The sequence below is a fragment of the Globicephala melas genome, chromosome X, assembly GCF_963455315.2.
Source record: "Globicephala melas chromosome X, mGloMel1.2, whole genome shotgun sequence".
In the NCBI taxonomy this organism is placed as follows: Eukaryota; Metazoa; Chordata; class Mammalia; order Artiodactyla; family Delphinidae; genus Globicephala; species Globicephala melas.
The window spans coordinates 75,113,348-75,401,705 of NC_083335.1; the positions used below are offsets into that span (position 1 = coordinate 75,113,348).

The 288,358-nt window shown below is 39.9% G+C and overlaps 2 protein-coding genes and 1 pseudogene across 10 annotated transcripts; 1 reads left to right on the forward strand and 2 right to left on the reverse strand.

Moving 5' to 3' along the window:
* Positions 1-9,366: 9,366 nt before the first annotated feature.
* Positions 9,367-232,956, reverse strand: ARHGEF9 (Cdc42 guanine nucleotide exchange factor 9). Of its 9 annotated transcripts, XR_009560590.1 has the most exons (11): positions 232,604-232,956; positions 178,596-178,775; positions 108,680-108,871; positions 93,390-93,569; positions 75,427-75,659; positions 70,139-70,268; positions 54,326-54,457; positions 36,657-36,900; positions 30,259-30,327; positions 29,328-29,433; positions 12,510-12,648 (listed from the first exon to the last, which is right to left on the reverse strand). XR_009560590.1 is itself a non-coding variant. In XM_060291795.1 (10 exons), the coding sequence occupies exons 1-10, from the start codon at positions 232,631-232,633 to the stop codon at positions 12,467-12,469; spliced, it is 1,572 nt and encodes a 523-aa protein (XP_060147778.1). In that variant the 5' UTR covers positions 232,634-232,954; the 3' UTR covers positions 9,367-12,466. The 9 variants fall into 9 exon arrangements, 8 of the variants coding, with proteins under 8 accessions (XP_060147778.1, XP_060147782.1, XP_060147780.1 ...); XM_060291795.1 differs by lacking the exon at positions 29,328-29,433 and having other exon boundaries at positions 9,367-12,648; positions 232,604-232,954; XM_060291799.1 differs by lacking the exons at positions 29,328-29,433; positions 232,604-232,956 and adding an exon at positions 207,387-207,517 and having other exon boundaries at positions 9,367-12,648.
* On the forward strand, positions 131,063-132,765 carry LOC132594520 (transmembrane 7 superfamily member 3 pseudogene; annotated as a pseudogene).
* LOC132594420 (uncharacterized) lies at positions 207,583-208,234 on the reverse strand. Its single transcript, XM_060291804.1, has one exon. It carries the CDS (start codon positions 207,760-207,762, stop codon positions 207,583-207,585), a length of 180 nt encoding a protein of 59 aa, XP_060147787.1. The 5' UTR covers positions 207,763-208,234.
* Positions 232,957-288,358: the final 55,402 nt, after the last annotated feature.

Consider the following 288,358-nt stretch of genomic DNA (forward strand, 5'->3'; position numbering starts at 1 on the left):
CACTTCCCTTCATAAAAATCAACTCAGAATCTTTAATTGCAGGCCTTGGCAGGGAAATGGCTGCTTATGAAGTGGCCCAAATCTACCCACCCCGTTTTACTTTACTTCCAGGGCATGTTTATTTCAATTTCCATTGTCATCACCATACCTGACCCCAGGGTGACATTGATTCTCCTTGGACACTCTGATCCAAGTGTAGACAAATTCCTATGCCTTGGTTTCCTCAGTAAGTAGTAGTATCAATAGCAATAACAGTAATTATAACAACAGTTTCTCTTCTTTACCTTTCTTATATGCGAGGTACTGTGCTAGGAACTTGAGATGAATTTTCTAATTACTTCCTCTTAGTTATCCTGGAAGGTGGCTAAGGTTATTATCTCCATTTTGATGAAACTAAGGTACCATGAGGTTAAGTAGCCTACTCAGGTAGCAACTCGCACAGCCAGAGTTAGAACCCAGGTCTCTGTGAGCCCAGAGTCACAAACTTAATCATTTTGCTAAACTGAATATTAAAATATCCCAGCTCACCTGTATGTAAATATATTACCATTAGCTCCTGGATTCCCACTTGACGGGCTGACATCCTCCCCAGTGACTGAGGCCAGCCAAAGCCTCTACCTCCAGGAATAGAGGATCTGTGACTCTAAGAAAAATAGTGGAAAGACCCCATTTGCCAAATGGATTCAACTCAAATACTAGACATACCTGATAAAAATGTATCAGCCTAAAAAATATAGACATGATGTGGGACTTTGTGGATGACAATCCTCTATTTTACATTCAATCAGCAGATTTATATTCTTCATTATTCTTAAAAGTCCATCTTTTGCTTCCAAACAAGTAAAAAGCATATTAAAGAAACCCAAAGTTCACAGGTTACTAACTCAGCACTCAATCTGTTGTGTTCACTGTTTTGTAAATTAACCATGACACTAAAATCTCTCTATGCACTGGTTGAATCACTTTTAATTAATATGACAGCAGTAGGTTCTTCAGAAAAACAATACCTCCACTTATCAAAATGTGGTATTCTTCCAAAGGAAGTGAATATCATGTTCAAGGCATCTGTTCTCTTCACAAAACAAAACATTTTGAGGGAGCTGTTTTTCCCATAGTGACAACATGAAGATTTGAATAACTTCATCAGAGCAGGACTTCTCCTGATCAGCTAACCTAAAACCACTCAGAGAAGGCCGTGATGAATTTTCACAATGGATCCACTTTTCCAGATATTTGAGTTTGCTTTGTGTGAACAATCAGAGCCTCTGAGGTGAATGCATAGATCACATGAACCAGTAAATGGACTTTGCAACGTGAATGCTATTCCCACACTGAAAAACTTAGCAATTTTTGTTTTTGTTTTTTTCTTGTGGAGTTTTGGTAGGAAATGAGATGAAGTAACTATAATAGGAAAAAATCCATGATATATAACTGCCATATTTTTTGACAGAAATCTGCCAAATATTCTTTACCTTAAAAGGACACTATAAAATGCCATAATCATTTTTTAAATTGACTTAATTAGAAAAGACCAAATGTATATACAAAGGATAATGCATGGATCCATCAATTTGTTTTCTGATGCCTGCTGGCAAGGAAGACAACAGAGGGTTGATGGAGAGAAGGCTGGAAGCCAGGCAGAGGAAAGAGGAAGGTCACTGTCATTTATTTGAGAAAATTCTTTCATATAGGCATGGGGTTGGGGGCAGTGGAACAAGGGTTTCTCCTTGAGGCAAATTTGGAGAGCTGTGTTGTGGAATTCTTCAATAGCATAGGAGGAGGAAAGTGTTGCATTAAGGCCACCTTCTTTTTATCTGTAACAGCTTTATTGTGATATAATTCACATAACATAAATTTCAAACTTTAAAAAGTATACAATTCAGTGCTTTTAGTATATTCACAGAATTATGTAATCACTAACACAATCAATTTTAGATAATTTTTATTACCCCAAAGGAAATCCATTAGCAGTCACTCCCGTCTACTTCCCAGCCCTTGGCAACCAGTAATTCACTTTCTGTCTCTATGGATTTGCTTATTTTTGATATTTCATATAAATGGAACCATAAAAAAGCCTTTTGAGTTTGGCTTCTTTCACATAGCATAATGTTTCATCCATTGTAGTATCAGTATCATATCAGTATTTCATTTCTTTTTATGGTTGAATAATATTCTGTTATAGAGATATAACACATTTTATCTATCCATCACTTGATGGACATTTGGTTATTTCCACCTTTGGCAATTATGAATAAAGCTTCTATGAACATTTATGTACAAGGTTTTGTGTAGACAAGTTTTCATTTCTTTTGGGTATATCGCTAGGAATGAAATTGATGTTGATATGGTAACTGCATGTCAAACTTTTTGAGAAACTGTAAGGCCCCACTTTTAACAATTTGAGTGTTTACTATGTCTTAGGCATTGTGGTATTTTCCATGTTAGCTGTAAACTGATTTACTCCTTATAACACTTGTGCAAAGTAATTACTAACTACTCTTATTCCCATATGACAGGTGAGGAAAATGAGGCTCAGAGAGGGGATGCCATCTGTTTATGATCCCACAGCTAGGAAGTGGATGATGGAGCTGGGATTCGAACTCAGGCAGTTTGGCTCCAGAGTTTTTGGAGGAGGACATGGCCAGACAGAAATAAAAATTCTTGCTCTGAAAAAAAATGATGATTTCAGATTAGCATATTTGTTTTATAGCAGAGGTTTGGAATTTGGCTTTCACTGACTAATCTTTTTAGTTTAACCAAGTGGTTAAAAGTGCAAACCCTACAGCCAGATGGCTTGGGCTTGAGTCCAAACTCTGTCACTCACTACTTGTATGACTTTGGACAATTTACTTAACCAATATGTGCCTCAGTTACCTCATATGCAAAATAGTTAAATAATGGTATTTTTCTTATAGGGCTACTGTGAGGATTAAATTGATTTAATACATGTAATGCACTTAGAATAGGGCTTGTGTATATGGTAAGTGCTCAGTAAATATTAATGAAATATGGACAAGCATTTCCAAACTTTTTTGATCCTGTACCCCATCAGTAAAACATTTCTGAGCACAACTTCCCAATATAGGTGTATTTATTATAAGCATGTGCTACTGACAGTCCATTTTAATTATTGGGACAGATTAAGTTCCTTCTGATTTTTTAAATAATAGAGAAGTTTTAATATTTTCTTCTGTATTCCTCATGGATGATCTTGTGTCCTTTACTCTGACCATGTACACTGTCCCAGATGGAGTACCCAGGTCTGGAGTGAGAGAAGAACTGACTTATCCCAGGTTTTTAAATATTGCTATGATACAGGGTTTCTGGACCTGTGTCTCTACGTATGTGGGTAGGGGAAGGGATAGGAGCAAGCAAGATGAAGAAGGAACTTCTAAGCGTTACAAGAATGAGCTCTTTCTATTAGGGGTTTCCTCTGGGGGAAGGGGAGTGTCTGGTTACCTATAAAACAATGAGAGGTTTCCATTTTATAGACAAGTACACCCTACCAGGTAAACGGAATGACCTCAATCTCTCTCTGGGCAGGTATAAAATTCAGGTGAGTACTTGCTGTGTTGGGCTCCTTTTAGTCCTCAGAACTGAGGACAGCAGAAGAGGCCAGTAAAGACTCCCTGTCTCAGCTATGTTGGGCTTCTGGTCTCAGTGAGCACAGAGGACATGCTGAACCCAGAAAGAACAGAGTGAAACTTTCAAGATTCCTCTAGACCATTCTGTCTCTCCTTTCAGGGAAAAGGGAGCTGGACAGGGATTTAGCAGAATTTGAGTCACCCCCCTCCTTCAGTTTAGAGAAGAGGAAACTATGATCCTGGAAAACCTCCTTCACTCTTTCCCTTCTCTGAACCTCACAGTGATTTAGTGTAATAATAATAATAATAATAACAGCCTTCATTTTACTGAGCTACTACTGTTGTAGTTGCTTTACATGTATTAACTTATTTTATCATCATAACAAATTCCTATGAGCAACAGACATGCTTTTGGCCTCAAGTGAAATCAAACTTATCTAACTGTAATCTAATTCAATTGGCGTTTCTTTTCTTCACATAATAATCCAGAGGTAGGTGGTTGCTGAATATTTCTGTAATTTACTAATGTCATCAGGGGCCCAGTCTCTTATCTTTTTTTGCTACCATCCTTAGTATGTATAGATCTTTAGCCTCATGCTTGTTACTTCATGGTCACAGATGGCCACCCTATCTCAAGGTATCACATCTGCATTCAAAATAGGGAAAAGAAAAGAGGTGTTGGTGCCAGCTGTATTTCATCCCTTTATCAGGAGACAAAAGATTTATCAGAAACCAGCCCCTTATCAGCAGACTTTCGCTAACATTTCCTTAGTTAGGTGTTGGTCACATGGTTACCTTTTGCTGCAGGAGAGGCTGGAAAAATATTTAACTGAGCACATTGTTGCCTCAAAATTGGGATTTGAGTTGCAAGTAAGAAAGGATAAATGGATACTAGAAAGGCAATCAACAATTTTCAGTAATATATAAGTACTATTAGAATCCCTATTTTACAGATAGGGAAACTAAGGCATGGAGTAGTTAAGTAACTACCCAAGGTCACACAGCCAATTAACAGTAGAGCTATGATTTGAACCCAGGCAGTCTGGCTCCATACCAGTGTTTCTGGAACATTCTTTGTGACAACCTACCTTTAATATTGACAAGCTACCTTTAATATTTAATACCTTTAATATTGCATCCCAGTATACATACCTTTCAAATTCAAAACACTACATACATTTTCTATCTACAATATTCTATTCTATTTTCTATTCTATTCTATTCTATTCTATTCTATTCTATTCTATTCTATTCCATTCTATTATTTCATTTTTAAAATGCTGGTCATGTTCAACTAAACTGATTTCTTGACCTGCAATTTGAAAATAATTTTACTGCATTGCTCTTCCAAAACCACCATTTCCCTAATGGGATTTCTGGGGTACCAAGAAAAACTTCCTGGTGCTATGTCACTCTCTCAAGTCCTGCCTGAAATGCCACCATTTCTTTTTTCCCCTAGATATTTGCCTCTTATTGAGTCTGATCCAAGAAGGGGATGTTTTGAGGGTTCCTGTTTTATACAGCCAGACACAATTCCGAAATCATAAAATCACCAATGCTTCAGTGAGAATGGTAGCACTTCACATGATACACAGTGAGCACTAATTCATGTGTATTAGCTGAATCTCCCCAAGAAGCATATCCCCTGATACAAGGGGATTAGGGAAGTGATGCAGGGAGGTGAAAGCAGGAAATATGGGGTGTGTTATTAAACCAGCTGCTACAGTGGGCAACTGAAGCTTAATCCCTGGGGAAACTCTGGGGAAAAGTGTCAAATAAAATTTTCAATTATCATCCCTGAGGAGCAAGGGAACCAGGACATTTATACCCTTCCCCCATCAGTCATTGGTTAAGGGCTATTCCCAGGGCAGGGGAGACAGTAATTCCCAGGTACTTCTGGCCTGCTATATTCTGGACAAAGTGGGTTCTATCAGCCTGAGGGACGCCTTCCAACAAAGACACAGGTTCTGGATATTGAAAGTTAGGTTGGTGTGTAAGGAAATGGTAAGGGAGATAGATGGAACAGCAACAGCATCTGCTACAACATGTTAGCTTGCATCCTTATCAATATTATCCTCAGTTCTCATATATATTCAACAGTTCTTGAGTGTTTGGTCTATTGCCATGTTGCTGCAGTAATGGATGACACAGTGTTGTAAGAACCTCAGGTGGGGCAAGTCTGAGTTTTAAGCCCAGCTCATGTGCTGTGACCCTGATCAGTAAAATAGGGAAAATATTTATACCTACCCCTTAGGATTATGGTGAGAACCTATCACAAAGCTTAGCATATTAGCAAGTGCTCCATAAGTGCTAGCTAGTATTTATTAATAATAAAAAGGATTTTCAGTTGATCATGTTGTTTAACCTATGAAATGGGGACAGTACATATACCTATAGGTATGGGGCTGGAAATAAATGTGGACTGCCTTAGCTAAGGCTGAACAGGAGACAGAGGGTATGGAATCTGGTGACCAGGAAGCTGGACAGCTAGGAGGTGTCTCGTTGAAGCTATACTTGTGATTGGTTTGCTACCAGAGCTTGGAAGTTCCCATCTCTCTCCCCAGGAATACACACTTACAAAGGAATTTGTACTTATGATTTACCACTCCATAAGCACCATGCAGATAGGAATACTATCTAATTTGTTCACCTCAAGCATGCAAGTAAATATTTGTTGGATTAATAAACAAATGGGGCTTCCCTGGTGGCGCAGTGGTTGAGAGTCCGCCTGCCGATGCAGGGGACATGGGTTCGTGCCCTGGTCCGGGAAGATCCCACATGCCGCGGAGTGGCTGGGCCCGTGAGCCATGGCGGCTGAGCCTGCTCGTCCGGAGCCTGTGCTCCGCAATGGGAGAGGCCACAACCGTGAGAGACCCACGTACCGCAAAATAAATAAATAAATTAAAAAATAAACAAATGAATACAAAGTCATATACAGAGACTCTGACCTTATCTACTAGGATTTTAGTTGTGCTATTCCCTCCACTTTGGCATACCCTCGATTCCTCTTCCCAGTCCCTGCCCCGTGCCTTTTCCACATGTGTGTAGTAAAAACTTTATCCTAGCCCAAAGACAGGTCTGACCTTTGCCCTCAGCTTCTGGGAAGTAATCTCTTAGCCCTTGAAATGTCATGTCTGATAGGAGTATTTTTGTTTGCCTGGGGGCCTTGGGTCAACTGATAGTCTAACAATGTTATTTAGGATGGGGTTTTGGGCCACATCAACAATGTGATTCAGGGTGGGGGCTCTGAGTTACCTGGTATCAGCTCATCTTCTGAGAAGACTGGAGATGGGGATCAGCCAGAGGGGCAGTGATGGAGCCCCAACAAAATCTTTAGAAGCTTGGGTGTGCTTTCCTAGTTGGCAATACTCCATGAATATTGTCACATATTTATGCTGAAAAGTAACATTGTCCTGACTCCACAGGGATAGGAAAACTGAAGCTCCCTGTTTGGTACTTTCTTATACTCTGCTCTGTGAGCCTTTCTGGTGGATTATCGAAGCTAAGGGTGTTATTTGGGACTCCTGGACTTTCAGTTGGTGTCAGAAGGGAGGGTTGTCTTGTGTGAACTGTTTCCCTTAACTTCACAGTTGCTCAAACGTTAACATGGTAGAAATTTCCCTGTCTTCTGAGACTTAGTTCAAACATTTCCTTCTTTGGTAGAGATTTCTAATGTTCATCCATATCTAGTTCTCCTGCCCTTCTGAGTTCATAGGACTTTTAGTTTTCTGTTCCCTTGAAGTTGGATGAAGCCATGTGATCAGTTCTGGCTAGAGAATTTACCTGTAAGTGAGAAACAATCTAGGGCTCTCTTTCCAGCTGTGATGATTATGGAAATATGTCTTGAGATGGAGTTGTAGTAAGGCAGAAGCAGCCCAGATTGTGTACTATCACATAGGTGATAGCTGCCCCAGAGAGTCAGCTGGACTCACAGCAGGATTTGTATGAGCAAGAAATAAGTTCTTGCATGTTAAAGCCATTAAGATTTGGGGAAAAATCTGTTACTGCAGCACAACTAAACTTATCCTGATTGCAAAGATCTTCCTCAATCACAATTAACCACTCCATTTTTTGAGTGCTTCCAGGCCCACATCCATCCTTGTTATGGTCCATGCTTATATGTTCTCACTAAATTCTGAGTGACTGTAGATATTTTATTTTAGTCATCTTGGTATTTCTTGTGTACCTGGCCCAGATTACATATTCAGGATATGCAAGTTGAATCTAATTCAGCTGGTTGGCAGCATGGCTGTTGTGGAGATGGACATAAACCTGCCTAAACAATCTGCCTTAAATGATGTACTGGTGAGCTAAACAGAAGTAATAGAGGCTTCTGAAGAACACAGGAACACTCTATGGCCATGTACCATTCCTTTCTTCCTCTTCCCCAACTATATGAGAAAACAGTGTCCATGTGACACTCATGGCCTACTGGAGAAGGAAGTCACAGTTCAAGAGAGAAATGGGAGAGATGGAATCAGAATAGAGTGCTTCCAGGGAACATGAATTTTACCTCCCAACACCCCCTCTAACTGTGTTGCAAACCCAGATGGTCTAATCTACCTATGGTCAGGCTGAACTGTTGCCCTGCAGGTGGTTGGACTTGGTGGAATGCTGAGGTCTCATTTTGTTATCTTGGGCCTGGTAGGTAAAGGCCTGGGCAAACAAGATTTACCTCACCAGTCCCGTATCCTATTCAGGACAGAAGTCTCTGGGAGCCAGGGGTAAGAAGGTCATCATAAATAAGGAAATCCCAAAGGGTCTAAAAGTTAAGTGGGTCAAGCAGCAGAGTGGTGGTCTCTGTGACTGAAACACTGAAGTAAGCCAAAGCCCACAGCAGAGACCTTAGGCCTCCTCCCCCTTGCTCTTGGTACTAGAGACAAAAGGACCTATGGCTGTAGTCACCTGTTGGAAGCCTAGGTTAGAAAACTTAAGATACAGGGCTCTCAAGGAGATTATAGAGAGTGATACATTCATGTGCTAGTATCAACCTATTCCATATTCTTGCTTCCAACCCCCCTCAACCCATGCTGCACCCAGGAACTCTCTGATAGTAGGCAACTCTGAGATCAATTTGAAGGGGGTTGGGAGATGGGTGAAGAATAAGTATTTTATTAAGGTCAGTGTTTATTTCTTCTGGAGAAAGGCAGGTTAAGTAGTATCAGAACATACAAATTATTGTGTCTCTAATGGGCAGCATAAGATACCACATGGGAGCCTTGTGGGCAGCAAGGAGCATGTATGTGCAGGAGACACCATGATGAAAGAAACAGTAAGGTCACTCCATCCACTTTGGGGGATGGATAAAGAATATGTCTACCTCTGAGGAGACAGGACTGGAAGCATTAGGAAAGAACTGGAGGTGGGGGATTCCTAAGTGATATGGATTCTGGTTAGGTCCCAAAAGCAGCTTTTAAGCTCATGTGAGAGTACACAGGGCAGGTGCTGGACTTACAGCTGCAAGGAAAAGGAGCAAGGTCAGGAATGGGCCTTCAAGTCTTGTGAAAGAGCCAAGTGACATGAAGGATAGTCCCACCCATGAAGACATTTGAAGCACCCCTGGTTACAGGATCAAACTTGATTCTTGTGGCCCACTCTTCCAGAAAAGACATGGAAGGCCACAGACAGACCATGGAAAGCCTGGCAATAGAACAGCAGGGCTGGCAGGCCAAGACTAGGCTGGTGTAAGCTGTCCCTGCCAGGCAAATTCCCTTTATTTCACAATTGGTAAAACACACACACAAACACACACACAAAATGGCATGAGAGCTATGCCTGGAGGTGTCTTTTTACTTCTTTTATTGAACTCCATAAATATTTTCATAAGGCTTTGTGTCATTACAACATCATATTTTTGTTAAACATTTTTTTTAAACACACAACTTTGACACTTGTTTGACAGGGTCAAACAGTCAGATAGAAGAAATGAAATAATAAACTGGCAAGTGCAGAGCAGCAGGGGTAATCAAAATCACTGTTGCCCATCCATCCACCCCAGCCCACCCCATCCCCAAAACACTAAAAATCACTATTTGGCTTCACACTAGAATTGTTAGAACTCTCTTGTTGCTGTCCTTATAAATCCTTTAGAGATATACACATAGAAGGGACAAGAGGGAGAGAGAGAAAGAGGAGGTGGATTTCTGGGTTAGGACCATCCCACAAGAGGGCCCATAGAATATATTAGCAAAGCCTTTTTGAGCAAATCCAGGTCTCATTGAGTTGAGGAAAGGGGATCTCTGGGCCATGCAGAAACAGAGATTTACAGAGTTCTTGTGGATAGCATCGCTATGGGAACACAGAATAGGCTTGGATCCTAAGCCCAGGTAATGGGGTTCCGCTTGGGGCTGTTGGCCACCGGTCTGCTTTTCTGCCATAGACTGGGGGAATATTCCAAGCAATGGTGAACAGATTTCTTGTTGTTTTCATAAATTATTGGCATCTGATGAGGCCAGTGGGTTGGGTGGATGAGAGGTGGGTGGAAAGAGGTGATAATCCCTGATTCTGGAGCTCTGGGCACAGCCCCAGGGGAGCCGGAAGTGGGAGTGTGAGTGAGCTTGGCCAAGAGAAGTTGTAGGTCCAGGGACCTGTCCATGCATCCCCACTTGGTGTGCCCCCAGGCCCTGGAGAAACAAGTCAAGGCCAAGCCTAGTGAGAAGGAATTGAAAGTAGGAAAATAATGTACACTCAAGGGAGGCCTACACAGCCAGACATTCTGTTTGCCAGGGAAGCCACTTTAGCTTAGGCACTGGGTACCAGGCTCCTTGTCAAGTGGGCTTAAGTAGCTGGGTCAGGTGCTGAGCAGTTGTGGCCAGTCCCGAGCCCTGGCCTTCTGCCCAGCTCACACTTATCCTTGGCTAACTCCTCAAGTCTCATTTGGGTGTGGTGGAATGGGAGCTTAAACAGCTTGTAATTTGATTCCCATAGAAGAAAAATTCCCAGGCTGGGCAGGGCCTGGTCTGGGTCAGGAGGCGTAAGAGCAGCAATCAAGCCAGCTATGCTGTGTCCCATGCAGCCATGAGTCCTTTCATGATTAAGTCTTCTCCCACAGGGTCCAGGATAGACTCAAAATCTCCAGATTCCTCACTAGAATGGCTCTACATAGTAGGGCCCATTCTTACTCCTTTGTACTCCATTCTCCTTGCTGTTCAAGGTCTATCTATCTGAGGGGCTATGTGGAGAGGAGGAATAGGGAGTACTCATAGGGAGTCTGTCTCTTTGTGTGGAAAGTTAGTTTTTCCTAAGTGTAAAGCCTACCAAAAATGAGCCTGAGGGTAGCATCTCTGCCTCAGATCCTTTCTCCACAGGGAAAAGTCCCCTAGGCTCCTCGCTTGCTTACTTCAAATGTTGTGGGATGGGAGAATGTTGGAAACAGGGCAGTCTTTGAGTGCTAGAAGTGCTTTAACTATGCCCATACCAGCAACCCTCCTGTGCAGGGGAGAGCAGGAGAAAGAAGGAAGACAGGAAGAGGGGAAGGAAGGAGCCATGGAAGATTATCCATGCAATCGGCTAACAATGGGGGAAGTTTCACATAAGTTAGGAACTGTAAGTACATATCTTGGGCTGAGGTTGTCTCTTTCATGCCCATCTTTGTTCTTTCTTATAAGAGGTTACTATCAGCCTTTGATTCTGTCCAGGTCAATAATTTGAATACAGTTGATGATCTTGGTGAGGTGGGCTCTGTCTTGACCTCTCACAGATTCCAGCAATGCTGCCTAAACAATCTGCCAATGGGGAGCAGGTACAACCAGGTCCCCGATTGCAGTGGGGAGTCCTACTCTAAACCTGCTTGGTACTGGAGGCAGTTGAATCCCTCCTCCAGGAGGCAGAGTCTCAGCCTCTTTACTTCTAGTTCAGATTTTTTAGTTTAGGGGAGGGACAAGCCTAGAAGAAACACCATAACCAAAGTGGCATGAAGAAGAGAAAAACTGACCCAAAAACCCCAGATACAAAACTGGCATGACCCAGCAGTGCTGCAACATGGGAATCCCCAGTGCTAGCAGAAGAAATAGCCCAAATGCAGAATGCTCCCTGAACAGAAGTCTTCTCCAGCATCATTACTCTGACATTCCCTTGCTTCTGTTTAGTTTCGATCCCTCTACAACACCTAAAACACAGTGAAAGCAATAGAAATATTGAGCACTTATGTCACAGGGCACAACAGAGCATGTCCAGACTGGCATGACTGAGGACAGAAGATGCAGGGAAAAGGCTATTTGGGGCAACTGCAGGGTTGCAGAAATAATTCGCAGATGATCAGTTGAGGGAGTGGAGGAAGGGGATCCTCCCTTTACCCAGTGAAAAGGAAAAGGAAAAAAAGAAATTCAAAACTCCCAAACTCCACCACATCAAATTAAATTCAAAAGTCATCAGCATCAGTATCATCAGGTAACTAAAAAACAATACAAACACATCTATGTTAATAATGACAAGTCAATGAATCACTCACAGGAGAGCAAAAAGATTATCTCAACAAGAAAAGGAACAAATAGAAATGTCATTTTCTGAAAGTAAAGGGGAGGGGGACAGGGTAAGAATGGAAAACATTTTAAGAAGGGATCATGTGTTTGGAATTCATTGGTACTTCTTCCTACCAACTACAGATTTTACTTCCCCAAAACAACAGAAAACATTTTTGGTCCTTCTGCGTGTGTGTGTGCGTGTGTGTGTGTGTGTGTGTGTGTATGTGTGTGTGTGTGTGTGTACACTCAAGGTCCTGTGTGCGTCTGTGTATGCGTGTGTGTGTATGTGTGTGTGTGTGTGTGTGTGTATATATATATATATATATATATAAATTTCAACAGTGCTTCTCCGAAAAAAGGTCCATCTATAAATATAATTTTATTTACTTTATTTTAAAATTATCTGCCTCCCTGTTGGTATTATTTTTTGAAGGGGGTTAACCTGCTGAAGTTTTGCCAGAATGGTGACTGGCTGCGCTTGGGTTCGGTGAACTCAAAGACCTGCGACTGAGCGATGCCATCAGGGACCAGGTACTGGCCCTGGTTTAACGGGTCCTGCGGTGGTGGGTAGGAAGGAGGAACTGAGCGAGCAGAGGTGACACCTAGAGTAGACGGGAGATCAAAGGGAAATGGTATAAATTAAGTAGTAAGGGGATTCTCAAAGCACCTAGTGCCCACTTTTAATCCTTATCTCTATTCAGAACAGAATAGGCTGAGGAACACAGCATATGATTCAGAATGCAAGGGTGATCTCTCTGCTGCTCCCAAATACCTTTCTCATCTGCTGGTCAGTGTCTGAAATTTCAACATTATAGTTTCTCTGTTTGCCTTTGTTTGATGACTTGATCCCATTACCCTGGAAGTAGTATCATATTAAGCCATCATATAACATATTAAGACATTCACACTTCAGTGGGAAGGAACCACTTCTTTTCTAAAAGCCAGTATTTTGTTGTTTTGTTTTTGTTCTTGTTATTGTTTTCCAGCTTTATTGAGATGTAACTGACATACAATGTTGTGTAAGTTTAAGGTATGCAATGTGATAATTCATTATACATATATATTGAGAAATAATTACCACAATAAGGTTAGTTAGCACATCCATCACCTCACACAATTACCTTAAGTATACAATAGCGTATTGTTAACTACATTAACCATACTGTACATTATATCTCCAAAACTAATTCATCATATAACTAGAAGCTTGTGCCCTTTGACCAACATCACCCCACTTTCCCCAACCCCAACCCCTGGCAACCTACTTTCTGTTTCTATAATTTTGCCTTTTTCAGATTGCTTATATAAATGACATATTGTATTTGTATTTTTCTGTCTGACATTTCACACAGCATAACTCCCTAAAGACCATCCATATTTCCATAAATGGCAGGATTTCCTTCTTTTTATGGTTGAATAGTATTCCACAGTGTGTATGTGTGTGTGTGCGTGTGTGTGTGTCTTTTTTGGGTGTATGGTTTATAAAAAAGTTTCTCCCATTGCATAGGTAGCCTTTTCATTTTGTTGATTGTCTTTTGCTATGCAGAAGCTTTCTAGTTTGATGTAGTCCCACTTGCTCATTTTTGATTTAGGTGTCATATTCAAAAACTCATTGCCAAGATCAATGTTGAGGAGTACAGGGAAAACAGGGAAAACCCTGTTTTCTTCTAGGAATTTTATAGATGTGGGTCTTACACTTAAGTCTTTAATCAGTTTTGAGTTAATTTTTGTGAGTGGTGTTATATAGGAGTCCAATACAGTCCTTTGCATGTAAATATTCAATTTTCCCAATACTATTAATAAAAGAGACTATCTTTCCCCCACTAAATATTCTTGGCCTCCTGATAAATATTAGTTGACCATAAGTGTGGGTTTATAATTGGGCTCTTGATTCTGTTCCATTGATCTATATGCTGTTTTTTATGCTAGTACCATACTTTTTTGATTATTATAGCTTTGTAATATAGTTTGAAATTGGGATGCATGATTGCCCCAGCTTTGTTCTTCTTTAACAGAACTGCTTTGGTAAATTGGGGTCTTTTGTGGTTCCATATGAATTTTAGGAGTGTTTTGTCTCCTTCTATGAAAAATGCCATGGAATTTGAGATAAGGATTACAGCAAGTATACAGATGGCTTTATAGAGTAAGGACATTTTCACAATATTAATTCTTATCATCCATGAATATGGAATATCTTTCCATTTATTTGTGTCTTCTTCAATTTCTTTCATAAATGTCTACTAGATTTCAATGTGCAGATCTTTAACCTTCTTGGTTAAACCTATTCCTAAGTACTTTACTATTTTGTGCTATTGCAAAGGGGATCATGTCCTTAATTTCTCCTTTGGATGTTTGTTGTTAGTGAAACACAACTGATTTCTGTACACTGATTTTGTATCCTGAAACATTACTGAATTCCTTTATTATTCTAATATTATTATTTCTTGGGATAGTCTTTAGAGTTTTCTATGTATGAAATCATATCATCTGTAAACAGAGACAATTTGACTTCTCACTTTCTGACTTTAATTGCTTTTTATTGCCTGACTGCTCTGGCTAGGACTTCAAGAGCTATGCTGAATAGGAGTGGTGAGGTTTGGAATCCTTGCCTTATTCCTGAACTTAGAGGAAAAGCTTTCAAACTTTCACCTCTGAGTATTGTTATTAGCGGTGAGCTTGTCATAAAAGGCATTGATTATATTGAGATATGTTCTTTGTATACCCAATTTATTGAGAATTTTTATCACGAAAGATGTTGAATTTTGTAAAATGCTTTTTCTGCATCTATTTAGGTGATCATGTGATTTTTATCTTTCATTCTATAAATGTGGTGTGTCACATTTATTGATTTGCATATGTAGACCATGCCTGCATCCTAGAGATGAATCCCACTTGATGATGATGCATGATCCTTTTATGTGCTGTTGAATTTGGTTTGCTAGTATTTTGTTGAGAATTTTTACATCTATATTCATCAAGGATATCTAGTAATATCTTTATCCAGCTTTGGTATTGGGGAAATGCTAGCTTCATAAAATGAGTTTGAGAGTGTTCCTTTTAGGTTTTTGACTAGTTTGAGAAGGACTGTTGTTAATTCTTTTTAAAATGTTTCATGTAATTCACCAGTGAAACCATATATCTGTTCCTGGGCTTTCCTTTGTTGGGAGATTTGACTACTGATTCAACCTTCTCACTTGTTATTTGTCTGCTCAGATTTTGTATTTTTCCCTAATTTGAGACAATAATAGACATATTACATTGTATAAGATTAAGGTGTACAACATAATGATTTGATATATGTATATACTGCAAAAAGATAAGCACATTAAGGTCACTTAACATCCATCACTTCACATAGTTACACGTTTTTTCTTTTGATGAGAACTTTTACAATCTACTCTCTTAGCAACTTTCAAATATACAATACAGTTTTGCTAACTTTAGTCTTCATGCCGTATGTTACTTCCTCAACCTCATTTATTTTATAACTGAAACTCTACCTTTTGACCACATTCACCTATTTCCCCAACCCAAAACCCCTTGCATGTGGCAAACATCAATCTCTTCTCTGTTTCTACAAATTCAGTTTTATTAGATTCCCCATATGAGTGATATCATACAGTATTTGTCTTTCTTTGTCTGAATTATTTCATTTAGCATAAAACCTTCCAGGTTAGTCCACAATGTGGAAAAGACAAGATTTCCCTCTTTCTACAGCTGAATAATATTCCATTGTGTGTGTTTGTATATATTTATTTTATCTATTTATCTGTCAAAGGACACTTAGGTTGTTTCTATGTCTTGGCTATTATGAATAATGCAGTAACAAATATGGGGTACAGATAGCTCTTCAAGATAGTTATTTCTTTTCTTTAGATATATACCCAGAACTGGAATTGAATTATACGGTAGCTCTATTTTTAATTTTTTAATGAACCTCCATACTGTTTTCCATAGCAGCTGTACCAACTTACACTCTCACCAACAGTATAAAAGGGTCTCCTTTCTCTACATCCTTCCCAGCACTTGTCTTTTGATAACAGCCTTTCTGAAAGGTGTGAGGTAATATCGCATAGTGGTTTTGATTTGCATTTCCTGATGATGAATGATGCTGATGTACTTTTCGTGTACCTGTTGGCTGTTGGAATATTTTCTTTGAAAAATGTCTACTTAGGTCTTTGGCTTATTTTTTTTTTTTTACATCTTTATTGGAGTATAATCGCTTTACAATGGTGTGTTAGTTTCTGCTTTAATAACAAAGTGAATCAGTTATACATACACATATGTTCCCATATCTCTTCCCTCTTGTGTCTCCCTCCCTCCCATCCTCCCTATCCCACCCCTCTAGGTGGTCACAAAGCACCAAGCTGATCTCCCTGTGCTATGCAGCTGCTTCCCACTAGCTATTTTACATTTGGTAGTGTATATATGTCCATGCCACTCTCTCACTTTGTCACAGCTTACCCTTCCCCCTCCCCATATCCTCAAGTCCATTCTCTAGTAGGTCTGTGTCTTTATTCCTGTCTTACCCCTAGGTTCTTCACATTTTTTTTCCCTTAAATTCCATATATATATGTTAGCATACGGTATTTGTCTTTCTCTTTCTGACTTACTTCACTTTTATTGGAATATAGTTGATTTACAATATTGTGTTAGTTTCTGTTGTATAGCAAAGTGAATCAGTTAAACATATACATATATCTGCTCTTTTTAAGATTCTTTTCCCATAAAGGTCATTACAGAGTATTGAGCAGAGTTCCCTGTACTATACAGTAGGTTCTTATTAGTTATTTATTTTATATATAGTAGTGTGTATATGTCAGTCCCAATCTCCCAATTTATCTCTCTCTCCCTTTCCACTTTGGTAACCATAAGTTTGTTTTCTATATCTGTGACTCTATTTTTGTTTTGTAAATAAGTTCATTTGTACCATTTTTTAGATTACACATATAATCAATACCATATGATATATGACTTACTCTGTCTGACTTACTTCACTCAGTATGACAATCACTAGGTCCATCCATGTAGCTTCAAATAGCATTATTTTGTTCTTTTTTATGGCTGAGTAATATCCCATTGTATATATGTACCACATCTTTATCCATTCATCCATTGATGAACATTTAGGTTCCTTCCATGTCCTGGCTATTGTAAATAGCACTGCGATGAACATTGGGGTGAATGTTTCTTTTTTATTTTTTTAACATATTTATTGGAGTATAATTACTTTACAATGGTGTGTTAATTTCAGCTTTATAACAAAGTGAATCAGCTATACGTAAACATATATTCCCATCTCTCCTCCCTCTTGCATCTCCCCCCCCCACCTCTCTACTAACAAATGTAAAATAGATAGCTAGTGGGAAGCAGCTGAATAGCACAGGGAGATCAGCTCGGTGCTTCATGTATCTTTTTGATTTATGGTTTTCTCTGGATATATGCCTAGGAGAAGGATTGCTGGATCATATGGTAGCTCTATTTTTAGTTTTTTAAAGAACTTCCATACTGTTCTCCATAGTGGCTGTACCAATTTACATTCCCACCAACAGTGTGGGAGGGTTCCCTTTACTCCACACCCTCTCCAGCATTTGTTTGCAGACTTTATGATGATGGCCATTCTGACCGGTCTGTGGTAATACCTCATTGTAGTTTTGATTTGCATTTCTCTAATAATTAGCAATGTTGAGCATCTTTTCATGTGATTTTGGCCATCTATATGTCTTCTTTGGAGGGGTGTCTATTAGATCTTCTGCCCACTTTTTGATTGGGTTGTTTGTTTGTTTATTTTTTTTGATAGTGAGCTGCATGAGCTGTTTGTATATTTGGAGTTTATTCCCTTGTCAGTTGCTTCATTTGCAAATATTTTCTACCATTCTGTGGGTTGTCTTTTTTTTTATGGTTTTCCTTGCTGTGCAAAAGCTTGTAAGTTTAATTAGGTCCCATTTGTTTATTTTTGTTTTTATTTTCAGTACTCTAGGAGGTGGATCCAAAAAGATATTGCTGAAACTTATGTCAAAGAATGTTGTGCCTATGTTTTCCTCAAAGAGTTTTATAGTATCTGGTCTTACATTTAGGTCATTAATCCACTTTGAGTTTATTTTTGTGTGTGGTGTTAGAGAATGTTCTAGTTTTATTCTTGTACATGTAGCTGTCCAGTTTCCCCAGCACCATTCATTGAAGAGACTGTCTTTTGTCCACTGTATTTCCTTGCCTCCTTTGTCGTAGATTAATTGACCATAGGTGCATGGGTTTATTTCTGGGCTTTCTATTCTGTTCCACTGATCTATATTTCTGTTTTTGTGCCACTACCATACATTTTTGGAAATGATTTTTTAAATTTTTGTTTTATATCGGAGTTGATTAACAATTTTGTGTTAGTTTCCGGTGTACAGCAGAGTGATTCAGTTATACACACAGATGTATCTATCCTTTTGCAGATTCATTTCCCATTTAGATTATTACAGAGTATTGATCAGATTTCCCTGAGCTATACAGTAGGTCTTTTTGATAACTTTAGTTTTGTAGTATAGTCTGAAGTCAGGGAGCCTGATACCTCCAGCTCCATTTTTCTTTCTCAGGATTACTTTGGCTATACAGAGCCTTTTGTTTCCATATAAATTAAAAAAAATTGTTCTAGTTCTGTGAAAAATGTTATTGGTAAATTAATAGGGATTGCATTGAATCTGTAGATTGCCTTGGGTAGTATAGTCATTTTGACAATATTGATTCTTCCAAACCAAGAACATGGTATATCTTTCCATCTGTGTCACCTTCAATTTCTTTCATCAGAGTCTTATAGTTTTCAGAGTACAGGTCTTTTGTCTCGTTAGGTAGGTTTATTCCTAGGTATTTTATTCTTTTTGATGAGATGGTAAATGGGATTGTTTCCTTATTTTCTTTCTGATTTTTGCTGTTAGTGTACACAAATACAAGTGATTTCTGAGTGTTAATTTTGTATCCTGCAACTTTATTAAATTCATTGATATGCTCTAGTAGTTTTCTGGTAATGTCTTCAGAATCATCAATGTATAGTACCACGTCATCTGAAAACAGTGACAGTTTTACTTCTTTTCCAGTTTAGATCCTGCTCATTTCTTTTTCTTCTCTGGTTGCTGTGGCTAGGACTCCCAGAACTTGAATAAAAGTGGTGAGAGTGGACATCCTTTTCTTGTTCCTGATCTTAGAGGAAATGCTTTCAGCTTTTACCATTGAGTGTGATGTTAGCTGTGGGTTTGTTGTATATGGCCTTTATTATGTTGAGGTAGCTTCCATTTATGACCACTTTCTGGACAGCTTTTATCATAAATGGGTGTTGGAATTGTAAAAAGCCTTTCTGCGTCTATTGAGATAATCATATTTTTTTATACTTTTTAATTTGTTAATGTGGTATATCACAGTGACTAATTTGGGGATAATGAAAAATCCTTGTATCCCTGGGATAAATCCCACTTGATTGTAGTGGTTGATCCTTTTAACATATTGTTGGATTTGTTTTGCTAGTATTTTGTTGAGGATTTTTCCATCTATGTTCTTCAGTGATATTGGCGTATAATTTTATTTTTTTGTGGTATCTGCATCTGGTTTTGGTATTAGGGTGATGGTGGCCTCGTAGAATGAGTTAGGGAGTGTCCCCCCTTGCTATATTTTGGAAGAGTTTGAGAAGGATAGGTGTTAACTCTTCTCTAAATGTTTGACAGAATTTGCCTGTGAAGCCATCTGATGTTGGACTTTTGTGTGAAGTTTTTTTTTTTTTTTTCAGTACGCGGGCCTCTCACTGTTGTGGCCTCTCCTGTTGCAGCGCACAGGCTCCAGATGCACAGGTTCAGCGGCCATGGCTCACAGGCCCAGCCGCTCCGCAGCATGTGGGATCCTCCCGGACCAGGGCACGAACTCGTTTCCCTGCATTGGCAGGCGGACTCTCAACCACTGTGCCACCAGGGAAGCCCTGAATTTTTAAAAATAAGTTTCAATTTCAGTACTTGTGATTGCTCTATTCATATTTTCTATTTCTTCCTGGTTCAGTCTTGGGAGGTTTTACCTTTCTAAGGATTTGTCCATTTCTTCTAGGTTGTCCATTTTATTGGCATATAGTTGCCTGTAGTAGTCTCTTATGATCCTTTGTATTTCTGTGTTGTCCAAAGTAACTTCTTTTTCATATCTAATTTTAGTGATCTGAGCCCTATCCCTTTTTTTCTTGATGGGGCTGGCTTAAAGTTTATCAATGTTGTTTATCTTTTCAAAGAACCAGCTTTTAGTTTCACTGTCTTTTCTCTTGTTTTCATCATCTCTATTGCATTTGTTTCTGTTCTGATGTTTATGATTTCTTTCCTTGTACTAACTTTGGGTTTTGTTTGTTCTTATTTCTCTAGTTGCTTACGGTGTAAATTTTTGTTGTTTATTTGTGATTTTTCTTGGTTCCTAAGGTAAGACTGCATTGCTACAAACTTCACTCTTAGAACTGCTTTTGCTGCATCCCATACGTTTTGGATCATCGTGTTTTCATTTTCGTCTGTCTCTAGGTAGTTTTGAATTTCCTCTTTGATTTCTTCAGTGATCCATTTGTTGTTCAGTAACATATAGTTAGCCTCCACATGTTTCTGCTTTTTGCAGTTTTTTTTTCATGTAATTGATTCCTAATCTCAACATTGCAGTTGGAGTGCTGGCTTGATATAATTTCAATTTTCTTAAATATAATGAGGCTTACTGTATGGTACACCATGTTATCTGTCCTGGAAAATGTTCTATGTGCACTTGAGAAGAATGTGTATCTTCTCCTTTTAAATGGAATATTCTATAAATATCAATTAAGTCCATTTACCTAATGTGTCATTTAAGCTTTTGTTTCCTTATTGATTTTCTGTCTGAATGATCTGTCCATTGATGAAAATGGGGTGTTAAATTGCCCCGATATTATTGTGTTACTGTCAATTTCTCATTTTATGGCTGTAAGAATTTGCCTTATATATTGAGGTGCTCCTATGTTGGGTGCATAAATATTTACAATTGTTATATCTTCTTCTTGGATTGATGCTTTGCTCATTATGTGGTATTCTTTTTGTCTCTTGTAACAGTCTTTATTTTAAAGTCTATTTTGTCTGATATGAGTATCACTACTCCAGCTTTCTTTTGATTTCCATTTGCATGGAATACCTTTTTCCATCCCCTCATTTTCAGTCTGTATGTGTCTCTAGATTTCATGTGGGTCTCTTGTAGACAGCATATATGTGTCTTTTTTTTTTTAATTTGGATATAGTTGTTTTACAATGTCATGTTAGTTTCTACTGCACAGCGAAGTGGAGTTCCCTTTGTTATACAACAGGTTCTTGATAGTTTTCTATTTTATACATATTAGTGTATATATGTCAATCCCATTCTCCCAATTCATGCAACCCCCATTCCCCCTTGGTGTCCATACATTTGTTCTCTACACCTATGTCTCTATTTCTGCCTTGCAAACTGGTTCATCTGTACTATTTTTCTAGATTCCACATATATGTGTTAATATATGATATTTGTTTTTCTCTTTCTGACATACTTCACTCTGTATGACAGTCTCTAGGTCCATCCATGTCTCTACAAATGACCCAATTTTGTTCCTTTTTACGGCTGAGTAATATTCCATTGCATATATATACCACGTCTTCTTTTTCTTTTTTAAATCAATTATGCCAGTCTATGGCTTTTTGTTTGAGGATTTAATCCATTTACATTTAAGATAATTACTGATCTGTATGTTCTTATTGCTATTTTGTTAATTGTTTTGGATTAGTTTCTGTAGTCCTTTTTTCTTCCCTTCCCTTTTTGTTCTCTTCTCTTGTGATTTGATGACTATGTTTATTGTTGTGTTTGGATTGCTTTTTCTTTTTTTGTGTGTTTGTATCTGTTCTAGATTTTTGCTTTCTGCTTACCATGAGGTTTTGATATAGCAGACTACATATATACAAGGTTTTTTAAAGTTGCTGGTCTCTTAATTTTAAATGGATTTCCAATATCCTGCATTTGTATGCTCCTCTTCTCACTATTGCTGTTTTTGTTATCATATTTTGTGTGGATGCTTGCCTACCTTTACTGTATGTTTGCCTTTACTGTTGCACTTTCCCATTCATAATTTTCTTGTTTCTAGTTGTGGTCTTTTCTTTTCCATCTAGAGAATTCCCCTTAGCATTTGTTGTACAGCTGGTTTGGTGGTGGTGAATTTTCTTAGCTTTTTTTTGTAAAGCATTTGTTTTACCATGGAATCTGTATGAGAGCTTTGCTTGGTAGAGTATTCTTGGTTGTGTTTTTTCCCTTTCATGGCTTTAGATATATCGTGCCACTCCCTTTGGGGCTGCAGAGCTATTGTTGAACAATCAGCTGATAACTTTATGGAAATTCCCTTGTGTGTTATTTGTTGCTTTTCCTTTGTCGCTTTTAATATTTTCTCTGCCTTTTTTGTCAATTTTATTAATATGTGCCTCAGTATGTCCCTCTTTGGGTTTATCCTGTATGGGACTCTCTGCACTTCCTGGTCTTGAGTGGGTGTTTCCTTTCCCATGTAAGGGAAGTTTTTGGCTATTATCTCTTTAAATATTTTCTCGGGACCTTTCTCTCTCTCTTCTCCTTCTGGGACCCCTATAATGCAAATGTTTTTGCATTTAATGTTGTCCCAGATGTCTCTGAGTCTGTCCTCATTTCTTTTCATTCTTTTTTTCTTTATTCTGTTTTGCAGCAGCAATTTCCCCCAATCTGTCTTCCAGCTCACTTATTTGTTCTTCTGCCTCACTTTTTCTATTGATTCCTTCTAGTGCATTTTTCATTGCAGTTATTGTATTGTTTAATCTTTGTTCTTTTAAGCTTCTAGCGCTTTATTAAACATTTCTTGTATCCTATTGGTCTGTGCTCCATTTTTTTTTCTGACATCTTGAATCATCTTTACTCTCATTACTCTGGATTCTTTTCCAGATAGGTTCCCTATCTCCACTTCACTTAGCTGTTCTTCTGGGGTTTTATCTTGTTCTTTCCTCTGGAACATATTTCTCTGCCATCTCATTTTGTTTAGATTTCTGTCTTTGTGGTCTCCGTTCCTCACACTGCAGGATTGTAGCTTTTCTTGCTTCTGGTGTCTGCACCTTGCTGGGTGAGGTGGGACCAGTGGCTTATACAGGCTTCCTGGTGGGAGAGACTGGTGTCTGCCCACTGGTGGGTGGAGCTAGATCTTGTCCCTCTGGGGGTAAGGCCATGGCAAATGGTGTGTTTATAGGTGGTTGTTGGCTCAGGACAACTTTAGGCAGCCTGTCTGCTGATGGGTGGGGCTGTGTTCTCACCATGTTCATTGTTTGGTCTGAGGCATTCAAGTGCTGGATCCTACAGGCTGTTGTCCAGGTCTTGGTGTCAATATGATGACCTCTGGGAGAGCTCATGATGATCAATATTCCTTGGAGACCCCACCACCAGTGTCCTTGTCCCCACAGTGACCCACAGCCGACCCCTGCCTCCCTAGGATACTCTCCAAGGCCCACAGGTAGGTCTGACCCAGGATCCTATGGAGTCACTGCTTTGCCCTGGGTACCAGTGCATGTGAAACCTTGTGTGCTCCCTCCAAGGGTGTAGTCTGTTTCCACCAGTCCTGTGGAACTCCTAGACTCAAGCCCACTGGCCTTCAAAGCCAAATGTTTTGTGTGCTCCTCTTCCCATTGCCAGACCCCCAGGCTGGGGAGACTGATGTGGGGCTCAGAACTCTCACTCCTGTAGGAGAACCTCTGTGATATATTAATTTTCCAGTTTGTGGGTTGCCCAGTTGGTGGGTATAGGATTTGATTATATTGCAGAAGCACCCCTCCTACCATCTCGTTGTGGCTTCCTCTTTGTTTTTGGGTGTAGAGTGCATATTTTGGTAGGTTGGGGTCTTTTTTGTCGATGGTTATTCAGCAGTTAATTTTGATTTTGTTGTTTTTGTGAGAGGAGATAAGCTCAAGTCCTTCTACTCTGCCATCTTGTCTCCTGCCCCTGTCATATTTTCTTCTTCACGTTTTCGTGTTACTAATTAGCATACTTTCATTTCAGCTTGAAGAACCTTCAGCATTTATTGTAAGACAAATCTAGTGGTGATTAACTCTTTCAGCTTTTTTTTTTTTTTTTTTTTTTTTTTGGTCTGGAAAATTCTTTTTCTCTCCTTTATTTCTGAAGACAACTTTTCTGGGTACAGCATTCTTGGTTGGGTGTTATTTTCTTTCAGTACTTTGAATATATCATTCCACTCTCTCCTTGCCTGCTAGGTTTCTGTTGAGAAATCTGCTGATAGCCTTATGCAGGTTCCCATGCATATGAGATTCGTTTTTTTCTCTTGCTGCTCTTAACCTTCTCTTTTTGTCTTTGATTTTAGAGAGCTTTATTATAATGTATCTTAGAGAAGACCATTTTGGGTTGAATTGTTTGGAGACCAGTGAGCCACATGAACTTAGATATTCAAATATCTACCCAGAATTGGGAAGTCCTAGTCATTATTTATTTAAATGATCTTTCTTCCCCTTTCTCCCTCTCTTCTTCTGGGACTCCAATATTTTGTAGATTGTTAATCTTAATTTTATCCTATAAGTCACACAGGCATACTTCACTCTTTTAGATTCTTTTTTTTTTCCTACTCTGACTAGTCAATTTCAAATGATCTTTCTTTGACTTCACAGATACTTTCTGCTGGCTCATCAGGTCTGCTATTGATGCTGTCTACTGTATTTTTCATTTCATACATTGTATCCTTCAACTCTATAACTTGTTTGGTTCTTTTTATGATTTCTACTCTGTTAAATTTCTTATTTTGTTCATGATGTTTTCCTGATGTTGTTGAATTGTTTCTATTGTAGCTCATTGAGCTTCCTTAAAACAACGATTTTGAATTGTTTATCATGCAAATCACAGATCTCCTGGTCTTTGTGTGTCAGCTTCTGGAAATTATTGCATTCCATTGATGATGTCTTGTTTCCTTGATTTTTCATATTCCTTCTAGTCTTGTGTTGCTATCACCTCCTCCAGTTTTTATTGACTGGCCTCATCTATACATCCAATCATAGATTATTTGGTCTGGAACTTCTCCACTGGACTCCCAGACTTTTACAAAAAAACTCTCATCTGTTGGTGAAAATCTGTGTTCTTTAGGGAGATGACAGTAGAAAACTATTTTGTCATTTTGAGGATGTTGTCAGTTTTCAAAGGTGGTAAGTGTCAAAAATACAAGTGTTCCAGAGGCCAAACAATTATATGTAGATATTAGGGAGGGAATTTGGGGAGTGCTCATTTTATTTTTTAAATTAAGCTTTTTATTTTGAGATCATTGTAGATTCACATGCAGTTGTAAGAGAAAATATAGAGATATACCTTGCACCCTTTACTCAATTTCTCCAATGATAGCATTTTGCAAAACTATATTACAATATTACAGCTAGGATATTAACATTGTTACAGGATACAGTCAAGAGTCATAACATTTCTATCATCACAAGGATTACTCGTGTTATTCTTTTATAACCACACTCACTTCTTTCCTTTCCCTACTCCCTCCTTAACCCCTGGCAAGCACTAATATGTTCCCTATTTCCAAATTATATCATCTGAAGAATGTTATATAAATGGAGTTATACCATATGTAACCTTTGGATGTTGGCTTTTCTCAATCAGCATGAATCCTTAGAAATTCTCCCAAGTTGGTTTATGTACCAATAGTTGGCTCCTTTTTATTGATGTGTTATATTCCATGGTATAGATGTACCAGAATCTGCTTAATTACACCCATTGAAAGACATCTATGTTGTTTCTAGTTTGGGCTATTATGAAAAAGCTGCTATGGGTATTTGTTTAGAAGTTTTTAAGTGACAATAAGTTTTTGTTTCTCTGGGATAAATGCCCAGATGTGTCATTGCTGGGTCATTTGGTAGTTGTATGTTTTATGTCTTAAGAAACTACCAAACTATTACATAAAATAGTGGCTGTACTGTTTTACATTCTCACAAGCAAGGTATGAATGATTCTGTTTCCATGCACCCTTGCCAACATTTGGTGTTTTCACAATTTTTTTCTATTTTAGCCTTTGTAATAGATATGTAATGACATCTCATTGTGGTTTTAATTTACATATTTCCAATGATTAATAATGTTGAACATCTTTTCATGTGTGTAACTGATATCCATATATCCTCTTCAGTGAATTATCTGTCTTGCCCATTTTCTAATTGAAGTGTGTAGTTTTGTTTGTTTGTTTTTACTATTGAGTTTTTAAAATTTTATTTATTTATTTATGGCTGTGTTGGGTCTTAGTTTCTGTGCAAGGGCTTTCTCTAGTTGCGGCGAGTGGGGGCCACTCTTCATCACGGTGCATGGGCCTCTCACTGTCGTGGCCTCTCTTGTGGAGCACAAGCTCCAGATGCACAGGATCAGTAGTTGTGGCTCATGGGCCTAGTTGCTCCGCGACATGTGGGATCTTCCCAGACCAGGGCTCAAACCCGTGTCCCTTGTATTGGCATGCAGATTCTCAACGACTGTGCCACCAGGGAAGCCCTTACTATTGAGGTTTGAGAGTTCTTTATATATTCTAGATACCAATGTTTTGTCAGATACGTGGTTCGCAAATATATTCCCTAGCCTGTAGCTTGTTTTTTCATCCTCTTTACATGGTCTTTCATGGGGCAAAATTTTCTATTTTGATGAGGTTAACTTTATCAATTTTTTATTTTATAGTTCAAGCTTTTCGTGTCAGTTCTAAGAACTTCTTTGCCTAGACCTAAATCCTGATGATCTTCTCCTACTGTTTTCTAAAAGTTTTGTAGCTTTAAATTTAAGTTCATTATCTATTTTGAGTTAATTTTTATAGGGTGTGAAATTAGGTTGAGATTATTTTTACTTTCGGCCTGTGGAAGCCCAATTGCTTCAGTGCCATTTGTTTAAAAGGCATCCTTCCTCCACTGAATTGCTTTTGTACCTTTGTGAAAAATCAGTTGGGCACATTTGTGTAGGTCTGTTTTTGGTTTCTCTATTCTGTTCCATTGATCTAACATGTCTATCCCTCTACGAACACCAAACTGTCTTGGTTATTGTAGCTATATAATTAGTTTTCAAATCAGGGTAGACTTATTATTCAAACTTTATTCTATTTCAAGTTTATTTTAGTTATTCTGGGGTACTCATTTGATTTTGAGCTGGCCCTAAAGCCTCTGGAGATTGGGACTGTACTCATGGCCCTAGGGAGCTCCATGATGACAAACTGAAATGGGTTGATGAACCAGGAATTAGCAACCAACTCTCAAGAAGTTATATATCAATTCTTAAAAACAATGCAGTGTAAAAAGGCAAATGTAAAGTGAAAAGGCCTCCCTTGGAGCTAGGCTCTGTCCTCTCTGCTTTTCTTCCAGCCAGGCTTCCCCTTCTCTAGAAGAGTAGACCGAGTTAATAAGGTCCCATGGCATTACAGATTGTGTTGGAATCTGTATTAAATCTGAACTAGAGAAATCCTAACAACAATGCTCCCCATCACTTCCAGGAAGGAGTTATTGGCAGGATTAAGAAAGCTGGCTTTCTCAGGTATCTGAGAGAACTCCCTTCTTGCTCTTCCTATGTATATGATAAAACTATTGTACTACTAAGCTGTACAATCACTTCTACATGTGTAGTGCCCTTGAGTCTCAAAATATATCAGTTACCACAGCCCTGGACTAGGAGAGCCTTGAAAACTCGAAATAGAAATAAGGGAATCAATTTTTAGGAATTCTGTGAAGTTTGAGACTAGATAAGTTTCTTTGAAGACTTCAGGATTGCTATTAAACATGGAAAGCTGTTTAGGTGAACCATTGTTTAAATATTGGGAGACAAGAGAAGACATGCAAGGGATAGCCTTGAGACAAGGCAGAGAAGGAACCTGACACAAAGGTTTGGTATGAGCGAGTAGGATTGTTTTCTAGTTCGTTGCTTTGTGCATGTTCCTCTGCTTTATGGTTTCTCAGTGAAAAGATAAGCCAGTCTCAGATAGACTTGAGGGAACTTGGGCTGAAGTAAAGGAACACCATCCCATCATGAAGGTTAGTGTGGTAGAGACAGTGGAGGAATTCAGAGTGAGAGAAGCTCAGGAGGTGAGAGCCTCCAGGAGACAGAGGTGGGCCAGTAGGACAGTAACCACTTTGTAACCTGAGGACTGTCCAGGTGGCTGGGGCTCATATCTCTAAGGAAGAAGCACATTCTCTCAAAGGATTCTACTATTCATACAGATCATAGACTTACTGTTATGAACTCCAGATTACTTTCTAAATTATCATGTTTTCACGCCTAAGAAGTTAGAAGTGGTTGCCTTTAATTCCCTATCTAAAGTGAATCATATTTCCATGATGAGGGAAAGTGCCAGTGAGGGCCTCCCAAGAGTAAGAAGCAACAAACAGTTGGAAGGAAGGCCATGTCTAGCCAGAGGCCCAAGCCAGGTGCACTCCTCAACTGGAAATCAGATCTTCACAGGCACTCAGCCTCCTCAATGAAAAGGAACCTCATTAGGAATAATTAAGGGTGCTTTATGTGGCTGCTAGAATTTCAGGCAACTTGAATCTGATCATTTTATATGGTGACTCATTCTGAACCAAACAGCCCTTTAAAAGAGCACAAGGGAGGACCTAGGGAAAGTGAAGTCTCATTAAGAGTCATGTACCAAAATGTTCATTGCAGCTCTCTTTACAATAGCCCAGAGATGGAAACAACCTAAGTGCCCATCATCAGATGAATGGATAAAGAAGATGTGGCACATATATACAATGGAATATTACTCAGCCATAAAAAGAAATGAAATTGAGCTATTTGTAATGAGGTGCATAGACCTAGAGTCTGTCATACAGAGTGAAGTAAGTCAGAAAGAGAAAGACAAATACCATATGCTAACACATATATATGGAATTTAAGAAAAAAAATGTCATGAAGAACCTAGGGGTAAGACAGGAATAAAGACACAGACTTACTGGAGAACGGACTTGAGGATATGGGGAGGGGGAAGGGTGAGCTGTGACAAAGCGAGAAAGAGGCATGGACATATATACACTACCAAACGTAAGGTAGATAGCTAGTGGGAAGCAGCCACATAGCACAGGGAGATCAGCTCGGTGCTTTGTGACCGTCTGGAGGGATACGGAGGGTGGGAGGGAGGGAGGTGCAAGAGGGAAGAGATATGGGAACATATGTATATGTATAACTGATTCACTTTGTTATAAAGCAGAAACTAACACACCATTGTAAAGCAATTATACCCCAATAAAGATGTTAAAAAAAAAAGATTGCCTACCCTGGGGACAATGATAGTGGCTGTCAGTAATAGAAAGAGCTGTCAGTAATTGAGGCAAGACAAAAAAGTGAGCTGTGCTTTCCCATCATGGAGGATCATCAGAACCCTGAGATGGAGAGGAGAGATCAGAGGACTTGGAGTCAAGCTGACTTAAGTTCAGAGTCACTTTATCCCAAAGATCCTCAGTTTCTTCATCTGGAAAATGGGGCTAATAATGCCTGCCTTTTCAGGGGTACCATAAAAATGAAATGAAGGAACTTATATAGAATGACTGGTACTGAATAGGTTCTCGAAAAAAAGAAGGGATAGTTCCTAGCTTTTGTTTAATTAAGCATTTTAATTTTTTCTAGTTCAGGAAAATGAGAAAATAAAGCTTCATTTCATATTCAGATTGATCCCCAAGGTATTTTTCTTTTTTAAATACTTTATGGTTCAAAAAGAGAATAACTATCTGAATCTTCTGTCTAGGTTCAGTTTGAAGTTGTCCATTCTGATTTGGGGTTCCTGATTTCACAAATGCTCCCAAACCAATGAAAGAATTGTTATGCACATAACCCTAATATATTTATACATATTAATAAATTCTACAAATTTACTATTGTCCAACTGTTTCAAAATTGTTAGTAAAGTTTAGTTTCTCTCTTTTATTTAAGTGAAAATAAAGGAAACAGAGGTTCTATATTTACCTGTACCCAACGCACTATCTTTGGACATGACTGCCTTAAATTATTCACTCCTAAACCTTAAGTCTTTTAAGACCATTTGCCAACTGTCATCAGGGACACCTGGGTATCTGGTCATTTCCCACCACCCCAAGTGAACTTTAGCATGGAAACAAGCCTAGGAATATGCAAGCACATAGCCTATGGCTTCTCAGTCTCACAACGAGAGTGGGTGAGGTCAGGGAGTTTGTAGTTAAAGGCAGTTTTACCTTTTTGTTTCGGGACTTTTCTCACAGTCATTGCAGCCTGCCTCTTCTGATTTTCAGAAATTTCAAAGCCTATAACATAAAAAATACATGACTTTGTTATGAGAAACATAGACCTTTCTTAAATGTATAAATTAGTACAAATTTTCTGGAAGAGTAATTTTGCCAAGATATATCAAAAGTTTTGAAAAGCAAAAAAAGGAAAGTGGTCAGAAACTTGGACAAAGACTTACAACAATGCATTTCAATGTATAGAGGGGCAAAAAAGTGAGATCATGAGTTAAGAGGCTGTTAAATGGAGAATGGTTGAATAAAATATAGTATAAAGTGGAAAGATATTTCACAACCAAAAGCAAAAACACAAAGAAAAGAAAAAAATGAGTCAAAGATAAGTGATTACAACAGAAAATGTATATAGACTTAACGAAACTTTCAGAAGAAAAAAAAATTGAATGGCAAAAAGTAAGTAATTAATGAAATAACCAAGATGTCTGTGCAAGTTCTTTGTGAATTTTTTAATTGAGTTACTTGGTTTTTGGCTAATTGAGTTGTAGGAGATCCTTATATATTTTGGAAATTATCAGATATATGGTTTGCAAATATTTTCTCCCATTTAATAGGTTGTCTTTTTGTTCTGTTGTTTCTTTCCTTTGCTGTGCATAAGCTTTTTCGTTGTATGTAGTCCCACTTGTCTATTTTTGCTTTGCTGTCCATGTTTTTGGTGTCATATTCAAGAAATCATTGCCAAAGAACAATGTCAAGAAGTATTTCTCCAATGTTTTCTTCTAGTATTTTTACAGTCTCCAATCATATGTTTAAGCCTTCAGTTCACTTTGAACTGATTTTCATGTATGGTATAAGGTAGGAGTTCAATTTCATTCTTTTGCATGTGGATATCCAGTTTTCACAACACCATTCATTGAAAAACTATCCTTTCCCAATTGTGTATTCTTGGGACCCTTGTTGAAGATATGTTGAATATATACATGTAGGTTTATTTCTGAGCTCCCTATCCTATTCCATTAGTCTATATGTCTGTCTTTATGCCAGCACCATACTGTTTTAATTACTGTAGCTTTGTAATATATTTAGAATCAGGAATTGTGATGCCTCCAGCTTTGTTCTTCTCTCTCATGGGTGTATTGTGGATCCTCGTGAATTTTAGGATTGTCCTTTTTTTCAATTTCTGTAAAAAATGTCATTGGAGTTTTAATAGGATCATATTGAGTCTACAGATGGCTTTCAGTAAAATGGATATTTTATCAACATTGTCTTCTGTTCCATGAACACAGAATGCCTATTTATTTGTGTCTTCTTTAATTTCTTTCAGCAATATTTTGTAGTTTTCCATGTACCAGTCTTTCACCTCCTTGGTTAAGTTTATTCCTAAGTATTATATTCTTTCTGATGCAACTGTAAATGGGATTGTTTGCTTAATTTCTTTTTCAGAGAGGTTGTTGTTAGTGTATAGAAACACAACTTCTTTTTTGTGTTGACTTTGTATCCTACTAATTTACTGAATTCATTTATTAGATGTAAGAGCTTTTGGTGGAGTCTTTAGGGTTTTCTATACATGAGATGATGTTATCTGGAAACAGGAATAATTTTACTTCTTCCTTCCTGATTTGGAGGCATTAATTAATTAATTAAGCCTAATTGCTCTAGCTAGGACTTCCACTACTATTTTGACTAGAAGTGTTGAAAGTGGGCATCCTTCTTGTACCTGATCTTAGAGAAAAAGCTTTCAGCTTCTCCCCATTAACTATGATGTTAGCTGTGAGCCTTCCATACATGGCCTTTATTATGTTGAGGTAATTTCCTTCTATACCTTGATAGTTTTTATCATAAAAGGGTGTTGAATTGTGTCAAATGATTTTTCTGCCTCTATAAAGATGATCGTGTGATTTTTTTCCTTCATTTTGTTAGTGTGGTGTATCACATTAATTGATTTATATATATTGAACAATCCTTGTATCCCAGGGATAAATCCCACTTGGTCATGGTGTATGATCCTTTTATTGTACTGTTGAATTTTGTTTACTAGTGTTTTATTGAGGATTTTCCCATGTATTTTGTTAGGGATATTGGTCTGCAGTTTACTTTTCTTGTAGTGGAAGGCTTAATGTTGTTAAATGCCCATTCACACCCAAAGTCATCTACAGATTCAATGCAATCCAATCAAAACCCCAATGGCATTTTTTAAAGAAACAAAAAAATCAATCCTAGAATTCATGTGGAAACACAAAAGACCCATAATAGCTAAAGCAATCTTGAGGGAGAAGAACAAAGCTGGAGGCATCACAATTCCTGTTTCAAAATATACTACGAAGCTACAGTAATTAAAACAGTATGGTGCTGGCATAAAGACAGACATATAGACCAATTGAACATGAGGGAGAGCCCAGAAGAAACCCACACATATACAGTCAACATATCTTTGACAAGGCTGCCAAGAGTACACAATGGGGAAAATATAGTTTACTCAACAAATGGTTCTGTGAAAAGTGGATATCCACATGAAAAGGAACGAAATTGAACTTCTACCTTACACCATACATGAAAATCAATGCAAAGTGCACTGAAGACTTAAATGTATGACTTGAAACTGTAAAACTCCTAGAAGAAAAGAGGGAAAAATCTTGACAATGATGTCTTGGATATGATACCAAAAGCATAGGCAACAAAGCAAAAGTAGAAAAATAGGACTACATCAAACTAAAATGTTTCAGCACAGCAAAGGAAAGAAACAACAGATTAAAAATGCAATCTATGCAATGGGAGAAAATATTTGCAAACTATATATCCGATAAGGGGTTAATTTCCAAAATATATAAGATACTTCTATACTCAATAGCAAAAAAACAAATAACTTGATTAAAAATAATGGGCAAAGGACTTGCATAGACATGTACTCAAATAAGTCATATAAATGGCCAACAGGTATATAAAAAAGGACATCACTAATCATCAGGGAAATGCAAATCTAAACCATAATAAAATATCACCTCACTCCTGTTTAGAGAGCTATTATCAAAGAAACAAAAGATAATAAGTATTGGCAGGAATGTGGAGAAACTGGAACCACAGTAAACTGTCGGGAATTAAAATGATTTAGTCATTATGGAAAACATTATGGATGTTCCTCATAAAATTAAAAATAGAACTAACATATGATCCAGTAACCCACTTCTTGGTATATATCCAAAATAACTGAAATCAGGATCTTGAAGAGATATCAGTACTCTTAGCTTCATTGCAGCATTATTCCCAATAGCCATGATATGGAAACAATCTAAATGTCTGAGGATGGATAAAGGGATAAAGAAAATGTGGTATGTATTTTTGTATACATACACACACACACACACACACACACATACAGGAATATTATTCAGCCCTAAAAAGGAAGGGAATTCTGCCATATGTGACAACATGGATGAGTCTGGAGGACATTTGCTAATTAAAATAATGCCGTCACAGAAGGACAAATCCTGTATTTGTATGAATATGAAGCATCTAAACTAGTCAAACTCATAGATACAGAGAGCAGAATGGTGATTCTAGAGGCTGGAAGGAGGGGAAAATGGGAAGCTGCTTTTCTATAGCTATAAAGTTCCATTTACACAAGATATGAATAAGTCCTAGAGACTTGTTGTACAACAATGAGCCTATGGCTAACATTACTATATTGTGCCCTTAAAAATTTGTGAAAAGTATAGAGCTCATGGTAAGTGTTTTTGCCACTTAAAAAAAAAAAAAAACAAGAAAGGCTGAGGTCTCCCCCAAGAGAAGAAATTTTGCCACACAGCTTCAGACTTACAAGCCCTATAGATGACAGCTTTGGCCTATGCTCATGAGTTCAAGCCTGCCCATGATCTTTGATTCCTGACTGCCTGGAGTTGCTTAGCCAGGCTTCACAATCACATAAGGCAATTCCTTATAATAAATCTCTTAATAATAATACATCTCCTATTGGTTATGCTTCTCTTGTTGAACCCTGACTGATACAATGAGTTATATTAGATTCTGTATTCTTCAACTGGAGAGTTACTTATGATAAATTATGTTTGAAAAAGCAAGTTACAGAGTAATATGTATAAAGATAAGCAAGTTGAAAAAGCAAGTTAAAGAAAAAGCAAGTTACAGAGTAATATATATAATATAATGTATAGTATAATATAATTTTTCTAAATAAAAATAAAGTCTTATGTGTATATATGTTTATATGAGCTTAAGATTAGTACAGAAAGAGGCACACCTAATTAATACTGATTATCTCACACAGCTTAGGAGCAACAGAGAAGGAAAAAGAGTGCTAAACTTTATTATATTTCCATATGTGTTTAAACATTTATTATGACCATGTATTTATTTTATAATTAAAAAATAAAAAACATAAAAAATTATGGTAAATCCATATGACAACCATAAAACATAATAATTAAAATAGTAAATGATTTAGAGAAATGATAATGATATAATTTTTAGTGACAAATAAGGACATAAAATTATATCTATCCATCAAGAAGTGGCAGAAGTTGAAGGAGACAGATATAAAGATTCAGCCACCCTAGTTTTTTTTTGTTGTTGTTGTTTTTAGACACATAGAAAAAAAAAGATGGGAAGGAAATATATCAAAATGTTTACAAAAGTTATCTCTGGGTAGTATGTTCATGTGTGATTTTTAGGTTTTTTCTTGTATTTTTTGTGTTTCTTTCCCCAAAATTGCTTACAATGAAAATGATTTACTGTTATAATCAGACCAAAAACCTTAATATTTTTAAAAAGATGAACATAAGCTGTCAGGAAGTAATTTCTGGAAGCTTTTATATTGTGTGGGAACCAGAGGGAATGGTATGAATCTTCAAATTGATCTAGGGTTTGCAAAAAGCACACTAAGGCAATTCCTCTAATAGCACTAACAACCTAGACAGGGTCAGAAGTTGCTGGCGCCTGCCATTGGGAGAAGCAGCCAGTAGCATTTCTGTAATGATTCCACATTATGTCCCAAAGCAGTGCCCATAGACTGAAAGCAAATTGACTCCAATGGGACTTAAAGTGAATTATCAATATGCACTCTACCCTAAACCTGAGAAGACTAGGATAAGACTAAGCAGTGTCTTTCTGATTATCCTTCCTTGCCTCTGGACCATTTCAATCGTTAACACTTCAGATAGGAGAATACATTTGCACCAGGGCTCAAATGGTAGGCCCATTTTTCTAGAGGCAGTTTCTACCAACTTGAACATACAGGTGTTTTAAGGTATAATTCTCCTCCCTTATAAGTGAGTCAAAACCAGAAATTCTAGTGTCTTCTCATGAACTTTCAATGCCTGGCTGTTTGGTATTTTTATGCCAGAAAGGCAGGACCATGAGTAAGAGACCAGATAGTGCTTTGTAAACCACAAAGCTAAAGCCTAAATCCCACAGTTGGAAAGCAGCATAAAAAGTATCTCTACCAGCTATATTCCCTTTGGAAAGGAAAACAACTTATTTCAAGCCAAAGAGTATAGTTTAGTATGATTCTAAATCGTGCAAGTGGTCATGGTTTTAGACCCTGTTATATTTTCTATAATTTACTTTAAAAGACTTTCATAAAGAGTGCATGATATACACATGCACATTAATTTTAATCTATACTCTAGGGGCATTTAGTTAACATCTAAAATGCCCTAATCTGGAATATACACTCAAGAGGAGCAGTTCAGTCACCTTAATGCAGGAGGCCTAATTAGCCTAATACATGTTAAAAATGAATTTTCACTGATAAAAAAAGAATGCTGTGCAAGATGTGCCCTGGCCACAAAAGTCTTACAGGCACTTTAGCCCTCACAAGAACTAGGTATAAGAATTCAGTGAACCCTACAGCCTATACATACACTTCAGAAGGAAGCCTGAAGTTTAAGATTGAAAATGGGTACTATATTTTGGCCGTTGTCAGAGGATTTTGTCACTAGACTCTGACTAGGAACTTAGCTGAATCCTATATGTTACCAAATCTGCCTCGACTAACCTAACCTTTTTACAGAAGATGCTGTTTGTTATGTATCTAAGGACAGAGTTGGGACTTCACTGAAAATGCAGAACAGGCTCTATGACTGCTTTTGTGTTTGTTTGCTAATAAATTTTTGTATGTTTGGGAGAATAGAGCCTGAGGTTTTATTTCAGTGTAATAATCTTATCTAGTAATGAGAATGTAGGGGAGACCAACCTCTATCACTTAACCTTGACTAATAGAAACTATTGGTATCTACCAAAAATAACCTAATAATAGGGGACCACCAAAGTGGATTAGGTTAGTTTGCAACAAAAATCTTCTCTGCCTCTGAAAAAATGAAAACTAATTTAACTCACTATGTTCTTCATAGCCATATTCTTCTTTCTCCTCTCAGGTCACTTACCGATTTTTTCATCTTCCTGCACCATTTTCCTCTCTTCTCTGAAAGCCCTGAGCCAGCGTATCTTCTCCTCCAACTTCTTGGCAAAGAATAGGTGAATCTCCTCAGTTTCCTTGTTATGAAGCTTGAAGGCATTTTTCATGCTGACATTGAAGTCATCATCTCTGCCATCTTCAATGTCAACTACCTCATATTTATCCATATCAATGCGGCCTTTGTAGTACAGGATGTCTCTCCGGATCAGGTCCTAGGTAGCAAGAAAGAGAAGGCTTTTTGTTGAAGGTATGTGGAGAGTGGGTACCAGGAGACTCGGCACATGGGTGTAGCAGGATGCTAACGTTGCCATTGTTCTGGAGTATCAATGAGGGGTGGTTTGGTCTAAATTTGGGCAGGTTAGCTTAGTGTATGACACTAATAGTTGGTTAACTAGATGCTCTTAGAGAAAGCCTCTGGCTTACATCCATAGGGTTTGTCTCAGACCTCAGCCTCAATCCATGTATGTGTTTGCAAGACTGCTGATGGGAAGTAGGAAGCAGTAAGTCACACAAGCACAGTTAGCAAGGGCTTTTCCTCTTTCACAATATTTGCAAGCCTTCCAGAAGTATGAAATGAATTGGTTGGTTGCGTGCAGTATACTCAGGAATCCAAGCAAGCCAATGAGACTTACATATCAGAGGGGAGATGAGTGATAATAGTAGCTAGGTGGCCACAGGCTGCTGGCCAGGAAAGATTACTTAGGGAAGGTTGAACATTTAGCACTCTGGGGAGTTTTGGAGAAGGCCTAGTCTAGCAGGAGAAATGGGGGGAAAGTGAATATAAAGCTTCATATATTGGCATGGATGAATCTCACAAATCTTATTCTGTGAGAAAAATAAAAGTTGTAGTTGGATACAAATAGTATATTTCCTATCTGTTATGATTTTTGTTTTGTTCTTGGGTACGCAGAAGTGAATCCCAATTCTCAGTCCATGAGACACTCATCATTACTCAATGCATAGTGCTCTGATTTCTCTATTTATTTACTTACTTACTTACTTTTAATGATGTATTAACTTTTGGTGAACCCACTGCTCATTCCAAAAGCTACGACGCCAAGGCAACCTCCATATTGAATCACATGCTCATTATTCCCCTGGTTTCTTTTCTATATAGCTTTATCTCATCTATATCTATTCCATTTATATAAGGTTTAAAAACATACAAAACAATGCCATCTAATGTTTAGGCATACATACATATGTACAATAATTATGTAAAAATATACAACAATGATACATGCCAAATTCAAGAGAGTACAGAGAGGAGAATGGGGACAAGTGAGAAAGAAGGAAAAGGAAGGGAAGAAAAGAGGGAGAGGATAAAGACTGTATTTGTAATGATTTATTTCTTAAGTTGGATAGTAAGTGCTCATTATATTGTTTTTATATCTTTTTGAATATCAAGAATTTCATAAGTTAAAAAAAGAAAAACAGAGAGGTGGATGAAATGACCTGTGGGTCTGTGGAATGTAAGGTCTGATAAGTAACTGTCTCACAATGGTCTTTCAGCCCCTCCTCCTCTCAGCACTGCCCTCAGCTTCCCTTGAAAACACACCTACTGCTGCATGTGATGTGGCTGAGTCTGTCCAAGGAGGGCCCCAGTGAGCCCTGCTCTGACAGATGTCTTCTACTAGTAGCAGGGGGCCTTTCTGGCCAACTCTCCCTCCTCTCTGCTTATATTTGGCCTTCTAGACTATCTGATAGAGTCAGAAATGTTCATTAATTTTTATTACCATTACATGGTCTGGTTAAACTATTCCCATTTTACTGAATTGTCTGACATGCCTCACAGTCCGCAGCTGCAGGTTACCTGCAAAGAATTTGCCTTTGGCCACTCACATTCCCAGTCCTAACTCTTCACACTGCATGGTAAACTCCACTTTTCTGTAGGGCTGGGGAAGGCTGTCTTTAAGGATTCCCAGCATAGCTCTATCAATCTCAAAGCCCCAGGCTGGGAAATACAGGTGTTGATAAATTGCTTTGCAAAAAATAACAATCATGGTGTTCTTCTTCCTTTCATAGTGATTATGCATATAAATAGGCTTTTGAGTACAGATGGGTTCTGATCTGTTGGGTAACCTTGGCATCAAGTTTATAGGAGAGAGAGGTCTGCTGTATGGAGTGGGACAACGTAGCTCCAAGCTTGTTTCAGAGCCTGGATTCCTTTCACCATGCTCAAAGTGGACAAGCTCAGTCCTGCCAAAAGGATGTGGTGGCGCCCATGCGCTGACTTCCATAATCCCCAGGAACACTTTGTGAAACATATGCATAAAAAGTAGGCCCTGTCAGGCTAATATAACTACAAAAGCAGAACAAGCTGAGGAGAATGGATCAATGTAAACTACTTTGATCTTGTAAAGTCTTGAAACCTGCCTTACAATACATAATACAAATACACACAGACCTGGACCACACAGCTAATAGGTGGGTGTCCACCTGGCTAGAACATGGGCAGGCTCAACCTCCCTCTATTCCTAACTTCAGCCTGCAGCTTCCTTTCCCTCTGAGTTGGAACATCATAATCATTGTTAGCCTTAAAAATCTTTACTAGTTTCCAAAAATGGAAAGAATGTATACGATCTTGGAGGTAAATTTAAAGCATCAACTGAACCTCCTATTGTTTCTTTAGGTATTTAACGATAATAAGGAAAGAGAAAGAATTCAATGTTTGTGGCACAGGAGCAGGGCTAGAGGGATGTGTCATTAAAATTCTCCCTTTGCCTGCCCTTTCTGGCTCCCCAGCGTTGAATGTGAGTTTTCAGGCATCAGATTAGTCATAAAGCCAAGTGTAGAAATGTGATAGGAATGATTAAGAATGATCCACTGTTCAGAAAATCCAACCAGAAAGGGTAGCTAAGGCCACCAAGCAGCATGGAATGGTGGAAATAACATGAGTTAGAGCCTGAAGTTCTGAGTTTGAATCCTAGCTGCTTAACCAACTAGCTGTGTTGTACTGGGCAAATGAATTAACCTCACTGAGCCTCGATTTCCTCAACTATAAAACTAGGAGAGTCATTCTCACCTTGTAAAATTGTAAAGCTCAAATCTAAACATTCAGTTTCCAGGTCATGAGGCCAGCCTTGTCTGATAAACATGGTGCTGAGCTTTCTTTCTTCTAGATCAGTGTTTCATAGCTCTTTAAAACTCCTTTTGATAAATCTAAAAATCCCACTGCCTCCTTTAATTCATTTAAACTTTCAAAATAAGTTAAATATTGTGACTGAAAAAAAAAACAGCAAAAGTAATTCTGAATATTTTAAAATTTACATAGCTACCCCACTGTCTCTGGAAATTCCATATACCCTTTCAGTGTAGGGGTGGTGGTAGTGGTGGATGGCAAATACTGTTTGCCACTCACTCACCAAAATCACAGATCTATACTTAGGTTCACACTAACATCCCCTCTCTGCCCCCAAAGAAGCCTCCTATTTCAATCCTTCCAGTCTTCAAGATCAAAGTCATACATTCTTCTTCCTCAAAGCAGCCTTCCCTGATTGTACCATCCGGCTCAAGTTACTATAGTTTTCCTTTTTTGAATGCTAGCACTGACTATGAAGACCCTTATACAATTGGTACTCAGTTACCACACTAGTGAATTTGCATTAGTTCTGTTTTACAGCTTTTAATTTTTTCTGTCCATTCAGGCTGTGCCCAGCACTGAGCCTTCCTTGGTCTTTCCTCACTTAGGAGTTATCCAGGGAAGGACAGCTGATAAAGTTTCAGAGGTTTTTCTGCTCAGCTTCTATACATAACAAGGGGGCAAAGCCCTCCTGAGCCCTAGTTACCTGTGGTACTACTGGGACCAGAATGCCCAAATGCCAATTGTTAATTGTGGCCTGAGTGCTTTCAAAGGGACATGGTGAATAGGTGCTCATCACAGATGCTATTTGGGTCATCACAAGTTATCTGCCTAAATGGGATTGTTTCTAATAGGATGGCAGCCTTCCTCCATTTCCTTTCCACTCATCCAAGTTGGAGGAGATTAAGGGAGCTAGTGCTTCTCTAGTAGGGCCCTGGCAGTCTGCAGCCAAAGCACTCTGGCCCTGGCCCTGGCCCTAGCCATAGCCCCAACAAGGAGCCCACCCCTGTCCCTCACATTACATGACTGAAACAGCTGGGAGCTGTTTGAATTTGGCCTCACTGGGTATTCATGGGGTTTAATAAAACACTGCAGGACATTTTATACAAATGACAGATGCTACAATCTGGAGAATGCAACTCTTCAGGACTGCAGACTGCCTCACTTGCTTGTCAGTAAGGTTCTCCCTAGCTCTTTAGAGGGGGCCCTGGCTACTCACCCCTAGCCTGACAACCTGGTTTTATCTCAGATACTAGGGAAGGCACATGGTGCTGGGACTGGATTTGTCTTTATCATTATTGTATTCCAGCATCTACAGTACATACTTAATAATAACAAAATAATAACAACAACAATGGCAACAGTGAACACTTAACCAACATATATTATGTGCCAGACATTATTCTAAATGCTTTGCATTTCCCCCCAGCTTTACTGAGGTATAATTGACAAAACTGTATATATTTAAGGAGTAATATGTGATGTTTTGATATATGTATGCATTATGAAATTATCACCACAATCAAGCTAATTAACATATCCATCATCTCACATAGTTACCTTTTTTTTTTGTGATGAGAACACTTCAGATCTATTTTCTTAGCAAATTTCAATTATACAATACAGTGTTGCTAACTATAGTCACCATTTGTACATTAGCTCTCCAGAAGTTATTTGTCCTACATAACCGAAAGTTTTTACCCTTTTTACCCAACATATCCCTATTTCTGCCACCCCCATGAGTCCATGGCAACCACCATTCTACTCTCTACCTTTATGAGTTGGCCTGTTTCAGATTCCATATATAAGTGAGATAATACGGTATTTGTCTTTCTCTGTCTTATTTTATTTAGCATAGTGTCCTCCAGGTTCATCCATGTTGTTGGATATGGCAGACTTTCCTTAGTTTTTAATGCTGAATAATATTACATTGTGTGTGTGTGTGTGTGTGTGTGTGTGTGTGTGTGTGTGTGTGTATGACGTTTTCTTTATGTGTTCATCCATTGGCAGCTACACTTTGCATTTATTAACTTAAATCATTCTCACAACAATCCTACAAGTTAGGTTCTGGTATAACCCGATTTTATGAGGAACTGTGGACATAGAGCAGTTAAGAAACCTGCTGAGGAATAAAAGCTACCATTTATGGCACTGCTGGGCTTTGAGACTAGGCTATCTGGCTCTAAAAATCTGTGCTTGTTTTAACCATTGTGTATACTGCCTCCCGATAAAAATGTGCTGAATGAATGATTAGTAACACTGCATATACAGTAATCAATGGCTAATATTTATTAAGTTTACTGTGTGCCAGGCACTGCAACTGTACTGTCTTATTTACCCCTCACAACCTCCCTTCCATGTAGATACTATTATGGTTCCCATTTTGCAAATGAGGGGATAATAAAAGGCACAGAGAATTTGTCCAAGGTCACACAACTGATGGGAAAAAGGAAATTGGTGGCCTCTTGTCTGGCCCTAGAACCCATGCTCTTGACATTATACTTTACTACTTCCCAATACTTCAGGTGATTCTCCTCAAAGCCTCCTGAGATGAATTCTGTCATCAGCCTGATTTGACACTGATAAAAATAAGGAGTTAAAGAACTGGCCCAAAGTTAGACAAATTAGTAAGAGACAAAGTCTAGGACTCAGGTGTCCTGGTTTTACAACCCCTGGTTTTAAAGCAGAAATCTTCTTTCTGCTCTATTCCGTCACTGATGCTACTGTTGCATTCCTGAGTTGTCCTGAATGGCTCATTCTCCAAGTCTGGCCCTTTAGTGCACAAAGAAATGGTCCAAATGCAGAAAGTTCCATGAATAGAAGAAATCCTCTCTCCAGCATCTTTATACTCTGTTTAGTTCTGATTCTCCCAGTATATGGTGAAAGTGACAAAAATACTGAGCAGCTATGACACAGGGGACAACAGAGCATGTCCAGACGGGCACAATTGATGATAAATGGGGAAAAGGCTGTTAGAGGCAACTGCAGTGTTGTAGGAATATTGGCGGATGATTGATTGAAGAGAGGTAAAAGGGGCTCTCCTCTCTTCCTCAGTAAAAAGTGAAAGGGAAGAAATGAAAAAAGAGATAAATTCCCCAAAGCAACAAAGTAATGTTCAATATAATCATCTCAGGAGGAAAATAACAAAATACATTATTAACCAAAATAGCAGGGCAATAAGATTCAGGGGAGCAGAGACATTAAGGACACCATAAAGGACAAGAAGAAAGAGAAAAAAGAGTCTTATCAGGTTTTACAAAAGAAAAGTGACAAACAAAGAGGGAAGCGGCAAAAATTAAAGAAAGGATCACATACTTAGAAGCCACTGGTGTCATTTCACACCTACTATAATGGTCACTTAAAAAGTATCTTCATATATATATTCACACACATACATGCACACTCTGAAACAAGCTACAATTTCTTCAAGCTGTTCTAAGTGGTACATGCAATCCCAACTTCCAATGTGCAAAATGGGGAAGTTTTGCCTTAACTTATTGGGAATTAAGAGAATCTTAAGACTGGATGAGAATTTAGTAACTGGGCCAAATGATCTCAGGGATCAGATGGGTCTATCAATCTCTCATACTATTTCTGGCAGGAAATCATCTAGCACATTTGGGGTTACATCTAGTGACAGAGACCTCACTATCTTACAAGGCTGCTTAGTTATTTATTGGGGTGGGAGAAGACTAAGATTAACAAGTACCCACTAGGTGTCAGGCCCTCTATCAGGCATTTTACATGCATTGACTTCATTTAATCTTCACAACAATCCTGTAGAGTAGTTATTATCTTCATTTTACAGATGATAAAGTGAAGGTGGAGAAAGTGAAGTCATTTGCTTGAAGTCATGTAGTTAGTGAGCACTGGAACTAATGAGCCCAAAATTGTCTGAACATAAATTTTATGCTTTTCTACCACTCCACATTGCTTCTATCTGCAAGGAAACTGAAGAAAATCTGAAGTGCCAGGGTGAAATCCTGATATCTTCTGTCTAGTGCAACCCTCTCATCAACTAGTCTAGTTACTGGCAAGATAGAAGCTGGATTTTATGTGACATGACCTGCTCTTAGGAAACCAATGGAGAGTCCCTGTCACTGTACCTCCTTTTAAATGTTCACAACTCTTTAATAATCTATTATAGGAGGGACTGTAAAGATGGCAGAGGAGTAAGATGTGGCGATCACCTTCCTTCCCACAAATACATCAAAAATACATCTACATTGTGGAACAACTCCTACAGAACACCAACTGAATGCTGGCAAAAGACCTCAGACTTCCCAAAAGGCAAGGAACTCCCAAGGTACCTGGGTAGGGCAAAAGAAAAAGCAGATACAAAAGAATAGGGATGGGACCTGCACCTCTGTGAAGGAGCTTGAAGGAGGAAAAGTTTCCACACACTAGGAAGTCCCTTCACTAGCTGAGATGGGAGGTGGGTGAGGGGGAAGCTTCAGAGCCATGGAGGAGAACACAGCAACAGGGGTGCGGAGGGCAAGGCAGAGAGAGTCCCACACAGAGGATCGGTGCCGACCAGCACTCACCAGCCTGAGAGGCTTGTCTGCTCACCAGCCAGGGTGGGTGGGGCTGGGAGCTGAGGCTTGGGCTTTGGACATCAGAACCCAGAGAGAGAACTGGGGTTGGCTGCGTGAACACAACGTGAAGGGGGCTGGTGCTCCACAACTAGCCAGGAGGGTGTCTGGGAGAAAGTCTGGAACTGCCTAAGATGCAAGGGAACATTGTTTCAGGATGAGCAAGGAGAAGGGATTCAGAGCACCACCTAAACCAGCTCCAGAGATTGGCGCAAGCCACGGCTATCAGCTCGGACACCAGAGATGGGCATGAAATGCTAAGGCTGCTGCTGTAGCCACCAAGAAACCTATGTGCAAGCACAGGTCACTATCCACACTTCCCCTCAGGGAGCCTGGGCAGCCTGCCACTGCCAGGGTTCTGGGATCCAGAGAAAACTTCCCTGGGGGAACACACAGCATGCATCAGGCTGTTGCCATGTCCCACAAGCCTCTGATGCCACAGGCTTGTGCTGCATTCTGTACCCCTCCCTCCCTTGGCCTGAGTGAGCCAGAGCTCCCTAATAAGCTGCTACTTTAACCCCATCCTGGCTGGGTGGGGAACAGACACCCTCAGGTAACCTATGCGCAGAGGCGGGGCCAAATACAAAGCTGAACCGCAGGAGCTGTGCAAACAAAGAGGAGAAAGGGAAATCTCTCCCAGCAGCCTCAGGAGCAGCAGATTAAATCTCCACAATCACCCTCATGTACCCTGCATCTGTGGAACACCTGAATAGACAACAAATCATCCAAAAATTGAGGTGGTGGACTTTGGGAGCAACTGTAGACTTGGGGTTTGCTTTCTGCATCTAATTTGTTTCTGGTTTTATGTTTATTTTAGCATAGTATTTAGAGCTAATTATCATTGGTAGATTTGTTTATTGATTTGGTTGTTCTCTTCATTTTTTTGCATATATATTTTTTCCTTTTTCTCTTTTTGTGACTATGTATGTGCATGCTTCATTGTGTGATTTTGTCTGTATAGACTTGCTTTTACCATTTGTCCTAGGGTTCTGTCTGTTGGGATATTTTCTTTTTTTGCATAAATTTTAGCACTTGTTATCATTGATGGATTTGTTTTTTGGTTTGCTTGTTCTCTTCTTTCTTTCTTCTTTTATATTACTTTTTTAAAATAATATTTTTTTATTTTAATAACAATATTTTTTTTCTTTCTTCCTTTTTCTCCCTTTCCTTCTGAGCCAAGTGGCTGACAGGGTCTTGGTGCTCGGGCTGGGTGTCAGGCCTGAGCCTCTGAGGTGGGAGAGCTGAGTTCATCACACTGGCCCACCAGAGAACTTCCAGCCCCACGTAATATAAAAAAGTGAAAGTTTTCACAGAGATCTCCATCTCAACACTAAGATCCAGATCCACTCAACAACCAGCAAGTTACAGTGCTGGACACTCTATGCCAAACAACTAGTAAGACAGGAACACAACTCCACTCACTAGCAGAGAGGCTGCCTAAAATCATAGTAAGGTCACAGACACCAAAAATCACACCATTGGACGTGGTCTTGCCCACCAGAAAGACAAGATACAGTCTCACCCACCACAAGACACGCACCAGTCCCCTACACCAGGAATCCTACACAACCCACTCAAGCAAACTTACTCACTGAGGGCAGACACCAAAAACAACAGGAACTACGAAACTGCAGCATGCAAAAAAGAGACCCCAAACACACTAAGTTAAGCAAAATGAGAAGACAGAGAAATACACAGCAGATGAAGGAGCAAAGTAAAACCTCACCAGACCAAAAAATGAAGAGGAAATAGGCAGTCTACCTGAAAAAGAATTCAGAGTAATGATAGTAAAGATGATCCAAAAGCTTGAACATAAAATGGAAAAAATACAAGAAATATTTACCAAGGACCTAGAAGAACTAAAGAGCTAACAAACAATGATGAACAACACAATAAATGAAATTAAAAATCCTCTAGAAGGAATGAATAGCAGAATAATTGAGGTAGAAGAACGGATAAGTGACCTGGAAGATAAAAGAGTGGAAATAACTACTGCAGAGCAGAATAAAGAAAAAAGAATGAAAAGAATTGAGGACAGGGAACATATGTATATGTATAGCTGATTCACTTTGTTATAAAGCAGAAACTAACACACCACTGTAAAGCAAATATACTCCAATAAAGATGTAAAAAAAAAAAGAATTGAGGACAGTCTCAGAGACCTCTGAGACAACATTATCACACCAACTTTTGTATTACAGGGGTCTCAGAAGAAGAGAAAAAGAACGGGACTGAGAAAATATGTGAAGAGATTATAGTTGAAAACTTCCCTAATATGGAAAAGGAAATAGTCAGTCAAGTCCAGGAAATGCATAGAGTCCCATACAGGGTAAATTCAAGAAGAAACACAGCAAGACACATATTAATCAAACTAACGAAAATTAAATACAAAGAAAATATATTAAGATCAGCAAGGGAAAAACAACAAATAACATACAAGGAAACCCCCATAACGTTAACAGCTGATCATTCAGCAGAAACTCTGCAAGCCAGAAGGGAGTTGCAGGACATATTTAATAAATTGATGAAAGAGAAAAACCTACAATCAAGATTACTCTACCCACCAAGGATCTCATTCAGATTCAATGGAGAAATTAAAAACTTTACAGAGAGGCAAAAGTGAAGAGAATTCTTCACTAAACCAGCTTTACAAAAATGCTAAAGGAACTTCTCTAGGCAGGAAACACAAAAGAAGGAAAACACCTACAATAACAAAGGCAAAACAATTAAGAAAATGGTAATAGGAGGATACATATAGATAACTACCTTAAATGTACAAGGATTAAATGCTCCAAGGAAAAGACATAGAGTGGATGAATGGATACAAAAACAAGACCCGTATATATGCTGTCTACAAGACACCCACTTCAGACCTAGGGACACATACACACTGAAAGTGAGGGGATGGAAAAAGATATTCCATGCAAATGCAAATCAAAACAAAGCTGAAGTAGCAATTCTCATATAAGACAAAATAGACTTTAAAATAAAGACTATTACAAGAAACAAGGACACTACATAATGATCAAGGTATTAATCCAAGAAGAAGATATAGCAATTGTAAATACATATGCAGCAAATATAGGAGCACCTCAATACATAAGGCAAATGCTAACAGCCTTAAAAATGGAAACCGACAGTAACACAGTTATAGTGGGGGACTTTAACACCCCACTTTCACCAATGGTCAGATCATGCAAAATGAAAATAAATAAGGAAACACAGCTTTAAATGATACATTAAACAAGATGGACTTAAATTATATTTATAGGACATTCCATCCAAAAACAACAAAACACACTTTCTTCTCAAGTGCTCGTGGAATATTCTCCAGGATAGATCATACCGTGGGTCACAAATCAAGCCTTGATAAATTTCAGAATATTGAAACTGTATCAAGTATCTTTTCCAACCACAATGCTATGAGACTAGATATTAATTACAGGAAAAAATCTGTAAAAAATATAAACACATGGAGGCTAAACAATACACTACTAAATAACCAAGAGATCACTGGAGAAATCAAAGAGGAAATCAAAAAATACTTAGAAAAAAATGACAATGAAAACATGATGACCCAAAACCTTTGGGATGCAGCAAAAGCAGTCTGAAGAGGGAAGTTTATAGCAATATAATCCTACCTCAAGAAACAAGAAAAAAATCCTCAACAAAACACAAGCAAACAGAATCCAAGAGCACATTAAAGGGACCATACACCATGATCAATGGGGTTCATCTCAGGAATGCAAGGATTCTTCAATATATGCAGATCAATCAATGTGATACACAATATTAAAGAACTGAAGGATAAAAACCATATGATCATCTCAATACATGCAGAAAAAGCTTTTCAGAAATTTCAACACCCATTTATGATAAAAACACTACAGAAAGTAGGCATAAAGGGAACTTACCTCAACATATAAAGGCCATATATGAAAAACCTACAGCCAGCATCGTTCTCAATGGTAAAAAAACTGAAACCATTTCCACTAAGATCAGGAACAAGACAAGGTTGCCCACTCTCACCACTATTATGCAACACAGTATTGGAAGTTTTAGCCACAGCAATCAGTGAAAAAAAAGAAATAAAAGGAATCCAAATCGGAAAAAGAAGAACTAAAACTGTCACTGTTTGCACATGACATGATACTATACATAGAGAATCCTAAAGATGCTACCAGAAAACTACTAGAGCTAGTCAATGAATTTAGTAAAGTAGCAGGATACAATATATATGCACAGTAATCACTTGCATTCCTAGACACTAATGATGAAAAATCTGAAAGAGAAAATAAGGAAACACTCTCATTTCCCACTGCAACAAAACGAATAAAATACCTAGGAATAAGCCTAACTAAGGAGACAAAAGACATGTATGAAGAAAACTATAAGACACTGATGAAATAAATTAAAGATGATACAAACAGATGGAGAGATATACCGTGTTCTTGGATTGGAAGAATCAAAATTGTGAAAACGACTATACTACCCAAAGCAATCTACAGATTCAATGCAATCCCTATCAAACGACCTATGGCATTTTTCACAGAACTGGAACAAAAAATTTCTCAATTTGTATGGAAACACAAAAGACCCCGAATAGCCAAAGCAATCTTGAGAAAGAAAAACAGTGCTGGAAGAATCAGGCTCCCTGGCTTCAGACTATACTACAAAGCTACAGTAATCAAGACAGTATGGTACTGGCACAAAAACAGAAAGATAGATCAATGAAACAGGATAGAAATCCCAGAGATAAACCCACGCACATATGGTCACCTCACATTTGATAAAGGAGGCAAGAATATACAATGGAGAAAAGACAGCCTCTTCAATAAGTCGTGCTGGGAAAACTGGACAGCTACATATAAAATAATGAAATTCGAACACTCCCTAACACCATGCACAAAAATAAACACTAAATGGATTAAAGACCTAAATGTAAGAGCAGACACTATAAAACACTTAGAGGAAAACATAGGCAGAACACTCTATGACATAAATCACAGCAACATCCTTTTTGACCCACCTCCTTGAGAAATAGAAATAAAAATAAACAAGTGGGACCTAATGAATCTTAAAAGCTTTGCACAGCAAAGGAAACCATAAACAACATGAAAAGACAACCCTCAGAATGGGAGAAAATATTTGCAAATGAAGCAACTGACAAAGGATTAACCTCCAAAATATACAAGCTACTCATGCATCTCAATATCAAAAAACAACCCAATCCAAAAATGGGCAGAAGACCTAACTAGACATTTCTCCAAAGAAGATATACAGATTGCCAACAAACATATGAAAGGATGCTCAACATCACTAATCGTTAGAGAAATGCAAATCAAAAGTACAGTGAGATATCACCTCACACCCGTCAGAATGGCCATCATCAAAAAATCTACAAACAATAAATGCTAGAGAGGGTGTGGAGAAAAGGCAACCCTCTTGCACTGTTTGTGGCAATGTAAATTGATACAACCACTATGGAGAACAGTATGGAGGTTCCTTAAAAAACTGAAAATATTACTACCATATGACCCAGCTATCCCACTACTGGGCATATACTCTGAGAAAACCATAATTCAAAAAGGGTCATGTAGTACAATTCTCATTGCCGCACTATTTACAATAGCCCGGACATGGAAGCAACGTAAGTGTCCATCGACAGATGAATGGATAAAGAAGATGTGGCACATATATACAATGGCATATTACTCAGCAATAGAAAGAAACAAAATCGAGTTATTTGCGGTGAGGTGGATGGACTTAGAGACTGTCATACAGAGTGAAGTGAGTCAGAAAGAGGCAAACAAATACCGTAGGCTAACACATATATGTGGAATAAAAAAAAAAATTCGGTTCTGAAGAACTTAGGGGCAGGACAGGAATAAAGACGCAGACATAGAGAATGGAATTAAGGACACGGGGAGTGGGAAAGGTAAGTTGGGACGAAGTGAGGGAGTAGCATTGACATATGTACATTACCAAATGTAAAATAGATAGCTAGTGGGAAGCAGCTGCATTGCACAGGGAGATCAGCTTGGTGTTTTGTGTCCCCCTAGAAGGGTGGGATAGGGAGGGTGGGAGGCAGACACAAGAGGGAGGCCATATGGGGATATATGTATACATATAGCTGATTCACTTTGTTATACAGCAGAAACTGACACACCATTGTAAAGCATTTATACAACAATAAAGATGTTAAAAAGTATCTATTATAGAATTCTGACAAGCTCAATGACAATAATGACATAGAGGTTACTAATGAAGAATTTGGAGTCAGCTTGCCTGGATGCAATTCCTGGCTCCATTGCTCACTAGACATAATATCACCTTGGGCAAATTATATAACTTCTCTGTACCTCACTTTACATATATTTAAAATGGGAAAAATAATAGTACCTACGTCATGGGTTTGTTGTAAGGATTAAATTGAGTTAATGAATGTAAAGGCCTTAGAACAGAATCATAGAGGTGCACAGTAAATGTTGATTCATTATTATTTTATTGTCAATCTGTATTTCCTAGAATCTTTTATATTTTGAAAACTGGTACATTTTCCCATCTATAGTGTTGTCATAGATCTCCTGTAACTCATTACTCCGTTGAGTTTACCTACAGCAATTCTGCTGAGGACATCTGAGTATTATTTCATTGCCCAGTGATGTATGTATTTTTAAATTACATTACACTTAAATTCCATTAGTCTACAAGCTCTAAGAAGGCAGAGCTGACTGGCACAGAGCAGGGGTTCAATAATTATAGCATGAAAGAATGAATTCAGAGCACTGAAGTGCTTTCTTACAACCTCAGATACCTTAGGTTTAAATTCCCCCTCAACAGGTTTATGCTCTTTTTCCCTTGACAGAGGTTTTAAGTTCCTGTGTTAATAGTAAATTATTTGTCCCTAGAAGGGAGTTGCCAGACTACAGACTATCACTTCTTTTTTCTTCTTTTTTTTTGAAAAGATATTTTTAAATCATTGATATTGTCTTAGAATCTTTAAAAACTAACTTTGACTCATTGTAAGATTCATGAAACTAATCTTTGTCACTCCTATTAAATATCCTATACATATAAAATATTACATATGAATATCCACTTGCTACAGGCCCATGTTTTGTCCTCCTTTTTATATATGAACTCATCAGAAAGCTTTATGCAGCCACATTTGATTACGTAGCTTTCTTGTCCCCTTTCTTCCCTGTAAAAAGGATTACTGTGCTTTGGAGCCTCCTTTTTAACTCTGTGCCTGAGGTGAGTGTCTTACTCGCCCAGCTCTAGTCCTGGCCCTTTTCCTCTGTAGATTTCCTTTGCCAAAGGATTCTTCATATCCAGGAAGATTTATCCATTTCTTCCAGCTCTACCTCAAGAGGAAAGGCTTTTATAGCAATGGCAAGAGGTCCCTCAACCATCCAGCAGACCAAAGACCTTGTCTCTTTCTATACCTTATTTTGGTGCCATGGTCATTTCTCAAACGTTTACTCCCAGGGCTTCCCTGGTGGTTGAGAGTCCACCTGTCGATGCAGGGGACACGGGTTCGTGCCCCGGTCCAGGAAAATCCCACATGCCGCGGAGCGGCTAGGACCGTGAGCAATGGCCGCTGAGCCTGCGCGTCCAGAGCCTGTGCTCTGCAACGGGAGAGGTCACAACAGTGGGAGGCCCGCGTACCGAAAAAAAAAAAATTTACTCCCTATTGCTGAATAGAAAGGCCTATTGCAGGTACCAAATAGAAATCCTCAACCATAGCCTCAACACAAACATCAGATTTAGTTTTAATAGGCTTTGAAAAATCAAACTGTAGCTTCTCATGCTCTGAGAAACCAGAGTCAAGAAGGCCCAGGTATATGGATAGCTTTTTTCTGGAAGGGGATGTCATGGTTCTTGCTAGAACAAGAAGGCTCCCATTGGAAGAAAGCTATGCTAGCTTCAAGGTTTCTCTTGTTTTTGTCATCCTTTTTGCCTGCTACACCCTGCCCGCTTGGCTGGCTTGGCTTCTGGTTTCTCCTTAATCACTGGCTTCTACTAGCTGGCCTGGAGCTGACTCTCATTCCATTTTAGTTTTCTGCTGTCCCCTGGCTCCTAAAATTAGCTCACTGTCCATGTTGTTTCTTCCCTTTATTTCTAGCCTTTGCCTCACTATTTTGTGTTCTGGCTCCTGGCCGTGTCTCCTATAGCTACTACTTTGCAGAGCTGAGTTTCACATTTTCCTTAAAGTAATCTCAGCCTTGGCTGACAGATGCTTAAATTAACAGGGTGTGAGTGGTGGGCAACGCTAAAATAAACCAGCTTCCTAATCTCTTTTCTGTGTCTCTCTACAACTGGTTGTTCTGAGTGTAAGCATGGCTCAGTGGGAAGAATGAGCACATGCCTATTGGTGACATGACTGATATGCTGAGAATTTCCTTGGCTACATAAGTTAACCCTCAAAAATCCTGCCTCCTGATTTGATGGACGTCTAAGGAAGAGTTGGGGGTAGATAATAAGAAGGCTGGGTGTTTGGCCAATTTCCAGATTCATAAAAGTTCTCTCTTCCAGGGCCAGGTCCAGACCAAGGCAGTAATTTTCTCCATTAACTAGTGAGCTATCAGTTCTAGAGCTGGCACTTAAAGCTTATTCTCAAATATTGAGGCAGTTTGACTTGAAACTCAATTTGTTCCCTCAATCCACTGTCAAAGGCAAATAGCCAGAGATTTAATGCAAGATGTGGTATACACAGAGAACAGGGGGCTTAAAAACAAATGTGTGGTTCCTGTTCCACGCTGGAAAAGATGACAGTGTTTAACCTGGTGCTTCATGATTTAGTATTCCCTTTCAGAGGCATTTGCTACTTGGTGAGGAAGAGAACAAAGGGAATGGCTTATGGAGAAAGAGCCAAGGGTAGGATGGTGAATTTAAAAAGTCACTTTAGGGCTTCCCTGGTGGCGCAGTGGTTGGGAGTCCGCCTGCAGATGCGGGGACGCGCATTCGTGCCCTGGTCCGAGAAGATCCCACATGCTGCGGAGCGGCTGGGCCTGTGATCCATGGCCGCTGAGCCTGCGCGTCCGGAGCCTGTGCTCCGCAACAGGAGAGGCCACGACAGTGAGAGGCCCGCATACCGCAAAATAAATAAATAAATAAAAAGTCACTTTAAGCATTCTTTGGTTTTCCCCTCCTCTTTTACTTTCCCTGGTCCCAAATTCTCCCCAGCCAGTCCCTGGAACTAAAAGTGATCTGAACTCCCTATCCTAAGGGAGGAGGTGGAGGAAACAGTATCCCATCAGGAGGAATCAGGCTGAGAACATATGCCATCCTCCTGCCTGCCAAGGAGAAGATACCAAGAAACAAACACTCATGCTGAGTTAATCACAAGAGCAAGACCTTTTCTCAAATGGATTACAGAGAAGGGAGGGTAAAGAAGAGCACAGCTGAGAGTTATAGGGATGTGACACAACTTGTATAGGAAATGGGTAGGGGAACAGGGAAAATTCCTGTATCACAAAGGTAAGGCACCTTACCTGTAAGAGTAAAGTAGGAGGTCCCTTGTTGGTTCCTAGGGCAGTAAGGGGCCAGATGGTCAAAGCCATTAGAGTAGAAATGAGGGGAGGTGCTCAGGGAAGCCACTTATTCACCAACTGGGATAGAAATATTTCAATATTTTTCACAACTGGTACAAATCAGCAGGCTATCAGCTCTGGGTCAAAAAGAGTGAGAAAGATCGCCATGAAGGGCAGGAGGGAAAAGTGTATAAAAGATACCAACACAAACTTTACCAATTTCAGAATTTCACTGCCCATAAGCCAGCCCTGCTTGTGATATTCATGCCATACCAGTGATCCTGATATGGAATTGCTGCCAATATATTGTCTTGTTTTTGCCCAGCAGGGTTAGCCCACTTTGTTGGGAACTGGGGATGATGGAGAGGAAGGGTGTGGTGCCCCCTGGGGTGCCCATATCCCTCAGGGAAGAAAGGGGTGGGGTTACCTTCTTGCAGAGGACCATCTGGTGGTCAAACAGGAAGAAGACCCGTTGCTGGTTGCGGCCGTAGGGCTGGTAGATCCACGCCATGTCCCCAGTGTAGATCAGCTCCGAGCTCCTGTCTAGGATGTCCTCGCCCTGGGAAGGACATGTGATAGTGAGAGGCAGCCAGGCAGGAGGGATGGCCCCTTCACTTGCCTGGAGGCACCTAGAGCTCGGCATAGGCTGGGACAGGAGGAGGACAGAAAGGGCCCGGTGAGGAAGAAAGGATGGAGGGAGGGACCTCTGGGAATCTCTGAAAGGCTCCATGAGCTATAAAGACCCATACTCTTGTTTACCCTGAGGCCAAATGAGCCCCACTACCCAGGACTGCTATAGTCCTTCTTTGCCAGTTGCTCTCTGGCCCTAGAGGCACCAGCTGCCATGAGGTGTCTGTCTATCTGTCTCTCTCTCTCTTATTCTCCCTCTCTCTTTTTCTCTAAATCTCTCTTTCTGCCCCAATCTTTCATCCTAGTTCTAGACTTTTAGTCTCTTTCTTGTACCTGAAGAGTAAAGCCTGAGCAGGTGCTAGAAGTCTCTCTGCTTCCCAGACAAGTAAAACAAGACAGGGAAGGACAAGAAGGAGATGATGTTTGAAGGAGAGAAAGAGAATCCATTCACCCTCTCAAAATTGTTTTTCCTTCCTTTCTCAGTTCATTAAAATCACTGATTAAACAGGAAATTTCATCACCTTGGTCTGTTATCCAGAAAGCCTGAATAACTTGCTTATATTTCTTGCTATGTAGAATCAGACACACACACCAAAAACACCGAACATCTAGCTAATTCTATTCTACAGAGTTTCCAAGGGCCTCTTATTTATGGGAACTCTGATATGTGGGGGTCTATGTCAGATGCCAAGCCAGACTTGGCCCTGTTATCGAGGAGCTTACATGTCAGCAAAGGAGTCTAATATAGGTATGCTCAGAACTCATGGAATGCAAGACAAACCATGGGGACAAAAAGAAGTGGCCCCCTGACTCAGGAGAATTAATACTTATTGAGCACCTACAGGGATCAGACATTGTGCTACATACTTTCACTCTGTCTCTTCTGAGCATCACAGTAGCCCTGGGAGGTAGATAGTCTTGCTGTCATCTTTATAGTCTGAGGTACAAAGAAGTCAAGTGATCAGCCACAGTCACCCAGCTAGTTAGCCAAAGATCCACAATCCAACCACAAGTCTGCAGCTCCAGAGAGGTGTGCTCACTTTTGCCACTATGTTATACTGTCTCTACGCCAAAAAGTCACTGGAGAGTCAGTCCCTTCCTCTCTCTGGGTCTCAGTTTTCCAGCTGTTAAATGAAGTATGTGAGGATGATCTCTAAGGTCTTAGCACTGATACTCTAATGCTAAGGTCTCAGCCTTGTACTGAAAAGCTTCAAGTCAACTTTAGAGATGGGGGTTCCCGCATCTCCCCAGAAACAATCAGAGGTAAACAGTCTAGGCAGGGCAGTGGCCCAAAGAGAAGGGTATCAGGAAATTGTATTCTTGAGCATATCACTTTTTTTTCAGTCTAAGGGATGGAAAGAAAAAGGGGAGCTCAATGGAAATATTTTCTAATAATACAACCTCAAAAAGAAAGCTCAACTTGAGGACACAGGGAGGGGGAAGGGTAAGCTGGGATGAAGTGAGAGAGTGGCATGGACATATATACTCTACCAAATGTAAAATAGCTAGTGGGAAGCAGTCACATAGCACAGGGAGATCAGCTTGGTGCTTTATGACCACCTAGAGGGGTGGGATAGGGAGGGTGGGAGGGAGATTCAAGAGGGAGGAGATATGGGGACATATGTATATGTATAGCTGATTCACTTTGTTATAAAGCAGAAACTAACACACCACTGTAAAGCAATTATACTCCAATAAAGATGTTAAAAAAAAAAAAAGAAAGCTCAGAGATACTAGTGTGACTCCAGACTACACCTCAGGGGTTCCCTGGAACTTTGGTAAACACTCCTCCTCGAGGGGCCCACATACTAGCACAGAACTTCTGGAGGCCCAGTGCTAGGAGAAGAATCCCTCAGAGTGTGGGGGTCATGCAAGGTTTTCCTGTTGGAGGGATGGGAAGCTGAACATGGTACCAGTCGGCCATGCCCCACCTTGAGGCAGGCCAGGAAGATGTACTATAGTCCATTTTGAATATGTATGAAGTGAAAGAACGCTATAAAAGGGGCCAATGCTATACAAAGATGGCCAGTATGACTTTTAAAGGCACAACTTGCTAAGCTGAGAATGATCAGACCAGGAGGACTACTCAGTGGCATCTGGTCTACACACTGCACCAGCTAGGAGCAACCCAATTCTATCAATTCTGTTTTAAGTACTTGCCATAAAATGCCACTTGATGCCACTCTACCAAGAAAAAAAAAAAAACTTGAAAAAATACACCTCTATGCTCACCAAGGTGATTGTTGTCAGTTAACTCATCTTCTCTGTTCCTCAGTTTCCTCATCTTTAAAATGATGATAACATTACCAACCTCATTTGGCTGTGGTAAGGATTATATAAGTTAACATATATAAAGTGTTTACAAAAGTACACATCACACTGTAAGCTCCATATAGTGATAGTTATTACCTTGATTATTACTGTGTACCCTAAATCCTGTGCCACATATTCCTATTAATACTCACAACCCAATAAGGGATGTAGTGCTATTTGTCCCCAAACCAGTGTCAGAGAAATTGGAAGTAATATGCCGAAAGTGGCAGAATCCAAGAGAGAGTCGCTCAAAAGTCCATGTTCTAAACCATCAAACCACAGCAAAATAATGATCCCTTAATGGAAAAAGCAGCTGCTTTGGAAATTTCTAAGGTAAGAACCTCAAAGACTTCAGTTCTGGGCCCAGTGCTGCCATCAACTCATTTCCTTCAGAAGTAGCTTAATCACAATCTGTTTCCTCATTTAGACAATGGGGCTAATTCAAAGGTTCCTGTTTGACTCAAATCACATGGCTGCTTGAGAACACGAAATAAGCTCATGTAAGGTAGAGGGACCTCTCAGAGTTTAGAGCAATCAGACTTTGCCCTCTCTGCCCCACTGCACTACACAGTTCTTTGCCTTGACCCCTCAAGTGCAATCTCTTCCCACCTCCCACTCCTCCACATGCCTTCTGTTCTCTTCCATTCTTCCAGAATTTTGCTCACACTGTTTTCTCTGCCTGGAACACACTTGCCCTCACTGGATAGTCAAGGCTACATCTCATTCATTTCAATATCCCAATGCCCAGCACCTCATTCTAATTATAGGCTGATTATCTGATGTAGGGTTGTGCCCTGAGCACATCAAGGGAGAGGACAAAGGAAATGCTACCCTTCTCAGAGTTTATATTCAATTCTGCCTGCTAGGAGGAAAGCAGGGAAATAACAAATCTATCCCTCCACATTTGATCTCCTGGTCCAAAGAGTATGCCTCATCAAGCCATTTAGCTTTAAAAAGATGTTTTTGCTGCTGTCATCACGTTGGGCTTTTGTGTTTTCTCCAACTTCTTTGGATTCAAACGTCCAATGGTAAACTGGAACATGCTATTGAGTATTATACAACCAGGCTATGGGGGAAGGGTGCTATGAGGAGGAAATCACAACAACACACAATCAAGTTCTCAAATATGAGCTGCAAACTTGGGATCCTGGTAAAAATCTCCAGAAAAAAAAAAGATATAAAAGAAGCTGTCAGGGTTACAGCTACATGTAAAAGAATGAAATTAGAACACTTCCTAACACCATACACAACAATAAACTCAAAATGGATTAAAGACCTAAATGTAAGGCCAGACACTATCAAACTCTTAGAGGAAAACATAGGCAGAACACTCTATGACATAAATCACAGCAAGATCCTTTTTGAACCACCTCCTACAGAAATGGAAATAAAAATAAACAAATGGGACCTAATGAAACTTAAAAGCTTTTGCACATCAAAGGATACCATAAACAAGAGGAAAAGACAACCCTCAGAATGGGAGAAAATACTTGCAAATGAAGCAACTGACAAAGGATCACTCTCCAAAACTTACAAGCAGCTCATGTAACTCAATAACAAAAAAACAAACAACCCAATTCAAAAATGGGCAGAAGACCTAAAGAGACATTTCTCCAAAGAAGATATACAGATTGCCAACAAACACATGAAAGAATACTCAACATCACTAATCATTACAGAAATGCAAATCAAAACTACAATAAGGTATCACCTCACACCAGTCAGAATGGCCATCATCAAAAAATCTACAAACAATAAATGCTGGAGAGGGTGTGGAGAAAAGGGAACCCTCTTGCACTGTTGGTGGGAATGTATATTGATACAGCCACTATGGATAACAGTATGGAGGTTCCTTAAAAAACTAAGAAGAGAACTGCCTTATGATACAGCAATCCCACTACTGGGCATGTACCCTAAGAAAACCATAATTCCAAAAGAGTCATGTACCACAATGTTCATTGCAGCAATATTTACAATAGCCAAGAAATGGAAGCAACCTAAGTGTCCATCAACAGATGAAGAATGGATGAAGAAGATGTGGTACATATATACAATGCAATATTACTCAGCTATAAGAAGAAATGAAATTGAATTATTTGTAGTGAGGTGGATGGACCTAGAGTCTGTCATACAGAGTGAAGTAAGTCAGAAAGAGAAAAATAAATTCCATATGCTAACACATATATATGGAATCTAAAAAAACCCAAAATGGTTCTGATGAACCTACGGGCAGGACAGGAATACAGAAGCAGATGTAGAGAATGGACTTGAGGACATAGGGAGGGGGAAGAGTAAGCTGGGACAAAGTGAGACAGTAGCACTAACATATATACACTCCCAAATGTAAAATAGATAGCTAGTGGAAAGCAGCTGCATCGTACAGGGAGATCAGCTCGGTGCTTTGTGACCACCTTGAAGCGAGGGATAGAGAGGGCGGTAGGGAGGCAAAAGAGGGTGGGGATATGTGGATATACGTATTCATAGAGCTGATTCACTTTGTTATACACAGAAACTAACACACCATTGTAAAGCAATTATACTCCAATAAATTTGTTTTAAAAAATCTTGCAAAAATAAAAAATAAAGAACAATTAAAGAATGGAAAAAAACAAAATAAGCTGTCAGGGATATGTTCCTTCCCCTTACCTTCAAGTGGATCTAATGCATGTGAAGGGTAGCAATGTGAGAGCATAAACAAACATCAGCATCAGAGATAGAAATTTCCTAGAAACTGCAATTCGTGAGAACATGTTCTTCTTCCTGATGCTCCCCTAAGCTGATTGAAGGTACTTATTATTATTTAGAGGTATAGGTGGTACTTTCACTCATCCACTGATTTTTTAGAAGCCCTAAGGGGTAGGGCAGAGCATGGGGGACTCCATGAACTCTAGTACACATAGGCTGGCAGGGAGCAAGGATGGAAACTGGAGGTGGGCAAATAAATCCAAAATGTTCATTGAATAAGCTGAGGGCCGGTAACGTGTGGTTACAGTACAAGGTCTCCTGCTCTCTAGCAAAATGCTCTGATTTACTGAGCAGGCACCAATTGCCGGTGTGGTACTAACTCTCCACCCTCTTTTGTAATTCCTTTTCAAGGGAGATTAAGTTGTGAAGGTTTCTTCTATGATTCTTGTTTTTTCTTTAAATTAATTTATGTTTTTAAACATCTTTATTGGAGTATAATTCCTTTACAATGGTGTGTTAGTTTCTGCTGTATAACAAAGTGAATTAGCAATACATATATATATATATATATATATATATCCCCATATCTCCTCCCTCTTGCGTCTGGCTCCCACTCTCCCTATCCGACGCCTCTAGGTGGTCACAAAGCACCGAGCTGATCTCCCTGTGCCATGTGGCCACTTCCCACTAACAATCTACTTTATATTTGGTAGTGTATATATGTAAATGCCACTCTCTCACTTCGTCCCAGCTTACCCATCCCCCTTCCCGTGTCCTCAGTCCATTTTCTACATCTGCGTCTTTATTCCTGAACTGTCCCTAGGTTCGTCAGAACAACTTTTCTTCTTATTTTTGGTTTCCATACATATGTGCTAGCATACAGTATTTGTTTTTCTCTTTCTGAGTTACTTCACTCTGTATGACAGACTCTAGGTCCGTCCACCTCACTACAAATAACTCAATTTCATTTCTTTTTATGGCTGAGTAATATTCCATTGTATATATGTACCACATCTTCTTTATCCATTCATCTGTTGATGGACACTTAGGTTGCTTCCATGTCCTGGCTATTGTAAATAGAGCTGCAATGAACATTGTGGTACATGACTCTTTTGGAATTATGGTTTTCTTAGGGTACATGCCCAGTAGTGGGATTGCTGTATCATAAGGCAGTTCTCTTCTTAGTTTTTTAAGGAACCTCCATACTGTTATCCATAGTGGCTGTATCAATATACATTCCCACCAACAGTGCAAGAGGGTTCCCTTTTCTCCACACCCTCTCCAGCATTTATTGTTTGTAGATTTTTTGATGATGGCCATTCTGACTGGTGTGAGGTGATACCTCATTGTAGTTTTGATTTGCATTTCTGTAATGATTAGTGATGTTGAGCATTCTTTCATATGTTTGTTGGCAATCTGTATATCTTCTTTGCAGAAATGTCTATTTAGGTCTTCTGCCTATTCTTGGATAGGGTTGTTTGTTTTTTTGATGTTGAGCTGCATGTGCTGCTTGTAAATTTTGGAGGTTAATTCTTTGTCAGTTGCTTCATTTGCAAATATTTTCTCCCATTCTGAGGGTTGTCTTTTCCTCTTGTTTATGGTATCCTTTGATGTGCAAAAGCTTTTAAGTTTCACTAGGTCCCATTTGTTTATTTATTTTTTTATTTCCATTTCTGTAGGAGGTGGCTCAAAAAGGATCTTGCTGTGATTTATGTCATAGAGTGTTCTGCCTATGTTTTCCTCTAAGAATTTTATAGTGTCTGCTCTTATATTTAGGTCTTTAATCCATTTTGAGTTTATTTTTGTGTATGGTGTTAGGGAGTGCTGTAATTTCATTCTTTTACATGTAGCTGTCCAGTTTTCCCAGCACCACTATTGAAGAGGCTGTCTTTTCTCCATTGTATATTCCTGCCTCCTTTATCAAAAATAAGGTGACGATAGGTGCATGGGTTTACCTCTGGCTTTCTATCCTGTTCTATTGAACTATATTTCTGTTTCTGTGCCAGTACTGTGCTGTCTTGATTAGTGTACCTTTGTAGTATTGTCTGAAGTCAAGGAGCCTGATTCCTCCAGCTTCGTTTTTCTTTCTCAAGATTGCTTTGGCTATTCAGGGTCTTTTGTGTTTCCATACAAAGTGAGATTTTTTTTGTCCTACTTCTGTGAAAAGTGCCACTGGTAGTTTCATAGGGATTGCATTGAATCTGTAGATTGCTTTGGGTAGTAGTCATTTTCACAGTATTGATTCTTCCAATCCAAGAACATTGTACATCTCTCCAACTGTTTGTATCATCTTTAATTTCTTTCATCAGTGTCTTATAGTTTTCTGCATACATGTCTTCTGTCTCCTTAGGTAGGTTTATTCCCAGGTATTTATTATTTTTGGTACTATGGTAAGTGGGAGTGTTTCCTCAATTTATCTTTCAGATTTTTCATCATAGTGTATAGGAATGCAAGAGATTTCTGTGCATTAATTTTGTATCCTGCTACTTTACCAAGTTCATTGATTAGCTCTAGTAGTTTTCTGGTAGCATCTTTAGGATTCTCTATGTATAGTATCATGTCATCTGCAAACAGTGACAGTTTTACTTCTTCTTTTCCGATTTGAATTCCTTTTATTTGTTTTTCTTCTGATTGCTGTGGCTAAAACTTCCAAAACTATGTTGAATAACAGTGGTGAGAGTGGAAAACTTTCTCTTGTTCCTGATCTTACAGGAAATGGTTTCAGTGTTTCACCATTGAGAACTATGTTGGCTGTGGGTTTTTCATATATGGCCTTTATTATGTTGAGGTAACTTCCCTATATGCCTACTTTCTGGAAGGTTTTTTATCATAAATGGGTGTTGAATTTTGTGAAAAGCTTTTTCTGCATCTATTGAGATGATCATATGGTTTTTCTCCTTCAAATTGTTAATACAGTTTATCACATTGATTGATTTGTGTATATTGAAGAATCCTTGCATTCCTGGGATAATGCCCACTTGATCATGGTGTATGAACTTTTTAATGTGCTGTTGGATTCTGCTTGCTAGTATTTTGTTGAGAATTTTTGCATATATATTCATCAGTGATATTGGCCTGAATTTTTATTCTTTGTGACATCTTTGTCTGGTTTTGGTATCAGGGTGACTTTGGGAGTGTTCCTCCATCTTCTATACTTTGGAAGAATTTGAAAAGGATAGGTTTTAGCTGTTCTCTAAATGTTTGATCAAATTTGCCTGTGAAGCCATCTGTTCCTGGGCTTTTGTTTGTTGGAAGATTTTTATTCACCATCTCAATTTTAGTGCTCGTGATTGGTCTGCTTATATTTTCAATTTCTTCCTGGTTCAGCCTCAGAAGGTTGCACTTGTCTAAGGAATTTTCCATATCTTCCTGGTTGTCCATTTTATTGGCATTTAGTGGCCTGCAGTAATCTCTCATGATCCTTTGCATTTCTGCAATGCCAGCTGTTACTTCTCCTTTTTCATTTGTAATTCTGTTGATTTGAGTCTTCTACCTTTTCTTCTTGATGAGTCTGGCTAATTGATTATCAATTTCGTTTATCTTCTGAAAGAACAAGCTTTTAGTTTTACTGATATTTGCTATCATTTCCTTCATTTCTTCTTCATTTATTTCTGACCTAATCTTTATGATTTCTTTACTTCTGCTATCTTTGGGTTATTTTTTTGTTTTTCTTTCTCTAATTGCTTTTTGTGTAAGGTTAGGTTGTTTATTTGAGATGATTCTTGTTTCTTGAGGTAGGATTGTATTGCTATAAACTTCCCTCTTAGAACTGCTTTTGCTGCATCCCAAGAGTTTTGGGTCATTGTGTTTTCATTGTCATCTGTTTCTAGGTTTTTGATATTGTCTTTGATTTCTTCAGTGATCTCTTGGTTATTTAGTAGTGTATTGTTTAGCCTCCATGTGTTTGTAGTTTTTATAGGTTTTTTTCCCTGTAATTGATATCTAATCTCATAGCATTGTGGTTGGAAAAGATACTTGATGCAATTTCAATTTTCTTAACTTATCAAGGGTTGATTTGTGACCCAAGATATGATCTATCCTGGAGAATGTTCCATGAGCTCTTGATAAGAAACTGTATTCTGTTGTTTTTCATTGGAATGTCCTATAAATATCAGTTAAGTCCGTCTTGTTTAGAATATCATTTAAAGTTTGTGTTTCCCTATTAATTTTCATTTTGGATGATATGTCCGTTGGTGAAAGTGGGGTGTTAAAGTCCCCTACTATGATTGTGTTACTGTCGATTTCCGGTTTTATGGCTGTTAGCATTTGCCTTATGTATTGAGGTGCTCCTATGTTGGGTGCATCAATATTTACAGTTGTTATACCTTCTTTTTGGAATGATCCAATGATCATTATGTAGTGTCCTTCTTTGTCTCTTGTAATAGTCTTTATTTTAAAGTCTATTTTGTCTGATATGAGAATTACTACTCCAGCTTTCTTTTGATTTCCATTTACATGGAATATTTTTTTCCATCCCCTCACTTATTGTCTGTATGAGTCCCTAGGTCTGATGTGGGTCTCTTGTAGACAGCGTATATACGGGTCTTATTTTTGTATCCATTCAGCCAGTCTATGTGTTGTGTTTGGAACATTTAATGCATTTACATTTAAGGTAGTTATCGATATGTATGTTCCTAATAACATTTTCCTAATTGTTTGGGGTTCGTTATTGTATATTTTTCCCTTCTCCTGTGTTTCCTGCATAGAGAATTTCCTTCAGCATTTGTTGTAAATCCAGTTTGCTGGTTCTGAATTCTCTTAAGTTTTGCTTGTCTGTAAAGTTTTTAATTTCTCCTTCAAATCTGAGTGATATCCTTGCTGTGTAATCTTGGTTGTAGGTTTTTCCCTTTCATCACTTTAAATATGTCCTGCCACTCCCTTCTGGCTTGCAGAGTTTCTGCTGAAAGATCAGCTGTTAACTTTATGGGGATTCCCTTGTATGTTATTTGTTGCTTTTGCCTTGCTGCTTTTAATATTTTTCCCTGTATTTAATTTTTGATAGTTTGATTAATATGTGTGTTGACATGTTTTTCCTTGAATTTATCCTGTATTGGACTCTATGTGCTTCCTGGACTTGATTGACTATTTCCTTTCCCATATTAGGGAAGTTTTCAACTATAATCTCTTCAAAAATTTTCTTAGTCCTGTTCTTTTTCTCTTCTTCTTCTGTGACCCCTATAATTTGAATGTTGGTGTGGTAATGTTGTCCCAGAGGTCTCTGAGACTGTCCTCAGTTCTTTTCATTCTTTTTTCTTTATTCTGCTCTGCAGTAGTTATTTCCACTCTTTCACCTTCCACATCATTTATCCATTCTTCTGCCTCAGTTATTCTGCTACTGATTCCTTCTAGAGAATATTTTTATTTCGTTTATTGTGTTTCTCATCATTGTTTGCTCTTCAGTTCTTCTAGGTTCTTGTTAAATGTTTCTTGTATTTTCTCCATTCCTTTTTCAAGATTTTGGATCATCTTTACTATCATTATGATGAATTCTTTTTCAGCTAGGTTGCCTATTTCCTCTTCATTTGTTTGGTGTGGTGGGTTTTTATCTTGCTCCTTTGTCTGCTGTGTTTTTCCCTGTGTTTTCATTTTGCTTAACTTACTGTGTTTGGGGTCTCCTTTTTGCAGGCTGGAGGTTCGTAGTTCCCACTGTTTTTGTTGTCTGTGCCCAGTGGTTAAGGTTGGTTCAGTGGGTTGTTTCGGCTTCCTGGTAAGGGTCTGGCACCTGTGTTCTGGTGGATGAGACTGGATCTTGTCTTTTGGTGGGCGGGACCATGTCCAGTGGTGGGTTTTGCGGTGTTTTGACATTTGCAGGATATTAGGCAGCCTCTTTGCTATTGGGTGGGGTTGTGTTCCTGTCTTGCTAGTTTTTTGGCATAGGTTGTCCAGCACTGTAGCTTGCTGGTCACTGAGTGGAGCTGGGTCTTAGCATTGAGATGGAGATCTATGGGAGAGCTTTTGCTGTTTGATATTATGTGGAGCTAGGAGGTCTCTGGTGGACCAATGTCCTAAACTCAGCTCTCTGTACTCGGAGGTACAAGACTGATATGTGGCTGGAGTACCTAGACTGTTTCAGCCACACATCTAGAAGAAAAGGTAGAGAGAGAGAGAGAGAAAGAAAGAAAGAAAGAAAGAAAGAAAGAAAGAAAGAAAGAAAGAAAGAAAGAAAGAAAGAAAGAAAGAAAGAAAGAAAGAAAGAAAGAAAGAAAGAAAGGAAGGAAGGAAGGAAGGAAGGAAGGAAGGAAAGAAGAAGGAAATAAAAAAGAAAAAAGGGAAAAATAAAATAAAGTTACTAAAATAAAAAATTTAAAAATTATAAAAATTTAAAAATTATTAAAATTAAAATAATATAAAAATTATTTAAAAAATGGAGAGACCAAACCCTGGGGAAAATGGTAAAAGCAAAGCTATACACACAAAATCACACAAAGAAGCATACACATACACACTCAGAAAAGGAGAAAAAGAAAAAAAATATAGATATTTATATATATAAAAAAAGAAGAGAGAAACCAAATCAATAAATGAATCTACCACTGATAATAAACTTTTAATACTAAACTAAGATAAACGTAAAACCAGACACAAATTAGATGTAGAAAGTGAACCCCAAGTTTGCAGTTGCTCCCAAAGTCCGGCACTTCAATTTCGGGCTGATTCGTTGTCTATTCAGGTATTCCGTGTATGCAGGGTACATTAAGATGATTGTCGAGATTTAATCCACTGCTCCTGAGGCCGCTGGGAGAAAATTCCCTTTCTCTTCTTTGTTTGCACAGCTCCTGGGGTTCAGCTTTTAATTTGGCCCTGCCTCTGCGTGTATGTCGCCTGAGGGCATCTGTTCTTCGCTCAGACAGGAAGGGGCTAAAGTAGCAGTTGATTAGAAGGCTCTGGCTCACTCAGCCCAGCGGGAGAGGGAGGGGTATGAAATGCAGCGTGAGTCTGCAGCGGCAGAGGCTGGTGTGACATTGCAACAGCCTGAGGCATGCCATGTTTTCTCCCGTGGATGTTGTCCCTGGATCACGGGACCCTGGCAGTGGTGGGCTGCACAGTCTCCTGGGAGGGATTGTGTGGATAGTGACTGGTGCTTGCACACAGGCTTCTTGGTGGCTGCATCAGCAGCCTTAGCATTTCATGCTCATCTCTGGTGTCCATGCTGATAGGCGTGGCTCGCACGCAGCGCTGGAGTTTGTTTAGGCAGTGCTCTGAATCCTCTCTCCTCGTGCACCCTGAAACAATGGTCTCTAGCCTCTTAGGCAGTTCCAGACATTTTCCTGGACTCCCTCCTGGCTAGCTGTGCCGCACTAGCCCCCTTCAGGCTGTGTTCATGCAGCCAACACCAGTCCTCTCCCTGGGATCCGACCTCCGAATCCATAGCCTCAGCTCCCAGCCCCCACCCGCCCTGGCTGGTGAGCAGACAAGCCTCTCAGGCTGGTGCGTGCTGGTTGGCACTGATCCTCTGTGTGGGAATCTCTTCACTTTGCTCTCTGCACCCTTGCTGCTGTGCTCTCCTCCATGGCTCCAAAGCTTCCCCCGCCACACCCCGTCTCCACCAGTAAAGGAGTTTCCTAGTATGTGAAAACTTTTCCTCCTTCACTCCTCCCTCCCAGAGGTGTCGGTCCCATCCCTATTCTTTTGTCTCTGTTTTTTTCTGTTTTCTTCTGCCCTACCCAGGTACGTGGAGAATTTCTTTACTTTTGGGAAGTCTGAGGTCTTCTGCTAACATTCAGTAGGAGTTGTTTCACATGTAGATGTATTTCAAATGTATTTGTGGGGAGGAAGGTGATCTCCATGTCTTACTCCTCCGCCATCTTGAAGGTCTCCTGACTCTTCTTTTTCATTTGACAAATCAAACTGAAATTATTATGTAGATGCTTTTGATACCCACCCTGTTTATTCAAACATGTGGAGGAGGCAAGTGAGTGGCAGAGAGAGCAAAGCACTGCTTCATTTTCTTGATTTGCAAGGCTTGTCCACAGCTGCACCCACCAAGCTGGCAGGACTTCTTTCTGAATGTCCAACTGCTTGGGTAGGTGGAACATAGAAAAAACCTATACCAGGGAATCAGTGAGGTTGAGCCACCCAAGCCAATAGCCAACCAGCCATGGAATGGACATATCCTATTGCTTTCTGTGGGAGGCTCCCCAGCACTCATCTACCTTTAGCCTTACCGGGAGTTGGACTTCCCCCCAAGGCAGTCTTACTCTCTTGCTTAGATATGGACACTTTACTGCAGAAACAAGTCCCTGCAATATCATAAAGGGAAGCAACTGGGCTGTAGGAAGCAGAAGGCTGGAAGAGTATGTGGTGCAGCAGTGTAAAGAACATCCCCCAGGGAATCTGGAGACTAGATTCAAGTTTTAGTTTTGTCATTGACTTGCTGTTTGGCCTCAGTCAGGAATAGGCTTCTCAGACTTCCACCATCATTACAAGGTTTGCATGTGTGCACGTGTGTGTGCGCACACACATGTGCATAAACATGGCCAGAGATGTTCTTTGGGGAGTTCCCTAAAAGACCTACTGACTCTGACATTTTAGAAATATTTAAGACTAGATATGGCACACTTGATCGAAACTTTGGTCCTGGCCTCTGAAATGTACCCATCAGGCCTTGCTAAAGAAAATGCTTCATAGAGGGCAAACCTTCTGAAGCTGGTCAGTTGCACAGTGACCTCAGAGTCTGAAAAGTTAACCACAAGGAATTTTTCTTCTTACTAACTTAAATAAAGAAGGACTTTGTCAAGCAGGGTTGTGTGGGCTTGGATGAGATTAGAGGACCAGTCAATCATGCTAACAAAGGAGGCAGAAAGTAACTGCCTCCTATTCGAAAGACTTTCCTTTGTTTCCCAACCCCCAACTATAGACAAACACAAATAAAATTCCTTCTGAGATGCTGAGTCTTTAAATCATAGTTCAGTGCTTTCATGTTAGGTGTTAGTGAAGCTCCCTGAACAGGCCAAAGAATTTTAAGCTATTCTTGGTCTCCCATGGCCCCAGCTGCAGGGACTGGAGGCCAAGAGCCCATGGAGGAATTAGAAGGTCTTCCAGGTATTGGGAAGGGGAAAATTGTTTCAGGGAATAGAAAGACAACTGCTGCTGGGAACATCCTATTACAGAGAATCCCCACAGGGGTAGAGAAAAAGAGGCCTGCTAATCAGCCACAGTTTCAGAGTGCCTGAGAATTAGCGATCTTTCTAGAGGTCATTTGATCCAGCCCTCTTATCAGGAAACTATCCAAAGCAAACCAGACACAGGGGAAGGAGAATCCATGATTTCCTAATAAGTCTGTGCCAGTGCTGTTTTCTTCTTATGAGCAAGAAGATCTCTTTATATAGATTCCTTCCTCTCCTTGCATCTCAAAGAATCACTGCTGTTTTCTACTCTGTATGGGGACATTATCCTTCAAATAAGACTCAAAAATATGCCAGCTGCTCAGAACTGTGGACATTTCCAGCCATGTACATTAAAGAGGAACAGAAGTAGCAGAATAAAGGAAAGATGACTTTTTCTGGACATTGGTTAAGTAACTGTAAGGCTGTTTCATTCCCTTGGAATGTGCTAAACTATATGACAAGTTAGAGAGCTACTAGCTCTCAAATTACAAGAAATTATACCTGTGTGGAGGCCAGAGGAATTGGGGAGCTGACTCAACTTCTACACTATGATCATGAAGCTTAAGATTGCCACCTCCTCCCTGGTAGCATGTCCTGCCTCTCCTATCTTGGTTATATTAGCTGTGGACTGTCAGATTTCATAACTTGGGTCTGAGAGATAAATGTGAAATGTCATTACTCCTGGTTCTCTTGATGGGCACAAGAGAGAAACAATAAATAGTGTACTTAACACACAGGTACCTGTGAGGCCTTAAAGTTCACAGCTCTTTTTTCTGTTTAACAGACACCTCAGGAACTTCAACAGAGCAGTGGCATAAGAGGCAAAAGCTCCATTTATTTGTTAGGCTGTGTATATCCTCTGAAAGTTAGCATCTCAGAAGACAATGCTTTAGTGAAGGCTTTCTGAGTTCAGAGAAGTCGTGGCCAATTCCAATAGAATGGAAGGCTCAGGGATTATTTTTATAAGCAGATAATTAAAAAATAGAATTTGGCCTGTCAGTTGGGCAGGGATGATGGTTGTGGCCTGAAGTGTGCAGGCTTGGATAGAACTAGTAGATATGTCAGGGTGAGGTGATCTCACCAAGAGGAAAAGAAGAAGTATGTTGGCTGGCCTGCATCAGAGAACCAACCTTGCACTCTGTGTCTGGGAGTGAATTAGTACCTATTACTCCTCATCCAAGTGTTCATCTGGTGGTGATAAAATTCCAGGACTTGAAAGAGCTTTGAAAGGCTACTGAGTCAACCCAATTATTTCTTAGAAACACCCAAATAGATGAATCTTTCCTTTCCTAATGAAATATTGCAACCGAGATTTCTCCAACCTTCTTAGAAAGCTATTCAAGTACACAACACCTCTTATTAGCAGGAAGTTTTGCCTTGGCTCTAATCTAAATCCTTTCTGATGCTCTTCAAATATAATTACTCTTTGCTCATCTTTGGCTAAGATGTGAGGTTCTGGCTAAGGTATTCAGACTCTCCAATGTCCCTGTTAGTAAGGGTCCTACCTCCCAGTCTAGGACAGAGGCCTGCCACTGGGCAATCTTGTCAATATTCTCCAAGCGCCGCTTGCGTTCATTGATCTGCTGAGTCACATTTCTCATGACAGCCAGAGCAGCTGCCACATACCTGTAGTCACTGTGAAGACACAAAATTACAAGTTGGATGAGTCAATGTGCCATTGAACCCATGTGCTGGGTGCCAACACTAACATCCATTCTCCTCTTCCTACTTAGCAAGAGAGCCCGGATTTTAGATAGAATCCATGCCACATGGTACAAAAGACTACATTTTCTATCCTTCTTTACAGTAAGAGGTGACTTATATGATCAAGTTCTGTCCAGTGATATGTAAATAGAAATGTTGGGTAGAACTTTTGAAAAACTACCTTTAAGGAAAACAGCATGCCCTTCTTTGGTCCTTACTTAAACCTGACGCTTAAGAATATTTAGATGTGATGGCTGAAGTTCTAGCAACCATCTTAGACCATAAGGACAAGGTCCATACTCCTAAGGATAGGATAAGAGAAAACTGGAAGGAGTCTCTGATAATCATGGAGCCAGCAAGGCAGCCATAAACTGCCTACCTGCAGGCGTTTTCTCTATGAAAGAGAAACAGACTCATCTTTGCTATGCCATTATTTTTGTACCTATCTGATACAACCAGCCAAGGATGAGGAAGGGAGCCTCACACATGGCATGGTCCAGAGAACTTTACCATCTGTTCTAGCACCTATTTCTAGGGAACTCTGCCCAAAGTCACTGTAAAATAACATCCAAACCTTTCCTCCTATACAATATAGAGATAGGATGTAGCATTGTGGTTAAGAACAGAGACTGGAGCCAGACTCCTTGAACACAAACCCTAGTTTAGTCACTGACTAGTGGTGTGGCCTTTGACAAGTCTCATTCTCCTTCTCAGTGACTCAGTTTCCTCATCTGTAAAATGGGGAGAATTACAGTAGAATTTGCTGAAGTTTTAATAATCCATGAAAACTGTTTTACTCTTGGCTCACAGCAAATGTCTGCAGTATTATTAATATAAAACAAACATTTCTCTAGTATAGACATTATATGGGTTGTCTCTCAAAACCTCTAACTCCAGAAGTACAATCCTAGGCCCCATTTTCCTGGGACTTTGGATGGCCCACTTGTTGAAGGTTATACCATCCTGCCCAGTTTTCTCTGTTTGTCTGATCTAATTTCCAGTCAAATGGCTCCTGTGAAAAGAAGATTGAAAGTTAGATCCCAGACATTTGGTGGAATAATTAGTTGAGAAGGCAGGAGGATGAGTTACAGTTCAGTCTTAACAAACTTTTCCTTAGAGAAGCTGAACATGCTTTGTGGTCACTAACATGCTCACTGTCCCTGCACCAATTTGAAAGAAGAGAAGAGAAAAAGAAGAGCAGAGCAACTGTCTTTTTCTTCCCTAATACATTGAGGTGTGGGGTGGTGGACCAATCATAGGAACAGAAGAAAGGGAGTTCTAACTGCTAGGGCAGATGAGACACAGCACCTCCTCTTAGCTGGCCTCCCTGGCTCCAGTCTGTTCTCTGCACACCTGCCAGACCATAGTCTTCAAACGTTACTACATTTTATCACCTACAGTGACAGGATACTCAGTACAAATCCTAACCAGTCTATTCTGTCTCAAGACAACTCTGTTAACACACACACACATACACACACACACACACACACACACACACACACACACACACACACACACACACACACACACACCAAAACCTCTTTATCCTGAGCCTTAATGAATGTTAGCTGTTACCAGTTTTTCTTGTGGATCTCACTTCTGACTCATACTGAACTTATGATCAACCAATACTTCTTAAATTTCTTTAAAATATGCTGTCTAGAAGCTGTATGTCTCTCAGTCTGTCCTTGAATTGTTGATTTCTTAGACCAAACTACAGAATATTATATTTGTTTCTGTTACATTTCATTCTTTTACAGTTACTTGCTCCAACCTGTGGGGGAGTTATTGTGCTCTGTAAAACTGTCAAAGTTTTTCCCTGGCAAGACTATCTGAGCTTGCCATTTAGAAGCAAGGTAGGGTAATAACAGAAGGGGTGGTTGCAGTGCAGAAGTTGCTGACGTAAATAAGCACCCCTGTTCTTTAGGTCCTTTTTCTGTCTCCCATGCTATTCCTCCCTGATTTGAGAGCATCAGGAAAATGCCTTAAGCCACTTTCTAGGAGGTAAAGCATAGAGTTACACTGTCAAATATGGTATCCACTAGCCACATTTAATTAGAATTAAATAAAAATTTAGTTCTTTAGTTGCATCAGCTACATTTCTCAGTACTCAATAGCCATATGTGGCCAGTGTCTACTATATTAAACCACAGAGATATGGAACATTTACATCACTGTACAAAGTCCTATTGGACAGTGCTGGCATGAGAAGGCTTATTACCTCTGCCTGACCCCATGTACTACTTAGCCATGAATTTATCACTGCCACTGTGCCATACTGTCAGTCAACCTTTGCCATTTTTAGCTGGCTGCCTTTCTCATGATGGTTAGAGGGGGGTATGTCACCATCTCTAACCTTCCCCACTAGCTTTAGGAGTGGGTGAGAGAAAAAAGTAAATAGCTGTGGTCTAGCCTGAACCCTGCTCAGAGCCCTCAGGCTTCCAGATGAGGTCTGAGCCCAGCACCCTAGTGAGGAGACTGACTGAACCAAGATTGTCTTGTTCCAGGCAGGTCAGCTAACCTCCCTCTCGTAGTCTTTCTTCTTAGCAGCTTAAGCAAGGTTGGGTGGGGGGGGTGGGGACATGTCACCCTTCTGTAAACAATGGTAGTATTATTCTCCATTTACCACTCTCTATCCACCTAATCTTCTCCCTCAGGGACTACTCTGCCTGCTTGCATTTCAGACCTACCTATCTGAACACCTATCAACCTAAGTCTTCAACCTGGCATTAGCCTCTAATTGCCTTCAAACCCAAGCTACTTTGGCATGCATCACAGGAGCTATCACCTTGATAAAGCTTTCTGAGGCCTGCAAGAAGGAGTGGCCCATGGCCTGGGGATAGTGCTAGGCCCAATGGGTCACCCCAAATGAGGACAGGGATTGATGTAGCCTGCGACTGCCTGAGCCATTCTCTCAGCACCCCTGAGCCTAGGGGTGGAAGGAGAGGGGACCAGAGACCCAGAGGATAAGAAGGCCTTGATGCAGGGGTTCCACTCACAAGGTGAAGGTGCACAGGAATGGGAAATCCCAGGGAGATATGCTATCTTGTTGGCTCCCACTAAACCCAAAAGGCCCTGGGGTTGCTTTGGTCTAAAAGACAAACATAATTTTTGGCTGTGCTTTAAAATTGGTCCTTGGGGGGCTCTTAAAAACATTTATGTAAATACATAATTTACCTAGTTAATATCATCAGTCCACAAGTATAATTTTTAGAGCAGACACTCAGGAGTAGGTGGGAGATGAGCTGTGATATAAAAACATTTGAGAATCACTCTTTAAATATACTGGTTTTAAAACCACTGGTCTGAAAGCAGCTCCACTGAGATTTAGGTGCAATAGTGGCTGCTTCTGGTCACTTAGCACCTTGAAGTATTCCTGTGGAGGTCATTTAGATTCATTACAACATGGGATGGCAGAACTAGAAAAGGCCTTCCAGACTGGCTAGTACAATGGCTCACAAATCTTCCTTGGCATGAAAATCACCTGGAGCGCTCTTTAAAAAGTTAGGTTCCCAGACCACTGTCCATACTTTGTGTCCCTGCTTTGCCACAGACTTGCTCTTTGTCATTTTCCCTTTCTGGGACTCAGTCTGTCTAGCCATAGAATGAATAAGTCTGACTAGAAGACCTTCCTCTAAGGCCCTTTCCATTTTAGGTGCCATAAATGTTTTCCATTTTTATTTTTAAAATATTAAGATATTTTAGTTGGGGTTCTTTAACATCCTATTAGCTCTCACAGGTTTTCTCCTTAGAAAACTTGGGACTCAGTTTTGGCAATGGGCTGTATTAAATATTTTAAGTGAGATTTAGTCACCTCCAAATTTCATGTCTAATTAGTACTCCCACTATTCCCCAGCTAGTAAACAGACTCAGGGAGAAGGGAACAGAGTCCTCCTTTGCAAGGTCCTTCTACACCTGCCTCGCTCACAGCCAACAGAACAAGGAAGGCAGAGTTACCACTGGTGGTGTTACTCATACAAAGGGAGAGTCCACTGCTACTACATTTGGTTTCAAATCTGAAATCTGTCCAGGGCTTCAGACCACTGAAGCACATAACCCATGATATGCTAAAGAACAACATCAACTTAAAAATGAACCTAGGGATTGGCCTAGAAGCTTGACATAAAAAAAACCAACCGACGCATACCGATGGCCTTATGCAACTAGGTCTGGAAGTCAGATCCAAGGAAACCAGGCAGTGGAGCCAAATGAAAGTACGAAGCAGGCCTGATGAGAAGCAAGCAGAAACTAAGGGAAATTGAGCAAAGGCCTTCTTTATTCTTATAGTGATCAATCAGGAAGAGAGCTGAGAGCTGGGGCAATAAACCTAAGGTCACGGATTTAATACCAATTAAAAGCAGGCTATAAATAGGCTGGGGGCTCTAGGTTATGACGCAAAGCACATGAAAAAATAGGGGATGGTTCACTGTAGACCATTCCCATTGTTGGAGATGACTCCCAGCATATACCTTACTAATAGAGGGTTAGGAGTGTCATTTCCATTCAGAGAAAGATAAGCTCCTTCATCCTTTTTGGGTTGGTTTTCTTGAAAATACTGAAAAACTTTGAGAAAACTTCAGGGGAAGTCTCAAGTCTATTTTCCCCCAGTCATGCTGTGTGTCTAAGGGGAAGGTACAGTTGGGATGAGGCAGAGGAGGGTGTAAAAGACTAAAGAAGACCAGGGGTGTAGTCTTTCAGAAGAAATCTAAGGTCAGTACAAGTAGGGCAGTCTGTTACCAGGATATTTGACTCTATTGAGCAGAGCAGAATAAACAGTTGATTCACTTGGCTGAACTCAGGACTAAGGACCAGGCTATAAGCTCCCTGAAGGTAGTGTCTAAGTGGTACAATAATGATGAACACTGATTTTGTGTATATATTGATTTATAAGTTTATAAGCAACTGATAAGCATTGTCTCACTTTATATACACAACAGTCTTCAGAGGTAAGCAAGAATATGTCATCATCCCATTGTGTATATAAGCTAACAGAAATTCAGAAAAGGCAAGAGGACATACATTCTCAATAAGGATTAACATGTAGAGGAGGCTCTCTCCTTCACTCCTGCCTCCCTCAATCCCTTACCTATGGTCCTGGGCGGTATACTTGAGGAGCTCAGCCAACTGTAAGGGATACTTGCAGATCTTCTGCACTGGCGTCAAAAGGAAACCATCAATGGCAATGTCAATCATCTGCTGCAAGAGGCGACAGGCCTCAAAAAAGTGCTGGTAGCGGCTGTCCTTCATCAGTTTGGAGAGCTCCATACAGGCGTCCAGGTGGTTGTTACAGTACTCAGAGTATATCCAGAATCCATCTTGCTGTGAGCAGAGGAAAGATAGAGAGAAAGGGAAAGGCTACTGAGAACTCCAAAAGAAGTTCTGGAGAAATGGGAAAACAGACCCTCTACTTATGTAGAAATATAAAAATGATAATGTCAATCTTTCCTACATTGATTCATAATTTAATAATAAAGAAATTATTTGGGAATTAGACAACCTGTAAAAATTCATATATAAAAATAAATAAAAGAGACCTTCAAGATGGTGGAGGAGTGAGACATGGAGATCACCTTCCTCCACACAAATACATCAAAAATACATCTACATGTGAAACAACTCCTACAGAACACCTACTGAATGCTGGCAGAAGAGCTCAGACTTCCCAAAATGCAAAAAATTCCCCATGTTCTTGGGCAGGGCAAAAGAAAAAAGAAAAAACAGAGACAAAAGAATAGGGATGGGACCTGCACCACTGGGAGGGAGCTGTGAATGAGGAAAAGTTTGCACACACTAGGAAGCCCCTTCACTGGTGGGAACAGGTGGGGGAAAAGCTTCAGAGCCATGGAGGAGAGTGCAGAAACAGGGGTGCAGAAGGGAAAGTGGAGAGATTCCCACACAGAGGATCAGTGCCAACCAGCACTCACCAGCCTAAGATGCTTGTCTGCTCACTCATCGGGGTGGGTGGGAGCTGAGAGCTGAGGTTCAGGCTTCGGAGGTCAGACCTCAGGGAAAGGACTGGGGTTGGCTGTGTGAAGACAGCCTGAAGTGGACTAGTGTACCACAGCTAGCCAGGAAGGAGTCTGGGAAAATGTCTGGATCAGATGGAGAGGCAAGAGACCACTGTTTTGGGGTGTGCGAGGAGAGGGGATTCCTGCTCCTTGTGCCCACAGAGGGCAGAGCACCACCTAAATGAGCTCCAGAGACAGGAGTGAGCCACAGCTATCAGATTGGACCACAGAGATGGGCATGGACCGTTAACACTGCCACCACTGCCACCAAGAATCCTTTGTGTAAGTGCAGGTCACTACCCACACTTCCATGGATACCCATGCAGCAAACCATGGCCAGGGTCCCATGATCCAGGGACAACTTCCCTGGTAGAACACATGGTGCACCACAGGCTGTTGCAATGTCATGTCAGCCTCTGGTGCTGCAGGCTCACCCCCACATTCTAATTCTGACTACCATACTTTTCCCTCTCCCTGGCTGGAGCGAGCAACAGAGCCCTAATCAGCTGCTGCTTGAACTCACTCCTGTCTGGGTGGGGAACAGACACCTGAGGGTGGCCTACATGCAGAGGCAGGGCCAAAACCAAAGCTGAATCCCAGGAGCTGTGCGAACAAAGAAGAGAAAGGGAAATTTCTCCATGCATCCTCAGGAGCAGTGGATTATATCCCCACAATCAACTTGATAAAACCCTGCATCTGTGGAGTAGCTGAATAGACAACAAATGTTCCCAAAATTGAGGTGGTAGACTTTGGGAGAAACTGTAGACTTGGGGTTTGCTTTCTAAGTCTGATTTGTTTTTGGTTTTATGTTTCTCTTAGTTTAGTTTTAAGTGCTTGTTATCACTGGTGGATTTGTTTATTGGTTTGGTTGTTACCTTCCTTTATTTTAAATTTTTAAAATATTTTTGTTTTTAATTTTTCCCCCTTTTTCTCTTTTTGTAAATGCATGTATGTATGTATCTTTGTATGATTTGGTCTCTTTAGGTTTGATATCATTTGTCCTAGGGTTCTGTCTGGTAGTTTTGTTTTGTTTTCTTTTTCTGCTCTTGTTGTTTTTTGGTTGTTTGTCTGTTTTTTATGAGTGTGTGTGTGTGTGTGTGTGTGTGTGTGTTTGCGTGCACACATGGGTACGTTTCTTTGTCTGATTTTGTCTGTTTAGTTTTGTTTTTACCATTTGGTTTGGGGTTCTATCTGTTCGTTCTTTTTTTTCCTTCCTTTACTTCCAAGCTGTGTGGCTGGCACGATTTTGGTGCTCCAGCTGGATGACGGGCATGAGCCTCTGAGGTGGGAGAGCCAAGTCCAGGATATTGGACCACCAGAGACCTCCCAGCCCCATGTAATATCAATAAGCAAGAGCTCTCCCAGAGACTTCATCAACACTAAGACTCATTCCACCCAATGGCCAGCAAGCTCTGGTGCTGGATGCCCCACAGCAAACAACTTGCAAGACAGGAACAAAAACCCACCAATTAGCAGAGAGGCTGCCTAAAGTCATGCTAAGTTGACAGACACCACAAAACACCACACCGGATGTGGCCCTGCACACCAGAGAAACAAGATCCATCTCCACCAACCAGAAGAAATGCACCAGTCCCATCCACCAGGAAGCCTACATAAGCAAATAAACCAATCTCACCCACTGGGGGCAAAACAAAAATAATGGGAACTACAAAGCTGAGGAAAAGGAGAGCCAAAACACACTAAGTTAAACAAAATGAGAAGACAGAGAAATATGAAGCAGATGAAGGAGCAAGGCAAAAACCCAGCAGAACAAACAAATGAAGAGGAAATAGGCAGTCTACCTGAAAAACAATTAAGAGTAATGATAGTAAAGATGATCCAAAATCTCAGAAATAGAATAGAGAAAATACAAGAAGTGTTTAACAAGGACCTAGAAGAACTCAAGAGCAAACAAACAGTGATGAAGAACACAAACAAAGAAAGGAAAAATACTCTAGAAGGAATCAATAGCAGAATAACTGAGGCAGAAGAATGGATAGGTGAGCTGGAAGATAGAATACTGCAAATACCTGTGGCAGAGCAGAATAAAGAAAAAAGAATGAATAGACACTTCTGGGGCAACATTAAATGCAACAAAATTCAAATTATAGGGAACCCAGAAGAAGAACACAAAAAGAAAGTGTCTGAGAAAATATCTGAAGAGACTATAGTCGAAAACTTCCCTAACATGGGAAAGGAAATAGTCAATCAAGTCCTGGAAGAGCAGAGAGTCCCATACAGGATAAATCCAAGAAACATGGCAAGACACATATTAAGGAAACAATCAAAAATTAAATACAAACCAAAAATATTAAAAGCAGCAAGGGAAAAGCAAAAAATAACATACAAGGGAATCCCCATAAGCTTAACAACTGATCTTTCAGCAGAAATTCTGCAAGCCAGAAGGGAGTGGCAGGACATATTAAAAGTGATGAAAGGGAAAAACCTACAACCAAGATTATTTTACCCAGCAAGGATCTCATTCAGATTTGATGGCAAAATTAAAACTTTTACAGACTAGCAAAACTTAAGAGAATTCAGCACAATCAAACCAGCTGTACAAAAAATGCTAAAGCAACTTCTCTAGGCAGGAAACACAAGAGAAGGAAAAGACTTACAAAAAAATAATTAAGAAAATGGTAATAGGAACATATATGTCGATAATTACCTTAAATGTAAGTGGATTAAATTCTCCAACCAAAGGACACAAAATGGCTGAATGGATACAAGAACAAGACGTGTGTAAATGCTGTCTACAAGCAACCCACTTCAGACCTAGGGACACATACAGACCGAAAGTGATGGGATGGAAAAAGATATTCCATGCAAATAGAAATCAAAGGAAATCTGGCATACCAATACTCATAACAGACAAAATAGACTTTAAAATAAAGACTATTACAAGAGACAAAAAAGGACACTACATAATGATCAAGGGATCAATCCAAGAGAAGATATAACAAGTGTAAATATTTATGCACCCAACATAGGAGCACCTCAATAAATAAGGCAAATGCTAACAGCCATAAAAGGGGAAACTGAAAGTAACACAATCATACTGGGGACTTTAACACCCCACTTTCACAAATGGACAGATAATCCAAACTGAAAATAAATAAGGAAACACAAGCTTTAAATGATACACTTAACAAGATGGAATTAATTGATATTTATAGAACATTCCACCCCAAAACAACAGAATACACTTTCTTTTCAAGTGCTCATGGAACATTCTCCAGGATAGATCATATCTTGGGTCACAAATCAAGCCTTGGAAAATTTAAGAAAATTGAAATCATATCAAGTATCTTTTCCAACCACAGTGCTATGAGACTAGATATCAATTACAGTGAAAACACTGTAAAAAATACAAACACAGGAAGGCTAAACAATACACTACTAAATAACCAAGAGATCACAGAAGAAATCAAAGAGGAAATCAAAAAATACCTAGAAACAAGTGACAATGAAAACACATTGACCCAAAACCTATGGGATGCCACAAAAGCAGTTTTTAAGAAGGAAGTTTACAGCAATACAATCTTAACTCAAGAAAAAAGAAAATCTCAAATAAACAACCTAACTTTACACCTAAAGCAATGAGAGAAAGAAGAACAACAAAAAAACGTTAGCAGAAGGAAAGAAATCATATAGATCACATGAGAAATAAATGAAAAGGAAATGAAGGAAACTACTGTTTCAATATATGCAAGTCAATCAACGTGATACACCATATTAACAAATTAAAGGATAAAAATCAAATATCAATAAAACTAAAAGCTGATTCTTTGAGAAGGTAAAATTGACATACCAGTAGCCAGACTCATCAAGAAAAAAAGAAAGGACAAGACTCAAAGCAACCAAATTAGAAATGAAAAAGAAGTAACAACTGACACTGTGGAAATAAAAGGGATCATGAGATACTACTACAAGCAACTATATGCAAATAAAATACACAGCCTGGAAGAAATGGTAAAATTCTTAGAAAAGTACAAGCTTCCAAGACTGAACTAGGAAAAAATAAAAAACATGAAGAGACAAATCACAAGCACTATAATTGAAATTGTGATTAAAAATCTTCCAACAAACAAAAGCATAGGGCCAAAAGGCTTCACAGGTGAATTCTATCAAATGCTTAGAGAAGAGTTAACACATATTCTTCTCAAACTCTCCCAAAATATAGCAGAGGGAGGAACACTCCCACACTCATTCAATAGGGCACCATCACTCTGACACCAAAAACAGACAAAGATGTCACAAAAAAAGAAAACTACAGGGCAATATCACTGAACAACATAGATGCAAAAATCCACCATAAAATACTAGCAAACAGAATCCAACAGCACATTGAAAGGATCATACACCATGATCAAGTAGGGTTTATCCCTGGAATGCATGGATTCTTCAATATATGCAAATGAATCAATGTTATGCACCATATTAACAAATTGAAGAATAAAAACCATGTAATAATCTCAGTAGATGTAGAAAAGGCTTTTGACAAATATCAACACCCATTTATGATAAAAATTCTCCAGAAAGTAAGCATAGAGGGAACCTACCTCAACATAATAAAGCCATATATGACAAGCCCACAGCCAACATCGTTCTCAATGGTGAAAAACTGAAACCATTTCTTCTAAGATCTGGAAGAAGACAAGGTTGCCCACTCTCACCACTATTCAACATAGGTTTGGAAATTTTATGCATGGCAATCAGAGAAGAGAAAGAAATAAAAGGAATCCAAAATGGAAAAGAAGTAAAACAGTCACTGTTTGCAGATGCCATGATACTATACATAGAGCATCCTAAAGATGCTACTAGAAAACTACTAGAGCTAATCAATGAATTTGGTAAAGTGGCATGATACAAAATTAATGCCCAGAAGTCTCTTGTATTCCTATACACTATGATGAAAAAATTGAAAAAGAGAAATTGAGGAAACACTCCCATTTACCATTGCATCAAAAAGAATAAAATACCTAGGAATAAACCTACCTAAGGAGACAAAATACCTGTATGCAGAAAACTATAAGACACTGATAAAAGAAATTAAAGATGATACAAACAGATGGAGAGATATACCGTGTTCTTGGATTGGAAGAATCCACATTGTGAAAATGACTGTACAACTCAAAGCAATCTACAGATTCAATGCAATCCTTAAACTACCAATGGCATTTTTCACAGAAGTAGAACAAAAAAAATTCTCAATTTGAATGGAAACACAAAAGACCCTGAATAGCCAAAGGAATCTTGAGAAAGAAAAATGGAGCTGGAGGAATCAGGCTCTCCTACTTCAGACTATACTACAAAGCTATAGTAATCAAGACAGTATAGTACTGGCACAAAAACAGAAATATAGATCAAAGGAACAGGATAGAAATCCAGAGATAAACCCATGCATCTATGGTCACCTTATTTTTGATAAAGAAGGCAAGAATATACAGTGCAGAAAAGATAGCCTCTTCAGTAAGTGTTGCTGGGAAAACTGGACAGCTACATGTAAAAGAATGAAATTAGAGCACTCCCCAACACCAGACACAACAATAAACTCAAAATGTATTAAAGACCTATATGTAAGGCCAGACACTATAAAACTCTTAGAGGAAAACATAGGCAGAACACTCTATGACACAAATCACAGCAAGATCCTTTTTGACCCACCTCCTAGAGAAATGTAAATAACAACAAAAATAAAGAAATGGGGCCTAATGAAATTTAGAAGCATTTGCACAGCAAAGGAAAACATAAACAAGACGAAAAGACATCCCTAAGAATGGGAGAAAATATTTGCAAATGAAGCAACTGACAAAGGATTAATCTCCAAAATTTACAAGCAGCTCATGAAGCTCAATAGCAAAGAAACAAAAAACCCAATTCCAAAATGGGCAGAAGAGCTAAATAGACATTTCTCCAAAGAAGATATACAGATTGCCAACAAACACGTGAAAGAATGCTCAACATCACTAATCATCACAGAAATGTAAATCAAAACTACAATGAGGTATCACCTCACACCGGTCAGAATGGCCATTATCAAAAAATCTACAAACAATAAATGCTGGAGAGGGTGTGGAGAAAAGAGAATCCTCTTGCACTGTTGGTGGGAGTGTGAATTGATACAGCCTGTATGGAGAACAGTATGGAGGTTCCTTAAGAAACTAAAAAGAGAACTACCATATGACCCAGTAATCCCACTACTGGGCATATATCCTGAGAAAACCATAATTCAAAAAGAGTCATGCAGCACAATGTTCATTGCAGCTCTATTTACAATAGTCTGGACATGGAAGCAACCTAAATGTCCATCAACAGATGGATGGATAAAGATGTGGCACAAATATACAATGGAACATTACTCAGCCATAAAAAGAAGCGAAATTGAGTTATTTGTAGGGAGGTGGATGGACCTAGAGTCTGTCATACAGAGTGAAGTAAGTCAGAAAGAGAAAAACAAATACCATATGCTAACACATATTTGGAATCTAAAAAAAAAAAAAAGAGTCATGAAGAACATAGGGGCAGAACGGGAATAAAGATGCAGACCTACTAGAGAATGGACTTGAGGATACAGGTAGGGGACGGGTAAGCTGGGACAAAGTGAGCGAGTGGCATGGACATATATACACTACCAAATGTAAAACCAATAGGTAGTGGGACGCAGCCGCATAGCACAGGGAGATCTGCTCGGTGCTTTGTGATCACCTAGAGGGGTGGGATAGTGAGGGTGGGAGGGAGGGAGACACAAGAGGGAAGAGATATGGGGTTATATGTATTTGTATAGCTGATTCACTTTGTTATATAGCAGAAACTAACACACCATTGTAAAGCAATTATACACCAATAAAGATGTTTTTAAAAAAATTATATAAACCATAAATGCTGGAGAGGGTGTGGAGAAAAGGAAACCCTCTTGAACTATTGGTGGGAATGTAAATTTATACAGCTACTATGGAAAACAGTAAGGAGGTTCCTTAAGAAACTTAAAATAGAACTACCATATGACCCAGCAATCCTACTACTGGGCATATACCCTGAGAAAACCATAATTCAAAGACTCATGTACCACAATGTTGATTGCAGCTCTATTTACAATAGCCAGGACATGGAAGCAACCTAAGTGTCCATCGGGAGATGAATGGGTAAAGAAGATGTGGCACATATATACAATGGAATATTAATCAGCCATAAGAAGAAACAAAATTGAATTATTTGTAGTGAGGTAGATGGACCTATGGTCTGTCATACAGAGTGAAGTATGTCAGAAAGTGAAAAACAAATACTGTATTCTAACACATATATATGGAATCTAAAGGGAAAAAAAGGTTCTAATGAACCTAGGGGCAGGACAGGAATAAAGATGCAGACATAGAGAATGGACTTGATGATACGTGGTGGGGAAGGTTCAGCTGGGACGAAGTGAGAGTGTAGCATTGACATATATACACTACCAAAAGCAAAATAGGTAGCTAGTGGGAAACAGCTGCATAGCACAGGGAGATCAGCTCCGTGCTTTGTGACCACCTAGAGGGGTGGGATAGGGAGGGTGGCAGGGAGGCTCAAGAAGGAGGTGATATGATGATATATGTAGGGTAATAAGAGATGACTGGCCCTGAAAATAGTAAAACACAAGTGGCAAAAAATTATGGCACTGGATCATAAAAAGTGATAGTCAGAGGTTCTATTTCTGGTAGCGGCAGACTAAATAGTTTTAGAAAATTTTACCACTGAGAATAGTTAGAAAAGATTGAAAAATATAATAAATTTCTGTTTGAAAGAATCACATCATCCAGAGCCTCAAATTGTCTCCATAGAATGTTCCTTAGGAAATACACTTTGGACTATTCAGGGGTAAAGATTACTGATGTATGCAAGTTAAACACAAATGACTGAAGAAAAAACATATACGTGTATATATGTGTACGTGTGTTTGTTTGTGTGTGTGTGTGTATGTGTGTAAATGTAGAGAGAGGGGAGGAGGGGTTAGGAGAGGGTGAGCACATTCAAGTGATTCATCAAAATCAGTAGAATGCTTTTTTTTTTTAATTGGGATATAGTTGTTTCACAATGTTCTGTTAGTTTCTACTGCACAGTGAAGTGGAGTTTCCTGTGATATACAGCAAGTTCTCATTAGTTATCTATTTTATACATATTAGTGTATATATGTCAATCCCAATTTCCCAATTCATCCCACCACCATCTTCCCCCTGCTTTCTCCCCTTGGTGTCCATATGTTTGTTCTCTACATCTGTGTCTCTATTTCTGCCTTGCAAACCGGTTCATCTGTACCATTTTTCTAGATTCCACATATATGTGTTAATATACAGTATTTGTTTTTCCGTTTCTGACTAACTTCACTCTGTATGACAGTCTCTAGGTCCATCCACGTCTCTACAAATGACCCAATTTCCTTCCTTTTTATCGCGAGTAATATTCCGTTGTATATATGTACCATATCTTCTTTATCCATTCGTCTGTTGATGGGCATTTATGTTGCTTCCATGATCTGGTTATTGTAAATAGTGCTGCAAGGAACATTGGGGTGCATGTGTCTTTTTGAGTTATTTTCTCAGGGTATATGCCCAGTTGTGGGATTGCTGGGTCATATGGTATCAAAAAAACAAACAACCCAATCAAAAGATGGGCAGAAGACCTAAGTAGATATTACTCCAAAGAAGACATACAGATGGCCAAAAGGCACATGAAAAGATGCTCAACATCACTAATTATTAGAGAAATGCAAATCAAAATTACAATAAGGTATCACCTCACACCGTTTAGAATGGGCATCATCAGAAAATCTACAATAAATGCTGGAGAGTGTATGGAGAAAAGGGAACCCTCTTGCACTGTTGGTGGGAATGTAAATTGATACAGCCACTATGGAGAACAGTATGGAGGTTCCTTAGAAAACTAAAAAATAGAATGTTAATATTAGGTGAATCTGGGTAAATGGTATACAGGCATCCTTCATTTCATTGCACTTCACTTTACTGCACTTCACATTGTTTTTACAAGTTGAAGTTTGGGACAATCCTGGTTGAGCAAGTCTATTGGCGCCATTCTTCCAACAGCATTTGCTCACGTCATGTCTCTATGCCACATTTTGGCAATTCTTGGAATGTTTCAAGCTTTTTCACTATTACTATATTTGTTATGGTAATCTGTGATCAGTGATCTTTGATGTTAATGTTGTAATTGCTTGAGGGTGATACAAATCTCACCCAGGTAAGAAGGTGAATTCAGTGTATAAATGTTGTGTATTCTGACTGCTCCACTGTTCCTCCATCTCTCTCCCACTCCTTGGGGCTCACTATTACTTGAGACACAATACTGAAGTTAAGCCAATTAATAACATTACAATGGCCTCTAGTGTTCAAGTGAGAGGAAGCGACACATGTCTCGCACTTTAAATCAAAAGCTAGAATAATTAAACTTAGTGAGGAAGGTATGATAAAAGCCGAGATAGGCTAAAAGTTAGGCCTCTAGTGCCAAACAGCCAAGCTGTGAAGGCAAGGGAAAAGTTCTTGAAGGAAATTAAAAGTGCTACTCCAGTTAACACACAAATGATAAGAAATTGAAACAGCCTTATTGCTGATATGGAGAAAGTTTTAGTTGTCTGGATAGAAGATCAAACCAGCCACAATATTCCCCTAAGTCAAAGCCTAATCCAGAACAAGAATCTAACTCTCTTCAATTCTACAAAGGCTGAAAGAGGTGAGGAAGCTGCAGAGAAAAGAGTGAAGCTAGCAGAGTTTGGTTCATGAGGTCTAAGGAAAGAAGCCATCTCCATAACATAAAAGTGCAAGGTGAAGCAGCAAGTGCTAATGTAGAAGCTGCAGCAAGTTATCTAGAAGATCTAGCTAAGATAATAAAGGAAGGTGGCTACACTAAACAACAGATTTTCAGTGTAGGCAAAACAGCCTTCCATAAAAAGAAGATGCCCTCTAGGATGTTCACAGCTAGAGAGGAAGTCAGTGACTGGCTTCAAAGCTTAAAAGGGCAGGCTGGGGCTTCTCTGGTGGCGCAGTGGTTTAGAGTCCGCCTGCTGATGCAGGGGACACGGGTTTGTGCCCCAGTTCAGGAAGATCCCACATGCCGCGGAGCGGCTGGGCCCGTGAGCCGTGGCCGCTGAGCCTGTGCGTCCGGAGCCTGTGCTCCGCAATGGGAGAGGCCACAACAGTGAGAGGCCCGCGTACCACACACACAAAAAAAAAAGGCAGGCTGACTATTTTGTTAGGAGCTAATGCAGCTGGTTGATTTTAAATTGAAGCTAGTGCTCATTTACCATTCCGAAAATCCTGAGGCCTTTAAGAATTATGTTAAATCTACTCTGCCTGTGCTCTATAGATGGAACAACAAAGCCTGGATGACAGCAAATCTGTTTACAACAACATGATTTACTGAAAATTTTAGGTCCCCTGTTGAGACTTACTGCTTAGAAAAAAATTCTTTGCAAAATATTACTGCTCATTGACAATTCACCTGGTCACCCAAGAGCTCTGATGGAGATGTACAATGAGATTAATGTTGTTATCATGCCTGCTAACACAGCCCATGGATCAAAGAGTAATTTTGACTTTTAAGTCTTATGATTAAGAAATACATTTTTAAGGCTATAGCTCCCATAGACAGTGATTCCTCTGATGGATCTAGACAAAGCAAATTGAAAACCTTCTGGGAAGGATTCACCATTCTAGGTGCCATTAAGAACATTCGTGATTCATGGGAAGAGGTCAAAATACCAACGTTAACAGGAGTTCAGAAGAAGTTGATTCCAACCCTCATGGATGACTTTGAAAAGTTCAAGATTTCAGTGGAGGAAGTAATTGCAGATGTAGTAGAAATAGCAAGAGAAGTAGAATTAGGAGTGGAGGCTGAAGATGTGACTGAATTGCTGCAATCTCATGGTAAAACTTTAATGGATGAGAAGTTGCTTATTACAGATGAGCAAAGAAAGAGGTTTCTGAAGATGGAATCAACTTCTGGTGAAGATGCTGTGAAGATAGTTGAAATGACAACAAAAGGTTTAGAATATTAAATAAACTCAGTTTCTAAAACAGTGGCAGAGTTTGAGAGAAATTCCATTTTGAAAGAAATTCTGCTGTGGGTAAAGTACTGTCAAACAGCGGTGCATGCTACAGAAAAATCATTCATGAAAGGAAAAATCAATTGACAGCAAACTTCATTGTTTTATTTTAAGAAATTGCCACAGTTACCCCAACCTTCAGCAACTAACACCCTGATCAGCAGCTATCAATGTCAAGGCAAGACCCTCCACCAGCAAAAAGATTATGACTTGCTGAAGGCTCAGATGGTGGTTAGCATTTTTCAGCAACAAAGTATTTTTAAGTAAGGCATATATATTGTTTTTGAGACATAATGCCTTGCACACTTAATAGACAACAGCATAATGTAAACATAACTTTTATATGCACTGGGAAACCAAAAAATTTGTGTGGTTCACTTTATTGTGGTGGTCTGGAACCAAACCTACATCTCTGAGGTATGCCTGTATGGGTACCCTTTATACTGTTCTTATTTTTTTAGCTTTTCTGTAAGTTTGAAATTATTTCCAAGTTTTACAAAAATCTCTACAATTTTTTATATACATTGTTCAGTACTCATTCAAAAATAACGTGGTGTGGGCTTCCCTGGTGGCGCAGCAGTTGAGAGTCCACCTGCCGATGCAGGGGACACAGGTTTGTGCCCTGGTCTGGGAAGATCCCGCGTGCCGTGGAGCGGCTGGGCCCATGAGCCATGGCCGCTGAGCCTGCGCGTCTGGAGCCTGTGCTCCACAACGGGAGAGGCCCGCGTACCACCAAAAAAAAAAAAAAAAAATAACCTGGTGCATGAGAATATAAGACATGAGCAAAACCTAAGAGAAATAATAGAAAATAGAAATTGGTAGACCAAAAATATCAAGATGGAATTATTACACATGGACTTAAAAAAACTATTATTAAAGAAAACTAAATAGGCAAGCCATACATATCAAAAGAAATCAGAAAAACACATACCTAATAAAGAACCTGCATCAATGTATAAAAAAATACTAGAACTTAATAATAAAAAGACAAGTAACCTAATTTTAAAAATCAGGCAAAATAGTACAGTAAAAGGATGATACACCATGATTAGGAGGGACTTATCCCAATCCAATTCACCATGTTAACAGATTAAAGGAGAAAAAACATATGATTATTTCAATAATTTCAATAAGCATTTGATAAAATACATTTATGATAAAAGCCATCAGCAAACCAGGATTAGAAAGAAACTTCCCCAATGTGATAAAGGGTGATCGTGAAAAACTTAAAGTTAATATCATTCTTAATAGTAAATGCTGAATTTTTGTCCCTAAAAATCAGGTACAAAACAAAAGATGCCTGCTCTTACCACTTCTAGTTAACACTGTAGTGAAGGTCTTGGCTAGTCCAATAAGAGAAGCAAAGGAAATAGGAGTCATACAAATTGAAAAAGAATAAATAAAACTGCCTTTATTTAGAAATGACGTGATTGTATATGTATACAATCCTAAGGAATCTAAAAAAAAAAATAGACCCAATTATTGAATTCAATAATGTGCCAGGATTCAAAGTCAATACAGTTGGCCCTCCATATTGGCAGGTTCTGCATCTGTGGATTCAACCACTGCAGATGGAAAATATTCAGAAAATAAATCTAGAAAGTTCCAAAAAGCAAAACTTTGTTTTGCATGCCAGTAAAAATTTATATAGCATTTACATTTTATTTACAACCATTTACATAGTATTTACATTGCATTAAGTATAATAAGTAATCTAGAGATGATTTAAAGTATATGGGAGTATGTGCATAGGTTATATGCAAATATTATACCATTTTATATAAGGGTCTTGAGCATCTGTGGATTTTGGTATCTGCAGGGTGTCCTGGAACACATCTCCTGCAGATACTGAGGGACAGCTGTAAAAAAAAAATGAGTTGCATTTCTATATCATAGCAACAAACTATAGGAAATTGAAATAAAAATACAATTTATAAAGCAGCAAAAAATTAATTACTTAGAAATCAATTTTAAAAAATAAGATCAAGACCTATACAAGTGAAAACTAGAAACAATGCTGGGAGATTTAATGTAATCCTAATCAAAATGCTGGAAGAATTCTTTTTTGTTGTTGTTATCCTTGCTTTTTGGTAGAACTAAGCAAGCTGATTCTTCCCACCACCACCCCCAGTTTTATCCAGAAATAATTCACAAACATCACTGTATAAGTTTAAGGTGTACAGCAAGATGGCTTGCTTTACATATATTGTGAAATGATTACCACAATGTTTATTTAACTTCCATCATCTCATATAGATAAAATAAAAAGAAGAGAACAAAATTCTCCTTGTGATAAGATAAATTTATATAGAAATAGAAATCACCTAAAATAGCCAAAATTGTTTTGAAAAAGTATGAATTTGAAGGACTTTACCTGCTTTCAAGACTTGCTATGAAGCTACATTATTCAAGACAGTGAGACAAAAAAATTGTAACTATGTATGGTAATAGATGTTAACTAGACTTACTGTGGTGATCATTTCACAATATATATAAATATTAAATTATTATGTTGTACACCTGAAACTGATATAATGCTATATGACAATTATATCTCAATTAAAACAAGAAGAAAACACAGTGTGGTATTACTATATAAATAGTCACATAGATCACTGGAACAGAATAGTGTTCCTAAGAATAGAACTACACATATATGATCAATTGATTTTTGACAAAGATGCCCAGGTAATTCAATGGAGAAATTAATAGTTTTTTCAACAAAGGTGCTGGAATGACTGAATATCCACATGGAAGCAAATTAACCTTGAACCTTATTTTGCACCATATATAAAAAGTACCTCAAAAATGATCATAGCCTAAATATAAGAAATAAAACTACATAATTTCTATAAGAAAACAGTAGAAAAGCTTTGTGACTTTGGGTTAGGCAAAGATTTCTTAAATAAGAAACAAAAAAACATGAATCATGAAAAAGTAATAAATTGAATTTCAACAAAATTAAAAGTTTATGCTTTTCAAAGACAATGTTAAGAAAAAATGAAAGACTAAGCCACGACTGAGAAAACCTTTGAAAATCACATATATGACCAAGGACTTGCAAACAGAATACAGAAATAACGCTTGGAACTAAATAGTAAGAAAACAGACAACCCACATGGGCAAAAGACAAGGACACTTCACCAAAGGTTTTATACAGATGGCAAATAAGCACATGAAAAAAATGCTCAATACCATTAGCCATTAGGGAAATGCAAACTAAACCCACAATGAAATGCCACTATGCACCTATTAGAATGCCTAAAATTAAAAATACTGATAATACCAAGTGCTGACAACCATGTGGAACAACTGCAACCCTTATATATTAGAAGTGAGAATGCAAAATGATACAATAACTTTGGAAAACAGTTTGGCAGTATCTTATAAAATTAAACAAATACCTACAATGCAACCCAGTAATCCCACAGATGGAAACAACCTAGTAAACAACCCAGATGTCCTGGAATGAACTGGTGAATGAGTGGTATATCCACACAATGGAATTATCGCTAAGCAATAAAAGGAAAAATAACCAACTACTAATACATGCAAAAATATGGATGGATATCAAAGAAATTAAGTGAAAGAAGCTAAACAAAATATCACTATTGCATTATTCCATTTATATGACATTCTAAAAAAACAAAATTATGGTGACAGAATGCAGATCAGTGTTTGCCAAGGGCAAGGGTGAGAGCAAAGACTGACAACAAGGGGAGAACATTAGAACTTGATGAAGTGATAGAGATGTTTCATATCTTGATTACGGTGGTAGTTACACAACTATATGCACCTGTCAAAACCCATCGAAGTAGACATTTGGTGAATTTTATTGTTTGTAAATTATACCTAAACCAAGATGATAAAGAATGAAATCCTAAAAAAAAATAAATCCTAGAACTGAATTAAAAGAGGGTAAACAATCTAATATTTTTTAAAAAGCAAACTAATACATAAAGAAGGATAATACACCATGATTAGGTGGGGTTTATCCCAGCAATACAATGTTCATTTAACATATGAAAATTATTCAAACCAAATTCACCACATTAACAGATTACAGTGTAAAAGTATATGATCATTTTAATAGATTAGTGGTTCTTTTTTGTCCCTCGGTAAAGTTGACAATGTCTGGAGACATTTTGGGTTGTCACAACTAGGAGGTTGCTACTGGCCTCCAGTAGATAGAGACCAGGAATGCTGTTAAACACCCTACAATGCACAGGGTAGACTCCAATTGAGAATCACTATTCCATATTCTACTTTCCCAGCTCAAGACTATATTTATATTTACACACATTGCTATTGGGTACATACAACTAGTCTCTTGTTCCTTGCTATATAATACCTTACAGTAAGCATCCCCCATTATGTTTCTCATCCATACCCTGGTGATAAATACCTAAGTTGTTTCTAACTGCACTCCACCACACACAACACTGCCATGCAATCAACAGCCTTGTAAATGTTCCCTCGTGGACCTCTATGAGAATTTCTCTGTGATATATATTCATGAATGGAACCCAAGATCATACACATGCTTAACTTTGATAAATACTACCCAGGTGCTTTCTGGAATGGCTGAACCAGTTTAATACTGTGCAAAAAAGAGTTAACATATCAGGCCTGAGACTGCTATCCCTAAAAAGGCCTGCTTGAAAGGTTGGCCCTTGGCTGGCATCTTGGAACTTGGATCTCAAGAGATTTTTCACCATTCCCTGACGAGAGTGGCTCACTGTGCCTAAACTATTTGTATGAACAATGTGGTTTATGCAGAATACTTGCTTTCCTTCTGGGAGTCTGGAATTTTGGTACATGCTAGGCAGAGGGTGCCTACATGACCAGCCACCCATAGAAATCTTGGGCACTGAGTCCCTAATAATTTTCCCTGGTGGACAACATTTCAAAAGTGTTGTCACAACTCATTGCAAGGGGAATTAAGTGCATCCTGTATGACTCCACTGGGAGAGGACTCTTGGAAACTTACACTTGGTTTCCTTCACACTTTGCCCCATGTGCCTTTTCCTTTTGCTGATTTTGCTTTGTATCCTTTAGTTGTATTAAATCACAACCATGAGTATGACTATATGCTGAGTCCCGGGACTTGTAGCAAATCACTGAACATATGGGTGGCCTTAGGGTTATCCCCCCACTACACATTCCCATAGTAAAAGCAGGAGAATTTGCAAGAAAACTTACTCTTAGTTGCACACTTTCATGTGTCATTTGAATTTTATACCATGTGCATGTATTATCTCTTTAAAAATAAATACTTTATAAAACGGGGGAGAAGAGTTGTCAAAACAACTAGGTCACCTGTGAATAAGACACAAAAGATATTAGAGAACCACAGAGGTATAAAGTGAAACCTTCTTAAATCCATGTGAGGAAGCCCAAAGACGGTAAGGAACTTACCCAAAGTTACCCAGACAATCATTATAGACAGGACTCACATCCTCACTTCCCTGTTTCCTAGTGTTCCTTCCTCTAAATCATGTAGCCCCTTTTCCTACACTTGTCACTTCCCCTACCCTAGTGTTCTCCCTTAAATGCCTTGCAGGGGTCTAGTTTCATGCTGACCATGGTCTCTCCTTTCTCAGATTCCTGGAATATATGAATATGTTCAGAGTCCCTCCCAAAGCACTGGGTCCCATGGAAACTGAGCCCCATAGGAGCAGAGAAGAGAAGTTGAAGAAAAATCCTACTGATAATTATCTGGAAGGAGAAAAAAAAGGCATGGAGAACAGTAAAGAAGAAGAGTCCTTGGACAAATCACAGTACCTTCCTAAGTCCTCATACTCTAGCAAGGGGATGAACATCAGGGTCAGAGAGGAACCCATCCCCTACCATGGGGCAAAGCAACTGAGCAGAACCAAATAGCTCAGAGACTTCTTCCATGGCTTCCAAACATCTCTCAAAACCCTCCCCAAAGGGGAAGATGCTTACGTGCTCCAGGAAGCAGGGTCCTATCTCGCTGAGGTGGGGGTCATCATTGTTGTACTGTTTCTCCAGGTCTCTTACGAAGCCCATCTGAAACCTGTAGATGTCTTCAATGTTCCCAAAGATCACCTTCAGTTGCTCATCACTGAACATGTCCCTTCTCTTCCGGCATTGCTTCAGGTAGCCCTGCAGACAAAGCAAAAGCCCAGGTTGAGGATGCCCTTCACTCCCTGGGGGCTTTACCACTTCCTGAGCATTTGGGAGCCTTATTTCAGTATCATGAAGTAGACAGGGAATAACCATTTACACTTTTCATACAAGAAGATTGGGGTTTAAAGAAGGAAGTCACTCCACCAGTGAATAATTAGGAAAGATGGATCTCAAGCAAAGGTCTTCAGACTGCAGACTCCAGAGCATAGAGCCTTTTATGACAAGGACCCCCAAAAGTCATAGGACCCTTTATCAGAATCTGGGTAAACACAAACATTTTCACTTGCTTTAGTAGTGAGTTACTGGTTTAGCTGGATTGATTCACAACTCTAATGTTCTATTTCTTATAGGACCAATCCAAAAGGTCAGGTAGGAAAACTTCCCAAAAGGGAACAGGAATTGACAAAACCAAACCATTCTTTAAAGTGGGTGTCTTAGCCATCTAAGGTAGCTGGCTAGGAGAGAGAGTTTGGATGAGCTTAGCCAGCAAGTTCACAAGTGGCCAGGCATGTTGTTTTTAACAGGGTAAGTATTTAGGACACATTTGTGAATAAATGGATGAATTAATACAGCTAGCCACTGATGAAGGAAGAATCAATGAAAGAGATTCTTGGTCTGATAAGAGAGCACCGAGATAACACAATCAGACTCAGGACACATTGTAAGTCAGGGCAAAAGAAACCAAACACAGTGTTCCGTTCTAAAACTACTGGTGTAGATTTTTAACTAATGGCCACTGTCCTCATTAGAAATCATTAGCATGTGAAAATGTTCTGGTGAGAATGAATTATGGTCAATTGCTTTCATCCAAAAGCTAAATGTGATTATTATAACACTTGTTGGGCCCCTAATGAGGAGCATTTATGGTGAATGACTTATCACTTCTGGTCCTAACTCTATTTTGTCTCCTCTAACACAGCTTGCAATGAAGTCATTTAGGCATACTCCAGGAAGATCCTCATCCCTGGCTTCAATGCCCTTTACCAACCCCTACCAAAATCTCACTTATCTTAGCTCTTCTTACCCTCCAATTCAGCCATCAATGAGTGTCTTTAAAACAGTTTGCAAATTAATAATTTGTGCCAATAATGTGTTGACATTTATTTATACTACTATTTATTGTTGTTTTGATTCGCATTTCTCTAATGATTAGTGATGTTGAGCATTCATTCATGGGTTTGTTGGCAATCTGTACATCTTCTTTTGAGAAATGTCTATTTAGGACTTCTGCCCATTTTTGGATTTTTTTTTTTTTTTGATATTGAGTTGCATGAGCTGCCTATAAATTTTGGAGGTTAATCCATTGTCAGTTGCTTCATTTGCAAATATCTTCTCCCATTCTGAGGGTTGTCTTTTCATCTTGTTTCTGGTTTCCTTTGTTGTGCAAATCTTTTAAGTTTCATTAGGTCCCATTTGTTTATTTTTGTTTTTATTTCCGTTTCTCTAGCAGGTGGGTCAAAAAGGTTCTTTCTGTGATTTATGTCATAAAGTGTTCCGCCTATGCTTTGCTCTAAGAGTTTTATACTGTTTGGCCTTACATTTAGGTCTTTAATACATTTTGAGTTTATTTTTCTGTATGGTGTTAGGGAGTGTTCTACTTTCATTCTGTTACATGTAGCTGTCCAGTTTTCTAAGCACCAATTACTGAAGAGGCTGTCTTTTCTCCACTGTATATTCTTGAATCCTTTATCAAAAATAAGGTGACCATAGGTGCGTGGGTTAATCTCTGGGCTTTCTATCCTGTTCTACTGATCTATATAGCTGTTTTACTGCCAGCACCATACTGTCTTGTTTACTGTAGCTTTGTAGTATTGTCTGAAGTCAGGGAGCCTGATTCCTCCAGGTATGTTTTTCGTTCTCAAGATTGCTTTGACTATGTGGAGTTTTTGTGTTTCCACATAAATTGTGAAATTTTTTGTTCTAGTTTTGTGAAAAATGCCATTGGTACTTTGATAGAGATTGCACTGAATCTGTAGATTGCTTTGGGTAGTATAGTCATTTTCACAATGTTGATTCTTCCAATCCAAGAACATGGTATATCTCTCCATCTGTTGGTATCATCTTTAATTTCTTTCATCAGTGTCTTATATTTTTCTGCATACAGGTCTTTTGTCTCCTTAGGTAGGTTCATTCCTAGCTATTTTTTAATTTTCATTGCAATGATATATGGGATTGTTTCCTTAACTTCTCTTTCAGATTTTTCATCATTAGTGTAAAGGAATGCAAGAGATTTCTGTGCATTAATTTTGTATCCTGCTACATTACCAAATTCATTGATTAACTCTAGTAGTTTTCTGGTAGCATCTTTAGGATTCTCTCTATATAGTATCATGTCATCTGCAAAGAGTGACAGCTTTACTTCTTCTTTTCCGATTTGGATTCCTTTTATTTCTTTTTCTTCTCTAACTGCTGTGGGTAAGACTTCCAAAGCTATGTTGAATAATAGTGGTGAGAGTGGAAAACCTTGTCTTCTTCCTCATCTTAATGGAAATGGTTTCAGTTTTCACCATTGAGAATGAAGTTGGCTGTGGGTTTGTCATATACAGCCTTTATTAGGTTGAGATAAGTTACCTCTATGCCTACTTTCTGGAGAATTTTTATCATAAATGGGTGTTGAAGTTTGTTGAAATCGTTTCCTGCATCTATTAAGATAATCACATGGTTTTTCTCCTTCAGTTTTTTAATATGGTTTGTCACACTGATTGATTTGCGTATATTGAAGAATCTTTCCATGCCTGGGATAAACCCCACTTGATTATGGTGTATGATCCTTTTAATATGCTGTTAGATTCTGTTTGCTAGTATTTTGTTGTGGATTTTTGCATCTATGTTCATCAGTGATATTGGCCTGTAGTTTTCTTTCCTTGTGACATCTTTCTCCGGTTTCAATATCAGGGTGATGCTGGCCTCATAGCTTGGGAGTGTTCCTCTCTCTGTTATATTTTGGAAGAGTTTGAGAAGGATACGTATTAGCTCTTCTCTAAATGTTTGAACAGATTCTGCCTGTGAAGCCATCTGGTCCTGGGCTTTTGTTTTTCGGAAGATTTTAAATCACAGTCTCCATTTCAGTGCTTGTGATATGTGTTTATATTTTCTATTTCTTCCAGGTTCAGTCTTAGAAGGTTGTGCTTTTCTAAGAAATTGTCCATTTCTTCCAGGCTGTCCATTTTATTGGCATATAGTTGCTTGTAGTAGTCTCTCATAATCCTTTGTATTTCCACAGTGTCAGTTGTTACTTCTCCGTTTTCATTTCTAATTCTATTGCTTTGCATCTTTTCCCTTTTTCCCTTGATGACTCTGGCTAATGGTTTATCAATTTTGCTTATCTTCTCAAAGAACCAGCTTTGGGTTTTATTGATCTTTGCTACTGTTTCCTTCATTTCTTTTTCATTTATTTCTGATCTGATCTTTATGATTTCTTTCCTTCTGCTAACTTTGGGGGTTTTTGTTCTTCTTTCTCTGATTGCTTTAGGTATAAGGGTAGCTTGTTTATTTGAGATGTTTCTTGTTTCTTGAGGTAGGATTGTATGGCTATAAACTCCCCTTTTAGAACTTCTTTTGCTGCATCCCATAGGTTTTGGGTTGTCATGTTTTCATTGTCATTTGTTTCTAGGTATTTTTTGATTTCCTCTTTGATTTCTTCACTGATCTCTTGGTTATTTAGTAGTGTATTGTTTAGCCTCCATGTATTAACAAACTTTTTTCCTGTAATTGATATCTAGTCTCATAGCATTGTGGTCAGAAAAGATACTTGATACAATTTCAATTTTTGTAAATGTACCAATGCTTGATTTGTGACCCAAGATATGCTCTATCCTGCAGACTGTTCCATGAGCACATGAGAAGAAAGTATATTCTGTTGTTGTTGGATGGAATGTCCTATAAATATCAATTAAGTCCATCTTGTTTAATGTATCATTTAAAGTTTGTGTTTCCTTATTTGTTTTCATTTTGGATGATCTGTCCATTGGTGTAAGTGTGGTGTTACAGTCCCCTACTATGATTGCATTACTGTTGATTTCCCCTTTTATGGCTGTTAGCATTTGCCTTACATATTGATGTGCTCCTATGTTGGGTTCATCAATATTTACAGTTGTTATATCTTCCTCTTGGATTGATCCCTTGATAATTATGTAGTGTTCTTCTTAGTCTCTTGTAATAGTATTTATTTTTTTTTATTTTTTATTTTTTTTAGTATTTATTTTAAAGCCTATTTTGTCTGACATGAGAATTGCTATACCAGCTTTCTTTTGATTTGCATTTGCATGGAATATCTTTTTCCATCCCCTCACTTTCAGTATGTGTGTGTCCCTAGGTCTGAAGTGGCTTTCTTGTAGACAGTCTATATATGGCTCTTGTTTTTGTATCCATTCAGCCAGTCTATGCCTTTTGGTTGGATAATTTAATCCATTTACATTTAAGGTAGCTGTTGGTATGTATGTTCCTATTACCATTTTCTTAATTGCTTTGGGTTTGTTATTGTAGGCCTTTTCTTTCTCTTGTGTTTCCTGCCTAGAGAAGTTCCTTTAGCATTTGTTGTAAACTGGTTTGGTGGTGTTGAATTCTCTTAGCTTTTGCTTGTCTTTAAAGGTTTTAATTTTTTTGTCGAATCTGAATGAGATCCTTGGTGGGTAGAGTAATCTTGGTTGTAGGTCTTTCCATTTCATCATTTTAAATATGTCCTGCCACTCCCTTCTGGCTTACAGAGTTTCTGCTGAAAGGTCAGCTGTTAACCTTATGGGGATTCCCTTGTATGTTATTTGCTGTTTTTCCCTTTTAATGTTTTTTCTTTGTATTTAATTTTTGACAGTTTGACTAATATGTTTTTTGGCATGTTGCTCCTTTGATTTATCCTGTATGGGACTCTCTGTGCTTCCGGGACTTGACTGACTATTTCCTTTCCCATATTAGGGAAGTTTTCAACTATAATCTTTTCATATATTTTCTCAGTCCCTTTCTTTTTCTCTTCTTCTGTGACCCCTGTAATTTGAATGTTGTTGCATTTAAAGTTGTCCCGGAGGTCTCTGTGACTGTCTTCAATTCATTTCATTCTTTTTTCTTTATTCTGCTCTGCAGTAGTTATTTCCACTATTTTATCTTCCATGTCACTTATCCGTTCTTCTGCCTCAGTTATTCTGCTATTGCTTCCTTCTAGAGAATTTTTAATTTCATTTATTGTGTTGTTCACCATTGTTTGTTTGCTGTTTAGTTCTTCTAGGTCCTTGTTAAACATTCCTTGTATTTTTTCTATTCTATTTCCAAGATTTTGGATATCTTTACTGTCACTATCCTGAATTCTTTTTCAGGCATACTGTCTATTTCCTCTTCATTTGTTTGGTCTGATGTGTTTTTACCTTGTTCCTTCATCTGCTGTGTGTTTCTCTGTCTTCTCATTTTGCTTATCTTACTGTGTTTGGTGTCTCCTTTTCACAGGCTGCAGGTTTGTAGTTCCTGTTGTTTTTGGTGTCTGCCCCCAGTGGCTATGGTTGGTTCAGTGGGTAGTGTAGGCTTACTGGTGGAGGGGCCTAGTGCCTGTGTTGTGGTGGATGAGGCTGGATCTTGTCTTTCTGGTGGGCAGATCCACTTCTGGTGGTGTGTTTTGGGGTATCTGTCACCTTTTATGATTTTAGGCAGCCTCTCTGCTAATGGGTGGGGTTGTGTTCCTGTCTTGCTAGTTGTGTGGTATAGGGTGCCCAGCAATGTAGCTTGCTGGTCATTGCATGGAGCTGTGTCTTAGCATTGAGATGGATATCTCTGGAAGAACTTTCGCCATTTGATATTACATGGAGCTAGGAGGTCTCTGGTGGACCAATGTCCTGAGCTCAGCTCTCCCACCTCAGAGGTACAGGCCTGACACCCAGCCAGAGCACTAAGACCCTGTCAACCACACAGCTCAGAAGAAAAGGGAGAAAAGAGAAAGAAAGGAAAAAAAGAAAATAAAATGAAATAAAGTTATCACAATAAAAATAAAAAGTAATTAAAAAAAGAAGGAAGAGAGCAACTAAACCAAAAATCACATCCACCAATGATAACAAGTGCTAAAAACTATACTAAAAAAAAAAGCAGACAGGCAGAACCCTAGGACAAAGGTTAAAAGCAAAGCTATACAGACAAAATCACATAAAGAAGCATATACATACACACTCACAAAAAGTGAAAAAGGAACAAATTATATATGTGTGTATATATATATATATATATAAAAGGTGGAAGAGAACAACCAAATCAATAAAGAAATCTATCAATGATAATAAACTCTAAATACTAAACTAAGATAAACCTAAAGTCAGGAACAAATTAGATGCAGAAAGCAAACCCCAAGTCTACAGTCGCTCCCAAAGTCCACCGCCTCACTTTTGGGATTATTCATTGTCTATTCAGGTATTCCAGAGATGCAGCGTACATCAAGTTGACTGTGGAGATTTAAAGCACTGGTCCTGAGGCTGCTGGGAGAAATAACCCTTTCTCTTCTTTGTTCACACAGCTCCTGGGGTGCAGCTTTGGATTTGGCTCCGCCTCTGCATGTAGGTCGCCTGAGGATATCTGTTCTTTGCTCAGACTGGATGGGGTTAAAGTAGTAGCTTATTAGGGGGCTCTGGCTCACTCAAGCTGGGGGGAGGGAGGGGTACATAATGCGGGGCTAGCCTGCAGCAGCAGAGGCCTGTGTGACGTTGCACCAGCCTGAGGTGTGCCGTGTGTTCTCCCTGGGAAGTCGTCCCTGGATCATGGGACCCTGGCAGCAGTGGGCTGCAAAGGTTCCTGGGAGAGGAGTTGTGGATAGTGACCTTTGCTTGCACACAGGCTTCTTGGTGGCTGCAGTAGCAGGCTTAGAATTTCATGCCCATCTCTGGTGTCTGCACTGATAGCCGTGGCTTGCGCCCGTCTCTGGAGCTCATTTAGGCAGTGCTCTGGATCCCCTCTCCTCGTGCTCCCCGAAACAATGTTCTCTTGCCTCTCAGGCAGTTCCAGACTTTTTCCTGTACTCCAATCAGTCTAGCTGTGGTGCACTAGCCCCCTTCAGGCTGTGTTCATGCAGCCAACCCCAGTCCTCTCCCTGGGATCTGACCTCCGAAGCCCGAGCCTCAGCTCCCAGCCCCCACCAGCTCCAGCGGGTGAGCAGACAAGCCTCTTGGGCTGCTGAGTGCTGGTCAGCACCCATCTTCTTTTCTGGAATCTCTCCACTTGGCCCTCTGCACCCCTGTTGCTGCACTCTCCTCTGTGGCTCCGAAACTTACCCCCCGGCACGCCCTGTCCCCATCAGTGAAGGTGCTTCCTAGTGTGTGGAAACTGTTCCTCCTTCACAGCTCCCTCCAACAGGTGCAGGTCCTGTCCCTATTCTTTTGTCTCTGTTTTTTCTTTTTTCTTTTGCTCTACCCAGGTACGTGGGGAGTTTCTTGCCTTTTGGGAAGTCTGATGTCTTCTGCCAGCGTTCAGTAGGTGTTCTGTAGGAGTTGTTCCACATGTAGATGTATTTCTGATGTATTTGTGGGGAGGAAGGTGATCTCCATGTGTTACTCCTCCACCATCTGAAGGTCTCCCCCCAAGGGCATATAAGTTAAGATGAGTTGGCAGTGGAATATGACTGCCAAAAAAAAAAAAAAACTAATGTCATTTTCAGTTAGGGATGAAGAAGAAACAGATTGAGAGGGTGGAATGAGAAGTCATAGGAAGGTAATCACACCCCTGCAGGGGAGCAGCATTCAATTCTGAGCCCTATTTTCAGAGGAACATGGAGTAAAGGATACAGAGACAGTGGGAAGTCAGCAGGGTAGAGAGATCCCTGAAAAGCAACACCATGAAGAATGGTAGAAGGAACCAGGGCTGTTTGTCCTGGAGAAGAAAAGACTCAGAAGACCTCTGAAGGCCTATTACAGGGCATAGGGAGCAGAAGGGGTCTATAGATATTACTGTTAAGCATGCTTCAAATGCCCTCTAACTCCATCTGCACGGTAAAAGAGAATAGGGTGATATGGCAGTGGGTGTGAACTGATTGAACAGAGGTAGTTTTTGAGAGCCTCACCTGTCCTAGGAGTAAAGCGAGCATGAGTATGAAGGCATTACAGTAGGCGTTATCAAATCAATCACAAAAGGCATGAATTAGCCCTGGGACTGCCATGGTAATAGGCAAGGAAGGTTGACTATTTATTTCACTCTGTTTCAAAACCCATGAGGGTTGATTTAAGTCTAGATCTAATGCATTGAGCTATTGGATTGGCCAAAATGTGCCTTCGGTTTTTAAGTAAAAATAAAAGACACATTTTTCATTTTCCCCAAGAACTATTGAACAATGTATTCACCCTTTTGTTCCACTACCACCTGCCATTTTTCAGACAACTTCGTAATTCTATCTTCCCAAATCTTTTTATCTTTTTGAGCAAAGAACTGTTCCAGGTGCCTCTTACAGTCTTCCAGGGAATTGAAATTTTATCCATTAAGAGAATTTTGTAAAGACAAAAACAAATGCAAATCCAAAGGTGTAATGTCTGGTGAATTTGGCAGATGAATCAGAACTTCCCAGCCAAGCTGTAAAAGGTTTTGCCTGGTCATCAAAGAAACAAGAGGTCTTGCATTATCCTGATAGACGATTATGCATTTTCTGTTGACTAATTCTGGATGCTTTTTTTGTTGAGCGCTGCTTTCAGTTGGTCTAACTAGGAGCAGTACTTGGAATTAATCGTTTGGCTTTCTGGAAGGAGCTCATAATAGAGGACTCCCTTTTAATCCCACCATATACACAACGTCACCTTCTTTGGATGAAGACCAGCCTTTGGTGTGGTTGGTGGTGTTTCATTTCACTTGCCCCACGATCTCTTCCATTCCACATTATTGTACAGTATCCACTTTTCATTGCCTGTCACAATTTGTTTTAAAAATGGAACATTTTCATTATGTTTAAGTAGAGAATCACAAGCAGAAATATGGTCAAGAAGGTTTTTTTCACTTAACTTATGTGGAACCCAAACATCAAAGCGATTATAACATAACCAAGCTGGTGCAAATGATTTTCAATGCTTGATTTGTATATTTTGAGTATGTCGGCTATCTCCCACGTGGTATAATGTTGATTATTCTCAATTAATGTCTCGATTTGATCGCTATTAACTTCAACTGGTCCACCTGACCATGGAGCTTCATCCAGCAAGAAATCACCAGCACAAAATTTCACAAACCATTTTTGACACGTTCAATCAGTCACAGCAACTTTTCCATACACTGCAAAAATCTTTGCGTGTTTCAGTTGCGTTTTTACCTTTCTTGGAATAATAAAGCATAATATGCCAAAAATGTTGCTTTTTTTCTTCCATCTTCAATATTAAAATGGCCACACAAAAATTCACCAATTTTGATGTCTTTTTTAAAATGTACACTGATATGACAGCTATCACATACATTCTAACAAAATTGTTTCAAATTATGTTAAAGACAACTAAGTGCTACTAGAGCCATCTTATGGATAAAACGAACGAACCTTTTGCCCAAACCAATAGAATTAGTGCCTTGATATGGGATACAAATTGACCCCATGACCTCCAGGGAAGATTCCAAAGATCTCAGGGAAATAAGGTGGATCAAAGAACCTCTGGATCACCTAGGGTTTGAAAAACCCTTTAGGGAAAGGCTCTTGCAAGTCTGGACTTCAGTGTCCCCATCTCTAAAATGCATATATCAGAAAAGATTTCCAGGGCCCCATTCAGCTCTTGACTCTCTAGAGATATCATGTACTGTTTTGCCTGGAAGCCTAAGACCTGACAGGGGACCTGATAAACGTCTTGAAAATAATTTTAATAAAACTAGGGAATGATGACCATGGTTGTTCTGTTCACAGCTGTATCTCTAGAGTTTAATATAGTACCTGGCATATAGTTGCTGCTCAATAGATATATGTTGAATAACTGCAAAATGACTAGCTCTTCTCATGCTAATGATGACAAAAGGTAAGTTAGCAGCAGAATTCTTAAATTGTTAGTTTTCTTTTCTTCTTTTATTCAGGATGTCTTTTTTTCAAATTAAACAAAACCATTAAAAAATAAGAGGATGACAGGAAGAAGACTATTTGCAACTTGGAAAACTGACAAGGGATTAATATCTGGAATATACAAGGAACTCCTATAAATCAGCAAGAAAAATATGAGAAACAATGGGAAAATGGGCAAAGGATGGGAACAGGGCCTTGAATGTCCAGGTGGTATAGATAGGTAGGGCCTAGAGCAGCCAGAAATCCCTGGGCTGGTCACTTCAGGCCAATGAGCTGCCTCATCCTTTTACTTTAGTATGCTATACAAATATTACTGTTTTATACAATGTATTATTTTCGATGTATACACCAAGATGTAAAGACCATTGGAAATCATCAGAATAGGCAATTAACAGAAAGAAAAAAAAACAGTAAGTTTGAAAACTCCAGGCTTAAACATATCAAATGCAAATGTCTTGAAGCTATAGTATGATAAACTCTATTAGACCTAGGAAGAATTTCTTGATGGTGAAGGGTATAAGACAGTAATACGAATGACTGAGGAAAGCTAGTTCCAGCTTTTCTGGACGCATTTGAGGACAGAATTTATTTCATAGATATCAGATGACTGAGATGATCTTCCTCAGAGAGGCAGATGAGGCAACTTTATAAGGCATATTTAACTTTGCTTGCCCTGTGTCTCAGTCTCCCTGATCATAATATTATTTCTAAGATTACAAGAGGTAATATCACCAATCATTGGTCAAGGTGACCTAGAATTAAGCCAGTACTCTTTTATCCCACTGTCTGGATTTAGAAAGAAGAATGTCATCTTTTCAGAGAACTCATTAAAAAATATATTTTCTTTTACTGGCTTCACTGAATAACTTTGATACAAATAACTCTATTTCCTACTTCCTCATTTGTAAAATGAAGGTATTGTAACTTAAATGTTTGTGAGGCATTTTCTGTTCCCAGGAGTAATTAATAAATGAATGAATGAATAAATAAATAAATTAATAAATATTTTCTAATAGATAGTGACTTTTTCCTATACTGAATGCAGTATTAAGTGATCTCCCTTAACCTACAGAAAGAGTAGATTATGCCTTGTTAACACATTCATGCCTGAGTAAGACATGCCTCCATGGGTATCAAGGAGGAAATGGCAAAACACGCAGAATCATGGATCACTACCACAGCGTTCTTTAGTGAAAGCATACCTAGATCTCACAGAATCAGAGAAAGTAAGAGTCAGACAACACTTAAAGAGCAACTCTACCAACCTGCTAATTTTAGAGTTGGGGAACAAGGTCCAGGATGGAAAAGATTCACCTGACATTCCTCAGTCAGTTTGTGACTAAGGTGGGACCTGAACCTGGAACTCCCAATTCTGGTTTTGATATTCTTCTTATAAATCATATTGTTCCTCATAGCTTTTGGTTTAGGTAACACAACCCTGAGCTAAAATACTGCCTTCTGGCCCATCAAGACACAGCTTTCTCTACCCTTCTTTTGCTCTAGCTAAACGTTCCTTTGACATCTGTGGTTGAAGGATGGGACAAAGAGATACTTCCCATTCCCATTTAAACTCTTAGCTTCAGCATCAAGAATAATAAAGAGATATGAAACTTGCAGAACACCAACAAAAGCTTTGCTTAGGTTGGCTAGATTAGGCAATTCCTCAAAACAGGGTCATAGCACTCTCTCTTTTGGAAGGATAAATACTTGCATTGCTGTTCTGAGCCCATGCCCTGTAGGAAGAGGCCAAGATGTTTGGTAGTTGGGAACAAAATCCTTCTAAGACTAAGACTCCCACTGGGTCAGTGCCTGAGAACTCTGGGAAAGTAATTTTGCCTATTAGAGACTCAGACTGTTGATCTAGAAAATAGGAATAACAATAACAACCTATTTCCTGTCTGAAAATCAAATGGCATAAGATGTGAATGTACTTTGCCAAAATAGTACATGCATGTGAGCACTTATATTTAATTCCAACTTCCAAAAGTAGTTATTGAGCATCTACCATCTGCCAAGCACTGTGCTAGATGTTGAGGATGTATCAGTAAATCAATAAAAAAAACCCTTTCCCTCATGGAATTTACTTTCTAGTAGGGGAGAAAGGCAATAAACAAAACATAAAAGCAAAATATATAATAAGTCAGAAAGCAGTAAGTGCAATGGAGAAAAATAAAACAAGATAGTACATGGTTACAATTTTAGATAGAATAGTCAGGGAAGGTCTCAAGGCGATGATATTTGAGTGAAGCCTTGAAGGAGGTGAGAAATGGAGCCACATAGACATTTGAGGGAATAGTGATTTAGGCAGAAGGGAAAGCCAGTGGAAAGGCTATGAGGGGGGAGTGTGTCAGGCCTTTTTAAGGAACAGCAATTAGGCCATGTGGCTAAAGTAGTGAGAGCATGTGGGAAAAGAGCAAGAGATGAAGTCACAGAGGTAAGGAAGGGTTGATCACACAGGGCTTTGTAAGTAATAATGGGAATTTTGGCTTTTACTCAGGAAGGAAAGGTGAGCCATTGGAAAGTTTTAAGCAGAGGAGTGATATGAAGGACTTAGGTATTGATACCATCCCTTGGCTGCTGGGTAAAGACCAGACTGTACTAACTTGTATTATAGACCTTATGACATTATAAGATAGCTATCATTTAAAAAAGTTTTTTATTGAGGTATAGTTGATTTACAATGTTGTGTTAGTTTCAGGTGTACAGCAAAGTGAATCTGTTATACATATACATATATCCACTCTTTTTCAGCTTCTTTTCCCATATAGGCCATTACAGAATATTGAGTAGAGTTCCCTGTGCTATACAGTAGGTCCTTATTAGTTATCTATTCTATTAGTAGTGTGTATGTGTCAATCCCAATCTTCCAATTTATCCATCCCCTGCCTTACCCTGCAGTAACCATAAATGTATTTTGTACACCTGTAACTCTATTTCTGTTTTGTAGATAAGTTCATTTGTAGCCTTTTTTAAGATTCTACATACAAGTGATATCATATGTTGTTTCTCTTTCTCTGTCTGACTTACTTCACTCAGTATGACAATCTCTAGGTCCATCCATGTTGCTGTGAATGGCATTATTTCTTTCCTATGGCTGAGTAATATTCCATTTATATATGTACCACATCTTCTTTATCCATTCCTCTGTTGATGGACATTTAGGTTGCTTCCATGTCCTGCTATTATAAATAGTGTAAGATAGCTATCATTTTACAGCAGTGCTCCTCAAACTTTAATATGTATTGTAAGTCAAATGTGAACCTTGTTAAAATGTAGATTTGAATTCAGGTCTGGAGTGGAATTAAAGATTCTGCATTTCTAACCAGCTCCCAGGTGATTCAGATGCTATTGGTCTAAGGCAGAACAGTTTGAGTGTAGGAGCTATGTCCAAGGCCTAGCATGGAGCAGAACTCCACTAAATGTTTGTGGAATGAATGACATATCAGCGGTTTGATGCCCAATGCCACGTAACATATTCGAGAGGGTAATTAAAAAATATATCAACCATTTGTATGGAGGTAGGAGGAACAGAAAAAGATAAAAGAGAGACAATGATGGATAGGTGAATAGATGAAAAGGGAAGGAAGAAAAGGAAAACTACCTTTTCCCAAATACTTACAATATTAGATTTACTTCATTTCCTCAATAAAGTTAAGAGGTTGGTAAAATGAAGCCTACTGGACAAGTCATAAAATCAAAGGTTAGAGGAGTTAAGAGGCACCTTCAAGGCCACAGGGTTAATTAGTGACTAAGTTAAGATGTGAAAGCCAGCACTCCATGTCCACAGAGCCCTTGTTCTTTCTACCCTACCTTACTGCCTTGGGGAAGGGGGAGGAGATAACCTTTAACCTGTCTGGAAGGGGTGAAAAAATGAATTTAGGTGAAGAAAGTTAAGGCCCAAAGTCCATGGTCTTGATCTTTTCAGAGCTGCACTGTCCGATGTGGTTGCTATTAGTCACGTGTGGCTATTTAAATTAAAATGAAATAAAATTTAAAATTCCATTTCTCAGTCATACTAGCCACATCTCAAGTGCTCAACAGCCACAGATATCTGATCAGTGGCTACTGTAATGGAGACTGCAGATACAGAACATTTTCATCACTGCAGGAAGCACTGCTTCCTATTAGGCAGCACTGCTCTAAAGAAACAAGAACTTTGAAAAATGTCAGAGCTATACCATTGATTACAGAGTGGGTCCTGGACCTAATCAGTAGGGCTGGAGGACAGAAAGTAGGACCTGATCTCTTATCTGGAATAAAGGGGATGAAAATATTCAAGGTAGAGTTTTTCACTGGGTCAAGCATAACGCTATAGTGTGTGAGAGAGAGGGAGGGGGGGAGAGAAATCCTTCTAAAAACATTATTTTCTCTATCTCTCATTGGTTTTCTCATACCATTTAGTAAAAGGTCCTTTGAAAATGCCAACTTGTCTCTGCTGGACTCAAGGCAGTGTGAGAAAAAAAAGGTTCTCATCCTCACTCAGGTCAGAAAGATGGAAGGGATGGAGTTAGACAATGTGGAGCCACAGTCCCTGGAGGGCAGAGTGGCATAGTGGAAGACAAGTATTACCAGGGATACTTGCAAAACATAGAGATTTCCGTGTTTTATCCCAGGCTGAGAATTCACAACTTTGCGTGGGGGGTGGGGTCAAAGAGGGCTGGAATCTGCATGCTTAACAAGCTAGCCCAGGGACTTCGGTGCACACTCAAGTTTGTAAACCACTGGCTTGGCAGGAAATGTGTTTTGCTGTAATGAAGTCAGGCCCTTACATGGGGTGGCAACAACTGGATCAGAAAACAAGAGGATAGGGATAGAGTTTCCGGCAGAGGGGACAGAGGGAGGCAGAGAGAGAGGGTGGGGAGAGGGAATATGAATATGAAAGTTAGACAGACAGGTAGATAGCAAAAAGGGGAGAAATAAACAGAGAGACTGAGAAACCCCAAGGGAGGAGTCTCACCCACAGAACAGAATCTACGAGGTTAGTCAAGCTGTGTTTCCTAATATCTTGGGATTTTCACAGGTACGGCCCAGGAAGCTTGTCATTTCTTCATGGAAGTGCCCTCTACCCCACCCTGAGTGCCCTCACATGCACCATCATAGCTGGGCCTACCTCACAAATGTCCTTTAGGTGCTTGATGTAATGACGCTCGGTGCTCATGATCTCATTGATTACGTTGGCTCGCATCTGGTCCCGGTTTTGGAGTGGCCGGCCCAGACAAAGGCAGTCTGAGTTGGGGTCCAGGTGCCCATTCTGAACGTCACTGGGCCCTTCCTCCACCCCATCCTCCTGGTTCACCCAGAGCTGTAGAGGCAGGCAGAAGAAGAATAACAGGTCAGCTTCCTTCTTTGAGAAGTTTTCAGACAAGAAGAAAAAGGACAAACTAAATTATTCAGGTATTCAGAGAACCTTCAATCAGAGCCCTATTAAACTGAATGCCTGGCCTGGCTCTAGGGTGACTTGCTGGTCCTAGGCATGAGTTTATTCCTCTCTAGGCCTATGGTGACCTATCCATAAAATGGAGGGTGGAGAAGAGTAGGACTAAACCATCTATAAGTGTCTTCCTGGCTAGGAAGATTTCAGAGGAGAAAAGAGTTATGGCAAGCAGAACTCATTCATGCTGGAGCATATCTAGGCAACACAGCTGTGTCAAAAAATATGTATTAAATTACACATCTTGGGAGGAGAGGTGTCCAAGATAGTGACATAGGAATACCCTTAGCTCACCTCCTACCATAGACACACCAAATCTACACCTATATAGAGAGCATTTCTTGAGGGCTGATTGAACAGCCATTGCACATAAAATGACCAGATAGAAATGAGAGGTAAAGGTGGAGACATGGTATATGTGGGAACCACACCTCTGTAGTAGCAATTTGTAGTAGGGATAGGTATTGCTGGGGGGCATAGGCACAGACTCACCTACCTTGGGAAACAGGAAAAACATAAAACCCAGCAGGTTAAAGAGCAGACTCACAGACTTAGAAAACAAACTTATGGTTACTGGGGGGAAGCGTTGGGGAGAGGGATAGATTGGGAGTTTGGGACTGACATGTACACAATGCTGTATTTAAAATAGATAACCAACAAGGACCTACTGTATAGCACAGGGAACTCTGCTCAATATTCTGTAATAACTTAAGTGGGAAAAGAATTTGGAAAAGAATATATACATGTTTATGTATAACTCAATCACTTTGCTATATACCTGAAACTAATGCAACACTGTTAATCAAATATACTCCAACATAAAATAAAAATTAAAAAAATAAAAATAAAATAAAGAGCACCTAGACTGTATAGTAATGAAAATTCATTTACTAACACTAGAACTTCTGCCAAATGGGCAAATAACTGCTGGAACCCCCAGAGGCAGTGCAACTAAGGAACACAAACAGAAATCTTTCTGTGCAGCTGCACAAGCCGCAGATTAAATCCCCGAGATCAGCTTGGTAAATCCTGTGTCTGTGGAATACCTAAATGGACGAGTGGTCCCACAACAGAGACTGGTCTAGGCTTCCTAGGAGTGGACTATGGGGGGTAAGTAAACGTGGGAGTCGGGCCAGGTCAGAGTGTGAGTTGGCCCCACAGTGCCCACAGCAGGTCCAGAGACCCACCTATAGGTATTGGAGGGCTTCCAGGGGAGGTGGAGATTGGCTCTGGCTCACTGTGGGAGCAAGGATGCTAACAGAGGAGGCCCCAGGAAAATATGATTATTACTATTATTCATTTTTGTTTGTTTCATTTTATTCAGTTGTTGGTGGTGTTGCATTTATTATTTTTTCTTTTATTTTTAATTAAAAAGTTTTAAAGATATATGTTAATTTTTCTATTTTTAATTTACTTTTTTGTTGTGTTAGAGTTTTTTTCTTGTGTTCTTTGTTTTTTATTTATTTTTATTTTTTTGATTGTTTTATGTGTATATTTTATGTTTTTTTGCATTATTTGTTTGCTCTATATTTTTATTTTTAATTTTTTGTTTATGTTAGTCTAGTCCTAACTGTTCTCATTTTTAAATTCTTTTGTTTCTTTGTTCTATTGGTATTTTTATTTATCTTTTTCTTTATTTGTGTGTGTGTGTTGTATTGTTGTTGCTCTGCTGTAGGTTCGAGGTAGTTTTTGCTATTATTTTTAACATCTTTATTGGAGTATAATTGCCTTACAATGTTGTATTAGTTTCTACTGTATAACAAAGGGAATCAGCTATATGCATACATATATCCCCATATCCCCTCCCTCTTGCGTCTCCCTCTGTCACTCCCTATCCCACCACTGTAGGTGGTCACAAATCACAGAGCAGATCTCCCTGTGCTATGCGGTGGCTTCCCAATAACTATCAATTTTACATTTGGTAGCATATATATGTCAATGCTACCCTCTCACTTCGTCCCAGCTTACCTTTCCCACTCCCTGTGTCCTCAAGTCCTGTGTCTGCATCTTTATTCCTGTCCTGCCCCTAGGTTCATCAGAATTGATTTTTTTAAATCCATATATACGTGTTAGCATACGGTACTTGTTTTTCTCTTTCTGACTTACTTCACTCTGTATGACAGACTCTAGGTCCACCCACCTCACTGCAAATAACTCAATTTCATTTCCTTTTATGGCTGAGTAATATTCTATTGTATATATGTGCCACATCTTCTTTATCCATTCATCTGTTGATGGACATTTAGGTTGCTTCCATGTTCTGGCTATTGTAAATAGAGCTGCAATGAACATTGTGGTACATGACTCTTTTTGAATTATGGTATTCTCACAGTGTATGCCCAGTAGTGGGATTGCTGGGTCATATGGTAGTTCTATTTTTAGTTTTTTAAGGAACCTCCATACTGTTCTCCATAGTCATGTATCAATTTACATTCCCACCAACAGTGCAAGAGGCTTCTCTTTTCTCCACACCCTCTCCAGCATTTATTGTTTGTGGATTTTTTGATGATGGCCATTCTGATTGGTGTGAGGTGATACCTCATTGTAGTTTTGATTTGTATTTCTCTAATGATTAGTGATGTTGAGCATTCTTTCATATGTTTGTTGGTAATCTGTATATCTTCTTTGGAGAAACGTCTATTAAGGTCTTCTGCCCATTTTTGGATGGGGTTGTTTTATTGATATTGAGTGGGATGAGCTGCTTGTATATTTCAGAGATTAACCCTTTATCAGTTGTTTGGTTTGCAACAATTTTCTCCCATTCTAAGGGTTGTCTTTTTGTCTTGTTCATGGTTTCCTCTGCTGTGCAAAAGCTTTTAAGTTTCATTAGGTCCAATTTGTTTATTTTTGTTTCAATTTCCATTTCTCTAGGAGGTGGGGTGGGTCAAAGAGTCTCTTGCTGTGATTTATGTCATAGAGTGTTCTGCCTATGTTTTCCTCTAAGAGTTTGAGAGTGTCTGGCATTACATTTAGGTCTTTAATCCATTTTGAGTTTATTTTTGTGTATGGTGTTAGGAAGTGTTCTAATTTCATTCTTTTACATGTAGTTCTCGAGTTTTCCCAGGGCCACTTAAGGAAGAGGCTGTCTTTTTTACATTGTATATTCTTGCCTCCTTTATCAAAGATAAGGTGACCATATGTGTGTGGGTTTATCTCTGGGCTTTCTATACTGTTCCATTTAACTATATTTCTATTTTTTGTGCCAGTACCATACTGTCTTGATTACCATAGCTTTGTAGGATAGTCTGAAGTCAGGGAGCCTGATTCCTCCAGCTCTATTTTTCTTTCTCAAGATTGCTTTGGCTATTCAGGGTCTTTTTGTTTCCATACAAGTTGTAAAATTTTCCATCCTAGTTCTGTGAAAAATGTTATTCGTATTTTGATAGGGATTGCATTGAATCTGTAGATTGCTTTAGGTAGTACAGTCATTTTCACAATGTTGATTCTTCCAGTGCAAGAATATGGTATATCTCTCCATCTGTTTGTATTATCTTTAATTTCTTTCATCAGTTTCTTACAGTTTCTTTGTATAGGTCATTTGTCTCCTTAGGTAGGTTTATTCCTAGGTATTTTATTCTTTTTGTTGCAGTGGTAAATTGGAGTGTTTTCTTAATTTCTCTTTCAGATTTTTTGTCATTACTGTATAGTAATGCAAGAGACTTCTGTGCATTAATTTCATATTCTTCTACTATACCAAATTCATTGATTAGTTCTAGTAGTTTTCTGGTAGCATCCTTAATATTCTCTAGGTATAGTATCATGTCATCTGCAAACAGTGACGGTTTTACTTCTTTTACGATTTGGAATCCTTTTATTCCTTTTTCTTCTCTGATGGCGGTGCCTAAAACTTCATAAACTATGGTGAATAATAGTGGTGAGAGTGGGCAACCTTGTCTTGTTCCTGATCTCAGGGGAAATTGTTTCAGTTTTTCACCATTGAGAAAGCTGTTTGCTGTGTGTTTGTCATATATAGCCTTTATTATGTTGAGGAGGTTCCCTCTATGCCCACATTCTGGAGAGTTTTTATCATAAGTGGGTGTTGAATATTGTCGAAAGCTATTTCTACATTTATTGAGATTATCACATGGATTTATCTTTCAATGTGTTAATATGCTGAATCACAATGATTGATTTGCTTATATTGAAGAATCCTTGCATTCCTGGTATAAATGTCACTTGATCCTGCTGTGTGATCCTTCTAATGTGCTGTTGGATTCTGTTTGCTAGTATTGTGTTGACGATTTCTGAATCTATGTTCATCAGTGATATTGGCCTATAGTTTTCTTTTTTTGTGACATCTTTGTCTGGTTTTGGTATCAGGGTGATGGTGGCCTCATAGAATGAATTTGGGAGGGTTCCTCCCTCTGCTATATTTTACAAGAGTTTGAGAAGGATACGTGTTAGCTCTTCTCTAAATATTCGATAGAATTCACCTGTGAAGCCATCTGGCCTTGGGCTTTTGTTTGTTGGAAGATTTTTGCTCACAGTTTCGATTTCAGCGCTTGTGATCGGTGTGTTCATATTTTCTATTTTTCCTGGTTCAGTCTCGGAAGGTATTACTTTTCTAAGAATTTTTCCATTTCTGCCAGGTTTTTCATTTTATTGGCATATAGTTGCTTGTAGTAATCTCATGATCCTTTATATTTCTGCAGTGTCAGTTGTTCCTTCATTTTCATTTCTAATTCTGTTGATTTGAGTCTTCTTTTCTGTGTGTGATGAGTCTGGCTATACGTTTATGAATTCTTTTTTTCCCAAAGAATCAGCTTTATGTTTACTGATTTTTGCTATTTTTCCCTTCATTTCTTTTCATTTCTGATCTGATCTTTATGATTTCTTTCCTTCTGCAAACTTTGTTTTTTTTAATTTTTGTTCTTCTTTCTCTAATTGCTTTAGGTGTAAGGTTAGGCTGTTTATTTGAGATTTTTCTTGTTTCTTGAGCTGAGATTTTATTGCTATAAACTTCCCTATAGAACTCTTTTGCTACATCCCGCAGGTTTTGGGTCATCGTGCTTCACTGTTATTTGTTTCTGGGTATTTGTTGATTTCCTCTTTGATTTCTTCAGTGATCTCTTGGTTATTTAGTAGTGTATTTTTAACCTCCATGTGTTTGTAATTTTTACAGTTTTTTTCTTGCAGTTAATATCTAGTCTCATAGTGTCGTGGGCTGTAAGCATACTTGATACAAATTCAAATTTTCTTAAATTAACCAAGGCTTGATTTGTGATCCAAGATATGATCTATTCTGGACAATATTCCATGACCACTTGACAAGAAAGTGTATTCTGTAATTTTTGTATGGAATGTCTTATAAATATCAATTAAGTCCATTTGGTCTAATGTGTCATTTAAAGCTTGTGTTTCCTTATTTATTTTCATTTTGGATGATCTGTCCACTGTTGAAAGTGGGGTTAAAGTGCCCCACTATTTTTGTGTTACTGTTGATTTCCCCTTTTTGACTGTTAGCATTTGCCTATGTATTGAAGTACTCCTATGTTGAGTGCATAAATATTTACAATGGTTATAACTTCTTCTTGGATTGATCCCTTGATCATTATGTAGTGTCCTTCTTTGTCTATTTAATAGTCTTTATTTTAAAGTCTATTTTGTCTGATATGAGAATTGCTACTCCAGCTTTCTTTTGATTTCCATTTGCATGGAATATCTTTTTCTATCCCCTTGCCGAGTGGTATTACATGGGGCCAGGAGATTAGTGGTGGTCCAATGACCTGGACTCGGCTCCCCACCTCGCAGGTTCAGGCCCAACACCCAGCTGGAGCACCAAGACCCTGCCAGCCACATGGCTCAGAAGAAAAGGAAGAAAAACAAACAAACAGATATAACCCCAAACTACATAGTAACAGCAATACTAAACAGACAAAATCACACAAAGAAACATACACACATGGAATAGCTTCAAGATGGTGGAAGACTAAGACGTGGAAATAACCTTCCTCCCCACAAATACATCAGAAATAAATCTCCATGTGGAATAACTCCTACAGAACACCTACTGAACACTGGCAGAAGTCCTCAGACTTTTCAAAATGCAAGAAACTCCTCACATACCTGGGTAGGGGAAAAGAAAAATGAAAAAAAACAGAGACAAAATAATACGGACAGGACCAGCACCTCTGGGAAGGAGGTTGAAGGAGGAAAAGTTTCCACACACTAGGAAGCTCCTTCACTGACTGAGAATGGGGCTGGGTGGGGGGAGGGGAACTTTGGAGCCAGGGAGGAGAGCTCAGCAACAGGGGTGAAGAGGACAAATTGGAGAGATTCCTGCGCAAATGATCCCTGGTGACCTGCACTCACAAGCCTAAGAGGCTTTTCTGCTCACCCACCAGGGTAGGTGGGGGCTGGGAGCTGAGGCTCAGGCTTTGGAGGTAGGACCCCAGGGAGAGGACTGGGGTTGGCTGCATGAATACAGCCGGAAGGGGGCTGGTGCTCCACAGTAGACCAGGAGGGAGTCCGGGGAAAAGTATGGAACTGCCAAAGAGGCAAGGGATCATTGTTTTGCCAGGCGCGAGGAGAGAGGATTCAGAGCACCACCTAAACCAGCTACAGAGTCAGGCACATGCCATGGCTATCAGTGTGGACACCAGAGATTGGCATGAAATGATAAGGCTGCTGCTGCAGCCACCAAGAAGCCTGTGTGCAAGCACTGGTCACTATCCATAGTTCCCCTTCCAGGAGCCTGTGCAGCCCACCACTGCCAGAGTCCCGTGATCCAGAGATGATTTCCCCAGAAAAGCACAGAGTGTGAATTGTCATGCTAGCCTCTGATGGCACAGACTTACACCCAATTTCGTACCCCTCCCTCCCATGGCCTGAGTGAGCCAGACCCCCTAATCAGCTACTATTTTAACCCCGTCCTATCTGTGTGGGGAACAGATGCCTCAGGCGACCTGCATGCAGAGGCAGGACCAAATCCAAAGCTGAACCCCAGGAGCTGTGCTAACAAAGAAGAAAAAGGGAAACCTACCCCAGTAGCCTTTGGAGCAGTGGATTAAAACTCCACAATCACCTTGATGTACCCTGCATCTGTGAAATAACTGAACAGATGATGAATCATCCCAAAATTGAGGCGGTGGACATTGGAAGCAACTGTAGACCTGGAGTTTGCTTTCTCCATCTAATTTGTTTCTGGCTTTATGTTTATTTTAGTTTAGTATTTAGAGTTTATTATCATTGATAGACTGGTTTATTGATCTGGTTGCTCTCTTCCTTTTTTTAAAATATATATATTTTTTCTTTTTTCTATTTTTGGGAGTGTGTAGGTGCATGCTTCTTCATGTGATTTTGTCTGTATAGCTTTGCTTTTACAATTTGTCCTAGTTTCTGTCTGAAGTGTGTTTTCTTTCTTTTTTTTTTTTTTTTTGCTGTACGTGGGCCTCTCACTGCTGTGGCCTCTCCCATTGCAGAGCACAGGCCCCGGACGCACAGGCTCACCGGCCATGGCTCACAGGCCCAGCTGCTCCGCGGCATGTGGGATCCTCCTGGACCGGGGCACAAACCCACTTCCCCTGCATCGGCAGGTGGACTCTCAACCACTGCGCCACCAGGGAAGCCCCTTTCTTTTTTTAAAAAAAATATTTTAGCACTTGTTATCATTGGTGGATTTGTTTTATCGTTTGGTTGTTTTCTTCTTTCTTTTTTTAATATTTTTTATTTTAATAATTTTATTTTACTTCTTTCTTTCTTTCTTTTCTTTTCTTTCTTTCCTTTTATCTCACTTTACTTCTGAGCCATGTGGCTGACAGGGTATTGGTGGTCTGGCCGGGTATCAGGCCTGTGCCTCTGAGGTGGGACAGCCGAGTTCAGGACATTGGTCCACCAGAGACCTCCCATCACCACATAATATCAAACAGCGAAAGCTCTCCCAGAGATATCCACCTCAACGCTAAGACCCCACTCCACTCAATAACCAGCAAGCTACAGGGTTGGACACCCTATGCCAAACAACTAGGAAGCAGGAACACAACCCCACCCATTAGCAGAGAAGCTACCTAAAATCATAATAAGATCAGAGACACGAACACACAAAACCGGATGTGGTCCTACCCACGAGAAAGACAAGATCCAGCCTCATCCACCAGAACACAGGCACCAGGCCCCTCCAATAGGAAGCCTACATAACACACTGAAGCAACATTAGCCACTGGGGGCAGACACCAAAAACAACAATGATTATGAACCTGAAGCCTGAAAAAAGGAGACCACAAACACAGTAAGTTAAGGAAAATAGAAGCCAGAGGAACACACAGCAGATGAAGAACCAAGGTAAAATCCCACCAGACCAAACAAATGAAGGGAAAGTAGTCAGTCTACCTGAAAAAGAATTCATGGTAATCATAGTAAAAATGGTTCAAAATCTTGGAAATAGAATGGTGAAAATATAAGAAATGTTTAACGAGAATCTAGAAAAAATAAGGACCAAACAAACAAGGATGAACAACACAATAAAAGAAATTAAAAATCCACTAGAAGGAATCAATAGCAGAATAACTGTGGCAGAAGAATGGATAAGTGACATTGAAGATAAAATAGTAGAAATATATACTGCAGAACAGAATAAAGAAAAAAGAATTGAGGACAGTCTCAGTGACCCCTGGGACAACACGAAATGCACCAACTAGCGAATTATAGGGGTGCCAGAGGAAAAGAAGGGGACTAAGAAAATATTGGAAGAGATTATAGTTGAAAACTTCCCTAATATGGGAAGGAAATAATTAATCATGTCCAGGAAGCACAAAGAGTCCCATACAGGATAAATTCAAGAAGAAACACGCCAAGACACATAATACTCAAAGTATCAAAAATTAAATACGAAGAAAAAATATGAAAAGCAGCAAGGGAAAAACAATAATAACATACAACGGAATCCCCATAAGGTTAACAGCTGATCTTTCAGCAAAAGCTCTGCAAGCCAGAAGGGAGTGGCAGGACATATTTAAAGTGATGAAATGGAAAAACCTACAACCAAGATTACTCTGCCCACCAAGGATCTCATTCAGATTCAATGGAGAAATTAAAATATTTACAAAGAAGCAAAGCTAAGAGAATTCAGCACCACCAAACCAGCTTTACAACAAATACTAAAGGAACTTCTGTAGGTAGGAAATGCAAGAAAAGGAAAAGACCTACAATAACAAACCCAAAACAATTAAGAAAATGGTAATAGGAACATTCATATTGATAACTACCTTAAATGTAAATAGATGAAATGCTCCAACAAAAAGACATAGACTGGCTAAATGGATACAAGAACAACACCTGTATATATACTGTCTATAAGAGACACACTTCCGACCTAGGGACACATACATACTGAAACTGAGGGGTTGGAAAAAGATATTCCATACAAAGGGAAATCAAAAGAAAGCAGGTGTAGCAATTCTCACATCAGACAAAATAGACTTTAAAATAAAGTCTACTTCAAGAGACAAAGAAGGACAGTACATAATGATCAAGGGATCAATCCAAGAAGAAGATACACCAATTGTAAATACACATGCACCCAATATAGGAGCACCTGAATACATAAGGCAAATGCTAACAACCAAAAGGGGGAAATGAACAGTAACACAATAATTGTAGGGGACTTTAACACCCCACTTTCACTAATGAACAGATCATCCATAATGAAAATAAATAAGGAAATACAAGCTTTAAATGTTACATTAAACATGCTGAAATTAAGTGATATTTATAGGACATTCCATCCAAAAACAACTGAATACACTTTCTCCTCAAGTGCTCATGGAACATTCTGCAGGATAGATCATATCTTGGGTCACAAAACAAGCCTAGGTAAATTTTAAAAATACTGAAATCTTATCCTGTATCTTTTCTGACCACAGCACTGTGAGACTCGATATCAATTACAGGAAAAAAATTGTAAAAAATACAGATACATGGAGGCTAAACAATACACTACTTAATACACAAGAGATCACAAGAAATCAAAAAGGAAATCAAAAAATACCTAGAAACAAATGACAATGAAAACACAATGACCCAAAACTGATGGGACGAAGCAAAAGAAGTTCTAAGAGGGATGTTTATAGAAATACAATCCTACCTCAGAAAACAAGAAACATCTCAAATGAACAACCTAACCTTCACCTCACGCAATTAGAGAAAGTAGAACAAGAAAAACCCAAAGTTAGCAGAAGGAAAGAAATCATAAAGATCAGATGAGAAATAAATGAGAAAGAAATGAAGGAAACAATAGCTAAGATCAATAAAACAAAAAGCTTGTTCTTTGAGAAGATAAACAAACTTAATAAAATATTACCCAGACTCATCAAGAAAAAAGGTAGAAGACTCAAATCAACAGATTTACAAATGAAAAAGGAGAAGTAACAACGAACACTGCAGAAATACAAAGGATCATGAGAGTTTACAACAAGCAACTATATGCCAATAAAATGGAAAAGCTGGAAGAAATGGACAATTTCTTAGAAAAGCACAAACTTCTGAGACTGAATCAGGAAGAAATAGAAAATATAAACAGACCAATCACAAGCACTGCAATTGAGACTTTGATTAAAAATCTTGCAGCAAACAAAAGCCCATGACCAGACGGCTTCACAAGCGAATTCTATCAAACATTTAGAGAAGAGCTAACACCTATACTTCTCAAAATCTTCCAAAATATAGCAGAGGGAGGAACACTCCCAAACACATTCTATGAGGCTACAATCACCCTGATGCCAAAACCAGACAAAGATGTCACAAAGAAAGAAAACTACAGACCAGTATCACTGATGAACATAGATGCAAAAATTGTCAACAAAACCGTAGCAAACAGCATCCAACAGCACATTAAAAGTATCATACACCATGATCAAGTGGGGTTTATCCCAGGAATAAAAGGAGTCTTCAGTATACACAACTCAATCGATGTTATAAGGCACTTTAAACAAATTGAAGGACAAAAACCATATGATCATCCCAATAGATATAGAAAAAGCTTTCGACAAAATTCAACACCCATTTATGATAAAAATCCTCCATAAAGTAGGCATAGTGGGAACTTACCTCAACATAATAAAGACCATGTATGCCAAACCCACAGCCAGCATCATTCTCAATGGTGAAAAAGTGAAACCATTTCCACTAAGATCAGGAATAAGACAAGGTTGCCTATTCTTACTACTATTATTCAGCATAGTTTGGGAAGTTTTAGCCACAGCCATCAGAGAAGAAAAAGAAATAAAAGAATCCAAATTGCAAAAGAAGAAGTAAATCTATCACTATTTGCAGATGAGATGATATTATAAATAGAGAGTCCTAAAGATGCTACCAGAAAACCAGTAGAGCTACTCAATGATTTTGGTAAAGTATCAGGATACAAAATTAATACACAGAAATCTCTTGCATTCCTATACACTAATGATGAAAAATATGAAAGAGAAATTAAAGAAACACTCCCATTTACCATCTCAACAAAAAGAATAAAATACCTAGGAATAAACCTACCTATGAATACAACAGATCTTTATACAGAAAACTATAAGACACTGATGAATGAAATTAAATATGATACAAACAGATGGAGAGATATACCATGTTCTTGCATTGGAAAAATCAACATTGTGAAAATGACCATACTACCCAAAACACTCTACAGATTCAATGCAATCCATATCAAATTACCAATGACAGTTTTCACAGAACTAGAACAAAAATTTTCACAATTTCTATGGAAACACCGAAGACACAGAATAGCTGAAGCAATCTTGTGAAAGAAATATGGAGCTGGAAGAATCAGGCTCCCTGACTTCAGACTATACTACAAATCTACAGTAATCAATACAGTATGGTTCTGACACAAAAGCAGATATATAGAGCAATGGAACAGAATAGAAATCCCAGAGATAAACCCATGTACATACGGTCACTTATCTTTGATAAAAGAGGGAAGAATATACAACAGAGAAAATACAGCCTCTTCAATAATGTGCTTGGACTATGGATAGCTACATGTAAAAGAATGAAAATAGTACACTCCCTAACACCATACAGAAAAATAAAGTCAAGGTGCATTAAAGACATAAATGTAAGGTGAGAAACTATAAAACTCTTAGAGGAAAACATAGGCAGGACACTCTATGACACAAATCACAGCAAGATCCTTTTTGATCCACCTCCTAGAGAAGTGGAAATAAAAACAAAGATAAACAAATTGGACCTAATGAAACTTAAAAGCTTCTGCACAGCAAAGGAAACCATAAAGAAGATGAAAGGACAGCCCTCTGAATGGGAGAAAATATTTGCAAATGAAGCAACTGACAAAGGATTAATCTCCAAATTTTACAAGCAGCTCATGCAGCTCAATATGAAAAAAACAAACAACCCAATCCAAAATGGGCAGAAGACCCAAATAGACATTTCTCCAAAGAAGACGTACAGATTGCCAACAAACACATGAAAGGATGCTCAACATCCCTAATCATTAGAGAAATGCAGATCAAAATTATAATGAGCTATCACCTCACACTAGTCAGAATGGCCATCATCAATAAATCTACAAACAATAAATGCTGGAGAGGGTGTGGAGAAAAGGGAACCCTCTTGCACTGTTGGTGGGAATGTAAATTGATACAGCCACTATGGAGAACAGCAGGGAGGTTCCTTAAAAAACTAAAAATAGAACTACCATACGACCCAGCAATTCAACTACTGAGCATATACACCGAGAAAATCATAATTCAAAAGAGTCATGTACCACAATGTTCATTGCAGCTCGATTTACAATAACCAGGATATGGAAGCAACCTATGTGGCCATTGACAGATGAATGGAAAAACAAGATGTGGCACATATATACAATGGAATATTTCTCAGCCATAAAAATAAATGAAATTGAGTTATTTGCAGTGAGGTGTATGGACCTAGATTCTGTCATACAGAGTGAAGTAAGTCAGAAACAGAAAGACAAATACCATATGCTAACACATATATATGGAGTTTAAAAAACAAAAAAAAAAAGTGGTTTTGAAGAACCTAGGAGCAGGACAGGAATAAAGACGCAGACATAGAGAATGAACTTGATTACATAAGGAGGGGGAAGTGTAAGATGGACGAAGTGAGAGAGTGGCATGGACTTATATATACTACCAAATGTAAAATAGATAGCTAGTGGGAAGCAGCTGCATAGCACAGGGAGATCAGCTCAGTGCTTTGTGACCCCCTAGAAGGATGGGATAGGGAGGGTGGGTTGGAGATGCAAGAGGGAGGAAATATGGGGATATATGTTTATGTATAGCTGATTCACTTTGTTATAAAGAAGAAACTAACACACCATTGTTAAGCAATTATACTCCAATAAAGATTTTAAAAAAGAAATATACACACACTCATAAAGCTAAAAAAAACAAACAACTAAAAATTAAAAAATAACTAACAGACAGAACCCTAGGATAAATGGTAAAAGCAAACCTAAACAGAGAAGATCACACAAAGAGACATAAACATACACACTCACAAAAAGAGAATAAAGGTAAAAAATAAAAATATATTTAAAAGATAATAAATTTAAAAAGTAAAATTAAATTTAAAAAAAGGAAGATAGCAACCAAACCAATAAATAAATCCACAAATTATAACAAGCACTAAAATCTAAACTGTGATAAATGTAAAACCATAAACCAATCAGACGCAGAAAGCAAACCCAAAGGCTAAAGTTGCTCCCAAAGTCAACCGCCTCAATTTTGGGAACATTCTTTGTCTATTCAGGTATTGTTCAAATGCAGCATTTTTCAAGTTGATTGTGGGGATTTAATCTGCTTGTCCTCAGGCTGTAGGAAGTAATTCCCCTTCTTTTCTTTGTACAGCTCCTGGGTTTCAGCTTTCGTTTTGGCCCTGCCTCTGCATTTAGGCTGCCCTCAGGCATCTATTCCCCTCACAGACTGGAGGGATTAAAGCAGCAGCTGATTAGGGCTCTATTGCTCACTCAGGCTGTATTGAGGGAGGGGTACGGTAGTTATAATTAGAATGCAGGGAGAACCTGCGGTGGGAGAAGCCAGCATAACTTCGTCACAGCCTGAGGCACGCAGTGTGTTCTCCAAGGGGAAGTTTCCCTGGATCACGGGACCCTGGCAGTGGCATGCTGCACAGGTTACCAGGGTGATGTGGGTAGTGACCTGTGCTTTCACACAGGATTCTTGGTGGCAGCAGCGGTGGTGTTAGCCATCCATGCTCATCTTTGCAGTCCGAGATGTTAGCCACATCTTGCACCCATCTCTGGAGCTTGCTTAGGTGGTACTCTGCCTTCTGTGGGCACACAGTGGGAATACTTTCTCCTTGCTCACCGCTAAACAATGGTCTCTTGCCCCTCCAGCAGGTCCAGACTTTTTCCCGGACTCCCTGCTGGCTAGCTCTAGCACACTAGCCCCCTTCAGGCCATCTTCATGCAACTAACCCTAGTCCTCTCCCTGGGGTTTGACCTGCAAAACTTGAACCTCAGGTCCCAGCCTCCACCTGTGGTGGTTGGTCAGAGATAATCATCTCAGGTTTGTGAGTGCTAGTTAGCACCGATCCTCTGTGAGGGAATCTCTCTGCTTTGCCTTCTGCACCCCTGTTGCTGCACCCTCCTCCATGGCTCCAAAGCTTCCCCTCTGGCCACTCTTCATCCCCGCCACTGAAGGGGCTCCCTAGTGTGTGGAAACTTCTCCTCTTTCACAGCTCCTTCCCAGATGTTCAGGTCCCGTCCCTGTTCTTTTTTCTCTGTTTATTTCTTTTTTCTTTTGCCCTGCCCAGGTATGTGGGGATTTTCCTCTTTTTGGAAGTCTAAGATCTTCTGCCAGCTTTCAGTAGGTGTTCTGTAGGAGTTGTTCCACATGTAGATGTATTTGTGGAGAGGAAGATGATCTCCATGTCTTAACCCTCCACCATCTTGAAGGTCCTCTCTGTTTTTGCTATTTGTCTTGGGTTTCATTTGTTTGTTTTCATTTTTTTAATTTCATTTTTTTTCTTTTTTCTCTGGCCGCACTGTGCAGCTTATGGGCTCTTGGTTGTAGAGCCTGGGATCAGGCCTGAGCCTCCATGGTGGGAGCACTGAATCCAGGACAGTGGACCACCAAAGAATTCATGGGCACAGAGAATATTAATCAGTGTGCATGCTCCCAGAGGTATCCATATCATCACCAAGACCTGTCCCCACACAGCTGCTTGCAGGTTCCAGTGTTGGACACCTAATGTCAAACAACCAGCAAGACAGGAACACAGACCCATGCATCAGCAGACAGGCTGCATGAAGTGGTATTAAGCTCATAGACACCCCAAAACAGTTCACCTGATGTGGCCCTGGCCTTCAGAGGGAAAAGACTCAGCACCACCCACCAGAGCACAGGTAACAATCCCTCCCACCAAGAAGCCTAAACAAGCCCCTGGACCAACCTCACCCACAAAGGGGCAGATACCAGAAGCAAGAAGAGCTATGACCCTGCAGCCTGATGAAAGGAGACAATAAACACAGTAGCTTAGACAAGATTAGATAACAGAGAAATATGTTGCAAATGAAGGGGCAAGGTAAAATCCCACAAGACCAAATAAATAAAGAAGAAACAGGCAATCTACCTGAAAAAGAATTCAGGGTAATGATAGGAAAGATGATCCAAGATCTCAGAAATAGAATGGAGGTTCGGGTTGAGAAGATACAAGAAATGTTTAACAAGTGCCTAGAAGAACTAAAGGACAAACAATCAGTGGTGAATAGCACAATAACTGAAATGAAAAATAAAATAGAAGGAATCAATAGCAGAAAAACTGAGGTAGAAGAATGGATAAGTGTGTTAGAAGATAGAATGGTGGAAATCACTCCCACAGAACAAAGAAAAAAGAATGAAAAGAATTGGGGACAGTCTCAGAGACCTCTGGGACAACATTAAATGCACCAACATTTGAATTATCGGGGTCCCAGAAGAAGAAGAGAAAAACAGAATCTGAGAAAATATTTGAATAGATTATAGTTGAAAACTTCCCTAACATGGGAAAGGAAATAATCAAGTCCAGAAAGAACAGAGAGTCCCATACAGGATAAACTTAAGGAGAAACATACCAAGACACATATTAATAAAACTAACAAAAAATTAAATACAAAGAAAAAACATAAAAAGCAGCAAGGGAAAAGCAACAAATGACATACATACAAGGGAATCCCCATAAGGTTATCAGCACATTTTTCAGCAGAACCTTTGTAGGGCAGAAGAAAGTTACATAATATACTTAAACTGATGAAAGGGAAAAACCTACAACCAAGATTAATCTACCCAGCAAGGATTTAATTCAGATTTGACAGAGAAATCACACGATATACAGAAAAGCAAAAGCTAAGAGAATTCAGCACCATCATACCAGCTTTACAACAACTGTTAAAGGAAATTCCTTTAGCTCTCCAAGAGCCAAAGGAACTTCTCCAGGAGGGAAACGCAAAAGAATAAAAAGATCTACAAAAATGAAGCCACAATTAAGAAAATGACAATAGGAACATACAAATCAATAAGTACCATAAATGTAATTGGATTAAATGCTCAAACCAAAAGATACAGACTGGATGAATGGATACAAAAACAAGACCGATATATATGCTATCTACAAGAAACCCACTTCAGACCTAGGGACACATACAGACTGAGAGTAAGGGGATGGAAAAAGATATTCCATGCAAATGGGAATCAAAAGAAAGTTGGAGGAGCAATACACATATCAGACAAGATAGACTTTAAAATAAAGACTATTAAAAGAGACAAGGAAGGACACTACATAATGATCATGGGATCAAGCCAAGAAGAAGATATAACCATTGTAAATATTTATGCACCCAAACTAGAAGCACCTCTATAAATGAAGCAAATGCTAACACTTATAAAGGGGAAATCAACAGTAACACAATAATAGTGGGGGGCATTAACACCCCACTTACACCGATGGACAGATCGTCAAGACAGAAAATGAATAAGGAAACCCAAGCTTTAAATGACACAAGAGACCAAATAGACGTAATTTATATTTATGGGACATTCAAACCAAAAGTGGCAGAACACACTTTATTCTCAAGTGCTCACAGACCATTCTCCAGGATAGATCACATCCTGGGTCACAAATCAAGCCTCAGTAAATTTAAGAAAATTGAAATTGTATAAATCATCTTTTCCTACCACAATCCTATGAGATTATAAATCAATTACAGGAAAAAAAGAACTGTTAAAAATACAAACATATGGAGGCTAAACAATATGCTATGAAATAACCAAGAGATCACTGATGAAATCAAAGAGGAAATGAAAACATACATAGAGACAAATGACAATGAATACATGATGACCTAAAATGTACAGGATGCAGCAAAAGCAGTTCTAATAGGGAAGTTTACAGCAATACAATCCTACCTCAAGAAACAAGAAAAATCTCAAATAAACAACCTAACCTTACACCTAAAGCAATGAGAGAAAGAAGAACAAACAAAACCCAAAGTTAGTAGAAGGAAAGAAATCATTAATATTAGAGCAGAAACAAATGAAATAGAAATGAAGAAAACAATAGCAAAGATCAATGAAACTAAAAGCTGGTTTTTTGAGATGATAAATGAAACTGATAAACATTTAGCCAGACAGACTCATCAGGAAAAAAAAATGGAGAGGACTCAAATCAATAAAATTAGAAATGCAAAAGGAGAAGCTACAATTGACACCACAGAAATGCAAAGGATCATAAGAGACTACTACAAGAAATTATATGGCAGTAAAATGGACAACCTGGAAGAAATGGACAGTCTTAGAAAAGTACAACCTTCCAAGGCTGAGCCAGGAAGAAATAGAATATATGAAGAGACCAATCACAAATAATGAAATTGAAACTGTGATTAAAAATCTTCAAACAAACAAAAGTCCAGGCCCAGATGGCTTCACAGGAGAATTCTATCAAACATTTAGATAAGAGCTAACACAGAGCCTTTTCAAACTATTTCAAAAATCTGCAGTGGACAGAACACCCCCAATTCATTCTATGAGTCCACCATCACCCTGATACCAAAACCAGACAAGGATATAACAAAAAGAGAAAATTACAGGCCAATATCACTGATGAACATAGATGGAAAAATCCTTAACAAAACACTACCAAACCAAATCCAACAACATATTATAAGGGTCATACACCATGACCAAGTGGGATTTATCCCAGGAATGCAAGAATTCTTCAATATATGCAAATCAATCAATGTGATACACCATATTAACAAATTGACAAATAAAAACCATATGATCACCTCAATAGATGGAGAGAAAGATTTTGATAAAATTCAATACACATTTATGATAAAAACTGTCCAGAAAGTGAGCCCAGAGGACATATCATTCTTATAGGTGAAAAACTGAAAGCACTTCCTCTAAGATCAGGAAAAAGACAAGGGTGTCCATTCTCACCACTATTATTCAACATAGTTTTGGAAGTTCTATCCATGGCAATCAGAAAAGGAAAAGAAATAAAAGGAATCCAAATTGGAAAAAACGAAGTAAAACTGTCACTGTTTGCAGATGACATGATACTATACATAGAGAATCCTAAAGATGCCACCAGAAAACTACTAGAGTTAATCAATGAATTTGGTAAAGTAGCAGGATACAAAATTAATGCACAGAAATATGTGACATTCCTATATACTAATGATGAAAAATCTGAAAATGAAATCAAGAAAACACTCCCATTTACCATTGCAACAAAAATTGTAAAATATCAAGGAATAAACCCACGCAAGGAGGCAAAAGACCTGTATGCAGAAAACTATAAGATACTGATGAAAGAAATGAAAGACAGTACAAACAGATGGAGAGATATACCATGTTCTTGAACTGGAAGAATCGATACTGTGAAAATGACTATACTACCCAAAGCAGTCTACAGATTCAATGCAAACCCTATGAAATTACCAATGGAATTTTTCACAGAACTAGAGCAAAAAATTACATTTTGTATGGTAACACACAACAACCCGAATAGACAAAGGATTCTTGAGAAAAGTGGAGCTGGAGGAACTAGGCTATGTGCCTTCAGACTATATTACAAAGCCAAAGTAATCAAGACAGTATGGTGCTAGCACAAAAACAGAAATATAGATCAATGGAACAGGATAGAAAGCCCCCAGATAAATATACACACCTACTAATCTTTGACAAAGGAGTCAAGAATATACAATGGAGAACAGACAGTCTCTTTAATAAGTGGTGCTGGGAACTCTGGACAGTTACATGTAAAAGAATGAAATTAGAACACTCCATAACGTGATACAAAAAAATGAAAAAAAAATGGGTTAAAGACCTATATGTAACACCTGACAGTATTAAACTCTTAGAGGAAAACATTGGCAGAACACTTTATGACATAAATTGCAGCAAGATCTTTTTGACCTACTTCCTAGAGTAATGAAAATAAAAATAATAAATAAACAAATGCAACCGAATTCAACTTAAAAGCTTTTGCACAGCAAAGAAAACCATAAACAAGATGAAAAGACAAGCCTCAGAATGGGAGAAAACAGTTGCAAATGAAGCAACTAACAAAGGATTAATCTCCAAAATATACCAGTGGCTCATGCAGTTCAATATCAAAAAAACAAATACAACCCTATCAAAAAATGGGCAGGGGCTTCCCTGGTGACACAGTGGTTGACAGTCTGCCTGCCGATGGAGGGGACACGGGTTTGTGCCCCAGTCAGGGAAGATCCCACATGCCACAGAGTGGCTGGGCCTGTGAGCCATGGCCACTGAGCCTGCACGTCCAGAGCCTGTGCTCCGCAATGGGAGAGGCCACAACAGTGAGATGCCCGTGTACGGCAAAAAAAAAGAAAAAAGAAAAAAAACACAACATGCAGATGGCCATAAAACACATGAAAATATGCTCAACATCACTCATTATTATAGAAATGCAAATCAAAACTACAATGAGGTGCCACTTCCCACTGGTCAGAACAGCCATTACCAAAAAATCTACAAACAATAAATGTTGGAGAGGGTATGGAGAAATGGGAACGCTCATGCACTATTGATGGGAATGTAGACTGAGAGAGCCACAGTGGAAAAGAGTATGGAGGTTCCAAAAAAAACTAAAAATAGAACTACCATATGACCCAGCAATCCCACTACTGGGAATACACACTGCGAAAACCACAATTCAAAAAGATACATGCATGCCAAAGTTCACTGCAACTCTATTTACAATAACCAGGACATGGAAGCAACCTAAATGTCCATCAACAGAGGAATCAATAAAGAAGATGTGGTACATCTATACAATGGAATATTACTCAGCCATAAAAAGGAACAAAATTTGGTCATTTGTAGAGACATGGATGGACCTAGAGAGGGTCATACAGAGTGAAGTAATTCAGAAAGAGAAAAACAAATACTGTATATTAATGCATATATGTGGAATCTAGAAAAATGGCATAGATGACCCTCTTTGCAAAGTAGAAACAGAGACACAGAGGTAGAGAGCAAATGTATGGACACCGAGGTGGAAAGGGGGATGGGAGGAATTGAGAAATTGAGATTGACACATATACACTATTGATATTATGTGTAGAATTGATAATTACAGCCAATATCGTCCTCAATGGTGAAAAACTGAAAGCATTTCCACTAAGATCAGGAACAAGACAAGGTTGCCCACTCTCACCACTCTTATTCAACATAGTTTTGGAAGTTTCAGCCACAGCAATCAGAAAAGAAAAGGAAATAAAAGGAATTCAAATCAGAAAAGAAGAAGTAAAGCTGTCACTGTTTGCAGATGACATGATACTATACATAGAGAATCCTAAAGATGCTACCAGAAAACTACTAGAGCTAATCAATGAATTTGGTAAAGTAGCAGGATAAAAAATTAATGCACAGAAATCTCTGGCATTCCTATACACTAATGATGAAAAATCTGAAAGTGAAATCTAGAAAACACTCCCATTTACCACTGCAACAAAAAGAATAAAATATCTAGGAATAAACCAACCTAAGGAGACAAAAGACCTGCATGCAGAAAATTATAAGACATGGATGAAAGAAATTAAAGATGATACAAATAGATGGAGAGATATACCAGGTTCCTGGATTGGAAGAATCAACATTGTGAAAGTGACTATACTACCCAAAGCAGTCTACAGATTCAATGCAATCCCTATCAAACTACCACTGGCATTTTTCACAGAACTAGAACAAAAAATTTCACAATTTGTATGGAAACACAAAAGACCCCGAATAGCCAAAGCAATCTTGAGAACGAAAAGTGGAGCTGGAGGAATCAGGCTCCCTGACTTCAGACTATACTACAAAGCTACAGTAATCAAGACAGTATGGTAGTGGCACTAAAACAGAAAGATAGATCAATGGAACAGGATAGAAAGCCCAGAGATAAACCCACGCACATATGGTCACCTTATCTTTGATAAAGGAAGCAGCAATGTACAGTGGAGAAAGGACAGCCTCTTCAATAAGTGGTGCTGGGAAAACTGGACAGGTACAAGTAAAAGTATGAGATTAGATCACTCCATAACACCATACACAAAAATAAGCTCAAAATGGATTAAAGACCTAAATGTAAGGCCAGAAACTATCAAACTCTTAGAGGAAAACATAGGCAGAACACTCTATGACATAAATCACAGCAAGATCCTTTTTGACTCACTTCCTAGAGAAATGGAAATAAAAACAAAAATAAACAAATTGGACCTAATGAAACTTCAAAGCTTTTGCACAGCAAAGGAAACCATAAACAAGACCAAAAGACAACCCTCAGAATGGGAGAAAATATTTGCAAATGAAGCAACTGACAAAGGGTTAACCTCCAAAATTTATAAGCAGCTCATGCAGCTCAATAACAAAAAAACAAACAATCCAATCCAAAAATGGGCAAAATACTTAAATAGACATTTCTCCAAAGAAGATATACAGACTGCCAACAAACACATGAAAGAATGCTCAACATGGCGTGCACCTGGCGAGCGATGGCGCCGGACGCGGGCGCCCCGGGATAGCGCGGGCTAGGTGGCGGCGCCCGGCTGGGGCAGCAATGGAGCTCCTTCGGCTGCTGCTCCTGGCTGTGTTGGCGTCGGAACCGGCGGCGGCCGCCGGAGCCGAGACCGTCGGGAACTCCAGCGAGGACTCTCCTTCCCAATGCCTCGGGAACAGGCACTGACAAAGGACTGGTTTTCATTCTTAAACCAGAGCAGACTATATGCACTTGGCACTTGGAGACTTCAGACCCTGAGCCTGTCCAAAATGTGGCCATTCCACTCTCCTACTCGGAAAGCGATCCTATCCCTGGTGGTTGTAATTTGGAGTTTGATTTAGATATCAATTCCAACATTTACCTGGAGTATAATTTCTTTGAAACAACTATCAAATTTGCTCCAGCAAACCTAGGTCATGCGAGAGGCGCAGATGCTCCGCCGTGTGACGTCAAGACGGGCCAGGACTCCAGGTGGAGGTTACAGTATGACGTCTATCAGTATTTTTTGCCGGAGAACGACCTCACTGAAGAGGCATTGCTAAGGCACCTGCAGAGGATGGCCGAGGTGCCTCAGGTGCAGGCCAATGCTCTCAAGGTGGTTACCCTAAAAGCTTATGATAAGACAAGTGTTTCTTTCTCCTCCCTCCGTGGACAAGGTGTCATTTACAACGTCATCGTTAGGGATCCATTTCTAAATACGTCTGCAGCTTACGTCCCTGCTCACACGTACGCTTGCAGCTTTGAGGCAGGGGAGGATAATTGTTCTTCCCTTGGAAGAGTATCTACCAAAGTGTTCTTCACTCTTTTTGCCCTGCTTGGTCTCTTCATCTGTTTCTTTGGACACAGATTCTGGAAAACAGAACTATTCTTTATAGGCTTTATCTTCATGGGATTCTTCTTTTATATACTGATTACAAGACTGACACCTATTAAGTATGATGTCCGCCTGGTTCTGACAGCCGTTGCCGGAAGTGTCGGTGGGATTTTCTTGGTCGCTGCTTGGTGGCGATTTGGAATCCTCGTGCTCTGCATGCTGTGTGTTGGACTGGTGCTGGGGTTCCTTGTCTCATCAGTGACTTTCTTCACTCCACTGGGAAACCTAAAGATTTTCCGTGATGACTCAGTGTTCTGGGTGACCTTCTCTTGTATAGCTATTCTCATTCCAGTGGTTTTCATGGGCTGCCTAAGAATACTGAACATACTGAGTTGTGGATTCATTGGCTCCTATTCGGTGGTCTTGGCCGTTGACAGTTACTTGTACACAAGCCTTTCCTACATCACTTTGAACGTACTGAAGAGAGTGCTCCACGTGGATTTCCGCAGAGCTTTCATAAATGTGCCTTTTCAAACGAATGACTTTATTATCCTGGCAGTATGGGGCATGCTGGCTGTAAGTGGAATTACGTTACAGATTCGAAGAGAAAGAGGGCAACCGTTTTTCCCTCCCCACCCATACAAGTTATGGAAGCGAGAGTGTGAGCGCAGAGTGACGAACATCCTGGACCCCAGCTACCACATCCCTCCGCTGAGAGAGAGGCTCTACGGCCGATTAGCCCAGATCAAAGAGCTCTTTCAGAAGGAACAGCCAGCCGGTGAAAGAACTCCCCTGCTTCTGTAGATGCGGAGGGCTTGGTCAGTGCAATCTTGAAGTACAACCCAGGTACCGCCTCAGATTGGGTGTTGCTGCCTTGCTGCTTCAGCAGTCTCTGGGGCAAGTCTGCTAAGAAACCAGCTTCTGTGTCCGTGCTTTGTACAGTATTGTGGTCTCCTTACTGATACAGGGTATACCAGGGAGATGACAGTAATTCTAAGTGAGAGGGAGAAAGATGGCCAAAAAGTTGGTGGTAGGGAGGTTCTTCCTTATTATAAAATACGTAAGGAGTTACCTTTTGGTTTACAAATATATGTCAACTTATTCCATTAAATAGATACACTTAAAAAAAAAAGGAACTTGAAAACAGTGGTTCTCTTGTAAAGCCCTGGTGTTTTTTTGTTTTTTTTAATAACACCTTGAACAATTCTGTCACCTGAGTCTGTCCAAACTCGGGGGCCAGGGCATGGAGAGTGGTTTAATTTAAGGGTTGGATTGAACTTTTATTTGTCACTGTGTTTGGAGCTTTGGGAATTTGAAACTGGGCCTTTGAACTTCGGAGTACAAAACAGGGAAAACTAACTTATTTTCTTACTAATAGCAGTCTGATTACTTAGTTGCATCTTTCTTAGTATTATATATTATCAAAAAGTACCCTTCTTTTGTTTATGGTAAAATACATATTTACTGTATCGATCATTTTTTAAGTATATAGTTCAGTAGGTACCCCTCGTCTTTGCTTTTTATTGCTTAAAATGGTATTTTAAATAGCTAAATTATTCCAATTTTTGAAAGTAGCTCCATTTATATAGATAACAGAGCTTTTATATGGATGATTTATTTATATTCCAGATTAAAAAATGGCCTTTTTTTTTCTTTCAAGACCTTTTAAAATAGTGTTGACAGCTGATCTCTAATTGAAATGGCATTCGATGACGTATGAATTGTTTTATTTTTAGGAGACAGATTGGCTCCTAGCTTCATCCATAATCCCATTAATAGGGAAACCTTTAAAAAATTTGCATTTTGTAGTTCTTTCTGCTAAATTAGTTGTTAGAGCATTGGCACAGTTTCAGAAAATCTGTGCATGAAGCCTTTGTTTGTCCTGTCTGTGTTGTAAAGCGCTGAGGAGGGCGTCAGAAAGGACTCAGGTGTTTAATAGAGCTGCTTTCAGTGACTTGGACTCTGTAAGGAGAGTCCCTTCAGTTTTGACTTTGTTCCACCACGAGAAAGCACCCGATGCCCTGGGCTGCATCCCTTCTCCTCACGGCCTTTTAACTGTCAGAGCCTCTTCTGAGGAGGTTCTGTCTTGCATTTAGAGCTGGGGACTCTGACGTGCCTGAGTGGCCTTGAGGTCGGTTGTGGTTGTTGCATTCCCATTTGTAAGTTAACCGCTGTTTAAATGATGCTGCTTTTCAGAGGTTTTCAATGGACAGTAGGTTTCTGAAGTTTCGGGTAACTGGAAAATTTTCAACTTTCGCTCTTAAAAGTGTTCTGGTAAGGTTGAAACAAAATGAAAAAATGTATGCTAATCACTTCTTGCATTGAAAAGTTATACACAGGTGTTTGTTTACTATTTATTTTGTAATCTTCACTGTTTATATAACTTCAAAAACACTTAAACTTGAAGAAAAATGTGTTTTCTTAATAATTCGCTGTAGGGATTCTGGATTCTGCTGTATTGTTGTAAATTCTAACAAAGTTATATGGAATATGTGTGAATTTTTTCCTATACCATCAAAATGCACTGACAGTAAAGAGTATAAAGACAAAACACACTTTCTTGGAGGGGGGAGACATATTGTTTAAAATTTTTCATGATAATTTTTTTTTGTGAGTAATAAGTCAGTTCGTATAATTTTTTAATAATAAATACCTATTTTGAAAAAAAAAAAAGAATGCTCAACATCATTAGTCGTTAGAGAAATGCAACTCAAAACTACAATGAGATATCATCTCACACCAGTCAGAATGGCCATCATCAAAAAATCTAGAAACAATAAATACTGGAAAGGGTGTGGAGAAAAGGGAACACTCTTGCACTACTGGTGGGAAGGTGAATTGATACAGCCACTATGGAGAACAGTATGGAGTTTCCTTAAAAAACTACAAATAGAACTACCATATGACCCAGCAATCCCACTACTGGGCATATACCCTGAGAAAACCATAATTCAAAAAGAGTCATGTACCAAAATGTTCATTGCAGCTCTATTTACAATAGCCTGGAGATGGAAACAACCTAAGTGTCCCTCACTGGATGAATGGATAAAGAAGATGTGGCACATATATACAATGGAATATTACTCAGCCATAAAAAGAAATGAAATTGAGCTATTTGTAATGAGGTGCATAGACCTAGAGTCTGTCATTCAGAGTGAAGTAAGTCAGAAAGAGAAAGACAAATTCTGTATGCTAACACATATATATGGAATTTAAGAAAAAAAAAAGGCATGAAGAACCTAGGGGTAAGACAGGAATAATGACACAGACCTACTAGAGAATGGACTTGAGGATATGTGGAGCGGGAAGGGTGAGCTATGACAAAGTGAGAGAGAGGCATGGATATATATACACTACCAAACATAAAGTAGTTAGCTAGTGGGAAGCAGTCACATAGCACAGGGAGATCAGCTCGGTGCTTTGTGACCGTCTGGAGGGATAGGGAGGGTGGGAGGGAGGGAGATGCAAGAGGGAAGAGATATGGGAACATATGTATATGTATAACTGATTCACTTTGTTATAAAGCAGAAACTAACACACCATTGTAAAGCAATTATACTCCAATAAAGATGTAAAAAAAATAATTGATAACTAGTGAGAACATACTGTATGGAACAGAGAACTCTATTTTATGTACAGTGGTGACATAAATGGAAAGGGAATCCAAAAAAGAGCAGCTATATGAATATGTATAGCTGATTCATTTTTCTGTACAGTAGAAACTAACTCAACATTTTAAAGCAACCATACTCCAATAAAAATTAATTAAGAAAAAAGAACCAATGGGCCAATGTAAAAATCAAAGATGAAAATTTAAAAATACCTTGAGGGCTTCCCTGGTGGCACAGTGGTTGAGAGTCTGCCTGCCGATGCAGGGGACATGGTTTCGTGCCCGGGTCTGGGACGATCCCACATGCTGCAGAGCAGCTAGGCCTGTGAGCCATGGCCACTGAGCCTGCGCGTCTGGAGCCTGTGCTCCACAATGGGAGAGGCCACAACAATGAGAGGCCCGTGTACCACAAGAAAAATAATACAATAAGAAAATTATAAAAATACCTTGAAACAAATAAAAATGGAAACACAAATGTACAAAATATATGGGATGAAGCAAAAAAGTGTTCTAAGAGTGAAGTTCATACTGATCCAAGCAATAAATTCTCAAATAAACAACCTAACCTACCAGCTAAAGGAATTAGAAAAATAAGAACAAATCTGAAAGTCAGCAGATGGAAGAAAATAATAAAGATCAAGCAGAAATAAATGAAATAGAGATTTAAAAAATAGAAAACATCAATGGAACTAAAAGTTGTTTTTTTGAAAAAATAAACAAAATAGACAAACCTTTAGCCAGAGTGATCAAGAAAAAAAAAGAAGGCACAAATAAATAAAATCATAAATAAAAGAAGAGAAAATACAACTGACATCACAGAAATGCAAAGAATCATATGAGAATACTATGATCAATTATATACCAACAAATTAGACAACCTAGAAGAAATGGATAAATTTCTAGAAACATATTACCTTTCAAGACAGAATCATAAAGAAATAGAGAATCTGAATAGACTGATTACTAGTAACAAAATTGATTCAGTAATTTTCAAAACTCCCAAAAAGCAACTCCAAATCCAGATGGCTTCACAGGTGATTTCTACAAAACATTTAAGGAAGAGTTAATCACTATCCTTCTCAAATTATTCCAAAAAATTAAAGAGGAAGGATCACATCCAAACTCATTTTATGTGGCCAGCTTTACCCTGATAGTAAAACCAGACAAAGATACCACACAGACACACGTGTGCATGTGAGCACCCACATCCACACACAGATTACTTGCCCCAATCCCTGGTGAACGTAGATGTAAAAATCCTCTACAAAATATTACAAACTGAATTCAACTTTACATTAGAAGGATTATACACCATGATTAAGTGGAATTCATTCCAGGGATGCAAAAAGGTTTTGAAATTTGTAAATCAATGTGATACATCATATAAACAAAAAGAAAAAGAAAAATTATATGATCATTTCAGTGGATGCAGAAAATCATTTGGGGTACACCTGAAACTACTACAACATTGTTAATCCACTATATTTCAACATAAAATAAAAATGACAAAAAAATTTGGTTTTGATGTTGACAAAATTCATTATCATTTTAACATAAAAACTCTCAACAATGTGGGTATAGAGGGAACATACCTCAACATAATAAAGGCAATATATGACAAACCTACAGCTCACAAAATATTCAATGGTTAAAAGCTGAAAACTTTCCCTCTAAGATCAGGAACACAACCAAAAAAAGCAACACTTGATGTTTTACTCAACATAGTATTGGAAGTCCTAGCTACAGCAGTTAAGCAAGAGAAAGAAATGAAAAGTATCCAAACTGGAAACAAAGAAGTAAAAATATCATTATTTGCAGATGACATGATACTATATATAGAAAACCCCAAAGACTTCAGTAAAAATCTCGTAGAATTAATAAATGAATTCAGTAAAGTTGCAAGATACAAAATTAACACACAGAAATCTGTTGCATTTCTATAAACTAATAACAAATTTTAAGAAAGTGAAATGAAGGAAACAATCCCATTAACAATTCCATCTAAAAGAATAAAATACCTAGGAATAAATTTATCAAAGGAGATGAAAGACCGCCTGTACTCTAAACACTATAAGCCATTGAGGAAACTGAAGACAACACAAATAACTGGAAATATATACTATGCTCATGCATTGAAAGAATCATTATCATTAAAATGCCATACTATCCTAAGCAATCTACAGATTCAATGCAATCCTTATCACATACCAATGACATTTCTCACAGAACTAGAACAAATAATCCTAAATATTGTATGTAACCACAAAAGACCCCAAATAGCCAAAGCAATCTTGAGAAAGAAGAACAAAGCTCAATGTGTCAAGCTCCCAGACTTGAAACTATACTACAAAGCTATAGTAAACAAAACACTATGATACAGGCATGAAAACAGACACAAAAATCAATAGAACAGAAGTGAGAGTCCAGAAATAAACCCATGCTCATATGGTCCACTAATCTATGACACAAAGTCAAGAATATATAATAAGGAAAATACAATCTTTTCAATAAATGGTGTTTGGTAAACTGGATGGCTTCATGCAAAAGAATGAAACTGGACCACCTTCTTATAGCATATACAAAAATAAACTCAAAATTGATTAAAGCCTTAAACATTAGACCTAAACCCATAAAACTTCTAGAAGAAAATAGGCAGTACATTCCTTGCATTGGACTTAGAAAGATTTTTTTGGATATGTCTCCTCAGGCAAGGGAAACAAAACCAAAAATAAACAAATCAGACTACATCAAACTATAAAGCTTTTTCACAGCAAAGGACTCTACCAAAAAAAATGAAAAAGGAGAAGATGTCTGCAAACAGTACACCTGATAAAGGGCCAATTTCCAAAATATAAAAAGAACTCATATAAATAAGCAGAATTCAAAGATGGCTGCCCTTCAAGGTTTCCCACATCCATGGTGTACATGCCCTGAGTAATCCGTGTGACTCTGAATAGAACAGATTTTGTCATAACCATAATAACCAATCATAACCATGATTAGGTTATGTTATATTACATGGTTGGCTCTAAGAAAGTAAGATTATCCAGTTGGGCCTGACATAATCATATGAGTCTTTAATGGAAGACAGTTTTCCAGCATGAAGTTTCCTCAAACAATTAAAACTAGAACTACCATACAATTCAGCAACTGTGCTTCTGGGTATTTACTGGAAGAAAACAAAAACACTAGTTCAAAAAGATATATGCATCCCTATGTTCACTGCAGCATTATTTACAATAGCCAAGATTTGGAAGCAACCTAAATGGCTGGGTAAACCAGCCTCTGCAGAACATCTGAATGGACAATTAATGTTCCCACAACTGAGACCACTCTAGTTTTAGCAACTGTGGACTTTGGGGGCACGTACATGTGGGAGTTAGGTCAGGTCAGAGTCTCAGGTACTCCACAGTGCTCACTGAGTCCAGAGACCTAACAAGAGGTCTTGGAGGACCTCCTAGGGAGGCTGGGGATGGCTGTGTCTCAATGTATGGGCAAGGATGCTGATAGCGGAGGCCTCAGGGAAGTTTTGTTTTTTAATTTATTTTTTAAGTTTTAAATATAATTTTTATTCTTTAATTTTTATTTTATTTTGTATTGTTATTTTTGTTTTTGTTGTTTTTTAGCTTTTTAATTTTTTTTCTATTTTGTTTTTCTCTTTTTTATGTTTTGTGTCATTTTTGTGTGTTTGCTTTCCGTTTTCATTGCTTCTTTTAGTTTGTTTTTGTTTTATTTTTTGCCTTTTGTTTTAGTTTTGTTTTTACTGTTTGTTTTGGTTTTTGGATTTTTTGTTTGATTGTTTTCTTGATTTTGGGTTTTCATTTTTTCTTTGATTGTCTTTGTTTTTATTATTTGTCTTTGTTTTTCTGCTTGTTTGTTTTGTTTTCTTTTCTTTATTGGCCATGTCACACAGCTTGCAGGGTCTTGGTTCCCCAGCTGGGGGTCAAGCCTGGGTCCCCGTCGTGGGAGCACCAAGTCCAGGCTGCTGGACCACCAGAGAATTCCCACTCCAGGGAATATTAATCTGCATGAGCTCTCCTGGAGGTACCCATCTTGGCACCAAGACCCGGCTCCACCCACAGCCTGCAAGCTCCAGTGCTGGATGCCTCGGCCCAAACAACCAGCAAGATAGAAACACAACCCCACCCATCAGCAGACAGGCTGTCTAAAGTTGTACTAAGCTTACAGACACCCAAAACACACTCCGTGACATGGCCCTGACTGCTGGAGGGACAAGACCCAGCTCCACCCACCAGAGCACAGGCACCAATCCCTCCCACCAGGAAGCCTACATAAGCCCCTGGACCAACCTCACCCACCAAGGGGCAGACACCAGAAGCAAGAGGAACTACGACCATGCAGCCTGCAGAAAGGAGACCATAAACAGTAAGTTAGACAAAATGGGACAACAGATAAATATGTTGCAGATGAAGGAGCAAGGTAAAAACCTATAAGACCAAATAAATAAAGAGGATATAGGCAACCTACCTGAAAAAGAGTTCAGAATAATGATAGTAAAGATGATCTAAGATCTTAGAAATAGAATGGAGGCATGGATCAAGAAGATACAAGAAATGCTTAATAAGGACCTAGAAGAACTAAAGAAAAAACAAAGTGATGAATAATAAAATAACTGAAATGAAAAACACACTAGAAGGAATCAATAGCAGAATAATTGAGGCAGAAGAACAGATAAGTGATGTGGAAATCACTACTACAGAACAGAAAAAAAGAATGAAAAGAAATGAGGACAGTATCAGAGACTTCTAGGACATTAAAGCATCAACATTCGAATTATAGGGGTCCCCAAAGAAGAAGAGAAAGAGAAAGGGTCTGAGAAAATATCTGAAGAGATTACAGTTGAAAACTTCCCTAATGTAGAAAAGGAAATAGTCACCCAAGTCCAGGAAGTGCAGAGTCCCATACAGGATAAACCCAAGGAGAAACACACCAACATACATATTAATCAAACTACCAAAAATTACATACAAAGAAAAAATATTAAAAGCAAAAAAGGAAAAGCAACAAATAACATATAAGGGAATCCCCATAAGTTAACAGCTGATTTATCAGCAGAAACTGCATATCAGAAGGGAGTGGCATGAAATATTTAAAGTGATGAATGGGAGAAACCGACAACAAAGAATACTCTCCCCAACAAGGTTCTCATTCAGATTCGATAGAGAAATCAAAAGCTTTACAGGCAGGTAAAGCCAAGAGAATTCAGCAACACCAAATCAGCTTTGCAACAAATGCTAAGGGAACTTGTCTAGGTGGGAAATACAAGAGAAGAAAAAGAGCTACAGAAAGAAACCCAAAACAATTAAGAAAATGGCAGTAGGAACATATATATCAATAATTACCTTAAATGTAAATGGATTAAATGCTCCAACCAAAAGACACAGACTGGCCAAATGGATACAAAAACATGACCTGTATATATACAGTCTACAAAAGACCCACTTCAGACCTAGGGACACATACAGACTGAAGGTGAAGGGATGGAAAAATTTATTCCATGCAAATAGAAATCAAAAGAAAGGGCTTCCCTGGTGGCGCAGTGGTTGAGAGTCCACCTGCCAATGCAGGGGACATGGGTTTGTGCCCTGGTCCAGGAAGATCCCACATGCCATGGAGCGGCTGGGCCTGTGAGCCATGGCTGCTGAGCCTGCGCATCCGGAGCCTGTTCTCTGCAATGGGAGAGGCCACAACAGTGAGAGGCCCACATACCGCAAAAAAAAAAAAAAAAAAAAAAAAAAAGCTGGAGTAGCAATATCAGACAAAAATAGACTTTAAAATAAAGACTGTTACAAGAGACAAGGAAGGACACTACATAATGATCAAGTGATCAATCCAAGAAGAAGACATAACAATTGTAAATATATATTCACCCAAAATAGGTGCACCTCGATATATAAAGCAAATGCTAACAGCCATAAAAGGGAAAATTGACAGTAACACAACAATAGTGGGGGACGTTAATGTCCTACTTACACCAATGGATAGATCATCCAGAGAGAAAATTAATAAGGAAACACAAGCCTTAAATGACACATTAGACCACACAGACTTAACTGATATTTATAGGAAATTCCATCCGAAAGCAGCAGAATGCACTTTCTTCTCAAGTGCACACAAAACATTCACCAGGATAAATCATATCTTGGGTCTAAAATTAAGCCTTGGTAAATTTAAGAAAATTAAAATCATATCAAGGGCTTCCCTGGTGGTATAGTGGTTGAGAGTCCACCTGCCATAGCAGGGGACACGGGTTCGTGCCCCGGTCCGGGAAGACCCCTCATGCCATGAAGCGGCTAGGCCTGTGAGCCATGGCTGCTGAGCCTGTGCGTACAGAGCCTGTGCTCCACAATGGGAGAGGCCACAACAGTGAGAGGCCCGCACACCGCAAAAAAAAAAAAAAAAAGAAAAGAAATAAAAAGAAAAAAACATCATATCAAGCATCTTTTCTGACCAGAACACTATGAGATTATAGGAAAAAAAAATGTAACAAACACATGGAGGCTGCACAATATGTTACAAAATAATCAATGGATCACTGAAGAAATCAAAAAGGAAAAAAACACCTAGAGAAAGAGAAAAACAAATATTGTATATTAATGCATATATGTGGAATCTAGAAAAATGGTACAGATGAACCAGTTTGCAAGGCAGAAAGCGAGACAGATGTAGAGAACAAATGTATGGACACCAAGGGGGGAAAAGGGGGCCTGGAAGTTTTGGGAGATTGGGATTGACATATATACACTAATACACATAAAATAGATAACTAAAGAGTATCTGCTGTATATCACAGGGAACTTTATTTCACTTCGCTGTACAGTAGAAACTAACACAACATTATAAAACAACTATAACCCAATAAAAATAAATAAAATCTCAAATAAACAACCTATCCTTACACCTAAAGAAACTAGAGAAAGAAGAACAAGCAAACCCCAGAGTTAGACGAAGGAAAGAAATCATAAAGATTAGAGCAGAAATAAATGAAATAGAGATGAAGAAAACAATAGCAAAGATCAATGAAACTAAAAGCTCGTTCTTTGAGAAGATAAACAAAATTGATAAAACTTTAGCCAGAGTCATCAAGAAAAAAAGGGAGAGGATTCAAATCAATAAAATTAGAACTGAAAAAGTAGAAGTTACAATGGACACCACAGAAATACAAAGGATCATAAAAGATTACTACAAGCAACTATATGCTAATAATTGGACAACCGGAAGAAATGGACAAATTCTTAGAAAAGTACAACCTTCCAAGACTGAACTAGGAAGGAATAGAAAATATGAACAGACCAACTACAAGTACTGAAATTGAACCTGTGATTTAAAAACTCCCAACAAACAAAAGCCCAGGACCAGATGGGTTCACAGGAGAATTCTATCAAACATTTTAGAGAAGAGTTAACACCCACCCTTCTGAAACTCTTCCAAAAATTGCAGAGGAAGGAACACTCCTAAGCTCGTTCTATGAGGCCACCATCACCCTGATACCAAAACCAGAAAAAGATATTACAAAAATGCAAAATTACAGGCCAATATCACTGATGAACATAGATGGAAAAATCCTCAACAAAATACTAGCAAACAAAATTGAACAACACATTGAAAGGATCATACACCCTTATCAAGTGGGATTTATCCCAGGGATGGAAGGATTCTTCAATATTCATAAATCATTCAATGTGATACACCACATTATCAAATTGAAAAATTCAAACCATATGATCATCTCAGTAGATGCAGAAAAAGCTTCTGACAAAGTTCAACACCCAGTTCTAATAAAAACCTCTCCAGAAAGTGGGCACAGAGGGAACATATCTCAACATAATAAAGGCCATATATGACAAAACCACAGGTAACATCATACTCAACTGTGAAAAGCTGAAACCATTCCTTCTAAGATCAGGAACAAGAGAAGGATGTCTAGTTTCACCACTTTTAGTCAATGTAGTTTTGGAAGTCCTAGCCATGGCAATCAGAGAAGAAAAGAAATAAAAGTAATCCAAATTGGAAAAGAAGCAAAACTGTCACTGCTTTCAGATGACACGATACTATTCAGAGAAAATCCTAAAGGTGCCACCAGAAAACTACTAGAGCACATCAATGAATTCAGTAAAGTTGTAGTATACAAAATTAATACACAGAAATCTCTTGCATTCCTATACACTAACAATGAAAGATCAGAAAGAGAAATTAATGAAACAATCCCATTTACCATCCTATCAAAAAATATATATATACCTCGGAATAAACTTACCTAAGGAAGCAAAATACCTGTACTCTGAAAACTATAAGACACTGGTGAAAGAAATCAAAGATAACACAAACAGATGGAAAGATATACCATGTTCTTGTATTGGAAGAATCAATATTGTCAAAATTACCCTACTACCCAAGGCAATATATAGATGCAATGCCATCCCTCTCAAATTATCAAAGACATTTTTCACAGAACTGGAACAAAATATTTTAAAATTTGTATGGAATCACAGAAGACCCTGAATAGCCAAAGCAATCTTGAGAAAGAAGAACAGAGTAGGAGTAATGAGGCTTCCTTACTTTGGACTATAGTAGAAAACTACAGTCATCAAAACAGTCTGGTACTGGCACAAAGATAGGCTTATAGATCAATGGAACAGGATAGAAACAAACCCATGCTCCTATGGTCAATTTATCTATGACAAAGGGGACAAATATATATGATGGAGAAAAGACAATATCTTCAATAAGTGGTGATGGGAAAACTGGACAGCTCCCTGTAAAGGAATGAAATTAGCACATTCTCTAACACCATACACAAAATAAACTCAAAATGGATTAAAGACTGGAAACCATAAATCTCTTAGAGGAAAGCCTAGGCAGAACAGTCTCTGACATAAATCACAGCAAGATCATTTTTGATCCAGCTCCTACAGTAATGAAAATAAAAACAAAAATAAACAAAAGGGACATAAGTAAACTTAAAACCTTCCTCACAGAAAAGAAAATCATAAACAAAATGAAAAAACAACTCTCAGAATGGGAAAACATATTTGCAAATGAATCAACTGGACAAGGGATTAATCTCCAAAATATACAAACAGCTCATGCAGCTCAATATCAAAAAAACAAACAAGCCAATCCCAAAATGGGCAGAAGACCTAAATAAACATTTCTCCAAAGAAGATATACAGATTGCCAACAAACACATGAAAGGATGCTCAACATCATTAATCATTAGAGAAATGCAAATCAAAACTACAATGAGTATCACCTCACACTGGTCAGAATGGCCATCATCAAAGAACCTACAAACAATAAATGCTGGAGAGGGTGTGGAGAAAAGGGAACCCTCCTACTCTATTGGTGGGAATGCAAACTGGTGCAGCCACTGTGGAGAACAGTATGAAGATTTCTTCAAAAACTGAAAATATGGGCTTCCCTGGTGGCACAGTGGTTGAGAGTCCACCTGCCGATGCAGGAGTCGCGGGTTTGTGCCCTGGTCCTGGAAGATCCCACATGCCGCGGAGCGGCTGGGCCCGTGAGCCATGGCCGCTGAGCCTGCGCGTCCGGAGCCTGTGCTCCGCAACGGGAGAGGCCACAACAGTGAGTGGCCCACGTACTGCAAAAAAAAACAAAACAAAACAAAACCTGAAAATAGAGCTACCATATGATCCACCAATCCCACTCCTGGGCATATATCTGAAGGAAACCATAATTCAAAAAGATACATGCACCTCAATGCTCATTGCAGCACTGTTTACAATAGCCAGGACATGGAAGCATCCTAAATGTCCAATAACAGAAGAATGGATAAAGAAGATGTTGTACATATATACAATGGAATATTACTCAGCCATAAAAAAGAGCAAAATAATGCCATTTGTAGTCATATGCATGGACCTAGAGATTCTCATACTGAGTGAAGTAAGTCAGACAGAGAAAGACAAATATCATATGATATCACTTATATGTGGAATATAAAAATGGGGTACAAATGAAGTTATCTGCAAAACAGAAATAGAGTTACTGATGTAAAAAGTAAACTTATGGTTACTGGGGGGTAAGTGGGGGAGGGATAAATTGGAAGATTGGGATTGACATATATACACTACTATATATAGAATAGATAACTAATAAAGACCTACTGTATAGCACAGGGAACTCTACTCAATACTCTGTAATGGCCTATATGGGAAAAGCAGCTGAAAAAGAGTGGATATATGTATATGTATAACGGATTCACTTAACTGTACACCTGAAACTAACACAAGGTTGTAAATCAATTATACCCCAATAAAAACTTTTTTTCAAGTCTTGCCATTTGCAACAACATTGATGAACCTAGAAGTTATTATGCTATGTGAAATAAGTCAGACAGAGATAAACAAATACTATATGATTTTACTTATATGTGGAATCTAAAAAACAAATGAACAGACAAAACAAAACAGAAATTGACTAATAAATACAGAGAACATATTGGTGGTTGGCAGAGGGGAGATAGGTGGGGGGGACAGACAAAATTAATAAATAGTATTAAGAAGTACAAACTTCCAACTATAAAGTAAATAAGTCATGGGGATATAATGTACACATAGGGAATATAGTCAATAATAATGTAACAACTTTGTATGGTGATGGACTGTAACTGGTCTTAATGCAGGGATCATTTCATAATGTATAAAAATATAGAATCACTATACTGTACACCTGAAACTTAATAATGTATACTAATTATAATTCAATTTTTGAAAAGCTATACATCTTGGGTTCCACATCTGGATTATTGTCAAACACACCTACATGCTTGGAGACCAAAGTTAGATACTAGAGTGGGCATCTCAATACAGGGCCTTCAGTGTAGATTTCCATCAAATGTAAAAATAATCTTTACATTTTGACCGTAAAACTCCTTGGTTATGTAACGATCTTTACTTCCTGAAAGTTGCAGTGGAGATGGCAGAATGTTCCCACACTACATAATAGCAACAGCTTTTTTGTGTGTGTGTGGTACGCGGGCCTATCACTGTTGTGGCCTCTCCCGTTGTGGAGCACAGGCTCCGGATGCGCAGGCTCAGCGGCCATGGCTCACGGGCCCAGCCGCTCCACGGCATGTGGGATCTTCCTGGACTGGGGCACAAACCCGTGTCCCCTGCATCGGCAGGCGGACTCTCAACCATTGCACCACCAGGGAAGCCCTAGCAACAGCTTTTGACTGAGCACTTACTATATATCAGTCACTATGCTAAGAGCTTTCAATGAACTATATGATTTAGTCCTGCAGGCAGGTACGTTAGTACCACCATTTCACAGAAGAGGAGACTGAGCCTCAGAAAAGTGACAGAATTTGTCCCAAGCCACACAGTTAGGAAGCAGAGGACCTGGAATAGGGGCCAGGCAGTCTGACTCCAGAGCCTGTATTCTTAACCACTGTGCTAGTGCCTTTGTACTTCTGGTTCTAAGGGAGAGAGAATTCGGCCCAAAGTGAACTGAGAATTGTTAGAATTACCAGAAATGGGTATAGTTGATAGAGATTGAGACTGTTCATTCCAAATCATGAAGGTAAAGGGATGCAGGAAAAATCTTTGGCAAGGGTGGTTGAGATTTCTCTGGGTTTATGATGATGACTTCGCTTAAATCTGGGAGATGGCTCATTTCATCCCAGGCTTAGGAAGGAGGAAAACCAGATGCAGGGAGAAAAGGAAGGGTGGGACCCTAGGAAGAATGGTTAAAATCTGCCAGGGGAATTAGCCAAAGAGCTTGTCAGTTGTGTCAATATCCTTAATCAACAATCCATCTATCCCCTCCATACCCCCCCAGCTTTTCCCACACTCCTGCCTCAAGAAGCTGAGATTAAGCAATTTAGATGCATCCCTATTTCTGCCACTAGAAAAGCCTGTTAGTGGGTGGTCTTAGGGGACAGAGGCATTGGATGAAGCTAGAGGGACAGCAGTTACTTCCCTACTCTGTGTATTCTCCCCTCTCCCTCTGCCTCAGAGTAGGGAGCATGGTTACCACCTAGTAACCTAGGGATGTCACTAGCATATAGTCTACTTATTTTCCACAGGCCACAGCAAGTAGGGCTCACTCAACTTTAAAATACATTTTGCATACACAGCTAAGTGTTCAAAACTGTATCTACACCCAGAACCTATCAACTTCTGCAAATGCTCTATTGAAAATCTTTCCAGCTTCCAAAGGTCAGCTTTATATCTTTGAGATGCTAATAGCTTCCATTTAATAAAATCAATAGTCAGTAATGTGGGAGGATTACTTAAGGAACAGGTCTGTTCAAAAGTGATCCTTTTTTGGCATTGAAACAAACACATTATATACATCATGCTACCTACTTATGACAATAAAAGCCTCATCCTCTAATAATCCATTAGCTTTTCCCAGCTTCTCACAAAGCAAGCTAAGTCATGCTATGAAAAGGGCACCATGGGTAGGCCTTTAAGAGATAAGAATCATTTCTTTTCTTCTCAGAAGTTTAAGAAAAGTCACATAAAAATGTTGGCTTTTGGATGGTTTGAATGAAGTGACTCTTTGGAACAGTTCAAGTGGGAAGGAGCAGAGGATATTAGCAGGGGAGGGCATGAGGGGAAGTCAAGGCAAGATAAAAATCATATTTAGCTTCAAGCCATGCTCCAAATAACAATGAGAGGGCAGGAAGGCAACTGCAACCCAGTAGATGCAGATTCCTCACACAGAACTTGGTGGAGGAATCCATTCTGGCTAGATCATTCATAACAATCTTCTCAGAAGACAAAACCTTTATTTACTACATTGCAACAACCCCAGAAGCCCAATACTTGGGTTAAGTTGCTGCCTTAATCTAAAAGGACAACTGGCAGATTCATTCATTCATTAAATCTGTTAAGTGCTTACTGTGTACCAGATACTGGAGATACAGCAGCAACAGAAAAACATCTCTGCCTTTTATGGAGCTGACATTCGAGGGTAGATGTTTCTTAGCCTGGAAAAATGTCTCAGGTAAGACCCAATTATTGTGCCCCCTACCAGGACCAGGGTCTCATCAAAGATCCCCTGAGTGGGAGGCTATGGCTTTCTGGTCTAACCTCTAAGTCCTCTGCTCTTGAAAGCATCCCCGTTCTATGTAGATAAAGGCCCTTTTCTGCTTGCACATCAAAGTCCATTGATGAAGGTCAGCCCATGAGCTCATCTTCTCTGGGTGTGATGAGTACCCAGAGTATCATATCAATTTGCTGCTCAACAACTTGTGCAGGGTGTTCACAAGTGTGACATCAATACACTATTCATCGACACTGCAATGAGCACACATGGGCTCCTGGGTGACAACTAAGAAGATAGTAAGTAAGTAAGAAGATAGACAATGCCCTGAACCTGGTAAATTGGAAGGCTTTCTTGGAAGTCCTTTCAGAGTACTTGAAGCCTGTTTCCTTCAGCCTTCATTGAACTCTAAGCAAGCCTGTGTGAATGTAATTCAATTTAACAAATATCTATTTTGAACTTATTCTGTGCCTAACCACTATGAGTGACATGGGGTAAGAAAGATAACTGACTCTTCCCTCTTCCCTCAGTTCTAGAGAGTGTTTTCCAAATCAGAAAAGATCTCTGATCCTCATCACTTCCTTTTCCATTTCCACTGATTTGGCCCTCACTTCCTGGGTGATTTCCCTGGGTGATCACCTAGCTCTAATCCCTCCCCACACACCACTATCAGGCCAGATTCCTTGACCAACACTTTGATTGGCTACTCTCACACCCCCAAATTCTCAATAGCTCCCAATTGCCAAGTCCAAATCTCTCACCCTGGAATTCAAACATTACAATAATCTGGCTTCAGTCTACATTTCCGTCCTTACCTTCTACTATGCCCCTTCAGAACTACTGGGCTCTTCTCAAACTGTTCTTTCTGTCCAGAAATATTCCCAACTATGATTTTAATCCCATACTTGAACATGGAAATAATATAGTCCAGAGGCTTTCAACTGCTTCAGCAACTATAGACCAACATCTCAACTTCTTAATAAAGAAACTGGAGCCCATAGAGAAGAAATGACTACCAGGGAGTTAGCAAGATACCTAGATTGCCATTTTTATATGTCTTTTTATTTTTTATGTATCTTCCATTTTTTCTGGTTTTTTAAGTTATACAGTTGGTAGAGGAATACATTTGTTTTGTAAAAAGTTAAAATAGAAAAAGGGGAGAAGACTCCAATTATTAAAATCAGGAATAAAAGAGGAAATATTAATACCAATCTAGCAGAAATAAAAAAATATTCAAGGAAATACTATGAACATACCAACAAATTAGATAACCTGATAAAATGGACAAATTCCTAGAAAGACACAAACGACACAAACTACAGAAACTGACTCAAGAAGAAATAGAAAATCTGAATAGACCTACGACAAGTGAAGAGGTTGCATTAGTAATCAAAAACTTCCCACATGGGAAAAACTCAGGACCAGATGGCATCACTAGTGAATTTTACCAGACATTTATAGAAGAATTAACATCAAACTTTCACAAGCCCTTCCAAAAAATAGAAATGTAGAAATTTTCAAGAAAATACTTTGCAAATCAAATCCATTAGCACTTGAAAAAAATCCTTCACCTTACCAGATAGGATTGATCCCAGAAATGCAAGGTTGGTTCAACATAAAAATCAGTCACTACACTATAACATATTAATGAAATAAATGTTAAAAAAAAACACATGATCATCTCAATAGACATAGAAAAAGCATTTGGCAAAATCCAACACACTTTCATGGTAAAAAAACACACAAAACACTCAACAAATTAGGAATAGAAAAGAACTTCCTCAAACTGATGATGGATATGTATAAAAAAAACATAGTTAATATACTTAATGGTGAAAGACTGAATGCTTTTATCTTACAATCAAGAACGAACATCACTTCTATGTAACATTTGTACTGAAGATTCTGACTAGAGTAATTGGGAAAAAAGAAACAAAAAGGCATTCAGATTAGAAAGCAAAATAAAACTATTCACACATGACATGTTGGTATATGAAAATTCTTAAGGAATCCACACACAAAACAACCCCTTTTATAACTAATAAATGAGTTCAGCAGTGTTACAGGATACAAGATCAATATACAAAAGTCAATTGTATTTCTATACACTGGTGATAAACCATCTGAAAATGAAATTAAGAAAACAATCACATTTAAGTAGCATCAGAAAGAACAAAATACTCAGGAATACATTTAACAAAAGAACAGCAGGACTTGTACACTGAAAACTGCAAAACATTGTTGAAAGAAAGTAAAGGAGACCTAACTAAATAGAAAGATGCTTCATATTCATGGATTGAGAGATTTCACATTGTTAAGGTGGTAATACTCTGCAAAATGATTTAGATTCAATACAATCCCTATCAAAAGTCTCAGCTTGCTTCTTTGCAGAAATTGACAAGCTGATTCCAAATTTCATATGGAAATTCAGGAGATCCAAAGTAACCAAAACATTTTGAAAAAGAAGAACAAAGTTGGAAGACTCATACTTCCTGGTTTCAAAATTTACCACAAACCCTTAATAACCAAAGAGTGTGGTACTGTCACAAGAATAGACATAAAGATTAATGGAATAGATGAAAGTTCAGAAATATACCATACATTTATACTGAATTAAGATTTTTTCAAAGTTGTCAAGACAATTCAAGGGGGAGAGTATAATCTTTTCAACAAATGGTGCTGGGAAAATGGTATAGCTACATGCAAAACAATAAATTTGTACTTATACCTCACACTATATATAAAAATTAATGCAAAATGGATCAAAGAACTAAATATCAGAGGTAAAATTATAAAACACTTCAAAGGAAACTCAGAAGCAAATTTTCATGACCTTGGATTAGACTAGTTTCTTATACGTGACACTTAAAGCACAAGTAACCAAAGGGAAAAAATATAAATTAGGCTTCATCAAAATTAAAAACTTTTGTATTATAAATAAGAACATCAAGAAAGTGAAACAGGTGCTTCCCTGGTGGCACAGTGGTTAAGAACCTGCCTGTCAACACAGGGGACACAGGTTCGAGCCCTGGTCCGGGAAGATCCCACATGCTGCGGAGCAACTAAGTCCATGTGCCACAACTACTGAGCCTGCACTCTAGAGCCTGTGAGCTACAACTACTGAGCCCATGTGCCACAACTACTGAAGCCCGTGTGCCCAGAGCCCATGCTCCACAACAAGAGAAGCCACTGCAATGAGAAGCCTGCGCACCACAAGGAAAAGTAGCCCCCACTCGCCACAACTCGAGAAAGCTTGCGTGCAGCAATGAGGACCCAATGCAGCCAAGAATAAATAAATAAAATTTTTTTTTAAAAAAGAGAGAAAGTTAAACAACCCACAGAATAGGAGAAAATATTTGCATATCTTATATCTGATAAGGATCTAGTAACCAGAATATCTAGAACTCAACAATAAAAAGGCAAATAACCCACTTAAAATGGGCAAAGCATCTGAATAGACATTTCTCCAACGAAGATATATAAATGGCAATAAACACATAAAAAGATACTCAACACCATTAGCCATCAGGGAAATACAAATCAAAATCTCAATGAGATACCAATTCACACCCACTCGGATGGCTGTAATAAAAAAGAAAGGACAATAATATGTATTGATGGGAATGTGGAGAAACTGGAACCCTCATATACTGCTGGTAGGAATATAAAATGGTATAGCCACTGTGGAAAACATTTTGGCAGTTCCTCAAAAAGTTAAACACATAGTTACCATATAATCTAGCAATTCTATTTCTAGGTACATACTCAAGAGAACTGCAGACATATGTTCACACAAAAACTTATATGCAAATGTTCATAATAGCATTATTCATAATAGCCAAAAAGTGAAAACAATCTAAATGTTCATTAACTGATAAATGGATAAGCCAAAACATGGTGTACATATATATATATATATACATATATATACATATTTATGTGTATATATATTAAATTGTACACTTTAAAATGCTAACTTTTTGCATGTACATTACATCTTTATAAAATAAATAAAAAGTTAAGACAGTCTAGATAAGGTGAAATTTCCCCTTTGACTACTCTCCATCCTAGTTATTTTCCACCTTTCCTGAGGAAACCATGGTTATGGTTTTTGGGTGTAATCCTTGCTGATCTTTTTTAATGCCTTTATATAAATATATACACGCTACAGTGGATTCATCACTGTTCCATATGTTAAACTGATGTTCACTCATCCCTTGGTACACATTCTTCAGCATTTTTAGTAGCCCTTCCCTCAAAATTGATTAGAAGTTCTTAAAGAAGAAGTGCTATCACATCCATTCCATAGTTCTCTCAGTTCCTGTCATGATGTCTTAGCACCTGTGAATAGTTCTATAAAGGCTCGAGCAGTGTCATAGGAAGCCAGCCTACCCCTGGATCTAGCAGTATGATATTTCTGAGAAGAAAATGGGTAAGCGATATTGTCTAAATGTCACTTCAATATTTCCAAAGTCCAAATCTAGCCAGCTAGAGAGGAATGAAAAGTGAGCCATCCTCTGAGAAAGTGAAGGGTTACTACCAGTCACATTAAATAATAGAATCTCAGAGCAGTTGAATCAGAGGAGTTACAAAGGAAGTGGAAGGTTGGCCAGTCCATACCACCACCTGACCCCTAATCAATACATAAACTCCCTTGACAACATTTGCTGCTGGCAATTTCCCAGCCCATCTGCTTAAACACAACGAGTGATGAGGAGATCACTATCTCCCAAGGCAGCCCTTTCCTTTTCCAGATAACTAATCATGAGCAGAACCCTCTAATCTGCCCCTATTTTATGAAGGCATCAGTCAAATAGCCCAGCAAACACTGCAAAAAAGGCAAAACATAGACAAGGGAATTAGATTGGAGGAAATAAAGTCTCCTATAATAACAAAGTCCTCCTATAATAACAAAACGTCCTTCTCTACCACTATAGTTAAGCAATAGCAATGTGTGGTTGCAAAGGTGGATGTAAAGATCTAAAAGAAACCTGGTTTGCTGCAGGCACAGCTCCCACTTTTTGCACACACATTCCCATTTCTGTTCTTAACTCTCAGACCCAGCTTCCAGGAAAATCAAGTATGCTTAGAGATTCCTGAACATGCATGCCAAGAAGCATTTAGCACTCCTACCTGGCACAAAGCCAGTCAGCATGGCGGGTACAGTCAAGCACAGAAAGCATTCCTTTGCCTCTCAGGGGAAAGAGATTTAATAACTGTCACTAATTACATGAAAGATCATTATAAGAAGGCTGCTAACACATTGTTTTCCTTTCCCAGCATAGACACATTGAGCAATAATGAGCTTAAACCAAAGCAATGAAGATTTTGGCTACACATCAGACAAAAAGAAGGAAGGAGGAGGAGGGGGAGAGAAGGAGAAAGGAAAGGAAAAGATATGAGACAAGACCTGTGTAGATATCCTGTATCAGCATTCAAGGCCAACTATCAGCATGTTAGAATGGGCCTGGCCCTCTGAGTTCCATTCCTCCCCAACAAAGAACCATCATATCAGTCAGGCCACTCTTTCCAGTCATTCCAACACATCCTACTTATTCTCACCTCTACCTCTGTATCCTTCTAATGGCTGCCCTCTACCATCTGTACAAGAAGCCTTCCCCTACTCTTTTCTATCATTCCTCTCTTGTCCCTGGCTTCCCTGAAAGAACAGTGCCTTCCCACAAACTCTATTATTTAGGCTTCAAAACAGCCCTGTAAGGCAGACAAAGCAGCCTTTATTATTCCCACACTGTACTTCAGAAATCCAAGGCCATACTGTATAACACAGGGAACTCTACTCAATACTCTGTAATAACCTATACGGGAAAAGATTCTGAAAAAGGAATTGATATATATATCCATATATATATATATATATGCTTGACTTTGGTGTACACCTGAAACTAATACAACACTGTAAATCTACTATACTCCAATAAAAATTAAAAGGAAAAAAAAGAAATGCAAGGCTAGAGAAGGTGATGCCTCACAGTGAACAGGTGGCAGTCAGGACTGAAGCAAGGTCTCAAGACTCTTAGGCCAAAGTTAGGAGAGACAATCTATGACAGTACTGAAGGATACAGATGTGGGAATCTGGGTTGAAGTTCTGGCTCTACAACTGCCTTGATGAGTAATTGTAGAATAAGTTACTTAAACCTCTCTGATCCTCTGTTTCCTCATCTATAAAATACAGAGAATAATATCAATCTACCTCATGGGGGCTGTTGTGAAGATTAAATAAGGTAATGCACGTAAAACCCTTAGAACAGCTCCTGGCAAGGTGTCAAATATTAGATGTTATTATTATTATCCTCTAAGTTGGTACCATTTTCTCCTAGAAACACGAGGCAACACGGCATCTGAGAAAAATTTTTCTCTCTAGTGAGGAAAGGGATATCAGAGGTGCTTTTGTAATTACCCTCATAAATTCCACAAGTCTCTCACATTCCAAATGCCAGTTCCTTGACAGCCAGACACTAAACAGTCCTCACCAAAGGGAGATTAAATCTGGGTTGAAAATGTTGATGTCCCTTGCTTCCTAAGGTGAGAGCTCAAGCCAGAATGGGGGTGGGGTAGGGTGGAGGGAAGCCCTTTATAGATGACATAGTTTCCCTGCCAGTCAAGAAAACCAGATGCCTTTGGCAAAGTTGGTAGATGCCAAATCAATATATAAAAGTTAACTGCATTTCTGTAAATTAGCAAATATCATATAGGAAGAAAAGATGATTTTACAAAAATATCATTTATAATCTTAAACAACATATAATTCCTAAAAGTAAATCTAAGAAAATATACATAGGCCCTTTATGATGAAGACTATTAAGCTTTTTTGAAAGATATTACAGCTGAAATAGAGAGTAAAACCATGTTTTTAGATAGTCTCAATATTGTAAAAATGTCAATTCCCCTTATCTTGACCTAGTGACTAAATTTATCCATACAAAAATCTCAATAGGGATTTTGGAACACTAAGAAGCTCATTATAAAATGTATAAATAAATAAAGGAAGAAGAATAGCTAATACACACCTGAAAAAATCAAGGTGAGATGAATTACAAACATATAATAAAACTATAGTAATATAGATAAGCTAACTAGAAAGTACCAAAAGCTCAAATATATATGAGAACATGACTCATGAAAGATCTGGCTTTTTGAATTATTGAGAAAATAAAGATATGTCCAACAAAAGGAATAAAATAAAATCAGATCTTTTCTTCACACCATATATAATAAATTCCCACGGGATTAAATATTTATAAGTAAAAACAAAACTATAAAAACTTTCAGAAAACAATTTAGAGGAATGGCTTTACATACTTGGAGTAGAAAAAATTTCTTAAATAAGAAAAAAAAACATAAACAAGAAAGAAATTAATTAATTTGACCACTTTTAGTAAGAACTTCTCTCCAAAAGGTTATCATAAATAAAGTGAAAAGACAAGCTATAAACTGGGAGATGTTTACACAAATGATTATTCTCCAAAATGTGCAAAAAAGACCTTTAAAAATAATTAAAGAAAGACCAACAACCCAAAAGAAAAAAGTAGAAAAATCTTAACACACATGTCACTAATGAGGAATTATGAATGGCTCACAAACATATGAAAATATGCTCCATCTGTTTAGAAATGGGAAAAATGAGATATGAGATGATATTTTACAGCCATCAGATTTGCATTCATTAAAAATTTGACAATAAGAGTGTGAAAGATGTGGAGGAGGAAAAGAAAACTAGATGTCTATGACAGAAATCTTATTTAAATAAATAGCTGAAAACTTTCCAAATCTGGGGAAAGGTATGGACATCCAGGCACATGAAAGTTCAAAGGTCCCCAAACAGGTTGAACCAAAGGAAGACTTCACTGAGACACATTATAATAAAAATGTCAAAAATCAAAGACAAAGAAATAATCTTGAAAGTGCAAAAGAAGCCCATCACATACAAAAAAAAAAAGAAAAACAATAAGTTTAAGGATAAGTGGATTTCTCAGCAGAAACTTTGCAGATGAGGAAGGTAAGATGATGTTCTCAAAACACTGAAAGAAAAATATTGCCAACCAAGAATACTTTACCTGGCAAAGCTATCAAAAACATTTGAAGGAGAGATAAAGACATTCCCAGACAAACAAAAGTGGAAGGAGTTCATCACCACACCTGTCTTATAAGAAATGCTAAAGGGAGTTATTCAAGGCAAAAAGAGAGAACGCTGACTAGTAACATGAAATCATGTGAAAGTATAAAACTCACAGGTAAAGGTAAATATATCGTTAAACTAAGTATTCAAATATTGTAATATAGTGCTGTGTAAATCATTTAACTTTAGTATAAAGGCTAAACAACAAAATAATTATAAGTACCTATAGCTACAATATTTTGTTAATGGATTCACAGTATAAGAAGATGTAAAGCATGATATCAAAAACATAAAAGGTATATGTTAAGCTATTGTATGTGGACAAATTTAAGTTGATATCAGCTTAAAATAGACTGTTATAACAGTAAGATGTTTTGTTTAAGTCTTATGATAAACACAAAGCAACACCTATAGTAGATATACAAAATATAAAGAGAAAGGAATCTAAGCGTATCAGTATAGAAAATCATCAAACCATTAAGGAAGAGAGCAAGAGAGGAAGAAAGGGAAAAAATCTATAAAACATGAAGAAAACAATTAACAAGTTGCCAATAGTAAGTACTATCAATAACTACTTTAAATGAAAATGGACTAAAATCTCAAATTGAAAGGCATAGAGTGGCTGCATGAATACAATACAATATCTGACTGTATGCTGCCTACAAGAGGTTCACTTCAGCTTTAAGGATATACAAAAGCCAAAAGTGAAGATATGGAAAAAGATATTCCATGCAAATGGAAATCAAAGAGAGAAGGAGTAGATATACCTATATCAAACAAATTGATATTAAGTCAAACTGTAATAAGAGATAAAGAAGGTCATCATATAATCATAAAGGGGTTAATTCATGAAGAGGAATAACAATGGTAAATATATATGCACCCACATCAGAGCACCTAAATATATGAAGCAAACATTAACAAATCTGAAGGAAGCAATAGCAATACAATAATAGTTAGGGACTTTAATATCCAAGTTTCAACAATTTATAGATCATCTGGGCACAAAACCAATAAGAAAACATTGGACCTGAATGACACTTTGGACCAAATGTATCTAACAGACATATACAGAACATTCTATCCAACAGCAGCAGAAAACACATACTTCTCAAGTGCTCATGGAACATTCTCCAGGATAGACCATATGTTAGGCCACAAAAGAAGTCTTAACCAATTTAAGTAGACTGAAGTCATATAAACTATCTTTTCCAACCACAATGGTAAGAAACTAGAAATCAGTAGCAGGGAAACCTGGAAAATTCACAAGTATGTGAAGAGTGAACATCATGCTACTGAATAATCAATGGAGCAAAGAAGAAGTCAAAAGAGAAATAATTTTTTAAAAACTTGAAACAAACAAAAATTGGCATACAACATACTAAAACATATGGGATGCAGCAAAAGCAGTTCCAAGAAAGAAGTTTATAGAAATAAATGTCTACATTAAGAAAAAAGAAAGATCTCAAATTAATAATCTTACTTACACCACAAGGAACTAGGAAAAGAAGAACAATCTCAGCCCAAAGTTAGTAGAAGGAAGAAAATAACAAAAATCAGAGTAGAAATAAGTGAAATAGAAACTAGAAAGAAAAAAGAAAAGATCAATAAAACTAAGAATTGGTTTCCTAAAAGATAAATAAAATTGACAAACCTTTAGCTCTAGCTAAAGAAAAAAAGAGAAAACTCATATAAATAAAATCAGAAATGAAACAGGGGACATTACAACAGATACCACAGAAACACAAAGGATCACTGAGTACACTGTGGACAATTATAAATCAACAAACTGGACAACCTAGAGAAAATGGATAAATTCCTAGAAACATAAAATCTACCAAGACTGAATCATGGAGAAATAGAATATTTCTCAAAGAACAAAGAAAAGAAAAGAACAAAGAAAAATCAAGGACGAGATAGCTTCTCTGGTGAATTCTACCAAACATTTAAAGAATAAATACCAACTCTTCTGAAAATCTTCCCAAAAAAATGAAGAAGAGGGAACACTTCCAAACACATTTTACAAAGCCAGCATTACTCTGCTACCAAAATCAGACAAGGACACTATAACAAATGAAACTTACAGGCCAATATCCACAATGAACACAGATGGAAAAATCCTCAACAAAATACTAAAAAAAAAAAAAAAAAAAAAAAAAGAATTCCACGGTACATTAAAAGGATTATACACCATGAAAAAGTCATATTTACCCCTGAGATGCAAGGGTGATTCAATATACCCAAATCAATACATGTGATTTACTACATTAACAAAATGAAGGATAAAAAATGAATCATTTCAATAGATGCAGAAACAAGCATTTGACAAATAAAAGTTATACATGGCAAATCCATAGCTAACCTAATACTCAGTGGTGAAAAACTGAAAGCTTTTATTCTGTGATCAGAAAGAAGATAAAGGTGTCCACTCTAACCATTTTTATTCAGTATAGTACTGGAAGCTCTAGCCAGGGCAATTAGGCAAGAAAATGAAATTAAAGGCATCCAAATTGGAAAGGAAGAAGTAAACCTAGAGGGGTGGGATAGGGAGGGTGGGAGGGAGGGAAATGCAAGAGGGAAGAGATATGGGGACATATGTATATGTATAACTGATTCACTTTGTTATAAAGCAGAAACTGACACACCAGTGTAAAGCAATTATACTCTAATAAAAATGTTAAAAAAAGAAGTAAACCAGTCTCTGTTTGCAGATGACATGATCTTATATATAGAAAACCCTAAAGACACTATCAAAAATACTGTTAAAACTAATAAAGGAATTCAGTAAAGATGGAGGATACAAAATCAACAAACAAAAATTATATGTACTTCTATACACTAACAGTAACCTAGCTAAAAAAGACATTAAGAAAACAATTCCATTTACAATAGCATCAGTAAGAATAAAATACTCAGGAAAAAATGTAACTGAAGTTAAAGATCTGTACACTGAAAACTATAAAACATGGATGAAAGAAATCAAAGAAGACACAAATAAATGGTAAGATACCTCATGCTCCCTCATGGGTTACAGGAATTAATATTGTTAAAATGTCCAGTTTACCCAAAGCAATCTACAGATTCAATGAAATTCCTATAAAAATTCTAATGACTTTTTTTACAGAAGTAGAAAAACAATCCTAAAATTTGCATATGACCACAAAAGACCCCACATAGCTAAAGTAATCTTGAGTCGGAAAAATAATGCTGGAGGCATCACACTCCCTGACTTTGAACTATAATACAAAGCTATATTAATCAAAACAGTATAGTGTTGGCAAAAAAGAACAGACACATGGATTAATGGAACAGGAAGGTTCAGAGATCAACCATGCATATATTGTCAACTAATTTTCAACAAAGGTACCAAGAATACACAACAGGGAAAGGATAGTCTCTTAAATAAAAGGTGCTGGGAAAACTGAATACGCAATGTGAAAGAAAGAAACTGGACTCTTATCTTACATTGTATACAAAAATCATCTCAAAATAGATTAAAGAATTAAACATAAGACCTAAACCATGAAACTCCTAGGTGAAAACATAGGGGAACATCTCCTTGACACTGGTCTTGGCAATGATATTTTGGAATATTTTTTCTAATTATTTTATTTTATTATTTTTTAAACATCTTTATTGGAGTATAATTGTTTTACAGTGGTGTGTTAGTTTCTGCTTTATAACAAAGTGAATCAGCTATACATATACATATATCCCCAATATCTCCTCCCTCTTGCTTCCCCCTCCCACCCTCCCTATCCCACCCCTCCAGGTGGTCACAAAACAACTGTGTTTTTAGTGTCAGGTGCTTTGAGCTGATCTCCCTGTGCTATGTGGCTGCTTCCCACTAGCTATCTATTTTACATTTGGTAGTGTATATATGTCCATGCCACTCTCTCACTTCATCCCAGCTTGGAATTGACACTAAAACCACAGGTAACAAAAGCAAAAATAAACAAGTGGGACTACATCAAACTAAAAACTTTCTATACAACAAAGGAAACAATCAATAAAATAAAAGGTAACCTATGTAATGGGAGAAAATATATCTCATAATGGGTTAATATCCAACATATATAAGTAACTCAATACAACTCAAAGGCAAAACCACAAATAGCCTGATTTTAAAATGGGCATAGAACGTGAATAGATATTTTTCCAAAGAAAACATACAAATGGTCAACAGGTATAAGAAAAGATGCTCAACATCACTAATCATCAGGTCAGGGAAGTGAAAATCAATACCACGACAAGATATCACCTCACACATGTTAGGAAAGCTATTACCAAAAAGTCAAAAGATAACAAGTGTTGGTAAGGATGTGGAGAAAAGGGAGCCCTTTTGGTGGGAATGTAAATTGGCACAGTCATTATGGAAAACGGATTCGCAGTAACTCAGAAAACTAAGAATGTAACTTCTGGGTATATTTCCAAGGGATACAAAATCCCTGTCTCAAAGAGAAATCTGCAGTTTCATGTTCAATACAGCTTTAGTCAAAGTAACCAAGATATGGAAACAATATAAATGTCAGTCGATAGACGAATGGATAAAGAAAATGTGATATATATATACTCTCACAGATTTGCTGAGAGTAGATCTCAAGTGTTCTTACCAGAAAAAAAAGAGTTAACTATATGTAATAGTCACTTCACAATGTCTACATATATCAGTACATCATGTTGTACACATTAAATATATACAATTTTTATTTGTCAAAAATAATTTTTAAAAGAATGTTTAAAATTTTTCAAGTCAAATTAAGTATTCTTAAATGTTTTAAATAATTTAAATAGTATAATATTCAATATGTATATATTCAAATCTGTATTTAATAGTATAACTGTTACCAGAAAAACCTAGATGCCTCTGACACCAACTATACTTCCACTCTACCCCTAAGTCTTCTCCTTGTGTTTATTTTCATGGGCTCATCACCTGCTTAGACCTTGATAGAATTTAGGTTTGTATTAGTCAAATAGCCACAAAAGGAATACTTGGATCAGTTAAACCAAACCACCCAGAATTTACTTCTAAACTATTGTGTGCAGGGCCCTGTGCCCTGGGGATGGGGAGGGAGGCAGATGAATAACCAACAAGTAATGTGTAGATGTATAGATATTAACTGACTCTGCCAGAACCTTTAGAAGTTCACTTTTCTCTGAAATCTACTCATCTCCCCAGAAAGGTCACAATATTTGATAGACATTCAGAAAAGCTATTTCAGGGTGGTGACCTGGCAAAATACTAGCTTTGGAGTCAGACGTGTTATGTTGTCTAGGCTATACCACTTGCTACTCTACCGGTAGGGTCTCACTCACTATCTGATCCTGTAAAACTGTACCAGTGCCCCAAATGTGGCCTGCTCCTTGTTTAGGGTTCTCCTGCAATATCTGCCTTGTATTTCTAACCTCTTCTAGTTCCTATCCAGGCTGAAGTATTCTCCTGTGGCTACTCATATGCCTCTTCCTTCCTACTACTGAACTACTGAACCACATCCCTTCCTTAACAATCCTCTGCCTATTACCGGCTGACCTGTGTACAAATGTTATAGAGTCCAGGGGCTGTGGCAAGGGAGAAATGGGGAATGACTGCTAATGAGTATGGGTTTCTTTTGGGGGTGATGAAAAATTTCTGGAACTAGATAGTGGTGATGGTTTTACAGCATCCTAAATGTACTGAGCTGTACACTTTAAAATGGTATTTTATATACACTTTAAAATGGTTATGTGTATTTTACGTCAATATTTAAAAGTATAGAGTATTGATTAAAGGGTTCTTGGAGTTTATCTAGTCTAACCTCTCCATCTTCTAAGGGAGAAAACTGAGACCTGGGAAAGAGAAAGGACTTGACTAAGGTCACAGAACTTAAGCAAGTCATTTTCCTCCTGTATAAGTTTTCATATCTACTATCACACTCTTGTAGGATGGGCTCCAGGTCTAAAGTACTTCTGTACCTCCTCAGTACCACTTGATGATCATCTGTTGGAGGAATTAATTTATAACTAAGCACTTCATTCTACAGATGAGAAAACCATTATTAGTTCATTGCACACTGCCTGCCTCTGGATTCCCAGTCACCTTATTGGAGCACAGCCAACAACTCTATGCTGGACCCACTAATACCAACCACTTGCCATGGCAAAAAGGCCACCCTCTGTCTGCAGCCTACTGACACTGCACTCTCCCTACTGGGCTGTACTTTCCCCCAGTGTGTACAGTTGGAAGGGTCCTCACTCATCTCACACCCTCAGCCAATCCCAACACACATGGGAAGGTGAACTTCTAGGACCTGGCCTCAGTTTAAGTTTACCTGACTGTACTGCAACTTCAGGGGTACTGCTGGCCCTGTCTCATGTGTAACACCATTATTAACTGTGCTCATAACAGTAAGCTATGCTTACCTAATATGTAAGTGAATATGGGCATGATTCTACTTCACACATGGGCCTCAGGCCCAAGCTCCACTACCTTAATAAGCTTATCAAAACAACTAAAGAGCTGGACTAATGGGCAGAATTTACAGGTCTAATATTATGGTTCTTTTCTGTAATACATCGTACAAAAGATGAATAGCAAAGTGTTCCACTATTTATTCTCTAATAAATGAGGACTAACTGCTGATGTACAGCCCCAGTAACATTATTATGCCTATTGGTAGAAGCCAGAGCAGCCAAGAATGTATAGTTACATATTTGGAAGGCTCATTAGTTAGCTTTGAGAGTCTGGCAATATCAGCATGTCCAGGCTTCCATGTGGCCCATGTCCTCACACAAGTGGCTGAATGGGGTGGAACAGAGTCTTGAGTGCCCAAATGGTCTCGGCATAGCTAGATACACTTAGGAGTAGCAGGAAGCTGATGCAGGGGACAGGACAAAAGCCCAGAGGCCTGGAGAACAATAGAGGCTTAGCAGACCTCATCTCACGCTTCAGAACTCTGAAAGGCCGCAGATAGGTAGAGGGTCAGTGTATTCCCAGGGGATGGGGGCGTATAACAAGGACACTACTTCTACTATTAATTCTGAAAGTTTGCTACTAATATCATGAATATTATTATTGAGTACTTCCTAATGTGTCAGAACCTATTATCAGTACTTTTCTTGCATAATTCTGTTTAGTTCTCACAACAACTTAATGAGGTAGGTACTATTATATCATCAAATTACAGATGAGGTCACTGAAACACAGAAAGTACATGTGACTTTCCCATAACTACATTATTGTTAATAAGTGGGAAGGCTATGATTTTAATCCAGAAAGATTATCTGCAGAGCTAGTGCTCTTAGCCACTTATACCTTCTCATGAGTAGGAGTTCTAGCAAGACAGATTTCAGTTCAACCTAAGGACAAACTCTCTCAGAACTGTCCTGAACTACAACCAGTGGTCTGAAGATGTAGGAAGCCACCTAACAGTGGAGGTATAAAAGCAGAGACTGAATGACCACTAGGGAAGCAGGGATATTTTAGGCGCATTCAAACATCAGCAAGGAGGCTGAACTAGATGACTTTTAAAATCTCCCCAAGACCTAAAATTTCCTGGCTATGTGAGTCAACAACAACTGCTCACAGGCCATTTTAAGAAGAATCAACAAATCCAGGCCTTTTGGCTGGATCCAATCCAACAAAGTCCAATCAAACACAAACTTAAGCCAGAATGACCTTCCTTATGCAGGGCCCAGGGCCCATGGACCAAGGGTCACAGAGAATGACTCTTAGAGCCTTAATAAGAACAATACACTGATAACATACTGATGCTGAAGGCTTTTCATTGATGATCCATGTTAGCAAATAAAAGGCTCATAAGACATATTATTAGTACAAGTGAGATTCAGGGAGAATATTTATGCTGTTTAAAAGAAAATCCTGTTTACAAGCATCTTCAAACAGAGCAAAAACTCCTAGTAGGCAATGTGGTGTCACAGAAACAACACTGAGCTAACAACCTGAAGGGCTAATTTACAGATCTGGTTCTGCTCTGCGACTTTAACTTGCTACAGAACCTTAGATAGGTCATGTCCCATCTTGGAGCCTCAGTTCCCTCATCTCCTGTCTGCAATGGGGATGAGAAGGGCTAATGATGAGAGGCTTTTGTGAGACAGGATATGTCAAGTGATTTCATAAAGGTTTAAAGAAAGTCCTTAACTAATGAAAGGAATTATCATAAAAAAACAGGTTTCTTCATTATGACATCTGTTTAGCTAGTAAAAGTAATGAGAGGATGTGATTCCAGGCTGGGGAAGTATTCTTTTTAATTGAGCTTTGCTAGAACTGTGGAGAGTCTGGTAGTAAGGAGGGGCTCAAAAAACACTCGGTTGTAATAGCAGTAATGCTGAGAGTGATGAAAATACTTCCAGACTTTCTTTCCCTCTTTCCCTTTCCATCCCTTCCCTCTCCTTCCCTCCTCTTCCCTCCCCCGTGGGCTCACTCTACTCCTTCATCCCCCACCCTCTGTCCCTGTCATGATTCAGTTCCTATCTTGTATTTAGCAAAGCCAAGAAAGCTGATGAAGTTATTTTACTGTTCAGAGGCAATTTCATCTTCTAGGTCTTCTGCTCCTGGGCGGGGGGCAGTGGGTGGGTGGTGGGATGGGTGGTTGTGAAGTGGTGATGGTGGAAGGAAAGGAGAGGTAGGAAAGTTAGTTACCCCAAATATCTTCTTCAACTATTATTAACAAAGAACTCCAGGCCCCCACCACCTCAAATGGATTTCTCCTTGTATAATTGCGTCTTCTACCAGCAAAGAGGGGAAAAAAGCAAAGTGAAACAAGAAAACTGGTCATTTATGAAGTAGAAAAGGCCTTCCTTTCACCTTTAAGGAAGTCACCTGAAATTATGATAGGCTTTGGTTTTGCCTTCTCCAGCACCATCCCTACAGAAGGATCAAGGGGAAAGCACCTTAGATGTGCCACTTTAGATGTTCTGTTATATAAAAAATCCTACCTTCAGCTTTCCTCTCAATGCCTTAATACCTCATCCAAAGACAGCCATGTCAGTCCAATGTCTTATGTGAGGAAACAGAAATTAATCTAAGTGAATATGCCTGTCAGCTCTAGTTGTTTCTATTCCAAAGCTGGAGGGTTGTATTTGTGGATGGGGTAGGGGAATGAGGCAGGGAATAGTCTCCAATCTGCCCCAATCAAGAAAGAGAAATGGAGGCTAGAAGTAAAGCTCTTGGAAAAATAATAAAGTCCAAAGGGAAGAGAATGGTTTGGTCAGTTGTCCCTATGTTATATAACTCCATTGGATGGCATCTCATGACTATTGAGTGTTCTGAGTTCAGTCAGTCAATGCAAGAACCTAAGGGAGGCAGCCCCATCTTGAACCAGTAAGTGCTGCCCAGGGGTTCGAATTCTAGCTCTTTGAGGCTGGCAGAGATTCAGTACTCATCCTAGTCCTGGCATATTGTGGTCCCAACCCAGCCTGCACCTGAGTTTGGTACTTACTTGGGACAGCAGCTCACCTGACCAGATGCACTGCTCTGGAGAACAAGTTGTTTCAATAACTGAAGATTGGTAAGACCAAGTAAGAGAAGGGAAGATAAGAGAGAAACACGTACACTCTAAAGCCAAACTTCGTATACTTGGAGATTTCACAGCTACTCTAAGATGTTTCCAGATCACTCTGAGGAGGTCAAGTAAGGGAAAGGCTGGCCCTTGCAGAGTCATAAAGAGGTCTGGAGACTAGCAGCCTAGATAATATTGCCAACAAACCTGGTTCTTAGCCGGGGGTACTTTGGCCCTAGGCTAGTCCGGAAACTTGCCATCAGTAAGTAGGATCTAAGAATCCTTTCATCTTGGAACTGGAATTGGAGGACAAATAAGAGCCAAAAGAGAACTGCCAGGGCCAAGCTATCATGAGCAGGTGGCCTTGACAGTACCAGGGACATTCCTTTTCTCGGTAGCTTCCTTCTTCACTGATCTGACCCTCTGCCTTACTTGTGGTCTCTCCCCTTCAAGAAAGCCAACCCAATCTTCAAGCTTCCCTCAGGGTAAAAGCAAGTCTAATCTCTCATGGGGGCATAGACTTCAGAGTTGCTAAAGTCCTTTCACATGAACTTTTGAGCCCCACAATGGTCATGGGGAATGCAGAAGGCACTGGATTGTGAGCCCCCAAGAAGCTTAGGCTTTAGGTACTACTCTGAGTGGCCTGGGTCTCTGAAGAAAATAGTCTCTCTTTGCTCTGGTTTTCAGCTATAACCTCTGCCCTGCTCTACTAGCCTTAGAACTCTCTATATGAGAGAGGGCAAATTGTGCCATATCAAACTGTAGCATGCTATTCAAATATTAGGGTCCGATATTTAAGGAATATCAGGGCTCACTGCCCCGTTTTACAGGTGAGAAAAATAAAACGTTTGAAGATATGAAGAAATTATTTTAAAGATCACACTGCTCACAAGTATTTGAATATAAGATGTGAAGTCAGTTCTATCTGATTCTCAGGCCAGTGCCCCAGAATTCAAAATAGTTCCTAAGGGGCATGAAGTCCCTGTGGAGGACCAGCTAGCTCCAAGCAAATGGAGGTGCTAAGTACGTATGTTTGCAGCTCTCCCTTTCCATGGTATTTTGTGTTTCTTTCCACCTTTTTCCCTCATCTACCGTTTTTTTTTTGTTTGTTTGTTTGTTTTGGGGTTTTGGTTTCGCTTACTTCATTTCCTTGCTTCCTTCATGGTCCCTTCTCTCCTCCAAATCATTCTCAGGCAAAAGTTTGATATCAATAATTAACACTTCAGTATGAATAGGCTGAAGCCTTCTCCTCTCTTCTCTGGAGTCTGGATCCTAAAGCAAAGTTGTAATTATAAAATGAAAGGCGATTAATTGGGTTATTTGTTTTTTGATATTGGATTAATCTCCAAAATATGCAAACAGCTCATGCAGCTCAATATCAAAAAACAAATAACCCAGTCAAAAAATGGGGGGCGGGCTTCCCTGGGGGCGCAGTGGTTGAGAGTCCGCTTGCCGACGCAGGGGACACGGGTTTGTGACCCGGTCCGGGAGGATCTCACGTGCCGCGGAGCGGCTGGGCCCGTGAGCCACGGCCACTGGGCCTGCGCGTCCGGAGCCTGTGCTCCACAACTGGAGAGGCCGCGGCAGTGAGAGGCCCGTGTACCGCAAAAAAAAAAAAAAAAAAAAAATGGGTGGAAGATCCAAATAGACATTTCTCTAAAGAAGACATACAGATGGCCAAAAAGCATATGAAAAGATGCTCACGCTAATTATTAGAGAAATGCAAATCAAAACTACAATGGGGTACTACCTCACACCAGTAAGAATGGCCATCATCCAAAAATCTACAAACAAAAAATGCTGGAGAGGGTATGGAGAAAAGGGAACCTTCTTGCACTGTTGGTGGGAATGTAAATTAATACAGCCACTATGGAGAACAGTATGGAGGTTCCTTAAAAAACTAAAAATAGAACTACCATATGACCCAGAAATCCCACTCCTGGGCATATACCATAATTCAAAAAGATTCATGCACCCCAGTGTTCATTGCAGCACTATTTACACTAGACAAGATATGGAAACAACCTAAATGTCCATCAACAGACGAATGGATAAAGAAGATGTGGTACATATATACAGTGCAATACTGCTCAGCCATAAAAAAAGAACAAAATAATGCCATTGGCAGCCACATGGAATGACCTAGAGATTCTCATACTGAGTGAAGTCAAACAGAAAAAGACAAATATATGATATTGCTTATATGTAGAATCTAAAAAAAGGGGTACAAATGAACTTATTTACAAAACAGAAGTAGAGTCATAGATGTAGAAAACTTATGGTTACCAGGGGATGAGGGGAGAGGGATAAATTGGGAGATTGGGATTGACATATACTCACTACTATATATAAAATAGAAGGACCTGCTGTATAGCACAGGGAACTCTATTCAATACTCTGTAATGGCCTATATGGGAAAAGAATCTAAACAAAAAGAGTAAATATATGTATAACTGATTCATTTTGCTGTACACCTGAAACTAATACAACATCATAAATCAACTATACTCCAATAAAATTTTAAAAATTTAAAAAACTAAAATAAAATGAAAGGCTCTGATTCCTAATAAAGAGCATCCTGGCTTTAGAGAAATAGTGGGAGAGATATATTTAAGGAGATGAGCCTGGGGCCTGGATATTTACACCTCAGGAATCTCCCTACTCAATTGACACAGGTAGCTCTGTAGAGATCAAAAACAAACTGTCTCTTAATTTAGAGTGTAGCTGCTCAAAGGACAGGAGGACACAGCTTCTGAGCTGAACTGCTTCTTTACACAACCTTGTGTCATCTTCCTCGTGGTACCCACTGGCTGGTGCCTCACAGAAACAGCCTTACCACCTGGGGATGGGGTGTTACCACCCTCTACTCAATAGCTGTAGTGCACAGCCAAATCCTTTCTTCTCCACTGGAAAGCTCCATCAAACCAATCTGATATACTATTCTAACTGGATGCAGGCACTTAACAGATGATCTTGGTTATACAATCATGGAAGAAGCTCAAACTGGTGCAGACAGGGCCTTTAGAAACCACCTGGTCCAATTCTCTGAACTGTTAGTTGAGACTGAGGCCCAGAAAAGAAAGGTCCCTGCCTGACATCCCCGAGAGAATAAGCAGCAGAGCTGGCCCTTAAACTCAGATCTCTGACTTCCCAGCCCAATGCTCCTGCTACCTTCACTGTGTTCTTCTTGTGTGGAAATCTCTAAAGTGTTTCCTCTCTCTATCCCCAAGGAGCTTTATCATTCCCTATTCCTCCACAGAGAAGTCCTCCTGTTCAACACACACAAACTGATCTTTGATACACCTACATAGCACATTTCCAATAGAGAAGGGCCACCCAATCTTAAAAGGCTAGAAAAATTTCTGGCCAAAGCTCCCTATTCATATGCCTCTCCTGCCCTCTTAGCATCATTCACCTACTCTTTCACTCCTCTAAGGCAAAAGCCTCAAGAAAGGTCACCTTGCAACTCAGATCTCACTGGATCTGAGTTCTAATCCTAGTCAAGGCAAGGGAAGGATAGTTTTAGGTCCCTTAACCTAAGTACTGACATGCTCAACTGATCAGTCCAGTCCACCATACTCAGAGAATACCATTCTCAGTGAGGGAGTCTGGTTTCTTGCTTAAGGCCCTGGCCTACTTTGCTTTGTCCCTGTCCTATTGTAGAAGAGAAAATGTCTCTGAAAGGCAATGGTACCTATTTGTATTTAGGCCAGGAGGTATCAGACTCCATTGCTGGCTGGATCTCTAACAGGAATGGTACACACAAGGCCTGAGCCCTCAGACCCTTTGCCTGTGGCTCATATCCTAGAGATTGGCAACCAGTCTTCATGTCCTCCAGAAATGATCACCCTGAGTTAATCTAAGGGATCAAACCCATTCTGGGAACAGAATTAAAGAAAAAAATGTCAATTCTCTCATTCAGCACTAAGGCATTCCCAAATCAAGTTCTTCAGAGAAGACTCACTTCTGAAAACCAAAAAAGAAACCCATGGGCATCTGAGTATGGTTTTTATGGTGACTCTCTAATAAGCAGGACAAGGTTCCTGGGAGGAGGCCTCTCAAGATGCCAGACATCCTCAGCCCTTGTCTACCTGGCTCAAGGTTGTAGCTTTGCTAAGTGCTGGACAGTCACTTTTGTTCAAAGATTAGTAAATACTGGTAAGGAGATAGTAACAGCAGTAGTAATAATAAGAAGAAAAAGATAAGAGGTTTACCCTGACTCATAATTACATCAATAATGACAGAAAATGAAATATATGCATATACAAATATATATATACACAATTATCATGATTTTCCAAAATGTCATACTTCCCAAAGAGCCTCAGAAACAGACCTTATCTCCAAGCACTCAATCAGTCATGGTCTTTCTCTCCTCAAGTCATCAAGATCACCAAGATAGTGTAGACATGGTACCAGGGAGGCCCAAACTGATCCCTAAATGAACCTAGGGGTTAGCTACACAGAGAAAAACAGACCCTAGGCCTCAGATCATAGTCTTAAACTCAGGCAGCCAACCAAATTTCCAATTCATGTTATGGATCAAGAGCAAGGCCTTGGAAGGAAAGCTCCATCATGAAGGGAACAATTCAGAGTGACTTCTACTGGTGCCAGCTCTTAAATATCATCTGCCTAGTGCAAAAAGCCACATGCTTAAAGAAATTGGCTTAGACTACAACATAAGGGCTAACAGCCTTAATCAAGGAAGTAGTTTAGGCTTTGCTGACAGATGCCCGCCAGGTTCGCCAAAGTCCAGGATAATTTAATTATAATCCTGCCTGGAGGCTGGGGGATAGACTGTATGACCCTCATGGTTGTTTTCAATTTGGAGATTCTGAGAGAGACCTACAGGGTGACCTACTTGAATATGGAGGAAATCACCTGGGTCAGGCACCAGCCATATTTAAGGTTATCTCTGAGCTGGGTGACTCCATATTAAAAAAAAAAAAGAAAATTCCCCACCAATTAGATAAAGGATGTACTGGATAATGTCATCCAAAGTGTGTACATAGTGAGAAGCCATTAAGATGGATCATGTGAATGCAAATGAGTGCTAATAATACCGTTTGAAACTCTAGTATGAAGGAGAGAAATTTCTGTAATCCAGGGAGAAATGTCCTCCCTGCTAATGTCATCCTCAATTCACAGATCCTGTAATGAGTCAACTCTAGCATCACAAATAAGACTTTCTGCATAGATGGTTAAGGCTAGAGGTCTTTGTCCACCTGAAGCTTGAATGGATAAAACAAGGGCTGGCATGTCTGAACTCATCTCAAGAAATCAAAACACAGTTGCCATTAGCCTGAAATGGGAGGTAGGTCCTCAAGTGTTAACAGTCTTGTTAGCAGCCCATGCATACCTTTTCCTGACTGTTCTGTAGCCCAGAAAGCACAGGATTAAGATTCAAGAGGGGGTAACATCACTAAAAGTGGCAGATTAGGATGCACAAAGAATCAGGCCCTCTACTGAAACAACCTTTAGCTGGCAAACACTGACAGACCAACTTTTTCAGAATTCTGGAATCTAATTCGAAACTTACAGGAACCAAGGAACCCTTTTATAAAAAAATTTTATTGGAGTATAGTTGATTTACAATGTTGTGTTAGTTTCAGGTGTACAGCAAAGTTCATCAGTTGTACATATACATGCATCCACTTTGTTTTAGATTCTTTTCCCATATAGGTCAATACAGAGTATTGAGTAGAGTTCCCTGTGCTATATAGTAGGTCCTTACTAGTTACCTATTTTATATATAGCAGTGTTTATATGTCAATCCCAATCTTCCAATTTATCCCTCTTGATGCAGAAAAGAATGGCTAAAATTTGGTAAGAGAATTTTGAAGCATTTTTGCTAATTTGTCTACCGTTCCTGATTCCCCAGCAGCTAAGAGAAAGGTGGCCCACATTCCTCCTGCAGGTTGCTGATGCCAAGGGACTAAAGACCTTGTTTTTAAAATGTTGTGGCTGTGTGTTTTGATCTGTTTGGTCCTTGAGGGCTAGGCACAGAGACTGGCCTTTGTCTTGTACCCCCCACCCCCTAAGGCTAAATTGGCTTTAGAGGTTGTGACTGCCTCTGTTGAAAGACTTAAAGACATACACTGCCCCTGTCCACCCAGGGCAAGGGATAGTAGAAGGGGCAAGCAGCAAATGAATCCAATACCACAGGAAGGAAGAGACTGAGGAAAAAGTTTCTTGGGAGAATAAAGACTTAGAAGGGCCACTGTGCATACGGAGGAAGTCAGAGTGAAACACACATGCCCCGGACCAGACGCATGCTCAGAAAAAGGCTGAGCAGATTGTAGGCTTGCACTTCTGGAGAATCTGCAGGTTCCATGAAATCAGGAGAGTAGGAGAAGAAGACTAAGGCAGAGCTGTGGGCAGTCTGGATTAGTGTTGAAGGAATGCCCCAGCTCTGAGCCAAGTTGCAAAGACCAGGATAGTAGTTTGTTTGTTTTGGCTCCAAGTATCTAAAAGCAATCCCTGTCAGGTCACTGGCTGACCAATGACATAATGGAATAGAGATTTCCATTACCACACATGACAAAGAAGGCAGTCTTTGCAAAAAAAAAAAACAAAAGATTTGGAAAAGTCACTAAACAAATGGACAACTGTATCCCTCAACAAACAACAGCAAAAAAACTCTGGGGAAGGAGGAGAATCTTATTTCCAGAGTTATCACACTATAATATTCAAAATGCCCAGTTTTCAACACAAAATTACAAGGCATACAAAGAAACAGGACATTATGGCCCATTCATAGGAAAACAGTAAACTGACAGAAACCATACCTGAAGAAGTCTAGACATTGTACTTACTAGACAAAGACTTTAAATCACCTGTCTAAAGTAAGATTCAGGAGGCCTGGGTTCAAGTACTAGCTTTGTCACTAATTCCCTACATGAGTGAGAAAGTCAATTGCATTCTCTGAGCCCATGTTTCCTCAGGATTTATAAAATGAAGAAATTAGGATGAGCAGTGGTCACAAGCTGGGGTTACAATTTAGCCTGCTGATATGTTCAGTTTATTCTTCACAGTGTTTCTTTTAAAAATGTGAATTACTGGTCAACATTTCAAAAATATGAATAAAATCCAATTCCTGGCTTTTCTTGAAAAATCTGGAAGATCTGAGTTCACTGGACTTCCCTACTTCCTATAACCTATCCCACCAATGAGAACCATCCAAGTCACTTTTGCTCCCTTTATATAGGGCATAGATTTCCCAGCTGGATACAGGCTCCCACTTAACCCTGGTACCAGACTGCTTTACTCATGTAAGTTACCTGCCTGGCCCTGTAAACATCTAAGTCAGCTACTCCTGGCCAAGATGGGTCTTTCCAGCTGTAAATCTATTGTGAGTAGGGTTTCATACAGGTGAAAAACTTTCCCCAAGTGCAAACAAAAATAGACACTATATAATTAAAAGCCAAGTAACACTCTGGAGCAGTGGGTTTCTCTATGAACAGTAGAGGTTTAATTTCTGTTACATCTAATCTGTACAACTGTAAGGAATGATGGTAGTGACCTGATTAGCTCATCCTTTCATCTCCTGCATCCATGTAGTCCAGAAACCAGGGAAATCTAGAATTTGAAGAAACAAGGACAATATGTTCTGATGGCATCTGAGTAGGCTCTTTATTTTCTGAACAAACCCATATCTTGTCCCTCAGGCCTCACCTACCACTGACAATAGCAGGTTGTCATGTATTCTGTACAGAGCCTGCCCTCAAGTGGGTAGTAAGCTGTCCCCAGGCCATGGCCCAAAGTCAGAGCAAAGGCCAATTTTTACATGGTGATAAAAGAAATGGACCTGGGGCTTCCCTGGTGGTGCAGTGGTTGAGAGTCCGCCTGCCGATGCAGGGGACACAGGTTCGTGCCCCAGTCTGGGAAGATCCTACATGCAGCGGAGCGGCTGGGCCCGTGAGCCATGGCCACTGAGCCTGCTTGTCCGGAGCCTGTGCTCCACAGTGGGAGAGGCCACAACAGTGAGAGGCCCGCATACCGCAAAAAAAAAAAAAGAAATGGACCTGAATGATTTGGAGTTAGGGCCAGCATGCGAAAGGAGGGCCACCACAGGGATGGGATTTTCTACTTAGAGACACAATCATATCCCAGCAGTCTGCTCTCAGCTCCCAAAGGGGAAACTGGCCCAGGAAAGCAGCTGAAGATGTCAACAGTTAGATGTGAGGACTAATATTCAGCAAGCTGTAATTCACTTAACCTGACCATTTGCTGGGAAGGTAAATCAACTCCTGTATTGCTCCTGTGAAGTCATATTCCCAGTACAGAAGAAAGAGACTTTCAGAACACACACAATACATGTATATACATACAGAATGAAATTCTGAACAACAGGAGAGGCAGATATTTGACTGAATAGAAGATACATAAACCCAGCAATTTCTTGTACAGTAACCAAAGTGGTATCACACTTCCTATTTACAGGTATCCAGCATACCTCAGGTTACAAAGGATTTTTAAAAGACTTAATTATCCCCATTTTACAAGGAGGAAAACTGGGCTTCAAAGATGTACAGGAAGCTGCTCAAGCTGCATACTCAGCAGACTGAGGCAAGAATCTGGGTTTCTCAGATTCCACATTGGTTTTAAACCTGATTAACAACAGGTATGGCTAGCTTGGATAGAACAGCATTAAGCACCCTGGATTATCCATCCTAGGGCTGGGATGTTCACACAGCAATGAGTCTTCCAGACAGGAAATGGAGATGCTCCACTATGTCAGCGACCAATTTGGTCCAGTGATCCACAAAGGTGTCCGGTTGGTATAGAGTTAGGAGGAAAGTCTTTTCTTTGCCATTATACTTTCATGTTATATGTCAAATAACCTAAGGATGATATTCTCAAGGAGCTACTGAATCTTAGCTCAGGATGAGTCTGGATAAACAAGGGAACTATACAACATATAGGTACAGCCTCTCAGGAAACCACCTATCTACCTACCAATAACATCAGTACTAATGAAGTTTCAACAGTTCAGTGTGACTCATCGCTATGTCTTACCTAGACATTGTCAGAGCTTGAATAGATTCTAGAGAATGCTTCAGAGGTGAAGGAGAAACTAAAAGCAAATTATCATATGTCAAATGTTTTAGAGAGCCAAATTAGAACTCAGGTCTCTCATTTTCTAATATATCTAGCACTGCCTGCACAATACCATTCTATCCTCAACCAAAATCAGTGTAGAAGAATGGAAATAGCAATTCTACTTTTAAATATCTACTAGAAAAGCCTACATAACTTCCATCATTCAGTTCCTTGAGGAACACACAATCTTACCAGAAATGTAAACCTACACATAAATGCTCATTCATGAGAATTGAAAGGTCTAACTTGGAGTCAATTTTCACATCATTCATGCAACAGTTTAACCCCATTTCTTTTTACTGGTGACACCACAACAGCTGGCCACTAAGGTTGCATGGTACTCTCCTTTAGAGATCTGAAGACCATTCAACTATTACTTAAAAAAAAAAAAGGTTTGCAATGATCAAATGCTCGTTCTGAATACAATCTGAGGCAACATGGAATGCTATCTTAGTTCCTCAAAGAATAAACACTGGTAAAATAGAATAGAATAGAATAGAATATTGGAGCTGGTATAATAGAATATTGGAGCTCTAATTTATGATTTAGGCTCTGTCATTAATGCTCCTGGTCTACTGTCACAGTCCTCAGTCTCGATATGTGTTATCTGATAGAGCAACTAGCCACATATGGCTAATGAACACTTGAAATGTGACCAGTATGAATTGAGATGTGTATAGAAACACATCAGATTTCAAAGACTTAGTAAAATATATTATTAAAAAATTTATAGTGATAATATATTATATTTTATCATAATATTTTAGATATATTAGGTTAAGTAAAATACATTAAATTAATTTCACTGTATCTTTTTAACTTTTTTTAGTGTGGCTACTAGAAATTTTTAAATTATATTTGAGATTTGCATTTGTAGCTCACATTATATTTCTTTTTTTAAAAATATTTATTTATTTATTTATTTTATTTGGCTGTGTGGATCTTAGTTGCGGCATGCAGGATCTTCATTGTGGCATGTGGGATCTTTAGTTGCAGCATGAGGGCTCTTAGCTGCAGCAAGTGGGATCTAATTCCATGACCAGAGATCGAACCCAGGCCCCTGAATTGGTAGCACAGAGTCTTAACCACTGGACCACCAGGGAAGTCCCTCACATTATATTTCTATTGGACTGTACTGGCCTAGGCCAAATCGTTCTCAACATCAAAGACTGTGATTTAACTAGCCTAGAGCCTGGGTTTTAGTGTTTGTTGTTTTTTGTTTTTTTTTTAAGATTCCAAGTGAATTATTTCATTGTGAAGCCAGGATTGAGAACCACTAGGCTAGACTCTATACTATGCATGCCTGGCCCAGCCAGTGGTCTTCTCAAAGGTCAGCTTCAGCCCATCCAACAGGCTGCTTGGGCTGTGTGCTTGGAAAAACACTCCTCCTGGACTTGGATGTAGGAAAATCAATGCCAGTTCATTGATATTCTGAAGCTTGATTCTGTCATTCACCTCCTGGGGTCATTCTGCCTTGCTCAATATTTTGTCCCACCCCTTGAATTACAGTTTATTATAAAAATGACATTTCACTATAGGTGAAATACATGCAGATGTGGGTGATTTTGTCACTGGGTGCAGTTTAATCCTTCTTTTAAAGGGAGGGCCGTCAGCCTAAGACACACAAGCTGTCTGTGTACGGGGCCTCTTGTTAGTTCCAAAGGCCCATGGTTATTGATGTGTTCTTTCTAACTACCCCTGGGACCAGTTCATCAACCAACAAAGCTGAGCTTGGACACACAGCATGTGGAAACTCTGATGGAAGACTCCATATAGGTAGAGGAGAAAGGACTGGATATTTCATTAAGAAATTCTCAGGATAGAGGGGATGAGAGGCTATTTTGTCTACTTCCTTGCTTCTGAGCAGTGCCCTCACCTAAATTGCTCTAACTGGATAACAGTGCTTCCTACATTTGCAGCCCTCCAAGGAAGGAGGCCTCTTTCAACCACTATGACCAGCCTTCATACATAGACCTTATTGGAGTTAATAAGGTGGAGGTGGTGGTGGTGATGATGAGGATAATGATAATGATAAAGCAAGTTACCATTTGCTAAGTACCCACTATGTGCCAAGCACTGTGTCGGATTCTTTACTCACATAGTGATCTCATTTAATCCTCATAAAAAGTCTCCTATTCCTATTTTTCAGATGAGGAAATAAGGCTCAGGAAAGATAAAAGTCTTGCCAAAAGCCACAGAGCTAGGAGGTAGTAAAGCTGAAACTGCATCTGCATCTCAGATTATCTGATTCCAAATGCCCTGCTCCTTCCTTCATGTCACACTTCTATCCTTCTTATCCTGAGACCCTTCTCCAAGGGCCCAAGGGCCCAAGCCACTCTGATCTTTTGTTTGGGGTCAGGACTTCAGTCTTATATTACAAAAGAAACTAACAAAAGATGATAGGCTGTGGTAAGGATGGTCATAAGACATCCTGATGTGGCTTTGGTACTTGTATTGCCACAAATCTGTTTTAATGTACATTATTTAATTCACTGTGATATCCCCTGTCATGAAAGAATTGCCAACACCATTTTGCATATGGGGAAAATCAGAGCTCACAATTGCCAAACAACTGATTCTAGCTCATAACTCCAAGGATGGCCAAGAGCTGGAACACCAGGCCAATGTTCTTTCCCCATTAGCATCCTGCTAATGGGTGACCCAGAGGAAGTGGAAACTGCTAAGGAGCCCCTTCCCAAGAGCCCCTTCTTTTAACGGCCAGGTTTTTCATGGTACAATGTCAAAGGGGCCAAGGCCTTGCCAGCACTATCAAGCTGCCTGCTTCCCACCCTGGACACATCTTAGTTCCCAGCCACCTTGCAAAAAGTAAGATTTGCAATGAGTAAACTCCAACCCCTGGGAGGGTAGAGAGCCCAGATGCTTACATTCACAGCTGTAGACAATCATAAGACAACACGCAGGGGTGTTCACACTTCCCTAAATGAGAGAAAGGAGGCAAAGGAAGCAGAGAGGAGTGGGGAGGGGAGAAAGAGGGTGGGAAGAGATCTATAAAAAGAAAGGATAAAAAAAGAGGAGGCAAGGAAAAGAAAGAAAACAGAAAAGAGAGAGAAGAAAGGTAAAATTTCACAGCAATATAGAGTTAAAAGCATCTTCAAAACCATCAAGGCAAAAAGGGAAGTGATTTGTGCAAAGTCACAGTGGGTAGAAGGTGGGAGGCAGGAGGTGGGGATTGTTAAAATAAACAAGATAAAAAAGTCTCAAAACTAGAAGGGCAAAGATTAAAGGAAGCCCGGGCCCTGGGTAGGTGACCAAACACATGGGGAAAAATGTGAGGAGTCACAAGAAGGGGAAGGAGGAAAACAAGGGCTGGTGAAGGGGAGGCCAGGGGCAAGTAGCCAAGGAGACAGGAGAGGAGAGTGAAGGCTGACACTCACCCTCACAAAGCTGGCAGGAAACCATCCCTCCTCATCGTCGATCTGGCCCCACCACCAATCCTTGTTGGAAGCATCCAAGACTTTGATGACGTCGCCAGCCTTAAATGCCAACTCCCGGTTGGCCATGGTGACGTGATCCCATACTGCCTCAGCACTAACGATGGAATCTCCAGTGATCAGCTTAGGAGACAAAATAAGAATGTGTTCAGTCCACACGTCTAGCTACCTTACTTGCCCCCCTCCCCAAATCTCTACTACTTATGGAAAAACTCACATATTAGTGATGAAGGGTAGGGTGATGGAGATGACATTGGGAGAGCAAGCTCCACTGGACTACAAGACAAATAATACTATCAACTCTCCATTAGCCAGTGGGTAGAATGACCCAGAATGTGTATATGGACTACACAGACCTCATGATTTTATCCCTACTCAAGATCTCCTTCCCTAGAGAAGAAAAAGCTCCAATCCATTCTCCTTGGTACTTCGAGGCAGCCCTGGAGCTGGAATGGGCAGAGAGTCTGAAACCAATGGCTAAAATGAGGCTCGAGCATATTTGCTATAAATTCTCTGTGCTCCTCCCCCTTTCTTCTTCTTCTTTGGAACTGTCCAATTGAGAGTTGGTGATACATTATTTAATCCTACTGTACCCCACCCTCAGGAGTTACAGACCACAGCATTCCTCACATATAATGGACCCCAGTCCTGCAGCCTCCTGTTCTCACCCACACATGATGCTATCCAGAGAGGTCATGTGTTCATAGGTATGAAAGAATATGGCGTTCTGTGATGCCTTGCTCCCAAGAAACTCGACATTGTCACAGATTCACTCAGTGATTTAAACAACCACCCTGTAAGATACACAGGGAATCTAGGTTGACTTCTACATCTGATAGATGGCAAAACTGAACCATAAGCAAGTTAAGGGGTAAGCTCAGTTTCAGTCAGCAAGGCAGGGGCTATGCACAGAGCCTAACCTTGGTCCTTAGAATTTGTGGCCAGCAGGACTTGGCTCCACATAGCGCCAGGCAGACATCTATGCCACTGCCACATAAACATACACACACATATGTTCATGACACTTGTCTATGCACAGTGATGAGGATGGGTGTTGGGGAATAGTTAGTTTCTCTCTGGCTACCATCCTGACCACTGTGTTATGTATTCTTCTTTTTCCCCTAACTGGTTCCAGCCTGTATGGGTCATCAATCTTTCTGGCATTTGGAGGAACAATTTCCAGAATAGAGAACATATGTCCTGTCAGGCAAAGGACTCAAACATTCCCTCCCCAGAACTGAATTGCTGAACATGTCCTCTAGAAGTCATCTTTTCCATTAGCCTACTTTGAGGAAGGACCCCAAGGCAATTATGGCTCCACAAGACTGAAGTCAAAACAATTTAAAGATAACAGAGACAGAATATGGAACATGCATCCTCTCACACAGGTCTGCCTTCCAACATACCAGCCAGAGAATACCCCTATGGTCATGATATTAATGCATAACACATCACACACAGGAGAAAACACACACACTGATCTTTTGACTTAGTTAGGGCATTCTGTTGGTTAGCTTCTGCATGAGGCATCCTTCATTGCTCAGGGGTCTAGCCATTGTGCCTTCTATAGAAGGCATAGAGGGAGCTCCTCAGCTTGGATGTAAAAGAGATTTCAAATAGGACCTTTTGTAATAACACATTTAAAGTACCTCATGCTTTACTGTTCACAAAGTGTTTTCACATCTACTGCATCACTTGATCCTTACTGAATGAGCTGGATCTATTACCCATATTTTAAAGATAAGGAAACTGAGGCTCAGAGTGGTGGCCTGGTCCTTTGGCCAATCACACATGTAATAAATTATGGAGCTCAGTCTTCTGACTGTATATGCACTAATACCTATCATGCCATACTACCAATGTTTACTAATAAGCTAAAATGAACTCACAGAACTCCATTCATAATATCATAAACAAGATGGCTCCATTCTTCAACCCCAAAGAAAGAGACTTGGACAGCCACCTTCAGTTACTGGTGCCCCTGACTAAGAGGAGATTTATTTATATGTTGAATTTGCTTTCTTCCAATTACACTAAAAGTCAATATCTTCTTGTTCTGGCCTCAGTGGAGAAGAAGAATTGCTGGTCACTGACCTCAATAAAATAAGTATTTACAGAGAAGTCTCCCCTGTCCTGCCAAAGATGGGTACCAACAGGGTGCTGCTAGAGCTCGATAAGCACATACAGGCCCAACTCAGAGCACCATGAGGGCTTATAGTCTAAAGATATATCATTGACTTTTTATCAAGGGTCAAAGAGTGATCTTGGCATCACTTACCAATGCTCTGCTCAGGACTCTATCTGTGATGCTGTTTGAATTACCCTAGTCCCAGTTCTGGCTGATTCCACTGCCTGTATTTTTTCTACAGTGCAGTCTTCTTTTGAGAGACTCCATGCTTGGATTCTCCCAGCAGCACTTGGCTCATTCTTGTCCCCATTTAGTCCAGTTGACATGCCTGGGCACTCAGGTCACAAAGTCCAGCTATGCCCTGGACAAGGCCAATCCCTGGATAGGACCCAGTGGCCACAAACCAACTGGCAAGCCTGTTGTCACTGCCTACTTGGAATCAACGACAGAACTAGGCAGCACTTCAAAGATCATCACCCTTAATCCCTCATTTTATAGATCAGGTATAATATAGCAGGAGTGACTTGCCTAAGGTCACAAGATGGCCAGCCTAGTGAACCATTTTTTCCCCAACATAACACCATAGATAGAGAAGGTGGAAAAAGAACACTTGGATTTAAGACCTTGCTAAAGAAGGGATGATAAAGATGATAATATTAGCTAATATAGAGCACTAAATATATGTAAGGCACTATTCTAAGCACTTTACACACATCAACTCATTTAATCCTCACAGCAACCCTTTGAGGAAACACTATTATTATCCCTATCCTACAGACGAGGGAACTGAAGCTCTGAGAGATTAAATAATTTGCCCAAATTCAAACAGCCAATAAGTACTTAAGTCATAATTCAAATGCAGGCACAGTCTGGCTCTTATAGAGCCTCTGCTCTTATAAACTATGCTGCCTCTGAGTCTCACTTTCTTCATCTGTTAAGTGAGGATAATTCTACACCCCCACCTGATTCACAAGCTGTAAGGCACTGAACCAAGAGTTGACAGATGTGTGTGCAGATAACGAGAGAAGGGCAATCCAGAAGTGGCTCGTAGCTGTATAGGGCTCCTGTGTTCTCTAGTCACAAATGCAAGCAGGAATAAGGGAATGTTCTTCCCTATCTTCTGAGATGTTTTAAGTTTGGGCTGCTGGAAATTGGTTTTAAATCTCCCCTTTGTATACAGGATTGACTTTTAACTTGCTACAATTTTTCATAAATATGACTTTGCTCATCCATTTTCCACCCAACACTCATTGAGTGCATTCCCACTGTGTGCAGGGATCTGCTTACTGTGATTCAGCCACAGTCCTTACCTGAAGATCAAGGGCCCTTTGGGTACCAACAGTGAATGCCCTTCAAGCAGTATGCAAAGGTGGTTAAGGGCAAGCAAATCTAGCTTCCATTCTGGGCTTTGCTACTTTAGAAAGTAACAGTGACAATGGGAGGTGAAGAGTACAAGAGGAGCCACATAAATAAACTAAAATGGAACTGTCAGCATGTAAGGAGTACAATATCACAAAAGCCATGGATGAGACTTTCAAGCTATACAACCCTTGGTTTCAGTTTCTTCATGTGCAAAATGGGGATATTAATACCTGCCTCACAGGCAGAATTGTAGAGAAGGTGAACTGAGTTCTGGATGTATAGTGCCTCATACAGTGCCTGGTATACTCTGGCCTAGTACAAGACTTCAGAGGAAGGATCATGTGTGGCTATTGGACTCTAAAACAGTTTTATGGGGCACTGAAATAGGCCTTAAAGAAGAGATATGGGAACATATATATATGTATAACTGATTCACTTTGTTATAAAGCAGAAACTAACATACCATTGTAAAGCAGTTATACCCCAATAAAGATGATAAAAAAAAAGAATGGGTAGGATTGTTACAGAGTAGGGAACAAGAAAGGCATGTGAGGCAGAGTAAAGTGTCAAAGGTGAAGGCTATGGGAAATTTGATGGTAAATATGTAGTGGAGTTGGAAAGGGCTGGGAAGAGTGGGATTGAACGGCAGCTAGAAAGATGGATTGGAGACCTGTTTGAAGGTATTTAGATCTCCTTTGAGTAAAAGGAGGAGGCCAAAGTTGATTTGGCAGAGGGAGTGCAATCCTACGTGTGATCATTAAGGCATGAGGGTAAGTTATGAGGAAATGTTGGTTTTGGAAGGTGAGAAGAGATGATAAGTTTTCTCTTTGATATGCTGAATGTTGGGGGCCAGCAGGACATGCAGGTAGATTTGAAGTTCAAGAGAGATCAAGGGAGATAGTTATACAGGTTTGGGAGTCAATGGCCCAGAAGAAATTGTAGAAACCAAGGAAGTTTGCCCTGGAAGAAAGTGCTAAGAAAGAAGGCCAGAAATGTAGGAAAACAATAATGGGAAGCAAGGAAGAGAAGAGGAGCCAGAGAAACAAACCAAAATGGAGCTGTCAGAACATAGTTAGGATACCAAGAGGTGCAATCTCATAAAAATCAAGGACAAGAGTTTCGAGTAGCAGGAGCTGATCAAATTATCAAATCGTACAGAGCTACCTATAAGAGGAAGAAAGCCAAGAAAAGTCCATTTGGGAGTGGCTATATCAAGACTTAAGTTCTTTATTTCTTGTTTATAACTGGTTTATTCACCCCCCCCCAAATTCCTAATTTCCCAACTATCCCAACTTCTTCATCTTGCAAGCCCAACAAAAAGCCAGAAGGTGGTACTGGGTTACTCCAGCAACGTACCCAAATAGCTCTTGGCCTTGGGACAGTGCTGATGTGACTTCTAAAATAATTCCCAATCCTCAGGGCATTTCGAGTACAGGACTAAATATAGGTTGGTTCTTGCTCAGACTTACCAGTGAGTGGGACATACAGTGTTCTGCATCCCCAAACCAAAGACACTTTTGGACATGAATAAGAAGATAAAGGGGGGAAGAGTCATAATATTGATATAATTCTTAAAGAAGGAATGATATCGGGCTTCCCTGGTGGTGCAGTGGTTGAGAGTCTGCCTGCCAATGCAGGGGACACGGGTTCGTGCCCCAGTCCGGGAAGATCCCACATGCCGCAGAGCAGCTAGGCCCGTGAGCCATGGCCGCTGAGCCTGTGCGTCTGGAGCCTGTGCTCCGCAACGGGAGAGACCACAACAGTTGAGAGGCCCGCGTACCGCAAAAAAAAAAAAAAAAAAAAAAAAGAAGAAGGAATGATATCCAATTCGTTTTTATCTATATTTCCCAGGAATTCTAATTTCAAATATTCTATCCCATTGTCCTACCCATGTGCCCTGACTTTTAACCTGGAAATATGATCACTGTACCCTGTAGGCATTGGGAGTTTGATCTCTTAGGCTGGTCTCTGATAAACAATGAGGAATGTGCCTACAGCTAACTTGGAGTGTCCAGTGGGCCCTTTCAGGAGGAAGGAAAGAAGGCAAGGAAGAAGGGAGGAAGAAAGTAAAACAGGGAGAAAGAAAGGGAAGGAGGGAGAAAGAGAAACTTACACTTGTTGCAAACATATGCCAGGCATTGGGTAAGAGACTTTCTTTTGTGATCTTAGTCTCTATGGCTCTCCAAGGTAAGCATTAACATCCCCATTTTTACTGAAGATAACCTGTGATATTACCAAGTAGCCCACAGTTACCCAGTTAGTAGGTGGTAGAGCAGATTTGAATCTCTAGCTGAGCTTATTGTATAGCTTTGCTTTTGCCCATCCCCAACGCTACCTGCCAAGATAGCAGGGAGAGAGGTCTCCCAGCTGGTTTCTCTCTCCAGGGAGACCAGCCCACCCTGTAAATGACCTAAAGCAGTAGTTCTCAATCCTCTAGAAAGCTTGTTAAAACACAGATTGCTAGGCCCCATGAGTCTCTTATTCAGTAGGTCTGAAATGGGGCTTGAGAACTTGCATTTCAGACAAGTTCCCAGGGGATGCCTACGATGCTGGTTCAGGAATCACACTTGGTGAACCACTGCCCTAGAGAATCTTTCTAGCCTAGGCTTTAGCCGTGCCTCTCCTGATGCCTCATTCTCCCAAGGATCCCCATGCCACCCCCACAGGTTGGGCTCCCTGCCTGTCTAGGAGGCATTCCTCAGTGGTTGGTATGTCTGAGAATGGGTATTTTGGGTCATGTAAGGAGGATTCCCAACGCCAGGCCTTGCCAACACAGAAATAAAGCCCTCACCAGTTTTCCAGAGCTGTACCACTTGCCTTCCCCTCCATATTCTTGCCCTCTAGCTGAGCAATACCACCCCCAAAATAGTTGTTTAATTAGCCTGGGTGGCTGCCAGAAATACTAGAATTTTAATGGCAAGAAATAGAAGAGGGAAAGGTTAAAAAAAGTGTTGTTCAGAATAGCATATGTTCCAGTTGCCATGAAAGTAGCTGAGCCAGGCCTGCATTTTGAGAAGCTTCACAAGGGGACAAGGAGGAGTATGAAGGAGTTTTGCCTTTCTGTAAGGTTTTCTCAGTTGGTACCTGCCCCCATCCTCTCAGAAGGTCCCCTCCCTCAACAGCTAGGCATGGACAAGAGCAAGATTCCTTCCTTTGTTCCCTTTAAGCACATCTAAAATAGGCTGGGATTTTATTCTCTCTCCTGAATAAACTAGATGTCCTTTTCATATGGCCTTGTAAACAGACTCTGGTTATCTTGCCCAAAGTGTTCAAGGACAACAATCTCACCCACTTCTGGAAAGATGTAAAGCAGACTGTTCCAACAACAGTGGGGAGGTACCAAAAGACTGGCTACTGGAGGAAGTTCTGCCAGTAACTCATTGAATCATCTTGGATAGGTCCATTTACCTGTCTCAGTTTCTTTATCCATCAAGCTACAGACTTGAATCAAATAGATGACTTCTGAAGTCCTTTCCAGCCCTGGCTTTCTATTGAGGGTAACACTTGAGCTTTGCAGAGGACAGGAATTTCATTATTGCAGCTTATTTCTTCTCACCCATCTTTGTGCTTGCCAGTATGCTTTCTTTGCTCTCCACTCAGGCAAATGAGAACTTGGCACTGACTAGTCCCTTCTTGAATATAACTCACTCAGGCATTGTTAGTGACACATTAAAGCACAGGCCAGTCAGACTGGCTGGGAAAACTGAGGAATGGGTTTCCCACTTTAGCCCTTGACTGCCCTATTCAAAAGTCAATGGGGACATTTACTCTTTGTTCTCTCCATGTAGCTCCTCAGATAAATCATCTTTCTCATGACATTGGCTCTTAGTACCTCCAGTTCCATATTTCCCACTACCTGTTCCACATTTCCCTGGGGGCCTGCTACTGCCTCCAATAAAACATATGTAAAACTCATAATAAGGCCTCATTCCCCTCCTTCCTCATTTTTCCCATTTCTGATAACTTTTCTGGGTGTGCTGTTTCTTTCTTCTACATGTATCTCTCTCAGATAAAACCCTTTATCTTCTATTTCAATGCCTTATCCTAGGTCTGGCCCTTATCACCTCAAGTTGCCTCCCAACTGGCCTTCCTGCTACTCACAGGTCTCTTTCCTCCTCAAGCTACTCAATAATTGTACTTCACAAAACTTCTTTGCTGGTGCCACTATCCATGCTCAAGAAGCCTCAAGAACTCTCTACTGTCAATCTCTCAAAATTCTCCTTAATTTAGCCCCATCTATGGATCCAATCCTTGTCTTGAACCTGGCAGGGACCTTCCACTCTAGTCAAACTGAGTCTCTTGCAGGCAGATAACTCCTACCTCTGTGCCTCTGATTCAGCCATTCCCTTGGCCATGGTTAAGTGTAGGGACACTGGAGCTATGCTGCCTCTTCCTTGCCGTAGGATCTTGGCCCACCTGCTCCTTAATCCTGTCTCTGATGACTCCAGCCTGTATTTTCTCTCCCTTGACTCTTTCACTAATTTCTACCTAGGATAAGAAGAAGATATTAGACAATGTGGAGTTATTCAAGTTATCAACCAGGGTGTTATTCTCCAGACTGTACACTTGTGAACAGTAAATCTAAAACATCTGCTTAATCTTTAATGAACAACATTGTTTTTAGCCTCTAAAGTTCTATGACCAGAGCCCTAAAACCAGGCAAGCTCAGAGGAAGAACACAGCAACAGAGTGAGCATTTCTGTTCAGGTTGCAAAATATTCTATGGGGCCAAAGAAATTGTTTGCATAACATGTACCAGGTGGCCTATAGGCCAATCCATTGCCGGTAGGATTTATGACCAGGCGGCTTCTGGGGTGGGCTGGTTTTTGCTGAAGATCTTCGCAGATGCTCAGTGGTCATCAGGGAAAGAAGAAGAGATGTCAGGTAAGAAAAAACAACATGAATTTAAAAAAAAAATCATAAGGATTGCTTTTTTTTTTCCCTGTGACTTAATAGTTCACACTTAGCTAGTTTCAGCTTTAATCAGGGTATTGCTATCACCCATAACTAAATAATTTCATTTCTGAGCAGAATAGTTAATGCATTTAAGTGATGATGGCTCTAAATGCACTAAAAGGAAATATGCAAATACTGTCACTTTTCATGATATGATCATCTTTTTCCTAGTTTGGGCATGTGATTTGTGAGTCATTAGGCGTTGGCTTTCTTCAATATCTCATTGTACCATCCATTTTTCATTTTAATAAAATGAAGGTTGGCTTTAGCCACACCTGGGAAACATGAACCCCAGCTAGGCTGGCTTGATTTGAAAGGTGATCGTAGATGCAGGTCGCTCAGCAAGAGCAAGACAGACCACCTCATCCAGACGCCAATATGTCACAAGCCAACTCACACCTGTCAGCCACTAAAAGCTTGGGAAACCCAGGCAAGCATCTTAAGATATGAAGCCATCCAGGACATTTTGTCATTCATCACAGACTAATAACAAAGGATAACACCTCTTTCTAAACCTCTTCCAAGAGAAGTTACAAAGTGATCTCAGCTATAACGGTGACCAAACATATGAGGTAAGGGAAGTTGCTTGTTTGGTGTAGACCTTAGCAATGGACTTTTCTGGTATGAAACTTCAGCCACTAGCTCAACCTAATGGGCCCAGGAGTTTCTGAAGTAAGACCCAGCTGCTGCCCCAAAGTTCATGACGTTAAGAGTTTGGTCTTGTTGAAGGAATAAGTCCTTTAGAGAAAATGCAGCCAACTGGGCCAAGTATTGCACAGATCAGAGAGAAGAAATGTTTCCAGACCACCAACCATGATACTGTTGGCTGGAGAAGTCTCCCATACCAGAATAGTTCCCAACCTGATAAGCATCAGCTTGCACCTTCAAAGCATCTTGGGAATAAAAGTTAGTCAAGCTGTTTTGGATTATTTTGGCACTATTCAGGTGCCTCTGATTCATTACACCAGTTTGATTTGTGGTCCCCAGACCCTCTGCTCAGAATCACCCCAGCATTTTTAACAAGGAGCCCAAGTGATTCTAAATCATATATCATACTGAGACCAAGAGTCTTTTAAACTTTCTAGAGCCAGAGTTTGAAGTACAAGAATTTCCTGTTACTGCACTGGCCCATTCAGAAGAAACCAGAATCTCTGAAACTCTGTCTCCTGGCTTCTCCTTCTTGTGTCAGCTTCCAGGCAGGCTAAGGAATTATAACAGTTTGTCTAGGAGGATTTTCCCTGTCTGCTTCAAGAGACTATCTGCACCTGCACACCCACTCCCACCCCCATCCTGACCTTCAACACTGAGGCCCCCAATGGCCCTAATGGAAAATACTTGCAGCATCTCTCTACACTACAATCTAGAAACAATTTCTTAGAGCTGTGTTCAATCTACCCAAGTCAGCTCCCAATATTTTAAGAGACAAATTATTAGCAAAAAAATTGACTCAGCAATGTACTCTCCATGAGTTGAGTCAGAAGCAATTCATCCCAAGCTGGAGGTTACTCTGACCCCAGTCTGTCTCTGCCTTGAGTCAGACTAGGCCATATCTCCAAAATATTCCTGCTCTGGGCATCATGCCCTTCTTGGACTTGCTGTGGGTACTAAGTTCCAGCCACCCATTTGGGTCTCTTGTTGCCTTCATACCTTGAAAGATGGCCAGGGCAAGCCTAGGGGATAGGAAGAGGGCTCAAAAAGCCCCAAATGCCTGAGGTGACCTAGACCCATCTTGGGCCCTGCACCTGGGTTCTTGAATTTCTTTATGTGATTCAACGGGGACCAGCCCTGGGAGCCTTAAATTTCTTTGGACTGTGACTTGAAGGCCAGCCTTGGCGTTCCTCCAAGGGGTGGGGGTGGGGCTCCTCTAGGTTTACAGAAGGGTAGGAAGAGGGGGCTAGAACTACATGAAGAATCTGTCCTCCGTGCCTCCCACATGTATAGTTCTATACTCATCAACACCACAGCCAGAGGGTGGGTGGGCAAGGCAGAGAGAAGAAGGGAAAGTAATTTTTTATCCATTTGACAGATGTCGTGTTAAAATCTTGTAGGGGAAGGAGGACTGTAGGTGGGGGGAGGAGCAGTGGAGGAGATAGGTTGGAACTAATAGTTCTAATGTTGTATTAAATGTGGCCATCTGGTCTAAGGTGATGAGAACAGGAACAGCATTTAGTAAGGCGCACTGTGACATGCTCCTATATCTGGAGAAGAGAGAGGAAAAATAAACATATTTCAATCAACTTAAACCACCTTGAAGTCTACTGAGCATGCCCACCCAGGACACAGGCTTGCAAAGGCTCTAGCCTTGGCAGGCATTCCAAGGAGAATGTAATTGTCTCCTGGGGAGTCCTTATGGCCCAAAAGAGAAATCTGCATTTAAACAGTCCATCAGAAAGTGAAAGATGGTTTCCAGTAGCTTATTGATTTCCCTCTTCTCCTTTGCTCCCTGAAAGAGAAAAGACATTGGCCAAGGCATTTAGCAGTGTTTCTGGTCCTTATCAGGAGCATTTCCTGTTCAGGGGTGGGTCATGTTTCTCCTGACAAAGTCTAGCATATTCCTGGGTTCCCAGCAGACATGAAAAATGGTGGATGAGCAGGAGTGGTCAGTGAGCATTCACTAGATCAGGCCACAGGGGACTCAAATTAGCTGAGCTGGCTCCCCTTCACACTGTGTCCTTAAAGACTACGGAAAGAGGGATGCAACATCTAAACCTAGGCTGCCAAAGAGGACACATGAGAAGCACAATCAGACCCACCCTCAGGGCCCAGGAAGGATAGCATCCGGTTTGTGTCTGCAGGAAAAGTGATTGTGCTTATAACAAAAGAACTTCAAGTAGGTCAGGCAGGCTTATATAAGAGATCCTCTGCTTGTCTGGGCTAGGTGGAGGAGGTGGGGGTGAAGAAGGGAAGGGACCCAGGGAAGCTGACTGAGGGATAAAGCATCCAGTAAGATGCTAGGGCTTGAACCAACTCTTCTTGACTCTGTCTCGGGCTCAAAAGCCTGAAAGAGTAGATTATTATACTCAGAGAAGGCCAGGATTGGAGACTCCCAAGAGCTAGCACACCTAGTTCAGTCCAACATTTTACAGATAAGAAAACTGAGGCTCTAGTAAGAGGAAGTTACCTAATGTGTCAAGTTAGTCAGCAGCAGAGCCAAGATTAGAAAATAAGCCTACAGTCTTTTAGAAGGACAGTTGTCAATTGTTTTGATTAAAAATTGTCAATTGGTTAAAAAAATAAACACCTACCCCAGTATCTAAGTGCTACTAAAGTAGTATGTGTTTTACAAAAAAATCTCCACAAAAAATAGAAATTAAATGATGAGATTAACTATTTAATATATAAAGAACTTCTAATATTTTCTCCATGAGCTTCATTTTGGAAATCAGTTTTAGACATTTTCTGGTGCTCTTTCCTCCCTCTGCTCTACAGATGTCACCCCTTGAATACTACATCCAGCACCTGCCTCACGCTCCTCTCAGGGCCCCAAACAAATCTGACCCTCCCTGGAAATGAAGGGGTAAGAACACCTCAGTATGAAGGCTAGGTGGAGACACTTCCAGTATCTCCTTTATCACCAAATGTCTTTGCTAAGGAATCTGAATTTCAAATTTATACTAAAATGAAATGCTAGTGAAAAAAGTGGGATGGGAAGAATGGGCTCCAGGCTTGGCTTGATTGCTGACTTGCAGTATTGAACTTAAGCAGATATAACTCCTCCCTGAGCTAGTTGGGCTAGGTTATCTCAAATGGAAAGTTAGGGTTGTCTTTGACAGATGCTGCTGCCTTGCTTCTAAAAGCAGGTTTTGTCAAGAGACAGAAGGGAGTTGAAGGAGACATGGAAACAAGGAAGGCAGAAGAAGACGGGGGTGGGATAAGAAAGGTCAGAAGACAAAACTTGACTATTTCAAATTTTTGTCATTGGCTACCTCTACCCAGAATAGAACTCTAGTACAGTAATGGCCTTTGGGTTCCACTGCCAGAAGGAAGAATACTGCTTTCTCCACACAGTTCAGGCCACTGGGTTCAAGCCACCTAAAGCAGCTTCCAGAAAAGAGTAAGCAGCACCCCTACCATGTGCTAAACACATTATAGTTCTAGGTTGTTTTCATATTCAATTCACATTCATAAGCTCACTAGATCCTCCCAGCAACTCTGGGAGGTAAGAAGAGTAGGGATGAGACCTCGTTTTAAAGATGAAGAAACAGGATTGGACAAAGGAAGTCCCTCAGGTAACGCAGGAGCAGAGGCCAGAAGAGAACCCAAATCTTCCGACTCACAGTCCAATATTTTTCTAATAATAAAAAATGGCTATAATTTACTGAGTGCTTAGTGTGTATCAGAGACAAATCTAAGTTTTTACATATACTAACTTGTTTGATCCCCATTTTAAAAATGAGAAAACCATAGTTCAGAAAGATGAAGTGATTGCTGAAGGTCATACAGGGCCAGAAGCAAAACCCAAGTAGTTTTGCTCTAGAACCAGGGCTCTTAACCTCTGTTCTCCACAGCATATCCTCATGCTCCTACAGGATCACAGAACCTTCAAGGTATAGCAAGGTATAGAACAGTGTGTATATTACCATAAAAAAGAGAAAAAAGAATATATTCATATATGTTTATATATCCATAGAACATTTCTCTGGAAGGACTCACTGATGGCCTCTGCAGAAGAAGCCAAGTGGCTGGAGGGCAGGGCTAGAGTGAGACTTTTCACTGTGTACCCTCTTGTACCTTTTGAACCATATGAATGTATTTCCTTTTCAAAAATAAAGTCTTTTTTAAATGAGGTATCTAGGGTCAAGAGAGCTGAAGAAACTGTGTGGCTCCTTCTTGGCAGGGCTTTGGCGACTAACCGTTCCCTATTCACCTCTCTGGCTTCTCAAACTTGAAGAACAGAAGGTGTCTCTCTCCTTTCTTCTTCCAGTTTCCTCACCCTTGACATTGCTTGTCCAATCCCCCAGAAAGGCCAATACTGTAGTCATTATACAGATTTTAGCAGCACAAGTGAAAATAGCAACAGTTTGGGTTAGGCTCCCACAGCCAATCTGTGAATTACAGGAAAATAATGTATTAGCGGCAGGACAGATGATAAAAGACACAAAAGGCCTTCTTCCCCAAGGCCTGAGCTCCACATACTCTTCCATCTCCTTCCTCTCACCACTGTGTCTCATTGTACCTACCCACCCTTCTCCCGGGCTGAGAAAGCAAAAATAAACAAGCTAGAAAGGCTCTAGGAAATATGGCCTAGCTTGTGAGTCTGTGGTGTACAAGGAAGAGCACACTAAGGGAGAAAAAGTCAGCCTAGCTGGGTTTAAATGTCCACATCAAGGCCAGGTGAGAGTCAGCCCAGATGGTCTCAAAGGACCCTCCCAGCTTTGGTTTTTGGATTTCCACTATCATCCCTCAAGAGTTGGCAAAATACTCCACAGATCAATGCCCTTAAACATTATTTCTTCAGATACCTTTAGGCCCAACCCCTTAGGCAGGTCAGTCACACAGGGCTTCTGTACCCAGGAAGCTGTGAGGAGGTGGGGGTGGCCAAGGTAGATCAAGTGCCTTCAGGGATCCTCCTGAAGTGAATTAAATGGGCAGCACAATTCCCTCTCACAACAGCTTAGCATCTTCTCCAACGCTTCACTGCTTCCAATATGCAAGAGACAAGTAGGACATGAGCTGCTGTGGAAGGGATGACAGGTCAGTCAGTGTGCCTCTCGTGGGCAAGCAGGACACTTCTGGGCAAGGCTGGGTCCCAGAGAGCCCCCATTCCTTGCTACGTGTCAGAGACAAAGCTAAATTTTTAACATATGTTAAGTTGCCACCAGCAGCTTCCTTTTAGCACTATAATTCATTGGGTGGTAGCTTGGGGCCATAGAAAGAACACTGAATATAATCTGAAGGCATGGCTTCTAGACCTGAATCCACCACTACCTAATCCTGTATCTTCAGGCTGGTCCCTCCTTCTCTGAGACTCAGTATCCCCATCTGCAAAATGGAGACAATACTACTTTAAAAAGGGTAGGGGTAAGGAGTTGAGAAATAGACTGAAGATAAGCTCCTAGATTACCTCCAAAGTACCTGTAATCACACCCTGGTTGAACTCTTAATAATAGTAAAACATGTTCAACATTTTACAAGGCACTTTTCACATACTTTGTCACCATGAATTCTTGCACCCCACAATCCTGAAACTTAACAGTTAAGCCCATTTTACAGACCAGAAAACAGACTCAGAAGAAATTTGCCCACAATTTATGGGATGAGGAGAAATCTGAACTTGTGCTACATAGTCTAGTTCCCGACCCACCCCCTTCAACAAAGCAGGTGAAATGGCCCTGGGCACAGAACTTAGAATAAGACACTTTATCAGAGCCAGTACTGGCACTCGAGGCTACTTCCTCTGGCAGGTGGCAGGTACAGGCCATCTGAGATTGCCTTTTCTAGTTTAGGAAGGAGACCCTATTTCTGATGCTCCCCACTTTCCCTACATAGAGTTCCTGAGGAGCCAAAGCTATATGACCACCTAAATGTTGCAAACCTGTGTTCTGGGAAAGGATTGACCTGGTACTGAAAAGCATCTGTATGAGTGAGGGTGATCCAAGAATGACTCTGACCAACCTGACATCATGAGGTTGCCTCTCCCTGGCCCCCTTTTTGGCCTTTTTTCTACGCTACTCTGTAAGTCAGGCTCAGTAGCTGGCATGCATCGAGACCAGCTTAGGGATAGGGTAAGTACAGATCTGTTGGTGAAGAACAAATACATCTGCAAAGCATTTTCTCAATTCTGAGCCTTGCCAGCGTCTGAGAGACAATACTGACGATTTTACCTATAGAACAAATAAGACTCAGACAGAGGAAGGAAACCTAACTGAGACATACCCTAAGTGGCAGAATAGCAACTGAAATTTGTTTTTCTTGATCTCAAGTCCAAAGTTCAAAAACAGATACGAGGCTGTCACAGTCAACAGTAATCCACTGGGGCTCTGAGGTTGCTGCTCCAGGGCAGACCTGGCATATTCTAGCCACCTGTCTCACTGCTTCCCACCCTTCACCCAGATCCAGTCTAGGGCCCCCTCTTCCAGCTCCAGCCTTTGGTACTAAGGGCCAGAAAGGCCTCCCCAGGACACCCTGACCTGGTTTCTAGCTTGAGAAACTCTAAAAATAGCCCTCATTAGTGGGGCCAGATGGCCTAAGCTGGTATGCCTAGGGGCAGGGCTGTGGTCATTAAGCATGTGGCTATTCTCTCCTACCACCACTGGCCAAGGAGAGGCTGAGCCTCTGCCCCCCTTTATGCATCCTACTACTTCCCCTCACACCCTCCCACCCACAATTTAGATATACTTACTCTGGTCCAAGTTGTTACTTCATTCCCAAGAAAAACAAACTTTAATATTCAGTTACTTTAGGTTTTCTAGGATATTACTTCACAATCATATCATTCCCTAATGGTCTGTAACTACATTGGGGGATAGAGGAGCAGGCTCAAGCTTTCTGCATTGATCAGTGTCAATTTATCTTCTCCATCTGCCTGTTAACATCTCAGGGCTCAGTTCTAAGTTTTGTTTGACTGGTGGAGCCTGCTATAACACATGCTACCTTGAGTATCCATTTTATTCCTGAGCTCACTGCCCTCTGAAGCCTGATTTCAGGGATAAAGGTGCAGAGCAAAGTGATAGAGGCCCACCAGATGGGGCCAGTGCCCTGTTTTGCCCACTTGGAAGACTGAGACAGCTGGCCTTAGAATGTGTTCTGCATCAGAGAGTGTCCCATAGGGATGTGTGGGGCATGTGAGTGTGTCCCATAGGTGTGTTCAAATGTGTCTCAAGGTGGGAGAGTTGTTTGTCCATGTAAGTCGTTAGGAGTGTGTGCTTGGGGGTAGAAGTATATCTGAGTATGCATCTCAGTGTGCCCTACATGTGAGTGTACAGTTATGTTTTATATGTATCCATGTGTGTCCACAAACAAATTTGCATAAGCATGCCTCACATGTGTCTGTATATATGTACCCTACCTGTGCCAAGTGTGTGCAAGTGAGTGTGCCCTATGGTTAACTGAATGTGTGTGCTCCAAGTGTGTCAATGTGAAAGCATACCCCACATGTGTATCCCATGTGTATCCCAAATATACTGGACATATGTCTGAGTGTGTGCATCACATGTGACCTATAGTGTGTGTGTGTACATGTGGGTATGGGTAGAGGGCATGGATAGACAGCAAGACTGAACTAATTTTCCTCCTGCACAATTTGTTTCTAACAGGTGTCCTCTAAGACACTTGGATTAATCTGCTCCTAAGCAGGTCAGAGGACATGGGTTTGAATTTCATCTGTCACTTTCTGAATATGGTGTTCATAGGTGCTTTCCCCAAGAGGGTTAGCCACCACTCCATTTATCCAAGAGGCCTCAAAAATATGAGGTCTAGCAGCCAAGAATTGAACAGAGAGACAAGACAAGGATCAAGGACCAACTATGAGACTTTGGGCAAGTCCTTGACTCTCCCCAGACAGCAGGTTCCCAAGCAGTACTGTAAGGGAGTGGGCTTATGGGTTCTTCCTCATTCTCATCCAGTGACTTTCTTAGTTTAAGCATCATGGACTAACATTGGTCCCTCCCACCACCACTACCACCACTACAAAAAGACAGTGCACAGATATGTGCATATGGATTAGCACCTACAGCTGTCTCGTTCTAGCTAGGTCCCCTCTAGCTCTGGACAAGCTACTGGTTGGCTCCCTACATTTGTCATTCCACACTCATTTTTCCAGTGTCCTGAGCCACCTGGAGTAAAAGGGATAAAGTCCTAAAGGCATACAATCTTCACTAAAGCTCAGGCAAAATGAGATGGGGTTTACCCAAAGCATTCCTTCCCCATCCTTTGGGATGACTGTGGGAACTACTGATGGTACTAAGCCAGCTTTTAGGCTCAAGGCACGACCAGATAAATCTACAAAGAGAAAACCTCCAAACAGGGCACGAAGGGCCACAGGATCTAGGGCCACTCTTCTGCATTTGGCAAGGCCTTTCATGCATCCCTGGATGATATGTGGGTGGACTTATCATAGGTCAAATAGATGTACCTGAGCTGCCTATTAGTGGTTCAGTGCCAACCTAGCCAGAGCTATATAGTGACATCTGCCTAGTTTTCTCTGCTATCTTGATTAACTTTTATAATAAGACATAGATAGAAACAAAGTGCAGAAGGCATCTTTAGAATGAACTCCTTGCCCAAGGCCATTTGGTATGGGTGGGTTGATAACAGCTAACTATATATGCTATGCTCTTTCTAGTACACCACTGCTTTTAAGAGGAAACACTGATAGTTTCAATTTACTTAGCCATAAAATGGGAAGAATCCTGGCCTTGCTCACCTCATAGAATTGTGAGAAAAGACAAATGTGGCAGGAATAAAAAACTATACAGTAGTCTTTATCTTCTTGCCCTGTCCCCGGGGCAATGAGAATTTCCCAAACAAAATGATACAGATAAAGGTGAAAAGTGCAGATTTGTTCTAATTAGGTCATTTGTCCACAGCCTTCAATTTCTAACATAACTCTTAATCATATCATGAAATCCAGTAATGCTCATCACAAATTCTAGCTAAGGACCTGGGAGCAAAGAATTGTTTTTTAATTTCCAAGTGCCTAGGTGATTCTGGCTTGATGGACTTGAAAAGGCACTAAATAAAAACACAATTAACTTTGGCTTTCTTCCACATTCCTCTTTTATCTTTTCAGGAGATAGGGAGAGAGAAAGCTAGTCTGGTATTCATAGCGCCATGTGTGGCCAGGTTGCGAGGTGGGTGGAGCTGGGGGTAAATAAAAGAAAGCTTCTTATAAAGAAAAAAAATCCCAGCTTCCCACCAATGACCCACGACATGGGCTGGGACGTAGGGATTCTATCCTTCCAAGGGAGGAAAGTAAAAGAGGCCTCCAAGTTGTAACAGAGAGAAATGAGGCACAAAGACAATGGGATTTGTTCAAGGTCACCCAGCAACTAAGTTCATATTTGCGGTTCCTCTTTATTCATGTGTAAGCCTTTCACTAACAAATCCTTTCCAGAGAGCCTACCAAGTGTCAGGCCCCTCCACTACAGCAGTCACCCAGAGATTTCAGCCTCAGAAAGTTCTCAGGGATTATCAGCCTCAATTAACAGAAAAGAAAACCAACTCATAGAGGCTAAGTGACTTGCCCAAGGTCACAGAGCTAAACAACGACAGACAACTAGTTCAGTGATCCTTTGCTTTCTATCACACCATATAGATTTCCCTTACCATCCCTGAAAGACAAGAGCAGCTTGCAAGTCTCATGGGTCCAGGAACTCACATCCTTGCAAGGCAATGCTCTAGCTCCAGTACTGCTTCAAACATACTGTGTTTCCTTGGGTGAGCCCTTTCTCATTCTGAGCCTAGTTACCTAGCCTCCAAAATGAGGGAATTGGACTCAAGACAGCTGTAACACCCCTTTTCTAGAAGATACAGCTGTCTGGAATGATTTTAAATGGCACTGTAACTTCCAGAGCTTGAGCCCAGATCAGGCAATATATGACGATACATCCCTGAGCCTCATTTTTCTCATCTGTAAAATGCAGGTAATCCCAGTTTTACCTACTTCACAGGGCCACAGAGAAGATCAAGTGAGACAATGTGAAAAACCCACTGAAAAGTTTAAGTTTAAGACAATGTGAGAGAGAGAGAGAGAGAGAGAGAGAGAGAGAGAGTCAAGAATCAAGCGAACATCCACTAGCCCCAGTTGCTTTTCTCTAAATCCAAGTAGAGAAAGTGTCTATGCATGTTTTATCCAATAAATCTTCCTGAGCCCTCCTATGCAGTTCAATCTGGATTCTCAAGACAAGCACCTCAGGTGGTTGCAAGGTCCAAAGGAAATTAATAAATCCCTCCGCTCCCTTTAGTCCCTAAACACGAAGGAGTCTAATCATTTTGCCTGTTCTGAGACTTCCCACCATGCCAGCTCTATCAAAGCCTCTCCTAGGGATGCCTGGCTCCACCATGCCTCTTTCCCAGTGCCAAAGCACCCACTGCCCAGCCCTCCTGCCAACCAGCATGGTTCACAGAGGGAGGAGGAAGGAAGAGAGTGGGCAGAGGAGAGGCTGTGGGAGGTACAGCTAAAAGTAGATGCTGCCTTTAGGCACCACACTCTGAGGGGGTGGGGGTGGGCTCAGCACATCCTTCCTGCAGCCAGCTGGGCACGGAGGTGCATCCTTTCTCTCCTCTAATGAAGGCAGGCAGACAAAGAGATCAGAGCTGCCAGAACTATTCCCAGAGCTGACTATGGACGCACAGTGCTAGCCTCCTCTGGGCCCCGAGGGTGGATGGCTGAGCAACACTGTGCTGCTTCCAGGGCTCCCTGCCTCAGAAGAACTGATGTAGTCTGCAGGAGATTCGGTGCTCCCCCCACCCCATCTGACTGCCTGGCACCCTAAGGGCTCTGACAGGCCTGTTCCCCTTTAGGAGGTTACATAATACTCTTGTTCTCTCAGCCTCTCTGTCAGCTCTCTCTCTCCAACCGAACCTGAGAGAGCATTCAGGTCTCTGATACAGCCAAGAGAGCATAGAGCCAGAACACTATAGCAGAGGTAGCAGGTTATAGGGGGCAAGGGCCTGATTTGATGACTCAGGAACACAGACCCATCACTGCAACCTTGGATAAGTCCCTTTTCCCTTCAGTGCCTTAATTTTCTCACTTGTAAAACAGGAAGGGGGAAAAAAAAAACAGGAAGGGGAGAGGCATGCAGATCTCCAAGGTACTCTAATCTCTGCCCCTATGTGATTCTCTATGTGAATCCTGGCCACATAAATGAAAGACAACACCCCAACCTGCCTCTTACATCCAAGGTTGTCCTATCTTCCAAGTAATCTGGCTGAGCTGGGCAGATCCTTCCCCACTCTTCTAATTCCCCTAATGAATAAGGTCTGCACTTGCAAGTCTGGAACTCTAGACTCTGTCTGCCACTTCTGTCCCAGGCCCATTTCAACCAGACAAGTTCTGCTTTTTCAGGTTTTATAGAGAAGCTACTGGCTCCAATTTCATTTGAGAACATGATTCTTCTACTAAATCTACTCCTCATTTTAGTGACATGGAAACTGAGGCCTAGTGGAGAAGGGTTTTGATCAAGTTCTGGGAGCAAGGTAGGTACAGAGCCACAGCTTGCTCTTAGGGGGCCCAAGGCCATTTTTTTCTCCTACTAAAGAACTGCCTTCCATATGCTGTCTCTCTGTCATGCATGCATAATTTCCTCTCTTCACTACTACTAACTCTCAACCTTGATGCTCAAAGACCAAATGCCCAGTTCTTGTCAGGGGCCTGAAACTAGCACAGAAGACTGATAAGAACAAGAAAGAACTGGCCTCAGACAAATCCCTCCCTTAATGTCTCCTTTTCCACCAGGTTGTCCCTTTGTTCCTTTCTTCAAAGTTTCCTCTTGAGTTCTGCTCTATGTCAGTGGTGGCTTTTCAATTCTCAGAGTCATGACCATATTCTGACCACAGAGTCCACTATGCAGCCTACACTGGAAGAACTGCAAAGATCTGCTGTCAAGAGGCCTGGGTTCTAGGCCAGAAATTACCACTTTCTGAATGTGTGACCTTGAGTAAGTCACTTAATCTTACTGTGAATCAGTTTCCTCAACTACTTCCAGATTTGAGGAAAAAGCCAATGAAATAACTAGGAAACTTTATTCATTTAAATTCTTATTAACAGTAGTAGTAGTATTAATTAAATGAATGGCTACTTAAAATTCTGCAGGAAGGGGTTCTGGGGTGTCAAAGCAGCCTGCCCCTTGCCTCCTAGGCTTTCCCAGAACTATGAGGCTGGTATTTTATCTATAAGAGGCAATTCTCAATTATCCATGCAACATGTATCTTTAACAACAAATACTAAATCCCACAGTAGCATCCCCCTGACACTCAGTTCACTGTAGGGCTCCCTTCCTTGTGGGCAATCAGTGTGTGCTCAATGAATACAACCTCCAGTTCAGTTGTCCTAGAAGAAACCTAAGCTAAATATAATTAGGAAGGCAAGTCTATTACCCCCTAAAATCACCCTGTGCACTCCAAACCTGCTATAAGAGATCTTTGGATTACCTACTGGTTTTGAATAATATGCTTAATCTTTTTTTTTTTCGCTGTATGCAGGCCTCTCACTGTTGTGGCCTCTCCCGTTGCGGAGCACAGGCTCCAGACGCGCAGGCCCAGCGGCCATGGCTCACTGGCCCAGCCGCTCCGTGGCACGTGGGATCCTCCTGAACCGGGGCACGAACCTGTGTCCCCTGCATCGGCAGGCGGACTCTCAACCACTGCGCCACCAGGGAAACCCTGTTTAATCATTTTGATCATTAGTATTAATCACAAAGTAAGCACAGATCATTAAAGCTGGAAGAAATCTTTGAAGCTCTCTAATCCACCTGACTAGTTTACAGATGAGGAAACCAAATTTCAGAGGGGAGAGGTAATTTGACCAAGGTCACCCAGAAAATGAACAGAATCTTCTGCACTACTATAGAAAATGCATAGGGACTATTTTCCTGAAAGGTTCAAACCATCTCACAGCTGATAATTTAAAATCCAAATAGGTCCTCAGACTACTCACTCTCTAGGGTTGAGTCCTCCTTTTTAAGGTGGACACAAGCCCCTAGAATTCATCAAGGCCCCCACAATCCTAGAATAAAATCTCACCATCTGTGAAGCCTGCCTATTCACGTGTGTGATAAGCCAGATTCAGGCTGAGCTGACATTTCCTTTGAACATAGCAGTCATTCTCATCCCTGGCTGAACATTCCTGTCACCTCAGGGAGCTTTTAAAAAAATATTGATGCCAGGGCCTCACCATGACCAACTCAATCAGATCTCCCCCAGAGATTTTAGGAATTGTTGTTAGTCTTGTTAACTCCCCAGGTGATTCCAATGTGCAACCAAGGCTGAGAACCACAGTGTAAATGGAAACAATTCAGCCAACCAAGAGAAACACACACAAAGAGTTTCCTAAACTGTTTGAAAACCAAATATATTCTTTTTTTTAAACATCTTTATTGGAGTATAATTGCTTTACAGTGATGTGTTAGTTTCTGCTTTATAAAAAAGTGAATCAGCTATACATATAACCAAATATTTTCTTTTAAAGCTAAATCTATGATGCCCCGCTTTTCCAAAGAGGGGAAAAGAAAGTGATACACAAAACCTACAGTTGTGGCACTGATCCTCAGGCAAATTCTGGACTCAATTAGGAAACATATGGTTTGGGGGTACTGAAAAACTTAGGGAACCCTGGAGCCTGCAACAGGATTTACCAGGGGTAAGATGCCAAGTGACTCATATTCCTTTTTTTGATAGGGTCATTGCCTTGGTAGATGATCGCTATGAAACTAGCATACATCCTGATGTCCACAAAACATACAACAAATCCATCATGCCGCATTATCCTCATGAACATGTTGACAGGGTAGATGATGTTAGCACCCAGTGGATTCTGCACTGGCTGACCAGATATACACAAAACGTAACCAGCTCCAACTCCAAGAGGCAGCTCTGATGAGTTGCCAGAGGAGCTAGCATTAACCCTATTATATTAAACATTTCTTTGAATCAACAACTTGGATGATACTTATTCAGTTTTCAAATAATGCAATGCTAGAAGAGACTGCTAATCTGTTTCATGGCATTAAGGGGAAAGAAATTTAAAATGCCAAACGCTAGAATAGACCAACCAAAAAAATAAGCTTAACTGATGCAATGCTAGAAGGAACTGCTAAGTTTTGGCACAATGAAGCAAAATTTTAAAAAAACCATAAAAGGCTAGGGTAATGGATCAACCAAACAAAATTCAATGAGTTTGGTTCAAAAAAGCCTGAAGTTTGGTTCAAAAGGCCAACTTCACAACAGCACAGAGGACTGGACTAGACAGCAAAGGCTTTGTGCCTACAGCCCAAAAGGCTCTTAACCCTGGCTGTATGTTTGAATCATCTTGGGAGCCTTAAATATAATTTTTAAAAAAAAGCTGCCTGGGACCAATCCCGTGATAATTAAATCAGAATCTCCCAGAGTGGAGACTTGGCATGGGTACTTAAAAACTCTCCAGCTGATCTGTATGTTCACTGAGGATTGAGAACCAGTAGAAGACTGCAATATTAAATATTTCACAGACAGATCAAAGTCCTTTTGTACTTGATCCTGATCAGGTGGCACCTGGAATAGCATGATCAGTTCTGGGCAGCACATTTAAAATATATATAGAGAAAAATTAGAGTTCTTTAAAAGGAAGGACAATTGTATGAAAACTGTAGTTCCTTCAAAACATTCTGTATTTTAGACTTCACCAATTCACACTGCCTTTCTCCTTGAAGATCCCAAATAGTGAGTTTTCATAAGACTAAAGGGAACTATTTGATGTATATTCAAGATTAAAAGGCAACATTTTATTGAATAAAGAATTCTGTGCAAAATTGCTATATAAATGAAAGGTATGAAAGAGCACTAAAAATGAAAGCAAGTAGCTGAGGAAGCTAGTATGACTTCAGGGGTGACTCACACTCTTCCCCTTCCACCTGACTCCATTCAGCTTCACACTAGCTGGGAACGATCAACTCTGACTCTCTCCCACTCTCCATTTGAAAGGCAGACCCACTGTCCCATCCCACCAATCTCTCTTTTACTTCTCTCATCTGTAAAACCAGGAATAACAAGTATCCCTATCCACTTCACAAGGCTGATGTGATGCTCAAAATTAGAAAAGATATGGAATTTCTCTGTAAACCCTATAGGCCCATGCACTGACAAGGGATTATTAGTATTGTCATTACTGGACTGTTTCCTGAGTCTTCTCTCTCCACTAGACCCTTCCCCCTTCTAGTTTTTCCATTCAGTACTTTGGTGCCAGGGCAAAGCACCATACCAAATACTCTTGAGTATCTATACCCACCTAATGACAGGAAATACTCTGGGTAGACATGAGAAGAGCTAAGCTTTGATCAAGGATTCCAGGAAAGCCAGAGACTCAGTTGGCCTAAACAAGTTGCAGAGCTAGAAATAAGAGCTCAAGAGTCTAAGATTCCCCACCTCCATCCCACTTCTTGGGGCAAAGCCACTGGGACTGAAGCCAGATGGTCTGTGGGAGGTCTTCTGAGGAGGCAGTTATTTTTGGAGAACAGGCTCAATTCCCAATCATGTCTCTGTCCAGAGCAAGTACTCCACAGGCCAAGGAGAGCAGAGGCCAAGATGGCAAACAGAGGCAAAAAGAAGGACATGCTTTAGCAGCATCCCTGCAACTGCCAGAGTGTTTCCTCTGATCACAGCCAAGCACTCTCAGTCTGGGCCTCACCATAGGGCAGAAGAGCACCTCACCCAAAGGCTCACTGGGATCCCTCAGGTCCCTAGCAACTTAATCACACACTCACATACACACTCACACACACACACACACACACACACAAACATACAAGTGGATGAGAAAATCTGAGTCAGGGCCCAAGCCCTGTTCACCAAACCAGTAATCAAACTGGCCTCTCCAATTTGCCCAGCCATCTTAGCTGGAAACTATTCAGAGACCAGCAACATAGAAACAACAACAACAAAAATAAAACAACAAAAAAAAGCAAATTCCACACTGCAGCTGGGCTGGGCAGGGTTCTCTAGCCACAAACAAAACTGGGGCACAGTGCAGAGGCAGATGTTACAGGTTCTGACAGATAGAGCCTGTCTCAGTGGGGGGTAAAGCACTGCTCAGTTTGTTCCCACCACGCTATCCCTTCACCGCCTCCCTGTGTCAGCCAAAAGGCATGGTTAGACAAAAATATTTTTCAGGGCCTGCAGACCTCCTTGCACTAAAGCTAGGCTGTGAAATGGCTCATTTAATCTTAAGGAGAAGGCGGTGACTACAGAGGGATTTGAACCCAGGAGCCTTCCAATAAACAGTCCCATGGCTGGGATGCAGCTAAGCTCTGTAGGCCTTCTGTGGATATGTTTTCTAGGTCTTTGCAGGCAATGAGGATCTTGCTCTCTATTTGTCCCCTCCCCAAAAGCACCTCTTCAAGTCCTGCTTGCCAGCTTCCCCCTTGCTCCAGAGGCGTTGGTGCCTGGACATTTAAAGTGTGGGCTCTGGAGCTCAGCAGGAGCTGAGTGATGCAGGAGTTGCTAGGATACTGGTTGAGGACATTTTCTTGAATCCCCTAGTGGGGAGCTGGGAGCCAAAATTCTTGAGCTGGTAGCAAAAAGTTATCCTCTACAAAGGAGTCAGAGAGGAGGAAAGGGAACAAGGAACTTTGTCAGGAATAGTTGGGTCACATCAGAGAGGAAAAGCCCTCTTCCTTCTAACCCACTTACAGTAGGGATGGTCGGGGAGAGAGAGGAGGCTATATCAAGGGAGGTAGGAATGTCTTAGAAGGGGGAAGATGAAGAGGCAGGAAAGGAAAAAAAAAGTCAAAATGCAGAGTGTTCCACTCCTCTCAGCTGCATTTTTCATTTTCTCCCACTCTTTTCTCTTTTTGCATACCCTCAGAAGTCTGAAGTAGAAATGCCAAACCTTTAGGATTCACACAAGTAAAACGTCACCCTGCTCTCTACTCCCTAAACTCCCTTTTAGCTGCTCTAGGGTGGCCTGCCATCTGGCTAGCAGCATCCCCTTATTTGCCTAGAAATAAGTTAATTTGAAAAATATTTACCCATTTCACAAACTAAATTACTGATGAAAGGGCTCTTTCAAGCCACCCCTTTACTCTGAAGCTGTGTGTGGTAGGGGGAAAGCTGGTATGGGGGACACTCATCCATCCTGGCACCAGTCAAATCCTTATAGGCCATAGCACAAGGAGGCCTTTCAGAACTGTGAAACTGCTGTTTTTCCTCATTCCTAGCACAACCAACCCCCATCCACATTCAGGAGTGTGCACCCCTCCCCCCCACATACACACACAGAGTAGGGTGTGCACACACACACACCACGTACATACTGTCACACAACCTACACACATACCTTCCCAAAGGCTTTCTGCCAAGGGTCTGTCAGGCACCCAGAGGTGAAGGCTGTGGCATTTCATGACACATAATTTGTCATAAACCTGGCTCAAAGACCAGCCTTGGAGAACCCTTTCCCCCTTGGGGGAAAAAATCAAAAAGCATTCTATTGTTGTAGTCCAGTTTTCTTCCCACGTAACTAGGTAAAAAATCTCTTAGATAAAACTTAAGTTTCTCCAGATACCAGCAAACAGATATTTCCTCCCTCCCCACTCCCATCACCCCTTAATTAACATTTCATTTGCCTTTCACTTGTCTTTCCAGTTCACCAGCCTCTGATTTCAACTGCCTATGGACACCCAAAATCACAGAAGGCAAGAACATAGTCCAACCATCCCCAAATGCCAGTGTTATAGGGAATCCCAAACTTACTGAGGAGGAAAAAATTGCTCAATGTCAAACAGTCACTGAACAGAGAGGACCAAGGTCTGCAGCTGCCCATCCTAGAGCCTTTCCTCACTCTCCAACACTGTCTCAGAACAAAGTGCCCAGCTAAAATATCAGTTTACTTTAGACAATACTGTTAGAGCAAATGCAGGGAGGGATGGGGAAAGGGACTCACTAGATTCTCTTTGCAAAAAACAAGTTCTTAGTTCAACCCAGGGGCTCCCACAAAGGGACTAAAGAGTAAATAATAAGAGTGAATGCCAGCAGACTTCCCAGATCATGCTTACACCATGGTACCAACTGAATTAAAAAATCAGTTGCTCACCCACACAGAACCATTGAGAGCACACCCTGAGGCTCAAAACCTCTTCTAAAGCCATAAAACAATACTCTTTGGGTCCTGAGGTCAGGACAATTTCAAGAGCCCCCTTCACAGCCTTCAAAGTCATTTCCAAAGAGTCTGAACAACAGTACATGGAACTTGAGAGCACAATGCCAGCAGATTTGCACATCACTCATGAACAGCCGCCCACATGGGTATAGAGGGAACATGTGTGTGGATGTGTATGTGCCCTGATTCATTGCTACATGAGACATAATTGGCACTCTTTCAAGTCAGGTAAGAAACAGAATGAAGAAGACCTGCCTACATCAGTGGGTGGGGGGTGAGGGGTATTATGCACGCTGTCATCAGAGACAGTTTTTTTCCTGGCTTTGCCAAGAGCTTTCTTAGGGGAAACAGAAATATACAAATAATAACAGTAGCAATATTAACAGCAACCACCACCACTACCACCAGATACAGACATGCAAATAAGTGTCAAATTGGAATGCTGCTTTTAGCTCATGTTTTCCAGAGCTTTCATCCCATTCCATCCAGACTTTTTTGGGGGGGGGTGCTCAAAACTCTCAATTTAGCATGATACATACTTTCATTTTGTCATGGAAACCTTCTAATTAGAAAGACTTCTGATTTTAAAGAACAAACAAGGAAGCAAACAAAACCACTTTCTCATTAGCACTAGCAAGTTCTATTTAAAATGTAGTTCAAGAACATCTTTGCAAATGAGATTACCCCAAAGAGGCATATCTAAATACATTATTCCCAAGGTAGGTAGAGAGCTGGCTTTTGTTGTTTTTTGGAGGACATACAGAGAAAATCCCCAAACTCAAATTCACAGGTACAATCTTTGGGAAAAAGAACCAAACAGTTACTGTCAATGTCTTCTCTTGCTAATTCATAAAGATCAGAGAACGTTTTTATACCCCATTCCATGATTCCAAAGAAATTAACATTTAATGATTTAAAAAATGTTTTAAAGGTGGCTTCTTTCCAAATTGGAAATTGTAAACCCTGTACAGCAAATTAAGATTCAGAGAACACAGTCACCAACTGCCAGCACAACGCACCCCACCACATCACTTCCCAAATTCTCGCTTCTCATTAGAGACTGAAGAATCATTCTCCCTAAATTCATTCCTTGCATCAATTTTTCCCTCTAAACATCTAGTGCAATACTGTTTTCCCTAAGATGCCAGAAATTCATCATACTCTTCCCACAACCCCCCTTGCCCCAAACAAACCCAAATGCGCTTCTGATGGCAAGAGAGAAATTTTGACTGAAATTCTGTGATGGAATTTAAAGGTAGTTTTAAAGAAAACGAATTGACAAGACACCACAATCAGCAAAGCCATTGTGTAAGGACACAGAGCTTGCTTCATGAACGTCACATAGGTGGAGAATGCACACACACACATGCACACATAAATAGAAAGCATTTCTTTATCAACAGTTTTACTCAAGCAATAAGCAACTACACTCACAGGCATACTTAAAAGACAAGACATAACAAAAGATTTAGGGAGAGATAATATACCAACGTCATACATATCACAGCGAGGCCATGTTGAAGCTCAAAACGCTTTCCCCCCTGAGTAAGAAAGCTTGCTCTTTCTCTCCCTCTCTTTCCCTGTCTCTGTCTCTGTCTCTGTCTCTCTCTTTTTTTTTTTTTTTTTTTTCCTTGGAGGTTCTCGGGATGAAATCAAAACGAGAGTTCGAAACAGCTCAGGTGGCTGGACTCCATTCAGCGCGTTCCCAGGAAAAACATGAGTATGACATTTACAAGCAGGAGGACTACAATCACGGCAAAAACGACTACAGTTTGCACATCCAGGGTCATGGTGCAATGCAGAACACTGTAGTGTTCCAGATGGGGGGCCGGCAGATTGGGAGATGTCAGTCTCTGTTCTGTCAGACTGTCCATACAGCCACCATGCTAGAAAGGAGAGGAGGAAGTCGGGTGGTTGGGGAAGGGCTGGGTTTGGCGCCCGAGTTTGATATGGGAGGGGGGGAAGGGGGAATGGGGACAGGGGTGCTTGCTTCCCCCCTTCTCAGAACTGAGCTGATCCTTCTTCCCTAGCTGAGAAATCTTAGCTTGCGCTGAAGTCGGCAGAGTCCAGCATTCTCTCTCGGGCGCCACGGAAAAGGCAAAATCCTGGCTTTCAAAGGGAAAGGCGGGGGGAACCAGAGCGAGGTTCTCCGGCGCCTGCTCAGTCTGTCTGTCCGGGGGTGCGTCCGTCCACCTGCCTGGCTGGCTACCGGTCAGTCTCGGTCTCCCCTACTCCTAATTCGCTCGCTTTCCTACGCTCTCTCTGCTCGCGGAGCTCCCGGCTGCCAGCCACTCTTTCGATCCCTGCCTCGCTGGCTCTCTTCCTCTCCTCTCCCCACCCCCCAATGCGAAGACTACGTTTTTATTCTCCGAGCGACTGCCGGCGCCTGCGTGAGGCACAACCCAGGCTGCTGACAGGCCCTCCGGCCAATAGCAGGTGCCGCAGAGGCGCGTTTACTCGCCGGGGGGCGGTACTTGAGCTGGCGTGCTACCCGCGGCAGCCAATCGGAGAACCCACGGTTCCCCCAGCAGGCCCGCTTCATCCAGCCCAGCTGGAGGCCCTGGCTGCCAGTTCTAGCGTGGGGGTGGGGAGCATGTTGTGGATGGGTTGATGCAGATGAGGGGAGAGAGGAGGGAAAGGATTGGGAAAGAGGGAGGGATCGGACATAAGGGGCCAAAGGGGAGAGGGCATGGCAGGGAGGGAGGAGGGAATGAGGAGAAGACCATGAGAAGCAGGAGGAAGAGAAAAGGAAAGATGGGAAGGAGAAAGAAGAAATAGGGGGATACGACGATGAAGAAAGAGAACGGTGGAGGAAAGGAAGGAAAAAGGGTGGGGAGGAGGGAAAAGGAACGGGGGAAAAAGGAATCCTTTGCAGCCACTTTGGAGCCTGGGCCAAGGAGGAAGCAACGATGCCTTTAGGCCACTGTCTAAGTATTTATAGGCTACTCACAATTAGCTATATAAGTTCAGCAAATCAGTGCTGTGTACAGAACCACAAGGACACTCAACAAATTATCCAAAATCCAATTATGTTTGTCTTTCTCTGATATCTCTGCACTTGCAGGTCAGATTTCCTTTCCTACTTATGGTTTCTTTACACTATTACAGCTTGCACTCTTCCAGCATACTGGGTACTAGGAAGAGAAGACAGCTTTGCAGTGGAAAACCCTCTACAAAACTTGCAGTCTGCTTGAAATCACTTCCCTGTTCTGTGTTGGTGACCTGGTGTCCGAAACTTGGGGAAAAGCCCTGGACTAGAGAAAGGAAGTTTTCAGATTTACTCCTAGCCCTACCTCAAGCTTGCTGTATGACTTTTGGGCAACTCCATTCCCCTCTATGGGCCTCCATCTCCCTTCTGCCACATGAGGACTTAGACCTATCTGAGAATTCAGTGAAACCTCTGAACCCTCACCTCAGAAAAAGAAAGAAAATACAGCAGGCTCCTTGGCCCTCAAAAATCCAGGACTAACTTATACAGAAGATCTCTAAGGGCCCTTCTTACTCTTACATTCTAGGACTGTAAACATGAACACATAGATATTGGTGGAGAGGGGCAAGAAACTAGATTATCCAGGAATAGAACAAATTAATTTCTGGAATTTCTAGCATACTATAGACTCGAAGAGGAATGAGAATTGCTCTCTATTCTCTAGAAATCTTTGAGTCTAGGACAGTCACCCATTTTAACTACGTGACTGGAAATTCTGAGTGAATGCAGGTCATAAGCAAAATGGCCCCTAGCCTTACAAGATAGAATAAAACCTAAAGAAACGTTCACTTTAAAAGTTTGACTCATCACATCACCTACGAATGATTTGTGCCAAAACAACAAAAAATCCTGAATCAGATCAAGCTTCTAGATCCAGCTATCAATTTATAGGCCACACAGGAGACAGAAAAACATGTTAAATTGGAATACGGGGATACAGACTGTAAAAAACTACAGGAGGTTTTTTAGCAAGTAAATAGGGAGAAAAAAGTGTGATTGATTCAGGTGAAACTTGTGTATGCGTGCATACACACACATATTTGTGACATTTATGAGATAAATGGGAATTTGAACCACCTGATAATATTAAGGAATCACTATTAATTGTAAATGATATTGTGGCTAAGTTTAACAAAAGGGGGAGAATGGGGTATATCTTTGTGACCTTGGATTTGGTAATGGTTTCTTAGATATGACATGAAAAGCACAAGCAACAAAAGAAAAAAAAATAGATAAATTGGACTTGATCAACATTAAAAAACTTCTGTGCTTTGAAGGACAATATCAAGAGTATGAAAAGAGAATCCACAGAATGGAAGAAAATACTTGCAAATTATATATCTGATAAGGGGGCTTGTATCTAGAATACATAAAGAGCTCTTACAACTCAATTATATAAAGAAAAATAACTCAATTTAAAAATTGACAAAGGATCTGAATAGCATTTCTCCAGAGAAATAGTCAATAAGCACATGGAAAGATGCTCAATATATTAGTCATCAGGAAAATGCAAATCAAATGCAAGAAATGCAAATGAAGGATATTTACTATAGCGTATTTGTAATGAGACACCACTTTACACATGCTAGGATGGCTATAATCAAAAAGCTAGATAATAAGTGTTGGGAAGGATGTGGAAAAATTGGAACCTTCATAACACTGCTGTGGGAATGTAAAATGATGAAGCCACTTTGGCTAGCAGTTCCTCAAAAACTTAAACATGGAGTTACCATTTGACCCAACAATTCCACCCTTAGGTATATACCTAAGGGAAATGAAAACATGCCCACACAAAAACTTGTACATGAACATGAATAACAGCATTGTTCACAATAGCCAAAAGATAGAAAGAACTCAAATGTCCATCACCTGGTGAATGGATAAACAAAATATGGTATATGCACACAATGGAATATTATTCAGCCATAAAAAACCCGAAGTACTGTTATATGCTAAAACATAGGTGAACTTTAAAAATATGCTAAGTGAAAGAAGCTAGACACAAAAGGCTTTTATATGATTTCATTTATATGAAATACCCATATAGTTAGGATAAATACTGTTTATTGAAGCTTTTGTTTTATTTACATATAAATATAAATGTTCTAGGTTGTGATGTAAAATATATTTCTTACAGCAGGCAATGGTCAACATAGTTTGAAAGCCACTCTTCTAGATTATGTTGAGACAGATACTGGTAATCAGGACAGTACCATAATGTAAACAATTAGAATCTTTCTCCTTGCCTTTGAAAGTGCAATCTTAGCCTTTCTCCACATCACCATCTATTGACCCTTCAACCCACTGCAGCCTGACTTTCACTCCCATCATCCCATAAGAAACTGCAACTTCTTGTGAATATAAACAAATGACCAACTTGTTGCTATATCTCATGGCCAATTTTCCATCTTTATCTTCCCTGAATTTTCTCCCTCTTGACTCCATTGATGCCTTCCTCCTTCCTGAAATGCTTCATTTGCCTTGGGGACACCATCCACATGACCTGTCTGGTTATATTGTCTTTACTTCCTGCTTGGGTTCTTCATTTAGTCATTAAGGGCATGATTTCTCAAGGTTCTTCTAATCTCAGCCCCCTTTTTTTCTCATTCCATACTTGCACTGAATGATGGACCTATCCATTCCCAAGGCTTTAACTACCTACCACCTACATTACACACTGATATACCTCCTTTCAACAAAGTTACAGGACACCAGTGGGGGAATAAAACAGATATAAGTCCTTGCCTGCAGGGAGCTTACAACTCTCTGCTGATAACTCCTAGGTAGCTCTCTTGAACTCCAGAGATGAATCTCCAGCTGCCTTCTGGACATCTCCTCCTGAATATCTCACAAGAATCTCAGACTTGATAAGTCCAAAAGTGAAGTCATCTTCTCCCACCCCTGCCAGCTTCCTCCTTCCCCTGAGATCCCTGTCCCTTAGGAATGTCACACACAGAACTAACCTAAAACCAAGGAGATATTCATAGGTCTTGCTTCTCCCTCACCTTGCTACTAGCCAACCAGTCTCTAAGTCTTGATGATTCTCTTTCTCCTTAAGGAATGTATCCTCGCTCTCTCTCCCTGCTGCCAGCACTGTGGTCTCTTGCGCAGCTCTCTCTCCCCAATTCAGCTTCTACTCTCCTGAACAAATTATCTATTTCAAAAGCAGTTCTGCTCTTATCAATTCTATGGTGGATACTATATATTGGTTGCTGTGGATCCATGCACCCCCCTTCTAGCCTGCCTCCCTATATTGCTGAAAAGCTAAAAACCAAAAACTACAACAACAACAACAACCTGTCATTTCTCAGACTCCTTTGCATCCAGTGCTCTGGATGTTATTTATTTCTGCCAATCATATGCATATGCACAATATTTGGAAGAAAAGTGATGATGCAGAAACCATACTTCTGCTGTTTCTGATGGCAGGTAGAGTGGTGGGGGTTTAGGGTTTTCTGCAGCCGTGCTACATTTCCATAGGTCCCAGTATCTGGACACTGGCTTTGTGTCTTTGTACAAGCAGGGAATGAGACTTTTTAAATTATTTACTTATTTACTTATTTTGCCACTGAGGATTTGGAAGGCATAATGTTACTCTAGTCAATAGTTAAGGCAGCACAGCAAAGGAAACCATAAACAAGACCAAAAGACAATCCTCAGAATGGGAGAAAATATTTGCAAACGAAGCAACTGACAAAGGATTAATTTCCAAAATTTACAAGCAGCTCATGCAGCTCAATAACAAAAAAACAAACAAACCAACCCAAAAAATGGGCAGAAGACCTAAATAGACATTTCTCCAAAGAAGATATACAGACTGCCAACAAACACATGAAAGAATGCTCAACATCATTAAGCATTAGAGAAATGCAAATCAAAACTACAATGAGATATCATCTCACACCAGTCAGAATGGCCATCATCAAAAAATCTACAAACAATAAATGCTGGAGAGGGTGTGGACAAAAGGGAACACTCTTGCACTGCTGGTGGGAATGTGAATTGGTACAGCCACTATGGAGAACAGTATGGAGGTTCCTTAAAAAACTACAAATAGAACTACCATATGACCCAGCAATCCCACTACTGGGCATATACCCTGAGAAAACCATAATTCAAAAAGAGTCATGTACAAAAATGTTCATTGCAGCTCTATTTACAATAGCCCAGAGATGGAAACAACCTAACTGCCCATCTTCAGATGAATGCATAAAGAAGATGTGGCACATATATATGATGGAATATTACTCAGCCATAAAAAGAAATGAAATCGAGGTATTTGTAATGAGGTGGATAGACCTAGAGTCTGTCATACAGAGTGAAGTAAGTCAGAAAGAGAAAGACAAATACCGTATGCTAACACATATATATGGAATTTAAGGGAAAAAATGTCATGAAGAACCTAGGGGTAAGACAGGAATAAAGCCACAGGCCTACTAGAGAACAGACTTGAGGATATGGGGAGGGGGAAGGGTGAGCTGTGACAAAGTGAGAGAGAGGCATGGACATATATACACTACCAAACGTAAGGTAGATAGCTAGTGGGAAGCAGCCACATAGCACAGGGAGATCAGCTCAGTGCTTTGTGACAGCCTGGAGGGGTGGGATAGGGAGGGGGGAGGGAGGGAGACGCAAGAGGAAAGAGATATGGGAACATATGTATATGTATAACTGATTCACTTTGTTATAAAGCAGAAACTAACACACCATTGTAAAGCAATTATACCCCAATAAAGATGTTAAAAAAAATAGTTAAGGCAGTGGCAGATTCCTAATTCCTAGATTTCAAATCAGGTGGAGTGTTCCCAAAACTCCTGATGCCTCACCTTCCTGCTCGTGGCAGAAAAAACAGCTCCTGTGGTGTTGTTCTGGGAGTCATTCCTGGAGGCCCAGTCTAAACCTTGCCCCTTCAGCCCTTCAACAAATTTTGTAAGCACCCAACTTTCTATATTAAAACTCTGCTGAAAAAACTAGACCAATTTAATTTCTGCAGCTGAACCCTGGGTTATACAGCTCCTCTGCTCAAAGGCCTTCCATGGCTCCCCACTGCCTTTAAGGGAAATTCTGCAGCATGGTATACAATGCTTTGTCAATCTGGTGTCCTTTGCCTGACACTTAGCAGGTGCTTCATAAACATCTGTGAATGCACGAACGTCTCCTTCATCCACTTGTTTCTTCTCAGAGAAGAAACATCTTCCAACCACAGAAGGCAAGACATGATGAGACCTCAGAGAAAATGTACTCTAAACCCTCATGTTCTAGGTTAGGAAACTGAAGCCCAGAGAATGAAAGTAAGCTACACAAGATTACACAACTAATTGCTGGCAGAGCAGAAACCAAAACTCTTATTTCTTGAATCTCAAAAGTACTTCTGAGAGATTTTAGACTTTGGAACATGACATTTGATCCCAGCCTATTTGCAGTTAGCTTTCTGCATAAGGTGACCATTCAACTCTGTTCACAATTTCAAAAAATTAGATGAGGCTCCCACATTTCAAGAAGCACTGCCCCACCAACAGGTGTATCCACAGAGAGCTGACCATATGAACACAAAGCAAGAAGGCGGCCATCTGCAAGCCATGGAGAGAGGCCTCAAAAGAAACCAACCCTGCCAACACCTTGAACTCAGGCTCAGAACTGTGAGAATATACATTTCTGTTGTTTAATCACCCAGTCTGCAGTACTTTGTTGTGGCTGCCTTAGCAAACTAATGTAGAAAAGCTGCCAACATCTTAGTGATCAGTTTGGCATATACTGGAATAACATTAATAGTCACTTTAATAGTTTTATTAAAATTTATTCTGGATGTCTAAAAAAAAAGGATAACCAACAAGGATCTACCGTATAGCACAGGGAACTCTGCTCAATATTCTGTAATAACCTAATTGGGAAAATAATTCGAAAAAGAATAGATACACATATATGTATGACTGAATCACTTTGCTGTACGCGTGAAACTAACACAACATTGTTAATCAACTATACTTCAATATAAAATAAAAAGTTAAAAAATAAAAAAGCACTGCCCCAACCTCAAAGGCAGCCCTTCTGCTTGCTAAGTATCAAGGAATCACAGAATCTCTTGGTATAGCAAAACCCCAATTCCATCCTTCAATCTTTTCTGCAACATCCTCATCCAGTTTTAGGTCCAACACACACAACAATGGTGAGGTTCCTCTCTCCTAAGACAACCTGTTAGTCTTTGGGACAATCTCAGTTGGTGGAAAGTTCTTTCATCTCTTTGAGCCAGATGCTATCACTATTTCTATCACAGCCACTGCTGAGGAGCTAATCACTCCATGAGATAGTCTGGAATATAAATGTTCCCAAATTCACATTGAAATTACTATAAGCATCCAGTATATTTCTCAGGATCCAAAGGGCCCTCATTAGATAATAATAATAATAGTTAACACTTATAGAGTGCTTACTCTGAGCACTGTTCTAAGCCCTTTACATATATTAATTATTTTAATTCTCACAACAACCCTATGAGGAAGATACTATTATCTTCCTTATTTTACAGGTGAGGGGACTGAGGCATAGTATTTAAATAACTTGCCCAAGGTCACATGGCTAGTCAGTGGTAGCGCCCAGATGCAAACCCAACCCAGTCTGGCTCTAGAGCCTATGTTTTTCAACACTATGCTGTATAAATGCCACTAGGTGACACATGTTCCACCTTCCAATAGCATCTGACATGATGTCTCCTGGGTCACAGGAATAAACTGTTTCAATGTCCTGACTGGAGTCCCAGTGGCCTGCCACCCAGGTATAAGATATCTAGGTCTTAAATATTTGCCTTCTCTCAGGGAAAAGCCAATACCTGGTTGTTCTTTGCCCCTCATGGTTCAAACAGCTCCCAAAGCCCCACTTCTATCAGGAAGCACATCCAAGGAATGCTCCACATTTTGTCCTGACCCCCACTGCTACTCGCTTATTTGCCATCCAACTCCCACCTCAGCCACCTGATAATCCCTGATATTTGCCACAGGCAGCCTGAAGATATTGAATCCTGTCTGTTCATGTTCTTGGTTACCTATATGACTAGATGCTCTTGCACATTCATGAATGTCAGCTCTGTTTAGGAGAATCAGTTCCTTGAGGACAGGAACTCTTGGATAGTTCAGTTATTCAGCACAGAGATCACCACACCCCCCAAATCAGTTAAATTCAATAAGCAGTTATTTTGACAGCTAAGGGGTACAGAGAGCCTCTCGGGAAACTTACAGTCTAGTAGGGAAAAGAGTCACAAACACACAATTTCAATGTCATACAGTAAAATATCCTAAGCACAATCAGATGATGAATAAAGTTGTTGCTGATGATTATAGAACAAATCATAGAATTTCATACTTGAAATGGGGAAAAAAAGGTTATTTCCTTCCAACCTCCCTTTGTAGGAATTCTCTCTACAGTATATGTGATGGGGTAGGGGGAGTGGAGGGGGAGGAGGAACCATCTACTTTGGGCAAGCATGGTGCTAGGTTTTTCAACATGTCATTTTATTTAATTCTTCCCAGAAGCCCGAAAAGAAGTAATTGTTATTGTTATTTTAAAGAGTAGAAAACTAAGGTTAAGAATGTTTACATCATTTGCTCATAGACATACAAGTAGGATGTAGCAATTGCAAGGTTTAAACTGAGATCTATTTCCAAAGCCCACCTTTTTTTCTCCACTCTCTCTGATGAGTTTTGTTCAGCAGCCACTGGAATATTTTCAGTAACAAAAAAGAACTCACCCTGAAACTTCCAAAGCCATTATTCATTTTGAGCTAAAATTCACTATACTATGGTTTCTGTCCATTTGTTAGAGTGCTATCCTCTGGGCAATGCAAAAAAGGTCTATCCTTCTAAGCAATAGTCTTCTTAAGTGTTTGAAGACATCTATCATGGGTTCAAACTCTTATTCCTCCTGAACGCCCACCTTACACACACACACACACACACACACACATTTGTTTTCCAAGATAAACATGACCATTTCTTTAAGCTCTTCCACTTATGGCATGGTTTACAGTCCCCTCCCCAGGCTGGTTGCTTGTCAGTTTGTCCACACATCCCTAAGAACACATATCCAGGTGGGAGTGACAATGGGGAGTATGGTGAAACTGTCACCTCCCTTATTCTAAACACTGGACCTTAGGAAGAGCTACCTGTGAACTCATGTTCACCTAAAATGGCTGATACTTGCATGTGCTGCTGTGCCCCCACAATGCCTTGAGAAGCTCATGGCAAAGTGAAATAAGCAGTGGAAGAAAAGCTAAAACTTTTGGATGTAAATCCAGCCTCTGCTTCTTGGTAATTGTATGACCTCAAACAAGTCCTTAAACTTCCTTAAAACTCAAAAGTCTATGACTTGTTTTCAGTTGTAACTTAAAATAAAGCATTGGTTGTTTTAAAATTTCAACAGCCTTGCCCAAGTTGTGGCAGGCCTGGAGTTGGTCCCAAGTGGGGTACTCTGAGGAAAGGGTGATGAATGATTAGCTTAAGTTAAAGAATAAAGTTGCATATAACTGTGTGGTTGTGGGGGTGGCATTTTATGGGGAAAATAAGACATAGGACTAAGAATTTGACTCTGCCTGAGGACTTTTCTCCTAGCTATCTAGAAGTTTAGCTCTAATTACATCTCTTCAAAAGGAGTCCATCCCTGACCACCCTCTCTAAAACTGAACCACACCATCACTCTCTATTCCATTATCCTGCTTTTCTTTCTAGCCCTGAAATTTTATATAATTATTGGTTTATTTGTTTATTTTCTCCCTTTATAAAGTGTAAGCTCCATGACGGTAGAGACTGTTTTGTTCATTGCTGTATCTCTAGCACCTAGAACAGTGCTTGGAATTCAATAAATATTTTTTAAATGATTAAATAACTAAATGCTAAATGAATGAATGAAGACCAAAGCACAGTTCTGCTGATTCACAATGTAGGACATAGAGGAAATGTATCATGGAATTATTCTCTGCTGTGGCCTGTGAATACCAACCTTTGCACTGCCTCCCCTCCCCCAAGGGCCTTTGTTAGTCAGAACTTCTCCAAAAGGGACTGAAAGTTCCAGATACAGGCTGAGAATTTCAGGACCTCTTTGGTTTTCTGTTCCTTGTTGGCAGAAGCCATTCTAGACCACCACTAAGAAGGAAGCCCTTCCCTCAAGAAAAATTGCCTATACCACCCTCCTGTGTCCAAAGACTGAATACATCTCTGAATAAATAACCAGGAACAGCAATTTCCTCCAGTTCCTTTGCATGCATCTATTTCAGGCCTATTTCTTTCTCTCTTTTTGGGGTGGTGGGGGAGGTGCTTATTGCAGTTCTATTTCAAGCAAACTAGTGGGTCAAACAACCTGCTTCTACTCAGGTTAGAAAAGACTGGTTGGAAAAGAGCAGCGAGTCTAAAAGCCCCTTCAGAGGAAGTACAATGCTTTCATATCAGGCTCGGTATCTTTCTGGGAAAGCCAAACCCAATAATACAACAATTCAAGGTTGGGATGGGCAGTGAATTCTTCCCTGAGGACTAGTGTTTAGTTTTGGAGCCTAATCTCCTGGACAGTTCCATTTTGGGGCCTCATGACTCATTCAACCAGCTACCCTTCTGACTCCTATGTCCAAGTTTATTTATTTACAGGCTTCATTTAAACTGAAAACTGCTGAGCAGTAAGGACACTAAGCATTCATCATCAAATTAAACATGGAGTTTTGCTCAGATTAGATGCCTGACAAGCATTACATAGATAAGCAGGTAGATTGGTAGGTAGGTAGGTAGGTAGGTGGATGATAGGAATAAGTTGAAACTGCAGTAGGAGAGGAGGGGGTTAGTTCAACTAGGGAGTTTGTAAGATGCTAGATTATGTGTCAGAGGGAGTCTAAGGATTTGACTTAGGAACTGTATTTTCTGTAGAAGTCCAAGGTAGTCTAGAAGTGAGGCTCTGAGTGAAGATGTAAAGAGAGTTGGACACTACCAAAGATTGGTAAAGAAAAGATGTGTGCAGGATACACAGATGGATAGAGGCTTGTAGAGATTTGTGAGGGCCAAGATGAGACTTCTGAAGCTCTCTGTGGACTGATATGGAGAGATCTCAAAGATACATTATGTGCAAAAAAGAAATATGCAGAATTAATATGGTTACTATTATCCAAGGCAATCTACAGATTCAATTCAATCCCTATCAAAATACCAATGGCTAGGGCTTCCCTGGTGGCGCAGTGGTTGAGAGTCCATCTGCCAATGCAGGGGACACAGGTTCGTGCCCCGGTCCGGGAAGATCCCACATGCCGTGGAGCAGCTGGGCCCGTGACCATAGCTGCTGAGCCTGTGCGTCCGGAGCCTGTGCTCCGCAACGGGCAAGGCCACCACAGTGAGAGGCCCGTGTACCACAAAAACAAACAAACAAACAAACAAAAAAACCAATGGCATTTTTCACAGAACTAGAACAAATAATTCTAAAATTTGTATGGAAACACAAAAGACTCTAAATACCCAAAACAATCTTGAGAGAAAAAGAACAAAGCTGGAGGTATCACACTCCCTGACTTAAAACTATACTACAAAGCTACAGTCATCAAAACAGTATGGTGCTGGCATAAAAACACATACATCAATGGAATATATTGGAGAGCCCAGAAATAAGCCGACGTTTATATAGTTAATTCACCTACAACAAAGGAAGTAAGAATATACAATGGGGAAAACAACAGCCTCTTCAAAATGTTTCTGGGAAAACTAGACATTTACGTGTAAAAGAATCAAACTGGACTACTTTCTCACACCATATACCAAAATAAACTCAAAATGGATTAAAGACTTGAATGTAAGACCTAAAACCATAAAAATTTTAGAAGAAAACATAGGTGGTATGCTCTTTGGCATCAGTCTCAGCTATATTTTCTTGGAGATGTCTCCTCAGGCAAGGGAAACAAATGCAAATATAAACAAATGAGGCTACATGAAACGGATAAGCTTTTGTGCAGTGAAGGAACTATCAACAAAACGAAAAGGCAGCCTACTGAATGGGAGAAGATATTTGTAAATTATATATCTGATAAGGGGTTAATATAAAAATATACAAAGTACTCACAAGACTCAATATCAAAAAAAAAAAAACAACTTGATTGAAAAATGGGCAGAGGACCTAAATGGACATTTTTCCAAAGAACACATACAGATGGTTCACAGATACATGAAAAGATGCTCAACATCACTAATCATCAGGGAAATGCAAATCAAACCCACAGTGAGATATCACCTCACAGTTGTCAGAATGACTGTAGTCAAAAAGACAACAACTGACACTGTTGGCAAGGATGTGGAGAAGAGGGAATCCTTGTGCACTGTTGGTGGGAATGTAAATTGGTAAAGCCACTATAGGAAAAAGTTCCTCAAAAAATTAAAAATAGAACTTCTATGTGGCCCAGCAATTTCACTTCTGGGTATACACCCAAAGAAAAAAAAGCACTGATTTGAAGAGATATATGCACCCCTATATTCATTGCAGCATTATTTAGAAGAGCCAAGATATGGAATCAACCTAAAGTGTCCATCAATAGATGGACTGATAAAGAAAATGGGGAATATTACTCAGCCATGAAAAAATGGAATCTTGCCATTTGTGACAACATGGTTGGACCTAGAGGGTATTATGCTAAGTGAAATAAGTCAGACAGAGAAAGAAAAATACTGTATGATTTCACTTATATGTGGAATCTAAAAAACAAACAAATGAGCAAACATAACAAAACAGAAACAGACTCATAGATACAGAGGAAAAAACTGGTGATTGTCGGAGGGTGGAGAGGGGAGGGGGGAGGGGATGAGTGAAATAGGTGAGGGAGATTAAGAGGCACAAACTTTCAGTTATAAAATAAATGTCATGGTGATGTAATGTACAGCATAGTGAATATAGTCAATAATATTGTAACATTATTAAATTGTATGGTGGCAGATGGTAACTAGACTTACTGTTGTGATCACTTTGTAAAGTATAAGAATATTGGATCACTATGTTGTACACCTGAAACTAACAAAATGTTGTAAGTTGATTATACTTCAATAAAGGAAGTAAAAAGAAATATGCTGAATAGTATATAAAATGTGTGATTTTGGGGGTGAAAAAGAAAGAAAATAAGAAAATATTTTTGTATCTGCTTATATCTGCATAAAGAAATTCTGGTGAACTCTAATGGGGGAACCTGGGTGGATAGGGGTCATCCATTGTATACATATTAATAGTTTGATTTTTTAAACCATATGACTGTTCTATTCATTAAAAATTAAATTTTAAAAATGTTAAATATGCTTTGTGATCTTAATAAGCTCCCTCCCCCTTTCTCTTTCTCTCTGCTTCAATTAACCCGATTACAAAGAGCCCTACACTTAGAAGGAAGCAGTATAGCTTGAGAGTTCAGAACACAGGGATTAGAGTCAGCTTGCTGAGTTTCAACCTTAGTTCTGACAATTGCTGGTTGTATGACCTTGAGCACGTTACTTAATGTTTTTGAGTCTCACTTTTCTCATCTTTAAAATGGGGAGAATGGTATAATGCCCTGGTACTCATTCTGCCCTTCACTTTAAGCAAGCCCCAGACTCTCAGTACTGCAGTTTTCTCACATGAAAAACAGGGAGATTCTTATGGTTCTTGGTGAGGATTTAATGAGTGAATACGTGTAAAGTGCTTAGAACAATGCCTGGCACATAGTAATGCTCAGTAAATGATAACAATTACTATTATTCGAGAGTTTGAATATTATCTTTGCCCCCAACTTTAGGCAAAAACTATATTTTCTGAGCCTCAGTTTCCTCATCTATAAATAGAAGAAACAAATAATGCCTACCAAAAAGATGATGAAATCATGAATTTGAAAGTGCTCTATGAATTAAAACATTTGGTTAAGAAAAGAAGAATTGTTATAGTAGAAAAAGGTGAGGGGGATACTAAATGAAGATTCTACTTATTCAATGCTCCCCACCTCACCTCCAGCATTCTGAATGAGGTCATATCTAAGCAGCAAGTGGAGGTCTTTAAAAGTCATGAGTCACTTCTGTATTAAATGTCAGAAGATTAGTCCTGGTTCCCACTTCTCTAAAGCAGAGTGGTGAAAAGGGGCTGCACACCAGTGGTTGCCACTCCATCATGAGATGCTAAATGTTTCTGTATAAGTGTTCTTATTTCTAGGAGGTGCTGAGGTTCATTGATTCCTCTGCTATCCTTAGCAGCTTCTGTGAAAGGAAAGAAAGTTGCACTCAGTCCTGAAGGCTCACTCTCCCCCCTTCATACATATAACCAGTTTATGAAGTACAAAATAAGTCACTTAAGCAGGAGTACCCATTCTCCAGATCACAGCAAACGGCACTTACAGCCTCATTTTATGATATTATCTGGTTTGCACCTCACAACAGCCCCAGAAGGCTGGCAAGGAGTGAGGGGTAATAGTTCCCACTTTACATAAGGGGAATACTCTACTTCTCAGAAGGAAAGTGACTTAGCTCTCATCACTTCGTGGGAGAATGGAAAGAACAAATAATTTAAAGCCAGAAAACCCAGTTCTTGGAAAAGTACTTTAGAATCTTTAATGTTCTATATATTTGGGATTTTTAATAAACTGTCAGGCCAGGGCCAGGACTATAACCCGAGTTTCTTGTCCTCTAGACCAGAACTCTTACTGAACTGATGATGGAAAAGAGAACAGCAAATAAGGATCAAGAAAAATTATCCCCCAAGAATAACTGCAGCTTACATTTAAATAGAACTTCACAGCTTCTTAAATAGGCCTTTTATCACATTTCAACCTCATTGCAACCTTGTGAGGGAAGTGCAGCTAGAAATAGGAAACTAAAACTTTAACCCCCCCTACACATACTTCTTATCCCTCTTCCCTGCTGTATTTTTTCTCCTTAGCACTTAGAACATAGTATATGCTTTATGGAATCATTTGCTTAGCATGTATCTGCCCTAGTAGAAAATCCATTCCACAAGGACAGAATTTTTGTCCGTTTTGTTCACCATTCAGTGTCTAGGACAGTGCCTGGTTCATAGCAGATGCTCAATAAATATTATTAAGTAAGTGAATGAAATATCTATGTGGCTGTGTGCATGTGTGTGGGGGAGAGAGAGAGAGGGAGGAAGGGAGGGAGGGAGCGAGAGAGGGAGGGAGGGAGCGAGAGAGGGAGAGGGGGAGAGAGAGAGAGAGAGAGAGAGAGAGAGAGAGAAGGGCCCCATTTTGCATATTAGTAACCTGATATCCGGATTAGTTAAGCAATTGTCCTAGGAAGGACTTCTGAAGCTTCCCATTTCAGCCTGTTCCCTTCACCTAACTGCCTGGCTGGTTCAGGGACATCTTACCTCTGCAAAAAGGAACATTTACTGCAAATGCCTCTGCCTTTTCTATGACCAGCTTCAGGCATGGTTGGCTACAGGCAGCCTGAGGTTCTTCTCCTTCATCAGTTCACTCATCCATTCCACAAATATTCACAGGAGTGCCTGCTATGTACACAAAAGGCATTCTGCCAGGCTTCATTGACCTTTACACACCCAAATACATTTGTCTCACAAACACTCAAATGGCTTCCCTGAGTTTTCACAATCTCTGGTATTTATAATGGTGAGGGAGGAAGGGGCAAAAGTCATTTGAGTTCTCAGCATGTGGCCTGAGGGTCCTGCTCTCTTCCACAACCTACCTGGCAGTTTCATGCCTACCTCATAGGATTGTTGGGAAGATTAAACTAGATACACATGCAAAAGACTTAGAGCAGTGCAGTGCTTGGCACAAGGTGAACGCTGGCTTGGTAAATGTTAGCTATTATCCTTAAGCCCTACTGCATTCGTGATCTTATTGCTGATACCCCTTACCTCTGGAATGAAGGAGACCAAGCAAAAATCCACTCCTGGCAAGCGGGGAGAGTAACGCTCAAGGAACTACTGTAGAATTACAGATCTATTTCTCATCCTGGCTCTGTTTGAAGATAGATGTGTGGAAAAGATACTTCATCTCTCCCAGTCTTAGTTTCCCCAACTTTTAAGTATAAAGAGTGTTGTGATGCCCACATAAATTCACATATGTGAAGGTGCTTTGAAAATGCAAAATACCAAAAAAAGTGAGGGATTATTATTGTATTAAAATAATAAAGATGATTATTAATTGAACCCTTGTTATGTGAAATACACTGTACCAAGTGCTTTACATAGATTAGTTTAATATTTACAATAGTACCAATGACCAGGTACTACTATTGTTTCAGTTTCACTGATAAGTTGTGATAGTTAATTGTATGTGTCAATTTGTCTGGGCCACAATGCCCAGATATTTGGTCAACATTATTCTGGATATTTCTGTGAAGGTATTATTTTGGGTGACATCAACATTTAAATCAGTGGACTGTGGGTAAAGCAGATTATACTTCACAATGTGGGTGGGCCTCTTCTAATCAGTTGAAGACCTTAATAACACAGAGACTGACCTCCCTCTAGCAAGAAGGAATTCTGCCAGCAAACTGCCTTTGGACTCAGACTGCAACTCTTCCCAGCTTGCTGGCCTACCTTACAGATTTGGGATTTGCATCTCCACAATCACGTGAGCCAATTATTTAAAATAAATCTCTCTCCCTCTCCCTGTCTCTCTGTCACCCTCTGTGTGTGTGTGTGTGTGTGTGTGTGTGTTTATTTATTTATAAAGTTGACTCTTGAACAATGCAGGAGTTAAGGGCGCTGAGCAACAGCACAATTGAAAATCCACCTATAACTTTACAGACAGCCCTCCTCTGTATCCACAGTTCCACATCCATGGATCATATAGTACTGCAGTCCGTATTTTTGGGAGAAAAAAAAATTCACATATAAGTGGACACACACATTTCAAATCTGTATTGTTCAAGGGTCAACTGTGTGTGTACACACACACACACACACACACACACACACACACATATCCTGCTGATACTGTTTCTCTGGAGAACCTTGACTAATATATAAGGAAACTAAAGCTTAGAATGGTTAAATTCCTTGCCCCAAATCACACAGCTAGTCAGTGGCAGAGCCAGAAACCTAGGGGCCATCTTCCATATTTCCTCCCTGTTCTATACCTCTCTCACTCAATCCAGCATCAATTTCCATTGATTCTATCTCCAAAATTGTTGTCCAATCTGCCCTCCTCTCCTCAGCTCCAGTGACTTCATTTCTGCAGCAGTATCTCAACTGGGCTTGCCATCTCCATTTTCACCCTCCTCAATCCATTCTCTATAGCCTGCAAAAGTCAACTTCTCAGATCATAAAGCAGATCGCACCATTCTACTGCTACAAATGCTTCCTATTGTACTTAGAATAAATAGCACTTGTCAGTGCCCAGCACTATCACACACACTGCGAGCATAAATCAGTCTTCACAATAACACTATGGATAGTACCATTATTATCCCCATTTTTCAGAGGGCATAACTGAGGTACAGAAAGGTTAGGTAACATGTCCAAGGTCACTAAACTAATAAGTGGAAGAGTCAGAATTTGAATCTAGGCAGTCTGGTTGAGAGTGTGCTATTAAACACAGAGCTATACTGTCTTTGAGTATAGCTGATACACACCTTCCCTGGGCCTGCAAGCTCCCTGGGCCTACAAGGTCCCATGTGAGCTGGTCCCTGGCTGACTTTCTGCCTTCCTATCATGCCACTTGCCTCCTTTTCTGCCTGTGCTCCAGCCATACAGGCCTTGTTTCTATCCCTCAAGCATACCAAACTATCTCAACTTTAAGGACTTTGCACATGCAATTCCTGTTGCCTCTCTCAAACTCCCCACGAACTTCACTATCTCATCCTTTATTTTTTATTATAATCCAAATTTGTTAGGATTTTTCCCCTACATAGCTGACTCAACTTCAATGTCACTACCCTGGTATGTCACTACCCTGGTATGTCACACGGGCCCTTTGACAAAATGTTTCCTCATGGCAATAGGACTTCTTAGAGCTAGCTGAATGCATTTATTTCCCCCCACTGCCTGGTTTCCATTACTGAACAGTTTAATCACTTGCAGAACTAGTCATATTCTAACACACACACACATAAAACGCCCCCCCCACACCAAAAACAGCACAATGAGCAAACTTCTCAAAACAACGGGCTAAGAAGAAGCTCCTCTCATCATGTCATGGGGCTGTTTGGGGGCCTTTTTCAGTCCCTCCTCAAGCAGAGAATTCAGAAAGCCTTGGGCTGGGGTGGGAGTGATATTTCCTTGTGAATGAAATTCCTGTTGGATCTCTTGGCACTCAGAGAAGAGTAAAGTTGGGTCTCATCTTCTGAGGGCTGAATTCAGGGCAGTAGAAAAGATCATATTCTACCCACCCAAGGGTATATCCCCTCTGTACTGTTAGGAATAATAATTCTTCCCCATATGGGTAGAGAACAACAAAGTTCACACAGCCCCTTTCTGTCTACACTCACACATATGATTCTCACAGCAAACTGGGAAGATAAGTGAGCCTATGTGATGGTTAATTTTATGTACCAACTTGACTGGGCCACAGAGTGCCCATACATTTGGTCAAAAATTATTCTGGGTGTTTCTTTTCTTTTTTATTTTTAATTGAAGTATAGTTGGATATGGGGATTCTTTTCCCAGTTATACTCACTTTGTGGTCTTGGGTAAAGCACCCTCCCTATCTGAGACTCAGTTTTCACAATCTATAAAATGAGTGGTATTAAAACATTTTGTGTGGGAGGTAGGGAGAACACAGAGAAAGCAAAACCCTTTTCCAAAGTCGTAAGCAACAACCTAACATATGAAGCCAAAACCCAGGTGCTCTGGATAAATCAAAAGTGGGAGACCCAAATTTCTGCCTGCCCCTGCCCCCCTCCCTTGAGGCACTGCCATGGTAACCCTAGGGCTCTGAGGCAGGGGACCTGCAAACCTTTTGTGTAAAGGGCTAAATAATAAGTATTTTAGGCTTTGCAGGTCATATGGTCTCTGTCACAACTACTCAAATCTGCCTTTGTATCATGAAGGCATAATGAGCATGGCTGTGTTCTAATAAAACTTTATTTATGGACACTGAAACTTGAATTTCATATAAATTTCCATGTAATTTCATATACGTGTATCACAAAATATTGTCCTTCTTTGAATTTTTCCCAACTATTTAGAAATGTAAAAACCATTCTTAGTTTGTGGGCTGGATTTGGCCATCAGGCTATAGTTTGCTGACCCCTGATCTAAGGAGTTAGGCTAAATTATACCCAACGTCATCCAGCTTGAACATTAAAGCTGAGGCAGCCCAGAAGCAACATGAGCACTGTAGAAAGTAAAGCCTGAAATTATACTGTTGCCATGGAAATTCCAGAAAGTAGATAACAGAGTGGACTGGGTCTGCTCAAGGGTAGGAGACTACCATAAAAAGGAGAAGGCTCAAATTCTGCTCTAACAGATCTAAACCCCTTACTTCCCCAGGCTGATCTGTATTTTAAACTACTTGGTGGTTCATCTACAGTCAGAACTTCAACTGTGACCAGTGCCTCCCAATCTTCCTCTGAGCTCAATATGTAGATCACCAACTGGCCTATTGGATATCTCCTATTTGAAGCTGTTCAAACATCTCAGACTCAACTTGGCTCAGACTATACTTGTCATTTCCCCTCTATAAATGCTCCTCCTCATTTTACATTCCCCATCTCTGTGAAGGATATCACCATCCACTTGGTCTCACAAGAAGACTGTCACTGGGGGGAAGTTAAGGGAGACTAGGGCACATCAAGTTTTGATTAATACTTCACCAGATTGATGACAGTATTTTTACTATCGGCCACATCTGTCAGGCTGTGGCTCATAGTCCAAAGCTGAGTTCAAGCCCTAAGTTTCTGCATTTCTACACTGGCACACATACATGTGGATTAACTGTAACAATAACTGCAGGTTGTCTTCCAATGGCCCCTTCTTCCTTTGAATCAGAAACCTTGCCCCTGATTGTTAGCTGTGCACATAACCAGCCAGTTTACATAACTACATTTCCAAGTTTCCCTTGCAGCTGGGAGCATCCATGTGACTCAGTTCCTACCAATTAGATGTAAGGAGAAGTATTAAATAGGACTTCCTGGAAGGCTTCTTTCAAAAGGAGGGTTAAGCCCTTTTCCTCCTCTTTTACCCTCCCTTCATGCTACCTAGAATGTGGATGTTAATGTTCTGGAGCTTCAACACCCATCTTGGATCATGGAGCAGCCTCAAGAATAAAAGCCAAATGCTAAGGATGGTGGAGCAGAGAAGTCCCTAAAGACTTTCTGAAGGTACCATATTGGCTCCGATATGCCTATATTCTGACTTATTTTATGTGAAAGAATAAAACCTGTGTGTTTTAAGCCAGTGTGAATAGATTTCTGTCATTTATACCAGAATTAAATCAACCATTAAACTTACCAGTTGTCATTGTATCTTACTTATGCAGAGATTTCCACCAACTCAAATGCTGTGGCTTTTATATAGGTAACATGAAATTTGGCATGGAATTAGTTCAAGATTCCATATTCTCCAAAGCGGTGCCATACCAAGGGTGGAGCAATAGGAGTAGGAAACCCTTAGTGCAGGCAATGAAATAGTGTACTAGCTATAAAATTTTTTTAAGACTAAAAGTCAAAGTGTACTTTTATTATCACTATGTGCCAGCAATTTTAAATAATGCCAGTAACAAAATACTCCTCCTTGAAAAAAATCTTTTGTTGGTCAAAGCTCTAAACAATTGTTGTTATTACTGAGTTTTAGTAATATATTCAATACATAAAGTTTCAAATTATTACATTTGATTACTTATCCTTTAATAATATTGTATTCTACATGGAAGTTGATTCAGAGTCGATTCAGCTGATTCCAGTTATACATTTGCCACCCTCCCACATACACACAGATTTTACATGTGTTCCCTCAGTTCATTTTACTTTGGAAAGGTTTAAGACCATTCAAGGTAGCTTTGGGTGCATTTCATATCTGCAAATCCTTCTGGCACTATATGTTCCAGAATTTAAATAGTAGATTTGAAGTAAACAATGATAGCACTACAATTGTAAAGTCAAAGAGACAATGTAATTTATTTCAATTCTGTCATCTATGTGACCAATTGGAGTTTTTATTTGTGCTTAAAATATAAAACAGAGAAGATAATATGAACTGTAAAGTGTAGTATTTTTGTTCAATAATTACACATTTTAGATCATATATGAGACGTTACTGAATTTGAATATCTTTAAAATTGAAGTTTATTCTTCTTTTTCATTGTTAATTATTTGAAAATTTAAAAAACAAATCAATAAAATAATTATTAGTACTGATTAGTACATGATTATTACTGAAAATAATTTTGTCACATAGAGAGTATTAAAAATGAGCCATTCCAGATGTCACATATGTTAAGTGTATCATATCTTCAAAGTACTAATAATATACTTAATATTCTCCAGAATCCCAGAAAGCAAGAGATTGGTTCATTGGTAATCCACACAGAATCAACCCTCAATTAGCCTCACTAGAGGCCAGGAGCCCAAAGCAGATCATTGGATCATTGACATAGACACAAAATTCCCTTGTACGCATCCACCCACTCTGTGTTCATTCTAGCTCCACACTCAGTCATTCAAGATTTGGATGGGTGGTCAGAAAGGAGAAAGACACAGACCATCTACAATGCTGACTACAGCCCTTTCATACAGATTATCATCACCCTGGTCTAAGCCACCATCGCCTCTAGCCTGGACTATTCTAAGACCCTCCTCACAGGTCTTTCCTTTGCCCCACTACAATCTATTATCCTCTTAAAATTTAAGTCAGATTATTTCCCTATCTGTTCAAAACTACCCATCTCACTCAGATTAAATGTCCCCAGGACATTGGCCTCCTTGTGTTTCTTAAACAAACCAGCTGTGCTCTCTCTCTCTCTGCTGTTTCTTATGGCTAGCACTCTCCTCACCTAAACATCCCCACAGACCTTGTTCCTTCACTTCACATCTCTGCTCAAATGTTCCTTAGTCAGAGAGGCTCTGACTGATTTATCTAATATATCATCCCAGCCCTATCTCTCCCTATTCTCTTACCAGATTTTCTTTTTCTTCTTAGAGCTTAGCATCTCCTGACATATTGTGTAGTCATTTGTGTAATTGTTTAGTGAGCTCCCTTGACCCTCAGAATGTAAGATCCATGAGAGCAGAGAATTTCTTTTTGTTCACTGCTGCCCCCAGCACCTAGATCAGTGTCAATTCATAGTAGACTCTAGGTTTTTGTTGAATTAATTAATAAGCTCAATAGATCCTATGAGATAAGTTACCTTGTCCCCATTTTATGGGTGAGAATACTGAGAATGGAAGAGGTTTGACAATTGTCAAGTGTTTCAGAGCTGAGAAGTGTAAAAGCCAGGCCCCTCAATGTCAGACTTGTGATTCTGAAACCAGCTTGCTTTCCACTCTAGGCATACTGCCTAACCCAGCACAAACTGCCATTGCAGACACAAGCTATGAATAAATACACCGAACAATTTACCATCAAAAGTGAACTCACAGTATTTTTTAACACTGTCTACTGAGATGGAGTTTATTCTGTAAAATGCCAACTGATGTTGTACTGTTCAAGGATCTTTGTGTAACATGTGACACTTGCAATCAGTTACAATAGTCAAATGTTCAACAAAAAAAAACTCACTGTTATGAAGAGCTCAATCTGGATTTCAAGGGCTTTGCAAATGAAAGAACAAGGAGCAATGACCTTTTGACTAGCCATATTATAAAATTGTGGCTAAATATATACTCCTATTTTTTCCTAACAAACCACTAGTTAAATTTTACCCAACATTTACTTCTAGGACACTGAGAATCTCAGACCTGGGAGGAATTTTGGTAATCATTAATAGCCCCATTTAATAGGTGAGAAAACTGAGGCTCAAAGCACTCCTGTTAAACATCAGTGCCAAGGTTAGAAGTTTCCTGCCTTCCAGGCTATAATAGAATTTACTACTCCTATCTCTTGAATTCTGGCAAATAGTTAAATAAATGCTTTCATCATATAATATTCACTACTTCAGTCTCCTAAAAATATTATGAGATTTCTCTATCAATCTCTTTAATTAGATAGTCTCCACAAGTTTTCTGTTACTCTCTCCTTTCTCACACACAATTGGCAAAACTTCAGATTTCTCCATTAACTTAATCTGTTGTCAATGGGTGGCTCTGGACCCCTATACTACAATATATTTAGGAGAGGAAGGAGGTCTCACCTAGACCCTGCTGCTAGAAATACTAGGACTGTCATGGGTTTTATTCAGGCAAAATTCATGGCATTAGTTCATCATGAAGGAAGTCCTTTACCAAGATCATGACTCTTTGTTCCTTTCTGCCTTTATCAGCACTATTTGATGATTCTGTGTAGCAGTGGAGAGGGACAATGACAGAGAGTCAGGAGACTCCTTTGCTGGACTCAGTTTTGCCTTCATGGAGCTGTGTGGCCCTGGGCAAGTCTCTCCTACTCTCTGGGTCTCAACTTTCCTGGATGGACAACAAGGATTTAAAGGTCTTTTCCTGCTCTATGGTTTTCTGGTTCTACAAACATTTGAAATAGCTTTATGGGACTCCAGGGAAAGAGGGAGATATGAGAAGAGTCTCTTGAAGTCCTGGCAAATACAAACTAAATGACTTCAAGAAACACTGAAAGAGAGGTCTAAGGAAACTGCAAGGAAGGGAAGAGGACAGCTCCTCTGAATACAGTCATAGCCCACACCAGATTCCCTGCTCCTTTCCAGAATGGGAGCAAAAAAAGGAGTTAAAGATCAATTTTTGCCCAACAGCTTCAGGCTACTTTCCTTCAGCTGTAAGTTATGGGTGGCAGTTCAGAAGTGTGGGTTGGCATTGCCATCAGTGCCTGATGACCCAACCCAACTGCCCTCCAAGACCCTCTTGCCCATGCCTCCCAGCTGAGGACAAAGGCATTGTGGCCTCCCATGCCCCAGAGTCCCTGATCAGACTTGAGCTACCCCTGGCTGAGTCAGAGAGGCATCAAGATGCAGCCACCACTTCCTCTCTGCAAAGGAAGTCATTCCAAGGTCTCCAGGTGGAGAACGGAGCATGATGGCATACAATGAACTGTTGGAGGATGATACTAAACACACACACAAGCACACACTCCTTGGATGGGGGGGGGGAGCTCCCCTAACTGAATGGGGCCCAGATCCATTTCCAGGATGGCAGTTTCTGTAGCTGTCTCTCCTTGACAAAGCCCGAAGTGTGGACAGGGTGACCCCAGCCCAGGTAAGGAAGGGCTTCAGGACTCCCCCAAGCAGCTTCCCTGAGAATGGCTCTCTGGCTCGTCCCAGGAAGGGGATACACGCAGCTCTCCCATACTGCCCCCTCCACAATCCCAGGCTTTGTGACTACCCCTCCCTCCCAACCCCGTGCCATACCCCCCAATCCCCCCACCCTCCTGAGAGACTAACTGCTCCCAGAGAGCCCCTCTACCAGCCGCCTTGCCTCTCTGGTCTTCCAGGTGACCCCCCCCCACTCGGGGGTGGTAAGAACGGGGACGGAGAAGGGAGGGGGCTTTCCTCGCAGGCAGGCAAGCAAGGGCTCCTAAAATGGCCACAGCAAGCTTGCTGGTATCTCAAGGACAGCGGAGAGGGCGGTGGGCAGAGACTAGGGGGCTCACTGCCTGGCGGCTGGTGAAGGAGCTGGGGGTGGGGCTAGGGGACTGAAGCTCAAGCTGGGGAAGCTGCGGTTATGTGCACTCACCATTCCCGATCCACCCCTTATCCACTGCATGGTGCTAATGAAGTCCGGCTTCTCCAAGGCCCCGGTGGCTGGCGCGGGTTGTCTCGGGCTGGCTGGGCTGGCAGGGCTGGAGCAAGCGAAAGCCCCAGCGCCCCCTCCCCCTCGCCTCCTTCACAGCCTTACAGCCCAATCCCCTTCGCTGCGGACCTCGCCTTCATTCACGTTGTTCCATCCCTGCAGGCAGGCTCTGCCTTTCTGCCCCGCAGCTCCCGAGGTGCTTGGCCTGGGGAAACGTGGGAGGGGGGCTCCCCACCGACTGCCTTTGTCCCCTGCTGAGGTTTGAGATCTGGGAGGTGGGGTGCACGGAGAGGATGTGGGTGAATAACCTCCGCCCAGGAGAAGGCAGCTGCCACCTCTGCTTGCCTCCGGCTGCGCTGGAGTTAGATGCTGTTTATTGTGGGGCTCCCCAATTGTGTCGAGTCAGCAAAAAGTCCTTTCCAAAGTTGCCAGAGGTGTTGGGCCAGCCTTTTAAATAATAAGATCCTGCCCGAATGGAGCTATGCCAGCACTCTCCCGCTTCCCTACCTCCAGGACTCTCTCTACGTAGTCCCCTGGGGTCTTCTCTCCTAGTGCTACTCTCTTGGGGATTTCATCCTCATTATCACTTTCACTTCTCAGAGCAACCTTGTGGAGGCAGGCATTAGTATCTCCATCTTACAGATAAATAAATAAATAAATGATGGAGGAGACCTATCTAAGGTCACATAAAAAAGGTAAAGTCTCAACTTTACCCTCTGCTGCTTTCCAGGCTTCTTTTTGCTATCATTCATACACACGCACACACACACACACACACACACACATACCCTCAGGATTCTTCCTCACACCCTCAGGAATATAAAAGGTAGCTTGTTGATGAATGAATTTTCCATTTGCTTATTTTGCTGAGAATGAGTCAAACGAACATCAGCAAAACAGGCAAACGGAGAAACCACCCACCTCATCATGATGCCTCTAACTCTGGGCAATTCAACCCAGGCTGGCCTCTTTGCGTCTGCTGGGAGTTGATGCTGTTGGTCACATTCACACCCATTATCATTGCATATAGTCTTAAAATAACCTTGTGAGGAAGACATGACAGGGAGTGTTAATTAATTAGTCCCCTATTACAGACATGAACACTGAAGCCCTGAGATTGAAAAATATTTGCCCATGGTAGCACAACCAAACAGGACAAGAATCCAATGCTCCGGGCCCACAGGGAAGTTCAGGAAAGAAAGGGATTACAGAAAGAGGTTGCAGCTACAGCAAGAAGGAATTAAAATATGACATCAGAAAGAAGTGCCTGAAGGTGAATGGTATGAAGACATCACTGGCCCCACACACCACCTTATTGTCCTCTACTTCCTAACAAACTCTCCCCTCTTCATCCAAGCCATTGTTTTGGCCAAACAGCTGGCCAAATATCGAAGCAGCTGCCTTAATGAGCACCCTGTCCTGGGAGGGGTATATGCAGAAGCTGAATTGTCCTTTGGCAAGGGATTCCTGAATCAAATGGGAGCTTAGCCTGGGTGACCTTTCAACTTCCTCCCAAGTCTGATGGTTCAGTAATCAGAAATTCTGCAATGTCTCCTCACTTTCTCACCTTGGGGCCTTCATTCACGCTGAGCCTCTTGGATGCACCGCCCCTGCCAACCAGCCCATTCAAGCTGTCATGACTCTTTAAGATCTCTTTAAGACCTGGCACTAAGCACACAGCCTCTAGAAAGCTTTCCCGGAATACCCTAAAACCTGATTTTATCATCTTTCATCTAACTTCTGTAGCACCACCATTTAGCTTTCTCAACTGAAAATGATCTTTTACTTGTTATAGGCTGAATTGTGCCCCCTCCCAAATTTGTATGTTGAAGTCCAAACCCCAATGCCTCAGAATGTGACTATATTTGGAGACATGGTCTTTAAAGGGGTAATTAAGTAAAAATAAGGTCATTAAGGTAGGCTCTAATCCAATATGTCTTGTGTCCTTATATGAAGAGAAAATTTGGACACAGGTTGGTATAGAGGGAAGACCATGTGAAGACAAAGGAGAAGACAGCCATTTACAAGACAAGGAAAGAGACCTCGGAAGAGACCACCTTGATCTTGAACTTTCTAGCCTTCAGAGTCGTGAGAAAATAAATTTATGTTGTTTAAGCCACTCAGTCTGTGGTACTTTGTTATGGCAGCCCTGACAAATTAACACACTGGTCATGTATATACTTTTCTTTTTATTGTCACTTAAGTGGAAATATAAGTTGTTTTTTTTTAAACTGGGGGCAATGAATTACTAACCTTGCTATCTCCTACAACAGTGACTGGCACATAGGTGATATCCAATAAAACCTGGATTGTCTTTTAATAGATACATTCATTCAACAATATTATTGAGCTCCTATGTGCCAGGCATTGGGATAGCTACTCAAGATACAAGACAAAGTTTCTCACGGACTTTAAAATGTACTTAAATTGGAAAAGAGATAAACAAAAAATAAGTATACAAACAAGATAATTAAAGGTTGTGACATATGCTCTGAAGCATATAAACCAATTTATGTGGTAGTGAGAAGCACTGGGATTATAGAAGTTGTCTATATCAATCATGATCCAGTCAAGAAAACAGAAGCCACTCTAGGTCTTTTTTTTTTTTTTTCTTGGGACGTGGGCCTCCCGGACCGGGGCACGAACCCGTGTCCCCTGCATCGGCAGGTGGACTCTCAACCACTGCGCCACCAGGGAAGCCCCCACTCTAGATCTTTTAGAGAGAACATTTAATACAGGGAACATATCACACTGCCAAAACAAAGAAACCAAATAGGGGATGGTGAGGCAAGCCAGCATTTAGCAACCACAGAAAACTGCTACCACTCCTAGAGATAGATGGTTTATGGGAAAAGGTAATGTTGCCAGAACCCAGAAACTGGTGCTAAATTGAAGCTAAAAGCATGGAGTGGGTGGTCTGATGGTGCAGATGCCATGATTGGAGGAATTGTCCAACAGAAGCTAGAGTCATTGACGAGAAATAGCCACTTCCAGAATATACCTCTCTGAAGCCAGAGGTGAAGGAAACACCCTGGCTTCTTCCCTCCTCCTGGCCACTAATCTCCCACAGGTGTCTCCCATTGGACAAAATAAGTGAGACAACAAGGGAGCATAAGAAATTCAGTCTGCAGGAGAAGAATGGAGAATGGATCTGAGGGCAAACATTCCAGTGTTAATGTATATGCCTAGAGACTCTTATAGAAGAACAGATGTTGATCCCATAGGCATAGACACTATTGAATCCATTATGTCTGGAGTACCTATTTGCCTAAAACATATGAGCAGTTAGAGGTGTTATAATGTAGAAGGTAAGAGTATAAGATCTGGGGCCAGAACTGCTTGAATTTTATTGACTTTGGTACTTACTCAGGCAGGCATTTAATGTCCTGCATCCTGATAGTTTTCTTATCTGTGAAATAGGGGTAGTAATATTGTTCTACTTCACAAGATTGTTTTGAAGATTTGATAAATTTGTCTATGGAAAGAAAGCACTTAGCACAAGGCCTAGCAACCAGTAAGCGTTCAGAACAGGTTAATAGAAATATGGAAAAAGGGTTTCCACAATCTCTGTGCCCCAGACCTCTCCCTTGAAGGCTTGTGATCTCTCAGAAGCCTAACTGGTATTTAGCCTGGCATCAGCTCTCAGTGGACAAGTGCCAAATGCTGTCCTTTTTTCAGCCATGAGCAGCATGAGGAGAGAGACACTCTTAGGTATGTCTCCAGCCTAGTACATTCTCTTTATTTGAGTCCATTGTGATTCAAGGAGCCCAGAAGCAGGCTTCTGAGGGCAGAGGCACCAGCCCAAGCTGGTCTCCATCTGCTGTGGCTGTGGCTTTGGGCAGAGTTGAGTAAAAACTGAATTCACTACAGTTGGGTAACCTGGGGCAAGGGCCCAGCTTCTCTGTATCTCAGGTTTCCCAATTATTCAATGAATACACTAATTGTCATTTACCTAATAGTGTTAAACAATCACTTATCAATGGATATCAAAGTTGGCAAAGATCTTCAAGATTATCTCCTCCAACATTCTCATTTTGTAGACAATAACATATAGCCCCCAGGAGTAAATGGGATTCCCAAAGTCACAGAGTAATTTAGCGGCTAAGCTGGAATGAGGCTCAGACCTTTGATTCTCAAGAGTGAGTGGAATGCAGCAGTGAAAAAGGATAAAAATTAAAAGTATACAACTACTATAATGCTAGTATTGACAGCCTAATGCTAATATCCAGATTATAACCTGTGTTGTCTTGAAAAAATGATATTAGGTACATATATCACTACCTATTCTTATTTACTCATTTGTAAATTCAATAAACATGTGTGTGTACTATGTGCCAGGCATAGTGTGTTAAGCACTGATTATATAATAACGAACAAGACAGATACCATCCATGCCTTCACTTCTATCCAATAAACAAGTAAATGAGGTAAATAAATATGCTAATACAGATGGTGATAAATTCTATGAAAGAAAGTGAAAGAATAGAGAGTAACTGTGGGGGAAGGGAGAATTTAGATAAAGAAGACCTCTTCAAGAAGACATTTAAGTTGAGGCCTATAGGCTTAAAGTGAGCCAACCATGTAAAGAGGTAGGGGGGAAGTATTCCAGGCACAGAAAACAGAAAGTCCAAAAGTCCGAAGGATTGAATAGGCTTAGAGTGTCCCAGGAATTGGAAGCCCAGTGAGGCTGAAATGGTAGAGAGAAGGTAGAAGAGTTGTAGGAGATATATTTGGTAGAAACATGTCATATAAAGCCTTGAAAATTATAGTAGAGTGTTTTTATTTTATTTTGAGAACAACAGGGAGAGAGTGGAGGGAGTTGAGGGGTTTTAAGCAGGAGAATGAGTTGGTCTGATTTACATTTGTAAAAGAGCACTCAGGTTGTTATATGATAAACAAATTGAAAGAGGGACAAGAGGTTGAAGCTGTTGTAGTCATCCAGGAGAGAAATGATATAACTTGGGATGGAAAGGCTGTGAAGATGATGAACAGAGGTAAAAATATTTGAGATATATTTTAGAGGTAGAAACAACAGAACTTGGTGATGGGTTGTATGTAGAGTGTGAGGGAAAGAAAGGAGGAATTAAGGATGACTCTAGTTTTTTGGCTTGGAACAACTGGGTAGATGGTAGTACCATTTGCTGATGTGAGAAGACTGGAAGAAACACAGATTTGAGGAGGGAAGGAAATCAAGACTTCTATTCTGGATGTAGTAAGTGTGAGCTGTAGTTTAGTCATATTATTAGAGGAGATGTCAGAAAGACAAGTGGATACACAAGGCTAGAGCTCAGGAGTGAAAATCTGCCAGGAGATATACATTTTGGAGTCATCCTCATGTAGATGGGATGAGATTATCTAGAGAGAGAGTGTAGGTAGAAAAGTGTCCTGGACCGAGTCTTGAGGCTTTCCGACAATTAGACTAAAGTTGAGTAGAGAGGGAGGAGTCAAAAATGGAGACTGAGAAGTAGTGGTCAGTAAGGTAGAAAGAAAACCAGAAGAAATCTCATTCAGGTGAAAAAAGTTTTGAGAAATGACACTAAATTGAATGGATGATGATAGAGATATGACCATTGTATTGGTAACACAGTCATTGGCCTTGACAAGAGTAGTTTCATTAACACGAGGGTAACAGAAGTCATACTGGAGTGAGTTGAGGAGTGAACGAAGGAAAAAAAGAGTTAATGAAGGTAAAGAAGTGGAAAAGAGTATAGATAACTCTTTGAAAAATTTTGCTCTGAAGGGAATAAGAAATAGGGTAACATTTGGACAGGTATATGAAGTCAAGGAAGTTGTCCTTGTTTTTCAGTTTAAACAAGAGTTTAAGAGCATGCTTATATTATGATGGGAATGAGAAGGAAAGGCTGATAATATAGGACCTTGCTACTTGAAGCATGGTCCACAGACCAACAGCATTATCATCATCTGGACACATTACAAACACAGAACCTCAGGCCCCATCTCAGAGCTACTGAATCATAATCTGTATTTAACTAGATCCCCAGGTGATTTGCATGTACATTAAAGTCTGAGAAGCACAGGTGCAGCAGAAGGGTTACTTGCAGGAGTAAAGTCTTCAAGAAGATGATAGGGAAGGATCCAGAGCATAAGAGATGATACTTGCTCTTGATAGGAACAGAGCCACTTCCTGTACTCTAGCAAGAAGGAAGACAAAGAAAATGGGCGAGGGCGCAGGCGCTGTTGGGCCTGTATATTTGGTGAATGAAGAGAAGATATGAAGCTGAGAGAGGGATATGGAAGGAGGAATCATTGGAAGTTATAGGAGACAGGAGCAACTATGAAATAGTCCTCTAAGAGCAATGGTTCTCAACATTGGCTACACACTGGAATCACAAGGGGAGCTTTAAAAAACACTGCTATCTAGATCTCACCTTCAGGGATTATGACTTAATTGAAATGAGGTATATCCTGGGCATCAGTATTTTTATAAGATCCCTAGATGATTCTAATATGCGACTAAAGTTGAAAGCCACTCTCTCTAAGACAAGAAAGTGAAAAAGCAAACATATTAGGGATATGTATTAGTGTTTTCTGGAAGTGTTGAGTGCCCAATTGAGTCTTGTGGTAAAGAAAAGTCAATCAGCTCAACTGTGGGACTTTTCCTCAGTCTCTTTTGCTGCTCAAGCACAGGTATAGAAAAGATAGCTGGTTGGGTGAAATCTGGGGTAGATTTTCCAGGAACACACAATGGGAAAAGAAATGGGAAATAACGTTGAAAGTATTTTCAAGGGAGTGGTCACAATAATGGACCAGGGAATCTAAGCTGGACAGAAGGGGAAAAGAGGACATGAGAAGGGGTGATGAGTATTGGGTTAGCTTAATGGGATGGTGGGGTCAGTGAATTGGAGATCTTGATGATGGGGAAGAATTGCTGGAGTAGAGGCCCCAGAGTAAGTGAGCTGGAATAACAGGACAGTGATCAGAGGGGAGATGCCTGAAATTGAGATTCTGGAGGCAATTCATTTAGTTACTTGCTATAACAAGATGCAGGATGTTATCACAGGAGTTTTCTGACTGAGGTAGGGTGAAAGTGAGGCCAGGATTGAATAGGCCATCTACAGGAATGTTGAGGTTAGACAGACCAGAGAACGATGAAGACAAGTGATGTTTCAGGAGCTAAAGTCTTCAATGAGTAAGGAGGAATGTCCAGAAAGACACTTTGTCAACCAAGAATTATGCTTAAAGCACATACTATGTGGCAAGTTCTGTTCTAGATACTGGGGATGCAGCAGTTAACAACACAGACTGGGTCTCTATTCTCAAGAAGTTTATATTATAATGGAGATATTTAGACATTGAACCCCCAAAACAATAAAGTAATATTAGGTACTGAATAGTTATTATGAAAGTAATAAACAGGGTGATATAATAGAAGATAACTGAGGAAGGAGGACACTGTTTTAGCTAGGTGGCCAAGAAAGGCCTTTCTGAGGAGGTGACATCTGAGTTGACACCAGAATGATGAGAAGAAACCAGCCATGCAAAGATCTGGGGGAAGAGCATTCTAAACAGGAAGGGACAACAAAAGCAAAGGCCCAGAATTGGAAATGAGACTGATATATGTGAGGGGCAGAAAAAGGTCAGCATGGCAGACTGTAGTGAAGCATAAGACAGTGGTGAGAGATGATGTCAGAGAAGCAGGCAGGGCCAGAATATCAAGAGATGAAAGTAAAAAAGAAGGGACAGTCAGTAGCAGAGGCAGATGGCTTGTGCTTCCAAGGAGCTGAGAGTTGTGAAGTCAGGAGAGGAAGAAATGATAAACATGATAGATGTCATGCCAAATAAGCTAACACAGGGTAGAATTTAAAGCAAGATGTTAGTGCAATAGGAAAGGTGTATATAGGTATATACCTAAATATAATCTGGCCTAGACTTTGAGAAGAAAAATCCAACTGGATAAATTTTTAACCTCGTCTATACCCTTGATACTACTCAAAGTGTGGACCTCAGACCAGTGGCATCAACATCACCTAGGAGCTTATTAGAAATGCAGGATCCCATGTCTACCTCAGACCTACTGACTTAGCACCAGCATTTTTACAAAATTCTTAGTGATTCACATGCACATTAAAGTGTGGAAAGACCACTCTAGACCAAACTCCTGTCACTATGTTGGAGTCATTGAGGTAATTTTCCTTGCTAAAAAAGGATAGGAAACATTTTCATCTATATTTGGATGCATAATTAATAGTCAGAAATGTTGAGAACAGGTAGGGTTCCTGATTTGAGGAAGGTTTGCTGAACATGTGGACTCCCATTTCTTCTGTGGGAACATCATATAAGATAGTCATTTGCCTAGGAATGTAATTCCTCATCCTTAAGTTCCCCAAAGCAGCTCCCTGACCTTGCAGACCTGAGCCAGAGAAGAGACCCAGTGGATCCCAGAGACACTTGAAGTAAGCTCTTAAAGTAGCTTCAAGCAGCCCAGGGAAGAGCAGGAAGGAAGTGGCCACACTTGCCTTTCTTCAGGTCTCAAGAGGCAGAGCCCAGGGACAGGGTTCAATGAGCTGCTACAAAAAGCACCACCCCGGAATGTAAGAGTACTTGGCCCAACTGCCTTTCCCCAAGGCCACTTTAGCTTGATAACAGGGGCTAGCCAGATGAAAAGCCTGTTCCTTCCTCTGTGGTAAAGACCCATTAGTTACTCTCCTCCTCTAAGCTCTCCATGAGCTCTTTACTCTCAAACTTGGATAAATGAAGTGACTTCAAGTTCATCTCAGCCATCCCCTTTTCCTAGCACTCACCTCTTTCCTCTTTGTCTCCCTCTTCTCTTTTTCCCATGCCATGCCTTTCAGCCTCAAACAACTTCTTATTTATCTAAGGAATTTGCTTTCCAGTCCAATATTCAATTTTAGTACAAAGGCAGGAACTGAAATAACCGCATGAGGAGTTACAATTGGATGAGTAGAATTAATCCCCATCTGAACAGAGGTATTTCTTAAACAACTTGGGTGGATTCAGGACCTTGCAAAGCTCATGAACAATATGTATCTGCTCAAAGATTCTCTGGCAAGCCAAACTCACATGTTAATGTCCAAACTTATGAAGTGATGAACTTCCAGTGATTGAAGGCATACAAGTAGAGTCTGGAAGAGTACCTGCCAGAAATGCTGTAGAATGACTCTTCCATCCGTGGAAGGCTGTGTTAGAGAACAATGCAAAGAAGTCAGTGAGCCAAGATGAAAAAAGCACTGGACTGGGAGTCGGATGAGTGCTGAGTTACTGTGTGACCTCTGGCAAGCCACTTGGTCTTTTCATCTGTCAAATAGTGTTGTTAGAGTTCCTTAATGCTTTTTGACCTGCGCTTTTATAGAGTGTAGAGAGGATCCTTCAGAGGCCTGCCCTCTAGAGCTCTCTGACCTTTAGCTTCTCTACCACTCCATAGTTCCAGACAAATTCATATTGGTATGCTGTAGGAATGGCTGTGTCTGTGGAGGGATGTAGTCCATGCAGAGCAGTGCTTTTCAAATTTTAATATTCATGGATGGTCTAAATGAATATTCTGTTTTAGTTAGGTCTGGGGTGTGACATGAGGTTCTGCATTTCTAACAGACTACTAGGTGATACAGATACTGCTGGCCCATGGACCACACTTATAGAAGTTAGAGGCCAATAGAAAGAGCAAAGAAGCAAGAGCCATGGCCTCCAGCCCCAGTTCCCACTGAGAGCTTCTTTGAGGAAACTACTAAACGTTCTCTTCAACAGGCCTGCTAAACCATTCTCCACGGGGGTGATAAAAGGGCAAGAAGAGACTCTTCCAGCCAGAGGAGTGCTTCACCAGGAAAAGCATTACAAAGAAAGCCAGCAAGGTGTCCATTTAATGGAAGGTAAGGTTTCTTTCAATAGAACCTGCTCCCCCACCCCCATCAACCTGGATGACTTGAGTCACCTCTCAGGTTCCAAGTTCTGACTCCTGAACTCCAAGGGAAACTTGTTTTGTTAGTGAAGGTGCTGAGGAGGGTCAGAGGGAGAAGAAACGGATGGAGAAGTAGGGGGAGAAAAAGAAGAGGAGGAAGATGAAGAGGATAAGTAGGAAAGGAAGAGAATGAAGAGGAGAGGTAAAAGGAGGAAGTGATGGAGGGAGAACAAGAAGGGTAAAGAAGGAAGAGGAGGAAGCAGTAGTGGATGAGGAGGAAGGAGAAAAGGGGAAGAAGAAGAGGGAGGAGGAGGGGGAGAAAGAAAATGAGGAGGAAGGGAAAAGAGGTGAGCTTAAAAGATCAAGGTTAAAACTTTTCCTAAAGTCTCCTTCCTTGCTAGACTCCATCCTCATCTGGCTCCTCCTCACAGCAGGACAGCCTCACAGCAGGATCCTAAGGTCCCTTTCTGGCTCTAAAATTCTATGATCTTCTGAAATGCTATGGCAACACGATGAGGTGACTCCATCCAGCCTGGCCTCCTGGCTTGCCTATGATGAACTGTCTCTTTTCCTCACCTGTTGCCCAGCAGGAGCCACCCACCCATACCCATGCTTCCTCTTTCTGGTACAGGTGGATTCACAGAGTTCATCAGGCTTCTGTGGAAGCCCTGGGGTGAAGGGCAATTCAGGAAAGAAGATAGAAGGCCTCACCTCTACATACATACATATAATTAGTTGCCAAGTCCTGTTGCCTCTACCCTTACGGCACTTCCTCTGTATCCCCTCCTTCCCATACTTATAACAGCTGCTTCAGGTCAGGCCTTCATTTATTTCTCTCCTGACCATCATATCAGCTGCCTAAGTGCCAACATATCTCCATTTTTGCTGCCCTCCAAACCATTCTCACACTGCTGCCAGTTAGAACTCTAAAGCATTACTTGATCCTCCTCTGATGAAACATTTTTAAGATGAAGTTCAAACTATTTAGCAAGATATTAACAATTCTCTATAACTTGGCCCTAAATCTTCTTCTAAATACTCTTTAGTCTCTCTACATATCTACATTTTCCAGCTCACATACTTTTGAAAAAATATATCATCTGAGAAATCTTTCCCCTACTTCTGCTTGTCTAAGTCTTAGCCATCTTTCCAGGCCTGGTCCAAAAGCCATCTCTTCTATGAAGCTTAAACCCAAGTTGAAATCCATCTCTCTTTCTCTGCATGCTCACGACATTTTACTGGCACCCTTTTTCTGTCACTTGCTACTGCTTGTTTTACGTAGTTAGATGTTTATTAGCTTGTCTCCTCCACATAATTTTGCTTCCCCACAGCCTCTGGCAGAGCACTTTGTGTTGAGGGCTCAGAAAATGTTTGCTGAATGAATTGATGTTCAGATATGGGATAAAAAATGTGCATGGGTTCAGAGAAAGGCAGATTCTGAACCCATGTGGGGTCCAACTTTCACTGGGCACTCTAAGGCATACTAGGGGTGTCTCCATATCCCACTGACAAATGCTTCTCTTGATTCTTCACACTCCATGAATAGAATGACACCCCTTTGGAACTGGAGACATTTTGGAGGTCTCTGAGAAATGCAAATAGCCTTGAAAGGGGACACCCACCCTAAAGCACTGATTTTCAAAGGGTAGATTGCAAGGCTTTAATGAACTAAAGTGGATGATTTGGGTAATAAAATCAATTAGGAGTGTCCCAAATAGCCTTTTTTTTTTTTTAACTGAAGAGAAAAGTCAGACTACAGGGCAAATAATAAGGGTATTATTCTATGAAAAGTTTGTTTCAATTTTGTATGTTAGTTGTGATGTTGAATATATATATTTTTAATGTGGGTCCCAGTCAGAACAGTTTGAAATATGTTTTCCTAAACCAACATTGGCTGGAAGCAAGATACACACTTGAGCTAGTTACTTTATCTATTTGGATCTCAGTTTGCTCATCTGGAGAACAAGAATACTAATAGTACCTATATCAGAAAGTAGCTGTGAGGAGTAAACTAGTGATTACACATGAAGTCTTTAGCACAGATCCTGGCACATGTTAGCTCTGAAGATGGTGATTAACTGTGGGGTGCAAGTAGAGGGTAGGGTTGAAAAGATTGTAGTAAGGATCTCTAAGGATGGTGAAAGACCTCGACAGATCCATTGTAGACCACATGAACTGACACTCATACATAGTGAGGACAGATATGATGCAGACTATATATAGTCAGACACATACAAATACACACACACACACACACACACACACACACATACACACCCACACTTGTACACTGAATAGCCCCACACAAACTTTAGTCTCTACCAATAGCCAGGTGTGCCTGTCACTTTGCTCCTGTGAGGAATCTGAGCCTGTCACAAAGCAAGGTGTTTGGGGTCTAATATCCAGGATGGACAGGAGGAAAAGGGGGCCTAGGATGGGGGGAAAGTTGTGTTAGGAGCAATGAAAATATCCTAGTCCCCAAAGCCCAGAGCATACATTGAAAGAGCCTCATGAAACCTTGGCAGCCAGACAAATGAAATACAGGTAGGCATAAGACCACTTGCTTATTTTCCATCACTCTTTCTCTCCTTTTGGGGTGTGATTCTTCTGTGAGTCTGCTGCTTTGTCTTCTCAGGATGTGTAGGTCTGGATTATATTCTTGGGGAGAGGGAAAGAAATATAAGGATGCAGTGGGGGAGAGGAATTCTTATCACTTATTTATTCAAAGAATATTTATTTGGTACCTTCTATGTGCTAGGCACTTCCTGTTCCTGGCATTGGGGATATTTTGGTCAATGAAGCAGTTAAAAATCCTTGCTTTCATGGAATTTATATTCTAGCAGGAGAGACAGATAACAAGGATAAATAAATAAATAAAATTTATGGTATGTCAGATGGTTAAAACTGCTGTTGGGGTAAAAAAGCAAAGAGGAGGATGGGAGTAGCAAGTATGTACTTTTTAAAGGATATCCAGTGACAATCTCACTAAGAAGACATGTGAACCAGACCTGATTGGAGTGAGAAAGCAATGCAGACATCTGAGGTCAGAGTGTTCCAGGTGAAAGGAACATCAAGCAAGGCCTAAGACTGGAGTATGCCTGGTGGTTCTGAATAGGAGAGGGAAGGGCAGTGTAACTGGAGTGGAGAAAGCAATGGGAGCCTATGGTGGGAAATGAGGTCATGGGGGTAATGGGGGCCTGATCATGTACGGTCTAATAGATTATTGTGAGAATTAGGCTTTTAGTCTAAGTGAGATGGGAGACAAATGAAGAATGTTGAGCAGAGGAGTGACATGTGACATGATTTGACTTAAGTTTTAACAAGCTCACACTGGCTGCTGTGTAGAGAATTGACTGTAGGTGGTTAAGGGAGGAAACAGAGAGAACAGTAAGAAGAATAATGTAGTAATAGTGAGAGACGATGGTGGTTTAGACTAGCATGGTAACATGGGAAATAGGGAGAAGTAATCGATTCTACATGAATTTTGAAGGTAGAACTAACAAGATTTCCTGACAAATTGGATGTGGGATGTGAGAGAAAATGAGTCATCAAGGATTTTGGTCTGAGCATCTAGAAGAAAGTAGTTAGGAGTTACTATTAACTGTGGTGGAGAAGAGTACAAGAGAAGCAGATATGGGGTTTTATATCAAGAGATCAATTTGGGACATATTAAGTTTGAAATGCCTATTAGATATCCAAGTGGAAATGTTGAATAGGCAGTTAGATACGTCCAGGGAGGCCAGGATGGACATATAAAATTGGAGTTATTAATGTACAAATGTTATTTAAATCCATGAGCCTGGATGAGGAATTCACCAAAGAAGGGAATACAAATGGAGAAGAGAAGAGGTCAAAGGACTGAGCCTTCCAAAATTTAGAGCCTTGGGAAATGAGGAGTAAAGAGCAGAGAAGTCTGAGAAGGAGCAGTCAGTGAGGTAGGAGTGAAACCAGAAGAGGGTGGTGTCCTGGAAATCAAGAAAGACAGAGTTTCCATGATAAAAAATAGTCAACTTTGTCAAGTGCTGCTGAGAGGGGTTCTTTTAGGGGTTAATGAGGAGGCTAGCCCCATGGCAAGCTGATGTAATGGTGGTACATGTTTTTAGGGAAGGGGAAAGGTTTGCTCCCCAGTTAACAGCTCCCTGAGTGATCTATGTAGACGCAGTGTGACATTAGGTTTCTGGTCCAACAGGCACATGGAACTGCGTTGGATTGACCAGCAATCCTGTGTGTTTTGTGTGTTATATGAGACATTTAATACAGAGGGCAGAGCAGCTCTAGTAGTTAGCCATGTAGCTTACCAACCAAGCTCCTATAGGCACCTGTGATTTACTTCTCCCTTCTTAAACCTCACTGCATTCTCCCAAACAAGTGATAGAAGCTCCCTTCCCAGGGTTCCCAGAAAGAAGATGGGCTGAGGAGGCAGAGCCATGGACTACTGTAACAGGCTTGTTTTTCACTCTTAACAGTTGTGGTATAGAGACAAGTTACCTACCAAAAACCCATTTTCCCTTATTTTTGAGTATGAATTTGTCTAGCTTCTTTTGCTAAGATTTGTCAAATAAGAGGACAGTGGAAGCTCTTGGATGGGAGCTTCCAGGAAAGCTCCTTAAAAAACTGGCAGGGGGGAGACCTTCAAAATGGCAGAGGAGTAAGACGTGAAGACCACCTTCCTCCCCACAAATACATCAGAAATACATCTACATGTGGAACAACTCCTACAGAATGCGTACTGAATGCTGGCATAAGACCTCAGACTTCCGAAAAGGTAAGAAACTCCCCACATACCTGGGTATGGCAAAAGAAAAGAGAAACACCAGAGACAAAAGAATAGGGATGAGACCTGCACCTCTGGGAGGGAGCTGTGAAGGAGGAAAAGTTTCCACACACTAGGAAGCCCCTTCACTGGCTGAGATGGGGAGTGGTGGGGGGAAGCTTCAGAGTCACAAAGGAGAGAGCAACAACAGGGGTGCAGAAGGCAAAGCAGAGAGATTCCCGCACAGAGAATTAGTGCCGACCAGCACTCACCAGCCTGAGAGGCTTGTCTGCTCACCTGACCAAGGTCAGGTGGGGCCTGGGAGGTGAGGCTCCAGCTTTGGAGGTCAGATCCCAGGGAGAGGACTGGGGTTGGCTGTGTGAACACAGCCTGAAGGGGGCTAGTACGCCACAGATAGCCAAGAGGGAGTTTGGGAAAAAGTCTGCAACTGCCTAAGAGGCAAGAGACCATTGTTTCAGAGTGCACGAGGAGAGAGGATCCAGAACACCACCTAAACAAGTGCCAGAGATGGGTGTGAGCCGCTGCAATCAGCGTGAAAACCAGAGGCAGGCATGAAATGCTAAGGCTACTGCTGCAGCTACCAAGAAGCCTGTGTGCAAACACAGGTCACTATACACACCTCCCCTCCCAGTAGTATGTGTAGCCTGTCACTGCCAGGGTCCCGTGATCCAGGGACAACTTCCCCCAGAGAAAACACGTTGCACCTCAGGCTGTTGCAACATCATGTCAGCCTCTGCCAGCTGAGGCTCGCCCCACATTATATACTCCTCCCTCCTCCTGGCCTGAGTGAGCCAGAGCCCCCTAATCAGCTGCTACTTTAACCCCGTCCTGTCTGAGCAAAGAAAAAACGCCCTCAGGTGACCTACACACAGAGGTGGGGTGAAATCCAAAGCTAAACCCCAGGAGCTGTGAGAACAGAGAAGAGAAAGGGAAATTTCTCCCAGCAGCCTCAGGAGTAATGGACTAAATCTCCACAATCAACTTGATGTACCCTGCATCTGTGGAATACCTGAATAGACAATGAATCATCCCAAAATTGAAGCCGTGGATTTTAGTAGCAACTACAGACTTGGGGTTTGCTTTCTGTATCTAATTTGTTTCTGGCTTTATGTTTATCTTAGTTTAGTATTTAGAGTTTCTTATCATTGGTAGATTTCCTTATTGATTTGGTTGCTCTCTTCCTGTTTTTACATATATATATATATATATCTCCTTTTTCTCTTTATGTGAGTGTGTATGTGTATGCTTCTTTGTGTGACTTTGTCTGTATAGCTTTGCTTTTACCATTTTTCTTAGGGTTGTGTCTGTCTATTTTTTTGTTTTTCACTTTTTTTAGTATAGTTTGTAGTGCTTGCTATCATTGGTGGATTTCTTTTCTGGTTTGGTTGCTCTCTTCTTTCTTTCACTTTTTTCAACTTTTCTTTAATACTTTTAAATTTTTTTATTTTTAATAATTTTTTATTCTTTATTTTAATAAATTTATTTTATTTTATTCTTTCTTTTCTCCCATTTATTCTGAGCCATGTGGCTGAAAGTGTCTTGAACTCCAGGCAGGTGTCAGGTCTGTGCCTCTGAGGTGAGAGAGCCACGTTCAAGACTTTGATCCATCAGAGACCTCCTGGATCCACGTAATATCAAATGGTGAAAGCTCTCCCAGAGATCTCCATCTCAAAGCTAAGATCCAGTTCCACTCAACGACCAGCAAGCTACAGTGTTGGACACCCTATGCCAAACAACTAGCAAGACAGTAAAACAACCCCACCCATTAGAGGAGAGGCTGCCTAAATCATAGTAAGGTCACAGACACCTCAAAACACACCACCGGACATGGTCATGGACAACAGAAAGACAGGATCCAGACTCATGCACCAGTACACAGGCACCAGTATCCTCCACCAGGTAGCCTACGGAACACCACTGGGGGCAGACACCAAAAACAATGGGAAAAAAGAACCTACAGGCTGCAAAAAGGAGACCCCAAACACAGTAAGATAAGTAAAATGAGAAGACAGAGAAACACACAGCAGATGAAGGAGCAAGATAAAAACCCACCAGACCTAACAAATGAAGAGGAAACAGGCAGTCTACCTAAAAAGAATTCAGAGTAATGATAGTAAAGATGATCCAAAATCTTGGAAATAGAATGGAGAAAATAAAAGAAAAATTTAACAACCACCTAGAAGAACTAAAGAGGAAACAATGATGAACAACACAGAAAATGAAATTAAAAATTCTCTAGAAGGAATCAATAGCAGAATAACTGAGGCAGAAGAACAGTTAAGTGACCTGGAGGATACTATAGTGAAAATAACTAATGCAGAGCAGAATAAAGAAAAAAGAATGAAAAGAATTGAGGACAGTCTCAGAGACTTCTGGGACAATATTAAATGCACCAACATTTGGATTACAGGGATCCCAGAAAAAGAAGAGAAAAAGAAAGGGACTGAGAAAATATTTGAAGAGATTCTAGTTAAAAACTTCCCTAATATGGGAAAGGAAATAGTCAACCAAGTCTAGGAAGTACAGAGAGTCCCATACAGGATAAATCCAAGGAGAAACATGCCAACACATATTAATCAAACTGTCAAAAATTAAATACAATGAAAAAATATTAAAAGCAGCCAGGGAAAACCAACAAATAATCATCAAAGGAATCCCCATAAGGTTAACAGCTGATCTTTCAGCAGAAACTCTGCAAGCCAGAAGAGAGTGGCAGAACATATTTAAAGTGATGAAAGGGAAAAATCTACAACTAAGATTACCCAGCAAGAATCTCATTCAGACTTGATGGAGAAATTAAAAACTTTACAGATAAACAAAAGTTAAGAGAATTCAGTACAACCAAACCAACTTTACAACAAATGCTAAAGGAACTTCTCTAGGCAGGAAAGACAAGAGAAGGAAAAGATCTATGAAAACAGACCAAAAACAATTAAGAAAATGGTAAAAGGAACATACATATTGATAATAACCTCAAATGTAAATGGAGTAAATGCTCCAACCAAAACACACAGACTGGCTGAATGGATACAAAACCAAGACCCACATATATGCTGTCTACAAGAGACCCACTTCAGACATAGGGAAATGTACAGATGGAAAGTGACGGGATGGAAAAAGCTATTCCATGCAAATGGAAAACAAAATAAAGCTGGAGTACCAGTACTCATATAAGACAAAACAGACTTGAAAATAAAGACTATTACAATAGACAAAGAAGGACACTACATAATGATCAAGGGATCAATCCAAGAAGTAGATAAAACAACTGTAAACATTTATGCACCAACATAGGAGCACCTCAATACATAAGGCAAATGCTAACAGCCATAAAAGGGGAAATCAACAGTAACACAATAATAGTGGGGGAATTTACCACCCACTTTTACCAATGGACAGATCATCTCAAGTGCTCATGGAACATTCTCCAGGATAGATCATACCTTGTGTCACAAATCAAGGCTTGGTAAATTTAAGAAAATTGAAATCATATCAACTATCTTTTCTGACCACAAGGCTATGAGACTAGATATTAATTACAAGAAAAAACCTGAAAAAATACAAACACATGGAGGCTAAACAATACACTACTAAATAACCAAGAGATCACTGAAGAAATCAAAGCAGAAATCAAAAAGTACCTAGAAATAAATGGCAATGAAAACATGATGACCTAAAACCTGTGGGATGCAGCAAAAGAAGTTCTAAGAGGGAAGTTTATAGCAATAGAATCCTACCTCTCTAAACAAGAAAAATCTCAAACAACCTAACCTTACAAGCAAAGCAATTAGAGAAAGAAGAACAACAACAAAACCCACAAAATTAGCAGAAGGTAGTAAATCATAAAGATCAGATCAGAAATAAATGTAAAAAAATGAAGGAAATAATAGCAAAGAACAATAAATCTAAAAGCTGGTTCTTTGACAAGATAAACAAACTTGATAAACCATTACCCAGACTCAAAAGAAAAAAAAGGAGAAGACTCAAATCAACAGAATTAGAAATGAAAAAGGAGAAGTAAGAACTGAAACTCCAGAAGTACAAAGGATCATGAGAGATTACTACAAGCAATTATATGCCAATAAAATGGACAACCTGGAAGAAATGGACAAGTTCTTAGAAAAGCACAACATTCTGAGGCTGAATCAGGAAGAAATAGAAAATATAAACAGACCAATCACAAGCACTGAAATTGAAACTGTGATTAAAAATCTCCCAACAAGAAAAGCACAGGACAAGATGGCATCACAGGCAAATTCTATCAAACATTTAGAGACGAGCTAACACCTATCCTTCTCACACTCTTCCAAAATATAGCAGAGGGAGGAACACTCCCAAACTCATTCTACAAGGCCACCATCACCCTGATACCAAAACCAGACAAAGATGTGACAACACAAGAAAACTACAGGCCAATATCACTGATGAACATAGATGCAGAAATCCTCAACAAAATACTAGCAAACTGAATCCAACAATACATTAAAAGGATCAGACACCATGATCAATCAGACTTAACTCATGATTTTTCAATATATGCTAATCAATCACTGTTATACACCATATTAACAAATTGAAGGATAAAAACCATATGATAATCTCAATAGACAGAAAAAGCTTTTGACAAAATTCAACACCCATTTATGATAAAACTCTCCAGAACGTGGGCAACCTACCTCAACATAATAAAGGCCATATATGACAAACCCACAGCCAACATCATTTGCAATGGTGAAAAACAGAAAGCATTTCCTCCAAGATCAGGAACAAGACATGGGGTTCCCAGTCTCACCACTATTATTCAATGTAGTTTTGTAAGTTTCAGCCATGGCCATTAGAGAAGAAAAAGAAATAAAAGGAATCCAGATCAGAATAGAATAAGTAAAACTGTCACTGTTTGCAGATGACATGATACCATACATAGAGAATCCTAAACATACTACTAGAAAACTACTAGGGCTAATCAATGAATTTGGTGAAGTAGCAGGATACAAAATTAATGCACACAAATCTTGCCTTCCTGTACACTAACAATGAAAAATCTGAAAGAGAAATTATGGAAACACTCCCATTTACCATTGCAACAAAAAGAATAAAATATCTAGGAATAAACATACCTAATGCGGTAAAAGACCTGTATGCAGAAAACTATAAGACACTGATGAAATAAATCAAAGATGACACAAACAGATAGAGAAATATACTATGTTCTTGGGTTGGAAGAATCAATATTGTGAAATGTGACTATTTACCCAAAGCAATCTACATTGTGAAATGTGACTATTTACCATTGTGACTATACTACCCAAAGCAATCTACAGATTCATTGCAATCCCCATCAAACTGCCAAGGGCATTTTTCACAGAACTAGAATAAAAATTTTTACAATTTGAATGGAAACAGAAAGACCTTAATAGCCAAAGCAATCTTGGGAAAGAAAAACAGAGCTGGAGCATCCAGGCTCCCTGACTTCAGACTATACTACAAAGCTACAGTAATCAAGACAGTATGGTAGTGGCAGAAAAACAGAAATATAGATCACTGGAACAGGTTAGAAAGCCCAGAGATAAACCCACGCACATATGGTCACCTTATGTTTGACAAAGGAGGCAAGAATATACATTGGAGAAAAGATAGCCTCTTCAATAAGTGGTTCTGTGGACTTCCCTTGTGGTGCAGTGGTTAAGAATCCACCTGCCAATTCAGGGGACATGGATTCGAACCCTGGTCTGGGAGGATCCCACATGCTGTGGAGCAACTAAGCCCATGTGCCACAACTACTGAGCTTGAGATCTAGAGACCGTGAGCTACAGTTACTGAGCCCACAAGCCACAACTACTGAAGCCTGCTTACCTAGAGCCCATGCTCCACAGCAAGAGAAGCCTCCACAATGAGAAGGTCATGCACCACAATGAAAAGTAACCCCAACTCGCTACAACTGGAGAAAGCCCATGGGCAGCAACGAAGACCCAATGCAGCCAAAAATAAATAAAATAAAATAATGAAAAAAAATGTGGTACTGGGAATACTGGACAGGTACATGTAAAAGAGTGAAATTAGAACACTTCCTGGGCTTCCTTGGTGGTGCAGTGGTTGAGAGTCCACCTGCCAATGCAGGGGAAATGGGTTAGTGCCCCGGTCTGGGAAGATCCCACATGCCGCGGAGCGGCTGGGCCCGTGAGCCATGGCCACTGAGGCTGTGCATCCAGAGCCTGTGCTCTGCAACAGGAGAGGCCACAACAGTGAGAGGCCCGCATACTGCAAAAAAAAAAAAAAAAAAAAAAAAAAAGAACACTTCCTAACACCATACACAAAAATAAACTCAAAATGGTTAAAGACCTAAATGTAAGGCCAGACACTATAAAGCTCTTAGAGGAAGACATATAACATAGATCACAGCAAGATTCTTTTTGATCTACCACCTAGAGTAATGGAAATAAAAACAAAATTAAACAAGTGGGTCCTAATGAAACTTAAAATCTTTTACACAACAAAGGAAAGCATAAACAAGGCAAAACAACAACCTTCAGAATGGGAGAAAATATTTGCAAATGAAGCAACTGACAAAAGATTAACCTCCAAAATATACAAGCAACTCATGCAGCTCATTTTCAAAAAAAACCAAACAACCCAATCCAAAAATGGGCAGAAGACCTAAATAGACATTTGTCCAAAGAAGATAAACAGATTGCCAACAACACATGAAACGATGCTCAACATCACTAATCATTAGAGAAATGCAAATCAAAACCACAGTGAGGTATTACCTCACACCCGTCAGAATGTCTATCATCAAAAAATCTACAAACCATAAATGCTGGAGGGGGTGTGGAGAAAAGGGAACCCTCTTGCACTGTTGCTGGGAATGTAAATTGATACAACCACTATGGAGAGCAGTATGGAGGTTCCTTAGAAATCTAAAAGTAGAACTACCATCTGACCCAGCAACCCCACTTCTGGGAGTATACCCTGAGAAAACAGACATCTACCACAATGCTCATTGCAGCACTATTTACGATAGCCAGAACATGGAAGTAACCTAAGTGTCCATTGACAGAGGAATGGATAAAGAAGATGTGGCACATATACAATGGAATATTACTCAGCCACAAGAAAATATGAAACTGAGTTATTTGTAGTGAGGTGGATGTACCTAGAGTCTATCATACAGAGTGAAGTAAGTCAGAAAGAGAAAACCAAATACCATATGATAGCACATATATATGGAATCTAGACTTCCCTGGTGGTCCAGTGGTTAAGACTTTGCCTTCCAATGCAGAGGGTGCAGGTTTGATCCTGGTGGGGGAGCTAAGATCCTACTTGCCTCCCGGCCAAAAAACCAAAACATAAAACAGAAGCAGTATTGTAACATATATATGGAGTCTAAAAAAGAAATTTCTGAAGAACCTAGGTCAGGACAGGAATAAAGATGCAGATGTAGAGAATGGACTTGAGGACACAGGGAGAGGGAAGTGTAAGCTGGGACGAAGTTAAAGAGTGGCATGGATATATATATTCACTACCATATGTAAAATAGGTAGCTAGTGGGAAGCAGCTGCATGGCACAGGGAGATCAGCTCGGTGTTTTGTGTTCAGCTAGAGGGGTGGGATAGGGAGGGTGGGAGGGAAATGCAAGAGGGAGGAGAAATGGGGATGTATGTATATGTATAGTTTATTCACTTTGTTATACAGCAGAAACTAACACACCATTGTAAAGCAATTATATTCCAATAAAGATGTTAAAGAAAAAAGAGAGAACCAAGTGAGGAAGATTAAATTCTCTGTGAAGGAAAAAGTTTCAGATATCCTATCATTAATATTCATCACAAGAAGATTGGGGAAGCATTGCAGAACCTTGGAAGCATCAATGATTTTGTAGCCATAGTTCAAGATCTACCCAAGGTATCAATCTTTCATGTGGCCAAAATAATATTTGTACATGAAAGGACTTACAAAGTTTAATACCCACAGACTCCTGTGATTGATTTTTATCAGAAAACAAAAACTAGAGTGTTAAATATCAATTAAATGCATTAATATGTAAAGTATTTTATCTAGCATTTGTAGAATGTGCCCTGAGATGTGAGTATTGTACATTCTGATAGCAATAAAATACAATTTTGCTAAAAGAAATAAAATGATGCAGACATAGAGAATGGACTTGAGGATGGGGGTGGGGGAAAGGGGAAGTTGGTACGAAGTGAGAGAGTAGCATGGATATATATACACTACCAAATGTAAAATAGATAGCTAGTGGGAAGCAGCCGCATAGCACAGGGAGATCAGCTCAGTGCTTTGTGACCACTTAGAGGGGTGGGATAGGGAGGGTGGGAGGGAGGCTCAAGGGGGAGGGGATATGGGGATATATGTATACGTATAGCTGATTCACTTTGTTATACAGCAGAAACTAACACAACATTGTAAAGCAAGTAAACTCCAATAAAGATGTAAAAAAAAATTAAAGAATTCTAATGGATACCCTGATGTCTTCATAAAACTGTTAACAACACATCAACAGTGAGTTAACTGGTGAATATCTTCATAATTGGTATCATTTCTGTCTGAAATATTGCTGGCTTTTATTTATTTTTTTTAGTTTTGAAACTTTATCTTATATATTGAACAGTTGTAGAATTACAAGGATAAACTAACAGAGACAATATATTAGAGATCTTTAATGACTTCTCTTGACTTCCTGGTCAAATAAGTAAAATATAAGTAAGTATATAAGAAAATAGGAAAAATATAGTTTATTTATAGATTTACATACCAAACAATTGAACTTGCAAACAGAAAATACTCATTCTTTCCCAGTGCCCACTGAGGATTTACAACTAAGCACACATTTGACTACAAAGAAACTCTCAAATTATTCCAAAAAGCAGGAAAAGCAACTAAGTACACTGCAATTAAACTAGAAATTAATAAGTATAAATAAACAAGAATCTAACCATTTGAGTAAACAAGCTTTTAAAATTCTATTGTTTACTTCCCCAGTGTTTCGCATGAATATGTGCCTCTCAGGTTCCCTACTCTAAAGAGCATATTATGGCCAAGGACCCTGACTGCTGTGCTCAAAACCCATCATCATCCGTTTCCCACAAAATCATCAAGCCCAGACACTTTCAGAAGTAAAGCTACCAAATCCTTAATGAACAGATAGTTATAATGCTCTTTAAACTGATTCAGAGCATAGAAAAAGCAATTTCCAAATTATTTTAATCAAGTCTGTACAACATTGACTACAAAATCTGAAAAAGATCGCACAAAAAAAAGGATTCCAAAGTCTGAAAAAGATTGTCCCTGGAGACTAATCTCATTTATAAACATTGAGAAATATTGCTGGCTTTTAATCTACATTTTCCAGATATAAGGAAATACTTCCCTTCAAGCTAATTATGACTTACAGAAATTTTGTAAATTATACACTGGTAAGCAGAATTGAAACATTTATCTATTGTCTCTACCTGATCCCTCCAGCGACTGGAAACTCTTAGGTTCCCAGCAGGCTTATCAGGTGAATAAAGAAGACCATATCCTGACAGGTACAGGAATCTCAAGATATTTGGGGAATCTAAAGAAGAGAGGAATTCACCCAAATCTATAGACATTGCATGTGGAATCTGATGGCAAGCCCTTGGTGTGTCTTTCCTGGCTTTGAGAACTCTTCTAAAGATTCAATCTGAGATTCCTTATAAAAAGTTCCAGCAAAGCCAATTTTAAAAAACCTTGTATGGGGCTTCCCTGGTGGCGCAGTGGTTGAGAGTCCACCTGCCGATGCAGGGGACATGAGTTCATGCCCCGGTCTGGGAAGATACCACATGCCATGGAGCAGCTGGGCCCGTGAACCATGGCTGCTGAGCCTGCGTGTCCAGAGCCTGTGCTCTGCAACGGGAGAGGCCACAACAGTGAGAGGTCCACATACCACTAAAAAAAAAAAAAAAATTGTATGATCAACAATATGAATGTAAATAATCAGGCCAAGTTTACTGAAACCAGACATATTTTGCAAACAAAGTAGTCTTTTTTTTTTTTTTACATCTTTATTGGAGTATAATTGCTTTACAATGGTGTGCCAGTTTCTGCTTCACAACAAAGTGAATCACTTATACGTATACATATGTTCCCATATCTCTACCCTCTTGCGTCTCCCTCCCCCCTACCCTGCCATCCCACACCTCTAGGTGGTCACAAAGCACTGAGCTGATCTCCCTGTGCTATGCAGCTGCTTCCCACTAGCTATCCATTCCACACTTTGTAGTGTATATATGTCCATGCCACCCTCCCGCCCTGTCACAGCTTAGCCCTCCCCCTCCCCATATCCCCAAGTCCATTCCCCAGCAGGCCCACGTCTCCATTCCCGTCCTACACCCAGGTTTTTCATGACATTTTTTCTTTTTTTTTCTTAAATTCCATATATATGTGTTAGCATATGGTATTTTTCTTTCTCTTTCTGATTTACTTCACTCTGTATGACAGACTCTAGGTCCATCCATCTCACTACAAATAACTCCATTTCATTTCTTTTTATGGCTGAGTAATATTCCATTGTATATATGTGCCACATCTTCTTTATCCATTCACCCGATGATGGACACATAGGTTGCTTCCATCTCCTGGCTATTGTAAACAGAGTTGCAATGAACATTTTGGTACATGACTCTTTTAGAATTATGGTTTTCTCAGGGTATATGCCCAGTAGTGGGATTGCTGGGTCATATGGTAGTTCTCTTTGTAGTTTTTTAAGGAACCACCATAATGTTCTCCATAGTGGCTGTAACAATTCACATTCCCACCAGGAGTGCAAGAGTGTTCCCTTTTCTCCACACTCTCTCCAGCATTTATTGTATCTAGAATTTTGATGATGGCCATTCTGACCGGTGTGAGATGATATCTCATTGGAGTTTTGATTTGCATTTCTCTAATGATTAATGATGCTGAGCGTTCTTTCATGTGTTTGTTGGCAATCTGTACATATTCTTTGGAGACATGTCTATTTAGGTCTTCTGCCCATTTTTGGATTGGGTTGTTTCTCTTTTTGTCATTGAGCTGCATGAGCTGCTTGTAAATTTTGGATATTAATCCTTCGTCAGTTGCTTGATTTGCAAATATTTTCTCCCATTCTGAGGGTTGTCTTTTGGTCTTGTTTATGGTTTCCTTTGCTGTGTAAAAGTTTGTACATTTCATTAGGTCCCATTTGTTTATTTTTGTTTTTATTTCCATTTCTCTAGGAGGTGGGTCAAAAAGGATCTTGCTGTGATTTATGGCATAGAGTGTTCTGCCTATGTTTTCCTCTAATAGTTTCATAGTTTCTGGCCTTACATTTAGATCTTTAATCCATTTTGAGTTTATTTTTGTGTATGGTGTTAGGGAGTGTTCTAATCTCATATTTTTACATGTACTGGTCCAGTTTTCCTAGCACCACTTATTGAAGAAGCTGTCCTTTCTCCAATGTACATTCCTGCCTCCTTTATCAAAGATAAGGTCTCCATATGTGCGTGGGCTTTCTATCCTGTTCCACTGATCTATCGTTCTGTTTTTGTGCCAGTACCATACTGTCTTGATTACTGTAGCTTTGTAGTATAGTCTGAAGTCAGGGAGCCTGATTCCTCCAGCTCCATTTTTCGTTCTCCACATTGCTTTGGCTATTTGGGGTCTTTTGTGTTTCCATACAAATTATGAAATTTTTTGTTCTACCTCTGTGAAAAATGCCAGTGGTAGTTTGATAGGGATTGCATTGAAACTGTAGATTGCCTTGGGTAGTAGAGTCATTTTCACAATGTCGATTCTTCCAATCCAGTAACATGGTATATCTCTCCATCTATTTGTATCATCTTTAATTTATTTCAACAGTGTCTTATAATTTTCTGCATACAGGTCTTTTGCCTCCTTAGGTAGCTTTATTCCTAGATATTTTATTCTTTTTGTTGCAATGGTAAATGGGAGTGTTTTATTTATTTCACTTTCAAATTTTTCATCATTCGTGTATAGGAATGCAAGTGATTTCTTTGCATTAATTTTGTATCCTGCTACTTTACAAAATTCATTGATTAGCTCTGGTAGTTTTCTTGTAGCATCTGTAGGATTTTCTATGTATAGTATCATGTCATCTGCAAACAGTAATAACTTTACTTCTTCTTTTCTGATTTGGATTCCTTTTATTTCCTTTTCTTCTCTACTTGCTGTGGGTAAAACTTCCAGTACTATGTTGAATAAGAGTGGTGAGAGTGGGCAACTTTGTCTTGTTCCTGATCTTAGTGGAAATGGTTTCAGTTTTACCATTGAGGATGATGTTGGCTGTGGGTATGTCATATATGGCCTTTATTATGTTGAGGAAAGTTCCCTCTGTGCCTACTTTCTGCAGGGTTATTATAATAAATGGGTGTTGAATTCTGTCGAAAACTTTCCCTGCATCTATTGAGATGATCATATGGTTTTTCTCCTTCAATTTGTTAATATGGTTCATCATATTGATAGATTTGCGTATATTGAAGAATCCTTGCATTCCTGGAATAAACCCCACTTGATCATGTTGTATGATCCTTTTCATGTGCCATTGGATTCTGTTTGCTAGTATTTTCTTGAGGATTTTTGCATCTATGTTCATCAGTGATATTGGCCTGTAGTTCTCTTTTTTTGTGACATCCTTGTCTATTTTTGGTATCAGGGTGATGGTGGCCTCGTAGAAGGAGTTTGAGAGTGTTCCTCCCTCTGCTATATTTTCGAAGAGTTTGAGAAGGATAGGTGTTAGCTGTTCTCTAAATGTTTGATAGAATTCACCTGTGAAGCCATCTGGTCCTGGGCTTTTGTTTGTTGGAAGTTTTTAAATCACAGTTTCAATTTCAGTGCTTGTGATTGGTCTGTTCATATTTTCTATTTGTTCCTGACTCTGTCTTGGCAGGTTGTGCATTTCTAAGAATTTGTCCATTTCTTCCAGGTTGTCCATTTTATTGGCATAGAGTTGCTTGTAGTAATCTCTCATGATCTTTTGTATTTCTGCAGTGTCAGTTGTTACTTTTTCATTTCTAATTCTATAGATTTGAGTCTTCTTCCTTTTTTTCTTGATGAGTCTGGCTAATGGTTTATCAATTGTATTTATCTTCTCAAAGAACCAGCTTTTAGTTTTATTGATCTTTGCTATCATTTCCTTCATTTCTTTTCCATTTTTTTCTGATCTGATCTTTATGATTTCTTTCCTTCTGCTAACTTTGGGTTTTTTTGTTCTTCTTTCTCTAATTGCTTTAGGTGCAAGTTTAGGTTGTTTATTCAAGATGTTTCCTCTTTCTTAAGGTAGGATTGTATTGCTATAAACTTTACTCTTCGAACTGCTTTTGCTGCATCCCATAGGTTTTGGGTCATTGTGTCTTCATTGCCATTTGTTTCTAGGTAGTTTTTGATTTCCTCTTTGATTTCTTCAGTGATCAGTTTGTTATTAAATAGTGTATTGTTTAGCCTCCATGTGTTTGTATTTTTTACAGATCTTTTCTTGTAATTGATATCTAGTCTCATAGCATTGTGGTCGGAAAAGATACTTGATAAAATTTTAATTTTCTTAAATTTACCAAGGCTTGATTTGTGACCCAAGATATGATCTATCCTGGAGAATGTTCCATAAACAATTGAGAAAAATGTGTATTCTGTTGTTTTCAGATGGAATGTCCTATAAATATCAATTAAGTCTATCTTGTTTAAAGTATCATTTAAAGCTTGTGTTTCTTAATTTATTTTCATTTTGGATGATCTGTCCTTTTGAGAAACTGGGGTGTTAAATTCCCCTACTACAAATGTTTTACTGTTGATTTCCCCTTTTATGGCTGTTAGTGTTTGCCTTATGTATTGAGGTGCTCCTATGTTGGGTGCATAAATATTTACAATTTTTATATCTTCTTCTTGGATCGATCCCTTGATCATTATGTAGTGTCCTTCTTTGTCTCTTCTAATAATCTTTATTTTAAAGTCTATTTTTTCTGATATGAGAATTGCTACTCCAGCTTTCTTTTGGTTTCCATTTGCATGGAATATCTTTTTCCATCCCCTTACTTTCAGTCTGTATGTGTCCCTAGGTCTGAAGTGGGTTTCTTTTAGGCAGCGTGTATGTAGGTCTTGTTTTTGTATCTGCTCAGCCAGTCTGTGTCTTTCGGTGGGAGCATTTAATCCAGGTACGGTTAAGGTAATTATCGATGTGTATGTTCCTTTTCCCAATTTCTTAATCGTTTTTGGTTTGTTATCGTAGGTCTTTTCCTTCTCTTGTGTTTGTTGCCTAGATAATTTCCTTTGGCATTTGTTGTAAAGCTGATTTGGTGGAGCTGAACTCTCTCAACTTTTGCTTCTCTGTAAAGGTTTCAATTTTTCCGTCAAATCTGAATGAGAACCTTACTGGGTAGAGTAATCTTGGCTGTAGGTTTTTCTTCTTCATCACTTTAAATATGTCATGCCACTCCCTTCTGTCTTGCAAAGTTTCTGCTGAAAGATCAGCTGTTAAACTTATGGGGATTCCCTTTGTGTTATTTGTTGTTTTTCTCTTGCTGCTTTTAATATATTTTCTTTGTATTTAATTTTTGACAGTTTGAATAACATTTATCTTGGCATGTTTCTCCTTGGATTTATCCTGTATGGGACTCTCTATGCTTCCTGGACTTGATTAACTATTTCCTTTCCCATATTAGGGAAGTTTTCAACTGTAATCTCTTCAAATATTTTCTCAGTCCCTTTCTTTTTCTCTTCTTTTTCTGGGACCCGTATAATTCGTATGTTGGTGCTTTTAATGTTGTCCCCGAAGTCTCTGAGACTGTCCTCAGTTCTTTTATTTCTTTTTTCTTTATTCTGCTCTGCAGTAGTTATGTCCACTATTTTGTATTCCAGGTCACTTATCCGTTCTTCTGCCTAAGTTATTCTGCTATTTTTTCCTTCTAGAGTATTTTTCATTTCATTTATTATGTTGTTCATCATTGCTTGTTTCTTCTTTAGTTCTTCTAGGTCCTTGTTAAATGTTTCTTGAATTTACTCTATTCTATTTCCAGGGTTTTGGATCATCTTTACTATCATTATTCTGAATTCTTTTTCAGGTAGACTGCCTATTTCTTCTTCATTCCTTAGGTCTTGTGGATTTTTATCTTGCTCCTTCACCTGCTGTATGTTTTTCTGTCTTCTCATTTTGCTTATCTTACTGTGTTTGCGTTCTCCTTTTTGTAAGTTGCAGGTTCGTAGTTCCCGTTGTTTTTGGTGTCTGTCCCCAGTGGCTAAAGTTGGGTCAGTGGGTTGTGTAGGTTTCCTGCTGGAGGGGACTAGTGCCTGTGTTCTGGTGGATGAGGCTTGATCTTCTCTTTCTGGTGGGCAGGTCCACATCTGGTGGTGTGTTTTGGGGTGTCTGTGGCCTTATTATGATTTTAGGCAGCCTCTCTGCTAATGGGTGGCGTTTTGTTCCTCTCTTGCTAGTTGTTTGGCATAGGGTGTCCAGCACTGTAGCTTGCTGGTCGAGTGAAGCTGGGTGTTGGTGTTGAGATGGAGCTCTCTGGGAGATTTTCGTCGTTTGATATTACATGGAGCTGGGAGTTCTCTTGTGGACCAGTGTCCTGAAGTTGGCTCTCCCACCTTAGAAGCACAGCACTGACTCCTGGCTGCAGCCCCTAGAGCCTTTCATCCACATGGCTCAGAATAAAAGGGAGAAAAAGTAGAAAGAAATAAAGGAAGAAAGAGGATAAAATAAAATAAAGTAAGATAAAATAAAATAAAGTTATTAAAATAAAAAATAATTATTAAGAAAAAAAAATTTTTTTAAGTAAGCAATAAAACCCAAAAAACGGACAGACAGAACCCTAGGACAAATGGTAAAAGCAAAGCTATACAGACAAAATCTCACACAGAAGCATACACATACACACTCACAAAAAGAGTAAAAGGGGAAAACATAATAAATCTTGCTCTCAAAGTCCACCTCCTCAATTTGGGATGATTCGTTGTCTATTCAGGTATTCCACTGATGCAGTGTACATCAAGTTGATTGTAGAGATTTAATCCACTGCTCCTGAAGCTGCTGGGAGAAGGTTTCCCTTTCTCTTCTTTGTTGGCACAGCTCCCGGGGTTCAGCTTTGGATTTGGCCCCACCTCTGCATTTAGGTGGCCTCTTGGTGTCTGTTCCCTCCAAGAGAGGACGGGGTTAAAGAAGCAGCTGATTATGCGGCTCTGGCTCACTCAGGCCAGGGCGAGGGAGTGGCACGGAGTGTGGGGCAAGCCTGCAGCAGCAGAGGCCAGCAGGACATTGCACCAGCCTGAGGCGCGCCATGCATTCTCCTGTGGAAGTTGTCCCTGGATCACGGGACCCTGGCAGTGGTGGACTGCACAGGCTTCTGGGAGAGGATGTGTGGATAGTGACCTGTGCTTGCACACAGGCTTCTTGGTGGCAGCAGCAGCAGCCTTAGCTTCTCATGCCCATCTCTGGGATCTGCGCTATTAGCCACGGCTTGCGGCCGTCTCTGGAGCCCATTTAAGCAGTGCTCTTAATCCCCTCTCCTCGCGCACCAAGAAATGAAGAGGGAAGAAAAAGTCTCTTGCCTGTTCAGCAGATTCAGACTTTTCCCCGGACTCCCTCCCAGCTAGCCATTGTGCACTAACCCCTTCAGGCTGTGTTCACGCCACCAGTCCTCTCCCTGCAATCCACTGAAGCCCGAGCCTCAGCTCCCGGCCCTGCCCACCCTGGCGGGTGAGCAGACAAGCCTCTCGGGCTGGTGAGTGCCGGTCGGCACTGATCCTCTGTGCGGGAATCTCTCCGCTTTGCCCTCTGCACCCCTGTTGCTGTGCTCTCCTCCGCGGCTCTGAAGCTTCCCCCCTCCGCCACCTGCAGTCTCCGCCCATGAAGGGGCTTCTAGTATGTGGAAACCTTTCCTCCTTCACAGCTCCCTCCCACTGGAGCAGGTCCCATCCCTATTCTTTTGTCTTTGTTTATTCTTTTTTCTTTTGCCCTACCCAGGTGCATGGGGAGTTTCTTGCCTTTCGGGAGGTCTGAGGTCTTCTGCCAGCATTCAGTGGGTGTTCTGTAGGATTTGTTCCACGTGTATATTTCTGTTGTATCTGTGGGGAGGAAGGTGATCTCCGTGTCTTACTCTTCCGCCATCTTCCCCCTCTCCTTATGCAGAGATTTTATATCAACCAATTCTTGGGTTTATGGTTAGTTACTTATATCCAGTATTTCTGGGTTACCTTAGTGGACTTCTCCAAGGCCATAATTGGATGGCCTTTAGGAAATTTATTCTAGAAGAAATGAGTTATCACTCTATTTGGGCCATAATTGTTATTACTAGAATGGACTCCCTCAGTTGGCCAATCAATCATACTTGCTCTGACCACGGTGACAAATATGAATTTTCTTTTAAAGTTACTCAAGCTCAATCACAGCAATGAGCAAAATTCCTGTCAAAGAATATACCCTCCCTCTGTTATGAGGTGGATTTATATGGCTAATATCAGGCTATTATTGTTTAAGTTTAAGGATCCCCCTTATGATGGGAACAATTAAACCATTATAAGGATAAGCAGACTAATAACACTATGAAATTTGGCTGGGTGCTCTAGGAACAATACCAAAATATCATTTCCCTTAAAGATAAGGATTGATATGGAACAGACTAAGTCAGATGACCTGGGGATATACTGGGTCATGGGTAATGGCAGTTCTTGGCTTAAATTCTTACTTATGACTTTACTAATGCAACTAGCTATATTACTTGTATTCTGCCTATGCCTTCTTTTTTGCATTACCAAATGTGTGACTGAGCCTCTGATAAAATGATGACTAGATGACCTGAAATGATTTACCAAATATATAGTCGTATATAAGATCAATAACTGTCATAGTGTAACTCTAAATATGGAAGAAGCTACAAGAGGGAATCATTTCCTGGACCATAACAGACTACTAAGACAGGGTGGTGCAGAGACTTCTGGCTACTGTTAATAGGGTCTAGTCCAGTATTATCACATTGAGTGGCCTGTCAACAAAATTCTAGCCTGATCTAGGAATAAGCATTCCTAGCACAGTAGGACAAAATGGTCATGACATGCCTCCCAAACTAACCATTTATGACTATGAGGGGGCACTGACAACAAAAATATGTCACTTGCCATCTAGTTGTACAAGAAATAAGTCACTAGCCACTGAAGTTGCTAACCTTTAACACACCCTTGAAGGAGTCCGTGGTGGATTTCAGAATGAGGCACTCTGTGCTCTGGGGAAACTGGCAAAATAGGCCTTCATATAGTTAGGTATTTTCAGGAGAAAAAATTTCATGATCCCAAAGTCTTACATCTTCCCATACTTAGAAAAGCACTAACACCATTAATATCTTATGACTAGAAACAAACTTCTACTGAGCTGTGTGCTTGGTTGCAAATACCCCCTTCACCAAAATCACATAGATACTGATCTCCCCACTTACCTCTTCTGAGCCGTTCCTCAGAGCTATCTGAAAGGCTGTCTCCTGTGCTATAGTCTCCAAATAAAACTGAAACTCACAACTTTCAGGTTGTGTGCTTTTTTTTTTTAGTTGACACTTATCAGTGACTTTAAAATATGGAGATTATCCTGGATTATCCTTAAATGTGAAAGATGGATGCACAAGAGCAGGTGTCAGAGTTATGTGATGTGAAAAAGACTTGACCAGCCATTGCTGGCTTTGAAGGTGGACTGTAGCCTTGAGCTAAGGAATGCCAGCAGTCTCTGGAAGCTGGAAAAAGCAGGAAATGTATTCTCCCCTAAGTCCTCCAGAAAGGAATACAGTATCACTGACACCATTATTTCCACAGCTTTTAAGAAAATTAATGTTTGTTGTGTTAAGCCATCAAGTTTGTGGTAATTTGTCCAGCAGCAATAGGAAATGAATACACATGGTAAGTGCTCTATAAGTGATAAATACAAAACTAAATAACTCTTAATCCAAGTTTTTATTTGCTAAAAAAGCAAAGACATTTTTCATTTGATCCATGCAATCTACCCCTATTTTACAGTTGGGAAACTGAGTGAAAAATACGTGGCCAGTGAGTTAGTGGCAAGGTGCTTTCCCCTTATTTGCTACTGGCAGCTGCTGAGTGAGTAGTTTGTGACTTGTCTAGCCAGCTCCAGCAGTGGCAGTTTTTCAGACAGACTCCCACATCTGCTGTAACTAAAGTGTGGAAATTAGCTGCTAAGCCATGCAATTGGTTGCTAAGCTTCCTTCCCCCTCTCAGGCCACAACACACTTCAGCAACTGGAAGTTAATAATCTGCCAGCAAATTAAATTTGGTGAAAAGGTCAGACATCATGTTAATTGGGAACCAGGTGATCCAAGCTCATCTTGGAGGACTGTGTGATCTTCTACCAAGTACACCCCTGTGTGAGTTGCTGCTTCCCCACCAGATGCATGAACTCCTGGACCTCTGTGAATCTAAAGGAGGCCATAAGCATTTCTTTGAACTGCTAATGAACATCTTCAGGCTTTTGTCCGAGTGCTTTTCTCTGCCTCAAATGCCCTAAGTTCATGTTTCCCAGAGTGTTGTAGTTAAGGGGTGATTATGCATGGTGGAGGCCTTATTGCATAGGGCAGATGTTCTCACCCCCGGCTATATATGAGAATTGTCCAGGAGCTTTCCAAAGACATGGTGCTGAAGCCCCATTCCAGAGATTCTGATTGAATTGGTCCAGGTGGGGTCTAAATGTATTTAGAAAAAATACCTCCCCATGTGATTCTCATAGCTAGCCAAGGGTGAGAACCAATAGGGTAGTGGTTCAGAATATGGACTTGGAGCTCAAAGCCCAGCTCTGCTATTCATTATTTGTGTAGCTCTGGGCAAGTTTCCTAACGTCTCTGCGCTATGGCTTCCGCATCTGTGAAACAGGGAAGACAGTACCCTTATAGCATAAAAATGTCGCAAGTGTTAAGTGAGTTAGTACATGTAAAGCAATTAGAACGGGATTTATAAGCAATTAGTGTTAGAACAAACCAGAAGTATTGATTTGCATCACTTAGGATTGCTTCTAGCATGTAGTAAGTACTCATCAAATGCTAGTTATTATTACACCAACAAAATCTTTAATAGATGCTTATTTTAAATGTGTATTTAGGAACAGATAACTAAAATCAATTTAAAGCACCAGTATAAAGCTCTTTTTTTTAGTATCAAACTTCCCAAAAATGGGTCACTTTAAGGTAAAATAGTAAGTAAAATTGTGACTGTAAAAGGCAAAAATTCTGAAGTTTAAGAAACACTGCCCTAACCTCTTCCCAGGGCCTCTCCCTCCACTAACTCGATAGACCCAATCCTACCTCTTCTTCCAAGCCCAGCATAACATATATGCCACCTTTGTCAGAAAGTCTCCTCTGATCTCCTCATCTGAAAATGTTTTTCTCCTGTTCTGAATTCCCACAGCTTCTTTCTTTTATATGCATTTCAAACATAGCCAGCAAAAAATTCTCAATTTTCATTGATTCCCTTCCCCTGCCCCCATTTTACCCATTTCGTTAACCAGCAGTGCCACCAATCACCTAGTTGATGGGGCCAAAAAATTAGCAGTGATATTTGTTCACTTTACCTCACACCCCTATCCAGTCCGTCAGCAAAGTCTGTCAGTTTTACCTTCTAAATATATCCAGACTCTTACCACTTGGCCAAAACCAACACCCTCTCCCGCCTGGATATTGCAGCAGTCTGCTCACTGGGCTCCCAGCTCCCATGGGCCCTGGAAACTATTCTCCTTCTAGAAACTATTTTCCTTCTAGAAATCAGAGAGCCATGATTAATTAAATCATGGTTCATTGCCCAGCTCAAACCCTTCCAGTGGCTTCTGACAAAACAAAATCCAAACTCCTTAACATGGCCTCCAAGGTCCTACAGGAGTTATTACCACCCTCTCAGAAGCCATTCACCTACCACTCTTCCCTCCCCCCAGATGTAGCCACTTGGGCCTCCTAGAGGGGCTTTATCCAAAAACCAAAGGGGAGCAATTAAAGGAATTTGCTTGAATTTACATTTCAAAAAATTTACTCTGGTTGTAGTGCAGCGAGCAGATCTAGAGGGACTATGAAGGTGTACACATTGAGAAGGTATTGTTGCGATAGGCTTGGGTAGGGGAAAGACAGGAGTTCAAATGCCAACTCCAGTACTTACTAGCTTTATGACTTTGGGTCACTACTCTTGACACTCCTTATGGGCCAGGCAGAGTTCTAAGGGTTTTGTCTGTATAGTAACTCATATAATCCTTTCTAATTGTTTCCTTTTGTCAAATGGAGATTAAAAAATAGTCCCCATTTTTAAATTAGATTTAAAAAATAGATTAAAAAATAGATTCTCAGGATTATTGTGAAGATTAAATAAATTAAATAAATTTGTTTGTAATTGGTCTTGTCACAGTGCTTGACACAGAATCGGCACTCAATAAATGTTAATTAGTATACTTAACAACCCAGGATTTAGCCTCAGAAAGGAATATAAGTGAATGTATGTAAGGAGCAATGTATGAGGGATGAGTGCAAAGGATTCTGGAGCTAGACTACCTGGTTTGTAAATCCTTGCTCTACCATTTATTAGCCTTAGAACCGTGGACATAATATGTAACCTCCTTATGCCTCAATTTATGTCATGTGTAAAATGGGGATGATAAAGATTATATCTACCTCATAGGGTAGTTGTGAGGATTAAATGAGTTAATATGTATAAATTATCTAGAAGAGTCCTTGGTCCACAGTAAATGATCTAATAAATTCAATAAACATTAAACTCAATAAATGTTAGCTATTATCACTATTGTTGCTGTCTGAGGCATATATGCCCAATTCTACTGAGTCAGTGATTTTATTTGCTCTTGTTTAGCATGCTCATAAAGACTCTTATGGACTCAACTCATTTCATTTAGCCATCATGCTTTGTTTATGTGTATATGTTTTTGCTTTTTTTTTTTTTAATTTGTCACTACTTGGCAAGTGGGAGAGCTTTTCAAGCTGGATTAACTGTCATTAAAAAACAATACTACCCGGGCTTCCCTGGTGGTGCAGTGGTTGAGGGTCCGCCTGCCGATGCAAGGGACACGGCTTCGTGCTCTGGTCCTGGGAGATCCCACATGCCGTGGAGCAGCTGGACCCATGAGCCATGGCCGCTGAGCCTGCACGTCCGGAGCCTGTGCTCTGCAATGGGAGAGGCCACCACAGTGAGAGGCCCGTGTACTGCAAAAAACAAAAAACAATACTACCCAATGTAACTCTGAAAAGACTCTAAAGGCATGTAGTATAGTGGTTATAAGCATATATTCCACAAACAAACTACCTGGGTTCAAATCCCAGATCTGCCACTTATCAGCTATGTGGCCTAGAACAAATGATTTCACCGATTTGTACATCAGTGTCATCCCTATACCACAAGGATGGTGATGATGATGCCAGTAATTACTCACAAGGGCTGTTGTGGAAATTAATTCACGTAAATTTTGTAAAATAGCAACTGGCATGGAGTAACACTACAATTAGTATTGTCTAACATTATTTTCTGTTTGTTTTTGGTTTTAGTTTTAACACATTTATTAAATCTAATAACTTTCATAAAGAGCCCGGCACACCTTAGGAAATCATGAGCTTATTAAATATTAGCTAACTTCATTTTATAACCAAATCTCTCTTTTCCTGTTGTGCTAATATTTATTTTATCAATTGTTATTATCTTTAACTTTTCTAAACATCTTTATTGGATTATAATTGCTTTAAAATGTTGTGCTACTTTCTGCTTTATAACAAAGTGAATCAGCTGTCCATAAACATATATCCTAATATCTCCTCACTCTTGAGTCTCCCTCCAACCCTCCGATTCCAAACCCTCTAGGGGGACACAAAGCACTGAGCTGATCTCCCTGTGCTATGCAGCTGCTTCCCACTAGCTATCGATTTTACATTTGGTAGTGTATATATGTCCATGCCACTCTCTCACTTCGTCCCAGCTTACCCTTTCCACTGCCCGTTTCCTCAAGTCCATTCTCTATGTCTGCATCTTTATTCCTGTCCTGCCCCTAGATTCTTCAGAACCATATTTTTCTTTTTTAGATTCTGTATATATGTGTTAGCATACAGTATTTGTTTTCCCTTTCTGACTTACTACACTCTGTATGACAGTCTCTAGGTCCAACCACCTCACTACAAATAACTCGAGTTCATTTATTTTACGGTTGAGTAATATTCCATTGTATATATGTGCCACATCTTCTTTATCTATTCACTTGTCGATGGACACTTAGGTTGCTTCCATGTCCTGGCTATTGTAAATAGAGCTGCAATGAACATTGTGGTTCATGACTCTTTTTTTTTTTTTAACTTCTTTATTGGGGTATAATTGCTTGACAATTGTGTGTTAGTCTCTGCTTTATAACAAAGTGAATCAGTCATACATAAACATATGTTCCCATATGTCTTCCCTCTTGCGTCTCCCTCCCTCCCACCCTCCCTATCCCACCCCTCCAGGCTGTCACAAAGCACCGAGCCAATATCCCCATGACTCTTTGAATTATGGTTTTCTCAGGGTATATGCCCAGTATTGGGATGGCTGGCTCATATGGTAGTTCTATTTGTAGTTTTTTAAGGAACCTCCATATGGTTCTCCATAGTGGCTTTATCAATTTACATTCCCACCAACAGTGCAAGAGGGTTCCTTTTTCTCCACAACCTATCCAGCACTTATTGATTCTAGATTTTTCGATGATGTCCATGCTGATCGGGGTGAGTTGACACCAAATTGTAGTTTTGATTTGCATTTCTCTAATGATTAGTGATGTTGAGCATCCTTTCATGTATTTGTTGGCAATCTGTATATCTTCTTAGGAGAAATCCCTATTTAAGGCTTCTGCCCATTTTTGGATTGGGTTGTTTGTTTTTTTTGATATTGAGCTGCATGAGCTGCTTGTAAATTTTGGAGATTAATCCTTTGCCAGTTGCTCCATTTGCAAATATTTTCTCCCATTCTTAGGGTTATCTTTTCGTCTTGTTTATGGTTTCCTTTGCTGTGCAAAAGCTCTGAAGTTTCATTAGGTCCCATTTGTTTATTTTTGTTTTTATTTCCATTTCTCTAGGAGGTGGGTCAAAAAGGATCTTGCTGTGATTTATGTCATAGAGTGTTCTGCCTGTGTTTTCCTCTAAGAGATTTAAAGTGTCTCACCTTACATTTAGGTCACTAATACATTTGGAGTTTATTTTTGTGTATGGTGTTAGGAAATGTTCCAATTTCATTCTTTTACATGTAGCTGTCCAGTTGTCCAAGCACCACTTATTGAAGAGGCTGTCTTTTCTCCACTGTATATTCTTGCCTCCTTTATCAAATAGAAGGAGACCATATGTTCATGGGTTTATCTCTGGGTTTCTATCCTGTTCCATTGATCTATATTTCTGTTTCTGTGCCAGTACCATACTGTCTTGATTACTGTAGCTTTGTAGTATAGTCTGAGGTCAGGGAGCCTGATTACTCAAGCTCCATTTTTCCTTCTCAAGATTGCTTTGGCTCTTCGGGTCTTTTGTGTTTCCATACAAATTGTGCAATATTTTGTTCTAGTTCTGTGAAAAATGCCATTGTTAGGTTGATAGGGATTGCAATGAAACTGTAGATTGCTTTGGGTAGTATAGTCATTTTCACAATGTTGATTCTTCCAATCCAAGACATAGTATATCTCTCAATCTATTTGTATAATTTTTAATTTCTTTCATCAGTGTCTTATAGTTTTCTGTATACAGGTCTTTGGTCTCTTTAGGTAGGTTTATTACTAGGTATTTTATTGTTTTGTTGCAATGGTAATTGGGAGTGTTTCCTTAATTTCTCTTTCAGATTTTTCATGATTAGTGTATGGGAATGTAAGAGATTTGTGTGTATTTATTTTGTATCCTGCTACTTTACCAAAGTCACTGATTAGCTCTCATAGTTTTCTGGTAGCATCTTTAGGATTCTCTATGTATAGTATCATGTCGTCTGCAAAGAGTGATGGTTTTACTTCTTTTCCAATGTGGATTCCTTTTATTTCTTGTCCTTCTCTGATTGCTGTGGCTAAAACTTCCAAAACTATGTTGAATAATATTGGTGAGAGTGGGCAACCTTGTTTTCTCCTGATCATAGTGAAATGATTTCAGTTTTTCACCTTTGAGAATGATGTTGGCTGTGGGTCTGTCATATATGGCCTTTATTATGTTGCAGTAAATTCCCTCTATGCTTACTTTCTGGAGGCTTTTTATCATAAATGGGTGTTGAATTTTGTCAAAAAGCTTTTTCTGCATCTATTGAGATGATAAGGTTTTATCCTTCAATTTGTTAATATGGTGTATCAAGCTGATTGACTTGTGTATACTGAAGAATCTTTGCATTCCTGGGATAAACCCCACTTGATCATGGTGTATGATCCTTTTAATATGCTGTTGGATTCTGTTTGCTAGTATCTTGTTGAGGATTTTTGCATCTATGTTCATCAGTGATACTGGCCTGTAGTTTTCTTTCTTTGTGTCATCTTTGTCTGGTTTTGGTATCAGGGTGATGGTAGCCTCTTAGAATCAGTTTGGGCGTGTCCTCCGTCTGCTATATTTTGGAAGAGTTTGAGAAGGATAGGTGTTATCTCTTTTCTAAATGTTTGACAGAATTCTCCTGTGAAGCCATCTGGTCCTGGGCTTTTTTTGCTGTAAGATTTTAAATCACAGTTTCAATTTCAGTGCTTGTGATTGGTCTGTTTATATTTTCTATTTCTTCCTGTTTCAGTCTCAGAAGGTTGTGCTTTTCTAAGAATTTGTCCATTTCTTCCAGGTTGTCCATTTTATTGGCATATAATTGCTTGTAGTAATCTCTCATGATCCTTTGTACTTCTGGAGTTTCAGTTCTTACTTCTCCTTTTTCATTTCTAATTCTATTGCTTTGAGACTTCTCCCTTGTTTCTTGATGAGTCTGGCTAATGTTATATCAATTTTATCTTCTCAAAGAACCATTTTTTAGTTTTATTGATCTTTGCTATCATTTCTTTCACTACTTTTTCATTTATTTCTCATCTGATTTTTATGATTCCTTCCGCTAACTTTGAGTGTTCTTTTTTCTTCTTTCTCTGTTGCTTTAGGTGTAAGATTAGGTTCTTTATTCGAGATGTTTCTTGTTTCTTGAGGTAGAATTTTATTGCTAAAAACTTCTGTCTTTGAACTGCTTTTGCTGCATCCCATAGGTTTTGGGTCATAGTGTTTCCATTGTCATTTGTTTCTAGGTATTTTCTGATTTCCTCTTTGATTTCTTCAGTGATCTCTTGGTTATTTAGTAGTGTATTATTTAGACTCCATGTGTTTGTATTTTTTACACTTTTTTTTCCCTGACATTGAATCTAGTCTCATAGCATGGTCAGAAAACATACTTGATACAAATTCAACTTTTCAAAATTAACCAAGGCTTAATTTGTGACCCAACATATTATCTATCCTGGAGAATGTTCCATGAGCACTTGAGACGAAAGTGTATTCTGTTGTTTTTGGATGGAATGTCCTATAAATATCAATTAAATCCATCCCGTTTAATGTATCATTTATAGCTTGTGTTTCCTTACTAATTTTCATTTTGGATGATCTATCCATTGGTGAAAGTGTGGTGTTAAAGTCCGCTACTATGATTGTATTACTGTTGATTTCCCCTTTTATGGCTGTTAGCATTTGCCTTATGTATTGAGGTGCTCCTATGTTGGGTGCATACATCTTTACAATTGTTATATCTTCTTCTAGGTCTGATCCCTTTATCATTTTGTAGTGTCCTTCTTTGTTTCTTGTAATAGTCTTTATTTTAAAATCTGTTGTCTTTTATGAGAATTGCTACTCCAGCTTTCTTTTGATTTCCATTTGCCTGGAATATCTTTTTCCATCCCCTCACTTTCAGTGAGTACGTGTTCCTAGGTCTGAAGTGGGTCTCTTTTAGACAGCATGTATATAGATCTTGTTTTTGTATTCAGTAAAACAGTCTATGTGTAATATTTAAGGTAGATATAGATATGTATGTTCCCAGTGCCATTTTCCTAATTGTTTTGGGTTTGTTATTGAAGTTCTTTTCCTTCTCTTGTCTTTCCTGCCTACAGAAGTTCCATTACCATTTGTTGTAATGGGTTTGGTGGTGCTGAATTCTCTTAGCTTTTGCTGGTCTGTAAAGATTTTAATTTCTCCATCAAATCTGAATGATATCCTTGCCGGGTAGAGTAATCTTGGTTGTAGATTTTACCCCTTCATCACTTTAAATACGTCCTGCCACTCCCTTCTGGTTTGCAGGGTTTCTGCTGAAAGATCAGCTGTTAACCTTATAGGGATACACTTGTATATTATTTGCTGCTTTTCCCTTGATGCTCTTCATATATTTTCTTTCTTTGTAATTTTTTTAACATCTTTACTGGAGTATAATTGCTTTACAATGGTGTGTTCGTTTCTGCTTTATAACAAAGTGAATCAGATATATATATATATATCCCCATATCTCTCCCCTCTTGCATCTCCCTCCCTCCCACTCTCCCTGTCCTACCCCTCTAGGTGGTCACAAAGCACGGAGCTGATCTACCTGTGCTATGCAGCTGCTTCCCACTAGCTATCTATTTTATGCTTGGTAGACTATATATGTCTATGCCACTGTCTCACTTTGTCCCAGCTTACATTTTCCCCTCCGCATATCCTCAAGTCCATTCCCTAGTAGTTCTGTGTCGTTATTCCCGTCTTGCCCCTAGGTTTTTCATTACCAGTTTTTTTATTTTTTTAGGTTCCATATATATGTGTTAACTGTATTTGTTTTTCTCTTTCTGACTTACTTCACTGTGTATGACAGACTCTAGGTCCATCCACCTCACTACAAATAACTCAATTTTGTTTCCTTTTATGGCTGAGTAATATTCCATTGTATATATGTGCCACATCTTCTTTATCCATTCATGTGTTGATGGACACTTAGGTTGCTTCCATGTCCTGGCTATTGTAAATAGTGCTGTAATGAACATTTTAGTACATGACAATTTTGAATTACGGTTTTCTCAGGACATATGCCCAGTAGTAGGATTGCTGGGTGGTATGGTAGTTCTCTTTTTAGCTTTCTAAGAAACCTCCATATTGTTCTCCATAGTGGCTGTATCAATGTACATTCCCACCAACAGTGCAAGAGTGTTCTCTTTTCTCCACACCCTCTCCAGCACTTAGTGTTTCTAGATATTTTTTAAATGGCCATTCTGACCGGTGTGAGATGATATCTCATTGTAGTTTTAATTTGCATTTCTGTAATGATTAATGATGTTTAGCATTCTTTTTTTTTTTTTTTAAACGGTACACAGGCTTCTCACTGTTTTGGCCTCTCCTGTTGTGGAGCACAGGCTCCGGACGTGCAGGCTCAGTGGCCATGGTTCAAGGGCCTAGATGCTCTGTGGCCTGTGGGATCTTCCTGGACAGGGGCACGAACCCGTGTCCCCTGAATTGGCAGGTGGACTCTCAACCACTGTACCACCAGGGAAGCCCATGTTGAGCATTCTTTCAAGTGTTTGTTGGCAATCTGTACATCTTCTTTGGAGAAATGTCTCTTTAGGTCTTCTACCCATTTTTGGATTGTGTTGTTTGTTTTTTTTTTGTTATTGAGCTGCATGAGCAGCTTGTAAATTTTGGAGATTAATCCTTTGTCAGTTGCCTCATTTGCAAATATTTTCTCCCATTCTGAAGGTTGTCTTTTTTTTTTTTTTTTTTTGTGGTAAGCGGGCCTCTAACTGTTGTGGCCTCTCCCGTTGCGGAGCACAGGCTCCGGACGTGCAGGCTCAGTGGCCATGGCTCACGGGCCCAGCCGCTACGCGGCATATGGTATCTTCCTAGACTGGGGCCCGAACCTGTGTCCCTTGCATCAGCAGGTGGACTCTCAACCACTGCCCCTCCACGGAAGCCCATGCGGGTTGTCTTTTGATCTTGGTTATGGTTTCCTTTGTTGTGCAAATCTTTAAACTTTCATTAGGTCCCATTTGTTTATTTTTGTTTTTATTTCCATTTCTCTAGAAGGTGGGTCAAAAAGGATCTTGCTGTGATTTATGTCATAGAGTGTTTTGCCTGTTTTCCTTAAAGAGTTTGATAGTGTCAGGCCTTACATATAGCTCTTTCATCCATTTTGAGTTTATTATTCTGTAAGGTGTTAGGGAGTGTTCTAATTTCATACTTTCACATGTACCTGTCCAGTTTTCCCAGCATCACTTATTGAAGAGGCTGTCTTTTTTCCACTGTATATTCTTGCCTCCTTTATCAAAGATAAGGTGACCATATGTGTGTGGGTTTATCTCTGGGCTTTCTATCCTGTTCCATTGATCTATTTTTCTGTTTTTGTGCCAGTACCATATTGTCTTGATTACTGTAGCTTTGTAGTATAGTCTGAAGTCAGGGAGCCTGATTCCTCCAGCTCCATTTTTCGTTCTCAAGATTGCTTTAGTTATTTAGGGTCTTTTGTGTTAGCATACAAATTGTGAAATATTTTGTTCTAGTTCTGTGAAAAATGCCATTGGTAGCTTAATAGGGATTGCATTGAATCTGTAGATTGCTTTGGGTAGTAGAGTCATTTTCCCAATGTTGATTCTTCCAATCCAAGAACATGGTATTTCTGTCCATCTATTTGTATCATCTTTAATTTCTTTCATCAGTGTCTTATAATTTTTGCATACAGTTCTTTTGTCTCTTTAGGTAGGTTTGTTCCTAGATATTTTATTCTTTTTGTTGCAATGGTAAATGGTAGTGTTTCCTTAATTGTTCTTTCAGATTTTTCATCATTAGTGTATAGAAATGCAAGCGATTTCTGTGCATTAATTTTGTATCCTGCTACTTTCCCCAATTCATTGAATAGCTCTAGTAGTTTTCTTCTAGCATCTTCACGATTCTCTATGTATAGTATCATGTCATCTGCAAACAGTGACAGCTTTACTTCATCTTTTTCATTTGGATTCCTTTTATTTGTTTTCCTTCTCTGATTGCTGTCACTATAACTCCCAAATCTATGTTGAATAATAATGGTGAGAGTCAGCAACCTTTCTTGTTCCTGATCTTAGTGGAAATGGTTTCTATTTTTCACTATTGGTACAATGTTGGCTGTGGGTTTTTCATATATGGCCTTTTTTATGTTGAGGTAAGTTCCATCGATGCCTACTTTCTGGAGGGTTTTTATCATAAATGGGTGTTGAATTTTGTCAAAAGCTTTCTGTACATCTATTGAGATGATCATATGGTTTTTCTCCTTCAATTTTTTAATATGGTGTGTCACATTGATTAATTTGCATATATTGAAGAATCTTTGCATTCCTGGGATAAACCCCACTTGATCATGTTTTGTGATCCTTTCAATGTGCTGTTGGATTCTGTTTGTTAGTATTTGGTTGAGGATATTTGCATCTATGTTCATGAGTGATATTGGCCTTTAGTTTTCTTTCTTTGTGACATCTTTGTCTGGTTTTGGTATCAGGGTGATGCTGGCCTTGTAGAATGGGTTTGGGAGTTTTCCTCCCTCAGTTATATTTTGGAAGAGTTTGAGAGGGATAGGTCTTAGCTCTTCTCTAGATATTTGATAGAATTCGCTGGTGAAGCCATCTGGTTCTCGGCTTTTGTTTGTTGGAAGATTTTTAATCACAGTTTCAATTTCAGTGCTTGTGATTGGTCTGTTTATATTTTCTATTTCTTCCTGGTTGAGCCTTGGAAGGTTGTGCATTTCTAAGACTTTGTCTGTTTCTTCCACGTTGTCCATTTTATTGGCATATAGTTGCTTGTAGTAATCTCTCATGATCCTTTGTATTTCTGCAGTGTTTGTTGTACCTTCTCCTTTTTCATTTCTTATTCTACTGATTTGAGTTTTCTCCCTTTTTTTCTTGATGAGTCTGGCTAATGGTTTATCAATTTTGTTTATCTTCTCAGAAAACCAGCTTTTAGTTTTATTGATCTTTGCTATCATTTCCTTCATTTCTTTTTCATTACTTTCTGATCTGATCTTTATGATTTCTTTCCTTCTGCTAGCTTTGGGGGTATTTTGTTCTTCTTTCTCTAATTGTTGTAGGTGTACATTTAGGTTGTTTATTTGAGATGTTTCTTGTTTCTTGAGGTAGGATTGTATTGCTATAATGTTCCCTCTTAGAACTTCTTTCATTGCGTCCCATAGGTTTTGGGTCATCGTGTTTTTATTGTCATTTGTTTCTAGGTATTTTTTGATTTCCTCTTTGATTTCTTCAATGATCTCTTGCTTACTAAGTAATGTATTGTTTAGCCTCCATGTGTTTTTTTTTTTTTACAGATTTTTTTCCTGTAATTGATATCTAGTCTCAGTGTTGTTGTTGGAAAAGGTACTTGATGCAATTTCAATTTTCTTAAATTTACCAAGTCTTGATTTGTGACCCAAGATATGATCTATCCTGGGGAATGTTCCATGAGCACTTGAGAAGAAAGTGTATTCTGTTGTTTTTGGATCGAATGTCCTATAAATATCAATTAAGTCCATCTTGTTTAATGTATCATTTAAAGCTTGTGTTTTCTTATTTATTTTCATTTTAAATGATCTGTCCAATTGGTGAAAGTGTGGTGTTAAAGTCCCCTACTATGGTTGTGTTACTGTTGATTTCCCGTTTTATGGCTGTTTGTATTTGCCTTATGTATTGTGGTGCTGCTATGTTGAGTGCATAAATATTTACAATTGTTATATCTTCTTCTTGGTTTGATCCCTTGCTCATTATGTAGTGTTCTTCTTTGTCTCTTGTAATACTCTTTGTTTTTAAGTTTATTTTGTCTGATATGAGAATTGCTATTCCAGCTTTCTTCTTATTTCCATTTGCATGGAATATATTTTTCCATCCCCTCACTTTTAGTCTGTATGTGTCCCTAGGGCTGAAGTGGGTCTCTTGTCGACAGCATATCTGCAGGTCTTGTTTCTGTTTCCACTCAGCCATTCTATGTCTTTTGGTTGGAGCATTTAAGCCATTTACATTTAAGGTAATAATCAATATGTATGTTCCTATTACCATTTTCTTAATTGTTTTGTGTTTGTTATTGTAGGTCTTTTCCTTCTCTTGTTTTTCCTGCCTAGAAGAGTTCCTTTAGCATTTGTTGTAAAGCTGGTTTGGTGGTGCTGAATTCTCTCAGCTTTTGCTGGTCTGTAAAGTTTTTAATTTCTCCATTAAATGTGAATGAGATCCTTGCTGGGTAGAGTAATCTTAGTTGTAGGTTTTTCCCCTTCATCACTTTAAAAAATCACTTTAACCTTATGGGGATTATCTTTTGTGGTATTTGTTGTTTTTGCCCTGCTACTTTTAATAATTTTTCTTTGTTTTTAATTTTTGATAGTTTGATTAATATATGTCTTGGCCTGTTGTTCTTCTTGGATTTATCCTTTTATGGACTCTCTGGTCTTCCTGGACTTGATTATTTCCTTTCCCATATTAGGGTAGTTCTCAACTATAATCTCGTCAAATATTTTCTCAGTCCCTTTCTGTTTCTCTTCTTCTTCTGGGATCCCTATAATTCGAATGTTGGTGCATTTAAAGTTGTCCCAGAGGTCTTTGAGACTGTCCTCAATTCTTTTTATTCTTTTTTCTTTATTCTGTTCTGTGGAAGTTTATTTCCACTATTTTATCTTCCAGGTCACTTATCTGTTCTGCCTCAGTTATTCTCCTATTGATTCCTTTTAGAGAAATTTTAATTTCATTTATTGTGCTGTTCATCATTGTTTCTTTGCTCTTTAGTTTCTTTTTGGTGTCTGCCCCCAGTGGGTAAGGTTTCTACAGTGGGTTGTGTAGGCTTTCTGGTGGTTGGGACTGTTGCCTGTTTTCTGGTTGATGAGGCTTGATCTTATCTTTCTTGTGGGTGGGACCGTGTCTGGTGGTGTGTTTTGGTGTGTTTGTGAACTTAGTATGTTTAGGCAGCCTCTCTGCTAATCATTTGGCTTGTGTTCCTGTCTAGCTACGTGTTTGGCCTAGGTTGTCCATCACTGTAGCTTGCTCATTGTTGAGTGGAGCTGGGTCTTATTTTGAGATGGAGGTCTCTGGGAGATCTCTTGCCATTTGATGTTACATGGAGCCAGGAGGTCTCTCGTGGACCAGTGACCTGAAGTCAGCTCTCCCATCTTAGAGGCTCAGGCCTGACTCCCAGCCAGAGCACCAAGACCCTGTCAGCAACACAGCACAGAAGGAAAGGGAGAAAAAAGAAAGAAAGAAGGAAAGAAAGATACATAGAAAGAAAACAGTAAAATGAAGTAAATAAAATTATTAAAATAAAACATTAAAATATTATTAAAAATAAAAAATTTAAAAGTAATAAAAAATAAGGAAGAAGAGAGCAGCTAAACATACAAACAAATCCACCATTGATAACAAACCCTAAAATCTATTAAAAACAAAAATGGGCAGACTGAACCCTAGGACAAATGGTAAAAGTGAAGCTATACAGACAAATCAGACAAAGAAGCATACACATACACAATTACAAAAAGTGAAAAAGGAAAAAATATATATATATATACATATATATATACATATATATATATATACATATATATACATATATATATACATATATATATATAAAGGAAGAGAACAACCAAATCAATAAACAAATCTATCACTGACAATAAGCTCTAAACAATAAACTAAAATAAACATAAAACCAGAAACAAATTACATGCAGAAAGCAAACCCCAAGCCTACAGTTGTTTCCAAAGTCCACCACCTCAATTCTGGGATGATTCGTTGTCTCTTCAGGTATTCCACAGGTGCAGGGTACATCAAGATTTTTGTGGAGATTTAATCCGCTGCTCCTGAGGCTGCTGGGAGAAACTGTCCTTTCTATTCTGTGTTCACACAGCTCATGCAGTTCGGCTTTGGATTTTGTCCCACCTCTGCATGTAGGTCACCTGAGGGTGTTTCTTCCTCCCCCAGACAAGATGGGGTTAAAGTAGCAGCTGATTAGGGTGCTCTGGCTCACTCAGGCCAGGGGGAGGGAGGGATACTGAATGTGAGCCGAGCCTGCAGTGGCAGAGCTCAGAGTGATGTTGCAACAGTCTGAGGTGCACCGTGTGTTCTCCCGGGAAAGTTGTCCCTGGATCACAAGACCCTGGCAGTGGTGGGCTGCATAGACTCTTGGGAGGGGAGGTGTGGATAGTGACCTGTGTTTGCACACAGGCCTTGATAAGGCTGCAGCAGCAGCCTTAGCATTTCGTGCCCATCTCTGGTGCCCGTGCTGATAGCCGTGGCTCGCACCCATCTCTGGTGCTCGTTTAGGCGGTGCTCTGTATCCCCTCTCTTTGCACACCCCGAGACAATGGTCTCTTGCCTCATAGGCAATTCCAGGCTTTTCCCAGGCTCCCTCCCGGCTAGCTGTGGCACACTAGCCCCCTTCAGGATGTTTTCACACAGCGAACCCCAGTCTTCTCCCTGGAATCTGACCTCCGAAGCCTGAGCCTCAGCTCCCGGCCCTCACCTGTCCTGGCAGGTGAGCAGACAAACCTCTCAGATTGGTGAGTGCTGGTAGGCACCGATTCTCTGTGCTGGAATCTCTCCACTTTGCCCTCTGAGCCCCTGTTGCCGTGCTCTCCTCCGAGGTCTGAAGCTACCCCCTCCCATAGCCACCCCCAGTCCCTGCCAGTGAAGGGGTTTCCTAGTGTGTGGAAACTTTTCCTCTTTCACAGCTCCCTCCAAGAGGTATAAGTCCCATCCCTATTCTTTTGTCTCTTTTTTCTTTTGCTCTACACAGGTACGTGGGGAGTTTCTTACCTTTTGGGAAGTCTGAGGTCTTCTGCCAGCATTCAGTAGATGTTCTGTAGGAGTTGTTCCACATGTAGATGTATTTCTGATGTATTTGTGGAGAGGAAGGTGATCTCCATGTCTTACTCCTCTGCCATCTTGAAGGTCCCCGACCCCCCGTCCATTTTTATTAAAAGCACCTAGCCGAAGGTAGATAATCAATAGATGATCATTACCGTTAATATTACTGTTTTTATAACTCACATGTATATATTACTTTATAATTTTTACTCTCTGACATTCATTATCACATTTGAGTTATACCATTGTCCTGCCAGCCAACTAGGGAAGGGATTATCAATTCCAGGTTTCAGATGAGGAAATTGACCTGACTGGGCTCTATTCACATTCCTGATATTTTACATGGCCATTTTTTGATTTTGCATGGAAATCCCAAAACTCTAACATAAGATTAAAGATTAACTATCACAATATTATTTTTTTAATCAGTAAATTATGTATCATTCCTTTAATAAGACTGACTGAATTAAATTATCTCTGATGTTCTTAAATATTAGGTATAATCTAACTAAGTATAAGTGCTAAGTTGTAATAGTCAAAAGTAACATGGAACTGTAAAATATTTCACTGTCTAGGAAATTAAAGGTGTGTGTATGAGAGAGACCACCTAACGCCAATCAGAATACAGGTTGGTGTCACCCTCCAGAAATAATCTCAGCTATCTAAGTTACTACATGAAGGTCACAATCATATCCACACATTAATTTCCACAATTTGCATTACAGTTACAGCCAGAACTCTGTTGAAACATACCCCAGATAATATACCCTCTTGCCAGTACACTGCATCCTGTATTACTTCTCTTAGTAAAATGCTTTCTCATCCATTTTGTCCATGACTTCAGGATCTATACAGGGCAAGCATTATTGTATTGCACACATGAGGAAACAGAGCCTCCCCCAAGGGTCAATGACTACAGCAAGATATTAGCTTATAACTTAAATAACACTTCCTATGAGCTAGGCAAAATTCTAGTAGCTTTACCTGAAGGAAGTTATTGAATCCTCACAGCAAACCTGTGAGGTAAGTATTATCATCCCCAATTTACAAAAAGGGATACTGAGGATCAGAGAAATTAACTATATTGCCCAAGATCACACTGCTTGGAAGTAACAGAAACAGGCTTCAAACAAAAGCAGTTTGATTCCAGATCCCACACACTTTACTGTTATGTTTCATAGCAGGGTGAAAACCAGCAATCTTGTCACAGAAAGAAAAAAAGTCAGTCTTATATGGGGTCCATATCAATACTATAGCAAATGATAAGTCCAGGCTTAGGGTACCAAATGTACTGTCCTTTAACTACCCTCCACAGAGGGGCAAAAGATCTGGAAATCATGCCTGATTCTTTTCCACTGAAATAAGGGCTGGAGAACCTGGCGCAGTCAGGGCTCTTGCTGGCTTTCAGGGGGGAAGAAGGTGCTACAAGTCCAGAGGGAATGGAGTTGAGGGATAGTGGACTTGAACTCAAGTTACTGAATCACCTTAGCCAGCATCGCTCTTGGACAGCATTGTCCTTGGTCCAGTTGCCCTTCCAGTTGCCTGGAGCTCCTCTGCCTCTATATTTTGTTGGCTTGACTGCAGCCTCAGTAGGCCTCTGTAAACTCCACCTCAGAACAATAACACCTTTCGTGTAATTTGCCAAGATTAACACTGTATTTTTCCCCTCAAAGGGACTTGCTGAAATTCTGGTTAATTTGTACACACACATGCAAATGCACACAGACCACCACCATATCATAGAACTGAAGCTCTGTCACCCATCTCCAATCTCAGAGAGCTAAAGATAAAGACCTCTTACCCTTCACTCAGTCAAAGTTTCCCTAGCCTGTGGTCATTTTTACTCCTAAACTGTCAGTATCTCCACACTTTTACCAAAGTCCAAAGACCTTGGCCTGGCCTGTGATGGCCTTTACACCTCTTTATTCTCCCACTCATTTTAAAGGTCAATTTAAATACCACCTCCTCTACCTTCCTCTGATCTTGGATGTCTGTCAGGACAGTATTCCATTCTGAATAGGGCTGGAGCTAAGTGGAGGGGCAGTCAGGCAGGTAGGCAACATTTGTATTACTCTAATACATCTAATCTCTCCATTTTGCCAAGACATAGTTTAACTTGAGACATTCGTTAGGTATAAGCTCTGTGCCTAGCATTTTTTGTGCCTTCTCTTTTTACCCCTCCCTGCAACCCTAGGAAGTGAGGACTACCGTTTGTAACTATCCCCCTAACTAGAATGTCAACTCCACAAGGTCAGGGATTTCTATCTGTTGTATTCATTGCTGTATCCCAAGCACCTAAAACAGTGCCTGACTAGTATATGTTCAATAAACATTTGTGAATAATGGATGCCATTTTCTAAGTGAGGAAACTAAAGAAACTAAGGTTTAAGTTTTCTGGCTTGGAGAACTTAAGTGATTTGCCCATGGTCAGAAGGTTAATATGTAGTAAAATCAAGTGGTAGAATCAAGATTTGAATGAAAGCAAGTTGGCCTGGCATCCACACTCTTACCCATTACCTAAGAAGTGAAGAACTATTGCAGTTCTTATAATCACATCATTCATTTATTCAACAAAATACTTCTGTCTCTGTGTCCCTATTCCTTTCCCTTGGCATTTGCTGCAATGGTACTCTTAGGTTGTCTAGGCCTCAGATTCTGCTTATGGGCACCTGCCCCCTCTAGTCCTTTGGAGAGCTCATTTCCAGTGGTGCATCGCCCCATCCTTGGACTCTTGCAAGGAGAAAAAATGGCAAAGACAGCTTCTGATTTTAAGCCTGGGCTGCTCCTTGCCACATGACCTTGTGTAAGCCAGTTCTCATTTCTGATGTCTTCAGCTCTACTGCTGGGAAGTGGGCAGAAGAAAAGTCTTTGTGTACAGGTTTAGCAACATAGGATGTAAAAATGATTACTTTTGTATACCAAGTAACAGCTTAGAGCATAAATATATATATATATATATTTCATTTATGTATGTATACATACATAAATGTATGTATATACATATATATACATAAATGTATGTATATATACATACATTTCATTTATGTATATATATTTCATTTATGTCATTTATATAGATATTTCATTTCAAAGGAACATCAAATGAAGATTCAAGATTAACACTGGAGAGCCTCTGGGCTCTTTGCCACTGTAGGTTTCAGATGATAAGCCTCCTTGCCATTAAGGTCACCACACATTATTTTTCCTGTATAAATCAGGTTTTGACCTGTATATTTGGCCTTGTTGCTCTCTGAGCCTCCCCCAACCTACTGCTGAGCAGCTGCTGCTAGGTGGGGGGAGCCCCTCCAATCCCTCTTTGTCCCTGCTTCCCTATCAGCTCACTGGAAGGTGCTTGCTGCAGAGGTTGGTTGGTAAGCTCTAAGCAGCTGATATTCCTAGTCTATAAACTGACCCAGTTTAGGTTTTTTCTTAACCTGAGAGGGCTGGGTTTTATGCTGCAATATACAGCAGTGCACAAAGAGACAAGGGCAGCAAGCTTCAAGGTTTTTCAAATCACTCAACCAATTGCGCACCTGCTGTGAGCCAGACATGTAGAATACCATGATGAGGAAGACTCATATCTTGCCTTAACACAATTACATTGTACTAGTGTATGGGGGGAGAGTAATAATGGAGATAATACATTAACTATATAGCTCTGAGACAGGGTAGGGTAGAATATGTTAAGTGCTTGTGGAGAATTAAGAGCCCAAGGGAAAGGGGTCACATGTGATGCCTTTGTGGAAAGTGTGTGGCCTTTCAGGCAAAAGTCTAAATAGGCGAATGTAAGGGAAGGGCATTTCATGGAGAAGGTTCAGTAGAGGAAAGGCTCAGAAATGGGAAAGCATCTGCTGATGATAAATGGAGCCACTGGAAGAACTGTGCTTAAAGACAGTGACTCGTATGCCAGAGAGAATGGACCAGAGGGAGGTGAGATGGGAGGCAGGGAGAACAGCTGGGAGGCTGTACAAGTGAAAAGAAATACTAGCTTTCAAATAGGACAAAGAAGAAGCAGGGCAAGACATAATTAAGATATTATAAAACTAGAATCAAGACCTGGCAAATGATTACAGAGGGAGGGGAAGAAAGAGGGAGGAGTCAGAGAAGACTGAGATTTTACAGCTACACGACTGGGAGGATGGTAGAGCTAAAAGCAGAAATCACTCAGGAGGAGAGCCAAGTTCAGGTGAGATCCTAGTGGTGGTAGCAGGGAAAGCGTCATGATTGAGTTGGAGATGCCCAAGGGACATGTAGATGGACTAGTACATCAGGCAGCTGATATACAGATCTGAATATCAGTAGACACAGTTGTACTGATGGTCTTTGGAGGAACTCATCAGATGATGGGTGTCATGGGTTGAATTGTGCCCCCCCAAAATTGATATATCAAAGTCCTAAACCACAATGCCTAAGAATATACACTTATTTGGAAACAGGGTCACTGTACATTTAATTAATTAACATTAGGTCATACTGGAGTAGGATAGGCCCCTACACCAATATGACTGGTGTCCTTATATTAAAGGGAAAATTTGGACTTACACACACACAGGGAGAATGCCATATATAGATGAAGGCTAAGATTGGGGTAATGTAGCAAAACCCAAGGAATGCCAAATATTTATAGCAAACAACTAAAAGCTAGGAAAACAGCATGAAACAGATTTTCCCTATAGCTCTCAGAAGGAACCAACCCTTTTGACACCTTGATTTCGGACTTCTAGGTTCCAGAAAAGTGAGACAAATTTCTGTTGTTTAAGCTACCAAATCATGATGCTTTTTTATGGCAGCCCTAGAAAACTAGGCAACTAGGAGTTAAATTCCTAGGAGTGGCTGAGAATGACCAAAGAGAGCACTTGGTCTGAGAAGCCAACCCTGGATGGAAGCCTTAAGAACCCCTATAGGTAATGGCTAGACAAAGTGAGAAGAGTCAGCAAAGGAACCTATGATAGAGCACTCCAAGAGGTAGGAGGAAAGCAGGAGAGTGGCTCTCAATGAAGTGATTTTTGGTTCCAATTAAATCTCTTGAAGCCTTTATTAGGTTCCAAGGAAACAAAATAGTGAGCTAGGAAATTCTGAGGAAAGAACAAATTGGACATGAGGAGTGTGGATGCCCAGCGTCAAGGGAAACAAGATCTCCTTGCCAAGGTCTGACTAGAAAAATGCTAAGATCAGTAAGGTTTTTCTTTGATGGATCTGCATCTCCTTTTTGGGACATTTGCTCCACTAGCTGCTGAGAAGTCCTCAAGTGCCCCTGCCATCTTTTAAATAGAAGCCCAAAAGACAGACATGTTAATTGTAAGATTCTGGAACTCAGTGATAACAGGTATTGGACATCCACTATGTGCCAAGTGTTTTATCACTGTGAATTTTCATGACCATCCTAATTTCCCTATTTCACAGATAAGGAAACTGAGGCTCTGAGAAGAGAAATGACCTGCCAAAGGCTACAGAGCTTATAAGTGGCAGAAGTGGAAGGAGAACACAGGCCTTTATGATTCTAAAGCCTTACCCTTTCCCTCACTTTGAGGATATCAAATTGGTTTCTGGTCCGATACAGTCTCTGATCAGTTGGATGATAGCTGCCTGGAGAACTTGCTGAGGAAGACTGCATTAAGGCTCATTGGGAAAGAGGGGCCATAACTGATTACTGCTGTCTGGTTTGGGCATAGACTGAGCATGGGTGGCATATTTACCAACCCTGTACTCCACCATACAATCACCGTTGGGTAAGGGAGATAGGAAAAGGGAGTCCTGTTCCTTGTATTATATATAGATGGGCATTGTCATTCTTGGTATGGTCACTTCGCTTCTGAGAAAATTAGATACAGGAAATTAGTACATAACATTCCATGCTTTAGGAACTTGCCATGGGTGGACACTCACCAACACACGCTCATGGCATGCAACTTGAAATTGGTTTTCAAGTAGAAAGCCATCACCTCCCGTCTCTCTACACCATGTGGAGGCCTGATGGATCTTAATAACTATCCAGAAAGAAGGCCAATGGTTGAGAAATTCACATACAAAGGATGAAAGGATGGCAATGTATATATGTGTATGTGTGTGTGTGATGCAGGTGTTCAAATCAGTCAGGCCTTGGGAATTAAAAGGAACTAGGCTAAAATCAAAAATAATCAAATTGATAATCACCATCCTGTATTCAGTTGAAGCTGACCATGTACAGAGCTGGAGCAGAGAGCATCCTACAAGGGGTGATAGATGAAACTGATTCTCCTAAATTTCACCCGCACCACCACCAAC

What these genes read in the sequence shown, in the direction of transcription:
- LOC132594420 (XM_060291804.1), bottom strand. Translation starts at nt 207,762, where the DNA reads ATGGACAGTCTGACAGAACAGAGACTGACATCTCCCAATCTGCCGGCC.
- ARHGEF9 (XM_060291795.1), bottom strand. Translation starts at nt 232,633, where the DNA reads ATGCAGTGGATAAGGGGTGGATCGGGAATG. An exon ending in CCTCTGTCCTAGACTGGGAG is followed by an intron (nt 54,458 to 70,138) that starts GTAGGACCCTTA and finishes TGTCCTTCCCAG; the next exon opens with GGCGAGGACATCCTAGACAG. An exon ending in AAAAGTCCCGAAACAAAAAG is followed by an intron (nt 12,649 to 30,258) that starts GTAAAACTGCCT and finishes CGTCTACTCTAG; the next exon opens with GTGTCACCTCTGCTCGCTCA.